The sequence below is a fragment of the Emydura macquarii genome, unplaced genomic scaffold (genome assembly GCF_026122565.2).
Source record: "Emydura macquarii macquarii isolate MOO-44397 ecotype Brisbane River unplaced genomic scaffold, CSIRO-AGI_Emac_v2 contig_369, whole genome shotgun sequence".
Classification (NCBI taxonomy): domain Eukaryota; kingdom Metazoa; phylum Chordata; order Testudines; family Chelidae; genus Emydura; species Emydura macquarii.
In genome coordinates, this window is record NW_027130506.1 from 11,411,378 (window position 1) to 11,699,735 (window position 288,358).

Here is a 288,358-nt window from a genome sequence, read left to right on the forward strand (position 1 = left end):
GTGCTGTAGCGGCGCAGTGTATTAGGGTTAATACTCCCAAATAAACAACTCTTTGCATAGAGTTAAGGTTGCATGAGTGCAACCCCACCAAAAACCAAGGAAGCCATGAGTTAAGGCAACTGTCCATCCCCTGGCACAGTGCTCCACCACCGCAATATGCAAGCAAACTTATAGACTCCTCCACCCTACAACAAACTCTTGATCTTCCACGTGTAACAAACCACCATGCAACCACCCACCCACTGTAAAAATCACCTTACCTTGCTTCCAGCCACAATCACTTAAAATATAGGTCCAGTTGTTCAGTTGGTCTAAATGTAGGTAGTCCCATTGATTTTAATGGAGCTATGCTCATTTATACCAGCTGAGGACATGGCCTCTGTTCCCTCCAAGTGAAATTCACCCCCATATAGAGGACCTGCACAATGCCTATGCATTAAGTCATAACAGAGATTAAGAGAGATATGGGCCTTCTATACACAGGGTGAATTTCACCCTATAGACACGTACGTTGGGTATAAAGAGCTTTTTGCACGAGGAAAAGTAAGAGCTCATAGTTAATGTTGTCCATTGGAGTCTCTAAAATACTACAAAATCCTCTAATGGGTGAAGGCTGCATCAGTGCAAAGTTTTGAGATGATCAATAACAGTGAAATGGACATGACTGTTCAAAGTCCCCAGAACTCATGTTCAACCAGTGACCCAATATATTGTGATTCTTGTTCACCAAGAACACTCAGCACATAACCAAGAAGCATATCAGGATAATGGGAGCTGTGGTGCTTTGCAAAGAAAATATCATATGCAATAGGCTTTAAAAAAAAAGAAAAGAACGAACTTTCTTTTCTCATATCACAATTTGCCAGCAAAAATAGCTGCAAACCCTAGAAAAAGCATAATAAAAATAAGCATCTGACATTCTTCATAGTCCTGCTAGATGATTTTCTTTTCTTAGTCCTCATTATAAACAAGTCTAGGGGAGGCAAAGTCCAAAAGAAACAAAATTACATTTTGCTGCTTTGTATAACGAATAGTCTTGAATGGGCGATATGTTTCCAAGTCGGCTGAACGTGAAAAGGGAGCTGATCTACTGGTCAATGTCAGGCATTGTCTTGGGCTTCCATGTTGACTGTAGGAACATTTTAACTCCCAGAGTTCTTCTGATGAAGCAATTATGATCAGTATTTTAACAGTACGAAAGCCTACTTTGTAGCCCCTTTGGCCTGAGCAGTAGCCAGTATTTGGGGCCTTGTGAGTTTCTGTTGGAAGGAGAAATCAGTGATATAAGTCTTTTTCCCTCTTCTCATGGAAATCCTTCCTTTTAAGACTCCTTTGCTGTGTAATGACCTCAAACACTAACCCATTTCCTTCTCCACTCCTGCTTTGATCAAAAGCTATTGGCTCAAATGAGGCGGAGAAGAAAGGGATTTTGTTGGAAAATCTCTGGCTCTATAAACTTTCTTTCCCCTTTGGCTGGTTTTTTGTGTGATCACAGCGTGTCTCAAGGATAGTCTTGAGGATGCAGACAATGCATTTCTGCAACAGCGTATTATATGGCTTTAAGTTTGAGAGTCGTTATTATTTGGTGTCTGACTAACTGTACTTTACAGTTATTTTGCCCTCCCTTGCATTCAGAGAACTAAAGAAAAAGAATCTAGCAGCACATGTCCCATTTACATGAGTGGCTTTCACTATGGTCTCAGACTGCTGAGGATAAAATAAATGTGTTTGGTATTATTATTATTTATTAGTTGCTGACAATATGTGTTTCAGTTGTTTACTTCCTTTTTTAAATTCTTTTACTGGCTTCCCGTTGCAAGTGGGAAATAGCCGACATGGGATTTAAACTTCCAACATAACTCTGCTCCTTCCTTCATGCAATATCTTATAGCAATAAGGTGCATGTGGGGGGTAGGGATAGCTTATAGGGCGAAGTTGCTATTAGTTATCATTGTTATATCCATCATGTAAGTCCGATATCACATCAATTTATTTGCTGGTCCAAGACTCTTAGTTATACATTTAACAAAACAGCATGGGCATCTAACCCAGTAATCTCCATCAGCTTCTGTGTCACATTGACATAAATCTACAAAAGGACTTAAGTGTTGCAAGTCTGAGCATCGCAGCACCTATTAGGTGCCTGTCCATCCAGTGGAATCCACAAACCCTGAGTTAGATGCCCAGAATCCCGATACAATGCATAAGGAGAGATAGGCGCTTAAGAATGGGATCCACAAAATATATCACAATCATGAGAGTTGGTCAGAAAATATGCATTTTCCATGAGATAATAATAATAATAAAAATCATCCAAATACTTCCTCCAGCTTCTGGAATTGAAAACAAAATTTTTTTCTGATTTTTGAAAACAGATTTTTCAACTTTCAGTTTGAAAAAAAGTTGGTTTTCATTGAAGAGCTGCACATTTTTAACATTTTTGTATTGAGAAAAAAGGCTTTTTCTCATCAAAAAAGTTTCAATGGAAATTTTTCTATCAGCCCTAATAAGACTTCTTAGCTGTACATGTGATCCCTTCTAAGGAACTATTATTCTGTAAGGAATCCACTGAGTGCTGGACTAAAGGCGCTCATCTTTCAGAACTGCAAAACTGCAAAACTATTACTGCCCAAGTTTCATTGTGGAACCTAACTTGTCCCCAAAACCATATCACACCAGCGAGTAAGAGGAAGGAATCAGTCCTGTGGGAAAAGGTAATGGAAACATGTCCAGATTTGGTTTGTGTTTAAGGAAGCAATAAAAGGAATAACTTTTAAACTTTCCTTGTGGTTGCAAGTTTGGCAGACATGCAGGAGTTGGCTTTGCAAATATCCGAAGAACCCACAGCATTTGTCTGTGTAATGCCCCTAGTATGCAGGCAGCCAAAGACCAATTTTGATGTAACCTAATACACATGGCAACCAAATAAAGGGAAACTGGATAGCGAAGGCTTTTTTGAATTTTCCATGACGGATCATTGGGATTTGAGAGTCACATGTATGTAAACATTTTTGGAGTATAATGCATATGCTAATGAAACCCAGTATTGATGATTCTGTTTTTATAAGGCACACTTCATATGCACTGAGAAATGTACCTCCCAGCTACTGTTTTTAGCCAAAGAGTTTATGGCTTGCATTTTTTCGCGCAGTACTGAGTGTGTTCTCTGTGTTTCCAAAATGAAATGGGCCAATGCCTCTTTTTCCCAGTGTAAATAATTCTGAAAGCATGCAAGAAAAAGCTTGGCGAGATCGATCTGGCCATTGTTCTGTAACCTGTGTAGAAGTGGAAATTCTTGTTCCGCCATATAAGCTTGGCAGAAACCTGCCTTTTTTGTCAAATGCTAGCAAAGTGGATATTCAGGGTAAGAAACAAAGGCACTTGTGCTCAGATTAGCTTTGAAGGCTTAATACATATCTACATGACAAATAGCAAAGTCTGATGGCAAGACATGCAGCAGCCTAAGCAAATGATAAGAGAAACGATAAGAATGATAAGAAGCTGAAATTAATTGACTGGAGCTTTCTGTTTTGGATGCATGAACGGGATTAGAATGATCAAGTGCAGTGTGATCAGAGCTCAGAATGTGGGTATTTTAATCAGACTGAATTCTAATAATTTAGAGGGGGCTGGTAGTGCTACCTATTATGAAGGTTGCCTGGAACTTCCCATTATATGACCCTTTTTTCAGTTCCTTATGACTTCACCAAATTTTACCTGTTTGGGCTGAAAATTTCCATACTGGGTTCCTGCCTTAGGCTGAATATATGTAATTTCAGCCAAAATGGTTCAGCCATTCCTGAGAACAAAGCTAGGGAAAAATAGGCTGTTTTGCCCATGTTCAAAATTTCTGAGGACCTTTTCTTTGAGAAGCTCTAGCACCCCTGTTTTTGGAACAGGGACTTGAAATTCAGGGGATCAGTAGCCTTCATGTCACTGATATGCCTTTTGCCATCCCTGTGAAACTTTGGCTAAATTATAAACCTTTGGAAAAAATCACAGTTTGCAGATGCTCACTAGGGGTTTTCTAGAGTTTTACTGCTAAAAACTCCAAAGACTTTGTCCTCACTGAGCATGTTCCAGCCTGGGCTGAGCAGGGCTTTCTCTGCAATTACAGGACTGGGTTACCGGGGACGGGGATGTGCCATGCCATGCCGTATCCTGGAACTGAAAGCGGGGAGCTTGTCTCTCCTGTGCTCTCAATGAACCCCCTGCAGTGCCCAGGCAGTATGGAGGAGGAAAATACCCGATCTGAATGCAGAAGGAACAAGAGTGGGATAGGGGAAGTAGCTTGGGACAAGGAGCCAGGGGGCCAGGAGGAGGACTGGGACGAGGATAACGGGAGGTGGGGGGAAACTGGGACTGACTGAGTTGGGGTGAGGGACTAACTGGGAAAAGAGACTGGGACAAGAAGGGTGGGGACGTGGACACTGATACTGGACAAGGAGCCCAGGGAAGGAGGCAAGAATTGAGAACCAGAGTGAATGAGGAATGTGTGTTGGGGGGAGAGGCAATGGAAGTCAGTGGCTGGATGGAGACAGATCATACAAGGGGCCAGGCTGGTGAGGAGAAGGGAAGGGGAGTGGGTAGATTGGAACCAGGATGAGTATGGAGGGGTAGACTAGGACTTGATGGGCAAGGAGACTGAGGAGTGGGGAGACTGGAGCTGGTTAGGGGAGGAGAATGGGTCTGAAATGAGGAGTCAGGTGTGGGGCAGAGACAGGACTGGTAAGGGTCAGATGGGAGGGGATGAGGCAGAAGGGGACAAGATTCGGGTGGGAGGATGGGCAGAAGAGTCTGGGCCCCTTAGGGCACACTCCTCTCCAGAATCTGGCTTGGAACCTACCATTCCGGAGCCTCACCGTTCCTCTGATGTCAGCAAATAGCTGTGGAACTCACTGGTGAAGTGTCATGTCCCCATCTAGTGCTGGTCCACTTCAATAATGACAATCTCTTACAGCTATCAGTTTCTGTGGCAGAAAAGAGTCCAAGTCTGATGAGGACTCATGTGGGTTTCACTGTCATGCCATATGATGGACTCTCTCTTTTTTTCAGAGTGCATTTTTTTAAAAAACCTAGGGAATTGCACACAAATTGCTATGTTCAGACAAGCTTAATTCTGGCATTTCCCAAATTTTGAGTGCTTGATTTTTGTAAGCTTAATCTTCTTTTTGTGTATTTTGTATGTGTAATATATATTTAATTGCATAAGGTTTAGTTTAATAGTTAAACTATACCATTAGGAGTAATAGATTATGGAATATTTTACTGTATGTTGTATATTTTAGACCTAAATTTCCCTGTTTCCCCTCAGATACCTGGTAATCTTTCACTCTTTATTACTGTAAATTATTAACATCAGATATGTTGAGAAATGATAAATCAGGTATTAAAAGAGCAACTTGTATACACCTCAAAAAGAGACAGTCATTTTCAAGGTTCAAAATATAGGTTTTGTATAAAGAAATTTTACAAAACCGAGGCTTATGTCTTCATGATTTTAAAATAAATGAATGAAAACATTTTAAGATGTTTTAGATTTAAACATGTGAACGTTGAATTTAAATGTTCCCCTACAGCACTTCCCAGAGAGTTAATTAAATCTAGAAAGTGAAACTGACCAATCAAGATGAGTGAACTGCAAAAAGTAAACAAACTGCATAAATATTCAAAGTAAATCCCATTAAGGGATAAAATATGACCGCACATATATATTTTTTCAAGCTTCCCTTTAAAGAGATGAATCATGCATGAATGCAAGTAGTACACTTTTCAATTGTCATCATGTACCTCTTTTATTAGACTTTGCCACACATTTAAAAGGCTGTCTCACACAATTTGGTTTTAGAGGGTTGAGACTTGTGCAGTACATTGCTTTTAGTACTCTATTTTATCAATAAAGCAAAGCGATGGCGTTGTGATTCAGGCACAGGAGCGGGAATCAGGAGTTTTTATTCTCATTGTGTGACTTTGGGAAGCCAGACTGAGAAAAATAATACTTCACTAGCTCACAGGGAGGTTGTGAGGCTGCCTTTTTGTCAGATGCTAAGCTACTACAAAGATAAGCTTCATCGGAAAACTTATGAAAAATCATGCTGATGTTTATCTTGCGTCTTTTACCTGAAAGTGCTTTAGAAAGTACCCTGCCCCTATGGCCCTCACACAGGTGTAACTCCTAATGATTTTAATTGAGGTTTTGCATTTGTTAGGACTATAGAATCAGTCCTGTGATATTTCTGGGGAAGACCGAAGAAGATCACCTGGACTTAAGGTAATACTGAGATCATATCTTCATTACAGAGAAGAATCACTCACAAGCCAGAAATGCTCATGTTGGGATGTGGAGAGAGTTACCCTACCAGGATGAAATCCACCTGCATACAAAGAGCCTGCATAAGGCAGTGGACAACACTAAATCCCAGTTAGACCCTGTGTTGAGAGGCCAGTGGTGCAAAGGGGGCCTTGCAAATGCTCTCCGCACTGGAGTGAATTTCCCCCAGGAGGATTGCTTCAGCTAAAACCAATCAGTGCTGGCTGGCTGCCTGAGTAGAGAGGCTCTGATCCTTTCCTGCCCCTAATCAGAGTAACTTCTAGGGAAAATCTCAGTCCTTTGCTATGGAGGAGCTCTTAGTGACTCTGTAGTTAGGGCTATGATTAGTTTTGCAGTTAAAGAGGGGATTAAAACAAACATGAATGAGTTTGCAAATAGATCTTGTGGGTCAGAATGAAGGTTGTTGAATAGTGTCATTAATTTTATTTTTATATATGTATATTGTTAACTGAATGCACCAGCTGTAAGGGTAATAGAACATTTATGTAGATCAACCTGTAATGGATCATTGCCATACCTTTTAAAGTTTTTATGTGTTTTAATTGTAATTATCTTGTTATGAGCTACATTAATAAAGGGGAACAAATTTAACCCATAGTAAAGTTGTTTTGGTTTGTTTGCTCTTTTTGTTGTGTGGAAATAACATTAATATGTAATTTCAAAGCTCCTGGGGTTTCAGCAATCAGTCCTTTGATATGCAGAAGTTAGATATGCAAAGGCTTAGAATGTGAACCAATCTGTCCTCTGGAAGCCAGTGCAATCTGAAACTCAACAAAGAGTATTTGTTCTAATGGCCCAAATGTATATCGCCCCCAGTCTGCGTGAATTCAGGTATTTGTGGCCACCCAGTCTGTTCTCAAATGCAACAGTTGTGTTGGAAAAGGGGTGCACACAGAAAATGAAGATGCTTTGAAAAAGTAGCCCTGAAAGGGACCTGCAAAGAGTTTACCAAAAAATATTGATTTGTCTCCTTTTTTGCTTCTTTGTGGGGTCCCAAAAGGCAATTTTTTTTTAACCTTAAAAATTTCAGGGGTATCAGTTCATCTCTGAAGGACCTGCTGAATCTATTTTAGGTACTCATATGGCCCCCATTACCGTTGTATCAGAATTCCTCATAATTATCCCCATATCATAAATGGGGAAACTGAGGCATAGAAATACTAAGGCCTACATCGGGGGAGGGGAGCCTCGTGAGTCACGTGCGGCTCTTTTACAGTTAAAGGGCAGCTTGCACAGCTCCCTATTTCCTCCTCTCCCCAATTCTCTGCATACCAGACTGGGGTGGGGAACTCGGAGCGTCTGCCTTATGGCAGGGTGGTGGGACTAGATGATTCTGCCCAGTGGGGAGGGGAGTCTCAGGGGGTCAGTAAGTTTGGCCACCCCGGGCCTAGATCTTGAAAGGTATTTAGGCACTTAACTCCCATTGAAGTCCGAGCCTAAGTGACTTGCCCTAGGAAGTCTATAGCAAAGCAGGGAATACAAGCTAGCATCCTAGCAAATGGACCATCCTTCCTCTCAAAGTGAAGGTCTCAAGGGCGGTATTTTCTGTTGTGTAACACCTTCATCGAAGGGAAGAGCTTTTCAATCTCTAAGAATTTTCCTGCTCAAACCTGTAAATCAGTCTAGAAAAAATAGTTATTAACAAAAGCAAACAAAATCAAAGAGCTTTAAACACGGACTAAAAATCTCTTTCCCTTTCAACGGTCCAGTGTTTACTTTCTGGACTCTTATGACTTAGAATCATAGAATATTAGAGCTGGAAGGGACCTCAGGAGGTCATCTAGTCCAAACCCCTGCTAAAAGCAGGACTAACCTCAGCTACATCATCCCAGCCAGGGCTTCGTCAAGCCACAACTTAAAAACCTCTAAAGATGGAGATTCCACCACCTCCCTAGGTAACCCATTCCAGTGCTTCACCACCCTCCTAGTGACAAACTTTTTCCTAATATCCAACCTAGACCTACCCCCCTGCAACTTGAGACCATTGCTCCTTGTTCTGTTATCTACTACCATTGAGAACAGCCTAGCTCCATCCTCCCTGGAACCCCCTTTCAGGTAGTTGAAGGCTGCTATCAAATCCCCACTCATTCTTCTCTTTTGCAGACTAAACAAGCCTAGTTCCTTCACTCTCTCCTCATAAGTCTTGTGCTCCAGACCCTTAATCATTTTTGTTGTCCTCCACTGGACTCTCTCCAACTTGCCCCCATCCTTTTTGTAGTGGGGGGCCCAAAACTTGACACAATACTCCAAATGTGGCCTCACCATTGCCGAAGAGAGGAGAATAATCACTTCCTTCGATCTGCTAGCAATCCTTATGATAACTACAACTGAAAAAGACTAGAGGAAAATCCCTCCCGCCCTACTTTTCAGTTTGGTTACATTTGGAAGGATTTCATGTACAGTCAATTTTGCTGTTTTCCTATATACTAAGGGCTTGTCTACAAAGAGACACTCAAGAAAATTAATCCATATTAACTAAAGGTGTGAATTTATAGTGGATTAATTAAACTGATTTAAACCCTAGTGTGCATGCTCTCATTCAGAATTAAAGTGGCCTTAATCCAGTTTAATTTAAATCAGTGCCAGAGTCCTCTCTAGACCAAAGCAGCTAGAATCGTGAGCGTTTAAAGGTGGCTTAAAGCTACTTTAGCTTCCTTTCCCCCTAGGCTGAGAATTCTGTGCTGTAACTCTTAAGACTGTCTACATGCAGAAATTTCCTGGCATAACTATACCGGGATAACTATTTCACTATAGTTATCAATGTAATCAATACTGTAATCAATCAATGTAAATCCTTACGTGGACGCTATTCTAGAATTAAAGTGATTTTATTTCAGGATCATTTCTTTGCTCTGAAAGGCGTAGCACAGAATTTCACCCATAAACCCTATCTATAATCATCTCTTGAGAGGAAGTTTGGGTCAAAGATCATTCTGGTTTGGGAATAAACCCATTATTTTTATTAGGTTGAAATAAGCCAAATGAAGTTTAAAAGGGAGGCAAATCATTCTTTAAGTCTGTCAGTATTGCTGTCTTTGCCACGTATCTGGACAAAATCAGAATAAGACCTCACACACAAAACTCAATTGTTTATCTTAGTTTGTAAACAAGCTTCCCGGTTTAAGAGCTTGAACAAGATGAGTAGCCAAAAAGACAATGATAATTAAGCAACTGCTGTTAGCAATGCTTTAGGAACAGTCTCCAAACAGTTCTTGTCAAAAGCAAGACATTTTTGTGTGGTAGTTTTAATCTTTTATTTTTCAGTACATTTTGTTTATTTCTCTAATGTGCTTCTCTTAGAGCATATTAACCATGGTCCGGTATATAGGTCATCAGTGTGGGAAAAAAAGAGTCAGATTAAAATGTGACAACATGAATCAAAAATTGCCAGTTTAAAATGAGAGATGGGCCTGAACTGAAACCAGGGATCCTCATGAACCCTAAATAATCTTCTCTCCTTGGGGTTTCAAACAGAGATGAAACCCTGGACCCATGCAAACATTCTGAAATATGAAGACATTTGGACTTTGAGACTTGGACCCATCTCTGCTACAAAGTTTTGTAAATTATTGCTGAGTCCACTTTGGTTGTCACTTGGAGCACAGTCCAGCTCCAATTGAAATAAACCGAAAGACTCCCATCAGTTTCAACGTGTATTTAATTGCGTCCTTAGCCAGGAAATATTTAGCTCTTTTAATCTTTCTACACGCTTTTAGCCCTTTTATTATTTTTGTTGCTCTTCTCCGAACTCACTCTGTTTTTTCCAATGTGTTTTTTGGCAATATGTTGCCTAGAACTGAAAGCAGTAGTGCAGATGGGAACAAAGTTTTGTATTTTTCACATGTAAGCAAGTGCCTGTACAGTTTTGTAGGTGCTGTTTTGAAGGCCACTTTTGGATCTTAAGATCATGAGCCATAGACTCATAAGCTGTGGCACAGCACATTGGTGGTAGAATGGATAACTTTATCAGGACATTTCATTATTCACTGAAGACTGCCATCACTGGTGGAGCAGAGACAGGAGCTTGATGGTGTGGCAATCGATGAGGGGCAATAAGTAGGACAGTGGATAAGCTATGAAGGGCTTATACGTGAAGAACAGCAATTTGTGCTTGATACAATGGAAAAGGGGGAGCCAGTGGAAGAATGCAAAGCTGGGGTAATGTGGACAAAACAACAAGCCGGGAAGATTATTATTATTATTTGTACTGCAGTCATCCCTAATCACTAGTCACAGATCAGGGACACATTATGCAGTGATTTCTGCAGAACTGCTTTGAATGGAGGGGGGAGGGAGGGGAAAGATAGCAGGAATTGGGGCCAGAAGGGAGGGTAAAGGCAGCCGTTGAAACTCGAAAGGATGAGAACCAAGAGAAGCGTTCTAAGCGTTCTAGCTGAGTTGTGTAGAAATACAGAAAAGGGAGTTAACAAGATTGCACTGGAAGATTAAGATCACCTGAGGCTTCAGTAAATGCCTGAATAGGTTTTTTTGTTGGTTTTTTTTTTTTTTTTTTTTACACTTGAGGTCGGGTTGTTCTCAGTTCCTGATAGATTTATGTAATCAAATTCGCCTCCTCAAAGAAATCTATTTTATGTACAGTTTTCATGCACCATAATTAAACCCAGGTCAGCCTTTAATACTGTATCGTGAATAGGAACCCCGTGACTGGCCAGTGAATGATCTTCCACCCCACCCCAGCTAAGCATGAAGTTGCAGGTTTTTTGGCAGGGGCTTTTTCTATTGTTAGCTGGCCAAAGACACATGTGTGTGTGTGCACACGCATGTGTGTGATACTGAAAGACGCTGCCTTAAAACAAATTGTAACCTTCTGGGTCTGTTTACGTTTCTGAAGCACATTCTTTTCCTTATCTGTGGTTAGACTGTCAGTGTTGCCCATAAAAGCATGCCTATAAAAGCATGACTGGCATGCTGTCCTCCTTTCCCACCCTCCCCGGGGAAGCCCATCCTTGGGCTGGTTCAAGGTGGAGCCTTAGTGTTTGCAGGAAAGAAATGTGCCAGAAATACAAACACAGTAATGGAGGGTTAAATGCACTCGGCTAATGCTTTGTAATCCCCAGGATTTGCTACGTGTGATCTTAATATAGCAAGTGAAGCTGCATTTGTTTGGGCTGAAGCAGGGGAAAAAAGAAAAAGGGTGTCAGCCTTCAAAAATACGTTTGGTAATGACTTCAACCTCTGCTGAGAAGAAACTTGCTCGCCTGAGTAGTTGTGACATGATGGTATTTCAGCACAGTGAGCAAGATTTGGCCCAAAATTTCTAATCATAGGTGTCACAGTTTCAGGGTAACTGCATCTGTATCTCTTCCTCTGTGGTCTACTCCAGGAATGCCCAGGTAGGGGTCAGCCTTTTTTATACCCAAAGTCCTTTCTTTGTTTCAGTCGCTGGAAAACCCAGCCAGAAACAGTACAAGCAAACCTCTCTGGAGAGGAGGGGATGATACGTCTCTACAGCTGTTTGGTCGCAGTGACTTACTTTAATCATCCCCCCACGGCCTGTTTTTAGTTCCTGTGGCACTGCGGTAACCTTCCCCAATGGAGTAAGCCATATGTAAGCGTGTGACAGATTTAATACAGTGATCCCTAAAGATACTGCTTGGAGTATCAGTACCTGTCATAGTCTGTATGTTTTCCCTTTCTCAAAACAGCAGATTCCATTTCTGGAGTTACTGACCTCAGAGATGTTTTAAGTTCAGCATCCAGGTATTACCACAAGCCACCCATTCATTTTAATTATGGGTTCCTGTTGTTTTGCTGCTAGTGTTTAGGAATGCTATCTTGAAAAGGCTGCATCAATGCAACTCGTCTCTTAAGTAATCCTTTGCCAAGTCTTTTAGTGGAAGACTAAGAAACAGATACTTCCGTATTGTGGAAGGCCATGTTTGCTGTTGTGGGAGAGAATCAGCTAGGCAATATGGCTTTTGCATCCTTAGCATCTATCCTAGTCCAACTTCCTTTCTAGTTATTATTATATCTATTAGGTAGTGCCTAGAGGCCTCAACTGAGCTTGAGTCTCCATTGTGCTGGGCACCATGCAAACATACAGTGAGAGACGGCACCCAAGAGTTTACAGTTAAAAAAGACAAGACCAATAAGTGATGGGAGGGGAAACAGAGGCACAGCAAGGTGAAGCAGCATGCCCAGCGTCACAAATCAGGTGAGTGGCAGAGCCAGGAAGAGAGCCAGGTCTCCGAATCCCAGTCCAGTGCCCTCTCCACTAGACAACACTGCCTCTATTCCAGTGCATCCCCAAGAATGCAAAGTGTGATCAGTTTGAATATTTACCTGGTGCCGAGCAAGTAGAGAAAAGGATGGCACAATGGGAGTCAGTGTGCCAGGTAAAAGGTTAATGGAGAAGGCAGAGAAGCAACAAAACCTTATTTGACAATGTAGATAAAAGTACAAACTGGAGGAATACCCTGTAAAGGTCCATTGCCACTCACCCATGTAGCTGGAATGCAGCAATGCAATTCTATTTAAAAGGTGTCTTAGGACAAATGTTGCCAGGTCCACCCTTTGCTGGGATGTTAACCCCCTCTGCAAATGACCATATAGACATCCCCCTGAAAGTCCATTTGACTGGAGTGAAATGGGAAAAATGACTCAGTCTGCAACGTACAGCTTAGGATGCGAACTTCACCCAAGTTTGTGGGAGCTGGGATTTGAGGTTTTGTTTTGGTCCTGTCTGCTAATGCACTAACTCTGCAGAACGCTAAGATAATGTATGTAGAAAAGGGAACAAAACTCCTCTGCTTGAGAAGCAATGCCATCCTCTGAGATTCCCAATAGCATTCTTCTCCCTCTGTTTCCCAAGCTGCCATTTTATAGTCTTTGTAAGTGCACCTGTGCAAAGGGAGGAAGACGCTGAGCCAAGATTAACTCCTTGTTCACTAGGAAGCAGATAGTGCCCCAGAAACCTGTCACAAACCATGATAACAGTAAGGCCAACCGCAGAGTTCTGACCTTGATATGAACTTCCTCAATTTGGGGGAGGGTAAGGGTAAGTACAACTCGCTCTTGTACTCATGCCTATTCTTCACCAGCATAAATCTAAATACCCTTTCAGTGAGAAATACAAAATGTGAAGGAGCAGCATAGATCTATGGGGGAAAAGAACTCTGCTTTAATTCTACTTTCATATCTTCCCAGTTGTGCTGTCCGTCGTGCTATATAAGCCACTCATTAGGCGCTAAAATATTATCAGTTCCATTGTTCAAGAGACCTAATGAAATATCACACTCTGATTTTCTTTACTTCATATGCTTCTCAGATGTCGGTCATGTGCTTGGCCAAAGATCAGCAGTGATCCAGGATCTCTGGTGAAAGCAAACTTCAAGTCAGTTATTGATTAATTTCATATTATCGCTTATAATAGATTACTAATCCACAGGTGGTACTGTATGCATTCTGCACTGCCAGCATTTCTCTAACTCCCTCAGTCATTGGAAACCCTTGGAAAGTGATAAGGCTGGGTCAATGTCATCCTCTGACCCTTAAACACCCATCCTTTAAACTTTTCCTTCTGCTCAGCAGAGGCTTATGGGAATTTAAACATGGACTCGTAAGATCTTTGACATTACATCTTCTCCCAAAGATGGCATCTCAACCTGTGCATCTGCAGCTCCTTCTCCGCATTAGTGGGGGCACTCGTGGGCAAGTCCGAGGGAAGAGCACCACCTACTGAACTGTCAGTATCTTTAGGGTAAAAGCAGAAGTCTGTAAACACCAGTAGAACTAGTTGAAAGCACACAGTTAAATACAAACTCATCAGAATAAGCCTATGTAGGTTGGAGCTTACGTTGGTATCATGAGGAACTGCTAGAAGAAAAAGAACGACAAGTGACTTTATACTAATTACATGAGATCTTGGAACTTTTCGGAATAAGCTGCTTTAGTTTTGCCAAAAGCTTCCCTTTCACCAACATAGATCTATGCTGCTCCTTCCGATTTTGGATTGCTCACTGAATGGATATATAGATTTAGGCTGGTGAAAAACAGGCACAAATATCGCAGTCGGTATTAGCCAGCCATTACTACACAGAGGTATCTGAGACACAACGATTCTTCCTCTACATAAAGGAATCTTCCTACCACTCTTCACTCCCTGTTTATTTTCTTCTCCTACTCCCAACTTTGTGCCTTCTTCCACGCTGCCCTGTGCACAGAACAACCTCCCACCCCCCTGCACTTGGCCGTCTCTCTCTGTTTATTCAAAGCATTATTATTAGTCATTAGTATTGCAGTAGCACCTAGAAGCCCTAACCCAGATAAGGGCCTCATGATAATAGGCACTGTACAGACAGTTCCTGCCCCAAAAACTTTACAGTCTAAATAGATAAAAAAGCCAAAAGATGGGAGGAAAAACAGGATAGAAAGGTGAAGTGATTTGTCTAAGGTTGATAATAGAGGGGGGACTAGACCCCAAAGCGCTTAAGGGCACTCTAACCACTGAGCAACACTGTCTCCCCTCTGAGATGTAATCTCTTCTGTGATGGCCACAAGTTGTGAGATCATCTCTATTAATGCTGGAACAGTGGTGATTTCTTTAGAGTTAAGGTTGAAGGCAACTTTCCAGTACAAATCCAATAACCCTCCAACTTGTTTCCCCTCCATTCCCCAACCCAAATCTTGATGTAACCACTAGACAACACAGCCTCGTTAGACCAAACTGCTTCATTGCGTCATATCCTGGGACAGGGCTGTCACTACAGATTCTGCTGCTCCAGGCAAACTAGCCAATAGCTGCCCCAAACTGAACATTCTGCAACGCCCTCATATTTTGCAGCCTTAGGCAGTAACTTGATTTGTCTGTGTAGTAGCTCAAGCGCTATGCTGGGATCTTCGCAGTGAGACTGAGAGGAGTAAAGCCACACACACACTTTTGTTGAGGTCTGCCGTGGCGTTTTTCACAATGTGAAATGTCCTGTTACAGGACTCGCCTTTCTCTAGAAAAATCTGCCTCAGGCTGATTCAGCTAAAGGGAGGTATTACTTCCCCCGTGTTATTTTTAACACAGCACAATGAACGTTATTATATCCTCTGCTGGGTCTGGGAAGCATGAGTGAGTGGGTGAAAGCAAGTCACAAGATTTACTTGCTAGACTGATTGTTTGATTGAATCTTAAACATATATAGAGAGAGAGATAAGATGGTAACGCCTCAGCTGCTGCTGCTGCCTTTCAGGTTTCGTATTCCTCTTTATTATCAGAAATGCAGGTCACAGAGCTTAAAAAGAATCCCGGGTTTCCTGAGATCGACCCTTAAAAAAACCAGCAGGAGTAAATGTTTTTATTAGCCCTGCTCTTCTGTACTTTTTATATCAAAAGTGCCCCTCAACTTATTGATTTTTCAGGCACATTTTAGTGTTTGCAAAAAGCAAAATGAAACACGCTAGACTGGAAAATGCCTTGGTGGGACCGAAGGCGTGTCGCTTAACAATGTTTATGGTTAACAGTGTCATGCTGCAGTTTCACTCTCTGCCATCATCCTGCAAACATGGCTGCAAGGTTCATCTTTTGTATTTATTATTAAAAAAAACCAGCCAAACCCTAGGCATGCCATGTCTTGCTTGTTTTATAACCCTGTAGCGAGTGACTGGACTGCTGGTGCTGAAAAATATGGCAGCAGTTATCAGAGCCCCACTCCCTCTGTCTCCTTGCCCCACCTACTCCCTTCCACCTTGCATGGTCCAAGTGAGCAACCGAGGCAGGGAAGGGTCTAGAGAGAGGATGAGGGAGGCTGCTGTGGAAGGGGATGGAAAAGGAGGCCCAACGCTTCCCTTTTCCACCACCACCTCTCACAAGACAAAACCAGGATATGGTACAGGGCAAGGTGGGAGGGAGTGGGGGCTGGGCTATTTTCTCACGGCCACGACCTCTGCTTTTCTCTCACGTGCCTCCTGCTGCTGTCTCTCTCCAGCTGTACCCCTGCCACCCATTCACCTCACTCATATCCCTCACCCCCACCATTTCCCCCTTGCCAACTCATCCTCCATCCTGTTCAGAACTCCCACCTCAGTGCCCTCCAGCCCACCCTCAGAAGGCCCCTCCCAACCACCCTCAGGCTCAAAGTCCTCTCCCGCCTCCTCTTCTCCAGCCATTTGCCTCCTAAGCTCAGGAAGCCCTCCTCCAGTCAGCTCCTTCTGCCCCCAGCCGGAGACCCCATCCCCAACTCCTGCCTTACCCGTGGCTGTGGCTGGAGAAGCAGCCGGGATGCGCAGAGGCCTGGAATTCCTGAGCAAGGCCTGCTGCTCCAAGCCTGGGGGCAGCACAAAGCAGCTCCAGCCCCACGAAGCGTCCCCAGTGGCAACAGCTGGCGTGGCACCACTGTATAGCAGTGATTCCCAACCTTTTTTGCTGGAGGGCCACAGATATCACTTTTACAACCCCGAAGGGCCGCCAGTCTCTGCCAGCAGGTCCCCCCCACTGCAGCCAGACGGAAGGAGTTCGGTGAGGAGGCTGCCTCTTCGCCGATCTCCCGTCTCTCTGGCTGCAGCAGGGAAACCGCGTGCATCCTGTAACCCCGTGCACTCCACCTGGGTCCCTAGGCAGTGGCTCCCTTCTGCAGCCAGGGGGTGGGAGATCAGTGCTCCTCTCCCTCTGGCTCCAGCAGGGACCCCAGCGCCTAGGGATCCAGGCAGAGTGCTTTGCTCTTTGCTGAAGCCAAGGGAGGGGAGCACTGATCTCCCATCCCCTTGGCTTCAGCAAGGAGTCTGCACCGATCTTTTAGCCCCACGGAAACGTGCTCGGCCTGGTCCTTCGGCAGAGGATCCCTTCTGCAGCCAGCGGGAGGGGAGCCGCGGGCCATTCTGAAAGCCCCCGCAGGCCACTTTTGGCCCCCGGGCTACAGGTTGGGAACCACAGTTGCATAGCAACCACATCACAGATACAGCCTGGGGACAGAGCATCAGCTCCCTCAGCTAGAGCCAGAGCCTTTGAAAATCTGGATCCCGCTGAAAGTGCTGCACATTTGGAAATCTGAAGAGCAATGTCCATGATGGGGCTGACAGCTCAGACATCGATGGTGGGGATTAGCCTCACTAAACACTGGCCTCCCCTGCCTGTCACTGCAGCTTGTCAGGATGCTTCTGTGCTATTGCTGAATGTGCTGACACACAGCTGCTCACGCCGCTAGGGGCGACTGGGGGAACATGCGGGCTGTGCTGCCAACATACCTACCTGGAATGCACCTCTGGGGCTGCCCAGCGCTCACCGTGCAACCAGTGGAACCGCCCGCTTTGTTCCTGCGCATAATGGCTGAGTCTCATGCATTGTGGTTAACAATACACCACTCAGTTCCAATGGGGTGGACCTGGCCTGTCCAGCGGCAGTCTGACGACCATAAATCCATGGTACGCCCACATCTTGAATACTGCATGCTGTTCTGGTTTCCTCATCTCATAAGAACAGAAGAGTGGCCAGCGTGGGTCAGACCAATGGTCTGTCTAGCCCAATATCACGTATGCCAAGAGTGGCCAGTGCCAGATGTTTCAGAGGGAATGAACAAAACTGGGCAATTATTGAGTGATCCATCCCCTGTTGTCCATTCCAAGCTTCCAGCAGTCACAAGTTAAGGGATACCCAGAGCATGGGGTTGCGTCCTTGATCATCTTGGCTAATAGCCATTGATGGACCTATCCTCCATGAATCTCTCTTTTGAGATGGGACAATTAGAATTGCATGCAGTATTCGAGGTGTGGGCATACCATGGATTTACATAGTGGCACTCTGAGAGTTTCTATCTTATCTATCCCTTTTCTAATGGCTCTTAACATTGTTACTTTTTCTGACTGCTGCTGCACATTGAACAGATGTTTTCAGAGAACAATCCACCATGACTCCAGGATCTCTTTCTTGGTTGGTAACAGCCAATTTAGACCCCCTCAATTTCTATGTATAGTTGGGACTATTTTTTCCAATGTGAATCACTTTGCATTGATCAACATTGAATTCCATCTGCCATTTTGTTGTCCAGTCACCCCATTTTGTGAGATCATTTTATAACTCTTTGTAGTCTGCTTTGGACTTAACTATCTTGAGTAAAAATGATCTAAAAAAAGATATTTTAGAATTGGAAAAGGTAGAATGATTAGGGCTGTGGAACAGCTTCCATATGAGAAGAGATTAAAAAGACTGAGACTGTTCATCTTAGAAAAGGGATGACTAATGGGGATATGACCCAGCGCTTGGGGCTACACCCAGTCCCCCCCAGTCATAGTCCAGGAGGTCTCCAATCTTGGTGACTCCTGCCAGGATCAGCCTCTGGCACACTGGGTGGGATTGGCAAAGGAGGGAGGGTGGAGACTCCGCCATCTAAGGATGATCATGAAAGGCAAACCTGTAAGCCACACTGGGGGTGAGTGATTTTTTTTTTCAGGCTGGCTGCATTTCTTAGTTTGGTGAAACTCTTTCAAAACAATGGAAAACAATTTTTATTTAACTGTACTGGCAAAAAAAATCCAGTGAGAAAGTTCTCCTGAAGCCAATTTAGTTTCCAGAGAATATCTAATTTCTATACATTTAGTATTAAACATTCCTCCACCTACCCCTGAACTCCAGTTTAAATGAATGCTAATTGCTACCTTTTGACTGCTTGATACTATCTGAGATTCTAAATGAAAAAGAAGAGTCTTGGAATTGCATTTTGCATCTTTTTTCCTCCCAGCAAGGATTTGCAAAGAGGGCAGCTTCCAGCATTCTACCCTAGGGATCTCGGGGACAGTTTGCATTATCCAGGGATTTCAATATGCGCAATTCTATCCCATTAGCTTCAGGTTTTGTTTCCACAAAAATGATATAATCATCGTAAGCAGCATTTTTGTGTGGTATTGTGAATGCCATAGATTCACATGATAATTCACCGAAGCATCTGCTCCTCCATATTCAAACTACCCCAACCTGCATGTGTATAGACTTAGCTACTAATGACTCCTCATTTGGGATGGGTGAAGAATGGATTGCTCAGAAGGTTGCCAGTGAAATATGGAATATTTTAAATGTGGCCCAGCTTGGTAGTGTCTGAAAGATCTTGGCTTTTGAAGGCTGCTCAATGGTCTTGGTCAGGTAAGCTGGTAGATTCAACCCACTTTCTAGAGGACAAAAATACTTTGCTTGGAACATGCGGTCAGAGGCCTGGAATGCCTTTGACATTCTCCAAAGGTGCTGCTATGTGGTAGTCATTTGGGGAAAGCCTGATGCCTGGAACCTGGAAGCAGCGTCAGGACACTGGCTGAGAGGTCTTGCCTTCTTTGGAAGGTTAGTGGCTTTCACACCCGGCAGCTGATGTAAACACAACCGCCTTTGGACTGAGAATTTAAACTGAAATCATTTGCTTATTTAAAGAAAAGAAATCAGACTCGTTCAGAATGGTGCACCGAATCTCTCCCTGACTCTGCAACCAGTGCACTTACCCCAAGTGTGCGGCCCTGGCTATGCTGAGGACATAAGCGGCACTGGCGCAAGCTCTGTTTTACACCACAGTGGCGTGCACTGCTATGGGCGGGGTCAAACTGGGGGGTGGAAGAAAGGTGTTCCAAGCTCTCGCCACAAAATAAGCTCCTCCTCCTGCAGCAGTTGCCAGAAAGAGGCGCTGCTTGCGGTGCATTATGCCACTGTTTGAATTATGACCGTGCGAGCGCTCTGGCCGTCGCTGAGCTTGGTTTCTCTTCAGTGGGGTTTGAATAGACCCATGGGGTCTATTGGACTCTTTGGGCTTGACTTCTTGACTGTGGGGAAAAAAAAAGTCAGTGGTGGTGTCTCCCAAGTGCCACCCACTCCTGGTGCCAGCATGATGCATCACTCCTAGCAGATTGCACAGCTCTGCCATCTTCCACTCCTATTTGATGTGTTTTCACAATCAATGTTGGCATTGAAATGACTGGTACCAGGTATCTGAGTTAACTTCTCACTGGGATCACTGGGGTAGTTCTCACCTCTCATCTGTCATTCTGGGCACAGGCTCCAGGTTAACCTCAAAACGTGAAGTGCGTGTTTCTTCTTCACAGCTGTAACAGCTAGACACTCAGGCCAGGACTACAGTACAGACCACAACTGTGTCGGGCAGGGATGTGGAGAGGTGTAGTTGCTGGCCAACATAGCTCTACCAGCAAAAGCCTCTACTGTAGAAACAGTTATACCACCAAAACTGGAATAGTTTGTTTCGCTTGTGGAGCGTGGTTTACTATACCGGCATGATATAGCTGTGCCCACACGAGCAGCCGTTTGCTGGTATAGTGTACTGCTATTTCTACAGCGGCAAAGCACTCCTAGTGTAGACACAGCCAGGCTATAGCTATGTCTACACTGTACCGTTAGCTTAGGTGATAGGCAGCCAGGTTAGCCTAGCCTAGATGCGAGCATCCTCCCAGCAAAGCCCTGCCTGCATTGCTGTGTCCACACTGTTTCTGCACTTGCCTGTGTGTGTGTGTGTGGGAGGGGGAATATCTCGGTTATTTTGTGCTGGGACATTCTAGGATTCTTTGTTTTAATTGCAGATGGCTGTGTCGTTTGGGGGAATTATGGGAAAAGCATTGGAGGACAATCAGCACTTAAGTGATTTAGCCTGTGTCCTTACTGCAAAAGTGGGCAGGTTTCAGCTTGACTTAAATCAGAGTCTGGTTTATAACCTATGCCTCCAGCCAGGTCAGCAAACCTAGGCTTAAAGCACCTCCAAACCCAGGTCAGAGGTTCTTCTGCATGGACAGTAAGGGGGCTAAGGTAAAACCCAGGTAAGAGCTGAGGTTAACATACCCTTACTTAGATTCTAGAGCACAAGAAGGCAGATTGGAATCTGAACTCTAGGTGCAACTCGGTACAAATGTCCTCAGTATAGATAGGGCCTAAGTGAAAAGAGAATCAGAATGCAGAGTGAAAGACTTTATTTACAAGTCTAGTTGCTGTTTAGCTTTTTGGTAGTTCAGAAACCCGCGGAATGTCTTCACCATTTGCTAAGACTGGAAAAAGAAACAGGTGCCAACTGGATCAGAAGTAAGATACATGTAGGGGGACAGTTAAACAAATAAGGAAGCACAAAAGACAAGAAATTGCAGGGGAAGGATTCCAGGTTTCTTTATGAAGTTTCCTCCACCTCTGTGTTTCAAAAAGCAGTCATGAGTTGCTATGACACACAGAAAACAAAAAATTCTAGTTACATTCCCTTGGAATCTTACTGTGCAAGTGCATTGCTTTCAAGTCACAGGTTTGCTAGCCTGTGCCAACAACACTGGACCTTGTACGGGTAATAAAATTGGTTTCAGCTGGAAAGTTTGTTTTCCTTTCAACAGACAAATGGGGGCAGTTGACAATTTAGCAGTCAGCGCACCCTCCCCCTCCTGGTACTCGAGTGTGAAAAGCCTTAGGTATGCTCTTTGTGGAAATGGAGCATGGCAGGGAAGTTTTGACAAGCCAATAACTAGCTTTTCACATGCACAAAAGAACAAACACATCAACCCATTCTCAGAGAACCTCAGTAGCCGCCTTATGCATCCCAAGATCCAGTTTGAAACTGCCCTTTTTTCTTTGAAAATTAACTCCAAACACTATGTGACCTGTCCCGTGCCCAGGGTAGCCATCTGAAAATGCCAAGGTCAGGGCAGGCTGTAGAAAGGGAGCAGATTCTCCCAGCACTGGTGGGTGGTACTGAAGCCAGACTTCCCAACCAGCCACAAACTGCGCTTCTGAATCACCACAGAAGCCAGTATACAAATGCACACAGCCCCCTTTACTGCATTTCAGTTTCTGGCTCTCAATTAGCCACTGGGTCCAGTAAACAGACCAGTTATTTAAACTCTATGCTCTTTACTAAAAAGGTTCCCTCTGACCCCGAAGGGTCAGCCACATTACCAGATCAATATAAGTTTGGATCTTACCCAAAATACCACGCTGTCAGCCAATCCTTTTGTAACTAAAACTAAAGGTTTATTATAAAAAGAAAGAAACAAACCATAAGAGAAATGTTAAAGGATTAAAGTAATCAGATACATACAAATGATTAGAAGTCTATATACATCAGGTTTCTAGAAGAATTGTAGAGTTGCAGGCTTATAGAGTTCCTCTGGCATACATCCAGTATCTGGATGGGTCTTAGTCCTTCAGTTCAGTTGCAAGTGAATTAATCCAGAGACAGGTATGTGTCTGTAGCTGAACAGGAACAAAAGACAAAATGGATTCTGTGGCTCGGCCTTATATATCCTTTGGCCCTGGCCATGCTGTCTTGTGGAATATTACAAGAACTAAAATGGAGTCCAGAGTCACATGGGCCAATCCTGGTAACTCCTCATGTATGCCTTTAGTTTCTTCCTGGGCCCCTTGCATCTGTGAAGGTTTTGATGGCCATTAAACGGGCTATTGTTCTGCGGCCATCCTGTTCAGGGTGTATCTTAGACAGCACAGTTTGAAACACAGATACATCAAATATGTCCATAACTTCCATAAGAAATATAACACATGAACATAAGTATTGTCATCTTACTCAGCACATTACATCCTTTCTAACAGTACCTGACATGGCATATCTTACATGAATCATTATGATTTTGACATATTAATGTTACACAATACAGTAAATGCCCTCCCCCCCAAGCCAGCCAGCGTGACACACTACTTCATGCATCCCCCTCTTTTCTGCCCCCAACTCTTCCTTAGTTGCCTTGACTTCAATGGGTAATTCCAATTTAATAGCCACTATCATATCCATATCCAGGTATCAGAACAAAAACGAATCTTATCATCATAGGATAGGAAATAAAGAGAAAAGCACAAACAAAGTTAAATGTCAATGGGCTATAGACAGCCAGTATGAAAAGTAGCACTGGGTAGGCTCAATGCTTAGTTGCATAACACTAGGAAAACAAGATAAAAACCTTGCACATTAGAAAGTCCCGGCTCTGACTCAGCAGCTGTATGCTGTCTGTCCTCTCAGAGATTCAGTGCATTTCTCCAGAAGCGTGTCTCAGCAAAGTGTATGACACCTCACCTGTCATGTGCTTGTTTCCCAATTTTGTACAGCTATGGATTGAGTCACGGTGGAGTAAAGCTATAGAGTTCTTGTTTCAGCCCAAGGTAACTTTGAATTCATCACAGGAGCTGCCTCTACTTGAGTTTTATGTTAATCATGTTTCTTTTCCTTCTTACAGAGTTTTCAAGAATCAGTACAATCAGTTTGGCTTACCAAAAAGAAAATTGAGAGGTGACTTGATTGCAGTATAGAAGTACCTTCACAGAGAGACAATACCAGGTATACCAAGGTATCGGGGCTCATTAATCTGTGGGTATGAAGTATAACAAGAACTGACAACTGGATGATTAAGACAGATACATTCAAATTAAACACACATTTTTAACTGTGAGGGTGATTAACCATTGGAGAAGAAAAGTATCAAGGAAAGTGGGGGATTTTCCATCTCTTGATATCTGCAGATCAACCGTGGCTGTCTGTCTGGAAGATATGCTTTAGTCAAACACTAAAACTTTAGTCAGAGTTATTGAGATCAATACAAGGGAAGCTGGGGGCAGGTTTACGCTACCTCTTAAGTCGCTGTAACTGATGTCACTCAGGAGTGTGAAAAAGACATCCCCTGCCCGAGCGACGCAAGTTACAGAGACTTAGCGCTGTCCACACCAGCCCTATGTCAGCCCTCAGTCTTTCACTGTAAGGCATTGTCTTCAGCCCTCAAATTATTTTTGTGGCTCTTCTCTTCACCTTCTCCCATTTTTCAACATCCTTCATTCATTTGCTGTCTGACCTTCAGCAAGTCACTTAAACTCACTGTGCCATTGGTCTCACCAATGCTGTATATAGAGGTAACAATCACCTCCCAAATCCTACTTCCCTGTTTATACATCCAAGAACCACATTAGACCTTTTTGCCACAGCATCACAGTAGAAGGTCATGTTCAGGTGGTATTACTGTCTTAGCCAGCATGCCAGGGATTGAACGGGGAGCCTCCAGCACTAAAAGCCAGCACGACTACAGCGTGAGCTAACGAGCCAAGCCTCTATCAGCACCCGTAACAGCCCCTGCAGTTTGAGCCCAGAAGCGGGCAAGCAGCACACACTCACCACTGCGTTACATTTGCAAGTTTACTGGTAGCCTTGACTTTCCCTTATCACATGAGGGAGGTGACTGAGTGGAACCTCATTACCCGGCCGGAGTGTTAAGCCCACATTCTACTGTGAGGCGTGCTGGCTGGCTTTTCTCCTCAGGTACCTTTGCAGGTTTGTCAATATTTTTGTACTATTCATGGGCGGAAGTGTGGCAAAGTTCACACAAAGCCCCATTAAATAAAGAATGAAAGACCTGTGAAATTCCACAACCTCCTGCCTCCTTTCCCTCCCAGTCGCACTGCCCCGTTTCAGAATGCAGAGAGCACTTTAAAGTTCTTTAAATCATTTTGAGCAGGCAGGGTGGGGATCCTGGCCCATGAACACTGGGGATCATTTGGTGTAGATTTGTGCTGGTACAAAGCACCGTGCGGTCATTTATTATTAGAGAGGCGATGGCGAAAAATGGTGAGACACAACGGCGCTGACTCGCAGCCTGGTTTAGGGGGTCTATGAACAAGAAAGTCCCTGCCAATCAAAGTGGGACTTAGCTCAGTTTGATGAAATGCCATCTGGATATTTAAGTAGAAAATGCAACATTGCTGAATATTTGTGGGCTACAAAATGAAATGTATTATGTTGTTAAATGCACTCAGAATATTGGACTTTGGATAGTCAAGCATACACTCCACTGATCTCTCTGACAACCATAAATTCACATCCGTTGGCAAATATTTAAAGAAAGGGGTAGCAGACAGTGTAATGTTCAAGATTTTGGAGTGGCTGTACAGTACTTGGTTTTCATGGCTGCAGGGTGTGCTGTTTATGAGGGCAAGGCACCAAATTTGTCAGAGCAGAGACAATGTCTCAGCAGAGAATAACGCATTAGGCTGCCAAGCTCTTTGTTCCTGCAGGATACTGGTTTAAAGATTTGCTGACGCCGTACGGAATACGAGGAAGAAAACATTCCATTCGGGGAGGAAGACCTTTTTCCGTGGCCAAGACTTTCAAAAGTGACTGGTGATGTTGGCTTTCCAACATGAGCTACTTTAAAGGGAGGCAGAGCAGTAATGCATGAGACTCAATTAGCTTCTAACTACAATGAATGTTATTCCTGGACCTAAAATTATCAAGCTCTCTCTGTGTTCTCTAGAACCTCATGTCTGTTTATACCTATGATCACTGTACTTCCTTTATCCCTTCTTCATCTGTACTCAACAAGCAAACTGCCTACAGTACATGACAAATGGAAAACTACTGCTAGCATTTTTATGATTCCTCCCTCTTGTTTACCCTTTACCTTTGCCTTTCAGATCAGGCAGACTACAGGGTTGATTGCATATTAACCTTCAGGGTTAACAGAAAGCTGATAACGTTTAAAAATGTTGTTCCCTCTGTCAGGTAAAAGAGATGGTGCTTTAAGTTTAGAGGCAACTTAATAAAAAGCACACAGTGAAACCAGGCCAGGTTTTATGATACCACACTTTAATTACAGTGTAAAATAAACTACAGTGCTAGGTGGAAAGGGAGGCAGTACTAAGATGGGAGAGTTTAAAAATCAATGCTAATCACTTGCACTCAAAATATTCGGGGCTTGGAGAGTCAAGCTGTGCATTTTCTGGATCAAATATCATCACCAGTAATAAAAGTTTTGCAAAACCATCACTGCCCTCATGTAGATTTATGCAACTGTCTTTTACTTAAGGGATGCTCAGCTACACCTGCACCATGCTAAGGTCTTTAATGGGACTGAGTAGGTGTAAGAGGGTGTAATTCAGAGACAGTGGGGTTGCACTGCACAGATGGTCCTGAAAATGGAATTTAGTTAACTGTTGATCATGCAACAGCTGCATTGCTAGCAGCCTTAGCAGAAGTAAAAACATTATTGTCACGAATTAGTAGACTGGATTCTGAATACACACTAGGAACATATATGCTGAGTTATTTTAACTGTCATTTTTCAGAGAAGAACTACAGAATAAACAAAGAAGGCAATCATATGCTTCAAGAAGAACTGTGGAAAGAAATGAACTACAGGAAAGAATTGCATAATAAACTAATGTCTTCTGTAGATCTCAAAGCACTTTACACACATTCATTGATTAAGCCTCACAATGCCCCTCAAAGCAGACAATATCTCCATCCTACAAATGTGTAAATAGAGTCTCTGGCTTGCACAATATCACGCGGGAGTCACTGGCAAAGATAGGAATGGAGATCATGAATGCTGACTCATGTTGCTGCAGTAAGGGGCTTATCCAAAAGACACTGAAGTTAATGGGGATGTTTCTATTGATGACACTGTGTTTTGGATCAGACTCTATATCCCCGGAAACTGAAGACAGGGGAAGGACAAGAGCAAATATAAGATGTGCATCAAGTGAAGCAAGTAGAAAGCAAAGGAGGCAGAAAGGCCCAGTAAAATGGTGGAAGAGTGGAGGGTTGGGGGTCACAACAGAAAGGACTATTTTTAATGAGTTTTCACTGGCAAGGCTGATGAGGAAATAAGGGAACATATTACAGACAAGTTAGACCAAGTGCAAAGAGCAGAGAGTAAAAAAGTTACCCAACAAAATTAAATGTAGGTGCAGGTGAGATTTTCCATTTCATTTAAAAGACTAAGGGGTGAGTAAAAAACTCTAAAAATGATCTTCAATAAACTGCAGGTGTCAGAAAGGCACCTGATGGCTATTTAAATGTGAATGAAGTGACTATGTTTAAGAAACACAGGGAGAAATTAGGAAATTATTAACCCATTCATCTGGCATTCCTGCAAAACTTCTGAGCATTGAATAATGGGAGTCAATATGGAGATGTTCCAGAGAAAGATATCTAACAACGGATACACACAGGGTTAGTAGGAATAAATAAATGCAAGCAAAATGAATGTCCTCCTTTAACGTAACTACTGATTTAAGCCTGATTCTGCAACTGTTGGAAGCACACAACTGCCACGGCAATGCCACAGCCAAAATAGGCAATGTAGTGTTTACAATGGGCCAAATTCTCTGCTGGTGGATGTAGGAGAGTAAAGAGTTAAAGGCTGGATAAGTGGTCAGGCCTAAGCTATAGAGAACGGGGTCAAGGCACCAGCAAACCTTGTTTCTGTTAATTGGTGTGAATTCTACTTAGAGTTTGTTATTTCTTTTTTTTGGTTTTTTTTTTTCTTCCTGGCCATTTGTGCTGGGAATGAGGCTAATAAAATCACTATCACCACTCCTGAGTAAGGCTTTGGTGGGAAGAAAGCATTATCTTTCTTCTTCCCCTGGCATACCTTTACGTCAAAGAATGTTAGTGTAAAATTTGTAAGTTTTGAGGTGATGTGCCTGCCCTCTGTATGGTAATTTTGTAAACAACAAACAGGGGCGAGTATAATTGTATTCATTATGTAGTTGTTAATATTTATTTTATAGGGGTCAATGTAACCAAATAAGGGTCTATGGAGAGTTGCTGGAAATGTATACAGTTACATACTGTTATGGATAAAAGAATTGTAAAATAACCCCCTCACATTGCTCACTCACGACGTCGAGGTGGAACAAGCAGGCACTAAAGGGTTCCGTCTCCCCAATCTGCCCCCGGGACAACCTGTTTGGTTATTTCTAACAGTGGAAATGGGCAAAGCTCCAGTGACTTCAAAGCCAGTTTTCACTCGTTTACACCAGCTGACAGTTTGACCCAATATACATACACATTTGTAAGGCAGTCAACGTAAACTGATAAAGACAAGGGACAAATGCCAAGCAAATAGAATCACTAGAGAAGGGATTAGATATTGATTTAAGAGAAAGGAACAGAGAGTAAACATTAATGGTAAAATCTCCAAGTGGAGGAGGATCAAATGGGGTACTGCAGAATTTATCATGATTATTCATCTGTATTGCTGCAGCATTTACAGATTCCAGTCAGGGATCAGGGTCCCATTGTGCTACATACAATTAACATCTATGTTAATTAAAATATTTTCATTAGTGATCTATAGGGATTTGTAAATTCAACTGCAATTACATTTGCAGATAATGCTGGAATAGCAGCAAATGTACAAAAGGATCAATCCAAACTGCAAGGTGACCTGCAGAGATTAGTAATAGTGGGCCATTCATATGTCTGTCTATCTAAGATATTATTTTATTTACCTATGGGATGAAATTGGTCCTGCTTTGAGCAGGGAGTTGGACTAGATGACCTCCTGAGTTCCCTTCCAGCCCTATTCTTCTATGATTCTATGAAATTAAATAGGCATACATCTATGGACAGCAACTCAGCAGTACATCTGCAAATAGGGGGACACTTCTGGAAAGCATAAGGACCAAGATAGACTAAAGGATGAAAGAAGCCTGCAGTACAACATCACGATAAATAAAGCCATTGCTTTTCTCTGATATGCTTCACATAGAGAGAGATCAGCTGTCAAATAGGGAAGTAATATTGTTGCTCTGTAAAGCCCTGGTACAACTGCACATGATATTCCATGTGCACTTCTGGTATCTAAATTTTGGAACAATCTAGAAAAGCTGGAAAGAGTACCAAAATGATATAGAAAGATAAAAGATATGTGGCAGGACTAAAAGTGATCATAAACCCTGATTCTCCCATGCCTTTCATTTTAGACCAGATTAACTGGTACGCTCCAGCTGCTCTGCTTTGATCCAAGGACTCAAAGCAGCCATCCAGGGATTCTGCAGCTGCTCAGCATCACCAGAGCTGCACAAAGCAATTAGTGTGTACTGGGGAACCTGGATCCTTATGCCATCATTCACACCAACGCAAAATAGATGTAAGATGCTACCACTCTGATTTTGGCACCGCCCTCCAATTCCTGTTGAAGTACATGGGCTGTGCAGAAAATCCAGCACATCTGAAAACAGGCTGGTAGAACTTTGTATCCAATTTGCACAGGTGTAAAATGACAGCAAGGTACAAGGCAGCAGATAAGCAGTTCTGATGTTAGTGGGAGCGATATGTAAAGTACTGTTGAAAAGTATTGCAATAAGGAATGCCAGACTGACCCTTTCTAGTGGTCTTTTCTGTCCCTACAATCATGATTCACCTCATTTTCTGGAAATACTCAGGTTTCCATTTAAACACATCACTGAACAGGAGAATTTGGGTGTCTGAGCTTTCGGAAAACAAGTTTAAAAGCAACTTCTAGTCAAAATGTTCAGTGAAGAAAAATGCAAGTCCCTTGTGTATTGAGAGAACAGGTGTATTTATTCTCATTCACATTAGTTACTTATTAAAAGATAATAATGAAAACAGCCATGTATTGCAAGGTAGGAATAAATAGTTAAAGGTGCAGGTGATAAACATCTGAGGAAATGATTAACTAACCCATAAACTTTTGTAACCTTAGCAGGTCTTAACATAGTTTAACACTTAACATAGTTTAGCAGGAGTAAAAAACACAGATCTGTGCCAAAAATGTCCAACAGTTGAACAACACGTGTACTTTATCTCATCTCAGGACAATTTACTGTAGGCTTGTATGTGTGGAAAACTGAGTGCAACACTGCCCTCTGCTGATGGAAATATCAGATCTGCTTCAATGTGTGGAATCTTGTCGCAGTTTAGTAGCTGGCACAACAATATAAACTCTACTACTGCCACAGCAAATGGAGATTATCTCTGAGAGTAAGTGGCAAGGACCGGTGGTTCTGTGGGAAACAGTGTCACGCTTTCCCCCTGTTGACAACCACAAAGCCCCGTGCTCCCAAAGTCATCATACAACAGCAACAACTGCATCTCCAATCAAAGGAACCAAGGGTGACACATATTACTTGGTTGCCTGACAATTAGTCTGACTCCTGCTTGGGGTTGTAGGAGGCAAAGAGGGGTATTTCAAACCAGTCTTTTTGTACTTTAATAAGAAGAAATTCAACAGACAAAGAAAAGTAAAATGAGATTTACAATGAAACCAAGATCTACTGCAAGGTGAGGGTTATTTTCTTGCCAGCAGAGATAGTGAGTTGATGCAGGACATTTATTTAAGGCTTCAGTTGTGCTGGGATGGCCAGTATGGGACACCTGCCCTTTTCAAAGCCTGTGCCTGCTCAGTTTCACTTCCCCTGTCCCTCCTAAACAGGAACTTGGAGTCTGTTCTACCAGCTATCCCTCTGGCCACAAGAAGGCAGGTGGGACCAATGGGCAGAGGAGTGCCTGGTGGTTCAACAGCCCTGCACAGAGAAAGAATCTGGTTCATTGCAGAGCACAGCAGCAGCCACCCAGTGGAGAAGACCATGCTCTGGGTGGGAAATTAGGATGGGGAGAGAGAGGCTTACAGACTGTGTAGGAGTGAAGCTCAAAGAGGGATGGTGCTGGGGAAGGGGGGACAAGAAGAGGCTCCATGGAGAGGAAGGAAGAGACATGGGAAAGTAGGGTGTGAAATTGATGGAAGAATCAGGGAGAGGAGGGCAGAGAGAGAAAGACAGGAGATGCAGACAGGGCAAAGAGAGAGCTCCGCAGAATCCAGGAGCCTTGCTGTTGAACATGCAGGGTTCTGCCCAGAAGTCTCAGGTCTCGCCCTCTGCTCCTGCATCTGTTCTCATTGTCTTCTCACAGGCTCCTTTGTGCTGACATTCCTCCACTTCCAGCCCCTGTTGTAGCTCCTCCCCATCCAGCCCCTTTACTCCTGGTGACGGAGCAAATCCCCAGCTGGCCTCAGAGAAGCCCTCTAAAATACAAATCCATCTCCTCCGCTCCTCTCCACTCTTTGTAGCCTTTGCATCTTGCTGACATCGTGAGCTGTCCTTCTCCTCCCATAGGCCATGGGCATTCCAAACCTTCCAACAGTCCCCACTACAACGCTGGCCATATGCACCTCTGACTCAGCACCATGCCTGCTGAAACCCCTCCCCTCACCCCTAGACTGCTGCAACACTCTTCCCCCACAGCCAGCCCAACTCCCATGTGTCCAGTACTGCTGCCTCCTTTCAGACAGGTATCAAGTAGTACCAGCTTTAGCACCCGCAGGCTCAAAAGAAACTACACTAGCTCCCCATCTCTTCTTGGGTCCAATTCCAAGTTTTCCTATTTACCTTTAAAACCCTCCACCCTACCTCACAGACTATGGGGCTGAATCTCTGCTTAGTTGGACCTGATGCCGTCACAGGGTACGAAATTCTCATTTGACAGCGTTTTACACCCACTTTGTGCAGGACAAAAAAAAAGATTATATGGGCTCCAAGGCAATAGAGAATCAGGATCCTCCTCAGTTTCTACCTCTTCCCCTTCTCTGTCTGCTCACCAAATATTGGCCTCCTCTGTCTCAAACTCACCATTACTAGTGCAAGAGCTTTCTTTGAAGTTCTTTCCAACTGGAACAGCCTGTAAGTTTCTCTGCACTCCACCATCTCATCCAAACGGGAGATGGGAATATCAGCCAAAACGCCCTCCCTTCCTTACAATTCTTAATTTCTCACTCCTGCTGCAATGGGTTATTTCAATCTATACCATGATTTAACTCAAAGCATTTTTGATTACTGTCTGCATGAAGTAAGTGACAAAAAACCCCTTGTGATGATCTCTATAATCACAGGTTAAGTAGGGCTGGCTCACGAATGGATCCTTTTTTCTAACAAGTGCCCTGTTGTGTTCCAATATCTCAGCTTTTAATTAAAAAAAAAAAATTAAGTCTCTTGTTTATGTGGTTGTGAAGAAAACCTTCAGAAATGTGAAGGGAACGTAACTGCTGCCGCCATGTCTGCCTGATTCCACAGTCAGCCTGAAGCAGCAGCTCTGATACCTGCGGTAGGGGTGTTAGCTCAGAGGCCTAATGATGAACATAGGGATGATTATTTCATGGGTGATCAAAACATACAAGTGAGGAGGAAAAGCATTGTCCTATAAAGTTCTGCACGAGCCCAATAGTAGCCACCCGCGGGGAACCAAGTCTGCACAGTCCAGGGGAGCATCCAAGGCACAGCCGGGGGGGAGGGGGGGGAGCTAAATCCGAAGACCCCAGCAGAGTGTTTGTAAGTATTTATTCCAAGGTGGAACCCAGCCCAACAACCCTGCAGGGCATCCATGCACTACCGCCGGGGAACCAAGCCTAAGGGATCGAGCGTTGCCTCACCTGTGTCCCACAGAGGGGGAGTAAAGCCAGAGGAACTCAGCAGGCCCCGCAGGATCACACTGTAAACCTCGGCATAATTTACTAGCAGGGGCGCGTGCAGGAATCAAAATTTGGCTGCTTTGGGAGGGACACTTTCTGTGCCCCCCATGGTGGTTGGAGGAGCTGGCTCTCCTCCTGTGGCCCTGGGCCCAGAGGAGCGGTCATCGCCTGCCCTGGCCCCGGGGGAGTTCTGTGTCCCCATTCATTGGGGGAGGAGGGGTTGTGCCCCTGCTTGTCCCCCGCCCCCCCCCCCCACCTTGCACACATCCCTGCTCTGTCATCTCATGGGAGTGGAGGTTGGTATGTGGGCAGAGCTTTAAAGGGTCCAACAGCTTTGTATCCAGTTTATACCAGTCTCTGAATGGAAACTAACCAGATTAAAAACAAAACCAAACCCAAAACAAACAGCCACTCTCCCCCCGTGAACCCCACAGTCCTATTCCTTATTCATCCCTCTCCACAGCCAGTGAAGGAGATGTCCCCGTTCACTGATGTCCCCGTGCTCTGTTTGCTGGTTTGCCTGCGGTATTGCCTGCTTTAATTTTACCCTCACCGATTTCACTGCAGATTTTTTTAAAGCCCTAAAAGGCCGGCAAGCGTCCTGAATAATAACTAAGAGCTGGCAGGGAACAGGGTTGCTTGCCTGTGCGCTCTATGCCAGAAGAGAGACTGACAGGCAGCAGTTCCTTTCTTTCCCCCTGTGTGTTAGGAATGACATCAGGGAAAATAAAAATACAATTGGAATCCATGAAGAGTAATGTCCTGTTGTTTTTCCTGACCGCTGGTAGGATTTTTTTTTCTGCCCTCAGGACAGCTCAGAAAGGGGAAAATGAATCAGAGTGAACTTGTATCTAAATTAATTTTATAGGAGACGGGAGCTTGGGAGTTGGAACAGAATATCAATTACTCACAGACATAAATAGGTGCTGTGCATCTACCTCTATTAATATAGTTCATGTTCAGCTAGTTGTGCTGTTGCCCTCCTAGGAGAGCTGGAGAGACGTATGCGACGTGAGACCCAGGGATGGTGTATTATTCATCTATTAATTATTATTTTTACAATCTGCAGCCTCCTGGGACATAGTGGCTGTCACGCTGCTGCAAAACATGGCCACTTGGAACTTCAGAGTAACAGTGAAGAGAGCAGGTAGAGTCTCCTGTTCAACAAACCGTCTTCTGTCTCTCGAACCAAAGGAAAATCTTGTTCAGCAGTAAAGAGCCTGGGCCTCTCAACTGAGCTTCCTGCTTCCACCCCGTACAGAGCAGTAATTAATCAGGGCATTTCCCTACTATCATAATGCAAGTGTCATCACTGCATATTAATGCAGGCTGTGTCCTAATTACCCCTGCTCTTGTCCCATGGGTATGTAATTAGCAACCAGGATCAGTTCTCACTCTCCCCTCATTTCGCTGTGTTTGCCACATGACCTAAAGGGACCCCCATTTTGAGTGGCTCAGAAGAAAAGCAGAGAGTCGTGTGCTGGGCTTAGAGCATAGCAACACAGCAACAAATCCATCACCAGGGGGCGGGGAAATGTGCAACAAAAACAAAGTTGGGAACCACTGTTTTGGGCCTCTGAATATTCAGTGCCTCTTCCCACGTGGCAGCTTTGCATAAGTACAGCCGCACGAGGTTTCAGGTTACACGGTTATATTGTTAACACTGCGCTCATTGCAACCGTTTTGTCTGTCATAACAAGTACCGTGGATGACAAATCACTAACAAAGGGACAAGTGAAAACCTTCCCTGAGGCAACACGCTGGTTCAAGGGACTGGGAATGGAGAAGGGGGCTTGTTAGCTTTCCGTTCACTGGCTCAAATCTAGCCAAGGTCAGTGGCGTCTGAGAGTCAGTCATGTTCAGTGGTCGACCAGATCTAGGTCCAGCCACACCGAAGATTTCTCTCTGGCTCTTGTGCCTGAATTATGCTCAGCCTTACATTGGATTATCTTCAAATCTTCCTGTGACTAATTCAGATTATTTTGACCACAGTATTAGGGGGGAAAACAGGAGGAGAAGTGGCGAGTGGGAGGGTATATTTGCCCTGAGATTGGTCCTGTTGTTACAGATGTATTGCTGCGGGAAGGAAACATTCACTTCTGCAGAAGAGAGAAAGTGATACCAATGAGCTGATATTTAATTTCTTAGACAATGGTATCCAAACTCTGATCCTTTTAAACCTGAGGGGTAGCAGTTGCCTTATTAACTTGTGGACCAGAAGCTGTTTTTTATGACCAGTGTGGTCCCTGTAGCCTCTTTTTTCTGAATTATTTTTCACATACATTAGTTCAGCCGGCCTCCTGTTATCCAGCGGCGAAGCAGACACACAAGGTCTCTGCTTTCATCTTTCCTGCTAAAGTGCAAGAGGAGAATGCAAAACATGCTACCGAGCCAAGGTTATCAATTGTTGGCCATGCCCTGGTCTACTCCCAAGAAGAAACTGTGTTAGCAAGTGATTGAGGCCCACACCAAATGTTCACATCTGAGAGTTTGGTTTGGGACCTCTTGGGTACGTCTACACAACAAAAAAACCACACGGCGCCAAGCAGGGCCCCCCACATGGGGCGGGGGAAAGGTACACTTTACTGGGGCCCATTGGCCCTGGGGGGCCCGACCCAGGCTGCAACCCCCATTATCCTCATTATGGGAGGAGGCCCGTGTTAAAAGTTTGTACTGGGCCCGAAAAAATTATGCTTGGGCCTGGCGCCAAGTCTCAAGGTCCAGCTCAGCTAGCTTGGGCTACAGGGCTAAACTTGCAGTGTAGACATTCATGCTCAGGCTGGAACCTGGCCTCTAAGATCCTCCCCCATTGCAAGGTCTCAGAAGATGAGCTCCGGCATGAGCTCGACCGTCAACACTGCAATTTTATAACCCTGCAGCCCGAGCCCAACTCAGCTGGCCCAGGCCAGCCATGGGGCTTTTATTGAAATGTAGACATTTGGGCATAGGCTCATGGGGGCCTGATCCAAAGCCCAGAAAGCAATGACTAGACTTCCATTGAATTCAGGGGCCTTTGGATCACGTCCCAAATACATTCCAGCATACATGTCCAAATACATTCCAGGCCTGATCATGCAAACACCACGTGAGCAACTTTAGTTTGAATTCAACTGAACTACTTACATGAATACGGTTTTTCCAGTGGATAACTGCTTGCAGGATCAGGGTCTTGTCAAAAGCCAGCTTGCTTAGTGAGGGTAGACCAGTCTAAAGTCTATAAACGTGGTTGTAGGACGGTCTAGTCTGGAATGCATTTTTGCAGATGTGGTTATGAAACGGTTAACACCTGGTCTACACAGGCCTGGCAAGCTATGTCTGAATGGAAAGTGTTTAAACCATACTTAAACTGCTCTGCTAATGCAAACTCATTACTTGTAGATTTTCCAATAGACAACAGCTTTGTTTGAAATGATGGCTTTTGCAAGGAATCTTTTTTTAAAAGGTCAAACAAAACAAAGCTGTTTTCTGAAAAAAAAAAAAAAACCCGTTGCGTTTTCTTTTCCTCCCTCTTCCATTTGTGGTTTTCACCCCACATCTCACCCCCTGCCCCCAATCCAGTGGCAAAATTGAGAAGAATAAACGGAAAGAGCAGGGGGGGGAAATGAGAAACTAAAATTTTTGGTGGGAAATTTAAATTTTTCTTTTAATTTCCCATTTAAAAAAATGTCCTTTTCTAACCTGGCCTATTACAATCAGGATACAATCTAGATAAATATTTAGAGTAACCTCAGGGCAGGGACTGTCTTTTCCTGCTGTGTTTGTTCAACACCTAGCTCAAGGGGTTGCTGACCCATGACTAGCTCTGTGGTGCTACCACAATAGAAATAATACAAATAAATAGTTTTAAGTGGTCTCTCATTCTGCTGAACAATGCTATCCTAGGGCTAACATATGGCTTTGACGTCTGCCTTGAGGTCGGACACCTCTCCAGTAGCCATGCAGGGAAAGTCTTACGGTTTGACAGATCTGCCTCTGGGCTGCCTTGTTGTTTCCAAACTTTTGCTGGGCAGGGATCATTATTATTACCACCATCACTACAGAAGTGTTCAGATGTCTCAGGTCTGGGTGCCACTGTGCCAGGCACTGTACAGACTATGTCCACGCTTACAGCGGCGTGTAGCGCGTAGGCACTAGGTGTAGCCACTCACCTCAGTGAAAGGCTCTGGCAGTGGGCAAAAGCTCCAGCCGTGGGATGCTAGATTGCTAAAATGTAGGTGTGGGAGGCACAGCTTGGGCATGTAGACAGCAGTGTAGTATAGATGGGGAGGGGGGGAAGGCGGGTTCAGACATGTAAGGCACTCTGATCTATTCCCATACACCTCACCTACACTGCTATTTATACCCACGCTAGCTGGATGGGCACTGTCTATATTCTACACGCCATTGTAAGGATAGATGTAGCTAAATACAGTCCCTGCCACAAAGGGCTTGCAACCTCAAAGGGAAAAGATCTAACAAGAGGGGGTGGATCTCTTCAGTGGGAGGAGAGCAAGGGCTCTGGTATTTGCACAAATGCTATGGTAGCCATGAAGTTTTTAATTAAAAAGGGAGCAGAGACCAGCTGATGTTAAAATAGATCCTACTTCTGTGCCTGAACTTATGGGCCAGATCCTTGACTGGAGTAAGTTGACAACTTCAGTGGAGTTATGCCAAGTTACACCAGCTGAGTATAGTAACAGTATAACATGGGCTGCCGCCCAAGCATGTTTAAAAAGCTAACAGGCTGGTTTTGTTTAGGGAAGCATTGGTTGTTGGTGCATTAGCAGAGGGGACTGGGAAGGCAGCAGCCAGAGGAGACAAAGAGCTGCAAGATAAGCTGACTTCTACAAGTTGTGCCACGGTAAAGGTCACTATAAGCCAAAGCTGTTCTGTAGCAACCTCGCTGCAAACTCTCAGTCTGGTAAGCATATTCACATGTTCGCCCTTCTTGTAAAGTATAGTCACTCTAGCAACAGCTGCATGCCAGGAACTCTTTATTGGTGGGGTTTAGGAAAAATCTTTGTGCCTTCTGTTCCAAACTCTGCAGCCACACTCAGCCTGCCAAAGCCCTTCTACTGACAGAGAGCTGCCCTGCCCCCACAGTAGCCCCACCCTATGCAAATAACTAGACGGATGTATGAAAAACTGTAGAGCCAGGTGCTGAATTTAGTTTATCACATGCCCCCTGCCAGCAAGTACCAGTAAAGAGACCTGGGACATGAGCAGGTGGGTGGATGGAGATATCAGGGCTTGCATTAAAAAGGTGTTGATCAAAATCTGGTTTATCCTAAGGTTTCTTCTTAGCATTTTTTAGCTTACCATAGCATCTATTGTCATGGACCACCTGCGTTCTCTGTAGAGCCAACCATTCTTCTGCCCCTTTGGCAGACCTGCTCTCTGAGAGTCTCTTTCCACAGAAGGATCCTGTCCCCCTGCACTTTCCCTCCCTCCCTCCCCTACTGAGTTTCCTCAGCTCCTCATAAGACCCTGCTCCTAATAAACCTTACCTAGCTCTGTCCCCTGCCTCCCAACCCTCAGGCCAGATGGCAATCAGTGACAAGAGCACTAACTAAGCCCTTGTCTATTAGGTGAGAGGATTAAGCTCCATCACAAGGGAGAAGAGAAGGGAACGAAAGACAGTCTTGTGGTTTCCTCAGAGAAAGCTGGCAGGTGGATAGGAAGGATCCGAAGGTTACCCTGAAGGAGCAATTACAGAGGTAGGAGAACCAGGAGAGGACAGTTATGGGAGGGGAGGATTTCAAGATGAGCCTGGTCAAAGGTGGCTGACCGGGCAAGCAGGATGAGGATGGAGTACTGGATCTGAGACGGAGCTAAGACGAGGTCTTTAGAGACTTTGGCGAGAGCTGTTTCAGTGGCATGCAAGGGGCAGAAACTGGATTGGAGAGGGTCTGGGATGGAATTAGAAGTGAGGACCACCCAACACCAATTGTCAATAGCACAATCAATGAACCCAGAAAGCGAAGGGAGATCGGGCAGAGGTGGGAGAAGCATGCAGAGTTTTGCTTTGTTTTTTTTAAACTGGGAGAGACTAAGCAGATTTGTACTGTGATAGGAAAGAGTCCAAGGATCGTCAGAAGCTAAGGAGATGAGTAAGGGAGGGGAGGAGAGTGGACACATGGGAGATGCGATGAGTTCAAAGCTGAATTAGAGCTATTACTATTTATATTAAATATCATATTATATTAAAGTAGCATTCAAGGTGTGCACCCATAGAAAGAGTTTCTATGACTAAGAATTTCCAGTCTATAAAGACAAATGGATGGTGGGTGAAAAGGTTACAATATCCAAGCACAGTGAGCAGGATGAAGATAGATGTAGCTTTTTCATCCTTTTAGTAACGACTGCAGTTCAGGTTTGGGTACATGTATGATTGCACTGAACTTTCATGAGCCCTTCTCACCAGATTTCAACCCGATCTGAACCAGAATCTGGATCAGGCCACTGCTGGTTTTGGATCAGACTTGGAACTATGGGATTGGATGTGCTATGGGGATTCAAATCTAAATGGGTTTGAAATTCAGAGTTTGGGCTTTGGCCCATCTATAATATTGGGCCATATCAGCTAGTGCCAACCTGCATAGCCCATTTTACATCAGTTGAGGATCTGGCCCCACGTGTCAGATACGGATAACCTTAAGTAGCAGGGCATGCTCTGTCCTGTCCTCTTGCGTCACTGAAATTGCTCAGACTCTCTTCTTGTAGTGTCCACTCGTATAATTTATTCTAGTCCCCTCCACCAATACCTGTACATGGCCACATGACCCATCTAATACATGCAATGCGATTACCTTCAGCCCCTGTCCATCAGGACCCTGGGAGGAAAAAAAAAATCTCTGTGCCTCGGAATCTTTCAGTCTGGACACAGATCGCAGGGGGAGGATGGGGCTAACATTTCCTTCCTGCCTCTTATCAAGCTAGTCAGCTGATGAGCCAATTAGTTCCTTAACTCACTCCCCAGCCTGCCTGTCTGATCAGCTAATTCCTCCCTATTGTCTCAATCAACCGTCACTGGGGAAACTAACGGAGGCTACAGTGATCAGACTGCTGACTCTTCTATTAGACTACAGCATTCAGTCACATCCTCTTTCCTTACTTAAGAGGGTTCCCCCCGCCCCCAAACACACACACACACACACACACTCCTCACAGGAGGTGCTTGCCTCTTTACATTCCTGTTTGCTCCAAGGGTGGTCTTGTAGGGTCCCTTTTCTGGGTCTTTCCATCCTCCACCCACAGAAATCATGGTTCAAGGGTGGCGGATGTCCCCATAATTCAGTCTCAGCCCACAGATCATCACATCACAGAAAACCTATAGGCCCACTCTCCTTATCTTCTTCCCCCTGGTCTTGGGGTAGGACCTGTTGTCCCCTGTTTTCTTCCTTCCCTAAGGCCTCTGGTTCATCTAGTCCCACTAACTGGCTCTTGGGTTCCAACCTCACCCTTCCAACTCCTGGGACTGAGCTTGGGTTACTCTTCTCCCCCAAGTCTAGTTCTACTTCCCCCCACCAACTTTTTCCCCTGGACTGGTTCTATTTGATTTCTGGCTTGTATTATTGTGTCTAGGTTGGTCTGATTCTGTTAACGCACGCCCTTCTTCCTCTTTCCACGTTTGCCCCCTTTTTACCCACATGGAACACTGGCCACCTCTTTCTTTCAGTAGTGGAAGAAACTCCCGTCCATACCTACTAAGACCTGATGGGATAGCCTCACTGCTACTCCCACCCACTTCTACCTAACTTTCCCTCTAGGAGTAGCTCTGCCATTGGGTAGAGACTTCTCCTTATGGATGCATTTTAACTGTACCTTCTCCCCAGGAGCCTCTAGTGGGTCCTCACTAAATCCCTGGGGATATTTGTTGATCCAAAGGCATATCTCAACGATCCCCCTTTGGTGCTTCCTTCCCACCTTGACAGGGAGAACAGGCATTTTCCTTTTTATCCTGCCCCCGAGAGGCCCATCCATCTGCAGAATTCCACATTCCATCTGAGGGCAATGCTGTGGTATTTGTCCCAGCCTGTCACACTGATAGCCCACTGTTTCCTGCTAGAGTTCCTTTCACCTCCCTTTTTTACCTTGGGGCTTGTCAACTCACCATCATTCCCTGGCTCCAGACCCCTAGGTGACCAGTCCTCTCTTCTGGGAAAAAAATCAGAACTAGGAACTCTGAAGAATTTAATCACAGCCTCCAGTGTGTTGGGCTGGTGTCTCCTCACCCAGCCTCTGGTATTTTCAGTGAGCCTTTAGAGAAGTTATTGTAGTACCACCAAGTCCATAACTTCCCACACAGTTCAAATATCTGGCCTCAGCCAGCAGCTTTTGTGCTTAGACCCTGGGCTGTACCCCTCCAGACTATCTAGCTGTTCAAAATTTCTGCTGGTATTTCTCAGTAGAAAGCCCTATCCATGCCACATGCATATCGTAGTCCCAGAACCGTCCTTCTCTCAGAGCCACGTAAACCATCTGAGCTTCCCTAGTGAGATGGGTCCTCCAGGTAGCGCCCTAAGTTTCCTTATCCCATCTGGCTCCCATGGCTACTCTCTCAAGTGTTACCAGGAACACAGTTGGGTCATCAGTTCAGCCCATCTTGCATAGAGTCACTCCCTGTGTACGACTCCTTGTCTCTGCACTGGGACTCACCAACTTCTGAACAAGTTCTTGCACCTGTGCTTGCTCTCTGCTGAATTCCTTCAGGCTCATCTGCTACTTTGCCTGCCCCACCAGAAGGGGTGGGTTTTCAGGCTGGTGGAATTACTGGAAGTTCTGCATTATCTTGTGCTGCTCCTTCTGCCTTTTGACCAACCACTGAAGAGTCTATTCCATGTCTGGATGCTGAATCGTCACCAGCTCCCTCCGACAACATTTTCCAAATCGCTACATGCAGGGGAATCAAGATCCTGGACAAGACCACCCCCTTGTAGTAGGGCATGCTCTACTCCAGCCTTCTGGCACCACAAACTGCTCAGACTATTCTTTTAGCAACTGCTCTAATTTATTCAAGTCCCCTCCATCAACACCTGTACAGTGCAATACAACTACTCTAACCCTCTGACTATTACCTTCAGCTCTTGTTCATCAGGGCCATTGGAAGAAAAGAGATCGCCTTCAATCCGGGCACAGCAAATCTTATCCCCCACTCTACACTTCCTTCCTTTTATCAAGCTAGTCAGCTGATGAGCCAATTAGTTCCTTGACTCACCCAGCCTCCCTGTCTGATTAGCTAATTCCTTCCTATTTCCTCAATCTAGTCGCTGGGGAAACTGAGGCTACAGGGAACAGAGTGTTGACCTCAGCACTCTGTCACGCCTTACTTATGCTGAATAGCATAAGACTCCAAATAGTGCCATTGAAGCTAACGGGGGCAGGACACTTGGAATAAGGTGCTACTCAGGGTATCCGAATTAGATGCGGTGTATATTATAATGCTTTCTCTTAGCTTATTGCTAATAGATGGCCCCTTAGAATTCTTGCTGTTCAAGTGTGTCTGACTTATGTTAGAATTAAACTTATCCTATTTTAGATTTTCCTTGATAGGTTTCAAGCAAACTTGGTGAACCCTCCTGCTTCGGAGGGTGAGACACAGGCTGTCTAGTGCTTGTGAGCTCAGGCAAATGCTTTGCAGTGGCCCTCCATGGTTGTGCCAATGCACCTTGATCCTGGTACAGAAATAAAAATGCTCCTGCTACTTCTGAATCACAGATGTAGGGGATGGGAAAGTGTTAGTAGGTCATCTGCGTCCAGCACCTGGCCAGGGCAAGCTTGTTCCAAATGAATCAGACATTCACCATGGAAAAGACCCATAACAACATTTTAGCCACTTCAGCCCTCTACCAACTTCGAGTCTATCCTTCTCAGAGGCTGCCCACTAGGCTGGACAGCACTGGTGGCTTTGTGATACAAGAGAAACATCTAGTGTCAGGTCTGAAACTTATTTTAAAACTGATTTCCTCCTGTTTGGGGGGAATTGCATTTTTTATATTTATCCAGATCATCAGTGAGGTGGGCAAATTATCCAGTTGGGCTGATTTCTCAGGTGGACACATACTTGATGGTGTGACTGAAGTGTCACGTCCTGCTGGTGTCATGGTACGCGGGAAGGGAAAGTTTTGAGGACTTTTGTCTTCAGGCCTAGCCACTCCATCCAAGAACCTCTTGCGACCCCTGGAGATGTCTGACTCCCACAAGCTGTGGCTGCCCAAAGATCCCCAACACCACAGCTACCATCAGAAGGATTTCTCTGTTACTCAGTCAGACCCATTCACTTCTTCTGTTGCTGTGGTAAAAAGACCTTCTTTTCTGAACAGACGTTTGAGGCGCTGGAGCTACCAACATTGCTCCTGTGTCTATGAAGTCAGTTACCCCCTGCTACATCCTCTCAGTTTAGAGGAAGGGGTGAGCAGCGGCCAGCCTATACCAGGGGGAATTCTGTCAGGGTGATGATATGTCCATGAGCATGGTGCTGTTGGAGCCCATGAAACCATGCAATACTCCAGTAGGCACTCACTATGGAGGTGATAGTAAATCACAAGATCTAGCTAGGGATCCAGCTAGGGATCCTAAGCCAAAGCTGATGGCAGAATAACCTGAAGAGAGTAGAAGCTGAAGTTTAAAAAAAAAGGGGGGGGATTTTTTACAGCTGAATTTTTTTAAAGACATCCCCAAAACATCCCCACAGAAGTTCCCCTCCCCCAACTGTCATTTTGTTTTGTGTGATTAAACTGAAATTTTGGAGTTTGAATTTTCAGGGTGGGTTCCTTATGTTCCTGACTTCTTCCTCCTCCAAACACTGGAAAAGGTTTTTTGTTTTTTTTAAAGAGAGAAAGTGAGGGGAAAAAACCCAATTGTTTTCCACACCTTTTTACTCTTTAAATACATCAGTGAAAGGTGTGAACGTAGATTTTTCTCCATTCTGACTGGAGTCATGGAAGACAGGTGGGATTCCAGAGGACTGGAAAAGGGCAAATATAGTATCAGTCTATAAAAAGGGAACAACAGCCTGGGAATTACAGATCAGTCAGGTTAACTTCAGCACCCGGAAAGATAATAGAGGAAATAATGAAGCAATAAATTTGCAAACACCTAGAAGATAGTCAGCATGGATTTGTCAAGAACAAATCATGTCAAACCAACCTAATAGCTGTCTTTGACAGGGTAACAAGACTTGCAGATATAGAGGAAGCAGTAAAGAGCTTGACTTCAGTAAGGCTTTTGATACTGTCTCACATGACCTTCTCATAAACAAACTAGGGAAATACAACCTAGATGGAGCTACTATAAGGTGGATGCATAACTGGTTGGAAAAACTGTTCCTAGAGTAGTTATCAGTGGTTCACAGTCAAGCTGGAAGGACATATAAAGTGGGATCCCACAGGCATCAGTTCTGGGTCTGGTTCTATTCAATATCTTCATCAATGATTTAGATAATGGCATAGAGCACATACTTATAAAGTTTGTGGACAATACCAAGCTGGAAGAGGTTGCAAGTGCTTTGGAGGATAGGATTAAAATTCAAAATGGTTTGGACAAACTGGAGAAAAGGTCTGAAGTGAATAGGATGGAATTCAATAAGGACAAATGCAAAGTACTCCACTTTCCTTTGGGAAGGAACAATCAATTGCACACATACAAAATGGGAAATCATTGTCTTGGAAGGAGTACTGTGGAAAGGGAGTGGGGGTCATAATGGATCACAAGCTGAATACAAGTCAGTGTAATACTGTTGGAAAAAACCCCACAAAACCAAACCAAACAAAAAACCCATCGTTCTGGGATTTATTAGCAGGAGTGTTGTAAGCAAGACAAGTAGTAATTCTTCTGCTCTACTCCATGCGGACTAAAGTCTTAACTGGAGTATTGTGGCCAGTTTTGAACACCACATTTCAGGAAAGATGGAAAAATTGGAGAAAGTCCAGAGAAGAGCAACAAAAATGATTAAAGGTCTAGAAAACATAACCTATGAGGGAAGATTGAAAAAAAATTGGATTTGTTTAGTCTGGAGATGAGAAGACTGGGGGGGAGGGGAGGACGGGACATAACAGTTTTCAAATACATAAAAAGGTTGTTAGGAGGAGGAAGAAAAATTGTTCTTGTTAAAATCTTTGAGGCTAGGACAAGAAGCAATGGGCTTAAAATTGCAGCCAGAGTAGGTTGGGCTGGACGTTAGAAAAATCTTCCTAACTGTCTGGGTAGTTAATCACTGGAATAAATTGCCCGGAGAGGTTGTGAAATCTCCATCACTGGAGATTTTAAAGAGCAGGTTAGACAAATACCTGTCAGAGATGGTCTAGATAATACTCCTGCCATGAGTGCAGGGAACTGGACCTCTCAAGGTCCCGTCCAGTCCTACGACTCTATAAAGCATCAGTCCTTTGGTTAGGCTTCCATCAAGTGCCATTTAGCCCCCTTTGAGGCACATGGGGAGTGTAGGTCCCTGCTCGATACACGTGTGTCTGTTTAATGATTTGCCATTACATTTCTGGAGCCAAATACCTGGTGTAATTTGACTGTCTTCACAAGGCTTGTACTAGGCATATATTTGGCCCAGGATGTTTTAAAAGCCAGGCCAGTCAATACATTTTCTGTAAATATGACTGCTGCTGATTCTCTTTGGCTCTGATCCCACAAACCATTCAGTGGGGCAAATTTCCCCTAAGGCCAACAGGAACGGAGGTCATGGAACCCTTGACAGGCTCAGGCACGATCCTCAGTGTTGTGTTAGCTCATCCCCATGTGTTGTTCTACTCCCAAGGAACACCAGAGTCAGTTGTACACAGCCTTCCTCCCCCTACCTTCACCTGCATCATGCAATGGACTTGTTTTCTCTGCTGAAAACAGTAAATTAAGAGACCTTGGCAAGAATAAGCTCCAGTGCACTTTATGTCTGTGCACTTCAGTGTCTAATGCTGTATTCTGGGCTGGTTTGGGTACTGGCCTATGAACTGAGACTTCATGCAGGTTCTGGTATTTGTGTTTCTTGGATGCTGTCCCTTGTTGAGGGACAGAATTAAGGTCCCCTCTTACACCAAACAGCTGTGCATAGACAGTGTGGGGACAACTACATTGAGAGGGGTTTTGTGTGGGACCTTTGACAGTTATCTCCCCTTCGTGTGTATGCTGGTTTTTGACCCACAGCTCCTAGGAGGTACTGAATCCTGTCTCTGCAACAACGAATGGCACAGGTAAGAATTACACCCAGGTATGTTACTGGGGGTTTCTCCAGCTTGGTTCTAAAAGCGGATGCATCCCAAAGCCCTCTGTAAACGTAAGAACAAGGTTCTCTCGGTACCGATGGGCTAGGGGAGTTTTAAGGGTCTTTGCAGTGCAGCTTGCTAAGTTTATCTGTGCTAATAAACCACTAGAGTGTTCTCTAGTAATGGCCACTATCTCTCAGTAAGACAATGGCAAACAGTGGTAGTTTGGACTTTTGCAGTAGCATAATTTTGTACTTTTCCCCCATCTGCTGAATGTGGTTGCTTCTCCCCCCCCCCCCCACTGTTCATATGACTGCTCTATCCAGCCTGTAAGCTTTTGGGGCAGGCACCATCTCTCACTGTGTGAGCACGCAGCATCTAGCACAACCAAAATAACGTTCAGCTCTTATTAGTTGATCTCAAGGCCCTTTATAAAGGAAAATGGAACTTTTCCATAGAAAAATGCTTATTTTGGATGAAACAAGTTTTAGATAAAGTAAATGTTGAGAAATTTTTCAAACAGCTCTAATGAAAACATTATACCCATTGTACAGATGGGGAAACTGAGGCACAGAGCAGTGACATGACTTGCCCATGGCCATCCAGCAGATCAGTGGCAGAACAAGGAATAAAACCCTTGTGTTCTGAGTGTCAGTCAAGTGCTCTATGGGGCCACACTGCCTCTTGTGTAGCTCTGATCTCAGGCCAGGACTCCCGCTGCCCCTCTAATATAAATAATAATAGTTCACACCTCTTAAAAATTCCACATTTCCAATTAAGCAGAGCTTCTGTTTTCATTGCGGTAAGGTTGTTAATTTACAGAATTGATTTGTTTTTCCCATTTTTACTGCTCATTTAGTGTCTGAGTGATGGTCCATAATTGAGAGCAGACAGACAACTTACAAGCTATCCATCTGCGTAGCCCAATAAGCAGTTACTGCTATTACTTAGTGAGGGCCTCTGTGCATCAAAGGACCCTTCAGTCCGCCATGGTGAAGGCCATTTAAATCCCTGACCAAACAAATATTATTTCAGCCACATGTCCAGGATCGTTGTTGCTGCTCAGATTGCTGGAATTAATGGTTGAGGAGGAATTAATTACAAGGAAAGGAAGAAAGTATGCATTTAAAAATGGTAATGCAGAAGACAAGAAACAGGCAACCAAAAGTAGAGTTACCATTGCGGAGAGGATATGCTGTGTGTATATAATGTCACTGTCACAACTACAGGGTTAACCACACTGGAGACCCCTTTGACCCCTTTTAGTCCCTTAGGTCAGGTCTGGCCTTAGCAATAGGCAAAGCAGGCAATTGCCTAGGGTGGCAAAATGTAAACGGCAGCATATTCTTATTTTAAATATTGAATTATTCTCCCCTGCTTGTATTCTAGTGTGATGTCACGTAAAATACACAACGTGTCACAATTAGGATGTAATAAGTGTTTAAATAGTGAGCAGCAGTCTTACTGTTTAATGATTTAAGTAAACATTAAACCCCTGTGGGCTGCCCCTCAGGTCCCATCCGGGGGGGGGGGGGGCAGCTGTGGGGGACTTCCCAGCTGGGACCAGAGAACCTGGGGCAGCCACCCAGCAACTTCTCCCCTCCCCACTCCCAGGTCCCAGCTAGGAGCTGGGCTGCACCTCAAGGAAGCCCTGCATGCCTTCACAGCAAAAAAAGCCGGGTGAGTCAGTTGCATAATCAGTAAAAAAATTCTTACCAAAAATAGCCAACAAGTGATTTAGGATGGTTTATTATATTACTCTGTCATGGATTCATGGTAAAACTGAATGTTTTAGGACTATTGTTTGTGTTTCAGACCAGAGAGTGTAATACTCAAATTTTTCCACCCCAGGGCGGGAGGGGGGAGAAGGGGAGGCTCACACGTTTTTATTTTGTCTAGGGTGGCAGAATATGTAAAGCTGGCACTGCCTTAGCTGACAAGCCTGGCTTCCTGCACCTTACTTGGGGTGGAACCACTCAGACTGGATCTTGGGGTTGCATTCTAGCCTGAGTGCAGACAGGTAGGGGGATTCTGCAATAAACAACCAGCTTTTCCATTAGTTCCTCCGAGACTCTTATCTGTGTTCTTGTTTTACGTTTTCTGCTTGGTTCCTCTAGCAACCCCTTTGACTGTAATGCCACAGCAAGTAACCCATGAGAGCCAAACAGAGACCTGCAGCATATTCATAAAAATCATATAGCTATTGCCCAGGTTGTCACAATAGTATTATCTGTCCACAGAATCCTTGGGTGACCAGAGCATTGTGTGATTCAGTGGGGGTGTGTTACAGGGCTATGCATCTGACCCCTATCGCTCTTGTGCCTGAGACCCTTACAAACAGTGGATTCTCCTCACAGCATCCCCGGGAGAGAGGTCAGTAGTAGAGCTGGGTGAAAGTTTTTTGTTTTTTTTTAAACTCATGAAAAATGTCAAAGTTGTTTCCATTTCGCAAGGCTCAAAATGGACCCAGTTTCTGGACATTTTCCAGAAATGTTTTTCCATCAAAAATTTTTTTTTTTTTTTTTTTAAAAACTAAAAACCTCATTTTCAATTGTCTTTTTGTGTAAGAGACCACAATGGTTTTTTTTTTTTTAACAATCACAAAATTGACAGGAAAAAAAAAGTTTTTCATTCAAAATGCCAACCAGCTCGATTTTGCATCCCCAGTTTATGGATGGGGAATTGAGAGCAAAAGGAAGACCTTGCTTGTGCCCTTAGACCCAGCCCTGAGCAAGGTGGGGTGGAAACATCCATCTTAGGGTTTTACAGTGCTGCCCATCACCACTGTAACAGAGAGCGCGTTGAGGCACAGTTGCTTTCTGCTTCCCTCTTACCCTACAGGGTTGAGAGTTATGGCAACCTATTACATCCACTCATGTCAAGGCTCTGCCCACCTTCTCCAGGGGCAGGAATGAGTACACAAAACCTACGTATTCCTGCTTCCTGGGACTACACAATTCTTACTCCCCTGAGCAGCTGTGTATTCTAAATCATACTCTAGCTCTAAGGGACTTCCCTAAGAGTACACTGGACATGGTAGTAGAAGGGAGAATTGAACTCAGATCACCTCAGTTCCAGTCTAGGACCATAACCAGTAGGCACAGAAGTCTTCCCACTCCCCAAGGTATTATTGAACTTAAGACATGCTGGACTCTGACTCATGAAACAAACATGTGCAAGGACTTGGACAGACTTTATATGGCAGCTTGCATCCAAGAATCTCTAGTCTTAACATGAGCAGGACAATATTACCGCTATTTTACAGCTTTGCCATAACAAAAAAGCCATGCTGCCTTCCCCTACAAGGAGATAATGCAACTGTATGATACCAAAAGGCCAAGTCATGACCAGAGTGAGTTTGGGAAAAAGGCCAGCAGCTTGTCAATGTGAGGAGAAGAACTATGTGAGTTTGAACAGCGCTCTGCGCACTGGTGGCATTATGCAATAGGATAGAAATGACCAACTAGAACCAAACTTTCTGCCCAGCACAGGGACCTCTCATGCCTCCTCCTCTTATTCACTCACATCTGCCTCAGCATGCGAGGGCTGGGAGCATGGCAGGGAGTAGGAAGCCAGGGCCAAATACACATTGTGGGTGCGTACAAGATCCAGCTGGAAGGAAGAATCACTCCCAGTGGCTCTCAGCTGTTGAGTCAGACTCAAAGGAAAGGCCAGTAGAATTAAATGGAGGAGGAGAACCATCTTGGGATTTTTAAACCAGCATGTGAAAATCTAGAATGAGGAGAACATCCTTGCTCATATTCAAAGCATCTGTAGGAAGGTCTGTTGCATTCTGTACATTTTAGTTTAGGTTCTCTAGAACCTATTACCCTTCTGGAGAATTCCTGAATTTATCTCCTGCCCTGCTCCCACACTGTACCTCCCCCAGCCGCTTTATGGGCAGCTAGCTCTAACCCAGTGTTGCAGGTGGCTGTATTCTCAATACAGGGACCAAAAGACCAGGCAGATCTGTGCATTAAATTCCAAAGGTCCTAGCTTGTGAAGGAGATGCAGCAGCAGTAACATCACATAGGGGAGAACTGCGAAGAGGCTTGGAATAAGAAATGAAGATGCTTCTCGTCCTTAATGTGCAGCTTTCTTGGTTTCCCATGCAGCTGTGACACATTCTCCATGTCCACTGAGGGTAGGAGAAGAGTAATCAGCAGCAAGGGAAAAAGCTGTTAGGAAAAACTTTCTAGCTACAAGGACAGTTCAGCACTGGAATAGGTTACCAAAGGAGGCTGTGGAATCCCTGTCACTGTTTTATGAACAGGTACACAAAGATCTGTCAAGGATGGTCTAGGTTTACTTGGTCCTGCCTCAGAGCAAGTGGGGGCTGGACTAGATGACCTCTCAAAGTTCCCTCCTGTCCTACATTTATATGATTCTATGTTGGTATGGGAGAGTGACATGTACTTAGACGGCAGGAGACAAACTAACAAGATTAGAAGTTCAGCACCCTCTGGTGGCCAAATAAAAAACTTGACAGAAAAAAGGTCTTTTAGTAGCTTTACTGTAGAAATTTCAGAACTATTTAAAACTGTGTTGCTACGTGACTTTTACATAAGGACTGTAAGTCTAATGTTAAGAGAATACAACAGCTTGTTCTGAAGATGAAAGTTATGATCTTGTGGTTAAGACATAGTCTGTCTTTTCCAGCCCAGGGTGGATTCAATTCCAGGTTCTGTCAAAATCTTCCTGTAACTCTGGACAAGTCACTTGGGACTTGATTTTTAGAGTGCTATGCCCCTGTCAGCCCCATTCACAGCAACTGGAATTGTGGGCTCTCGGTACCTCTGAAATCCTACAGGCCTGGAAATGGACTAATAGGCCTATTAATCTTTCACTTCTGTGGTTAAAGGGGGCCAGAGCAACAGTTTCAAACCAAAAGGCAAATGAATCATCTCAGGGTTTGTCCCCTCCTGTCTGCACCTACAACTAAAGCTAGTAAAAAAAAATGCAGGAGAGGATCCATGGGGAAATTGTGACCACAAAAAAACCAAACATTTCTAAGTTTCCCATGAAAAATTTGATTTTTTTTTTCAGTGAAAATTCAAATACCAATTTTTTTCCCCCCAGTTTTGGCCAAAACTATGTAGATTTACAATGCTGCTGCAGTGCCTCAGGGGAGATTCACTTTGGGCACCTCCTGGACCCAGTCTCCTCCACAGGGCAAGCTCCCTGGTTGGATTACATCTCCCTTGAAGGATCATGGGAGTCCCTGGCCATGGTGCATCATGGGAGATGTAGTCCAGCTGGGGAGGATGAGGCCACTTAAGCACAACTTCCACAAGTAGCATTTCAAATCAAAATATTACAGGTTTTTGGTGGAAACATTTTGGTCTTTGGACCTGTGGACTTTCAAAAAATAACCAGCTAAATAAAATTGAAGCTTTCCTCAGAAAGGGACACTTTTCATGAAATGGTTTGTTTAGTTGAAAACCCAGCTGTGTTAAAAAGCTAACCTCTTTTGATGGAAAACTTCCAGCCACCTCCTCTAACCCTAGCTCCTTTCTCAATGACAACTCTAGGCTAATGCAGCCACACAGAAGAGTTCGGAGGAGTCAGGCTTCCTGCATAGCATTGCTGGGGCTGCCTGGATGTATCTCTGGGTGCTGGGGATAGAGCCTGGCTGCACCTCACATGCGCCTCTTTGTGGGCAGGGAGGAGTGGCTCCTGGGCATCATCTCCCCAAATACCGATCAGAAGAGACGGCTGGATCTGGGATAGAGTAGCAGCCACTTACTGCCCCTCCCCCGTGTCACAGGAGGGATTTTTTTTTCCTTTGTCTTCAGTGGAGCTACTGTTATCTCCAGCAGCTGAAGATTTGGTCCGTTGACTCTTAGCAGGAAAGTGCTCCTCTCCAGAGATGGACATATTGAGCAAGTGCATTAAATCAGGCAAAGGTTGAGGAAGCAGCAAAAACTGAGACAGTCATTGATCATCTCTGTTGCTGCTGGAATCGGTACTTACAACATTAAGTCCAACTCCTACAGTGACAGAAATTGAACTTGCACTAGTGATTTAATAGACCTGTTTAACTTCAAGGAAGTGTTCAGGAATAGAGTCTGTATCTACTGCCATTACTACATATTTGTATTACCATACGTAACAGCATTGCACCCACCCCTCACAAGCACTCCTTCTGGTCAGGTGTGTCTGCAGTCTTTAAACAGTACCAACCCTGGTTTCAGGATTCCTCCCTGACAGCAATAGTTTCACCCACTTGGTCTGTTCGGGCCCTAGCTCTCCAGCTGGGTCTCCATAGTTCAACTCCCCTTCAGGAATTTATCACTGTCTGATTATAGGCCATTTCTCCAGTGGCCTATAGGAGGAACCAAAGCCCACCCACTACTCCCACCTCAGGATCCCTAAGAAGAGCAGCCATATACCAACCTGTCTCTTTAACAAAACAGCTTTCAATTCCCTGGGCTTCTTCCCCCCAGCCCCAACCTTCACCAAAGCATTACCCTTACCTCAGGGTTTTTTTTATGTTCAGGCCCAGCAGCCAGCAAGAAGTTCTTCATTGCGTCACCCAGTCCTTACCAGCATTGAGCTGTCCACAGTGCTATACATCCCCTTATTCAACCAAGAGCACCACCTGTACTTTTCTGGCACCAGGATGGCATTGACTACCTGGGCCACTGCAGTTCCTTTTATATGGCTCTCCTCAGCCCTGATTGGCTGCTCTCTGAAGCCTCTCTGATTGGCTAGCACTTCACAGTCCCTCTAGGCAACTTGGAGGACTTAGTTCCACTGCTCCTTTCCTGCGAGGGGTGTGGCAGGATCCTGTGGGCCTACTCCAACACATCACACCATGGACTGGGACCTGATTGCTAAGTAGATGTTAAACTGCCTCCATTGTCCTTGTAGAATCCCTTACTTTGACCCTCACCTCAAACCAAATATATTCTTACTGGATTCCTAAGGGCTTATGTGTGGAGTAGGGCACTACTCAGTGTGTGTAAGACTGGCACAATCATAGAAGATTAGGGGTGGAAGAGACCTCAGGAGGTCATCTAGTCCAACTCCCTGCCCAAAGCAGGACCATCTCCAACTAAATTATCCAAGCCAGGATTTTATTAAGACGGGCCTTAAAGACCTCTAAGGATGGAGATTCCATTCCTCCACACTACCTCCCTAGGTAACATATTCCAGTGCTTCCCATCATCCTAGTGAAAAAGTTTTTCCTAATATCCAACCTAGACCTCGTCCACTGCAACTTGAGACCATTGCTTCTTGTTCTGTCATCTGCCACCACTGAGAACAGCCTAGCTCCTTCCTCCCTGGAACCCCCTTCAGGTAGTTGAAGGCCACTATCAAATCTTCCCTCACTCTTCTCTTCTGCAGACTAAATAAGCCCAGTTCCCTTAGCCTAATAAGTCATATGCTCCAACCCCCTATCATTTTCATGCCCTCCACTGGATTCACTCCAATTTGTTCACATCCTTTCTATAGTGGGGGGACCAAAACTGGACACAATACTCCAAATGAGGCCTCACCAATGTTCCAGAGACTGAGCGGAGGCTAACCTATAGACTCGATTGTTTCTTGGACCGCACAGTGCACCGAGTGTAAGGGTCTGTCTGCACTGGAGTTGGAAGGTGCACATTCCAACTTTAGCAGACATACCTGTACTAGCTCTGATTGAGCTAGTGTGCCAAAATTAGAAGTGTAGCCATGGTGACACCTGGGGCTTGCCACCCCATTTACAATCCAGTCCTAGACTACAGACACATATTTGGGGTGGCTAGCCCCTCCCATTCCTTGTCTCTCCATGGCTACACTTCTAGTGTTTGCTCAGTCAGAGATGCACTAGTATGTCTCCTCGAGCTGGAATTTGCACCTTCCAACTCCTGTGTAGACAGACCCGAAGAGGGAACAAGACCCTTTTGCTTGGCCTCCTGAATCTTGGGTCTGGACAGCAGAGGTAAGCGGGCACAGTGTGTTCACTCCTCCTCCTTTCCCTGAGCAGGGAGCGAATGGGTCCTTGGTTCTGCCTTTGCCCCTACAATGCGCTGTACAGCATAACTAAGCTGGTGCAGGAAGAGGAATCATTGGCTGCTGATAGGGACCAGCAGCAAATTTCTACTTCCTAGAAGCAAGGAGAGGGGAGGGCAAGATTTGTGCTTCTCTAAGGCATGATTCCGTCTCTGCACTGCACCTGGGATAGTTCTCCTATGCGCTGCCTCTTAGCCAAGGTTAAAGAGAAATCTAGCCCTAGACAAGCTTCAAGGCATATTGCAAGCCTCGTCTCTTTTCCGGGCAGGGATGACAGGGGAGTGACTGAGAGGCTGGGGTGTGCTGGGGCTGGACATAGTGCTAGCACATGAAATGGAGCATCTGTTTTCCTGTGATTACAATAACCTCTGGTGGTGCTGAGCTGGTATTTAGGTGCTATGGAAAGACCTGAGCCAGACACAGAGTTGTGTTAAGGGGGAGGGAGCGGGGTGCCAGTCTGTGGTGTTTTGACTTTCTCAGTGATCCCGTGTTTAGTTTTGGTTTTGCACAGCAGTGCGCCGTCTCCTCAGCAATAACAAAGGCAAAACGTAACAGGTGCTTAACCCCTGATGGAGAGAGGAGCTGTGGCCAGTGCAAAACAACTATTCTAAGGATACAACTGTTTGGCTCTACCAGATTTCAAGGATCAGCCTCGGAACGCCAGTCTGGGGGGGGGAAAGTTAGGGCAACCTTGCCCTGGAAGCGTTGGCAGTAACCACTGGAGAGATGGGTCTGTGACCATCATTACAATAGCATGGGCACCCAGAACACTGATTAAGAGATAAATAAGAGTGAGGCGTATGCAGCACTTGGCTAGGAAACCTCTCAGGAATGCGAAGGCATGGCAGGCTTCAGGGTTAGTGATTCAGATGCTCTTTCCCTTGAAACTCTACTGAACCAATGAATGACCCAGAGAGGCGATGGGGAATGCTGTTGCTCTTGGAGGTGGGGTTTATGGACAACACGTGAAACTGGAGATCGTGGTCATCAAAAATCCTGGGGCAGGCTTTGGACCAGAGGGAGCAATAACACCAGTGTACTGGGCAAATTCACGTTTGGATATTTACATTCTGCCAGCCTGAAATCAAAATGGCCCCTGTCTTTTCAATCTGGTGCAGTATTCATTTTCACTTCCTCTCCTAACACACCCTGTGGTGCAGCTGGGAGCTGTTCAGACAGCTGCAGTGCTTAACCCCAGAGGTGGCTGCATTTCAGAAGCCTATGCAGCAAGTCGTTAATCTCAATTTGGCAGTTTAAGCACCCAGGGGTGCCCTTTCTTTCCCATGCATATCTCCCACCAGATCCAGTAGGAACTGTGCCCACCTACAGGACAGGAGGATTGTCGTCACGGTTACTGGAGACAGTTCTCTCTAGAACAAAGTTGGCTGTTTCTTAGTCACTGATTGTCATTTTATAGAATGTTGTTGCTCCCCTTCCCCCTCAGTTTTCACAGAGACCCTCCTGCCGCACACTCAGCTGAAGAGTTTTTCAAGCAGTTTCTAAAGAGATTGGACATGTGGGCACCAACAGGCCATTGGATTTTAATCCTGGTGCTGTGGCAGATTAAATCCGCAGCATTCCCTCCCCTGTCCACATCCCGGGCTGTTGAGATACACACTCTGCAGAATGGAGGGATTGCAGCTTGGCCTACATAAATGGCCTCCTTCCACTCCTCTATGGGCTGCACAGAGAAGTAAGTGGAGCTAATCACCAGCTGTCTCCCTTCCTGAACAAGGTGGGAGAACAGGCAGAGGGTTGGCTCCACTCCTCATTCTCCCAGCGAGCTGGCCAGTCTGTGAGCCAGTCCAGGGACAATAGGAATCTGCTGCTGCTACAGGCCAGCAGATCATCCCTGCCTTCTGGGGGCTGGGCAGGAATTGTGGCAGGGCTCTTGGCTTTACTAGGGAAAGGGAGCAGTCTAGGCTCCCCTCTAGTGTTCACCCCATCCTGCTCATGTGTGCAAACTGCCTTGTCTTCTCTAGGATTTAGTTACCAGGTGGAGGCCACCCGTGGTAGGAACCCAGCTTTTTCCCTAGTCAGGATGCACCCCCAGCGAGGTGTCGGAGTCAGGACGCCTCCCAGGGCTGCTCCTGGGGCACTGCACGTTTATGCACTCCAACCTGCACTTCAGTCTTGACCTCAAGCCACAGCCTAGCTCCAAATAATAAGGGCAGGAATTTGAAATGAGGTCTCATGAGAAATTACTTGCTGGCATGCTAAGGCAAACCCCTTCCCTCCCAGTTCTCGTTGTTGGTTGCTTCCTCCGTAGGAGGGAATATCTCTGCTGTTCCAGCCCAGGGGAGCTTTTCATGGGACTGGCCCATAGCTGTAGGCTGAATAAAATCCTGGTGCGTGGCATTAGGTTTTGGCAATGTCTGACATCGCAGGATTTATCCTGGCAGCTGCGTTCACTGCTGGCATTTCCTAGGCACAGAGGAGTCACTCATGATATCAGCCCTCCATGCTGCTTTTTCAGGAACTGAGCACTGGTTATGCACCAGTGCGTTTGGTATCACAGAGCTCTTTCGCAGATATTAATTTGTCCCCCTGATCCTGGGCTGCCCATTATTTTTCTGTCCCATGCCCAGCCATTGAATCCCTCCCAAAGAGGGCCCATCATTGCTAACTTCCCACCCCATGAGTAGCTCCGTATTATCATCCCCATTTTGTAGCTAAGGAACTAAGTCCTAGAGAGGTGAAGTGTCTTGCCCACAGTCACAGAGTCACAGGTGGAGCTGGGACTAAAGGCCAGGAATCCAACTCCCATTCCCCTGCTCTAAGATCAGGGCAGGGTAAATCTGTTACCCACACACTAGGGCACCCCTCCTTTTCCCAATCTGTAGGGCTCAAGGCGTAATCCGGTTAATTTAGGCACCCCCATCCTTTCCCAATCCATAGGGCTCCAGGAGAAAGGCACCTACCCTTACCCAATTCACACTATAGGGCTCAGGGTCACCCATTCCCAGGCCGTAGGGCTCCGGGTGAAACTAACCTGGTTAATATAAGTACCCACACCCTTTCCCAAATTTGTAGGACTCCGGGTGTATACTACTATGGGTTTGCAGGATCTTTTAACAATGAAGGAGCCTTACACAGTGATATCCTTATTCTCTATTTATTAACAATTACCAAAAGAGAATACACACGCTAAGCATACAATGCTCACCATTCCCAATAAGGCAGACAAACCTCTGCTGGTGGCCAATCAGGATTAGATCATCTGGGAATCCCAGCTTCTGTGCAGTATGGTTGGTGGGAGTGTTAAGGTCTGGCAGCTCTGGTCTTCTTGGGCTGTGTTCTGGAGTTGGGTTCCAATGCAAGAACTTCCTTTTGGACCTTAGTTTATACAGTTAAAACTTGGGTCCTGCTTAGCTGTACCTTAAACAATCATTTTAAACTAAAATACTACAAAACACCAATCCTGGCCCATTATGAAACAGTCCTTTAACCAATCATATCCCACCACCTTCATTGATTTCAATAGTGCACACTTAGATATGCAACAGACAGAAACAATTAAAGAACCAGACAGAAATCTTTCAGATAAACAATAGAGAATTGGGTATCAGAAATACCCACATCACAACTGTTGATACGTGATTCCTTTTCATACAGAATGCTATTAAAAAGGTTTTCTTTAAGCATCTTAAGATCTGTTTCTTTAGGTAGGTACTACCTGTAGTACTGTAGGTACTATTAGGACAGTATCTGTAGGTACTATGAGGACAGTATCACCTTCTTAACAACCTGATATTACATTGTCTTGATGTAATTTCAGGAATGTGAAGATGTGACTACATGCTACTTAGTTTATAGCTGCTGTCACTATGGTTGCTTCTGTTTAGCCCAAGAACAAGGCCTACACTTAGCCAAAAGAAACCAAGACCTCAGACCTTACACAGGCCAGTCTGCTCTGTCTTCTGTAGAAGAATGTTAAGAAGAAACTCAATGGGTCACCCATCAAAGAAGTACCTAGCATCACTGGACTAATTCACATTGTGTGATGATAACAAAATGATCTGAGCTTTCCTGCTCCCTGCAAGTCTGTATGAAAGACAAATAGCAGCCGCATTTTTAAAGGTGTTGAGGGACTCCCTTTCCTTGTAATTTGTCATGTTAATTGCTACTTTGCATATGAGAGAAATTCATGCTAGGAAGAGAAATCTATATTGTTCCCATATGAATGTTGTGTTTTTCCAAATAAACAGAATCCTTCATCTGGCTAGTCTAATCGATCTGTCTGTCTAGGTTTCTTGGTTGTAGTTGCTGCTGCATTTCTTGCTGGTCCCATGAGTCACTTGCTTGTAATTTTATGCAAAGTACCTTACCAGCACCATCATTTCAGACAGATTTGTAGCTCCACAGTGCAGTTCTGCCTGTGAGTCGACATAAAATAGCAGGAGGGTTTCAAGAGCAGGCTGCCCTCTGCCAGTCTGCACCAGCAGAGCTTTGGGGAAATGGCAGAGAGGAACCCATAGGGATTGGGGAAAGAGCTGTTCCCACAATACTTGGGTGCACAGGCTTCTGTACAACTTTCTAGCTTCATGCCATTTAACAGCAGGCAACGCCAGCATAGATTCCAAGGAAGAAGGTCCAAAGTGCATCCCAGAACTGGCATGAGGGCAAAGATGGTCATACAGGGCCTGATTCGCCTCTCTCTCCAACTGATGTTCTGCATCCCATCGCACGGGGGTAGGGAGAAAGCATACAACAACCACTGAGGTTAGACTTATTCCACAGGCAACTGAGGGCAGGTCCCATATCTCCGTCCTCGTGGAACAACTCTGAACAGCCAATTGCTTGGCCCACGTTGGGAACCAGGCGTTGGCTCTTCACATGACTGTGATACCCACAGTGTTTCTCCCCAGGGTGTCACACTAACCTGTAGCTCATATTTTCAGCAGGTTTAATGTGGGTGAAGCCATATCAGCCAATCGTGGTCAGCACATCACTGATGCAGCATTGATTAGACCACGTGCTGGATGGATAAGCAAGTGTCAGTTTGCTCTCAGGGACATGGCCTTCTGAAGGGCAGGCTGAAGATTGACTCTAACAGTAACTGGCAGACCACTGTCTAAGTCCAGTAGAAAAGCGTGCTGAATTGCCCTGTTTGATCATAAATGAATTGCAGCTGCATTGTTGTACCAGCCGCAGCTTCCTATCATTAAGCAGTCTGCTTGGATGAATTTCAGTGGACAGGATTTTGCTTTTGGATTAAATTTGTATCTGACCGGCTGTGCCCTTCTTGCGCCTTAAACAACAACAACAAAAAAGACTATTAAATGCAAACAGCCATAAGGAAACTAAAAGAACTCTTGAGGCTAGCAAAGAGTATTAAGAAAGCAGATTTTAGGAAAGGAAATACACTCATGGAAACCGCAACAGGCTCCAGACCTCCCCCCCCCCCCAATTGCACCCACCCGCAGATCATGACTGGGTAAAGATGATTTGAATATAAGCCTTCATTTTTCATGAACTAGTAGGGCCTGATCTGAAATCCTCTGAAGTCACTGAGTATCTTTCAATGAGTTTTGATCCAGCCCTTACTGAATTTAGATTTGAAAAGCTATCCACTAACAGGGAACAGTGTTAGGGGCTGAAAGGTTGCATGTGGATCACTGTAAATCCAGTCCCATGACAGGCACAGCTGAGGCAGGGTAAGGTTGCCTCAGCTCAGATCAGCACTACTTGTTGCTGCTCCGCAGTTCCCAGCAGCTCTTTGTGGTGCACATGACTTGGTTTCAGCCCTGATCTCCCATGCTCTGTCCAGTAAGTAATTCCCAGGACATGCTACGACAGAGCTGTAACTGCTTTTCATTAACATTGACGGACAGAATTTTTGGGCAATCTTCCAGAGCACCCCCCCCCCCCCCATCCGATACCCAAACTGAAAGAATTGTTTTTGATAAAGGAGGGAATTCAGCCTCTGCTCAGATTCCAGCCACAACGGCTGGAGAGAGCAAGGGGGGGCCCTGGTCAGAGAGGGCCCAGTGCAGGGATGCCAGACAAGATGGCCTTCAAGGTCAGACATGGAGGGGGGGATGCAACCCTTACAGGAGGGCTGATACTGGGGAGACGAGTCCTGCCACCTAGCGGCTGAGGGTGTGTGGCCGCCCCCAGAGCAGGTGTGTTACCTGCAGTCTCACCACAGCGCAGCCAGGGCCATGAAAGGAGGCCTGGGACGTGTAAGGCACAGCCTGCGAATTGTCTTGAGTCTCGGAGATGAGTGGTTGCAGGGTCCTCGTGCCCATTGTGTGGAGTTTCTGGATCTTATAACTTTTTCCTGTTTGTCCCTTATTCGTTTACCGTTGCTGTTTGGGAAATTGTATGTGGTGTAAATGCAGTGCAGCCCTCACTGGGTCAGGGAAGCAGCTGGTGAGGAGAAAATACTTCGGCATGGGGACACCCTAACCCCTGTCCTGCGTGACGCAGGATGAGACCGGGCACTAAAAAGCCCCAGGGAGCCTGGGCCCAGCTTCATTGGGGTCACGAGGACTCTGCCGCACGGGAGAGTGGAAGAGGAGTCCACGCGGTCAGGCGGGCACTGGGGAGTTGGGGCAGGGACTCAGAGCCTTTCGTGATCTGATTCCACTGGGGTCGTATAGAAGCCAGGAAAATTCCCCACAATAGCGGGCCCATCCCTCCACTTACCCAGTCAACGCATTAACCTGCTCACCCTCCCAATAACTTAAAGCAGGTCGGACACCTTATTTTCCCCACCACCACCCAGATCAGTTTGAACTGGACCCTAAGTCTTTGCAGGGACTCCTGTGTGGGTTGCTGCAGTTGCCCCTGCTATCCTAGCAGGCCCTCACAACTGCTCCTCCTCTTGCCCTGGGGCCCTCACTCATCTTCTCTGAAAGAAAGAGCTATTCAGGGCCTGCCTTGTCCCTCCTTCCTTGGAAAAAATCATCCTACCGTCCAACTAAAGGTGGGGCTGTCATACTCAAGCTGCTGTGCTCTTGTTCCCCATATGCCCACTAGGTTACAAGCCTGGTGGATAGGGGGAATCTGTAGATGTGATAGGGCTTGATTTTACATAAGGCTTTGGACATAGACCCCATGATGTTCTCATAAGCAAACTAAGCAGCGTGGGCTAGAAGAAATTACTATATAATGTATGCACAACCAGTTGAAAGAGTAGTTACCAATGGGTCGCTGTTACACTGCGAGGCCATATCTAGTGGGGGCCCACAGGGGTCAGTTACAATTCAGTATTTTCATTAATGTCTTGGATAGTGGCGTGGAGTGTACGCTTATACAATCTGTGGGTGACACCAAGCTGGGAGGGGTTGCAAGCACTTTGGAGGACAGGAGTAGAATGAAAAATGACCTCGACAACTTGAGAATTGGGCTGAAATTAACAAGATGAAATTCAGTGAAGACAAAATGCAAATGACTTCACTTAAGAAGGAAAAATCAAATGCACAGCTACAAAATGGGGAATAGCTGGCTAGGTGGTAGTACTCTTGAAAAGGGTTAGTGTAGGGGGTTAGAGCAGATCACAAATTGCATATGAGTCAGTAATGTGATGCAACTGCAAAAAAAGGCTGGGGTGTATTAACAGAAGTGTGGTATGGAAGACTGGGAGGTAATTGTCCTGCTCGCTCTGGCATTGGTGAGACCCCAGCTGTGATACTGTGTCCAGTTTTGAGCATGACACCTGAAGAAAGATATGGACCGAGAAGAACAACAAAAATGCTAAAAGGTTTGGAAAACCTGCTCTGTGAGGAAAGGTTAAAAAGCTGGGCATGTTTACTCTTGAGAAAAGAAGACCGAGGGAGGCAAACCAGATAGTCTTCAAGTATGTTAAAGGCTGATATAAAGAGTACGGTCATCAAGTGTTCTCCATGTCCACTGAAGCTAGGATAAGAAGTAATGGGCTTAATCTGCAGCAAGGGAACTTTAAACGAGAGATTAGGAAAAACTTTCTAACGATAAGGCTAGTTAAACACATAAATAGGCTTCCCAGGGAGGTTGTGGAAACCCCATTGTTGGTATTTTTTTAAGAATAGGTTGAACAAACAACTGTCCCGGATGGTCTAGGTTTGCTTAGTCCTGCCTCAGCGCAGGGGCTGGACTTGCAGGCCCTTCCAGCCCAACATTTCTATAATTCTGTGATTCTCTTCAGAGATGGACACCCCATTCATCCAGGCAAAATTTCTACTTTGCCTGTGTGTGTACATATGTGCTCACAGAGCCAAACTTCCGCTTGCTTTGCACATGCACACGCACGCACACACACGCACACACATTCTGTTTTGAAGTCCCATTCCCACCCATCATTTACCCAGTTGAAAATGGCATTTATCCTGGTTTAGAAATAAGCGTGTCCCCCAAACAGAACAGCCAGCTGCCCTTGGCTGTATGAGAGAGCCAAAAATTAAAGTCACGGTCATACCAACAGCAAAGCCGTAGCAGCTGCTCCTTGCTTCCCACAGCTGAAAAAGACCAACCCAAATAAAAACTGAGCCCAAACAATTCCTTCTCCTCTCGGGACACCAGATCTTATAAACGCCCCTTCTTCCCAGCTCTGCCACGTTTAGATGTTTCACTGAAAAGTTCCCAATCCTTCAGGAGCAATAGGCTGCAGGTTTAGTACCTCAGTTCCCCAGGAAGGAATTCTTTGTGGGCAGACCTGTGTAAAGAAGACCTGTGCTGAAGAAGAGTCTGAATGGGTTCAAAAGGCCAGCCCTGCCAGCGCCTCCCACCATAGGCACCAGTCACAGGTGGACTGGCCCTTAAGAAGAGTTGGGCTCAGGCTCTGTCTAGCTAGCCGCATGCCAGGTGATGGGTTGGGTCAGGTGACTAGGAATCATGTGATGGTAGCCATCCCGACCAATAGTTTCAAACTGATTTCAGGAAGGTTTGCCTCACCCCTTGCCTGACCCTCCTTTCCCCTCTTAGGCACCTCCCACTACACACCAGCAGCCTGACCCCGGAGCTCCTACGCGCACCCCCTCCAAACCTCAGTAAGTGGGGTGACCTGGAGCACAGGCCAGGTTCGGCCTGGCCCCCCCAGCCTGCAGGAGATAACATTATGAAAAAGGGGGTCAGGCATGTTCTGGCTATAAACAGGAGTCTCCCTGGCATACCGAGAGACATGCTCCATATGATGGTAGCCCAAGGGCCGGGCTTCCTGTGGGGGGGGGGGGCGGGTTTGCTAAGGAGACTTTGGAGCCAGAGCGATCTGGAGCCTGATACAAAGGTGTTGGGAACACACAATTGCCTGTAGGGGTGCTTCTGCATGAGATCCAGAGAAGGCTAGGGAAGAAGCTCTCCCGGCTAGCCAAAGGGAAAGGCCTGGAGCGACCGGAAGCAAGAGGCTGGAGCAAACCCTTACAAGAGAATCAGGCAGCCATACGGGGTGGAATGGATTGCTGAGTCTGGAGAATGCAGAGGGATTCTAACTATGAGTGAAACTGATATTTTATGTTAAACCAGCCCCAGACGGGGAGAGTAATCTGTGGGCATGAGTTGTGATGGTTTTGGTGAGTGGGGGAAGGAAGGCAACGTGGACAGAATAAGACCCAGTTACAGTGACCATCACAGGAGAGGACCCTGGGGAATTCATAACAATGTCACCCTCATAGAGCGCAGTCGAGGGTGCACAGATAGAGACATGTCTGACAACCTGATTGATTATAATAAAAAATTTATTTTGATTCATACTGAATTGAAAACTTCAACCATAAATAAAATGTCGAAGTACGAGTGATCCAGATGCCCTTCAATCAGACAGAGACTGAGTATAATAATCAATGGGCTCCGAGGAAGAGAAATAGGAAGAAGCATCTGGAGACAGAAGAAAAAAGTGCTCAAGAAATTCAGTTTGGTTAAAAACAAATCACACAGTCAAGAGTGCTCCGAGGATTTTGCATTGGTAGCAAATGCAGTTTAAGATTATGAAACTTTGACACATGATTTAATGGTATAGCTTTTTTTTTAAATAGAGACAGCTCTTAATTTCTAACAGGAAGGCAGTTTGCAAACACTGGCACTGGGAATGGTATTCTCCAGTCTCCTCTGTTGGTGCCGCTTCACTTGGAAACCAGTTCGATGAACAGAGCAAACTTGAAGTTAGATGACCAGATCCCATTAATTTTCAATTAGTATTTGACCCGAAACTGCCTTTTACGAGCCAATGGCAGTTGGGTGCCGAACTGCCATGAGTACCTTTAAAAATCTCCCCCATAAACAATTTAAATATACAGGGAATTTATCGGCAAACTTCTCATTTACAAAAGAAATTCAAAGATCATGTTCAAGTTGTATAAGCTTCTGCAAAACCCAGCCACCAAGCCATCAGCTGAAATCATTGCATTGCTGTTAAATAAAATGCTCAGAGTATTTTTTTTAAATCAACTATTTGGAGTGAAACGGGTTACTTTGTCACCTGACTGGGAACACGTCATTATAATAATAATAATTCAAAAGTGGTCATATAAAAATGTGATTCAGGTGGATATTGGTCATTCTTCTACAAAGTGATTTTAGAAGATAAAATAAGTTTTGCCACAGCTGCCAGAGTCAGGCCCTTGGCATGGAAACATACATGGGAGTGGTTCTCTTGGCCACCCTTTCCAAACAGCGGCCCTCAACATCGGGGTTACTAACAGGGGTCAGGTTTTGAGAACTCTGCCCTCCCCATATTGCTAAAGGGAGGGTGTCATGGATAAGTGGATGGAAAGTCCTGCATGGGGGATAGGAGTGGGATGCGTCCTGTTATGGAAAAGCTTGGCAACTGCTGTGAAAATGAAGTGTGTGAAGCTTGCCTTTCATGCTCTATGAATCCAGTGGGGGTCGCTTGTGTGTGTAACGTTACTCACATTGGCAAGTGGCTGGAGAGTTGAGGCCATAAGTAGGGAGATTCAGACTGATCTTGCCAGGACATTGTACATTTCGGCTTTGAATGCGCACGCATTAATAAAAAGCAGACATGGGGAAAAAAAGGAGGAGTGAAATCCTCACCTTATTGAAGTCAGTGGCAAAACTCCATTGACTTTAGTGGGAACAGGATTTCCCCTATGGTACTGACATAGCCTTCGTTCAATGGGACACACTGACACCAAACTGGCTTATGAATGAACAGGCTATTTCTTAGCTAGTTGGTGCATGCACGCGGGTGTGTGTGTGTTTAATTACCACAGATTTCAACCACCACAATATATGGGGAGCAAAAAAAAAAGAAAAAGAAAAATATTAAACCAGCAGCTCTTTCAGAGTCTGATTCAAAGCCCACTGAAGTTCAGTGGAAAGACAGCCACTGGCTTCCCTGGGCATTGGATAAGGTCCATAGGTTCCTTGAATCCCATCTTCTTGATATTGTGAAGCAAGAGCTACCGTCCTCAAATCCCCTCATCCCCATCCCGATTTCATACTTTAACTTATGTTTAAAATATCAATGAACCACAGAAATGAAGGTCAAATGAATTTTAGGAAGAATCTGTGTAGACACAGTCCCCAATACAACATTTCTTATTCACTCCTTGCTGCATAGATGTAATCATGCATTTGTCTAAAGACACAAATCTCCTAGAGATCTAGAATCAGTACATATAGGATATGCCCTGGCAGAGGCCCATACAGTTCTGTTCTCTCTATACATTGATAGCTCACATCCTTATGCCTGATACTTTCACTTAAATACATTCTAAATAAACATCGTCTTCTAAGTTGTAAAAAATAGACTAAAAAATTTCCTGTGAATATTTGGGTTTTTTTCTTCTTTTTTTTTTTTTTTTAAAGGTAAAAGTTACCTTTAAAAACTACCCTTGGTTTTTCTCTCTTGTTAAGTAGAATATAGGAGATGTCCTTATTAGTTTAGAATACAAAATGATACCATGTGGAGGCTAAACTTTGGTTAACTGTTTGTTTTCCCTATAAAAAAGTTTAATTTTGGGATTTTCATCTTTAAAAAAAATTACATCCATTGCACAAATATAAAAGGCACATGTAAATCACCGAAAGAAAAAAATGTCCACTTCTCTACCTTGAATGGAATCAATAAAAATTAGCATTCAGAGTACCTACCAAAAAATCAAATCAAATCATATTTTAAAAAGCCCAAACAAACCAGTGGCAAAAAAGGCCGTTTTTGCTGGAGTTTTCAATCACAATCTTATTTTGTTTTCCTTTCTCTCATTATGGCTACGTAGGATGCCACAGTTACTGGAGATGAAGGATTTGATCCAGAACTTATAGATACAGATTGATACATTGGAAAAACAGCCATTACTCCTTGCAAGTCAGGTACATCACACTTGCCCATAATTCAGTACAGAACAAGAAATGACACAGTGAACAGAAAAGAAGGTTTAAATAAAAGATCAACAACAGAATAAGTGAACTTGTTCTTTTGAGGTAATCCTTACTACAGTATTCACAGCCAGCCATGTTAGTGTGACATTCAGGAAGCTGTTTTCACCTCTCCTCTTCAGGACATTCCCGCTTTTGCAATGAAAGCACAAACACATACAGTAATTCCTAGAAAATGATCCCCTAGTTTCCCCTACCAGCAAGAGGCAGATCTTTTCAAAATTTAACAATTCCATACATCCCCTGTGATTCGGCACATCATTTATTCCCCTTCATTGATCCTTAGGTCCTGATGTCTCTATTCTCAAATAAGGAAATCAAGTGCAGCATGGAACCAATACTGCATGCTAGTTTCAGTCAATGATCGCCACAGCAGTGAGACACTTCATCAGCTGCAGAGTCAAGCATTCAAATATGGTCAGCTCCAAGATCATCTTCGATAAGCCACTTTAAACACTTCAGTAACTGCCCTGTGCTGGAAATTGCAGTCACAAATCCATGCCTCTGGTAAGGGTCATCTGCCCTTGAAAAAATGTATTTTGTCAATAGAGGCAAGAGTCAAAGTTATATTGGACTCAAAATCCCCATCGTGGACTCTGGTTTGCCGAAAAGCCCCTGAAGAAGGGTTGTTTTCCCAGTAGTGATGCCAGTTGCCATAGCTGTCTGCTCCAAAACCATATACATCCACCTAACAAGAGAGAGAGAAATAAAAATGTTACAACCCGGAAGACTTTGCCTGGTGTGTTCTTAACTGACATTTTTTAGGAAACTCTGGTGTTTCTCAACCTTTTCCATGATGTTCTTATTTATTACTGACATTGTGGTAGCTCCTAAGAGCATCAATCATGGACCCAGACCCTGTTGTGCTGTGCAAACAGAAAAAAAAATGACAGTCCCTGCACCAAAGACCTTTCAATCTAAGGAAATGCTTCTTTTGCCTCTGTTTTCGCAGACTAGGTCAGCTCCCAGACTACTGCACTGGGCAACACACAATGGGGAGGAGGTGAGCAGCCCTCAGTGGTGAAAGTACAGATTCAGGACTATTTAGAAAAGCTGGACACACACAAGTCCATGGGGCCGGATGTAATGCATCTAAGGGTGCTCAGGGAGTTGGCTGATGTGATTGCAGAGCCATTAGCTATTATCTTTGAAAACTCGTGGTGATTGGGGGAGGTCCTGGATGATTGTAAAAGGCAAATATAGTGTCTATCTTTAAAACAGGGAAGAAGAAAGATCAATCAGTCTTATTGCAGTCCCCGGAAAAATCATGGATGAGGTTCTCAAGGAATCCATTTTAAAGCACTTGGAGGAGAGGAAGGTGATCCGGAACAGTCAGGATGGATTCACCAAGGACAAGTCATGCCTGACAAACCTGATCATAGAAGATTAGGGTTGGAAGGGACCTCAGGAGGTCATCTAGTCCAACCCCCTGCTCAAAGCAGGACCAACCGCAACTAGATAGATTGCCTTTTATGATGAGATGACTGGTTCTGCACATTTGGGGAAAGTGGTGGATGTGATATACTCTGACTTTAGCAAAACTTTTGATATGGTCTCCCACAGTATTCTTCCCAGCAAGTTAAAAAAGTATGGGTTGGATGAATGGACTATAAGGTGGAGAGAAAGTTGACTAGATCATCAGGCTCAACAAGTAATGATCAATGGCTCAATGTCTAGCTGGCAGCTGGTATCAAGCAGAATGCCCATGAGGTGGGTCCTGGGGCTGGTTTTGTTCAACATCTTCATTAATGATCTGGATGATGGGGTAGATTGCACCCTCAGCAAGTTTACGGATAACACTAAGCTGGGGGGAGTGATAGATACGTTTGGGGGTAGGACTAGGATACAGAGTGACCTAGACAAATTGGAGGATTGGGTCAAAAAAAATCTGATGAGGTTCAACAAGGACAAGTGCAGGGTCCTGCACTTAGGACAGAAGAATCCCATGGTGGAGAATCCCTTCTCTACTGAATGAAGACCTCAGAGACAGGAGAAATTCTTGGCCTTTCTCAACCATATTTAATTGGGTTTTTCAAAATGACAACTCTTGTCTAATCACATTTAGATGCCTACCTATCCAGGGCTCCACCTGCAGGTGCATCAATACCCAAAAGCATGATGAGTACTTTCTTGACCCTGTAGGTCAAAACCTACAACTCCTACTCAGTCCTTAGTTAAGTCCACAGTCAATCTGTGGAACTCTTTGCCAAAGGATCTTGTGAAGGCCAAGACTATTTCAGGGTTAAAAAAAGAGCTAGATAAGTTCATGGAGGATAGGTCCATCAATGGCTATTAGCCAGGATGGTCAGGGATGCAAAACCATGCTCTGAAGTGTCCCTAGCTTTTGTTTGCCAGAAGCTGGGAATGGATGACAGGGGATGGATCACTTGATGATTACCTGTTCTCTTCACTTCCTCTGAAGCACTGATGTGGCATTGGCCACTGTCAGAAGATAGGATACTGGGCTAGATGGATCATTAGTCTGACCTTGTATGGTCATTCTTATGTTCTTATTGATGTCAAGGGGAATTAGACTGAAGGAGAACTCAGGACTCCACCCTATAGACATTATACCCCAAAATAATTGCTCTGAGTTGCATTTGTTCTGTAGTACAATAGTAATATTTCATGGCAGGTTAAGATTATTCTTCTGTGGATTTGGATTTTCTTCATAGCTATATCTCCAAGAAAGAAATATATCTTGCAAGAAAGAAAGAAACAATTCCCCTGACATTTTGCATGCTGCATCTCACCCCAGGCTAGAATGTTTCTAGGAAGAAAATCAGAAAAGGAATTTTAACATTATGGGCAGAGATGATCAGTGCAGGCACGACACAATGTGGAAAAGCACAATTGTCTTAAAGCCACGTGTGTGGTCCCTTAGTCTTGGCAACAAATAGAGCTCTCAGTGTAAACTGAAGCAGCCTCAGGGCTGCTCTAACTTACACAGGTCGGGGCAGGTAGCGGACGAGTGAAAAGAATGGAAGTGTGAAAACTGAATTTTAAAACTATGCCAGCCATGGATTCTGCTATGTGATGAGAACCTCCTGCTATGGAGAGACACAAAAGGGGTGATAGTGGAGGGCAATGATCTGGCCCACAGTGGTTAAAAATACCGTAAACTTTTTTGGATCCGTGTTATCTCCAAAGTGGCTCAGCCTAAAAACTCCACCTATGTTTTCTTGGCCTTGCTGAAGAGAAATACCTTTTAGAGTTTTATTCCAGGGGACTTGGGAAAGGTTTTGTGAGGAAATTACAAAGACAAAAGAGAAAGAATTTGTGATGGGTGCACATCACCCTGCCTTGCCTAGGTTCACGTGGGGTAATTACTGTAGGGGTCATTAGAGCAGAGATATAAAGATGAGGTGGGGAAATTCTCTCTTTCCCCTCCCAGCCCAAGGGAGGAAACAGGATTCTAGCTTCTTAGGCCCAGCTCTTCAACTGATGTAAACCAAAGTAGCTCATTAGCTTCAATTTATGCCAGCTGAAGAATTGGCCCATGTATTTTAAGACCACAAAGGACATCTAGTCTGAACTCCTGCATAATACAGTCTAGAGAATTTCACCCAGGAATTCCTGTAATGGACAGAATTGTCCTTCAGTACTGTATGAATTCCCAGGCCCAGGAAGCAAAGGGGAAACTGGCCATCTTCCATATGCAGAAGGGCCATATGAACTAGATGAGATCAAGTAGGCTGAGGACTTTTTGCATTTAATTGGACTCATCTCAAATGCACTTTAAGCCCTAATGCTTAATCATTTTGGTTTTGCTTTGTTTGAGAATTCATTTATATTTGCAACTGTCTCCATATTGTCTCCGATTCCAGGTCAAAGACACGTATCACCTAACAGCTGAAATCATAAACGTTGAAGGAAACTTGAAGAGGAAGAGAAGATGGAAAGAGGCAGATAAAGATGAGCAAATGATCCAGGGATCTCAAGTTAGCATCTTCGTGAGACTCTACTATAATTACAGACCTTGACCCTAACATAGTGTCAGTGTACATCGAAGCAAGGAAAGGAACAGTTTGGTCTTTACCTCATCACATAGGTGGAGTGCAAATATCGTCGACAGTATGCCTGTCGAGGGGTATCTTCCATGATGCTGCAGCCAATGGTCATAAACGTACTTGATAAAAACTGGGTGATAGACCAGGATCTGTGGAGAATTGGAGAGTTGCGTTCATAGCTGGTAAAACACAGTGACTATTCCCTAACAGGGCAGTTAGGGGATGTGAAGAGATTAATTCATGCTAGCTGAAGATCTGACCCTGGACTTCTATTCCCGGCTCAGCTCCAGTCTTGCTGGGTGGTTCTGAGCAAGTTCCTTAATCTTGTTGAGGCTCTGTTTTTGTACAGCATAGATCACACTCACCCACCTCATAGGGAAATTACGGGGCAGATTAATATGTATATAGCACTTAGAGGTCCCTGGCTGGAAAGTTCCAAAGAGCAGCAAGTGTTATAACTCCTGTTTCTCTGCATTGCCCCAAATCCTTCCCCCAGTGCACAGTATCAGCTTGGCTCATATCCTCAATACCATTATTCCTCATTCCCAGGCTCCACTGGCAGACTCCACGGCCCTTCCCTGTGGGGCCGTTCCCCATTCAGAGCAACATCCACACCTCCCACCTCCCGTCATCTGCAATGCTCGCTAAGGAGAGGGTTTTCCATTCTAGCCCCACTTCACCCTCCCATGCTGCGTTTCTGGTGAAAGGGACAGCATAGTATCTGCTTAGCTGTAGGTTCGCCTTTTTTACAGTCAAGGGTTAATTGCGGATATCTATGTACGATCTCTTCTCACTTGGGTGTTTTACATTTTCCATGGTGGGAGGAGGAAGCCTAAGCACTGTCTTATTGGCTGGACAGTCTTTCTACATCAATGCTCTGAGCTGCTGCTGTTCTCTCTGTCAGGACACATGACACAGCCCCAAACCATGATGAATCTGCCTCAGTATCTTTTGTCATTCCTGACCTGAAACCCTCCCTGGCTTGCCCTTCCTTGGATGTGTGAATAGGAGAGGGAAAGAGAACGGCTGAAATAATGTGTCACTTCCTTCTCAACTCCACACCATCTTCTTGGAGGATGCAACTCTGAACTGGGACAAGGTGCTGGATGGCTTTGCACATCAATTAAAAGCCACTGACTTTGCCCGCTATGCCCAGGGCCTATCTAATATAATAATGGGAGTTTCACGCCTTCTCTTAGAGCATTTCAAAGAGATTTACAAAGATGAGGATTCATTAATGACAGGTAGGCGCCTACTGTATCATCATTTCCCCCTCTTGTACAGATGGAGAACGGAGGATAAAGGATGTGCGTTAGATCACACCTGAAGTCTGTGGCAGGTTTCCTCGCAGGTGTGTGTTTAGATTTCGCTTCCTGGCATGTTTCTAAAGATGTGCCCTACATTGTAGCGGTGACGGGACCATGAACTATTTGCATAACTAAACCAGATTCACTGTATTTTTCTAATTTAAATATATGCTAAAAAAATCAAATAGATACATGGGATCACATTCAAGAACCTCTAGCCTTCTCTGTGTGCATTGGGGAACGGCGCCTACAGAGGAGACAGTACGCAGCACTGGAAGATTCAGTCTCCAGCTACTCTGCAGGAAAGGAATGTTTGTCGCAAAACTCTGTGCATTCCCTTAGCACCGCTGGAATTTTAAGGCTCCAAGACTGTACTTGTAGTTTTAGGGAAAGACTTTCAGGGGTGGCTAAGGGGGTTAGGAACACAAGCTCTATTCACTGCAATGGCACTTGTGCTCCTCTCCCACCTGACGTGGGCCCAGCGTGCCATGTCTGACATGCTCAGAATCATCTCACGTGCCACGTTTGACACGCATGCCATAGGTGGCCAACCCCTGTTCTACATGTTTTAAGACTGAAATGGAACCACAGAATGGCTTTGTGTTAATTAAAAGGCAAATTTACTATAGCTTTAATAGCCTCGATGCCATAAGACTTGTACATGGGGGCCCCACAAAATCTAATAGCTCCGGGCCCACAGGAGAGTTAATCTGGCCCTGGTCCCACCAGTGTCCTGCTCTGGGCTCCCCTCCCGGATGAGTGCAGTACCACGGACCGTCCGGAGACGTGCCTGAGGGCGGGGAGAGCCGGAGCACCGTGTTGGGAGCAGGCAGGGGGGAAGAGGCGGAGGGGGGGCGGGACCTTGGAACAGAGTGGGGGTGGAGCATGGGCAGGGCCATGGTCCAGGCACCAGTGGCCTCCCCACTTCTAGGGAGCTTTCGGTGGTCCTAGCCAGTGCAAAGTCGGTGGGCTGGCGCGCATCCAAAGAGAGGTGACTTGTGCCGCATCTGGCATTGCCCACTTCATGGCCAGGCTCTTTTATTTTGGGGAGGCTTAGCCTCCACAAGCCTCTTATATACGCCGCCACGTGCAATGACTATCTGAAAATAAAGGTTTGATTCTCTATTACTCCGCACGCCCATTGCATGCTACCCAAGCCTTTCTGCAATGGATTTGGAACACTGAGTCAGGCTGGAACAATGTTCTCTCAGGACTGGAATACTCCTCCAGTGGTAGCCCTAAATTTGATAATTCAGAGGTAGGTGAAATGACCCACTATTCACCTGGGAAATCATGCAGTACCATACCATTCCTTCCTGACCCCTGCAGTATTCAAGGTATGCCCTGAAACATGAAACATCTCTTTGACCTCTTTATGGTAAGTGAATTCCCCAGCCTGAGTATGTGCTGTAGGCCTGATCCAATGGCCATTGAAATCAATAGGAGTTTGTCATTGACTTCATCCTCTGATTTGTTTAAAGTTTACCTGTCTTTCTTTTGTGAGTACAAAGGAAGAGTTGCCTAGAATAGCAGTTCTCCATGGGGCGGGAATGAGGGGGGTGCTCCTCTGGGGTGGGGGGCGACGACCCTTCCCACTCATTCACGGGATTGGAATGCCACTCACTGAAATTTTACCTGTCTGCCCCTGTGTCTTGGTGGAGGGGCATCTGAGTTGCATTGCAAACTGGAGCACAGGGTCGCAACCTCCACTAGCACTCTTCAGTGATGAAATTGAGAATTACTGCCTAAAACATTGTGAATCTTAAGGTACGTGTGTTTGAAAGTATTTTCTGGCCTATGCAGTGTTACCCACCCAACTCACATGATGGATGTATTTAAAGTAGATTCCCCTTTATTGGAATCAATATATTAAATGGCTCCAGTTCCAACTAGAGCCCATAGAAAATCTCATTGTAAAAGGCAGAGGCTTCAAGTTAAAAAAAAAAATAGTTGGGGGGAGTGATGGAAAAAAGGTTGAGAACCCGTCCTAGAAAACGAGAATCATCCCTCGAGTTCAAGCTACTTACTTAAAAAAAATAAAAAGCACGCACAATTGCTGACAGAAAACTAAACGCTGAATGTCTTGGTCAAGTCAAGCAGTGCAAGTCAAAGACGTTACGTCTATGTCAAGCAGAAATATAGAAATTGTTGCATGGGCTCAGCCCAATGGACCAGCTCTTTCTGATCAGTACCAGAGGAAACTACAAAACCTTCATAACGGCAAGAAATGGCACGTGTTTCCTCCTGACCTCAGTTAGTTCATGCTGAAACATGAGGTTACAAATTTTTAGCCTAGCTAAAAATGTAACTGTGGGTATTTTTATTACTTGCATAATTACTTGCATGCTTCTTTGAATCCTCCCAAACCTTTTTTGTCCCAAGAATATGTTGTGGCAGCAATTTCCACAGGGTGTTTAACAGAATAAACAAACAGATGTAACTCACCTTGTCTTTCTTCACTTTGATTTTACGTGGAACTGGAGCATAGGTGCTGTTAAAGAAGGAAATACCCAGCTTAGTAAAAGTCAAATGAAAGGTATATTTTAAAGTAAAAAAATAAATAAAAAAGGCATATTCTTAAAAAATATATATCAGGAAAGGGTTAAAACAAGAATAAATGTGTCTGAAAATAATAAATATAACAAATGCATGGGAAATGTGGTACCATTTCAGCATCCCATAGAAAAATTACCACACAGAAATGAATCGCACCTTAATGGTGCTGTTTCTTTCAGCCTAATGCATGGCTGAAATACATTTCACCACTAGGAGGAGACTTCCTCCCTCTTAATAGTTCTGGGTAAGGTTTCATTACTTCCAGAGGATAAGTAGTAGAGGTATTATTCACAGTTGTTACTAATAGAAAGGCAGTTACCCCTGCATCCTCCATTCACAGTATATGGCCCTATCCCACATGCCATCAGAACACTGCACCTCCCCTCTCAAACAGCTGGGCAGAATCAGAAGTTGCTGGCAGCTGTTAATGTAAAATTCGGGGTAGCTAGATCTTAGTCATTGTAATGAGTCACCGTACTTGTTGAAGGCCAGAGTCCTGTGTTTAAAAAGAAAAGCCTGATTTCCTCCACATCACATGCACAAGCCATTCTGGTATAATACACGAGGGATCTCAAAACACACAGGTGTCAAGTCTCTGTGAGTTTTCTTAAATTAAGAGCGCACTGGAGCATTCGTTTCATTTCTGTTGTTCAGAATGTATTCTAAATGAGACTAGATCCTTGCCTTAATGCATAACAAGACAGGTCCTCACTCTAAAAATCACAATCTGAATAAACCACCAAGGAGGGAAAGGAAATGGTCTCAAGATTCCTATTGGCTGAATCTAAAAGTTTATAGTTTATTTTTATCCCCTTTTTCATAATTAGGTATATTTTTAACCCCTTCCTAGTTTTTACTCATGCCTATATTCAGCTGTTTATGTAACCCTTGTCTATTATCCTCTTTGCTGTTTCATACACCTGCGTCTATACCTATGTCTAGGTTGACATAGCTGCGGCGTTCAGGGGTGTGAAAAAGCTAGTGCTTCCGTGAACCTGGCTACCATTGCGTGGGGAGGTGCTGCTCCTACAGTGATGGAAAAACCCCTTCCATTGGTGTAGGCTGCGTCTACTCTATGGGGTTATGCTGACATGGTTAGGGTGCCATAACTATATGCTGCTATAGTCCCCGTGGAGTAGACAGTTACCAAAGTCAGTAAGGGAAGTCTTTGTGGCTTCAGGTCATATTTGAGACTGTGAAGGCAAGAGTTGTCCCTTGCTCGGAGAAACACCCCACTCATCTAAAAGGCATATCGCTGTGCATAACCAGTGAAACACTGAACTGGCCCAAAGCCACGGATATAGAGTGGTCTAGTTATCATTGGAGGACAGTTACAATCCAACAAAGAGGTCACTGTGGTTCTTATTGACAGTTCAGTAGCTTGAATCATGGGATGTTTCACTCTCTCTCTGTCTCTCTCTTTTTTTTAAAGCAGTGCCCAAGTGCAATGAGGCACTGCTGTCAGCAGCTTGTAGAATTTCATACAACAGCATTAAAGGCACCAGCGCTCTGCTCATAAACAAATGTAAACACACGATGTTGTTGTCATGGGATGTCCCAGCAACAAGAAAGCTGGGGAGCAGCACGCAGGTGGGGGCCGCAGTGTGACATCAAGAATGTGGCTGGGCCGTGCACACAGGTGAAATGAACACAATCTGAAAAACATCACTCACCCTACAGGGTTTTATGAAAGTTTGCTAACCATGGCTCACCTACAAGCTCACCGCTACACCAGGTGAGGGTGAGGGGGCGCTACTCTGATCAGCGGAATGGGGCATTATGAGACGTTTGGAGACTGGTCTTTGGCAAATCAAGTGGAGCTGTGCTCTGCAATCATCAGCGTCATGCTTCCTGAGCACTTTAAAATCGTGGAATAAGTGACTTCCACCATCCCCGTGTTAAAGCTGTGCCCCTAAACAGAGGCAGAGAGCATACTGCAATGGTGTCATCACAGACGGCCCTTGCGGGGTTTTGCTTGGAATGCAACGATCAGTTCTGGCAGCACATTTGAGAAGAGACATCCAAGAGTCGGCTGGCAAATGACCGAGGGAACGAACAGAATGGACTTGGGCATGGACTAGTGACACTTACATGTACCTCCATTCTGAGGGCCCTTCATCTGCTCCAGATTTTGTATAACCAGGGGAATTTATGCAGCCTGGGAGAAAGAAGAGCAAGAGCACCTAAAGTACAGATGGGAGCGAGACCAATCAGGACTAAGGTCTGAATCTGTTCACTCTGCCGCCAAAGGAGAAAACAAGCTGGGGTTGGAGGAGCGAGAATGCACATGGAACATGGGGCATTTCCAGCCCCAGGCAGACTGGCCTGCAGAGAAGCCTTCAGGCTGAATCACACAAATTACTAGGCAGAAGCTGATCTGAGGCAGGAAAGAAGAAGGGAATCAGGAGGTAGCAGGGGACCAGTTACACCCGCTGAGAGATAAAAAGTGCTGCCCTGACAATCCAGCAGTGGAGACTGAGCTGGGGCCAGGCTTGCTGACATGCTTGCCACTGATTCTCTCTGCCATATTTCAGCGAGTGGCACAGTGGCTGCACCAAAGCCTCTTGTATCCAGACTCCCCATCAGTTTGACTGGCAGGTCAGGGAGGTACCCGCTACGCTGCAGCCAGCCCCTATGTGCACAGAGCTTGGCACGTGCCGGCCTTACCATCTGTCTGCAAAGCAGGGTGGCGTATGTTTTAAAACACAAGCAAAGGCACTATTGCGGCTTTTGTTTGGTTTATTATTCTGTAAGTGGTTGATTGGTTGGGACACAAGGGAACAGCATTCTATGAATGAATAAACAATAAATGATTTACTCCTCCTTCAAAGCCTGTTATTTAATGAGGCAGATCAGAGGATTCCATTGTGTTTTATAATAATCCGTACAAAGCTGCAGACAGAGGGCCAGACTGTGAATTCAGTCACTCTGGTGTAAATCCAGAGTAATGCTAGTGACTTGACTGAACAGATTTAAAACAGGTATCTCAGAGCCTGATCTAAATCACTCAAAAGATTCCCACTGACTGTTATCATCCATACAACTAGTTGGGAGAGGGGAAGAAATGAACCTGAGAAAAAAAGTCAAAAGTAGATTTGTTCTGCCACTTTTAAAAATGTACCAATTTTTAATTTCTCAAAAATCTTCTGCAGTTGTTAATTGCATTTTTAATTAATTAATTAATTTAAACAAATCAGAATTTTCAAAAGCTACATTCTCCCCCCATCCCATCTTGTTGAAACAGATTTTCCAGTATTGAAAATGTTGGATTTTGAAAATCCTCAGCATGTGACTGTGTCTCCCAAGATGGAGTGGGATTAGAACTAAAAAATTCATCAGAAAAAATAGTAAGCTTTGAGAAAACTGAAAATGTTTCTGAAAACAAAAAATTAAAAAATCTGGCTTTCACTTCTGGAAAAAGGCCAGATTTGGGGGAATGGTGGGGGGGCTAGAAAAAGTTTTTCTTAGGTTTTGTCTACACTAGCACTTTCATCAGTAAAACTTTTGTTGGTCAGAGATGCGAAGAAAACACTCCCCCCAACTGACATGAGTTTCACCGACAAAAGCGCCAGTGTGGACAGCGCTAGGTTGGTGGGAGATGCTCTCCCGCTGACATACCTATCGCTGTTCGTTGGGGGTGATTTAATTATGCTGGCGCGACTGCTCTCTCCCGTCCGCAGAGAGCGGCTACACGGGAGACTCTGCAGCAGTGGAGCTGCAGTGGTAAGGTCTATAGTGTAGACATAGACTTAGAAACATTTCAAACAACTCTGATCATCAGTGGGTAAAAATGTTCATCTAAAATCTCCACGGTTCCTCTCTGCTGCAGGCACTGCAGTTGGGAAAACAGATAAAACATTTCAAAACTCTTTCCCCTGAAGTGAAATAGTTTGACATGGACTTGTTCTCCACATGCAGCCAGACACAGGAACATCACCACTGATGGGTGCTTTTGGGCAAACTCCCTGCGGTCATGATTTATAACCTGGATGTCACTTCCTATTTAGGTAAAATGTAAGTACGCAATTCCTGAGAAAGGAATTCCATGCCTGGGGAAGGGCCAGTGACTGCTAGTTTACGAGCAAAAGGAAAGTCCGTTTGAGCTCCATTCAAAGTTCAGTGTTGACAAAAAACAGTCACTGCGGTACAGTTTAATTGCCACCTTCACGACTTCTTGTGAAGAGGGTGGGGTGGGATAATAAAAATTAACAAGACACGTTTTTACTAGCAAGTGAATGGGGTACTGAATCATAGCTAAGGCGTCGAAGTGGAACTTGAAGCAGAGATGCTTCCTCGATACAGTACAGCCACAAGGTTCTTTCATGCGTCAGTTTTCAACAAACAACTATTATTAGCATGGCAATTTCCTTCTCCACCCACTTCAGCAGACGTTAGGAGGCTGCCCTGGCCCCTTCACCTAGCCCGTCTGCAGCGATCAGCAAATGGATGTGAAGGGTGAGAGGGAGGTGCTGGAGGAATGAGGGTGGACACAAAGATACGGTCCAGTTGTTCCCCACCTGGCACCTCTTCCTGCCCATTTCTTTATTTACGAAGAACACAGATCTCTGAGCGGTGCCTGGCCCCTTGCCAGCTCATGCCAATAAGGCTAGGGGCACTGTTCACATTTCCTGGGTCCACAGATCTAATCCTGACTCTCTCTCCTCATACTTAGGGCTGGTTTACACTAGAGAGTTTTGCAGACAAAAGTCAGCTTTTGTCCACAAAACAGTGGAGGGGTACACAATGAAATGCTCCTCCCACCAATGTAACTCCCTTGCTATGCTGACTTAATAAAACCACCTCAACGAGAGGTGTAATGCTTATGTCGGCACAGATAGGGCGACGCAGTGTCAGCGTAGATGCTGCCTTCCCTCACCTGGGTAGTTAGCTGTCCTTCTTGTTCATTTCAGGGCTCCAGCAGACCTCTGAAATTGACAAGAAAATCATCTGGGAGCTTGGGCAGCTGGACCTCAGCTCCTGGCTGGGAGTGAGGCAAAAAAAGCCCTGGCGGCGGGACCCCAGCTCCTGGCTGGAAACCATGGTGGGAGAAGCTACAGGTGGTTGGACCTCACTCCCCAGGGTGAGAAGCTCTGGGCTGCTTTCCCCTGGGAATGAGGTGGGGGGAAGCCCCTGGTGGCTCTCCCTGGCTCCCAGAGGGAAACAGGGAGTGGAGAAATCCAGGGCTGGCTCCCAGTGGGAAACAGGGAGTGTGGGGGGGGAGCCCATGGGAGCCAGCCTGTGGGGCTCCGGGCAGGGAGCCCGGTCTCTCAGCTCCCCACACAGCCCTTCCCCAGTGAGGACACACTCCACCACCCCAAGGAAGGGTAGAGTGGACGTCAGCCAGCCCAGTAATTACTGCAGTGATTGTAATTCAACGTACTACAGTTATTTTTTTATATAATTATCATTATTTTTTGAGCGCAGAGAAGGCCTTAGTCTCCTCTGTGGAGCCCAGCCGATGTCAGCCCCTCCCTCTCTCCACGGGAGCAACCTGCACTGATCCCAGAACGTCCGCTTCTGTTTCATCTCCACTCCCCTTCGCAGGAGATTCCCAGGATGTGAAGGGGAGAACTGCCCCTTTCTGAATCGTCACGTGCTCTCTTCTGAAGGCCCATGTACGCAGCCCCTCTGGAGGCTCTGCTGCTTGCCTCTCAGCAGCCCAGCAGACTGGCCAAGGGATGGGGGATGTAGGCCTTTAAACTAGTCCCTGGGGCCTTCCTACAGTGGACTCAACTGGTCCTCCATTCCTGAGAGTCTCCTCCAGAATCTCAAGGCCTGCTCAGCATATGCACTTAAAGGGCCTGCTCCCAAGCGACCTGTACATGGCTGAGCCACTTGTGGGGTTTGAGACCAGTCCATCCTCTGTTGATTAAGCTACACCACGAACTTAGCCTACGGAGGCAAGTCTGCTCTGACAGCACGGTGACATGGCATCTCTACCCACCCTCATTTGGTCACCAGTCTCCTTGGACCACAGGTTTCTTTCTGAGCGACGAAGAGCAGGTCTCTTGGGAGCTCTGCTTTCACCAGGAAGGAGGAAAACAAGGTCGTTCTGAGCCCTTCTCCTGGGCTCTGTTTATCTAACCTCCAGAAGCTGTGTGAGTCACAGAGCTGGAGGCTGTTTAATTCTGTGTCTAGACCCCACCTCTTAGTCAGACTTTATCTTGAAGAACTGCCCCAACTGATGCGCCCTGGGACTAACTTCTTGATCCAGCAGTCAGCCACAGACCTAATTTAGCAAGATCTTGAGCAAATAGTTTGCTATGTATATAAACTCTGATACGGGATGATGTCAGACTGTTTAAGAATGGGAGACAATTTCCCACCAGGAAATGAGATCACACAAGCAACCTAACACTGAGTTTGCTTTAGGAGGTGGGGAGAAGTGAAGGAAGGAGAGGACAAAACCGATGGGTTGGGAGTTGAGGGAGGAGAGAAAGCCTGTGAAGAAGCTGTCCCTTTTACAATGACTCTAACATTCTCTCATTATTATTGCTGAACTTTTCAAATTCTTGTGATACAAGTGATACTTGGGATATGATGTGGTCTCTGATGAATGCATGCAAATCTATTCTGAACTCTACAAGCATTAAACCAATTAATCCTCACCACACTCCTGTGGAGGAAGTAGGTTACTTAAGAGATCATTGTCTTTGTTTTACAGATGGGGAAAACTAAGGTAGACCAATGAACTGACTTGGCCAAATGGGCTCATTGCTGGACTGGGCACCAGGTAACTTTGGCTCTTTATCTGCCTCTGGTGTTGATGTGCTGTGTGCCGTTGACGAAGCCTCCAAACCTCTCTATGCCTCAGTTTCCTCATCTGTAAAATGGGGATAATAATGATTGCAGACTTGCTTAACAGGAGAGATCACACTTTACATGAACCTCACAGGTGGAATTAGGATTCACATGCCACATGTCAGCTCCATGCAGGAAGAGTGGATAATGAAGGACCCACTGAAGAAAAAAATACACTTTTCATTTACTTCCTGCCACACTCCACCTGAGAGGAGAGAGATGAGCAGCCAAAATGAGCCATTGTCCCAGAAACCAGCTCAAGAAGCCAGCCATCAAAGTGGAAACTGACTCAGACATTGGTTATTTAGAGCAGCAGCAAACATCTGCTACCATTTCTTCAGTTTGGCTGGCCATGGGACAAAGAAGAGTCTGTTCTGAACTCGCACACCAAAGGTCAAACTGTTACAAGAAAATAAACATGGAAGAGCCAGATTCTACTCTTGAGTGTGCCTGCAGAACTCCATTTGATGTCACTGGGATCCCCCGATGCACAGGTGGAGATGGAATTATAGCTCAGTGTTGTGCTTCTGGCCTGGTCTCTCTTGTGCTGTTGTTACACATTATGCTAACACACTATTGTGACCCTGAGAACCTCTCAGTACCAGATGGCAAAGGATTCAATGTTCTGTAGCAGCAACTCCTATCAGGCCTGACACACTCAGTACATCTAACACAAACATAGTATTTAACACACATAGTATTTCTCCACAAAGGTGTGAGGTGGCTAATGGAAGCGTACATCATACTGATCCTCATAATCACAGTGTGGTATATTTCTGGGTGATATTTAAGGAGTTATGTACATATACTGAAGATATGTTCCTAAAGTTGGTTTTCGAGGCAGAGTTGACGAACCAGTTTTCTGTCAAACAAAAAAATGTTTATTCATCTATCTCAGTTCATCTGAAAGTTACACATTTAGAGCCAAACACAATGGAAGCCACTTTTGCCTTCCAAATCAACACAAGGCTATGAAGTCAACATGGGAAGACATCGGAGACGAAACCTACAGGGGGCTGTCTTGTCTCTGGGGTGCAAACACAACTTTGTGGCATAAGAGGAAAGACAAAGGACAAAGGACCCCTGTGTTATACATTTAGTGAGGAAACCCCTTGAAAGGCAAGTTATGACTGACAACCAGCAGCTCCATCAAAGACTGACTCCTTGGGAGAGAATCTACTCTATAAATAGAATCTACTGGTCTGTGTAGACTTTAGGTCTCCCTTTTAAGTTTAGTTTTGTATGTGTAACCAGTTCTGCTCCCAGTATTCTTACTCATCACTCATTTGAATCTCCGCTCTTCGGTGATAAATGTATTCTTGTCTTAATGATAAATACATCTCAGTGTTGTGGCAGTGAGCGTGACCCCTCCGTTGACTCAAAGAAGCTGGTGGGTATAGTTCCCTTGGGAACAGCCATTCCTAGGACTGTCCAGCGACAGGGGCTGGATAACATAGAGGGATGCTTCTGAGGAGATCAGGGACTAGGATGCACCAAGGGTGAACCTGCCAGGAAAGGAAGGACTGGCAGAGCCCTGAGGAAGGGGCTTGAGTGACTGAAGGCTTGGCAGGGCCGCAAGAAGGACTCCCTCATGGTTGGAGGCAGAGGGAGGAACAAAGCCACTCACAGTCCTGGGCACCCCGAGAAAGCGTCACAGCTGTGCCCCTGCTGCTGTGTCCCCTATTCAGCTTGAGCCCCCGTAAGCGCCAGCTGTACTTACAAGTTTATGGTGCCAGTGGTGAGCGCGCTGACAATCCAGCGCAGGTCCAGCGTTTTGAAGGGGATCACAATCATGTTGACATTTTCTGCCAGGTCTCGGAAGCTCTCGGGGTAAACAAAGTGGTGAGTAGTTTTGCTTCCAACATCCGATTCAAACCCGGCCGTGGGAGCACGGTTCATTCTGCAACCCGGAGAGCAGAGACAGGAGAGAGAGAGAGAAAAAAAAAGAAATTCAAGAGGAGAAGTTTCCCAAACTGACTTGCCGGGGCGTGAGGAGAAGACGGTCACTGGGCAGGGCCCTCATGTCCATTGAGGGTACGTCTACACTGCAGTCGGGAGGTGTGAGTGTAGCATGTGTAGACACAGCTGAGCTAGCTTTAACATAGCTAGAGCAATGATGGCAGTGAGCCAAGACTAGCCCCGCCCACCCAGGACCCTTAGCGGTCGCCATCCTAAGGCAGTATAAAGCAGTGGTCCTTAACCCACTCACCATTTTGGGCTGCATAGGCAGGTCTCTATGTGTTATGTGGGCTGCATCCACACAATATATATACCTCCTGTATGGCCCGGAGGATGTCACGTGGGCCACAGCTGTGTGCTGATTGGGCCGCAAGCAGCACGGGCTGAGAACCACTGGTCTAAAGGGACCTTTAAGTGGCCCTAAATGACATTAGCCAGAGTAGGTGGAGGGGCGTTAGTGTAAACGGGAAGTAGCCCCTTCGTTTCCAATCCACTGTAACGCGGAAGTGTATGTAAGGAATTGTAGCGTCAAGGTCATAAGTGATCTCATTTGAAATGAAGTCCTGTGCAGGACTGTATGAAAGAGTACAGTGCATAGTTCCACCCCAGAAGGCCTCAAAGCCGGGTCAGACACCAGCCATAACTCTGCCACCCTTCCTGGCCAGGACCAGGGCCTTACTCTGGGAGTAGTTCCACTGATTTCAGTAGGACTACTCATGGAGTAAGATACCGCTCTGTGTGAGGCACATAGCAAGTCACTAGGTGTGGTCAGTTACAGCAGTGAAATCCGCTCCTAGGGACATCGGTGTAACTGATGCACAAGGATCACAAAGTGATTGATTGGCTCCCACAATGCTCCCATGAGGAAGGCAACTCTCATCCCCACTTTACAGATGGGGAAACTGAGGCACAAATTGGTTACAGGACCTGCCCAAAAATCACACTGTGAATAAATGTCAGAGCCTGGACTAAAACCCAGGTTCCCTGGCTCCCAGTCACATGAGCTAACCGATGGATCATGTCACTGATCCATTGACCCACACAAATGATGGCTCTGATACAGGGGATATCAACCATCACCTTCCATCGTTCACATCAGTCCCTTACTGGTACAAAATGAGCCCCAAGCAAGATAAAACTCAGATGGGCTTCAGGCTGTTTCACAAACTTCATAGCCAACCTAGAGTCAGAGAAATGCTTGTCTGAGCCTTGAGTGAATCTGATCTGCTGGCAGTTTAGCAGTTTCAGTGGGAGTTTGGAGGTTCATGTGAACCCGGAACACAGCCAGACTCAGGGGTCTCAGCACAAACCCACCAGGATTGAAACCAAAGAAAACATCTGCATGAACTGCCACGGCCAGCCTCAGCCAGCCACTAGGTGTGTGTACAGCCCCCATTGTCTCCAGCAAGAGCTGGTTGCATATCTAAGGGTAGAACATGGCCCAATCAATCATGGTGATCTGGGCTCTGCTCCTGCTTTGAGTTCTTCATCCTGAAAACAACATTTTCCAGGTGGGTATCAAGGCTGTGCTAGTGAATTACACTGCATGAATTCTGACACAAGGTTCAAAATTATCTACAGATAATTTAAAGTCTCTAGATCTTTCCTTTCATGGTTTTCCAGTGACAAATTCAGGATTGCTGTTTGTCCATAGGAGAGCTCCAGTTTTCACAGGCCTGCCTTGCATGCTTGAACACATGGAGCTAAACTCTGCAAGCCTGTCACTCACGTGGCTGCATGGAAGCCAATGGTGCTGCTGTAACAGCAAGTCAAGCAGAGTTTGCCCTTAAGCTTACAGGACAACGGAAGAGGTCTGAGTTTACTTCATGTGCAACAACATATCGTTGCCCAGTCATGAGGCTGCAATGGGATGTTTTTTGGTTTTGTTAATGCTAGGACTAGATGAAAAAGTGATAAGTTTCATAATGCAAGGCTCAGGGCTAATCTTAAAGCCTCAGGCCATCTCCCACTGCTCTTCAGGGGGTTGCTACTGTGAATTGCACTAGAGTTGAGTAAAGCCCATGAAAGCACTGGAATAGAGATCACAGACAAAAGGACCTGTTTTCAAAATCACGTCCAGTCTCCTCACTCCCAAGAATGTAAGGATATTGTAAATAGCAAGGTTTCAAAGCAGGAATAAACATGTGTGTGTCTTACTCCCTAGCTACCATTAAAAATAAATAAATAAAAAAAGCCTCGGAAGCTAACGAGGCCTGCAGCCATATCGGATTGTACTATATCTCCCAGGCTCAGCAGTACCGGGCTGGATAGCATGTGATGAGAGAACTCCAGCCAGCCAGATACTGCTGGTGGTGATTATTCCACAGGCAACTCTCTTTTCTGTGAACTGGTGCAGAACGAACACCTCTGGATAGTGCGAGAACTCACAGTGCTGTTGAGGGCACCACCGTTGTTGTTGAGATTTAAACAAAGCTTCCGGCCACTGCGGCATGTTTTGCAAAAATAAGGTTATTCAACTTGGATAGCCCAGCTAAATTCCAATTAGGATAGTTCCATTCTGCCTACCTACATTCCCCCTGCAATTTCAGTTGGACATTATAGTCTTCATTTGCTGCCTTTGACGACTGGTGATGTTGTCCGCTGTAGAAGAACTGGCGCTGCCTAGTTACTTCCTGCCCGACCTGTGGTTTTGCTGGCCGCGGCAGAACTGTTACTTCATTCCATTGCAAAAGCAGCTGCATGTCAGTAGGGAATGAAATGACCTCTGGGCTGAGATTACAGCCGTAAAAGCAAGAACCGAAGTTAGCCTGGTATATCAATTTGAGTTTGTAAAAAATCACTTTGGGAGCCCAACTATCCACAATAAAAGCGAGTATCACATTTATTTAAAATCTCCAGTTTTACATGGAGACTTGCAGAGACTTATGAGGAGCCCGGCATTATTTACAGCATCAGCCTCTATTTAAAGCAGGTCTAAGGCCATGTTAGGACAGTTTACACCTGGGGTCAAATTCTACCCTGGTGAAACTAGCACAATTTGGAATGATGCTAAGGGTGCATTTGGCCAGATAGAGACCTGATCCTGCAAGGAGAAGGGTACCTTCAACTTCAGTTTATTTTACTGGGAATTGAAGGTGTTCAGCATCATACAGGATTTGCCCCTCTATCTGGTTGGGAGAGTGACACTAAGGGCTGGTCTACACTATAGAGTTTTGTTGACAAAAGTCAGCTTTTGACGACAAAACAGTGGAGGTGTACACACTGAAATGCTCCTTCCCCCCCAGTGTAACTCCCCTGCTATGCTGACATAATAAAACCACCTCAATGATAGGAGTAGGGCTTATGTCGGTGCAGTTAAGATGGCGCACTGTCAGTTAGAGACTGTGTTCCTTACATCCGCTGTTGGCCATCATTCTTGTTCATTTCACTGCTCCAGTTACTTCAGTGGGATTTCAATCAGGACCCAAGCACTGGATTCTGCTCTGACATACATCCCCCTGCATCCCTGTTGACTCACAGGACACAAAGCAATGCAGAATTTGGCCCTACAAATGCTGGCGAATGTTAAATAACCGAGTCGATCCAGAGGTTCAGGATCCCTGAGTCTCCTCCGTACTCACCTGAACACAAAGTCGTGGTCATCGATATCTTGGCCATATTGAGATTGCTTGAGGTTCCCGGAGTTCCCCACGACAGCACACCTTCTGCACCGGGAGCTGTCTCTTTCCAACAGCTGCTCCCCATCCCCAGGAATGACCTCAAACAATTCCTTGATGGTGTCGTTAATATTTTTAGGATTGCCCTCTCCTTGCAATTTCTGTTGGGAAGAACAGGGTCACTGCAGTTACAAACACAGCAAGCTTTTATCAAAGCAAGGCATTGCTCACTTCTCCCCATTGCTCGTCTTTTTTCTGTTGCCTGCAACAATGGCATTCCCTGCAAGATGTGCTGCAACAGTTCTCAGGTGTGTGTGTGGGGTGAAGCGGGGGGGGGGGGGGGGGGGGGGGGGGGGGGGAATCAAGTAATGGTAGCGCATTTTCCACACACTTTTTAACCTGATTCTCCTCTCTTTTCACTTGCCTCCCGACCCCCTTACTCTCCATCTGCCAACAGTGGGACATGTAACCATGGCATATCCCCTTTAGTTCATTCATCTAGCACTGAATTTAATAGGACTCACATGCTTCTGGTTTCCTAGTGCTTAATCCTACCTCTGCCATAGCCCCTTTACACCCCTCTCATGCTGTATTGAGGGCAGAACAGCACTTTTTCAGGGCACTATCTCCAGCCAGCTGGGCAGTGGAGGATACATTTGGTAGCTGAGGTGGGGGGGGGGGGGGAAGCTACCATACATTAGAGCAACACCCAGAACAACCCAGAGTCCTGGAGGTGCAGAGTTACCTTCTACCTGCACCTGGGTAGCACCCGCTGATAGCAGAAACTGGCTCAACAGCTCTGCCACCATAACGCGGAGGTTCATTGGCGGGTGATCTGGTGCTGTTCCACTGTGCCAAGGTGGTAGGATTCTGGGGACATGGGGGGAATCAGGCTGAGGTTGTGTACTCCAGATTTGGGGATTTGATTTGAAAGAGCTACTAGCTCAGAAGTACACAGGTGGCAGGGAACGCATGGCTGGGCCCATAAGAACTGCTGCTGTGAAAATCCTCCAGTGCGCTCTGCCTGTCTGCAAGTGTATGTACGTGTGGGGAGGGAAGGGGGTTGCAGGCTCAGGGGGAGAACCGCTGGGGCTGTAGAGTGACACTTCTGTCACTGAGCTGAAGTAGGCTCCACCATAAGGCTCTGTGATTGCTCTGCAGCCTGGAACCATGGTGGTGTACAGGGGCAGGCAGAGTGGATAAAGAATCCGCTCCCTGCCCATCTGCCCAGCACACAGCCCTGGAGGAGATGGCCTAAGTACACAGTTCAGATTCTGACCCCTTATCATCCTCTTCCCTCAGAGCTAAGGGGCTGCAACCACATATACAGATGTGCCTTTGCTGCTTTAATTTGGGTGGCAAAATTCTTTCCCCCCCCATCTGCGTTCTGAAATGCAAATCTAGATACGGTTTTGCATTGGAATTGTTTACCTTAGAAGTGCAGAGTAAAAGTGGATCTGATCAAGGTTCACAAAGTAATGAAGATGGCACGTTCATAACTGATAAAAAGAAATACCTTTTCACACAACACACAATTGGCCTGTGGAACTCATAGCCGCAAAGACATCATTGAGGCTAAGAGCTTAGCAGGTGGATTCAAAAGAGATTAGACCTTTATATGGACAAAAAGAATTCCCACAGTTACAGCAAAGATTAAAATAAATGTTTTGGAAAGAAGCTAAATGCTCATGCTTCAGGGACTCAGGGACCCTCTAATTAAAGGGGGTCAGGAAGAAACTTTCTCTGGGGACAGGTTATTCCATAACTTCCTTATGTGGGTTTCTTACATCTTCTTCTGCAGCAGCTGGTACTGACCACCATTGGAGACAAGATACTGGCCAAGTTAAACCACTGATCCGAGCCAGTCTGGCATGTCCTGTGTTCTCACATGGACAGCTTTTCTCTCTGGCGTCACTAAATATTCCCTGCAGTGTAAAAAAAATGTAAACTGAACGACAGCTTCCTTTTCGTCCTTTCTCAGGAGTGGCACTGTGTAAAAGCCAGTGCAAACCACTAACGGCTGCACATTTGGATAAGCATGGCAAACAGCATCCAAGAGTAAGGATAAGAGGAGCCAGAACAGCCAACATTAGCAGTCTAGAGTATGCAGTCAAGCAATTAGAGCAGTTAAGACACTTGGGTGAAATCCTGGATTCACTGAAGTCAATGGACTTTAAAGCTTCTACTGACATCAGTGGAGTCAGGATTTCATCCCTGGATTTCGTTCTTTGCGGAATCACTAATTAGCCAGGGATCTTGGGCAATTCACTTTAATGTCTGTGTGCCTCAGTCTCAATTCTGTAAGTGCCAAGTATTTTCTTATTATTCTAAAATGTCATGTATGATGTGACAAATATCTGCTCACATTTCTAAACTCTGCAAGTTGTTTATGAACAGCCAACCAGCCCAACATATATTTCCAAAGCAAAATTTTTTCAAATGTACCAATGCACTTAAGGACAGAGGGACTGATTCAAAGCCCACTGAAATCACTGAGCATATCCATTGGTTCTGTAGGCTTTGGGTTTGGATAAGAAAATAAGAACAGCCATACTGGATCAGACCAATGGTCCATCTAGCCCAGTATCCTGTCTTTCAACAATGGCCAGTGCCAAGTGCTTCGGACGGAATGAACAGAACAGGTAATCATCAAGTGATCCAACCCCTGTCATCCATTCCCAGGACATATATCCACAGGAAGTTGGATTATCTCAGATGGAACTTGCTTTGAGTTATCTGAACACACAGGAACACACACACACACACACACAGAGTAATGTCTTGTGTGTTTACTATCAAACACATTTTTAGGTGCCTCACAAAAACAATTTTTAAATACACAAATCTTTCCAGAAAAAGCCATCTTTGAGCTGAGTACATACCTGAGAAATTTCAGACCAAAAGATAATTTTTAGAAAGTTCTAAGGCTTTTAATAAAATTGCCTTCTCAGCCATAATTATATATCACTAGAACAAAGCAACAGGAGTAATTACTTTGTATGTGTTTGAAGAGTCAAAAGCCAAACTGTACATCGCTATGGACAGGGTTATCTGTTGATATAGTTCTGGGGTCAAACTCTGATTTCTGTTATACGAGCGTAAATCTGAAGGAACATCCTTGGAACTGACTGAGGCCTGGTCTGCACTAGAGACTTTTGTCGACCAAAGTCCGCTTTTTGCACTAGAACACTGTACATACTGCAATCCACCTTTCCCTCACATCAACCCAACTCCTCTGATTTTGGAACAAAATAAAATGACCTCAATGAGAGGCGTAGAAGCTTTTTGCCCCAAACTTTTAGCAACAAAGCATCAGTGTAGTCACTGTGCTTGGTTATGTCGTGGTAAATGACCTCCAGGAGGTGTCCCATAATACCCATCCTGTCTGCTCTGGTCATCAGTTTGAACTCCGCTGCCCTGCAGCCATCCACCCCTCCTTTTAAAGTCCTGGGAATTTTTGAAATTCCACTTCTTGCTTGGTTGCCGTGGAGCTCACATCTCACCTTCCCAGCTGACCATGGTGGTTCCATGCACCAAACACTCTCCCACTTGGAGCACACCGGAGCTTCAAGATCTGATCAGCATTTGGGGGAAGGAGGCTGTGCAGCCCCAGCTCTGCTCCAGCCGAAGGAAGTTTGATATGTACAGTCAAATTTCTTGTTTAATTGCAGAGAAGGGCTCTGAACGGGACATGCTTCAGTGCAGTGTGAAAATCAAGGAGCTGTAACAAGGGTACCAAAAGGCTAGTGCATCCAACTGTTTCTCTGGTGCAGAGCCAAAGACCTGCCACTTCTATAAGAAGCTGGAAGCCATCCTCGGTGGCAACCCCACCTCTGCTGCCAAGTGACCCGTGGATACCTCTGCGGGCCTGGAGACACCAGACACCGGACTCAACTCTGACGAAGAAGTCATGGATGAGGAGGTCAAGTTGGAGGATGATGCAGAGCAGGGGATCGGGTCATTTGGTCATATGGTGAGGCAGGACCCCTTCTCAACCCTGGAGGGTTCTAGCCAGTCCCAGCCCCCCCAGCTCTGGCGTGCAGGATACAGGAGAGAGGAGCTTGGGTAAGTGATTTTTTTGAGCTGATGCTGCTGGGTGACATGAGATACAGCTGTCCTTTGCTTTGTTGCATTATACAGCTGGTTGAAGGGATAGAAATGCACAGGAGTAGCTGTGTTTGCATGTGCTTCCCATTCCCCTGTGCAGCTAGGCAATGCAGTGGAAAAGTGTGTCAGTGCACACCGAGATTTCCCGGGAATCCTCCAGAGAGATCTCTAGGAAAATTTCCTGGAGGTACTCGCCAATCCTCTGCCAGAGATGCCTTGGCAGAGCTGCTTTGTTTTTTCCCCCATTGTAGGAAACTTTCCCGTGCCAATCAGCAATCACTTGTGCAGGGACCAAAGCGGCGCACAGGGGAGCAGCATACGGACCCGGTTTGAAGCTGCTCGCATGGAGGAGACGCAGCCTAGCATCCCTGCTTACTCTCAGGAGTGAGATATCGGCTTCTGTGGCCCCCGCCTGTGGAAAATAGTGGCACAATTTGAAATTTTGTTCCTATCTACTGAATCTATACCCCAAACAATCACCTAGAACCTTTTTCCCCGCTTGAGTGCCTCTCTCCCCAGGGCACAGCTCACCATGCCCTGGTTGATCGTTGAGCTGTGCACTTGCCAGGGGACAGTGAGACGGAGGTGTATTTTACAGTAATGAATCAATGCTGTTAGGGCACTGACAGTCATGCTTCTGTACACTGCGCTTCTTCAGATGCACCCTTGATAAGAAACCCCTTCATACTTGCCAAGTGCCTGAGGTTGATAAGAAAACGACCATAGAGAAGCAAAAAGGATATGTTCCAAGAACTCTTCCAATCTTCTGAGGCAGGGGGGAAAAAAAAAGAAAAAAGGGCATGGAGACACACTGTGTCCGAAAATCAAAACATTGACAGGCAGGAGAGGAGGAAAAACCAGGAACAAGTGATAGCAGGTCACAAGTGCATGATAAAAGCCAAGGAGGAGCAAACAGAGCTGCTAAAGTCATTAATAATGCTGCAGACTGAATTCACGCATGCTCGCCCTACCCTCCTATGGCAGCCAATACAGAACTGCTTTCCATGCTCTCTCAAACTCCACCCACACATTCCTACCAAAGTCCCGGCCTGTCTCGGTACCTCGTTCACGCCACCCCTCAGACAGCTTCCAGAACGATAGCTGGATTTACATCCAGCTGCCACAGCTCACACTGCCCCTCACTGCTTTCCCTGCTCCAGCCCAGCTTTTTATGTGTGTTGTGAATAGTTGTTATTTAATAAAGCCCTTCTCTCTGAGGAATAAGCAATTTTTATTTGTCTCTTGCACACAGTGATTGCAACTCACATTGATACACAGTGCAAGCCGAATAGCAGTCACAGCATGGCACAGTGCCGTTTACAAAGACACCTTATTGGTGCTCTTTGTCAGAAGACTTCCTCAAGGCCTCCCTGATTCGAATAGCCCCCCCGTTGTGTCCCTCTAATGGCCCTGACATCAGCTTGTACATATTCAACTGCAAGGCGATCCATCTTGCGCTCCTCCCAGGGGGAAACTTTTCACCCTTAGCTTCACAAATATTGTGGAGCTCATGATATACTGCATAACCAGCCGTGATGAGTTCAGAACACTGACAACAGTGGGAAGCAATACAGGATTTGTCCCTTCAGACAGAGACGGCGGGCGCGCAGGAAATAGGGGCCGTTGAAAAAATGTCACATAACACAGTCGGAAACCCATGGAATGACAGGACGGAAATCACTGCATCATGGGACGTTGATCCTCTCCGCTTTCCCACAACTCCTAGCCGCACAAGGTGGCGAGATGCACAGTGGGGCTCGCTGCCCACAGTGCACTGCTCTCACTGTCGATGCTGGAGCACCAGCTGTGGGTGCACTTGGGCAACACAAGAAGTGCTGTATGGACAGGCCCAAGCATTGTAATTTTAGCGCCTTTTGATCATCGCTGTAAGTTGCATTGACAGCACTTTTTAGTGTAAACCAAGCCTCAGTCAAACAGTGGTACAGGGACCATCAGGAAAAGCAGAACTTCAGGTTCCAATATCCCCTAGATTTATATTATAACAATAGTTATAATAGAGGTCATGACTGTTTACATTACAAAATCACCCAGAGTTCCTAAACAGAACTAGGACTGCATTGCACGGGGCACTATACATATATAAATGAGAAGGCAGTCCGTGCCCCAGTGTACACCATAAATGGTCTAGCTTCACTTGCTTATAATTTTTTTTGGACTAAAGTTTTGTTGCTTAATCTCAGCTCAAAGATGATTGTTTTTGGAATGTCAGCACAAACTATATTTGGTTGTTTGAGTTAAGAAAGGAAGTGTATAGTTGAACTGAAAAGTGGCTGAATATTGAAACTTTATCTGCAGCCATTTCTTACTGAAGAATATTTGCTTGTTTTGTTTAAAACTCTGTTTTAATAGAACTAAATTACAAGCTATTAAAATTCATTGTCATCCAGGCACAATTTTAGGAATAGGATTTTTGAGTTCTCACACCATAGTCCCATAGCTGGGCTTTTCCTTTATCTACAAAAGAGAGTATAGCGAGAGGTGTGGATCAACAGCTTTGAAGAAGAAGTGAGATTCAAATAATGTTGCGTTCCAACCCTGACTGATCCCCTGTTGCCGAAGGCAAGATGCAGAAAGGAACAGTAAACCTGAAATCTAATCAAGTTAAAAGTAGTTTGTCATACTGCACCTGGCTCTGAATCAATTTTTGTGCTTTTAAAGTTACATTTTTTTTTACTGTGTTTTTAATGTTTTTCTTCTCTCCAGTTCTTGTGTGACCCAAACATGCAAAAAGGCAAACTGACTATATACAGCCCCCAGGAGACTGACTATACTTGGAATTGACAAAACAAAAGGCCCTGAAAAAATGCCCTGCAGAGTTTGTTTCCCCTAATCTCTTTTGAATAATAATAATTACACATTTTCACACAGAAAAGACATTATTAAAATTGATGGTTTTCCTTTAAACTCTCTCCATCTCAATTGGCAAAATACAGATAATCCTGAATTTGCCTCATATGGCTGCTGTCAGGATTAATGTTTGTACAGTGTTTTATACATGAAAAGTGCTATATAAGTGTTTATGTTAATGCTCTAGAATTAATTCTGTAGAATGAACATAGTGATGTAATTAACAACGGTGCAAAACAGATTCTCACAAAGCTTTAAATACTGCACCTGCATTTTCAATTTACTCCCCCCCCCCCGCCTTTTTTTTTAAATTGTTAAATCATTTTAAAAAAGAAATTAATGCAAAAGCCCATGTTGATGCAGCCGACTCCACACTTAAAATCAAATCAGAAAATGCAGGGAGGAAAATATTAACTACGGACAGTGAGTCTAATCCAGAGTCCATAGAATTCAATTGGGGGCAGAGTATTCTAAAGAATAGAGCACTAGACAGGCAAGCATTCTTGCCTCTCTGCTTCTGAAATGTTGTGTATCCCTGGGCAAGACACTTCACCTCTCTGTTGCTCTGCTTCCCCTCCCAGGTTTAGTCTGCTTTGTCTTTTCAGACTGTAAACTCTTCAGGACAGGGACTCTCTCTTACTCTGTGTTTGCAATACCTAGTACAAGAAGAACCTGCAAGGCACTACCTTAATACAAATAACAACTCTTCAATGAGCTTTGCATTGTATCTGACGGGTTTGGGTCTCGAGACAGAAAGGAAGACACTGTCCCTGTTTGCGCCCTTGCACGCAGTCGAAAGCTTGTCTCTCTCACCAGCAGAAATTGGTCCAACAAAAGCTATTACCTCACCCATCTTGACCCTGTTTAAAGGAGTCAGATTACCAGTAGGCTTCTAAAGGTACACATTCATGCAGTATTTCCACAGCAAGCATTCAAAAATCATGAGTCAGACCCCTAAACAACCATGAGACGGCCTTAAAAAAATCACAAGATTTAAAAAAAAAACACAACCCAATAAACAGGGGTGTGTGTGTGTGTCTGGTTTTCAAGTCTTTAAAGGTTCATATTTGCAAATTTTTCTGTACAACCATGAGGGTTAGAAACTTAGTTTTCATTTTAGATGTAAGAGGAATGTTTCACTTAATCACCTGGCCCTGGGAACTGTGCATTAACAAAAAACACCAACTAACCCAGACTCCTGGTAAAATCATGTTCACGTAGTAATTTGATGAGTGATGTGTTATAGTTAAGCTAGCTAGGGGGACTCTGATCCTGATGTTTACTTATAGCAGTTTTAATTCACTGACGACATTAGAATTACTCTGGATTTACAACAGAATAAGTGAAATTAGAATCTGACCTCTTAACTGACATTTAAACAGAAAGAAAAACAAAACAACAAACAAGCAAACAAACAGTCACCAAGAAAAAGTTAGTGTTTATTTAAAGTTAACACTAGGTTAATGTAAGCTTCTCATTGGTCAGTGACTGAGTTTCTAGGTAGTTTCCAGATTATTATACTTCAGTCTAAACACATTGACCTTATGTTATTGCTACCTTGTATTTAGACTGACCGAATACTGCAAAAGTACCCTAGTATGTGTCACAGAGCCAAAATTATTCCAAGCAAGCCACAAAAGGAAAGGGGAAAACAAAAATCAGATAAACAGAGAACATTGCATTACACAACATATCGTGCCAAGTTTTAAACATACAGAGGCTTACACTTCAGATGAAAAAAAACCCAAACAACTAATACAAACCACAGATCAACGTCAGAGGGTAGGGCCAAATTCTGCTCTGAGTGACAAATTCTGCTTAGTCCACTGGTGGTTCTGACAGCAGAATCGGGGCCACTAGTGTGTGGGGTTTCTTTGGTCATCTTGCTTAGGTCTAAGCAAGGAAAACATGGTATAGGATATTCAAATTCATCCCACTTTTAAAAGCAAAAACCCAGTGGGGTAATTCTTGACATGCTGTCTGCATGGGGAAATGTGTGATAAGCCTATATCCTTTGTAGCTCAAGCAATCATTTACATGCAGTTCTTACTCTTTTAGGGTCCAGTCCTGCACTGTTGAAATCAACAGGTCTTTTGCCCTTGTCTTCAGTAAGGGCAGGACCAGGTCTATATGTAGGTGCAAAGAACATTTCTAGATTCTGGCCCAAATCCCGCTGTTGATTTTACATGGGTGTATTGGAGCTACTCCCTTTTTACAGTGATGTAGTTGAGAGCATTGCCTAATCCAGCATATGAAAATGATGTACAGAGAAAAGAACAGGTAAAAATTCTCCCTGTTGGACCTGTCTCACTTCCTTAAGTGGAACTGAGGCATTCAGATATTTGCTGACATGTTCTGAGAACAGTCATCATTTTACTGGACAGCCTGGCCCTACCACGTTTGTTTGCATGAATCATTCTTACAGGCCCAATAAAAGAGTATGGCACTCGAGCAGGGGTGGCAGGATCAGGCTTTTAGACTGTAAACTCATGGGGCGGCGAGGGCTGTCTTTGTGTCTAGTCTGGAATCAAGCCATCACCTGTGTTTAACAGGAATATGGTATAGTTTCACAGATAAATAGCAGTTCCACTGAAGTTAAAACAATGTCTAACCTACACTGCCAACAAAACAGTTTCCGTGTTCAGCTGAAGTGTGTCTGTTAGCCACACTGCGGTCACTGTTCCCCTGAAAGCAAGTTTAAACCACTATCAGCAAGCTCTGATTCCCTCAGCAGCTATTGTCTCAAACACAATTATAGTGAAAAGTCACAAATGAGTAAGATGGTAAAACCAGCGTCACTAAAATTTGGTCACTTCCGTGAACAGTAATGAACCTTTTAGGACTGGCCAAGTTTTTACAATCGCTTTATAGACCAGCATAGATTCAAGGCCCTTGGACAACAGAAAAGCCAGACACATGAGAACCTTCGTGAGGACTATTTTCTGTAGAAAAAGGCAGTTTTCAGGAAATGCAGGGTTTCCCAGAGCAATGCACATATGGACAACGCGCTGCGGTTTGATAGCGAAGGATCAAATTCTGCTCTCGGTTAAAATGAACCATGTTTCAGATACGGTATAAAATAGTGTCCTGTCCACCTGTGGTCATTAACAACCGCAGGGTAATTTTTATAGGAGAATGGGTATCAGCCAGGATGTCTTAGCCAGATTCCAGAATGATGTTTAATTCTGCCTAGCTTATCTCCCCTGGAAGTTTCTCCAGGATACAGTGGGAGTTTGCACACTCTACCAGCTCCCAGCTTAACGAGCACATTGGCAAGGTGGGGGCCACATGGAGAGCTATTATTAAGGAAATCCTTCCCCACAGTAGCCAGGGTTTAGTGCTGCTGGTGTAGGCACCCTGTACTTCAGGGGCCTTGGAATTTAATTGGGAGTTTTACAGTTGGGAAGATCCTGGGAGACTGCAACTTTCATGATGCCTTGGGGAAAAAGGAGAGAGACTCTTCCCCTTTCAGGTAATCAGAGAAAAGTATGTGGAGACTCCATTTTGGGGCTGGGGTGGAGTGCAGCCTGGGGTGGAAGCTGCTGCCAGGATCTCGAAGCTTCTGCTGAGACTCTGCTGGAGTTTTTGATCAAGCAGGAAGCTTCAGAGGTTGCCGGCATTGCCCAAGCCAGGGCAGTGACTGAGTCTGGAGCTGACTGAGGTGGGCCTGCAGTGAAGGTGGTGTGAGTGTCCCCCCCTCTGTTGTTTGCGGCAGGGCTTGTAAAGGAAGGGGCACAGCAGAGAGACTTTGACTGGGCCTGAGAAGAGGCAGAGAGAGAGAGAGAGAGAGAGAGAGAGAGAGAGTCCCTTCAAGCAGGGCCAGGATTGCAGACATTTGGTTGGGCCACCTCCAAATCTCCAGCTTGATACCTGGGCTGAACTGGTACACTGAACCAACAGAGTGCTGTCTCCTTCAGATCTGCAAGTGCGCCCACGCAAGCAAGGGGTTAGGGCTCTGAACTCTAGGGGAGTGCACACTCCGGAGGTGGGGTAAATAGTGCAGTGTAAATGCCAGTTAGACAAGTTTAATTTATTGCTGTGTACTATTTTATTAATTGATTTATTCAGCTGCCCTGTGGATTTAAAATAATAGTGATGTTTCATTTCAGTCTGTTATGCTATATTTCCTTAATTTGTTGAGTAAAGGTGTGTTAACTTTAATTTAAATATATTGGATGTATAGTTTGCATAATTGTAATTGTTGAGTTAGACCCACACCACAAATTATTATAATTATTAGACTAGGTTTAGTCCTGGAAGCTCCCAAGACACGCTATTGAGCGTGTGCAGGGGCCAGCCAGGTGGAGGCACCGCCAAGTTTAAATTCCTTTAGGAGTAAAGGGACTGCAGCAGAGGGGTGGATAGAGGATTCCCACCTATCCTACATCATCACTGGGATACTCAGGATCTCCTTTGTTGTCAGCAGCCTTAGGCACCTGTGCACACCAGTAAGTGTTGCCTGCTCCCAAGTAACCCAGAAAAAGAAGGTGGTTACACTGGAACACCAGGCTATCATCAGACAATCCAATGAGCCCCCTGAGAAGTGCTGGGCTTCCACAGTTCCTGCTGAGAGCAGGGGAAATGGGAGGAGCTCAGGACTCTGCAGGTTTGAGCCCACAATCACCTGCCCTGCTAATGCAGTGCTAATAGAAACTAGCCTTCTCACAGAGGAGACTTGAATTACAACACCTGCAACTCTGGAAAACACCTTCCTTTTCCTGAGAGGTCAGCGCTCAGAGTGGCTGTGGGGAGGTGGGTTTAAGAGCTCAGCATTGGAAAATCCTCTTCCCTGTCCCCTGTGTGTGCTGCCTCCAGGGCTGCAACACGAGCATGGCTGAAGAGACCCAAAGCAGAAACACAGTTATGCAAAAGGAGAGTGACAGTCATGGGGCAGGCTGTCTCCCATGTGCCCTCTTGGGTCCAGGGGTGACCCTGCACACAGCCTCCTGCCTCAGTTTCTCCTTTCTAGGGGCTTCTTCCATTGCTCACAAACCCTTTTGTCCCTTCACAGTCCTTCAGGCTCTGGTTTATTGAATTAACAAACATTCAAAGTAAAATTCACCTCCCTTCATTTACCCCCTTATTCAGCCTGACCTTATTACACCACTCCCAGGCCTTTCCTGCCTGTAGCCTCACTCCCTACATCACAGGTTTCTCTACTGGGGCCTACTCACTCCCCAGCAACCTAGCCTGGCCTGGCCTGGCCTGGCCTGCACTCCAGCGTCCCTAGGAATCCCTCCTGGGCAGCTTCCTGTTACTCTTTCTAGGAGAATCAGCTGACCCCTACTCAGGTGCGCCTCCTCAGTGAGCAGGGTTGGCTGAACCCAAGGCAAGCCACCATTTTAGAATGGGGATTTCTGCTCCACAGCCAATTACCTCTCACAATCCAGGGGAGTCTCCTCTTGGCTTTCAAGCTGGCTAACTGAAATAGCTAATTAGCTCACTCCCAAACTGTTTAAAACCACCCTCCCAAACCTGAATCCTCCCTGACTGAAAGAAAATGTTTGCGGGAGGGGGGCTCCACACTACACACAGGATGGTAACAACAGAAGAGTTTAAAACAGTAAAGGCAGAGGATTTCTGTGTTCTAGCAAAGTTACAGGGGAAATGGATATTCTGTGCACAGACCCCATGTAATTAGCACACATGCTGGAAGTTTGCTAAGACACTGGAACTAATAAACACACTCTTGCAGTTTAACAACATAGACCATAGCTAATCAGACCAGCAGCCAAAACAGCACCACATAGTAGGACCCCAAGCTGGCAAAGCTCTCAAGCACATGCTTAAATACCTTTAGTGTATTGCTGAATAGGTACGAGTATTCAGATACTTAAAGCACATGCTTAATTTCTTTGCTGAATCAGGGCCTTCAAAGGTAAGCACAAAAAACTCTACTATGGCCAAACAGGGCCTGATCCAATGTCCACTATAAATAGGAATACTTCCATTGATTTCAATGGTATCTGGGTCAGGCCCTTTTAGACTACCCTGCCGCAGATGAATAATCATAGGCAGAGATGACCCATGTCTGCCCATAGTGGGGGGGATGGGGGAGCGCAGAGTGAGGACAGCCGGCTTTAGCAGTGTTACTGAACATGGTCAGTCCATGTGAACATGCCCACTACAAGCCAACGCGCAAATCTGGGTGGGGGGGTGGCGGGGGCATACAACCCTGCATGCCCCCCCAGTCCCCATATTGCCTCTGATCATAGGGGATGCTTCTTCCTGAAAGGCACCTGTCATGAAGTGGATAGTTTAGATCCCGTAATTATACAATCAAACAGAACAGTGGCAGTCCTTATTCAGATAGAATTTCTAATTTTTTAAAAAAAATACTGCTATTTTCTCAAACTCAGTAGCCCCCGGCAGTGAGTTACACAAGTTAATTCCACTGCATGAATAGTTCCTCTTTTGAATTAGTCCTCTTTGGTGGGAGAGGAAAGAAAATAATTTTGTGGACACAGACACAGGACTGGCATTCAAGGGCTCTGGGTTTAATTCTGAGCTCTGCCACAGACTGTTGTGACTCTGGACAACTCACTGTGCGCTTCAATTCTTTCTCTGGAAAATGAGAACAATATTACTAATGTTATCCTGCCCTTTGACAGTCCTGTCTATTGAGACTGTAATCTCTTCAGGGGTGGGACTGGCTCTCACTACGGGACAGTGCCTAAGCCCGGTGTCAGTTGAGGTCTCTAATTACTACTGAAATACAAACAACAATTACATTACAAAACTTTCACACATATACACACCCCTTCCTACTTACCAGCCACCACTTGTAGCTCTCCTCTGGAATGAAGGCATTCCGAGTGGTCAGAAAAGGTTGTATAGTTTGATTAAACCTCTCATCGAACCAGAAGGAAAGTCCCAGGTCGGAAACACATGAATTACAGCTGCATGGTCTCTGGGGGTATTTCATTAGTTTTTTAAATTGCTCTGAAAACTGCATGACAATCTGCTTGGGATCCCAGGTAGCCATCACCGCACTGTGTGTGTAATTCAGCAAAAACGATGTTATCGTGATGACGAACAGTAAGGCAAGCGTAAACATTTTCAGATTCTTCATGGCTACCATCTTTCCTTTGGAGTTCCTGCGTGTGGCTGTCAGGCTGTGACTCAGTGACTGAGGTGAAGAGAAAGGTTGTCACAGGATCTTTTTTTTTTTTTTTTATGATCAAGTGTTTAGGGCAAACAAAGTAATTCAGTTATCTTCACTGGCAAGGGGAGAGTCTTCGTTTTATCCTTGAGTGATTTAAAGAGGCAAATTGGATTGTCTTTTTTTTTTTTTTTGTACTTTTAAAAATGATCCCAAATCTCTCTCTTCGACTCTCCTGGAAGCTGCTAATTTCTCCCACTGAGCATTTAATCAAAACTGATCATGATGAATTCATTTCCCCATTTAGGAAGATTGAGAGGTAATTAATATCAGTGTCAGAGACTAGGTTTCCTGTGCTGGAGTAAAACTTGCATGAAAGGAGCTAGATAAAAGAAGATTGCTTTTTCCTGAAAATTATTTAATTAATGTGCCCATTTAGATCATCCTGTGGCCTCTGTCCCAGATGATACAGGTGCCTTGATTTAAGTCACAGAGAGTCACTTGCCACCTGCAGAGACACAAAAGGGAAACAAAAACAAAAAACAGTTAGTCAGAGATGTCTGAATTTCTTCCAACTCAATTTCTGTTTTGCTTTTCCCACCCCCATGGCTTCATGTCATGTCAGGAACCATGGTAATAAAGCCAGCTGTACCTTCTGTTGTAGGACTCAGACCCTGAGAAGTTTCACGGCTGAATCTCCAGAAGGAGGGCACAGAAGGCCTATAGAAATCAAATCACTGTCTGGTGATTTAATGGGATGGAGATAAGGCTCTTTTAAATCACAGTTTGCAGGTAACACACAGAATCAGCTCATCAACTTAGACTGACCTTGATAGCCACTAGTTAGATAGAATATTTATAATTAAGAATAATGGAACAAGAGAGCGAAGGGGAGACACACACACACATACAAAACCCCACCCCCAACTTAGTGGTTCTTATCATTTACAGAGACCCAAGAAAAAACAGGACCTAAGCCATCAGAAAAGGGGAGAGGAAGTCAGGCCAGAAGCTTGCTCTGTTCTAGCTAGCTATGCTTTTGAAAGGGTTAAGGAGATTTGGAGGAGTGGGTTTTTTTTTATTATCTGCTCCAGAGAAGGGGATAGGGCCAGCCCCAACCTAAAATGTTTTCATGGTATGTTGGTGTCCACCAGGGAAACACCCCAAATTTTTGCTTGCTTTGCTCTCTCTGTTTAAGGCAGAAATCAATGGGCATTAGGTGCCGAAATACCTTAGAGGAAGCTTATAATGGCAGACCTATGGCAATCATAGGTGTGGTTGGAATTTTGATTTGTTTGAGGGAGGTGGGAAAAGTGCCATTGTTTCAATAATGCTTTCTGTAAATTGACGGGGTGGGTATCAAAACCAACCTCACTGAAATTTTTTATTGTAATGAAAAGTTTCCCATAAAAATTGATGGGAGTGGGGTTTTTTTTTTTAAAGAAAAAACAAAAAGCGAGCCCCTTCTGAATCCTTCAAAAGAAAAAAATACTTTTGTTAAGTTAGTTTTTCATTTTTCAAACAGCTCTATTATTGCACAGCTCAATTGTATTACCCTTATTGCAGGATTCAATGATATTTCACATCACAAGGAAACGAGAGGGGTGTTGATGGAAAGGAAGGATGGTCTTGCAATTGGAGCATAGGGCTGGCAGTCAGGGCCCCCATGTTCTATTCTTGGTTCTCCTACAGACTTCCTGGGTCATCTCAGGGAAGTGCCCAGGATCAAAATGCTTTGAAAAGTAGCCACTGATTTTGGGCATCTCCATCTGAGACAACATACATCTGATTTTCCAAGTAACTTCAAATGGAGTTGTGAGCACTCAGCACCTCTGAACATCAGGCCCAAACGAAGGCACCTAAAATCAGTGGCCACTTTTGAAAATCTCGTGCCCCAGGTCCCTCATTTGTATAAGAGAGATAATAATACCTACGGACTTCAACAGGCAGTTGTGCAGCTAACTTAGTTGCTATTTGCAAAGTGCTTTGAGCTCCACCTGTGGCTGGGGCTATACAAATACACTTACAGGGTTTCACAGACTGAAAAGCGTCCCCAAAGTTCACCTGAGAGTACAGGGGGACATGAGTTTGCCTGTTGCAAAGGCAGAATGTAAGGACCAGTAACAGGACAGTCCAGAGGCTATAGGTATTTTACAGGAGCGTACTCCACAACAAATGTCTTTGCTAATGAATACTGTTTTGGCTTTTGCGCTCTGTCTCCCACTCTATTTCTTAGCAGCTGAAGCGGATTGGAGGGCTGGCGGAGGAAACCTACAGTAGTATGTCAAAAGTTCACACTCCCAGAGCATGTACCCTTAAATACACATTAGGAAAGTCAGCACCTTCGCCCACTCTTCAGTCCAGTTCCCTGCCAAAAGGGACCAGGCTCCATATGTGAACCGGATCCTTACTTCACTGCTGCCCACTGAACAGGCCGTGTGGGTAGGTGATCTCCTTCCTTTTTGCTCCTGCCTAGGGCATAAGGCTTCGCTCCAGTGACTGAAAACCAGACCCACTCGGCAGGTGCTAATGGCACACAGACCAGCATGCAGAGATTAGAATCCGCTTCTAGGAACTTGCACTGTTTGAGAACATTCACCAGCAGAGGTCCAGGGCTCGGCTGGCATCAGCCCAATGAGGTTACAACAGAAAGAAATTTACGATGGAATCACTGCCTGAGTTGCAGACCTGCCCTGTGTGCTGATCGTCATAAGACTAGAACTTATAGAAAATTGGCCCAAGAGAGGCATGTGAAAGCAGTACTGTTAACTCTAAACATTGAGCAATCATGAGTCAGCCCCAAAAGGTCATGAGATTTTGAAAAAATAATACTTGCTGGTTCTCTTCATCTGCTTTCTGGTTTTTGAGCCTCTGGTGTTCATGTTTTCAGGCTAACAGGGCTAGAAAGTTACTTTTTAAGAAATCAAAGCTGAGAAGCTCATGTAATCACATGACTCCAGTTGGGCTTTATGGAAAACACCAAATGTTGTGAGGTTTGCAGTACAATCATGGGAGTTGGCAAAACTGAGGTAGCATGTTTGGATCCAGAGCCACGATCGGGATTGTCTATTTGGGACGCTTAGAAAAAATAATCTGAATTAACTAAAGGTCTGAATTTAAAGTGAGTTAGTTAAACCACATTAAACCCCTGTGTGGACACTCTTATTCATAATTAACTAATCCACTTAAAATTCGCCCTTTTAGTTAATTTGGATTCACATTCCCAAGGCTTGATCCGTACTTATAAATTATGTTGGTATAGCTATGCCAATTAGGGGTGCGAAAAAACCCACATCCCCGGCTGACGTAGCTACGCTGACAAATCCTCCACTGTACATGAAGCTATGTCAACAGAAAAGGGCTTCTGTCAAAATAGCTAACACAGTTCAGGGAGCTGGTGTGCCTACAGTGACAGAAAAATGCCTTCTGTTTGTGTTGGCTTGGTCTTCCCCAGAGGTCTATGCCAACATAGCTATACTAACATGACCACACCGGCACAGGCTATATAGTGTAGCCATACTCTGAGTGTCTGCATGTAGACAAGCCGTGAGATGATTCAGAAACCTCAAAGCTGGCCTGGAGAGGAAGGATGGTTTTCTGGTTAATAAGACCACAGTTCAATTCCTGGCTTTCTGGTTGACTTCGGGCAAGTCACTGAGGGTATGGCTGCACTGCAATATAAGCCCAGGGTTAGTAGAGTTAGCAGTCCCTGGGTTTGTTAACCTACGGCATGAGTGTTTACACTCATTTGTAACCCCAGGTTAGGAATTGTTGAATCTTGGGTGCCCAGGTCCAATCACCCCCCCAAAATGTGGCTGCTCTAACCCTTTGTTTATGGTGCAATATGGGGAAACTTGACTGTCCAGAGGATGACGGGAGTTGGCCTGTGGAACTGTGGGATACTTTTGGTGGACTGCCAGAGCATGAGCCCAGGAGTCTGTGTCTAAACTGAAAAGCAATAGGGCTCAAACCCTGGGACTAAACCCTGGGCTTACATTTCAGTATGGATACACCCTTAATCTCTCTGTGTCTCATCTGTAAAATGGGACCAATATGTCTTTTGTCCGGTTAGACGAAGGGTTTGTATAATGGGGAAGATATTGCAAAATAAATTAGGGTGTGAATTTAAAGCTCAATTGCTACTCTGTACCATGTGGACACTTTTATTCTGCACTGAGAGTGTCTTTGTGCAGTTTAGATTAATCCACTTCCAAACAGGTTTAGGCTAAACTACCCAAAAGTACTCTTAAAGTTGAATAAAAGTGTGCACATGGGGAGCTAGTGTGGAATAACTATTCTGGGCGAATTCCCCCTTGCAGACAATCCCTAAAACCTCTTCAGGACAGAGACTGGCTCCTGTTGTGTGTTTGTGCAGCACCTAGCACAATGGGGCCCTGATTGTGGTGGCAATAACACAATAATCAGAATGTCAGTTCTTGCAAGAATTCTCCCATTTGTGGCTAAGATTCCCATTCCAGTTCCAGATCTGATCCAGAGTCAAAGCCACAGGAGCCAGTGGATTCAACTCTTCTCCTTACATTTGAGGGACGTGGAGTTGGTGCTCCAGTCTGGGTCCCATCTCTGGTTTTGACAAGCAAAGTGGAACAACCCAGGAAACTCTCAAAACCTGTGTCAAAAATGTAGAAACCGTCTGTTTCTCAGAGTTCCTTCTCTCAGACGCAGCTCATTTGATTTATTCCAAACGTCTCCAAAGAATAAATAAAAGAATTAAAATTAGGCTCTGGCCTGACTGTAGGCATGAGAAATAATGCCTGAAGGATTTCTTTGCTGAAGGTCAGAAGTGGGTCAGAAGAGGGATGCCAAAAAAACAAAACAAAACCAAGGCTGAGGATTGGAAATGGCACTGGTATGGCTTTAGTGCAGTGGTCCCCAAACTCTTTCTGTTGTGCCCCCTTCTCCCCACCCCGCTCCGCGCCCTCCCGGGAGCTGCAGTCAGGAGCTGGGAGCAAGGTCGGGGTCAGAGCTGGGGGCTGCGGTAGGGGCCAGGGCCTGGAGCAGAGCCACGGTTGAGGCCGGAGCTGTGGACGCAGCCAGGAACGGAGCCGGGGTGGGGGCTGAAGCTGGGGCCAGGAGCCGGGGTTGGGGCCATGGTCGGAAGCTGGGGGCCAGGGGCCAGGGCCGAAGCTGCAGCTGGGGTAGGTGGAGCGGAGCTTGGGGCAGAAGGGGGCTGGGTGACACTCCTTCCTCACCCCCATGGGGGCTGGCCCAGTCCCACTGCCCCCCCCGAATGTTCCTCCACACCCTGCTGCACACCCCACAGTTTGGGGACCACTGCTCTAGTGCATTCATCTATCACTGGCTTTCTGCGCATGGGACAGCTGACCATAAATTGGAGGGGGCCACTTTCCCTCTCCCCAATGCATCAGCCTGCACTAATATTGCTTTTGCAACATTCTTCAGACTAGTGAGAGGAACTGTACATATTTGTTGTCATTTTGACTTGGATGCAGGCAAAATTCAGATGCAGCTACTCCCCAGCAGAGGAAGAGGGAGACTACCAGGGACAAAGATTACAGTGAAGAACAGTTTGCCGCAGCTGAAGCTTTGAAGAATTACAAAAGAGAACCTCCCTGAAGAAAATGTCATGGCTGCAACATAAAAGCTCTCAAAAGCCAGGAAGTGATTAAGTTAGTGTTGCACATGCAACCTTAACTCGTATAGCCATCCGACCTTAACTCTGCCCGCCTTTTATATACGCATTATGACTATACAGACTTCAGTTATATGGTTACATTTTTCTAAGCTTACTGCCTCCATCAGGATCTAAAGCCCATCAAAGTCAGACTTCACTAGTCTTTGGATCAGGCCCTCAGTATGCAGCCTGGACAGGGAGAGGCTGTGGAGCTGGGCACCACAGCACAAGGGTGGATTGGATTCCCTCCGCACCAATTGTCTAATGCAACTTTTATTGGCCTAAGAAGGTGCCTATCATCATGGTAGCTGAGGCTCTCATTCAATGTCCACTGAAGTTAATGGGAAAACTAACTGGACCTCAATGAGCTTTAGATCAGGCCCATTGTGTCTTTAAGGCTTGTTCCCATCAGGGCCCCTAGGAGTTTCCGGGAAGGCGACAAGATGCAGTAATGCAGTCTGCAGAGTCTAACATGGGCTACAGCTGGCCAGGACTGTGACACAATTCCAAGCATCCCTATTTCAAGTTTTCCATCTTGAGGGATTTGCATGAGGCCCAAATAAATGCCAAAAAAAAAAAAAAAAAAATCCAGTTGCAAAGGGAGTTGAAGGTTGTGACCCCCAAACCAACACCGCACCCCAAATCCTGAAACTAGATCCTCAGTTTAGGGAGGCAAGGGGTGGATCGTTTAATTGTTCTCATGTTGGTCTGCTGAAGTTCCAAACACTGAACCAAAAAGCCTTTTTCTAAATTTAATTTCCTGGTTATTTTGTTTTGTTTTAAAGGAATCAAAAAGAAAAGAACCTTTCGTGGAAAAAAAAAGTTTGTAAAATGAGTATTGTTTATGCAGGAGATCTACCTCAGCCTCCAGAATAAATACAGATTTTGCCAGGATTTTTTTTTAAAACTCAGCTGTGAGTTCAACACAAATGTAGACTTTTAACTGAAAAAATCTTGTTTACACAATTGACTTCACTGTCTCCAAACATGTAATCAGAGCTCCTTTTATAGCACGTGAGCCAGGTGAGAAAGCAGAAAAGCTAGCCTGGACCTTTTCCAGTGTGGACACACCAGATACTCTATTTTAATTCATCATATTGACTGGCTCTTGTGTTTGCTCATGCTTTTTTAAGAGTGTATATATTTAAAAAGTTGGCTGAGGAGACTGTGATGTCAGACCTGATGCAAAGCACAGCGAAGTCAATGGAAAGCCCCTCACAGACTTTACTGGGATTTGGACAATGCTCAGCCTTTTGCCTCAGGGTCACCATTTAAATCCATACGGATCAAAATTGTCACCATCTGACCGTTCTTCCCTATGAATGTGGGTGGTCTCACCTTCAGGTGGACAGCTGTCCATGGGACCAACCCCCCCTTCCCCCCGCCCTCCCTCTCCCACACCATCATGCTGGGAACTAATCGGCAGCACTGACAGTCTGAAGCAAAATGTCCAGGGTTGAAGGGAGATGGAGACTGAGCACCCCTCCCATACACAGAAATGACCCTTTCAGATAAGGTCGAGGCGCACTGGCTGGGCATGCTGGGGAAGCGTCTAGTATCACCGCTGGTTCTCTGCATGCTGTGTGGATAGATAAAATAATTCAGCCTTCGATGCTGCCAATCTGGTACTAGATTCAATTAAAACAATTGCTCCAGCATCCCAGCGGAAGGCCTCCTCTGCCACATCTCAGACCAAAAACTATTCCCCCCCTACAATGGATTTATAAATCTTGAAAACCCGAGTGTTCCCATAGGAGATGCTGTTGCAGCCTTCCCTCCAGAAGAGTGCCGGGCACCTCTGGCAGAAGGAAGCTAAAGATGCTGAATATAATCCGACCTCCTGCTGAGCTACTGCTAGAGGAGGAGAGAACAACAGGAGAAAGGGGTCTGAGCAGCCCCTCTCCCCCCAAACTCCATCCACTTCCATCTGCTTCTCATTCAACCCCTGTGTGCTCCTCGCCCACTTACCTCGGGGTGGAGGGAAGGGGTGGGGAAATGGAAAAAGAAGGCATGTTTCAGATAAAACATGGCCGATTTCCAGCTATCCTGCTTTTATTGGCACTGCAGGCAGAGAAATGGGTTTTGCACATGCAGGATGCCGACAGCCAAAGAGGTTTTGTCTGGGGTAGTTAATTTTAGTAACTCCAAGCAGTAATGTTGATTCACGTGGTGGCATGTTCCCCTGACTGTACTGAGTTATTGTCCCAGTGTGGCATTAGCTAATACTGTGCTATAGGCCAGGCTATTTGAACTCCCTTTAATGTCAATGCCTCCAAGCCTCCCACATGCAACCTGGTGCACTTGAACTTAAGCAGTCTGGAGCATATGGGCAAGAAAGAAACAGTAGTACAAGGAGTGAGGCTAGAACTCTGGAAGCCACAATTTTAGAGAAAGGGTGAAGAAAAGTTGGAAGTGAAGAAAGGGTTAAATCTGGCAGCACTGCCAGGGTTTCTTTTTGAAAACCTAAAGAAGAAGTGAAAGATGATGAGATCAGCACAGTTTCCTCTGGAATGGCTGGGTTATTCCCTGTATACTAGATTCATTAATGCCCTGTTCTATTCAGTATCAAATGTCCCCAGTTTCCAACTGGACTTCTACCACTTCTCTTTGTAAACTATCCCTCAGACTTCTAGATCCTATTCTAGTAGCTTCTCCTCTCCATTTGCCATAGCTCATTTTATCCCATTACTCCACGTGATATCACCCGAAATGAGATCCTCTCCCTTCCGGGAGTTCACAACCTCCGAATACCAGCAGGCTCTCACATTCCCTTTTGATCACCACTCAGCCAAGCTGCACACATTTGGCTCCTTTCATCTTGCCACATAAATCAATCCTTCCAAGCCCCAATTATTTCTTGTGGTTCTTTTCTCAGTGCCTTCCGCAAGTGGCAATGCTATTCTGTTCCCTAGAATTAAAAAAAACAACAACAAAAAACAACCCGTCCCTGTGCTGTTATACTAGACCCTTACAGAACTGTTACATTGTCCCAGGATATGATGTTTCTGCCCATGCAACCCAAGACTGTATTGGAGGGTTTTTTTTACTGCTGATTGTATTGCAAACTCACAGTTTACATGCTGTCCAGTATCCACTATCATCTACAGATCTACCTGCTTCGGAATCCCTGCTTTGCAAGTTTCTCCTGCTCATGGAACATCTGTGTCTTAGATTACTCCCCCTCCCTAAACACAGATATAGTAGCCTGCATTTTTTCCACGCTGAATCTGGTTTTGTTCTTTCTGATCTTATTTCTAACCTTTCTAGATCTCTACATATTACTTCTCCATCCAGTACTGGTGGTATTTTTTTTTAAAGTTTTTTTAAACTAATCATTTGTTGTGGATCATAGATCGGATGTGGATTTCAAAGGCAGAGAAGCAGCTGTCTGTAGCCAGGGCCATATTATCCATTACTCACAACAGGCACAGTGCGTAGGGCCTACGAAACTTTCAGGGCCTACAAAAAATTTTGTGAACTAAAATAAAATTTATCCAAAAATTTGAAAAGCAAACGATAAAATCAAAATTCATATCTTCTTAAATTAAATATATTTATCTAAGGTACAAATTACTATTATATTATTACATATATCCATTGTAAATTTAATTCTGTGACCAGATTTAAAATTTTCTAAGCTTTTAAGGAATATGGTTACAATATTAGCAAAAGGGAATGCATTAAATGCAGGTTTCAATTGTAAACAATTTTTATTTGACATTCTGCTCAGAGTGGCATAACTAGGGGCCACAAAACCTCGCAATGAATGTGCTTAAATTAATAGCTTAAAATAAAATTAGTTATTTCGGTTGGGGGGCCTATGAAGGCAAGTGTGCCTAGGGCCTACGAAGGTCTTAAAACGGCCTTGTCTGCAGCTCAGAGCTAACGATACGATTTGGTCACGGAGGTCACAGATTCTGCGACTTTCCGGGATCTCCTTGACTTTCTGGGACCTCCGTGACTTTTGGGGCAAGGCTGGAGCAGCTGTCAGCCCCAAGGCCGCTGCCAAACAGCTGATTGATGGTGCTGGGGCAGTGCGGATGCAGATACACATAAAAGACAGAGTGTGGGTCAGATACACGTTGATTATGGAGGGTGCGGATCGGATGCAGATCTAGTTACATCATGTAATACCAGTAATTTCAGTGAGGTTGCAGAGACATAAAGAAGAGTACAAGCTAATCCTCTTTATATTGTTTATTTAGTTCATAAAACCTCTTAGTTCAATTCACTGCTACAGTTTTTCTCTCTTTCCCCCGTGTTACAGAAAACAGGAACATAAATCAGTTTTTTCCCCAGGAAGACAGTCTTTTATGTATCACTGACCAAGGGTCTCACGAATGTCCTTGGCCACTTTCCAGCTACACAATTAAGAGTTCAGGATAAAGCACACAGATTAAATGAACTAAATAATATAAGGAAATCCTGCACAAGAAGGATATACAGAGTAACTTCTCTGCCTGGTCAGCAGTAATTAATGTAATGTCTAATCCTATGAAAACATGTTGTTGGCGGGGAGTCTCGGATGTCATTTTAAACAAACTGTCGAGACGTTTCCAGGTAAAGCCAGCCATTTGCCACCCATATCCCTGTGTTGTAGGATGACGATAGGTTACTTGCTATGCTGAAAATATAACCCACACTAGTACAGTATCGCTTGCATCACCTTCTAGTCTGGTGTACCTGAGGCTACAGCCTGCTACTTTTTAATGGAGTTATTCTTTTAGCTCAAGGTTACTGTTACAAGTCCTGGGTTCAAACCCTGGTGCCAGCCTATATGGAGCTTTTTACATCTGGTCATTTTTGAAAAAAACACTTCCCTAGATTGATGTCAGCTTGCAGTGTGTTGGGTTAAAGGGGCACAAGGGAAAGGACTCCTGGGGGCAGTGGATAGATTTCCTCACATAGATATCTCTAGCTTTGGTTTATTCAAGTCATGGTAATGAAATAAAACCATCCCAAAGTGCTTTACAAATAGGAATCACCACACACACACACACACGCACAAAACAACCGTCCCCACCACAGAGTAGTGCAAGAAGTGAAGGGTTCCACGTCCGATTGTGACTCCAGAGGGAATAAAGGGAGGCAGAAGGCAATGTCTGGCATGACCCCAAAGATCAGGGTTAACACCCTTCCTTTGCAAAAAAGTGCCAGCGTGACTTCAGTGACCAAAGAGGCTGGGTTTGGATTTCCATGGCTCACCTGAAAGACAACTGGCCAAATTCTGCTCTGTAAACCTGTGGGAGAGGTTGAAGTGACCCTGGATTTACACAGGTGTTCCAGAGCAGGCGCCACCCCTTAAAGAACCCTAACTAATTCCTGAACCCAGGCATGCGATGTAGATCTAAGGAGGACAGCTGTTCCAGGCTTGCCAGCCCCACCCAGGCACATCCCCGTCCACCTTTCTCCTGGACTCCCAGACCAGCATCTGACTCCTGTTCCAAAAGACACTGGAATAACCTTCTCCTGAAGGCTGCAGCACTGGAGAGAGTCTCTGCTTATGCTAGATAAATTGTGCAATTAGGGGAGAATCTGCCGCCCCTTTGCGGCGTTCAGTGTAATCAGAGCGTGAATCTTTCTTAACTGGATGCCTCTTGTTTTGGTACGCTAAGGCCTTAGCTGCGCTTGCAGCCTTGTGCAGGGTACGTGTAACTACATGCTGCGATGAATAGCAGGCGGCGCCCGCACTGTGGTGCGGAAGCTACATGCAGCAGTGAAAAGCAGGTGGGAGACAGCGGGGAAAGGCTCCAGCTCTGGGGAGCAGCCAGCATTTTCCCCTGCTCCTCGCCCCGATAGAATCTTTCCCCACTATTGGAGCCTTTCCCTGCAACGAGGTAAGGCTCCAACAGTGGGACACCACACCGCTAAAAGCGGCAATCTAGAAGGGGAAGGCGCTGCTGGGACGTGTAGCGAGCCGTGTAGGGTACAAGCCCTGAGGTTCTGGCATGTCTTTACTTGCTCAAGCAGAGCTTCAGTGTCTGTGCTGCTATTTATACCTCCGCGTGCAGCGTCTGTACATCCGTACGCATAGACACAGCCTTAGAGTTTGGGGTGACAGAGATTGTAACGCGCTGGCTTGTAGGCACGTGTGCCCCTGTCCTCTGCTGAACAGACTGAGAACTGCTCCCCTGGCAGTGACAGGCCTTGTCTGCACCGCCAAGGCTGAAGCTTGCGCTAAAGTTGCACTTCAGTAAAGACACAACCTACGCCAACAGGCGGGGTTCTCCCACTGGCGTAGGTGCTCCACCTACCCGAGAGGCAGTTGCTAGGTCGACAGGAGAATTCTCCCATTGACCTAATGCTGTCTACACCAGGGGTTAGGCCAGTTTAACTGCGTCACACCTGGAGCAACGTAGTTATGCCGACCTAATTTCCTAGTGCAGACCAGGCCACAGATCCTAGACTGTTAACAGCTGAGGTTGAGTCTCCTTCAACTCCAGTGGCAGGAGCATGAGCTTTAGGAGGAATCATAGAATTATAGAATATTAGAGTTGGAAGGGACCTCAGGAGGTCATCTAGTTCCAACCCCCTGCTCAAAGCAGGACCAACCCCAACTAAACCATCCCAGCCAGGGCTTTGTCAAGCCGCACCTTAAAAACCTCTAAGGATGGAGATTCCACCACCTCCCTAGGTAACCCATTCCAGTGCTTCACCACCCTCCTAGTGAAAAACTTTTTCCTAATGTCCAACCTAGACCTCCCCCACTACAACTTGAGACCATTGCTCCTTGTTCTGTCATCTGCCACCACTGAGAACAACCTAGCCCCATCCTCCCTGGAACCTCCTTTCAGGTAGTTAAAGGCCGCTATCAAATCCCCCCTCACTCTTCTCTTTTGCAGACTAAACAAGCCCAGTTCCCTTAGCCTCTCCTCATAAGTCCTGTGCTCCAGCCCCCTAATCATTTTTGTTGCCCTCCGCTGTACTCTCTACAACTTGTCTACATCCTTTTTGTAGTGGGGGGGCCAAAACTGGACACAATACTCTAAATGCGACCTCACCAATGCCGAATAGAGGGGAATAATCACTTCCCGCGTCCTGTGTGATAACAATTCAGTCCCGGCCAGCAAGGGCATGTTTTGATTAACCACTGTGGCATCCTAGAGTATGTCTCAATGGAGGAAAAAAACGTGTTCTTAGTTCAGGTTAGCTAGCCTGGGTTAAAAAAGCAGTGAAGACAGGGTAATTTGGCTTTTAATTTGGGTTAGCAGCCCAAGTTCAGCCCCCGGCTCATTTATAGGCTATAATGTGAGGTTGGGTTGCCATTGTCTTCACTGCTTTTTTGACCTGAGTTAGCTAACATGGGTTAGCTAACCTGAGTTAAGAACATACCTTTCTTTCCCGTGAAGACCTACCCACTGTGAAAAGAATGAAGGCTTTGTGGGCCACAGATGTATTGCAAGATCTAGAATCTTTGTGACAGATTTCTATGAATGAACGGCTAATAGGCACACCTACGTGAATGGAGGGTGATTCAGTTCACAGTGTTGCCAGATAACTTCCCCATTTTCCATTTGACAACTTAATTAAAATCAGAGAGGATTTTGCTTGAAACAGCTAAATAGTCCCTGCCATCCTCTTCCTCCCCAGTGCTGGTTTGTTTTGCATTTTTAGAACATAAGGTGCAATCATACCGAACGCCCACAGCCATGGAACAAGTGGCTCAGGGTCCAACCTTCCTTCTAATCTATATTGAGACCCTTCTGCCCCTACTTTCTACTGCATTGTGATACGCAAATTTATTTGATGGGTCACAGCACGTAAAGCAGGCTAGACGGCCAGTGGGTAACCCCTAGATTTATTAGACCACTGTAACCCCAGGGGACACCAATTCATCCACCCAAGGCGCTTTGTGAAGCCAAATGTTTTCGAAGCATCAAACCTTCTGAGGAAATGCAGGTGGTGGCCTGGTTAGAAGGCAGCAATTCCCAGAAATTTTTCCAAGATGGAGAAAGATATCGGGAAAAGGAGCTGGCCTCATGTCGTCCATCATAACGAATGGAAAGAACTGGAAGCAGTTTATAGAGAGTTAAGCATCTCAGGAGTTTAATGGTGAATAAATCAATGCTTATCTCACCTTTTCAGCGTGCAGACTTCATGGCAAGCCCAGGCTAGGCAGCTAGATAGGAGCTCTCTCTGCCTGGTGGTTTGATCTATGCTTAGAATCATAGGGCTGGAAGGGACCTCGAGAGGTCATCTAGTCCAGTCCCCTATTTGAGTGCTTAGTTAGATGCATAGCAGAGCGTCAGGTTAAATAAATGGCCTTCTCGCCCACCTCTGTGCATAGGGTTAATAGGCAGTTGCATGGGAAACCTGGATTCTGGTCCCTGAAAATAAACCGTTATCTTGGCAAACATCAATGAAAGTCACAGCCCGGGGTTGTGAGTGAAACCCCCTCTGCAGCTTTCCAGGGAGAGGCTGGGCCGGGAGAGTCTGGGAGCCTGGCTACGCTCCCATGGCAACATGCCCCCATCTCCCGCAGGCTGGAGAGTGCAGACACAGCCTGTCCAAACAGGTGGAGGAGGAGGTTAGCGGACGTAGAAGCTTTCCCCACCCCTACATACCTCGGCACCTACTTCCTCAAGGAGTGGTTTCTCAGGGTATGTCTACACTGCGGCTGGGAGCAAGCCACCCAGCCTGGCTGGACAGACTCCCACCATCTGCACTGGAGCTGGCACACTGAAAGGAGCAGCGTGGACACTGTGGCATGGGCTAACCACCCAACCGCAGACCCCCGGGGTTGAGCAGGCTCGTATTGGCGTGGCCAGCCTGTGCTGCCTCCCATACTCCAGAGTCCACCCTGCTATTTTTAGTGCACTAACTCAAGCCAAGCTCGTGCTTGTCCGTCTACCCGGGAAGGGGAGGCACGCTCCAATCTGCAATGTAGACGCCGTGGTAGCCACGCCTCTTCCCATCTCTCATGGGCAGTGGGTAATGGAGCAGGGGGGCTGGGCTGCGGTGGTGCTCAGAGCTCTTCTAGCCAGTTGGGGCTCTGGGCTCAGCCCTGAACCCCAGCTGGTGCTGCTCCAGGCGCTGGTGGGCCAGCTAGGGTTAGGGGCTGCTCTGGGCAACAGCGAGCCGGCCAGGCTTCAGGGCTGCTTCGGGTGCCAGCCAGGCTTTGGCACTTCTCTGGGTGCCGGTGGGCCAGCCGGTGAGCGCAGGGGGGCAGAAGGGATGGAGTGGGGGCGAGACAGGGAGGTTAGCATCCCTGAAGGGGTGGTGCACGTGCTGCGCATGCTTCCCCATAGGCAGAGTGCCAGGTTTATTTCTAGACCAAATTCCTGCTGCTGTCACCTGGGCTGGAAATGCCATGAAAGAAGCTAGAGAGACAGGGTGGGTGAGGTAATGTCTTTTATTGGTTGGTGAGAGAGACAAGCTTAGGAGCCACACAGAGCTCTCCTGCAGGTCTGGGAAAGGTGCTCCAAGCATCACAGCTAATTGCTTAGCATCAGTAGTTGACACATATCTCAAGGGTCCATTCAAGATGAAGTGGCCTGTTAACACCTCTCCAGTCATGGGGGTGTGAGGAGGGAAGGACATAAGAATGGCCAATGGTCCAGCTAGCCCAGTATCCTGTCTTCCAACAGTGGCCAATGCCATGTGCGTCAGAGGGACTGACCAGAACAGGTCATCATCCACTCAGCCATCCCCTATCGCCCATTCCCATCTTCTGGCTAACTGAGGCGAGGGACACTTCAGAGCATGGGCCACTTCGCCTGGAAATGGTCCTTTGAAATATGCTAAACAAACCTGTTCTGCCTTGTATTGAGCTATGACACTGAGTACCTTTCCCAGACCTGGAGAAGAGCTCTGTGGAGCTTGAAAGCCTGTTTCTCTCACCAGCAAAAGTTGGTCCAATAAAAAGATATTACCACAACCCACCTTGTCTCTCTAATATCCTGGGACCAACATGGCTACAACAACGCTGCCTGAAAGAAGCTATTATTCTGATTTATATTTGGGTGTATTCCCCTTAGGTTTCAGTGCCTTCTGCCCTTACATATGTCTTTCTATTTATAAGGTCCACAGCACCTTAGTATCTGAGCACCTTGTAGCTGGCATTCTTAAACAGCCTCTGCTAGGATGGTAGAGTTCTTCTAATCGAGAGCGCAACAGCAATGAACTTCTGGGGATATGTCACAAGCTGCACTGACTGCAGCCACATCATGTTCTCAAGGGACCTGATCCAAAGCCAGTGAAGTCAGTAGGCTTTGGATCAGGCTGTACGTGAAGAATGATTCGGTAAAAATGACTCTCTAGGGTTACATATTTATTCTCCCTCCCTGATCCAAATCGTTGTTTACAAGTCAAAAGACGGATTTTTCTAGCTGCAGGTGCTGCCAACTCAACCCAAGATCTTAAAATCCACCTGTGACCTGTCTGCTTCTGACCTCATCACCACCAGTCCAGATACTCCTTCTGTCCTCAGTCACTGCGGTAGTTGAACTTCCTCCTGGAGAAGGCAGCTAACAATTGTTCTAATAATGCCGGAGGCAGGACAGAATCAATCTCCCTCATCGAACTCCATTCGCCAAGCAGGGCCAGCAGTCAGTGAAATAACAAGTGATGACTAGAAGATACATGAACCACTGAAATCACTGGCGTTACAGCCCGAATCAGTTTAATCTATAGGGAGTCGATGAGTTGAGTAAGTTGCCATTTTAGATCGACATCAATTACTGACTTTAACCACACTTCAGCCTGTGCCAGCCTATGTGGAAAAACATCTGGTAATTAACATCTGGTAATTAGCCAAAACCTTCCAAAATAAACCTCCCCGGCTGATCTTTCCTAGCTCATAATGGTTATAAAAGAGTGAGATACAGCTAAGTTTGCAGCCCGTGTTGGCATCTCCATGCAAATGCCATCTGTGTGCCAACACGTCAGCCTCAGGACCAGCTGTTATGCTGGTAAGCCATGTGCAAGCTCTGACCAAGGCCTAGGTGACAGCAGAGAGCCGCAGCAGAGATCAACTAATGCTAGGGGGCAACTGTCTTCCCTGTGAAGCTACGCCATCTTAAAACCATGCTCGAATGCAGGGTAATGTACCACTGTGTGCCCCCCTGCTGATCCATTTGCAGTACACGTCATTTCGGCATTTTTACTTTCTAAAGGGTTTCAGAGATAAACTAGAGCACCTGTGAGAGAAAGAGCCCATGGTCCAGTTCGGGAACACTGGTGCCAACATCTTATGAGCAGCAAGATACGTTGGATGCTGTTGAATGCTTCACAGCTTAGAGACGCTGTTACCTAGCAGCTCTGTGTTCTTGGGGAACCAGGGCGCAAAACCCCAATTGCTCACCTGAATACCCCACCCCGCTGCAGGCTGCTTGAACCAGAAACCAAAGACATTCTCAATATGAAAAGGCAGGAGACACAACTGAAACCCGCCCATCAAGTGTGAGACAACTCCCCATGCCTCATAAGCATCTCAGTTAGCACATGAATGGAGAACAGAAGCCTCATCTACATCGAAGATGGAACACGCAGTGAACTCTGGGATTGCTGAAGCAGGGACGCACTGCATGTTGGGAGATCTCTGCTCTTGATGTAAATGAACTAACACCTGTACACATCCAGCTCCGCAGTTATCAGACCATTCTAGTTATTGATATGCAAAACACTGTGTCCTGGTTGCATTGTGAGCTCTCTCTCAAGGAAAGATGCCCTTCCAGGAAGGATCAGCTCCTTTTGTCCAAACATTGTTTATCCATAAACAAACCTGGGGTCTACAAAACCCCCTATCAGAAGTCAAACCTCTGTTCTGATGCTTGGATCCAAACTCTGCATCAGTTCCACTGTAACCTGTCTTCTCTTCCTGACTGATCGTGCTGGGGGCTCTGCCAGACTCAAAGCACTCCAGACCCTAAGATGACAAACCTGTTCCTGGAAACCTCTGAACTGCATGGAGTGGTGAGATCAACCCCACCCTCTTCTTCACCCAACACACCTTTTCTCTCTCCCCCCCCCCTCTCTCTTATTCCAGGTATAACTTTCAACTTTTGTAATCAAACCTGAACTAGCTTTCTCCAATACCCCAACTGTAATTGTGTAGTATTGTAAGCGTTTGATTGTTTTCTCGCCTTGTATGGTATTACTATTAGTATCATAAGTTTTATATACCTAGCAATAAAATAACTGTTATAATCAAGCTGGTTGCCACTTTCTCTCTCTCTCTCTCCAAACTTTATTTTACTCCTTTGTGTTCTTGGTCCCTATCTTGCTCCGTAGCAACGCTTCTCTCACCTAAGCCAAAGATCCCAGGAGTGCACAAAAATCCTATGGGGTTTGCTCATCAAGGGGGTTACTGCTAGAACAATTGTGGTGTAAAGGGGCATATGAAGGGGACAACTGAAAAGTGCTACTCTGCCTAGCCTATGCGGTCCAGGGGCAACTAAGGGTGCGGCTCAAGTTCTGTTTGACCCAGCCTGATTGAATCCAGGGGCAGATGGAGGGGAGTAGACGAAAAGTGCTGTTTAGACCCAGCCTGCTCAAGAAGTGTGCTCTATTCTGGTGCATGGCAAAGGGGCATATAAAGGTAGCCACTGAAAGTGTGGTGTCACCCAGCCTGCTGAGTTCAGGGACACATAAGGGGTCGGCTGACAGTGCTGATAGCCCGGTCCGCTCAGACGCACTCAGTTAATCTGAAATGTGTGTATCTGTGGGGGGTTTCTTTGAATCTGGTGCTGGAGGAACCCAGCCCTGAAAATCTTAGGTCCTGCAAGATAGCTCCATTGGGAGGGGGCTTGTAGCCCTATGAACACACAAGTAACACAAGCAGTACATTAGTAGAATCACACCCCTAGAATCACCCCCCCCCCTTCCAGGAAGGTAACCCTAAAAAATGAGCATACCCTAAGGTGAAGGGCAAATCTGGTAACAACGCTCACCAGCAACGTGCTGATAACAGCAGCAGTGGAAGATAAATCATCGGCAGCACTGTCCTTTACAGATGGGCATTGCTGGGAAGCAACTTTCAGGTCTGGTCATCCACGTAACCATCCTCAGCTCAGTGAAGAAACCATAGTTTTCTCCCCGCTATGCTTGTGTTATCAGATCTCTTCCTACCCTACACTATAGCAGACATGTCATCAGAAGCTCTTGAGGTACACTATTTATGTTTGCAACTTGTTGTTATCTGTTGACACTTTACAAACTATTTAGTGTGCAACCACTACATTTTCCAAAGGATGTGCAACAGATTGCATGTGTACTTTTTTCCATACACACCCTTTCCTTCCCCACCTCCCCACACGGTGCTAGGCTGGCATGTTGGGTTGCACGGTGACAGTTTAAAAGCTGAACTGGGACAAACTAGGTGGTAGCTTCTCTGATTTGGGCAACTTCATGGGCAACTTTTCTGATATGGGCAACTAATCCACTAATGGATAAAGCAGAGGCAGTCTTTTTGTAGTGAATAATCCTTCCAATTACAAGGAGTCAGACTGTCTGGCCCACGTGCTCATCTCTGGCCATCCTATCTAGGATTCCCTGAACATTTCTAATTTGAAATGAGGACAAATAGTTCTTTGCATGGTTGTTTCCTTGTAAACTGACAATTTTTGTCTTGTGATAATTACACCAGCTACCCTGAGGCTCCATTAAACATTTATTCATTATACACACTGAATCTTCTCTGAGGAAGACTTGATATCACCTCAGGGATTTGTTCCTTCAGTAACGTAGCTGCGATTTCACTTTTGCACTTCTTATGCTACAGACGTGTATTTTGTACATTCTGAGCCAATTTCAGAAATGCATGTGTCAAACCGCCTACACATAAACTCCAATAGGTGTGCACTCACATATCGGCGTTTGCATATACCTTAGAGCTTGTGTTTGTGCAAAGGTATGTGTGCAAAAGAGGACATATGCAATCTGTTGCACATCCTTTTGAAAATGTAGTGGATGCACACTAAATAGTTTCAGACAACCAGTGTGCTCATAACTATCTATAATCCACTCAAGGATGTTATAAGCCACCTGTTGATCTATTGAACTTTGTAACAAATGATGACAGTTTGATTAAAAATTTATTGAACCACATATTAATCATTTATTCATTTTTATGCAGGATTTATCATGATTTATTTATACCCTTAATTTAAAGTGTGCCCAGTTTGGCCTGGCATATGCTGCTTGCATTTCCTCCCACCCCACATATTACAAAGGCCGCATGATCAAAAGTCAAGTTCTGCACATAGCACCTAGTCGTGCCCCACTGAAGTCAATGGAAGCTTTGCCTTTGACTCATTGTCAGTGGAACCTGGATCCATAGAGCAGCCTGTACACAGGAGAGGAATTGCAGGGATGAAGAATTCCAGCGAAGCACAAATTGCGGCTTTACGGCTGGAGTTTAGAAAAGTGTTTTTAAAGAAACAAAGATTAGCATACATTAGGGGCACCGAAAAGGGCTTCACATAATCCTGAATATGAAAATATGTCAAGAGTTGCATACAAAAAGGATTTGCATATATCAAAGGCGCACATATGGTGGCTTGACAGTGCAATCTAAAGTGCATTAAAAACATTAATATTGAATTGTGTGGATACTGATAATTGAAAGCCCGAGGAAATCCCCCCCACCCTCCAATGATTGCAGCACCTTTTCTTGATTGCAGCACCTTTTCTCAGTTTTCTTACGTGATTAAAAATACAAGAGAGAATGTTAAGGCAGCCTGCGCTCTTTGCATATTTAAGGGGTTTCTGGTTCAAAGAGAAATTCAAAGTATCCTTTACTTATATAGGCAAGATTAGCAGAAGAAGATTTAATTAATATGGCACAAAATGGATTTTCCCTATTTAAAAAAAAAAAAAAAGGAGTATGTCATTGTAGTCCATGTGTTTATGCAAACGGGAAATTTAACACAAAAGAAACCAGTGTCCAAATCAGGCAACCCATATATGAAAGCAAAGCTTTTGCCTTTGGAGTACTAGGCTCAGATCATAGAGTCCATGAATCAAGTGCCATCAGGCACACCTCGTGTGATGGCGACAGAATTTGCATTCAGCACCAGGGCTGCATTTGGTCCCATATCTCAAAGGTACAGCAGAAGTTGGAACAATACTGTGTCGTTAGTTATTGAGGCAGGGTTTGGACACCTGTTTTACTCCTAGGAACAGGCACTTCCTTTCCTTCCTTTACTGTTTACTTTTAGGCACTTCCTTTACTGTTCAGGAAGTGTTCACAGAGGTAGGGAATACTTGTGGATACCTGCCATTCGGTACAATCTGGTGCATGACAACTGCAAGACATTTCACTCAGCAGTTATATCTTCCGGAGCCAGGGATAAAACTCATCCCCAGCAAGAATGGTTGAGTAGCATCCAGACACCCAATGGGACAGGATTCACCCCCAGTTTACTGAATTTCATGTCTGGTATAACTCTAGTAGCATCAGGGAAGATCTCAGCAGCAGCTGGCATGATCTCGACACAAAGATAGCAGAGGAGATGTAACATTTGAGCTAACTCTCAAGTTCATGCGTACAACTTCCATTTGAAGGTTTTGGGTGATACAAATGCGCATTACATGACAGACTTTCACCAGTGTGGCACTTTCCCATACCCATGCCCTCTCCTGAAGCCCTTTGGTGGAGAAGGAGTGTAATTACTTTAAGAGGTAGACATTGAATTCTGCCTTCATTTACACAAGTGGCTTTCTTCCCATTCAGAACTTTACATGCACAGAAATCACTTCACTCATGATTGAAATGTAGCCACAATTGGGGTGCAATGTGGGAACTGTTTAGCAGCACACAGGCACCACTATACATTAGTTTGAAAAGAGGAAGTAAAACTATTGAGTCCGATTGAGAACGGAGTGGTGATTTAGACAAGGAAACGTCACCGAATTTGGAATAAGTACACAACCTGCAGTTCAAACTCTCACTCTTGTCAGAACTGTCATGGCAACTTTTGAGGTGGAATTTTCAAAAGCCCTCAGCACTGGCCTAAATCTGAAGTTTCTGAAAAAACTCCCACTGACTTCAGTGGGAGCAGAGCTAAGCCACCACTGCACGCTTTTGAAAATGCCTCCCCCAATGACCACGTAGCAGAGACGTGGGTTGGTATCTCATTTGAAAATAATAAAACACCAACAATCTTCAGCAGAGCTTTGTTTTTCAAGTGGGAGTGAGCATCCCTTTTAATCTATGTGGTTTCATTTCAGTGAAATAGGCAAAACCCACGTAGTTTCACCTTTAATTAAAATCTCCACAGGGACTGGCAGAGAGGTGGACGCTGCATCTATGATGGTCAGTGGGGCAGGAGAAAGCGAGAAGGGAGAGGTGAAGGACATGCCCCACGTACGCTGGGGTGGGTTCGGCTCACTGTGTTCATAATTATGGTTGCCCAAACCAGTGCTGTGTCACTTCGTTCCTTTTATTAAAAGGTTCACTTTCTACACTCAGACTGTGTGCTTGCGAGAGGGGAAGTATTGCCTTTTGGAGGCACCCAGGGGATAGCTGTGATTTCCCAGGTGACTGGGTGGGGTCTCGAGATGTATCATTGACGGGAACCCCTAGATATAGAACCTGGCCCTTTGCTGCCGCCAGCTCTGACTTACACGTTCATAAGTAAGTCATTACTAACAGAGTTTAGCAGTCAAGAGCCCCATGGGGAACTGACAGATGACTTTTTGTGTAGGAGATGTAGCAGCTGCTGAAGGGCATCCCTGTTTTTCAGAAGCATTAGCAGGGATGGAGAAGGGCTACATTAGAGTCATCTAGGCGCTTTAAACTGATAACTCAGTGCAATCAGCTTGGAGTTTGACCAGTAATGGCTGCTTGTTCTCATGGGGACACTGCCCCACTTAGAAAGAGAAAATGAGCACGAGGGAAATAAGTGCACTGCGAGCAGAGTTCTTTGGACCATTCCCAGAGGATCATTTAAAAAAGAAAGCTTTTTAATTACCAATATATTATTACCGTTACGGGGCCAAATCAGCTGGTGTGAATTGATGCAGCACTATTGACTTAAATCTTTATTCCAATGATGCTACCCTGACTCATGCCAGCTGAGGATCTGGTCCATTGTCAGCGGTACAAGTAATTTTCTTACGTACGCAGCAGAAAAGAATGTGAAGTATACAAGGTAAGGGAATAGAGCAGACTTAGGCAGTACACTGGGCCGTTGTGGGTTACAGGAAACTGACGTAATATGAGTGCAAAAAGTCATCTTGTATTACGTTAAAAACAAACTCAGTTCATCCCGCTTGACCCAACTCTCCTCTAACAACGCAGCTTTTTAATCTACTACAGGTAGTAAATTGTTCCATTTCTCATTTCGGTAGTGGACATTTGTTTTTGCAGCCACAGTGCTGAAATGCATTTCTTGTCTGCAATCATGACGGTTTGAGAAACAGAGCTGCGCCTAGCTTGAGTAACTCAACAGCTTGCTGATGATAATTCAAGGGGGAGAGAGAGCCCACAGAGAACTTTGACATCACCATTTAGTACCCAACCAGAAAACTTTCAGCTTAAAATCATTCAAAATACAGCTAGTTAGTAATGACACCAGATTTTATTAGCGTGCAAGGTTGTGTGAGCCTCAAACTATGGGCCCAGTTGGGTCTTTGTTTGCATGGCAGAATGATGAAAAAAGGCACAAGGCTCCCCCTGATTCCCTTCTGCCTGCTACCTGCATCACAGGTAGCAACATGGAAGGGGAATCAGAGCTTTATAGTCTTTTCTAAAGATAAAAAGTTAAAACAAAAATAAAACAAAAAATCAGAGGCCTAAACAGAAGTGGAATCTCACCCACATTGTGTTGGTTGCATTTTTCCAATGATTGGAACCTTGCACCACGGCGATACTTTTCCTTGGCAAAGTGTTCCATGATGCCATCCTACTCCAACTTGGCCATCTCATCTGTCACAATTGCAAGAAGAGCAAGGTTACTGAGGTGTGTCTGTGATAGTGCGAATGCATGTTTTTGACACATCTTAATGTGCTCATAGTGCGTTCAGCCCTGGCCACTCCATTTGATATGGTGAGAAAACGTCAACACAACACTTCCATTTCTGGAAAAACGGTCATCAAGAGCACCTGATATTTGAAATTCAAATAGCTCTGGACTTCAAACTGAATACCCCTGTGTCCTTTGTAAAATAATAGATCTTGAAAGACAATCTCATGACCCAAGTTTACAGAAAAATATGAATATTGTCCCACTTCCTTCTTTGACTCTTCTGAAGTTATATTTTAAAGGTGACTGGGATGGAGAAAACCAAGTAGAGTAGCTACCTCTTGAAATCTCTCACATCAAGATTTTAGTTCCCAATCATATTGTCTAAGATATCGAAATATCTCCTTTGATGGTTATCCTTTGCCTCTAACACAGAATCGTATTCAAATTCATCCTCCATGTGGTGTACATGTCTCTTCCTACGGCGTGGATAGTTTGCATTTTCAAAACCCATTGCTTCCCACCTGTTCTGCGATTCTTTTACAATTTCCTCATACTTTTCTTCACATCTGAGCTCATTCGCAGTGCTCTCAAATGTCTAGAGGACTTAAAACGGGTCAATTTTCTTTGACTGAAGGATTCCAGAGGTTGCAGCCATCAGAACTAAGATCCTATGCCAGGATAACAGATTGAGGTAGAACACCCACACCATCAAAGACAGGTTGCTTTTTGTTCAACGTTTGTCCTCCCTAGTCCTGCGTTCAGCCACAGTTTTATCTTCTAGGCATTCAATATACTCTGACAATTTATTATCATTGCCTCAGTGGCTTTCATTCAAGCTGCTCATCTAGACTTGCAGAGCGCCTTCAGATGTAAAGGTCTCCTTCATTCTTCAGAAGCCTGTTGAATTTCATCTGTTGCATCTATCCCGTCAACTTCTACAGTGGCCTGAAGTGCATCATCAAGTTCCTCTTCTTTTACAAAGCTGTACTCTCTTGAGCAAGAGTTTGATGATACAGATTATTTTTAGATGTAATCATTAGTTTTTCCCATCGAATAGCTTAGTGGTACTCAGGTAAATACCACAGTTGTTGCTCTCCAATAATCACAGTGGCCATGGAAGGGGAGACCTAAACTAGCTAAAGTTTTGACTGTGTGAAGCAATATTTTTCGTACTTCGTGCCATTTCTTAATATATTTATCAAAACATGCATTGATGCCATGACCCTTCGCAAGCTGTAAAGTTGTCACATGTGACTGCCCATGTTGTTTTCTCCTCCCATGGACATGGACTTTAGCACATTCTTCCAATCACTGTTAACCACGTAGACTTTCGAGTTTCTGTATCCCTGAACAACCAACAAATGTGACAGTGATGCATAATCTGACAAATATGCTAAGGCATTTGATATACGAATCCTCATGCGGTGCATTTTTCATTCTGTAAAATGAAAATAAAAAAATGGTGGTTTGTAGGGGGGAAAAAAAAAGGAAATGGTCCATTTGGCATATCACTTTCGGTGGGCTAGCAAGGACCAGTTTGTACAAGCATACACAACTGCTTAGCAGATAAAACTGAGTCTTGAAAGTGATTTTTATCAGATGGGACTGTCAAACTTATTTCAGAATGCTTTGACCTGCTTCACTGTTGACTTGCTCATCTACAGGGCCTTTGATTTTGTTCTTTTCAAGTTCATTTACAGGATCTTTGGGGTTTTAAGAGCATCTATAGGATCTTCTGCTTTGTTTGTTTGTAGCTCTGCAGGGTCTTCCATTGTGCTGGGTTCAAGCAAAGTTTCTCTAGATCAGTTACTAGTACAAGGGCAATTTCAGTGGTACTGCATGAATCATTCTCCTGACTTAAGCCTTGACACAAGGATAAATTCGTGCTTGCTGAATTGAGAGGCAGCTCTTGACTTCCTACTGCAGACTGCAGGAGTTGATCAGGACGTTTACAGAATGATAGTTTCTACTCCTTAGGATCTTTGGAGGCAGTTTGTAATAACAAAGTCTTTCTTTTTTTGTTTTCTAAAACCAGGCTTGTATTTGTATTTATGGTTTTCATTTTCAGACAGCTTCCAGGATGAGAATTACTAAGTTGGAAGTATAGGTCTAAATAAAGCGTGTCTTTGTGCTGCTAAATTTATCCTTCAGTTGTGGGTTAATCCTAAAAAAAGCGTGGATTTTCTGGGCAGAATCTAGCAGAGATGGGCAGAAGCAGAGTGGGGCTGGGAAGAGGCCAGAGGAGGCAGACACATACTTCTCAGTGTCCCACAGCAAGACGAGGCTATGGAAACAAACTACATTTCACAAGAGCCGGCCCTTCAGCACTGGGGCATGCCCAGTGGCTGCCACCCCTGCAGGGTAGGATAGGAACTTATGATAAACAGAACTGGGCTTGTTTTTTTTTTTTTTTAAAGGCGCTTCAATTTTCCAGGAGTTGCGGGTTTTGGGGCTTTTTTTTTTTTTTTTTTTTTAAGGTTGCTTTATTTTCAGCTTTGTGGTCTGGCTCGTGTTTCTTCCACTTTCCTGCTTCCTTGTCCCTCCTCCGTGGCTTTGCTAAGGCTATCTGGCTTCCGGTATTCTCGCAAGGATAGGAAGTTTAGTTTAATTTAATCTCCTGCCACCGGCTCAGGCGCAGTGCATCGGGAGGGAAATTCTTCTGCTACCAGCACGCTCAAATAATATGAGGTTTTGCGAAGGCACTGCAGGATAGGTGGGTGTGAATCCCCTGGAATCCTAGGGGGCTGATGGCTCGGGGCGGTGGTAGACGCATGCAACCCATGCAAACGCATCAGCCCTGAGACAGCGAGGCAGGGGTCCCTCGCCATGGTGACTGTGTCAGTTTTGTGTGTGGGCGGAGCCACAGAATTGAGGGGAGGCAGATGGCAAAGGCAGAGGAATAGCTAGTGCAGCTGCTATGGGGTCCATGCACTTGTGGGGAGTTCCCTGGAGGCTCAGGGCTGCTCGGCCACACAACGTATACCTGGCATAGGATGCTGTCATTGTTTGCACCTGCTGGAACCTCTAGGAAGAGCAGTGCACTGGTCGCCATGTTTGAACTCAAACTGGAACAGGTGCAGAGAAGGGCTACTAGGATGATCTGAGGAATAGAAATCTGCCTTATGAGAGGAGACTCAAAGATCTTGGCTTGTTTAGCTTAACCAAAAGAAGGCTGAGGGGAGATATGATTGCTCTGTAAACCTATCAGAGGGATAAATACCAGGGAGCAAGAGGAATTATTTAACTTCAACACAAATGTGGACATAAGAACTAATGGATATAAATTGGCCATCAGGAAGTTTAGACTTGAAATTAGATGCAGGTTTCTAACCATCTCTCATGCTGGGTAGATGGAGGGGAGAGCATTTGTTATATTGTTTGACATCAGTATGTCAAAATCATAATAATTCATGTGAGATATGCCATGTCAGGTACTGTTGGAAAGGTTATAATATGCTAAGTTAGATGATAATACTTATGTTCGGGTGTAATATGTAAAATGGAAGTTATAGATATATTTGAGATATCTGTATTTCAAATTGTGCTGCCTGGGCAACACCCCAGACAGGATGGGGGCAAGACAATAGCCTGCTTAATGGCCCATTAAGACACTCACAGATGCAAGGGGCCCAGGAAGAAACTAAAGGAATTCCTGAAGAGTTACCAGGATTGGCCCATGTGACTTTGGACTCCATTTTAGTTCTTGTAATATTCCACAAGACCGCATGGCCAGGGCCAGAGGGTGTATAAGGCCAAGCCAAAGAAACCATTTTGTCTTTTGTTTCTGTTCAGTTATATACACATACCTGCCCCTGGATCAATTCATTTTGCAACTGAACCGAAGGACAAAGACCCATCCAGATGCTGGATGCACACCAGAGGAACTATACAAGCCTGCAACTCCACAATTCTTCCAGAAACATGATGATTATGGACTTTCAATCATTTGTATGTATCTGATTGCTCTAATCCTTTAACATTTCTCTTATGGTTTGTTTCTTTCTTTTTACAATAAACCTTTTTGGGGTAAACCTTATTCTGGGTAAGATCCAAACTTATATTGATCTGGACTGTGGCTGACCCTTTGGGGTCAGAGGGAACCTTTTTAGTAAAGAACATAGAGTTTAAATAACTGGTCTCTTTACTGGACCCAGTGGCTGAGTGGGAGCCAGGGACTGAAATGCAGTAAAGGGGACTGTGTGTATTAGTTTACTGGCTTCTTGATAACCAGTGTGGGGATTCAGAAGCGCAGTTTGTGGCTGGTTGGGAAGTCTGACTTCAGTGCCACCCATCAGCGTTGGGAGAATCTGCTCTCTTTTTACAGCCTGCCCTGATCTTGGCATTTTCAGGTGGCTACCCTAGGCACAGACAGGTCACACCATCAAAGGAGTAAATTTCTGGAATAGCCTTCCAAGGAGTGTGGTGGGGGTAAAAAACCTAACTGGCTTCAAAAATGAGCTTGATAAATTTGTGGAGGGGATGGTATGATGGAACAGCCTAGTTTGGCAATTGACTGATCTTTGACTACTGGTGGTAGATATGCTAATTGCTTGTGAAGGGATGTTAGATGGGGTGGGTTCTGAGTTATCACAGAGAATTCTTTCTTGGGTGTCTGGCTGGTGAGTCTTGCCCACATGCTCAGGGTTTAGCTGATCGCCATATTTGGGGTCAGGAAGGAATTTTCCCCCAGGGCAGATTGGCAAAAAAAATTGCCTTCCTCTGTAGCATGGGGCATGGCTCACTTGCTGATGGATTCTCTGTACCTTAAAGTCTTTAAACCATGATTTGAGGACTTTAATAACTCAGTCATAGGTTAGGAGTCTGTTACAGGAGTGGGTGCGTGTGGTTCTGGGGCCTGCGTGGTGCAGGAGGTCAGACTAGATGATCATAATGGTCCCTTCTGACCTTACAGTCTATGAGTCTGACCTTATAGTCTATGAATTTGCCCAGGGAGGGGACCTCCAAATTGGTGGCTCTGCCATGAATTCTGATTAGCAGGACCACCAACAGCAGAGCCTCCATTTTGGACGGAGGCCCCGCATCCCCTCCCATTGCCTGGGCAAATTCAAATGCGGGCAGCAGGAATCAGTGCACGGCTCTTCCAAGTGGCTCTGGCTCTAGCTCTGGTGGTGGCAGCAGTGGCGGTTCGCAGCTTTGGCAGGACGGTAGTGATGGCTCCAGCAACAGCAGCTCTGATGCAGGGTCCAGACAGCACGTCAGCAATGAGTGGGGGAGGTTGCTAGGGAAACTGAGAGTTTACTTGATTGGAGGACATGTGATGGGAAGTGGGGGGCCTGCAATAAAAACCTGCAGCAGGGCCCATCTTTTTGCTCCTCTGCCGGATGGGAGGAGGAGACGGGGGCCCCAGTCATCATTTGCTGACCCTTAAATCTGCCATTGCCACAGAGCTGCTCCATTCCCACACTCATGGAGGTGGGTGAGATGGGGAAGGAAGTGGATGGCTCTAGTGCAGGGGTGGCCAACCTGTCAGAGACGAAGAGCCAAAAAATAGCTATAGATACCGCAAAGAGCCAATTCATGCTGATCCGTTAATTTCGGCGGCAGCTTGTCAATTTCACTTTTCAGTGTCTCTTACCCTCCATCGAAAACTCCTGCTCAGTCCACTGCTCCATCCATTTCAGCAGCAGCTTCTCAATTTCACTTTGGCACCCCATACAATGCGCAGAGCAAAGAGCCGCAATCCGCATTTGTATGAGCAAAGAGCTGCATGCGGCTCGTGAGCTGCGGGTTGGCCACCCCTGCTCTAGTGGAAAAAAATAGAATGTGCTCACGTAATTAAAGACTCTCCTAAGGCATACACACAAGGAAGCTGAATTAAAGTTGCCCGGGCAGCCTTAATCTGGAAATTCCTAACTATTGAGCTCTTGACTTTGCTACTTTAGCACCCTTTTAACGTTGTTTTCTGGATGTCATTTCTATAGACTGGAAAGCCTGATTTGGTCGCCTAGTCTCAGCTGCTGAATGAGTCCCCAGTACCTCCGCACTATGGTGTTAGCTCTAATGACACACCAGGCAAGCAGGAAAAATAAAGCAGTGATCATGTCAAAGTATTTTAGGATCTATAAACTCACTTCACACAGGCAGTGCCTGTAGACCGAGGCTTTGTGCCCTTTGACCTGTGTCATGAAGCTTTTACTTCCCAAACACTACGACCTACACAGCTAGTGTCCCTGTTCAGGCATGTCTTCGTGCTGAGAGACTTGTTTGAGTCTTTCCCTGTGGATTTTGCTGGTGCTCAGGTCACTTTGCTTGGATCAGTATAGAAAAAGGATTCCTCAAGGAGACACGAAACCACGGGCATGTCCACTAGCTTAATGTTATTCTGATGTGGCGTGGGCATATGGGTAGGGCTGAGATCTATGCTGTATGCTGCGTCTATATCGCATTTTGGTCTGTGCTTCAGGACGACTTCTTCCTAAAACAAATCTTCAGTTACACTAAACATAAACCAAAATAAAAAAATCTTTATTCACCCAGGGAGGGACCGGGACCGGATTGGACTTTTGGAGGGGGAAGGAGGAAATGGGGTTTGAGGGGACGAGGGTTGCGTCAGGTAACACGCACTTTGGACTCTGCTGTTTATTGCACAGCCCTGCCCACGGATGGTGCGGAGCCAGCCCAAGCCTGGGGCCTGGGGACAGATTGGGCGCATGGAGGGGGTTGCACTATGATGCTTCTCTCTCCCCTCCCCCGACGCGCTGGCCCCCTCTGCCCCACCTCCTCACCACCCTCTTTTAGATCATTTGTTTGCTTGGGAGGGCAGGGCACGAGGAGGGCAGGGCATGCTTTGCTCCCAGGGCTTGCTATTGTGCTGTTCTCTCGGGCGGGCAATGTACAGGCAGAAGGAAAACTTCTTGTGTGCCCTGACCCCGACAAAGCCTTGGCGGTCCAGTCACAACCTGACCCTTAATGAGCAAGAGCCAGAGTCTGCCATCCTTAACGGAGCCAAGCTCTCTCAGAGAATGAAAGGGTCCTATAGTTAAAGCAAGAGGGAGGGAGACAGCAGCACTCCCCCGCATCAACCTTCCCCCCTCCACACACACACACAGCGACAACGAGATCTCCCCTCCCATTTCCATCTACCTGAACCTTTACTATTGAGTCCAATCTGGGCTGCAGGATTCGGACCTAACTGAACACGGTGGCTGGACAAAGCCCTTTATTTCCTCTTCAGGTAGCTCCATCACCTAGCCCCCATGCATAATGGGAAGCCACAAAATGAGTCAGCTGAAGGATTCAGGGAGTGGAAACCCTGAGTAACTAAGACCTTTTGCAACTTCCCCAAGTCCCTTGCTAGGACTCACATCTGCTCAGTGGCTGCAAAGCGGAACCAGGATGTACTCGTCTCTCAGGTCACTTGGCCTCGAAAACGGGCCTTTTTAAAACAAAATCTCTTTTAAAAGCATTGAAACTTGCCAGGTGCTCAGCGGCTCTGGCTGCAGTTTGGAAACTATTACATTGAGCTCCATTGCATTCGCACAGTAGGATTAAGCAACAACAAAACCCCCCCACATGCCCTTGCTATCATTGCCAGTGCTGTCTGGGGAGACGGGCTCCTTTAACCAGCCCCGGCCCTTCAGCAACACTCCCCACAACCCGGGCGAGGTTCCACAGAGCAGCTCAGAGTATCTGCTGCAAGCTACTCACCATACGGCTTTGTGAGAAAACAAAGAAGCCCATTCACCGGGCCACACACTGGCACGTCTCTATTTGTCTGAACACAGTGCCTACTACTGAAGGATTTCCCACCCCCCTTCAGAACAGGAGGTTGCATCTCACCCAGTTGTTTTGCTGTTGCCGTTCTCCCCATCCCTAGTTACACTGGCATTATGGAGCAGAAAGAAAATGAAATCAGCTTCCCCGGGAGTAGTATTATCATTACTATATTGTTGCAGCACCTATGCGCGCCAGTCCTGGACCATGATTGCATGGTGCTAGGTGTGGCGGGAAACCACCAGAACGGCGTCCCAAAGTCCTTACATCCTACGAAAACTGCCCCGGCCACTAAAAAACTACTAGAAAAACAACAAAATGCTAACTGCACACCAGAATGAAACTGTCATTTTAATGAAAAAGGGAAAGTGCGTCACGAGGGATGAGAGAACAGCAGAAGCTCCGACATGGACCATGTGGCGGTGAGAAGGAACTGAGGGTGCAGTTGGTCCACCCCGCCCTTTATCGCCTCGGTCGAAACCATGAGGCAGAACAAGGGCGCATGCGCAGACCAACGGATGCTATTTTTAAAAGCTCTGGCTCAGGGCACTTGCGCATGTGTGTGCCCGTCAGTGGACTACAACAGGGACCATCACTCAAAGAACATACAGTGTAAACATGAGCAGAACTTCACAGCCGGCTGAAGGAAAGCTACCCCGGACAGCTCTGGGCTTGGGTTTCAGAACTCCAACTAAACAGGAGCGGTGAGTGCTCAACACCTCTGAAAATCAGATCCATTATGTACCCACTAAGGTCTCATATCTTCAACGTGCTACATCCCCTCAGATCTCATTGACTTTGCATGATCCGGCCTTAAACTTTCCCCACACCAACACTGCCACCAGTGCCAAAAGAACAGAGTTTCAGACCCAGTAATCCATTCCAGAGAGGCTCTGATGTCAAAGAGCAAGAGATGACTGTTGGTAAGAACCACACTTACATTTTATCCTTTTGGGCTTTCTCTGGTGAAAGCCAGCCCTGGCGAGATCCCTGATTGCACTGATGTTATGCTGTCAGGTCAGAGGCCACAGGAGGCCCTGTTTCTTGGGCTAAGCAGTAGCAGCCATATTAGGAGAGACAGCGGCCGTAAGCTAAGTGGCATGTAGTCACATCTTCACATTCCTGAAACTACTTCAAAACAATGTAATATCAGGCTGTTAAGAAGGTGCTACTGTCTTAATAATACCTACCACCACCAGATAAAGAAACAGATATTAAGATGTTTAAAGAAAACTTTGTTTGATGGCATTGTGTCTGGAAAGAGATCACTTAACAGTTGTGGTTGTAAAATCTACACCTTTTATTGTTTTGCCTTTATGTTACCCATTTCTCTATTGTTTATCTGAAAGATTTGTCTGGTTCTTTGATTGTTTCTGTCTGTTACATAACTAAGTGTGCACTATTGAAATCAATTAAGGTGGTAGATCTGATTGGTTAAAGAACTGTTTCGTAAGGGGCTGGGATTGGTGGTTTGTAGTACTTTAGTTTAAATGATTGGTTAAGATACAGCTAAGCAGGACCCGAGTTTTAATTATATAAACTAAGGTTCAAAAGGATGTGCTTTGGAGCTTAACTCCAGGACACAGCTCAAGAAGACCAGAGCTGCCAGACCTCAACACCCTGCCAACCATACTGTGCAGAAGCTGGAGTCCCAGATGATCTAATCCTGATTGGCCACCAGGAGAAGTTTATCTGCCTTATTGGGAGTGGTGAGCAGTGTATGCTTAGCGTGTGTATTCTGTTCTGGTAATTGTTCATTAATAGGAAATTACTGGGTAAGGCTCCTTCACTGGAAAAAGTTCCTGCAAACTCACAGTAGCAGACACCCGGAGCCCTATGAATTTGGGAAAGGGTGTGGGTACTTACATTAACCAGGTTAGTTTCACTTGGAGCTCTACAGACTGGGAATGGGTGACCCTGAGTCCTAAAGTGTGAATTGAGTAAAGGTAGGTGCCTTCCCCGCCTGGAGCCCTACGGATTGGGGAAGGGTGGAGTGGTGCCTTTAAGCCGTAAGTGTGAATTGGGAAAGGGTGTGTGTGCCTAAATTAACTGGGTTATGCCTTGAACCCTACAGATTGGGGTAAAGGTGGGATGCCCTAGTGTGGGGGTAACAGATTTGGTGGAGAAGTCAGGCAACCTAAGGTCTTTTGGACCGAACTGGTGAAGTCTAACACAGTAATTAATACCTGGGCCTTCTGTCAGAAAGGATTGCTACCTACCTGGCAGAATGACCACCCCAGAGCAACAAGAACGAAAGGGAATGAAGAAAATGGACCAGGAGGGGTGGAGGCTTGTTGAGGATACCACCCTCCTTGCCAAATGGACAGTGAAACAAGGCCTGTGTACATGGGAGGAAACAGTTCTGGGAGGAAAGCAGCAGGATCAGGCCAGCGGTAACCATGTGGTCAAAGAGATTGAGAAAACATGCTGGAGTCTGGGATGGGATGGGAGCCCAGAGGGGCATTGTGGCAGGAGACAAGGGGAGGAGTAAACACAGGCACAGGGAATTCAGATCCCTGAGCAATACTTGGAATGGTGTCATTTTGGGAGATAAGCAAGTGATTTAAGGGAAGAGAGCGAGTAGTTAACGCTACAGAGTTTGGAGGGACAGTTGAAAGTTGTGAAAAGTGTTATAAGGAATAGAATTCTCGGTTTCTTTGCAGCCACTCTGAAGGAAAAATGGGCCCTTTTCCCAAACGAACGGTCTGTAAATAATCAATTGTAATTAAATGCTGCAGGCAGAGAGACAATCTGATTTAAATAATTTGAATATGGACAATTTAGTCAAAATTAGTAAAAGAACGTAGGGGTTTCCTTTGGAACTTAACTGCCTCCAGTGTATAAAAGGGAATGTAATCTGTATACAACTGTGTGAAAACTAATAAAGCAGTGCAAGAGATGTTGAGAAAAGAATTTGTGTGTGAATATATAGTGTAACCATGTAAGGTTTTAAGGACCTAAACCAATACTTCTGGTTTGTAAAACCCTGTTTTGCAGATTTAAGATTAAAATGTTTTTGGGTTTTTTTTGTTTTTGTTTTTAAAATAATGCCACTAAAAATCCATTTGAATGTTTCATTCAAAGTTGCAAAATTGACCAACACTTTTTGCTAGACACAGGTAAACTAGTGTTGTTTGGCTTTCTTATTAAGCATTCAACCCTTGAGAGGTACCTCAATGCTTTATAGGTTTAATATCTTTTTAAAATAAGGAACAAAGAATGTGGTCATGGCTGTGGCAGGGCAACCAGAACCAGAAGAATGAAAAAAAAAAGATTCTGGATCCTTTTTTTGGTAACAAAATAGCAGATAAAAGCTGCAGTAAAAGAATAAGAAATTAAAAAGGAAGTGTCCTCCTGGAGCAACAGCAGAGCTGAAGTGCACAGAAAAGCAATGTTAAAAACATTGACCCTTAAGGTGGCTCTGAATAATCAGTCTATCACTTTGATAAGGGTAAGTAAAAACTCTAAGCACAAAACAAACAGTTACACCTTATGTAAAAATTGATATGGTTAAGGTAATGTTATAAAAGTTAAATTATTTAAAAAAATATGCATTTTCCCATGACATATGCAGTGTATAATGTAAAAAAGGTAAAAGAAATGTAGACCAAATTTGCTGCTTAATTTTAAATCCTGCCAGGGCTCAAAAAGAAGCCAGAAGAGGTTGTGTTTTCTTTTTCAGATCACTGTGTGCTTTAAGAATAAACAAAAGAGACAAAACAAAAACAAGGTGAAGACCGTACTTTACATTTTAAATGAGCCCATTGAACTTTTTGGAAAAAGGCCAGCCCAACAGTATACCAGGTTAAAAAAAATTTTTTTAAAGTGTTTTGTCGAAGAAACAAAACAAGCCATGGTTAACTACTAGTGGTGTCTATTAATGGAAATTTCCTGGGGGGTGGGGAGGGGAGGAAACCCTGCCCAGAGATGGTAACAAAAAGAGGCTGCAAGTAATGGACACAAAAGAAAGGGGAGAAGCAAGGCTGTCCTGATACTTAGGCACAGGTTAACCCTTAGAAAGAAAAATCCCTTACAAATTTACCCCACCAGATCTCCAAGGATATAATTAAATTGAAGCCTATGCAAAGATTCCAATAGGATATTGAGCACACGGCCCTCAGAGACATTATCTACATAAAAGGAACGGTATAACAAGGTACTTACAAACACCCACTTGTAATACTTGTTATAGATTTGATACTAATGTTGTTGTTATTACAAAACCTTGAAATAAATGTAATGGTAATGGGTAACCTTGCAACAATATAATATATATAATGTGTATAGTTTTGGGGAAAACCTTTAGGTATGCTAGAAATGGTAACTGGAAACACACCGAGACCCGTCCATGCCTAGGGCAGCCACCTGAAAATGCCAAGGTCAGGGCAGGCTGCAAAAGGAGAGCAGTTTCTCCCAGCACTGGTGGGTGACACTGAAGTCAGACTTCCCAACCAGCCACAAACAGTGCTTCTGATTCCACACACTGGTTATCAAGAAGCCAAAATAAAAATATACACAGCCTCCTTTACTGCATTTCAGTCTCTGGCTCCCAATCAGCCACTAGGTCCAGTAAAGAGACCAGCTATTTAAACTCTATGCTCTTTACCAAAAAGGTTTCTCCTGACACCAAAGGGTCAGCCACAGTACCAGATCAATATAAGTTTAGATCTTACTCAAAATACCACGCTGCCAGCCAATCCTTTAGTAACTAAAACTAAAGGTTTATTATAAAAAGAAAGAAACAAACTATAAGAGAAATGTTAAAGGATTAAAGCAATCAGGTTTGAAAGTCCATATATATCAGGTTTCTAGAAGAACTGTGGAGTTTGCAGGCTTGTATAGTCCCTCTGGTATACATCCAGTACCTGGATGGGTCTCAGTCCTTTGTTTCACAGCTTCAGTTCAATTGTAGATGAGTTGATCCAGAGGTAGGTGATGACTGAAAGACAGACTAAAGACTGCTGACTGAAGATGAAGACAGACTAAAGACAAAATGGACGTCGTGCAGCTGCCTTTTATGTCCTTTGGCCTAGGCCATGCTGCTTGTGGAATTTTACAGGAATAAAATGGAGTCCAGAGTCACATGAGTAAGTCCTGGTGACTCCTCAGGTATATCCCTGGCTTCTCCCCCTGGACCCCTTGTACCTGTGAATTTCTTAATGGGCCATTAAGCAGACTAGTGCTGCAGCCATCCTGTCTGGGGTATCGCCCAGACACAGCACAATTTGAAATACAGATATATCAAACATACCCATAACTTCCATTACACACATAACACATGAACATAAACATTATCATCTTACTTAGCACATTATAGCCTTTCTAACAGTACCTGATATGGCATATCTCACATGCATTATTATGATTCTGATGTATTGATGTTAAATAACATAATAAATGCCCTTTCCCCCCCAATATAGCCAGTGTGACACCCCCAACCCGAGATTGGTGTAGAAGGAAGTAATTGGAGCTCCTGAATACACCTCAAGGGCCCCCCTAATCCAGCCAGCATCACACACACCTCATGTTAAAAAGCCTTATGGTAATGCTGCTTCTCCGCTATTACCTGTAGATAAATTTAACAGTTGGCACACCAGAGAAAACATTACAAAACCTGGTGTGTTGTGTAAAAAGAAAAACAGAGGTACATCACCTCATGAATTTCATAAATAAATAGTCGGATAATTCATCCTAAACCCTTAAAAGGGTAGAAGCTATTAAAACCTGGCCTGCCTACAGAACAAAACCACAAAAAGTATTGGGGTAATCCCTCTGTTTTGCCTGCAATCAGCATGGAGATTTGTAAAAGGAAAAGGTATTTTATGCGATAATCTGTCCCCCCCCCCAGGGGCAGAAAAATGTTCTTTTTGTCTTTCAGAACTCCAGGAAAAGCTGGCACCAGCAAAACAGCTAAAGAAAAACCGAAAGTACCATTGTTTTACTGTTGCGACAAAGATTATGTGTTGTGTTTTGTGTCTTGCTGCTAGAGTTGTCGTGTATCGTGTTAAGAAAGGGGATACAAAGGATTCAGAAGCACTGTAACTGTATTTACAGAAACAAATGTTGCAGAAGGGCAGAGGTCAAGAAACGCCGGCCTGTTAACAGGGAGACATCCACAGGTGATAAAGTCATGTTTAAAGGCAAAATACACATGGAACACAAGATTTATGTGTTGGGCAGGAACAAAAACAAACAAAACAAAGAATCATAAACCTCTAGCATGTAAGCCTAGCTGAATGCACTTGGGTGTGGTATAAAATTGGATATAAGAGAAGGAAGGCCATTACAGTTCCTTCCCTGATTACTATAAAGGAAAGTCCAGTAAAAGTCCAGTGAAGGTATAGCTGCTCTAATACTATCTCAGTGTAAAATACTGAAGGCTATTGGATTTGCTTGGTAGCCAAGAGGGGTGAGTAGCCTAAGATAAGGCTCCCAAGAAGTGTATTGAAAACTGTTTTGGGTGGAACTGAATTAAAAGTTAAAATACTCGATGCTGCTAATATAAAGGTATTGGTAAACAAACTAAGCCAGCGGTTCCCAACCCTCTCGTGTGTGTGCACCTCTTTTCAACCTCCAATCATTTTGCGGACCACAGGTTGGGAACTGCTGAACTAAGCTATGTTACAGCTGAGATACGAGAATTGAAAAAACCCATCAGTGCATGCATCCTTGTCAAAATTAGGAATGGGGTAACAATTATTTTCTAAAATATTGCCAGTATGTCACAGCAAGCGGAAAAGGATCTGTTACTTTTAGCAGGAACTATGGATACAATAGAAGAAAATGTATCCTTAGCACTAGCCTGTACACAGGCCCAGAAAATAAGTCAGCAATTGGTCATTCAAATAATCTGAGAAGGCATGCAAGAAAATTTGCCTCTGGAAATAAAAAGTTGTTTTGAAAGAAATGTTACAGAAGGGAAAAAACAGTTAATTAATGGCATGGTGGAAATCGGTAAACTTTACACTTAAGACCAAATGATTCTAAGAGTATATGTAATAACTTTACACCCCAATCTCACTATTGCAATAAATACAGTGGTACCCGGGGGAATCCAGCTAACAAAGAATTGGTTATGTATTCCACTAATCACAATTCCTGCACATATAAAGAACATCAACAAAGAAAATCTACTGACAAGTTTCAGTATGTGGCCCATGAAAATTTGGGATATGTGTGTGAGGAAAGAGATGAATGTTTTTATGTTAAAGACAAAGATGTATGTTTGATATATTCACTGAACAAAAATCAGCTGTTGTGTGTGCAGGAAGGAATGCATTTGTGTTAGAAGTCATTGTCCAATGGTAGTAGTAGATGATAGTGAATTGTATTTTCTGACTTATTTAGTTAATAGATATTTTTGTAATATTACTAAGATTAAAAATTGTAATTTTGAATACTATGTACCCGTATGGACTGTAAGCGACTTGAAGTTTAAACCACAGCTGTATCACAATGAAACATCTGTAACCTTAGGCATGAATATGACATGATAAGAAAATTATAGGTCCATCTTATGTTACATTCACAGTTGCAATATATTGCGTAGACGGGAGAACAAATACGTATTGAAGTACAACATGTAAATACAAAAATCACTCAAATGCTGAAAATTATTGCAGACACAGGACAACACTCATAGTGGGAAACACTATTGGAATAATGGTTCACCCCCTTGCAGTGATCATTGGAATCCGTTTGGCTTAATTAGTAAGCATAATAACTTTGGTTTGCTGGATAAAGAGAACAGTTTGGAGAATACAGGAAGCTGATATACAAACTCAAATAAGGCCCTTGTTAATTATACCCAGGAGGCAAACCCAGGCTCAGCAGGTCTGAGTATTGGACTCCTATAATAGTAATGACTGCTTTGGTTAAAGCATCATTAAGGCGGGACTGTAAGATCGGAGGCCTTGGTTTTTGGCTAAGCTTAGGCCTTCTTCTTGGGCTAAGCAGTAGCAGCCATATTAGGAGAGACAGCGGCCGTAAGCTAAGTGGCATGTAGTCACATCTTCACATTCCTGAAACTACTTCAAAACAATGTAATATCAGGCTGTTAAGAAGGTGCTACTGTCTTAATAGCATCTACCACCACCAGATAACGAAACAGATATTAAGATGTTTAAAGAAAACTTTGTTTGATGGCATTGTGTCTGGAAAGAGATCACTTATCAACAGTTGTGGTTGTAAAATCTACACCTTTTATTGTTTTGCCTTTACGGTACCCATTTCTCTATTGTTTATCTGAAAGATTTCTGTCCGATTCTTTGATTGTTTCTGTCCGTTGCATAACTAAGTGTGCACTATTGAAATCAATTAAGGTGGTAGATCTGATTGGTTAAAGAAGTGTTTCGTAATGGGCTAGGATTGGTGGTTTGTAGTACTTTAGTTTAAACGATTGGTTAAGGTACAGCTAAGCAGGACCCAAGTTTTAACTATATAAACTAAGGTTCAAAAGGAAGTGCTTTGGAGCTTAACTCCAGGACACAGCCCAAGAAGACCAGAGCTGCCAGACCTCAACACCCTGCCAACCATACTGTGCAGAAGCTGGAGTCCCAGATGATCTAATCCTGATTGGCCACCGGGAGAAGTTTATCTGCCTTATTGGGAGTGGTGAGCAGTGTATGCTTAGCGTGTGTATTCTGTTCTGGTAATTGTTCATTAATAGGAAATTACTGTGTAAGGCTCCTTCACTGGAAAAAGTTCCTGCAAACTCACAGTAGCAGACACCCGGAGCCCTACGAATTTGGGAAAGGGTGTGGGTACTTATATTAACCAGGTTAGTTTCACTTGGAGCTCTACAGACTGGGAATGGGTGACTCTGAGTCCTAAAGTGTGAATTGAGTAAGGGTAGGTGCCTTCCCCGCCTGGAGCCCTACGGATTGGGGAAGGGTGGAGGGGTGCCTTTAAGCCATAAGTGTGAATTGGGAAAGGGTGCGTGTGCCTAAATTAACCAGGTTATGCCTTGAACCCTACAGATTGGGGTAAAGGTGGGGTGCCCTAGTGTGGGGGTAACAGATTTGGTGGAGAAGTCAGGCAACCTAAGGTCTTCAATCCCAAACCACTTTATATAGCAAGTGGAGTGGATCATGTCATCCGCCACTGAAATGAGCTACCTCTGGAGTGAAACACAGCAAGTGTGCATAGTGCAGAGTACCACAACCTAGGAGTGAACGGCAAGTGAAGAATGCTGTTTTCAGTTGAAACAACAGGCAGAAGATAGGACGGTGAAATGGAATTCCCCAACTTGGCCAGGACACCAGGGTTAACATCAGTACTTCTATGCAATAGGCTCACCTGACTGGAGGTGGTCACAGAATTCATCTGAGAGGTAGCATCTCCAGCAGTGCAATGGTCTCTAAGGCTGTGCTAAGGCATTGGCTCAGAGCCTGGTGGTACCATGGCACCCTCTCTACCACAACAAGGTGTTCCCTCGGAGACTCCTATGCAAGTGCTTCCCTGTTCTGCCCCAGCTTCATGCACTTGATACCACGGTATTTACAGGCAGGCTGCATGTTCAGATTTGCTAAACAAACTGCACTTCAAGGTTTGTCACACGAAGTTAGTTTACACTGCCACAAAGAGCTTTACCAACAATATTACAAAAAGGCTGATCTACTGTGAGCTCTGGGCAAATGGACCTTGTGCTTCTCATTCTGTTGCTAACTCAGCATTAAAACCCTCCTCCTCCACTTCTCTTTACAACATGAGCTTTTGCAATTGGATTGTGTTGCTATGGCAGAAATAAAAAACCAAACCATCCCTTTCTTCTGCCTTTAAAAAGAACACAATCATTAGTATCACTGGGGAAGGTCTCTGGCATTAATTATAAATAAATGTTATAACTCCTATAATAACATAGGATTTATAGCACTAAATTGCTTGCTGCTGTTTAAACCTGTGAAGCTGTCACAGCACAATGCATATAAGAAGCAAAAAAGTGAGGGTACTGCAGTTCGTATTTTACTGTCTATTACAATGAATGTGTAAGTACAATAAAACAAACAATTACTGAGGGCATGTGTGCACACGTGTGCGCGCGCACACACACAAATATTCCACTGTATGTCTAAACCGATGGGTGGTTTTGCCACACATTCTGGCTTAACATAAAAAGCAGTGCTACAGTAATACAATGGTAATAATAAGAACAGACAGGCAGGCTCAGGACTGAATGGAAGAAACAATGGCTACCTTCAATATAACTGGCTAGGAGAACCTGGACTAGCAACCCCCGCGTCTATAAAGAATGTTATGCCAGCAGTGTTATGCCACTTGCTTCTGGCTCTAGCTACAGTGACATGTCTCAGCATGAGTGGAATAAAGAGAGTGACCCTGTTCAGTTTGCTACTCCGAAGGTCTTGATTTTCCAGTTCCCCCAGGCCTTGTAGAGAAGTAATGAGCAGACATTCAAAATGTCAGTGCTTTCCAGTGGTGGCAGCAGCAATGGATTATTAGGCAGCCTCGTAACATATTGGTTTCTGAACAAGAAATATCTGTTGGCACAGTAGTAGGTGGTCAGCTGCCAAGGCATTACCCATGGGAGGACATGGGATGGATGAGGGCTGAATGCAGGACAGAAGGGTGGGTACAAGACCAATAAAGACCTGAGACACAACATAAAAGATTTCAAGGTATCATTTGTTACAAAGCAAGAAAACGAAGGAGGATGTAAAACAACTGGTGCAGTAAAGTGAGTGACAGCCACACAGATATGCACTAGCTTTCCTTCTCAGAGAAGATTCAGGTGCCCATTTAGTTCTCTGAACAGCAGTACCAGGAGGCTGCTCAGAGCTCAGGTTTGGGTGTTTCTAGGGTTGCTAGTGCCAGCTCAGAGCAAGAGCCTTTGTAGCTGGTGTGTTAGGGTTATCTGCTGCACCTCTGCATATGAAGTATTGCATTATTTGAATCAACTTTTCTACAGTCTGGGGGACGTTTTAGAGTGAAGATGTCCACGACAGAGATGAGATAATATCTTTCATCGGACTAGAAGTTGGCCCAAGAAAAAAAGAGGACTTCGCCCATCCTGTTTCTCTAATATCCTGGGACCAAGACAATTACAACAACACTGCAAACATGTTAGAGATGTCTATTTTGCATGTGCAACACTTGTATTTTAGATATACGTCTGTGTGTGTGTGTGTATGTGTGTTAGTTCAAATTCTGTACAGTGTTTAGTGCCGATCATCTGCTGGAGCCCCAATGGTCATTCTGGCACAAATACTGCCCCTCATTTACATCCATGCAAATCCATTCAAGTCAGTGTGATTGCACTGGTATAACTGAGGGCAGAATTTAGCACTGGAGGTCTATGGGTTCATTTGTCAATTGGATAATGTACATAGATGTTTCCTTTTCTTTTTCACTACGGACTAAATCTTGAGGTCTTTATACTCCGGGCTCAAGCCAAATCTGCTTGAAATCAGTGGGACTTTCCATGGACTCTCAGTCCTTACTCCAACTCTCCATTTTCCAATGCACTAAGGAATTCAGGATTACTATTATTGTATATTTACAGTAGGGTCCAGTCTGTGTTAGACATTTTCCAAACACTTAAGGATGGATCTTGTTCCAAGCAGCTCACAATCAAACAGTGTAGAGGAAGGGCAAATATAGGCAAATTATATACAAATCAACTTGATTTACATTAAGATGCATGGCAAAAGTGGGTCTTTAGTGTGGGCTTTGGATCAGGCCCTATATTTCCAAGGGTATAATGAACATGAGCTGGTATCAATTACCAAATTGCCATATTAATCAGAAATAGATCCCTCTGTACCCTAAAATATTGGCCATTCTCTGTTTTAGAGCAATTTTTTGCATAGGGATAGGAATTCATTAATGATCACTAGAATTGATGGTTAGAGTTGGAAAAGAGATAAATAGCTATTAGGAATGCCACTCAGTCATTATTATAATTAAGCAAATATCTGCTTCTTTTATTGTTGGAACCCGGCCCTTTTGTATCTAACCCAGCAGCAATTTATAGAGTTGGCAGGCACAGGCATATCAGTATATTTGAATGGGTGAGAAAGGAATTTCTGGATTAGGTCACTGGTTGGTCAGGTCATTTATCATCTCAGTTAGTTCAGGTCACTAGTTACTCCCTATTTCCAGAAAGGAAAGTCCATTTATATTTCCTTAGCTAGACTGGCGTTTGCTTTAACTTCGCTCAGTTCTATGGGGATTTTCTCCCTGAATTAAAGATGTTCTCCCTCTCTTCACAAACAATTAAAAATCAAAAATTGCTAGGAAGGACTTTTTGTTAAGTCACAGCATCAGGACTGACTGCATGGTTAGGTCAGACATTTCATCCATCCACAGAATTTGCTCAAAACCCAACCCACAGTCTCTAGTCCTTATAGTAGGTGTGGGCAGAGTGGGGCACATGAACCAACGGCAGGCAGTGGCTGGCCTCCCATTCTCCACTCACATACATCCAGCCAGGATTTGCAATATCAAAGCCTAAGTGGCTCTGAGGAACCTTAGTACTTCAGGAGACCGCCCTGCTCCATCTCTAGCATCTCTCCTCCAATCTGTGATGCCTTGTGAAGGAAAAGGTAAGGTTGGCTTAAATAGCCAGCCCCACAGTGACGGTCATCCAGTATTTATATTTCTTAGTTCAAGCCTCGTAAAATGCCCAGTTACTGGGCTTTTGAACACTGAATTGAACATTTACCCTATGCTTTTATGAGACAGTGCCAATCAAATGTAAGGAAAATAAATGTTTTATGCTGCCTCTCTCCGTTTCATCTTGACATCAAATATGGCATAAAAAAATCCACCCCAAGTCAGTATGTAATTCTATATAAATACATACAGGATTTTAGCATTTGGGAGGTTCCACTGGGTTCTTATCTCCGAATGCAGTTTTAAAGCATGAACTGAACACACACAAAAAATCCTCCTGCTTCATGTTTAGGGATGTTTCAGTCTTTTTAGCATCACCACAGTATAAAAATAAAAGTGCCAAACACATTAACCTTCCCTGGGTCTGTTTAGCCTGGATTTGTCCTAGCAAGGGAGATTCAAAGCTGCAGGAATGCATGAGCACAGCAGAATAAGGCAGTGAGGCATTTTAAGTGACTCTGTTTGTCTTAACTTCCCTGCACAAAAATACCTTGTTGTCTCGTTATGATGTGGCATTGTCATCTTCCCTTTTTACAACGGTCTCTAGACTAGACTGTGTTTTTTATATCAAGGGAGCTGCACAGAGACTGTTGCTTCTTAAAATGATCAATCACAAATCTTCACTAGTATCAGAGCTGTTTTGAAAAGGCGTGTCCTCTTTCAGCACAATTAAAGAAAATGTCCTATCTTATGTCATTGATTAAAAATGTACCCAAAACCTACTCCAGCTGTAGCCACACCCTCATACTGGGGACCGACGAGCTAGGCAGCAGTTCTGCAGAAAAGAACCTGGGGGTAACAGTGGATAAGAAGCTGGATATGAGTCAGCAGTGTGCCCTGGTTGTCAAGAAGGCTAATAGCCTATTGGGCTGCATTAGTAGGAGCATTGCCAGCAGATCACGTGAAGTGATCATTCCCCTCTATTCGGCATTGGTGAGGCCGCATTTGGAGTATTGTGTCCAGTTTTGGGCCCCCCACTACAACAAGGATGTGGAAAAGTTAGAGAGAGTCCAGCGGAGGGCAACAAAAATGATTAGGGGGCTGGAGCACAAGATGTGTGAGGAGAGGCTGAGGGAACTAGGCTTGTTCAGTCTACAGAAGAGAAGAATGAGGGGGGATTTGATAGCAGCCTTTAACTACCTGAAAGGGGGTTCCAGGGAGGATAGGGTAGGCTGTTCTCGGTGGTGGCAGATGACAGAACAAGGAGCAATGGTCTCAAGTTGCAGGGGGGGAGGTCTAGGTTGGACATTAGGAAAAAGTTTTTCACTAGGAGGGTGGTGAAGCACTGGAATGGGTTACCTAGGGAGGTGGTGGAATCTCCATCTTTAGAGGTTTTTAAGGTGCGGCTTGACAAAACCCTCGCTGGGATTATTTAGCTGAGGTTAGCTCTGCTCTGAGCAGGGGGTTGGACTAGAGGTCCCTTCCAACTCTATGATTCTATGATTGTCCTCTCCACAGATGTTTTCCTGGCAGTTAAATCATACTTGTGACGTTTTTACCCCAGACTGCTTCCAGCCTTCACGTTATACGAAGACACAATATATTCTAGAGACCTTTGTAAAAAGGAAGATGACAAGGGCACTTCACCATATTACAATGGTGTATTTTTGTGCAGGGATGTTAGGGTAAACAGAGATACTTAAAATGCCTCATAGAACCTTGTTCTGCTCTGATCATGCATTAAAGCCACCTATGGGGCTTGGATGCCCAGTTACTATTAGTCATCAGTCTCAATCATCCATTTTACATGGTGGCAATGGACTAAATTCACTGATGGTATAAGTGGGCTCAACTCCATTTGCTTAATTTGTTTTGTGCACTCTTACATCAGAGGTGAATTTCTGTCCATAACTGCTTGGAAAGAACCTGTCCTCACCTATGGCTTCCTGTTGAACTGTCTAGGATTTAAATGCAAGAAGGCAAAACAACTTGATTGACTGTTCTTCATCCTGGATTATTTAATTCTGTAAAGCAAACAGTTTCTGCGAAAACCACCGTATGTACTAAAGTGAGAGTGCACAGTTTGCCTATCAGTGCTCACCGGAGAGAGCAAGCGTGCCTGTGACAAATATTTGGCCTGCCAATTTCATTCCATGTCTCACAGCAGTTATTCAAAATGAGAGCAGCTATCGGATCCACATCAACTGCCCTTTAGAATTTACTCTGTCAAGTTGCATTGCCATGCACTCTTTATCTCAGTAGATTTCATCCCTACAGAGTCATCACTGGGTGTTGTTCATGTCACCAAGCCTAGGCAGCACAAGCCTTCTCAGACAAAACTTGACGTCCAGACCTCTCCATTTTTGTTTAAATGAGCATTGTGTTGTGATTTAGCGCTCTTTTGTCCCATATTAAAGGAAAGTGGTTTAAAATACATCTGTGATTTATTTGGAGAGTGCAGGGAAAGATAGGCAATTCAACTCAATTCCCTTTAAAATCGCTTCTTCCCTGGCTCTAAACATCCTGTAGCTTCCCAGCCAGGGAAGTGAATCTCCACTCTCTTATTCTGTGTATTTGCCTGTGGTTTGGATTAGCATTTGTGGAATATACAGTGGGATACCACTCACCTTAGTCAAACAGCTTCCAGACTTTCATGCTACTTCTTCCTCTCTAGGAATTCCCAAAACAAGTCAATAAAATACAACGCATACATACGGACAGACGCTCCCCACCTCTTCTTATCAACATTCTTCACCTAACTAGCTCTGCAACTCTGTTCCTAATAAAACTTTTGCACTTCACTCAGCAAAAGAAGAACATAAAGTTCTGTGGACTTTAAATGCATGTATTGATGTGCACAATTTCACCATAAGAAAGATTGAATCAACTCAACGCCACCTGAACCCTGACAAGATGATCCCATCAACTCAATTCCGAATAATATTGTGGAAAGCCTAAACCCTGCAGACAATTATAGAAAACTTAATCACAAAATTTAATCAGGGCAATAATTAGGCCCTGTATCATGTTGAATGCACAAGGACGGGTGACTTCCAGCGCCAAATCAGAACTACACACATGAATGGGGAAAATGCTGTCAAGTCAAAAGACTATATTCTCTCTCCAAAATGCATGAAAAACTGACCAGAAGCTGCATGCCAGACCCTCAGACTTCAGTGTAGCTACAGTGAAGATCCCAGCTGAGGATCTGTCCCCATAAATTTCATTGCCATAATGCATGTCTTGCAAAGATCAGATTATTCTTTTTATTACAATAGCACCTAGAAGCCTTGACCTAGCTCTGAGCCCCATTGTGCTAGGTTCTGTAGAAACACATAGTAAGAGACTGTAAGCTCTTTGGGGCAGGGCTATCTAAAAAGTTTAAGGTCATGGAGCAGAGCAGCAAATCGAATTCATATCTCCTGAGTGTCATGCCAGTGTTCTATCCACTGTACCACCCTCTTTCTACAAATAGTAAAGATACAATATTAGGTACAAGAACACAGTTAATAATACATTTTTTACTCACTACTGTATAAGCAAAGTAATTTTCTATACTAGATGCTAAGAAGATACTTATACAGTACTTTTTTCTCCTGACTTCAAGGCACTGGGAGAATCTTCTTGTTAAAGACAGACAGCCACAATATTCACATGTCAGCGACCTAAATAACAGAGGCTCCTGGCAGATGCTGCTAGAGAGCAATCGGTCTGTAAACATTCCCTGGCCATTTTAATACTAGTAAATACAACATAGGGATGGGCTGGGGAATAGACTAGATGACCCAAGAGGTCATTTCCATCTCTAAATTCTAGGTAGTGCTAGCTGTAAAATATTGCTTAAGTCATTATTGAGTCATGCTCCATAGGGCTTGAGAAGGTCATGGGAAACAACTGAGGCCTTGTCTGCGTTGGAGAAATGCATCAGGGGGCATGATGTTACACATGATTTTGGTCTCAGAGTAAACAAGGGCTGTCATGATTAAAAACATGTTACTTGGCTGTGGGCAAACTAAGGGTCCTGTTAGCTGGTCATGGTTAACCCCTGCAGGGACCCTAGGCTTAATCTCAGCCAGCCAACATGTTCTTAAAGAACAGCTGTCCCTGTCTACACAGGGTGCTAAGTCATTTTTAGCTTCATGTTAGCTAACATGTTTTGTAACAGGATGCTTTTTCCTCAGTGTGGACATGGTCTGAGAAGAAAGAGAAAGCAGGGCTACAAAAAACAAACAAAGGGCCAGCCCCTCAATGAGTGTAAATCAGACCGGTATAAAATACCCTAAAGTCAATGGAGATAGGCCAATTACACCAGGAGGCCTGACCCAAAATTCTAAATTACTGTCCTTTGATTTTATGAGCTGATTTTCTTTTAATAATAAACACACACACCACACCCCCCAAGTGGTAAATGAAATCCTCTATTACAAAACAAAAGATTATTAAAAAATGAAAAAAAGTGAATTATTGTAACTTTTCTCTGACTCCCCAGCAGCAGCCACCTATCCTAGCTACTGAAATTAATCCTGTTTTGTAAATGTAGCATACTTCGCAGCAAACACTCAAAAGTTTTATTTTCAGCCATTCTGAGTCTCTGAACAAGAATTCCCACTGTATTTTAATGGCTGTTGGCCACATCCATCAACAAAGGGGGCTATAATGGGTGTACAGGTTTTGTTCAAATTTTAATGAATAGAGCATCTCCATTCATTATTTAAGCAACATTCAAATGCAATTTCCATCAAAGCTGACTCTTTATAAATTTTGAACTGTTATTAGTTACAGATGTGCCTTAAATAAAATATTATATCAGGCAAAAATAAAAGTATTATATTACATACAAAGGGAAATGAAAGGAAAGAACTAAAATCTACAGTCACTCCAATTTCCCCTTGACTATTATGAGTTGTTTGCCAGAATTAAACAAAGGAATGCAGGATTTGACTCATCTGCCCAATATATCCTCAAAATGAACAGCTCACCTACCCTCTCTCTCTGGACTGTATCAACCGTTGAACAATATAGGGACTGGTATATATAGTTAGTTTAGCAAGTCTATACACAGCTAAATATTACTGTCTGCAAGGCAGATATACTAGTGCCAATACAGCCCTTCAGAAAGCTCTACATTTTCAGTATTTAAATATTAGGGCCAATGTTTTCAAAAGAGATCAATGACTTTAGGGCCTTCGATTTTGGGGTGCCCAACTTGAAGCCTGAAAGGGTTCGGTTCTGTGAATGCACTTGCACTTTCTGAAAACCAGACCCCTTTTAGTTGTCTCAGTTTGGACCCCCAGAAACTGGGTCACCCAAGATCACTAGTCCATGTGAGAATCCTGACCCCAGACCACTTAACTCCCACACTGAAAAGCATCCAGTTACTTTACGCATAGTGGCCCCAGTTTAGCAAGGTGCTTAAGCACCTGTCTAACTTTAAGAGACAGGTAGTCTCACTGAACTGGACTACTCACATGCTTGAGAGTTAAGCATGAGTTTAAGCCCCGTGCTAAATCAGGGCCATAAAACCCAGATAATAATAGTACCCTGTAGCCCACAAATGCTTTCCTTCTGCATGAGGAATGAGGACGTGGGAAGTTTGACCCACTCTGTTGTAGATCTTGGCTCATTCTCTCTCTCTTTCTCTCCCAAGTCTCCCCATCCAAGTCTGGGCGCAGGCTGCCCCACACATGGCCTTACTGAGTACAGGTGGGGTGGATTGTCTATACATGCTCCCCACATCCAGCCTCCTTCTTCCCCACTCCCCGTGCAGCAGAACTGTTAGTACTGCCCATTGGGTCATGCATACTCTCTCCCCCTCTCTGGAGTAAGATCTAACTTGTTATACAGAAGGAATATATTATGCAAGAGTCGTCTTAGGGTTCGTCCCCAGTCTTCTACCAAATACATCAGATGAACACATGATCATCACATCCGCTGGATGTCTGAAGCGGTAGTGACAGAAGCAGAGATGTTTTACTTTACAGAGCAGGAGACATTTATTCCATTAAATGGACTTTATTTCTATCACACTCAATGAACAAACCAATGCTTCAGCTCGGCTGGTATCCTGCCTTTAGCAACGATAGATCAGGCACGCTGAAGGCAAAAACACCCCCTTCCCCTGTCCAACAATGAAATCCTCTGCTTTGGGAGAAGGGTGAGGTTTGTCTGATGGGGACTGGTGTAACTAGAAGAGTCAGAACCTGTCGATTGCTGACAGAACAGATTTAAGACATAATCTTCCCTGATTTCTGCATAAAGACAGGGTGATAAGTAGACACCCTGGTCCAGATTCTGATTTCATTCACACCAATGTAAATCTGGAGTAAGCCCATTCACTGTAATGGAGTTACTGTGAATTCACATCAGTGTTACAGATCAGAATCAATGTGCTTTTGGAATGATCTCTCCTACCGCTTGGGTCAACGAGCAAGGTGGGGAAATTCAGCACTGTAGCACAGACCTCAGCCACTAAATGGATTTTAAAGAAGGAACTCCACTAACTGGTGGCGATAGTAGGTTGCTGTCTTCTAGAGGATCTATCACTAGAGTGGGACTTGACAGATGCTTTGCCACCATAATAGACTACCACCAGGAGACAGCTTATTGAGATTAGAACGTACAGCTCCCCCCACGTCTTGACGTTTCACCTCTCCTGCAGAATCAATGCCATGGAACATCATGGAGCAGCTGTAAAGAACACACATTCCATTCTTGTGGGTCACGTGCGCCCAGATGGTCAAGAGATATTTAGGCACCTCTTAATTTCAATTCTGAGCCTCCTGTACTGTACCGTTATAGATGAGCTCATTTTTGACTGGCTACAGTTTTATTTTTTCTTGACTTCTTTACTAATAAAGAAAGATTGGCCATCCCACAAGGTGACTGGCTCATGCAGGTTCCATCTGGCACAAAGATTTTCCCTAAATAAACTTTTTAATAAGAGTAATGGCTAAAAGCCGACCAGAGGATACCAAGGCACCTCATTAAAGAAATTGATAAGAATAAGTCAGGTCAATCTTGTTAAGTAACTCAATGGCTTCAATCAGATGGAAATAGATCTGCGTAATGTGCTTTCAGAAAAGCAGCAGCAGAGGGGGGGTGGAGGAGGAGAACTCTTAAGGAGCCATCAGCATTACAGGAGGGTTGGTAATCTTGCTGAATGTTGCATCTGCAATTTACTCCCTTGCAAAGTATATATCTTGCACAAAATGAACTACAGCAGTTGTAGGTTTAAAGATTATCTGAAGATTAGGAGCAGATTTAGTTCTGTAACACACATTAATTCTACAAGTCTTCCTTGTACATCTACCATCTGCACTGAAGGAGAGGCACTAGATTAAAAAATTGATTGTGCTAACGGTCAGTGACCAAAAAATAGAGAAGTGGGGTCAGAACAAGATCCAGATTCTGGTCTGGTACCCCAGCATAAATCTGGAGTAACTCCAGCAAAATCAGTAGAGCTCATCTGGATTAGGGCAATGGGGATCAGAATTCTGCTAGAAATGAAGCTCCTGTAGCTGGGGTGAGTATATTGTAAACTGAAAAGCTAAATCTGGACTGTGTTAAGGTGATTCTCTCTGTGTTAAGGTGATTCTCAAGGATACTGACAGGGTTAACAATCACTACAGGATTTCCTTAATTCTGAGGTCAGTGCAGCCAGCAATGTGCTAGTTCATCCAGTCTTTAAACCACCACTAGCCAAATAGCATATTACTAATGATCTTCATAGGACACTTTATCAGCTTTAATTAGGAACCTACTGCTAAACTTCTGGACCTCGTTTGCAGGTATCCAGGTGATCCTGTTGATACAATTTTGGAGGTATTTTATCACTGAGCATAAAACTGATTTCTTAAGGAACTGTGTGGCTTTGTTGATGGGTAAATAAGTGGTTTAAAAACAATAATACAGTGCTGTTTTGACAGGGGAGATCTCAGCAGCAGCTTAATGGGAAATATTGTTCTGGTGGGAGTCAAACTGCCTTTCTGGAATGATACATAGTAAACAATAATTATGATTAAAAGCCAAACTTGGCATAAATGTAACCCCTTTCACCTGAGGATCTCAAAACACTTTACAGACATTATCTTCATCCATGCATACATTGATGTACCAATGAATAAACAAATAAGAGGCTTGCACACAAAACCAATGTTTCTGTCATGCACATTCTGCTGATCATTACCAACGGGGTTTTTGTAAGTATCAGCAGCCTCAAGCATTCAACAACCAGGAGTCAGCACCCCCTCATCTCCACCTAAAAGACTCCAAAATCACAAGATTGTCTTAAAAATCATGAGATTAAATATATATGTGTTGGGTTCTTGTTCTGTGCCTTCTGGGTTTTGAGACTTTATGGTTCATATTTTCAAGCTTTACTCTACAACCAGGAAAGCTAAAAAAGAGAAAGAAAAAGCGCCTAGATTGTACAGTCTCTGCCTTGAAGAGTCTAGATACGGCAACAGCAGCCCTTAGCCAATGCTTTCCATACAGACAGCCCACTCCCTCCCCCACTGCTACTTCTTCCTGCCCCTCAATTCTCTTCCTCCCCACTCCTGGTGCTTTTGGCAGAAGGACACTGCCATCTTCTCCGACTTTCTTGCAGGGGAGATGCTTAGAGCATTGCCTTTTGTCTCCTGGCAGAGAGCTGCAGGGAGAGTGTATCTGCTTCTTAAACCACAGAGGTCCCTTTCTCTCCCATTCCACCCGTCCTCCCCAAGGATGGGTTCCTTCAGCCTTTTGAAGCTGCTTGCTTCATTCCCCATGAACAGCCATCACAAAGGGGCTATGGTACAACAGAGAATAGGGCCCATGGACTTTTAACATTGGGAAACCAGAGGCACAGAGAGCTGGAGGTGGGAACAGAATGCAGGAGTCCTGCCACCCAGTCCCTTCTGTAACCTATAGACCCCAACAGCTCTTCTGTCAGAAGGCAATAAGATACTCAGCCCAGACCTCCTACATGCCGGCTCTTTGAGCACCAGAGGCTGCATTTGGCCGTCCGTGTCTGCATGAGCCAGTTTCACAAAATAGTGAGATGTGCTGCCGCTCTCTTACTAGAGCCCTGAGAGACCAGCACCAATACCCTCACTAGAGATTAAGAGGAGCGTTGGGATGACTGTGTGCAGCAAATCTGAGCTCCGAGATTTAACTGAGTTGACTGAAGTCCAGAGACAACCATGAGGATTTAACTTCCCTTTTATTTTATGTACAAGTCACAGGCTATGCAGGGCTTAAAGAAATCCAAGGGTAAAAAATCCTGGCTCTGTTGATGTCGACGAGCAACATCCTATTTGATTTCAACAGGGCCAGGATTTCACACCACAGTGCAACCTGCGCTCCCTCTTTCTAAGTCAGTACAGCACATTCCTTCATTATGGAATCCAGGTCCTTCGCAATATTCTGTATGAATTATCAGATGAAACTCACCTCCACCTTTCTGCAAAAAAATGGAGTGAGGGAACCCTGAAGATCTTGTGTGAGAGGGGACAAAATCTATCTCCCAACACATGAGCTGTACCTGGAAGGCCCCCTTATGCAGCAACCTAGAATAAGAAATGGTCCCATCTATAAAGGAACAACTTAGGCATGCTAGGGAAAGGATTCAGAGAAGATCAAGAACTAACTTCTAGGTAATTATCAACAGGCATACATTGCCGCATTGTTTAAGCAATTCCCCCCTCTCCCAATCAGTCAATGCAGATGGCACTAGTATAAGAGCTACAAACAGAAGGAGGAGACAGATGTTTACCTGCAGAGACAACATATATCTCTTGTGTCTCAGATGTTGAGGGGAAGTTTTTCTAAATCTGCAGAGTTCTTTGTTAATTCAAATGACTCTTTCAAGGCTCTTTACCCTGCACTGAGCAAAGTGAAATCAAGATAATCCTTAAAAACAAAAAACAAAAAAGAACCACATGTATTCTGTACATGTGAGCTCCAAGGGCAAATGTGTTTTACATGGTTAGCAGCAGCAATTCTGAGAATGACACATGGAATTTGATGGCAGGATACAGGAAACAATACATGCACTATATTGGTCACATTTTTGGTGCTGGGAAGTTGTCATTCCCAATGGTTTGGTATTCTGGGAAACAGACGGTAGAAAGCTGACAAGGGACAAAGGGGCAGTTTCTTCCATTTCTCTCTCACAGAATCTGTATTTTTGGGCCTGAGGTTCATCTTTAAAACTAAATTAGGCCTCAAGAGAACTACCCATCTTTTAAAAAAAAACACCTTTTACACAATGCACATAATGGCCAGTTGATCTCTGTGGCCATTCACGTTTCCAATTAAATCACTGATTTCTTAGCTATACCTTGTCCCACTTCCAGACATCTTGCAGTATGTCTTAAAATACTCAGTTTTATGGAGGGCGTGCAAGTCACAGACACTTAGTCTGAGTCTTTCATGAGCTGAACGACCACTTACAAAAGGTGGACAAGGCCACACAGTCTGCAGCGCCTCACAAAGTCATGTCTGTAATGAAGAATTACAATCTAAAGTCGTGGGAATGAGAAACATATTTACACAGGATATATTGCTCCCTCTGAAATGTAAAGGCCATTTTGATTTAGTGTAACAGGGCTACATTTTTTATCAGCGTTATTTTTTATTTTAAAATGTTTCAGTTGTCAGCACTGGAGACCATATTTCAACGAAGTTTCACTTTTAAATGGGCATTCCCTCCCCCCAGTACAATAAAACTATTTTTTCAAAGACAGTGAACATGTCTTTCTAATGGCATTGGACATAACTCAAAGAGAGACCTAGTATAACAACGAATTGCTACATATAGGCATAACAGAGTCACAGGCATAGAGAACTAAGCACATGGGTAGCATGGAGACCCCAGCTCATAAATCTTCTGTTCCAAAAAACCCCAAAAGGCTTCTAGCATTTGAGCTAACAGGGAATCTTCACAGAAACTGCACTAACAGATAAGACCCCTTGGTCCACCTATACCAGATTTCTTCCCAGGCATGGACCAACAGCTGATGTGTCAAAGGAAGGTGTAAAGCCAGTTTTGTAATGCTCTTTGGAGGAGGTTCTTCCTCATCTTTCCAGAGAACAGGATACACGCTGAAGGATGAGATTTGATTACCTTTATCATATATCCTGCTTGCCTGACTGACTCAAAGCTGCCCTGAAGAAGTGGGTACCACGTTTGACTAGACGTTTCCCATTCTGCCCCACCCGCTTGAGAAGAACTCCCCATAAACATTTGCAAGGCCACTTCACTGGCCTCCCTTCAAATTCCTCCTTCAAACTCTCCTTTGCCATGACGCCTCAAAAAACTTGACAGTGGTTAGGTAGCTGGTGTGCTGAGACCACTGCTGATCATGACTGGGGTTCCACGGCACTACAGTAATACAAGAAGGAGATACTAATACTAGACATTACTTTGCCAATATCCTGACATTTGGTCTCTACATTTTACTATCTTTTCAGTTCACTGAGAAACTGCAACCACTGTCTGCCAGCAGCACCAGGCTTATAGCCTTTAGACTAGCAACCACAAACTGATGGACTTTGGAGCAGGTCTGATTCTATCTAGTGTAAGGCAACTGGGCTATATATAGTACCCATAAGAGTGTACATTATACCATCCAGGTACCACGTATAATAACAGGTAGCCTGACCCTTGGCACTCAATGTGGGGCAGGTTAGGTGACAGGTAGCGAGAAGAAATTTCCTGGATAAAACTCCCATTTACACGTTTCCGCTCAATGGATTGACTTTGTTTAGATTTTTTCCCCCCTGAAGTGAGAGAGAAAATAGGACTTGTGCATGCTTTGTAGGAAAAGTCCTGCTCTTCTGTCTCATGCAACATTTCCACATCCTCGATGGGGATTTTGATTGAGGCAGGTAAGTAGGATTTGACCCCATAAGAGGAGGAGGATGTAAGAGGTCTGTGAGGTGGGACGTGAGGATTTTTCCAAACCTTAAATGCCTTTGTCCATAAGGGGCACTTGTACATCCATTGGATACTATTTAGTTAAAGACATTCAGACCCAGAACTTTTCAGTGGTGAGAAGGAGAGTAGGACAGGGCAGTACAAAGGTGGCGAGGAACACTGCCAGAGTGGTACTCCTGGTAGAAGGCATGATATACATTTGGAGCGAGACTGTCTCCATCTTTATCAAGTCTCCCAGTGGCCGTATTTGTTGATTTTACACAATACCTGCCCTACCCCGGTGGGTGACCACGTTTTGATGACCTGAATGTTTCTGACAAAGTTTATCCTGTCTCTAACCAAAGCACTGCCAGTCCTTAACAGCACTCGGCTATGATCCCTGATCCCCAAAACGGGCTTCGTTAAAACACTATTACTCTAAGGGGAGATTTTTCTATCGTAAGGTTTTTCTTCTGCCACCCAGCACTGGAGTATCTATGCATCGATGGCCATAGCAGAGGCCCTGGTGGATTTTATGGAATGTCTGGCTGCTCTCCTTCTTGGGGCTAAAAACTCGGCTTGGCATAGGGTTTTGTTGGGGATTTTTTTTAGGTTTTATTAATTTAAAGGGTGTTTTGTTTCATGGGGGGTTGTTTTGGTTTTTTACATTTTTTGGGGGGTCGGTTGGACTTTGTGGGATAGAGGCCTTCTTTTTAAAAAGGCATAAAGCTTCAGCTTCAGTGGGAGTTGGACAGTGGACTAGAGCCCTGCACGGATACAAAAATGTGGATCCGCATCCGATCCGCATCTGCGAGCATCAGTGTCTGTCCAACCCCCAATCCCTGCTTTCTATCTCCCTGCATCCACACTGCAGCGGCAGCTCCAGACCCAATCAGCTGTTTGGTGGCCTCTCCCCGCAGCCAGCCAGCAGTTCAAAAGGTGATCGTGCTGCCTTGGAGGGGGTAGGGGGTCCGGGTTGCCTGGGGGGGATGGAGGCCGGGTTGCCAGGGGGTTAAGGAGAAAAGTGAAGGAGTGGAATGAGGGGAGCGGGAGGCGGGCTCTCCACTGGGGGCATCTCTGGGGCTGGGCTAACGGGGGGCTCCCTTTTCAGCCTCTTGTGGTCCTGGGCCAGACTCTTGCTTGCTGCTGCCCCCGCTAAGGGTCAGCCAGCTTTGGGACCCAGTGCTAGCTCTCCATTCCCCTGGAGCTCCCCCATGCGAAGTCATCCTCTGCCAGCGGCAGGGTGGCCTGGCCTAGGGGATTCCGGCCCCTCCTGCAGGGATGTAGTGAGTCTGGGCTCCAGGGGGATCGAAGCCTGCTTCAAGGAACTGTCTTCCCCCATGGCTGCTGGCGGGGGTAGGTGCAGTGTGGCCCACTCAACAGCTGATTGGTGGCTGGCTCCTGAGAGGACCTGCCCAATACTTGATTGGTGGCTGGCTTCTGGAGGGCCCCCACTGAACAGCTGATTGGCATCCGGCCCCTACCCCCAAATCTTGAAGGCAGGGAAGCAGCCTCAAAGGTTATGAGCTGTAGACAGCTTCCCTGCCTTTGAGATCTGCATCTGATCCACAATCTGCAAAAAAAAAACAACCCAACCTTCCACGGATATCTGCATCCAGATCTGCAGACTCAGATAGCCGTGGATTTCCAGGGCTCTGCAGTGGACTGCCCTTTGCATCTCGGAGCAATCTCCCCACGACTCCTTGTGACTGACCTGCTGGCTGTGGAGACTAAAACCTTTCGTTTATCCACAGAACCGGAAACGTCTGATCAGCCACAGTGCAAGCTCCTCCCGCCTGCGTGCTTCAATCCCAACCCAAAGGGATCCACAGGTGACAGTGGGGCTGTCTCCACCCGTCTTCAGGGAGTGAGCCGTCAAACCCACTTCGAAACCCACTGAAGTCAATGAGAATTGAGGGTGCCCAGCCTCTTACAGGATAAGGCCCTCATTCCTTGGCCTCTCTGCTTAGGCTATCAACAAGGATGCTACTTACGATGCTTCTGGGGAGTGTGGGGAACATTTACAGTCAGCAGAGAAAACAGGCTCTGTTCCAGAAGGAAGGCAAAATTGCTTCACCCTCCATGTCAACCTCCCGTGCAATTCCCCTCACTCTTGGGGCCAGCAATATTCTGTTAACTTTGCCAATTAAAAAATGAAGTACGTTGAAGAGAAATGAAGTTCTAATTCCCTCGGGGACAGTGGAGAATGTACTTCCTTCCGGAGGGCTGCTTGTTAAATTATTATTGGATTCCAGCAGTATATTATTCATGGTATTGATTCTGACAACGGGGCTGTCAGGCCACAATATTGAGAGCAGCGGAGGTAGAGCAGAAATCCTGCTCATTAAAGTCACCACAGGTGCATTCTGAGGCAGGCTCTGAAAGAGAAACAGGGAAATTAAACCCTCATTCTAAGCACCAGGCAGGCAGGGCTCATTGCTCAACATGAATGTGGCTTTTCCTCAGATCCTGGCCCTCCCTAACGTGTTTTTTTCCTTCCTGAAGCCCTGCCCTGCACAGCGAAGTTAGATCCAGACATAAAAAGCCTCCTCCTTCCTAGCTGCTGGTGTTCACATCTTCAAAGCCCTCTCCTACCAGCTGAGACACGGGCTCCATTTGACAGCTTCCTGCCATCCCTTGTCAGCCAGCAGAGACTCGTTCAGGAAAGCTCCCCATTTCAGTCCTTCCATGTGCCACATGTACGCCTGGTCCTCAGTCGGATTTCAAGCCACAGGGGCCTGTGTGATGACATGGCTGGGACAGAGCTGCAGACTCCAGAGCCTAACTCGCTGATTTAACAGGTCTTCCTGGCGGCCAGCAGTGAAGCCAGCTGCCTCCCTTCTCCACTCTAAAATCTCCCTCTGTTCTCTTTCTCCACACCAGGGCTGCCATCAAGGGACAGCCCGGCACATGTCCTAGGCATAGCCAGACCAGGGAAAAAGGAAAGAGCTGTATTGCTGCTCCCCATCTCCGGTAATGGCTCATTGCAGGTCAAAAGCTATTGAATGAAGCATAAGACCTGGAGGTCAGAGCAGTTTTTCTATTATTCTGCCACAAACAGCAGAGATGAATAGCGGGGCTCCAGTCCCCTCTTAACCCCTCTGTAAATCCCGTCTGGAAGAGAAGGCCTCCCCCACCCTGGAATGTGCAGTGAAAACTCTTGCTTGCTTTTCTAACAGTTTACATAAGTGGAACAGCTCCTCTGCTGGTATAAACTAGCATACCTCCATTGACTTTGCCAGCTGAAGAGCCGACCCCAGGTGCTGAAGAGCTTTTAATGAAACTATGTTCATCTAATCTAGGCAAACAGACAGTCTAGTTTTTAATGGCCCCCTCCCACCATAGCACAGCTTTGATTGTGTGTGCAGATCATCTGAAGTGGCTGGCTTTAAAAATAGCTAATTACAATGAAGAAACCACTTTCCTCCCAGACATGGGGCTTTGTAGACACAGTAGGTCAGGGGTCAAATGCTGCCCATATTGTGGAATGCAATTAAATGTCCAAGAGGAATAGAAAGAGTGGTGTGTCAACATGTAAAGCACTCAGACCCCGTACAATTACATTGCTGCAGGGGTGGGGTGGGGTGGGGAGAAGGCTACTGGGATCCCAGCCTTTTAAAAAAAGTTCTCCAAGATGAAGGGAATTCATTGCATTAACAAAGAGGAAGGATTTTCACTCATGGGGCTAGATCCGTGGCTATCTGAAGGAGTGCAAAGCAGTGGAAAGCTGCCTTAAAGGAGGAATCAAGAATCCTCACACAAAAAAGAATCCTTAGGTGAGACAGCCTTGAAAAGTTATTCTGGGAGGGTTAACATCTCACAAACTAGGTTTACAGGACATGGAGTGACCTTGTGAAAAATGAGGATGACCCTGAAAAGAAGTGGATGAGGGCGGTGTTAACCACATTATGAAAGTGCAGTTACAACAGGAATTTCAAAATTATTGAAGCTGTCTTGATGAATGACTGCTTCTAACAGCATCAGTAGCAATGGGCTTCTCACATGTAATTTGCACACTCCTTAGCAACTGTTGAACAAGACACCCTGTACATTTGGTCAAATAAGTGTCAGGAGTTCAGTGTATTTTGTAGGCTGTAAAAAGTGTGTCCTAGGTTTTTCTCAGCTCCTGCAGGTTCCCAAAGGAAAACCCCAGAGATTTTTCAAAATCATATAGTTTTATATCAGAGAATGGAATTAGCTTTTCTAAGCAAGTCATGCAATTAACAAAACAAAAAACCTCACCCTTTCTCCATTTAGATACTGCTAATTGGTTCTTATAAAGCACTTTTCATCTGTTGATTTTAAAGCATTTTGCAAAGGAGAGTAAGCATTATCCCCATTGTACAGATGGCAAAACTGAGGCAGACAGTGAGACAAAGGTCACACAGCAGGTCAGAGGTGGAGCTAAGAAGACAAGCCAGATCTCTTGAACATTCAGGCCAGTGCCTTATCCACTAAGCCAGGTTACCATCCTGCTGTGAAGAGGCAGGAAGTTGGGCTGGTAGAAAGCTCCCCGTTTTAGGGCTATGGCAAGGAGAGATCACCAGCTACTACAACCTTTCAGGAGGTATAACGGGCCCTGCACTCCGTCCCTGCCTCTAGGGGGTGATGGGAAGAAGCAGTCCAAGTTCAGGGAAACTGCAATTGGGTCCAGCTACTGTATGGGGGCTTCCTAGCCTCCCCACACTTTCACACTTACAGTGGAAGAGGAAAAATATGACCCACAGAATAACTTGCCTATTAATACCAAAAGGGAGACAGTAACTAAATACAGAAAGGGTGAGATACCTGGCCATTTATTCCAGTACCTAATGTCAAGTTCTTGGGCCTTAAATCTCTGTGTCAGTTTCCACTTTTGGTCAATATTGTACTCGTTTTATAATGACACTGGAAGTATTGTGAGGCTTAGTTAGTTTGTGGTACTTCTAGCTCCTTGCACAAAAGGCAATTTATTATTGCAGTGCAGGAAAAGAGATCCAAGCACAGTGCTGACGTGCTGTTCACACAATTATGAATTTTGGAAAAAAATCAGAAATGTTCTTATCCAAAGCCAAAATCTCATGCAACTCAAAAAACACAAAACTAGAATTAACTGATTGTCTGAACAAGGGAAAAAATGAATGGAAGAAAAAGAAATACTAACTGTAAGATGTCCAGATGAGCAGCTAAAGGCGCAAACACCTTCATCTCCACACATCAAATAGAATATGTTTTCTTATATGTATATGGTACCCAGATCATAAAAGAACACTTGCTCGGCAACAGACATACACAGATATCCAAAGTTAGATCAAAGCCGCTTTAAATTTAAAGGATTTCTTTCTATAAAAAGAAAACGGCTTTATATCACTTCCTCTAGCCAGCCTCACACTTTTATATACAGCTTCATACATTATACATAGGACAGCCCTTTAAATTAAAGTATATAAATATGCATTTCTCTGAGGGCTAATCAACTATTGTCGATCACTGAATGGCTGCAGATTTTTATTTTGAAACGTGGGGAGGATTAACTACTATTCAATACAGTAAATAAATCGCAGTACTGTAGATAAATCTCCATTTTGCAGTAATTAACTCCAGTAACTAAGACAGTTGATTGCTATTTCAAGCAGGCAATAATAGCTGTAGTATTAGATTGTCTGGAAACTTGAGACACAATGCAACTCTTCCATGTACGCTGACAGCTTCCTATCAGAAATTAGATTCTCTGGATCTGCCCTGATTTACACCCTGGAGGGAGTTGCATAGGAGCTAAGTCAGGGGAAAGTTTAATCCTGAGCTGGGAAACAACCTGAAAAGCAGCGATAAAGAAATGACAGCCGGACAGAGAGCCAAATCTTGGTCCTATTGAAGTTAATGGGTGTTTTGCTATTATAGCAGCAGTAATGCAACAGGACCCAGCACAACGTCAATGCTAAAAAGGCCGAGTTTTCAAAAGAGCTCAGCTCCACCAACTTCTCAGCTCTGAACTCTCAGGATTCCACAGTTAGGTGCCTAAGTGGGAGCCAAGGTCTTTTAAAAATCTGGCCCCGCATTTCTAGCTGACACTGGACAAAATCCTGGTCAGACTGAAATCAGTGGCGAAACTCCCAGTGACGTGAAAGGAATCAGGAGGTGGCCTAAATGATTTGGTTCGTTGAAACCAAGATGTGTGCAAGGAGGAAAGAGGCAGCTTCATTAATAAATCCTCAGTATTTAAGAGCATCTAATGCAAATACCTTAGTGAAAGTGGGCCACATTGTGCTCCCAGTGTCACAGATTTCATTGAGCTAAAATTGATGGCAGTCCAGAGTAATTCTATCCATGATCTTTGCCTTTACTTATTTTTGCACTTGATTACATTTCCACTCATCTTATCTTGTTTGCAACTGTCCCAGGGTTGACTTACTTGTGCAATGCAAGGTATTTTAAAAGTTAATTGTCATTCTTTGTTTCTATCGCCTACTGAATATCTTCACTTTATATCTTCACTGAAATACATCTCAGCATTTCCAAGTATGTGATGTAGAAATTCACTTTGTAAATTCCAAGAAGAGGAGGATTTTTTTTGACTAACAGTATAACTTTTATTTGGATCAGTCAACTTTGTTAATAACTAAGTGTTTAAAAGAAGAGATTTTTCCAAATGCACTGCATGCCAGAAATATTTTCCAACCTCCTGTGATAACAGCCTGAGTGAACCAAGCAGCAAGTATGGAGGAATGGGAGAAAATCTGGTTGGTCATACTCTGCAATGCTGATACAGATTCATTTTACTGGGATGTGTACACAGTTTAGATACAAAGCAGGAAGCGTTAGTGTGTAGTTTTCAGAACATCTTGGTTCAATCAAATGTAAAAATCCCCCAAAGCAGCTCAGCAAACCTCACATATTGTTTCTTTTTGAAGGACTCTTAGGAAGGAAGAATGCATGGGGCCTTGCTAACCTGCTCCAGCTCAAGGGGTGGTCCAAAAGCATATACCCCCACCCTCATCATGCATTCTCTCATATGGCTATGTCAGCGATGAGGATTTACCCCTGAGATTATTCAACCCTGAAGCAGCATGAGTTTTGGATTATTTGACCACCACTTTTTTAAAGAGAATTAGGAAAAATGTTAAGTATACACCCGTTAGTGTACAAATGCTTTTCTGCCATGGTCAGTATACTAACCATGGGCACAGTGCCCACTGATTTTGTAAGCTTCGCTGTGCACAGCTCAGCAAATTATTTCAATTTGTGTCAATGAACTCAAGTCTCCAGGAATGGGATCATTAAGTCCTCCAGTTGGTCCTGTCTCCTTGTTAGGAAAGCCTGCCAGTTTCCTCAAATTATAATCCACGATTGTGATGTAAACTAAGGTCCATGTTCCTTTTGACGCACATGGAAATTACATTCAGCCAGTGGACTGGAAAATATATCCATACTTCTTTAGAGGCCAGATTTAGTTTAATTGCACTTCAGATTTTAGTTCTTGTCTGCATCAGAAAGTTTTGCAATATATGGCTCTCCACACCACACACACACACCTGCCAGAGTTATATCTGTAGAACTGCTCAAACAAGGTAGTGTGCCATCCTAGCTGTTATCTAAAACAGCTTACGCTACTTTCCTTATAAATCAGCATATCCACAAAGTGCTGTGCTTTTTTTAGGGAAGTGCACAGCGTTTTGAGCATGTATCCCATAATGCAATGTTCCAGCACTATGCTTAATGCATTATGGGTTGCTTGTCATGGTGGATTGTGGGATACCTATAGCACCCTAGTGAAATGCTGGGCCTGGAGTCAAACTCCCAGGATTCCTTCCCCAGGCACACACAGTTTGTTTTTTTACTAGCCAGTGACATTTTCAAGCTGTTTCACTTTTTTAAAAAGCAAATCAAACTGCTGTCAGGCATCATGGAGAAGCAGGGGTGCTGAAACAATTTGCATAGTGGGGATGCTGAGAGCCACTGAGCCAAGCTGTAAACCACTTCAAGCCAGGGGGTGTGGCAGCCCCCACTGAACACCTAATTCCAGCATCTCTGCCACGAAGGACGTACTGCAGAGCACCATGCTTCTGCCCAGCATGAACACAAGCATGGGCTCCACATGTACTGGCAATCACGGCAGCCGGTGGCTTTGGGGGAGAGGGAAGAATACCACCAGCATGATACTACATGGAGACCGTTAGAGGAGGAGATTGGGCAATTAACACGGCATGACTATTTCTTGGACTAGCTTCTGTCAGTGGAGCACCACTTGTGGGTCCAGCCAGCCAGTACTGATGGGTGGGACAAGTTAGTGCTACACACCTGGGATGACCAGCCATGGCTGCAGAACTTTAGTATGTGGAAGGACACTTTCCTGGAAGTCTGCACAAAGCTCATCCAGGAGCTGCTGTGCTGGACTCCAACTTGGGAGCCCTCCTGAAGGTGGAAAAGCATGTGGCCAATGCCTTCTGGGCATGTGCGGTCCCCCTTGCTACCAGAGGCAGCCATTTTGGCGTTGGTGAAGTCAACTGTTGGAGTTGTTGTCATAAAGCATGAACTGCCATTGGAAGGGTACTTCCACCCAGGGTCACAAAGCCTGGCAATGCATGGGAGATTACTGATGGATTTGCATAGTTGGAGTTCCCAACTTGTTAGGTGTCATTGATGGGAGCTACTTGCCTATTCCTTGTCCTCCCCACCACAGTTCAACAGAAAGGGATATTTCTCCATGGTCTGGTCAGTCACCACGGCAGGTTTGTTAACATTAGTGGGAGCTGATCTGGAAGCTCCATGATACCTAGATCTTTAGAAACTCACCCCTGTTTAATGTAAGGAAGAGGGGGAACTTTTGCTCTCCAAACCACTGTGGACATTAATGGTTTTGTGGTTCCAGCTGCTATGCTGGGAGACTCAGCTTACCTTCTCCTTCCCTGGCTTATGAAGCCTTTTAGGGTTCATCTTCACTAAGAAAGAAAGGTGTGTTCTTACCTCAGCTACCATGTGATAGCTAACATGAGGTAAACTCCTAGTGAAGATAAGGCAGGTTGTTGTTTCCAGTACGTATTAGGTTGAGGTGAAGACTATGGGGGAGCCTGGCATTAACCTGGACCTGCTAACACATGTTAAATCAGCAAATTGCCTGGTCTTTCACTAGCATTGTATCTCAGGTTAGCCAACACAAGGTAAGAACCCATTTTTTCCTAGTGTCGACAAGGTGTCTGGACGCTTCGATATGACAAAGGTGCTGTTTAACTGTACCCTAAAAAGCCACACAGTGAGTGTGGAATGTGCCTGTGGAAGACTGAAAAGAAGATGGAGGTGGTCTCATGAGCAGGCTACAGACTGCTGAGAGATATCTGCCTCACAGACAGGTGGGAGGCAGAGAGACTTTCTGAAAGTTATGAACAGCCAGAGATGATGCCTCTGTCAAATGTCCCCACAGGCCAGGAAGTCAGAGGGAGGGAAACGTGCTTGAAAGCAGAGCGTAGAGGAAAAAGATGAATGTAATGAATAAGAGATAATGGATATGCTTTGTGAACTGATTTTATTAGGACTGGAGGTGATTAGGGACTGCTATACCTTAATGAAATTTTTCAACCAAGTGCAGCTGTAAATTTAAAAAACTTCATTGATTTGACACATAAGACTGCTTCAAGGTTACACTAAAATGGTGCAGAAATAGCCAAAGTGCAGAGTGAACACTCCTGTACAAATGGGGTCCCAAGAACATGTATGTGGGATCAGAGATGTCTCCTTATGTTGAAGAGTGGAAAAGCATGGGGAAAATATCTCCGTAAGGGGTAGAACAGGGAACACCAACCAGCAAGTTTGGGGTACAGGCACGGGATTCAATGTTTTGGAGGGACAAAAGCCACTTTCAAAGGATTTAATTTTCTGCCTTGGGTACCATCCTGAGCATGCTCTGGTGGCCAGAGAAAACAGTTCATTAGAAATGGGGGTGCACCATACGAACCATATAGCCATATAACTTGTTCCAAATGCTATGCAAGTAACAAGTCCTATGTTACTCCAGACATGACCCTCTGATGGCTGTTCCTTAGTATTCTGGTTGAGGGGAGTGAATGATACCTGAAGTTTACTTTTGCTTCATACCATTTCTGGGATTGTGTAAATGCAACCTCACTGAAGTACTGAGATGTAAATTTAACAAGGGACATTCAGAACAGAAACAGCAAAGCTGTGAAAATCAAGCTTTCCTCTGTGGTTGTTCAAGACTATCACCTGCCTGCTCTGAAGTAATGTCTCAGGCACAAACAAGGCTTTCTGGGCCAGATTCTGACCTAATTTGTAACAGTGCCAATCAGGAATAACCCATTACAGTCAATGCAATCACACCGGTGAGAGCAGATCAGAATCGGGCTCTGCGGTAAGCTCAAACCAAAACTTTCTGAACTTATTTTAATATCTCTAATGAAGGGGAAAATTCCATGTTAGACAGAACTAAAGTGGAATGTGCTAAGAACTTCGAAAAAGAGAAGGGTAAAAGCGACACTGCCATATGCTACTTGCCAGTAGACATTTGTTATTGCAACACTATCCCTGTTGATACTACAGCTATTGCAAGCAAAATTTGCAAGTCCAAAATAAAGCCCTGCCACAGAAAACGCTTGTGATCAAAGATGTCCCATCTGAACCCTGAACCGTGACCATAATCATATTATCTGTCACTTTTACAAAATAATACATTTAATTAGTTTTGTCTTTGGCTCATGGCACAAATCACAGGAAGAATGCAAGCAAAGCTTCTGCCACAAGTCTCTGTGCAACATCTTTTGGACACGTCCTCAGGAATCCCAGCATAGGGGGTACATTTATTTGTTGAGTATTTTGCCTGAGATGCTCACTCACATGCTTGCTTAGTTTTATCTTCATCAGGTGGGTGTGGGTTTACCAAACCCTTGGAAAAGATTCAAAAAAACCAACCAGCATCTCAGCAAAGCAGTATCTAGGGGTCACTGTGTGACTTAAACTCAGAATCTTAAACTCAGATTCTGTTCTTTGAAGGCACAGAATTCTTTGTATTATTTGAAGTAAATACTGTTGCAGAGCAGAGAGACTTCCGGGGTCTGTATGAAAGAGGGGCTCAAACTAAAATGTCCCAGACACAGTTTAAAATGGATGGACAACTTGATTGAATAACCTAATATCAGTAAGACACGTGGTTAAAGCTTTTCTGTTCCTTTATGCCATGCAACTGCATCAAAGGAGCCAAGCCTAGTTCTACACCCAGATCCCAATTCTCCACTGCCTCACAGTTTGTGCAGTCATTTATCTCTGTACAAAGTGGTGTCGAATACTACCTTAGTGCAACTGAAGGGAGAATTCTGATGTGGTTACACCTTACATCTCCTCTGCACAAATGTAAGACTCTAAGAATCAGGCCCCAGGGATCTTGCAAGTGAGTGGGAATTGTAAATTTAAGCTGCTGAGCCTCCAGAAGTATGACACCATGTAGAAGCCTCTCTCATCAGATGACACGTACAATAATTTGGAGTCACAGTTAAAAAAAAAATATCCATCCTACGTTGCCTTCAATCTTACAGGAAAGAGTCAAAATTTCATCCTTAAGGTTCCCAAAAAGCTTGACTCAACTGACTGGCCAAGATTTTTCAACTAGGACGCGTGATCTTAGGTGTCTTGAATTTTTGGGTCCCAACTTGAGTCATTTTAAAGGAGCCTCATTTCCAGAGAACAGATAGCACTCAGTCTCTGAAAGCCAGGTCCCAATGGAGACTCCAGTTGGACACCCCCCAAAAAAAATCACTCAAGTCTGAAATCTTTTCCCACAAACTTTTTACAGGGAATGACTTCATCCCGCACTGAAACACAGCTGCTTCTGAGGAGAAATATGGAGATGGTAACATGCCCCAACAGGAAGCGATGATTCGATAAATCTACAAGAAGAAGAATTCCCTGACATTGAATGCAAAGTATTGTTGCTGGGATTTGGACAGGAAGCCAGCACTAACAACCGAGCCCTTGTAAAAAAGTGCCACATGACTTATTTTAATGATCCCAAGAGGCCAGGACCTTTGTTTTAAATCTCATTGAACCTGGTGCGGCAGCGTCCGACACAGTGCTGAGGCTTGGGCTGTGAACTGACCCAGGGGGAAGAGCGCTACCTACAGTCTTGACCCACCCGCTTTTAGCCAGGCTTGCGGTTATCTCTTGAAAAGCTTCTCCAAGCGATGAGCAGACGGCGCCCTAATGAGTTCGTTAGATATGACACGTTCACAGCTCAAGGGTACTGCTCATGGCCATAGTCTCCATCTTTTACAATTAGAAGCCGTTGGGCGTTAAAAAAAAAGAGAGAGAGAGAGATGGAGGTTTGGTAACAGAACGCCCGATGTCCCTGGAAGTCAATACTGTTGGTGCCAGCCAAGATGCTGCTGCCCCCCACCTGCCCATGAGCATCCATCAGTTTGGATTAGAGACACATGGTAGCTAGGAGGGGCGATGAGCAAAATTGATTGTGACAGCTGTAAAGCAGGAGAGTTGTAGTATTGAGAAATGTGTCAGTGCCCTAAAAGTAAATTTCCCTCTCTAAGCAAAGACTTGCCAAATGACACCTGTTTAGAGACGAAGGGAGAAAGGAGCCACGCTCTGATGTGTTTAAAAGAGCTCCCTTCGCAGAGCTGTGTAAGTCTGAAGGGGATGCTTTTGAAAAATACAAACCTCACCTGTTCTTTTCCCCTTAACTTTTAGTCTTAGACACAGATGGCGGAATGCAATATTTCTCAGTGTAACAGTCTGCTCAAGCAGTTCGAACCCAGGAGCTAGCAGTGCCGGTTTAAACAGCCCAAGGTTGTACACCTGCCATCTGTGTCCCATAGAAGAACATTCTTACAGCTACTGCACTGTCTGGAAGCATTAAAAGGAAAGAAAAAAAAAGTTCTCCTCCACCACACAGGAGACCCTAGATGCAATCCTCAGATTCCTGATTCACTTAGCAATAGCAGTGCATGGAATTCAAACAGAGTCTCCTAAAGATTAGTGCTCTCTCTCTTTCTCTCTTTTTCCCCCCCTCTCTGGCTTGTGGCCTCAGATGTTAGGTTACACAGTAGATTTTATGAAAGATACAAAGAACACCAAGGTAAAATCCATCTGGTGGACTGAAAAGAGAGATTCATAAAATGTTAATTTCCAAGATCCAGAGTGATGCCAGGAATATAGGCAGTAACCTGGCCAACCATACACGTTGTATTTCATGGCAGAGTTTCATCTTGAATAAATGCAGCCATCTAAATTGCTATTCCTAGATAAAGTAATGAGAAACCTGTAGTTTGTGCAGCCTAGGGTAAATAATGGGATTCATTCAAACAAAGGAAGCACTACAAAAAGGTTTTTCAAAACACTGACAAAGAAACACCCGTGAAACACAGGTCTATTTTAAACTGAAGCGAAAATATGTAGGAGGTCATTTTCAGCTGCACCAAGATCTCAGTATTGGTGAAATCTGGGCCCACAAAAGAGATGTCGCCCTTCTACAAAGGTACCCTTGTGTGGTAAATCTATGACTTTCAGAATTTGTGGCTGACATTCAGCCAAGTGACCTAGTCCCTGGGAAGTACACATGGGAATGGGAATAGAATTCAGGGACTCCTACACTGAAAAGGAGAGGGACTTACCATTTTAGCTAAGAGTAACCTTGCTAAGAGATCATGACTATGCTATTACCCAGCTGAGCAGTTCTGATTCAGTCCAGTAATGCTTAGTTCTTTTATAGCACTCTTTAGCCAGAGATCTCAAAGCCCTTTACAGATGTGGGGGAAAAGGCACAGAGCAGTCATGTGATCTGCCTAGGTCACACAGCAGACCAGTAGTAGAGCCAGGACTACAAACACACACAGAAGGCCATGCTCTCTGGCCCACAGAGATTAAAATTTAATTCTATTCTATTCTACTGAGTCTCAGTCCAAAGTACCACCCTCACCCCCATTAAAAGTCTCCACTGAATTGTGATTCCTTAGCAATTTACTCATCCCTGATATTATTAACAGGGTAAGTTTGTCTTGCACCAATGTACCTCCTTTCTTTAGAGCTTTTTTATTTCCTTGCCACCAGCACATTATTAATCCAGCACTGCTGTCCCCCATTGGTTGCTGAGAGGCATAAGATGGTTATTCGACATTTTTCTCCTACCACCTGCTCTCTTGCTCCTTGGCCTATGTGACTGCGAACGTGCTGTGCAGATGCCCTCGGCTCAGGTCGTTCAAGCATTGTTCATTTTTCATGTCTGCTTTAGAACAGAGTGGTGGAAGCCCCATCTGGACGAGACAGGGCAAAGCACTGGAGATCTAGGGCCTGATTCAGTACTGCCTCGCATAGCCATTTACACCTGTGCAAAGTGTAACACTATCATTCCGATTTAGTAGCATCTTTCACCCACTTTGCACTTGGGGGACTACACGAGGCAGTGTAGAATCAGGATAGCATTGTAAGGAACAAGCCTTCAGTAACAGTCCCCTCCCCTCCAACTCCCATGATCCTACAGTACTGCAGAACATCAGAAGCAGATACGTCTAGATAGAAAGTCACCTCTAGCTCTTCCAAGCCCAGCCCACTCCTATGCTTCAGATACGCTCCAGAGTAGGCTTGATTCTGAGCTCACTTACATCCAATTTACACCTATGTAGCTTGAATGGAGTTATTACAACCATGCTCCCACCTGTGAGGGTCAGAAGCAGGCCTGTTTTCTTCACTTCTTTGTGCCAGGCATTCATCCCACTTCACCAGTATTTCCCTCCATACCGTATTCTGCAAAATAACTCCATGCTGTTGGCAAAAGGCGGTGCCACATCATACGTGTGACTGAGACCCTTTCAGTTCCTAAACATCCCATGAAACAGCTTGATGCTGTGCATCCTTACACATACCCCTGGCTAGTCCAGTGGGACAGATCTATTGGTCCTTAGTTACCTGCTTCTTACTGATTGCAAGGTGTTAGGCACTAGTTTCACAGCCAAAGAACATTGTGTTGAGAAATACAATATTAATGACCTCTGGATAAGTTCTTTTGTAGCCCATACAGTTACCGGACTTACTGCAGTCAAATATGCTAGTTAGCTTCTGTGCTTCCCAGTGTGCCCTGCACATCTCAGCGTTCCAGTGAAATAAATGGAGGAGACATTTAAGGTAGCCGCACCCTTGCGTTCCAGGTGCCTTAGGAACAGGGGGGTTTATCATCTGATATAAAAAGTACATTACTGCCAGCTCCAGAATCAGGCTAACGTGACTCCTGTGTTCTCTAGGACACTGTTTCAAGCTTTAGTATTCCTAGTTTTAAATGCCTTTATTTATACAGGTATTCATTACCCCCAGTCTGCTTTTGACTATCATAGCAAGTTAGACGACACACTGCAGTATTCTGGAATATGACGTTTGTCTCTTGTCTGACTCAAACAGTACACCAAGAGCTAAGAAAAGAAGAATCACTGATCTAGATCATACCTGATTCCTGTCCCATCCTTTTCAGCACAGGTGGACGTATCACTGCGTGAGTGGAGGAGAAAGCAGATGGTGCTCTCCATCGAGTTAGGCTGAATTCCACAGTGCCTTTGTAACCCACTGATGAGTGTGCGTGTTACAGAGTCCCTTCTGCAGATCTACACAGGAAATGAGTTGTTACAGCTGCCAGTCCCAGAGCTTTGGCCTTTTAGTTCAAGCTGTAGCAGCTCCTGCTTCCAGGGCTGGAGGTTTCTCGGTCAAGCCCCAGTGTCTCAACCCAGAGGGTGGCCATGACCCCTTCCTCCCAGTCTCTTCAATAAGCATTTTTATTAGACTGTGAATTTAGCCTTGGCAACCCAGAAGGTTAGTTCCTCAGTTTTGCTAAATAAGTTCAGACAGGAAGTCTAATGATTCAAGAATAGAAGCTTATGCATCTAACTTGAGTGCTTTAGCCACAAGTGTACCCGCCCACAGATGCGGCCTCATCTTGAGTGTCACCGACAAGTTGCTGAGTGCTGTCAGCTATTCATGACACTCAGCAGGAGCTCAGCACTTTGCAGGTTTGGGTCCTGCAGAGGCAGGTGAAAGGCAGAGCAGCCCACAGAGAAGAGAATAAGGGGAGGACTAATAATGGAGATAAGGGTGCAGGGTGCAAAGAGGAGGGAAAAAGAAGGGGTTGGAGGTGAAGAGAAGAAGAGTGGAGACAGACTTTGGACAGTGGCAGAAGAGGAAAGGAGAGAAACTGAGAGCAGAACTGGAAAGAAATAGGAGATGAAAGAAAAGAGAGAAGCCAGGCTTTTTCCAAAGCTTCATTAGGAATCAGACATGTATACACTATCACACACACTCAATACTTCACAAGGTAGAGCAGGGCATTGGTGCATGGAAGATTCAAAATGTTCACTTCTACTTAGGCCAAGATAGCCAGGGTATCACAGGTTGCCATGCGCAGAGTTTATGCATCCCTCAAGTCCTAGATCATCAGATAGAAGGTGAATGTTTCCTTATTTAGATTTTGCTTGTGGCAAAGCAAGTGGATCCCATATCTGCAAGGATGTTGCCCTCTCTATTCCCATGGCTGCACAACTCAAGCAACCAGTGCTGTGCCAAATGAACCCATGACTGAAGCACGAATTAGATCAGTTTATTTGCATAGCTCAGAAAGAGGATTTAAATTAACAAAGGAACCTATGCTTTTATAATCAGGTCTTTCATGCAGCTTAAAAAGAAACCACACACCAGACTTGCCCTCCGAAGTTCATTACAGAGGATTAATGTCTTCCACTTCTGAGAGGGTGTCTTATCAAGAGGGTTGTTTTGTATTTGAACTTCCCCTTCCACACACACAAGTAAGAAGAGAAAACTTTTATAAGGCTCTGTTTATGTTAATATTTACTCCACCTTTTAGAAGCCAGAAGACCAATGCAATTTCCTCCTCCCCCCACATTTCCACATTGCATTTCTAAATGTTTTCATCACTTTAGCATAGTACACTCTGCAGAGAAACAGTTAGGCATGTTCTCCCCTAATGCCATAATCTTTGCAGTGCAGTTATGGGCTGTTAAAATTACACTGTCCTAGTGACATTTCTGTTTCCGTGACTGGTCTGCTAACCTTATGGTGCCACTTCCTATTAACACCAATGTGAACTCTAGCTTGTTCCTTGGAAGATGATAGGCCTTACACATGCTCAATGTTAGTAGTAGAAAAAATGTGATTAAAGCTTCTTTGCTGCTGTCAATGCAAGAGGCAGAAAAGCAGCCTGATTTTTTTTTTATTTCAGTTGAGTTTGTAGAGCTGGAAACAAACAAGTTCCTTTGACTAGTAAACATAGCAGGTCTGATTTGGAAGTCACTGACAGAAAGAGAATCCCTTGGAGTTTGCTTTGACAGTCATTTCTCTGACTATGACCACATTTTATTTGTGGTAGGAAAGAATGAAGAAACCTCCTTTTTTGAATAAAAGACCAAAAAATGGAATTGGTCCTTCCCTTGTTTGAAATAGGCTATGTCTTCACTGCAGAAGAAACACGAGTTATCTGCACTCAAGTTAACTCACCTCAAGTGAGAGCAGCCACACTGAAATAACATGAGTAGCACAGAGCAATTGTGTTAGCTACTATTCAAGTTGTGCTAACCACCGACAGGCTGACAGCCTGAGTTAAATTCATCACCACACTCAAGTTAAGGGTCTGTGTTTGGACAGGACTTAAGTTAGGGGCAACACTAGAGTTATAACTCAAGTTAACTCTGCAGTGAAGGCAAGCCTGTAGCCAGAGGGAATATTGGAATCCAACAGACTATGAAGAAAGACAGTATGAGGGGATTTAAAAGGATGCATGTTAGAGGCATGTTGGAGGGAATTCACAGAAAGGAATTGTTGTGGCACGTTCTAATCCCAACTGTGCCCCCATCAACTTGTATGACTTTTGGGCAACCTGCTTGAAACCAAATTTTCCAAAGGTGGCCTGTAAATTTTGCTTGTCTTCTTTTTTGGATGTACCTCTGAGAAATCTGACATTGTACAGGTATGTGCAGCTTGCCTGGAACTGTGTCCATGGATATGGAATCTGATTCTTGTCAGAAACTGGAATTCAGATGATGTTGTTCCCTATTAGTGTTATAAGACCTGAAGGTTTTTTTTCCAGATTTAACTGGTACAATTATTGTATTCCTTACTGAGCTACTATGGCAGCCTGGCATGTCAGCACTAAAGGCATTTTAGAAATGTAAGTGTAATGTATTGATTAAAAAGACAAGTCCCAAGAACAATTTATCAGTTTAAATGCTCTTTAAAAGCAGCAACCTTTATTCTTGTGTTGAGCACTATAGCGCTAAATTAAAAAAAACAGCTCACTAATCCCTGGAAACAGATCATATTATTTATTTAGTCTGGAGACATTTTAAAATGTGCATCCAATTCAATGCCTGGGGCTCTATCCTCAGTGCAAGTTCCTGCTCTGCTGGAGAAAGCTGTCCTGAAGGCACAGACAAGGATTTATCCTGACCAAAGGGAATTGTAGGGTTGCACAAAGCTGGTGTAACCATTTCTACACCACCGGCAACCTCCCTTCTCTGCACAGGGTGCATAGAGAATGGACAGGGGCCTTTCTGGGTGGTGGCCTACACAGTTGTCTGCAAGATCCTTGGCCATTGCAGCTGCTGGATGCTGACAACATAATTTAGAGCAGGTGGACGGCTGCTCTAAATTACACTGGGGATTGTTTCAGTCTCAACTGAGCCAGAATCACTTATAATTCAGTTATTTTCTAAAGAAAGGTACATTTTCATTGGCTGATATGACCATTAAAACAGGTTGATTTACAACGAAATAGAACCATTACACTAGATTTGGTGTGCTATCTAGGAAGGCACATTATAACTATGTACATTTATTTAAGCAATTATACAGCTTAATATTTTCAGATTCTTATTAACTGTATATTTTAGTAAGTTAGAAAATGGCAATCAATATATTGCTTATTTACTAGGTAATTAACTTTTTGCTCAGATGGTAATTCAAATTTAATTAAACACACAAAACAGCTTATAAAATTTATTTTTATTAAATGAAACAACCCTAAGCATTTTGGATACATAAACCTCTCTTATCAAAACATGTATCACATTTACAACTAACAGTTTATTAAAGGAACAGAGGGATTAACTGTAGTCAGTGAATTAAATTGATTATTTCTGGTCAGCCTGGGAAAATTTTCAAATACACTTAAGTCAAAGTAATTGGAGCTTAAGTTCTTACTCGCCTAAGTCTCAAAAAGAAAAAAACATTATAATTTAAATGACAAAGTCAAAAAACTCCCAATTAAAATTTAAAAAATTGATTTGATGTTAAAAAAACATTGATTTGAATCCTCCCTTTTCTTCATTCCTTTTCTGAACTGGGTCAGCTTGGCACAGCTTAGGATTGAACCCCTGGTATGTGGGAGAATGGGCAAAGATACTCCGCTTCTTGGGTGTGTGTGAGTGTCACTGCCATTGGAAGAGAAAACCTTTAAATTGAGTAGCAGCAGCAGGGGTCAATTTCTTTAAGTTACATCCTCATGACAAGAACGTTGCATACTGACCTTTTCCATTATTAAAAGGTGCTCTGTACAACAGCTCCCATCACAGTATCTGTACACACTGTACAGTGTGCTGAAAAGCCAATACCTATACTTTTTATTAGGGTGCTGCACAAAACCGCCCCCACCACACAGATATAAGGGGCTTATCCTAGTTGATTTTGGACATGTAATTTTACGGTGTAACTGAGAACAAGGATGCAAAGAGAGAATTTCTCTCCCAAAGATTTTACAGTCTACACTGATGACAGACAGAGGAGGAATTATTCTCCACATTTTACTGATCATTTTTACCCATTTTAGGGGGCTGGATCACATGACTTATGAGGAGAGGCTGAGGGAACTAGGCTTGTTTAGTCTGCAGAGAAGAAGAATGAGGGGGGATTTGATAGCAGCCTTTAACTACCTGAAAGAGGTTCTCAGGGAGGATGGAGCTAGGCTGTTCTCAGTGGTGGTAGATGACAGAACTAGGAGCAATGGTCTCAAGTTGCAGTGGGGGCGGTCTAGGTTAGATATTAGGAAAAAGTTTTTCTCTAGGAGGGTGGTGAAGCAGTGGAATGGGTTACCTAGGGAAGGTGGTGGAATCTCCATCCTTAGAGGTTCTTAAGGTGCTGCTTGACAAAGCCCTGGTTGGGATGGTTTAGTTGGGATTGGTCCTGCTTTGGGCAGGGGGTTGGACTAGATGATCTCTTATGGTACCTTCCAATCCTAACCTTCTATAATTCTATAATGCTATGATAGAGAATGGAGACCGGTTAAATGACTTGCCAAGGACACAAATTGGGGAAGAGGCAGGAATTGAAGCCAGACCTAATTCAGTGCTTTTAGAAGACCATACTTCTGGTTTAATCCTCTGTTCCGGTCAGTTTTACTCAGAGGTGGAGTTCAAATCCTACGTATTTCAGTTAATTCTTTATGATTAGCAGGCCCTCCAAATTCCATTGATAATGTACCCTTTTCTGCATTTGACCTAAAGCAGCCCTAGTAATGCTCTGTCGGGGTTAATCCTGTTATTTTTACTCATGCTACACTCCCCCCTAAATCAGTGGGGGTACTCTCGGCAGGGATGGAGTTCTCATATATATGGTGTCTTAATATTGCTCACTGGATGCATACCTCCAAAATCTGTCGCAAGGGATAGGAGTTTTCTAAAGTCCACCTTGTCCACAGTGGTAATTTGTACACGTTGCAAGTGATAGGCGGGAGACATTGACACCTCATCCACAGTTGTGAATAGGTAATTGTGGGCTTTTTAAAAAAAAAAAAAAAGTGGGGGTCGGTGGGTCGGTAGTCAAAGAAGATGGAAGAGACAGGCAAGTGTCCATGACAAAGCTAAGATATTTGGGCCCCGAAGCATGAAGTGCTGTAAAAACACATAGCAGGAAATACATTCTGCTCCCAAGAGCTTAAATGTAAATAGATAAGACAGAAGTATTGTTATATCTGATTTACAACTGGGGAACTAAGATACCGTGGGCATGTCTGCACTATGATAAAAAACGCACAGCACCAAGCCTCAGAGATCAGGTGCCTCAGACTATGTCTACGCTGCAAAGTGAAGTCTATTTAATTTCAGTCAACATCCAGCCACCCCACTAATGAAGTCGGCTGGGTGTGATCCCACCACGCTCATTGCGTTGGGGGAGTTCGTCCTCTTCAGTCGTGCTTGTATCGATGAATAGAGCAGTGCAGTGTGATTACCTATCCCACAGTGCTACTAGCCACAGGGGCTTCTGGGAAGGTCTTCTGCCTCCCTCGCTAAAGTTATCTCCCTCCCCCGCCCGACATCAACAGCAAACAAACCAATACTTTTTCACGCGTGTTTTCAAAACTCTGGCTCAGCTGTGCGTACGCCATTGCCCAAGAAGTATGGAACACGCTCAGCTCTGCACTCTCATTATGAGCGTTACAAACACCTTGTGACTTAATCTGCAGTATTTCCAGGGCCAAGAGAGGAGCCGCGGCATAGAAAATCGCAATGTTACTCAAGCAGCCCTGCTCCAAGCCGTAGAACGAAACAATTCCCGGTTGCTGCTGGCTGTCATACAACAGCTGTACACTGTGCAGTGCCATTTCTGGTTCCTGGAAACAAGCACTGACTGGTGGGATTGCATCGTTACGAAGATATGGGATGACTAACAGCAGCTGCAGAACTTTTGGATGTGTAAGGCCACTAGCCAGGAACTTTGCACAGAGCTTTCCCCAGCCCTGAAGCACAGGAATTCTAATGTGAGACCTGCTCTGGCAATGGAGAAGCCAGTGGTCACGATTCTGTGGAAGCTAGCAACGCCAGACTGCTACTGGTCAGTTGGGAATCAATTCAGAGTCGGTAAATCCACCTTGGGAGCTGCTGTGATGCAAGTGTGCAGGGCCATTAATAGACTTCTGCTAAGAAGGGTAGTGACTGTGGGAAACATGCAGGACATAGTGGATGATTTTGCTGAGATGAGTTCCCTAACTGTGGTGGGGAAATAGATGGCACGCATATCCCTATCTTAGCACCAGACCACCTTCCCAAAGAGAACATAAACCAAAAGGGATATTTTTACATGGTGTTGCAAGCACTGGTGGATCACAGGGGGGGGTTTCACCGACATCAGCATGAGATGATTGGGAAAGGTGCATGGCATATGCATCTTTAGGAACTCAGGTCTGTTCAATAAGTTGCAGGAGGGCACTTTCTTCCCTGATCAAAAAATAAACACTGGGGATGTTGAAACGTCCATAGTGATTGTGGGAGACCCAGCCTACCCCTGGCTCCCACGGCTCATGAAGCCATACACTGGGCACATGGACAGCGATAAGGAGCGGTTCAGTAATAGGCGGAACCGTACGGAATGGTGGTGGAATGTACTTTTGGATGTTTAAGGTTCGTTAGTGTACTTTGCTCACTAGGTTGGACCTCAGTGAAAGAAATATCCCCATTGTTATCACTGCCTGCTACGTGCTCCATAAATGTCTCTGAGCCAAAGGGAGAGAAGTTTCCACTGGGTTGGGTCATGGTTGCAGCCAGCTTGATACCAGTGCAGCAAGAGCCCACGGAGGAGCTCTGTGCCTTAGGGAGCCATGGAAAACCCATTTCTGTAATGAGCCCCAGTGATGAGTGCCATTTATCTGAGCTGTGCCTTCCGATACCACCCCCTCCATGGCATCGGTGTCCCTACATCTCTTCTTCCCACGAAGCTCTTCTGTTTGTAATTAATAAAGTGTACAATAATAAACATTTTATTGTTTTATTGCACACCCGTGACGGTAAAGGGAAAGGAAAATAATGCATCTCTGAATAACCTTTGAAATAAAAGTGGGAGGAGAGAAATAAATGCGGCTTGTCTGTGCACGCACCGAAGCCTGGACATTGACAGGTTTTAAAATGGCCGCCTTCTCTTCCTACTAACCTCCCACGGCATTGGGTGGAGCACATGCTGCACCCGGCCCACTCTCCTCCTGGAAGGATTGGGGTTGTGGGATTGAGAACAGAGCAATTGTTGCTGGGCTGCAGCGGGAGTCTACCCTGAAAACAATCTCCAGCGCAGTCACAGCAGAGCATTATAGGACACCTCCTGGAGGCCAATGATGTTGATTTATGCAACGCTCTGCCTTTACTGCCACTCAGTCGACCCACCTGCTTCCATTTTAGCACTGCGCCTCTCGCAGAGGGAGATTAATTAAGTCGATCTTTCCGGTGAGTTAGGTCGGTGGAAGGGACCTGACAGTGGAGACGCATACATTATGTGGACCTAACTCCGCAGTGTAAACCAGCCCTCAGGCTCATGGAGCTCGGAGCTAAAAATATCAGTAGAGATGTTCAGGCTTGGGCTGGAGCCTGGGCTCTGGGAATTCAGCCCCAACCCTGCCCCAGTGCCTGCGCTCCAGCCCTTGCCCTGACATCTACACTGCAATGTTATAGCCCCAGGAGCCCAAGTCAGCTGACCCACGCAAGTGGCAGCCATACTGTGGGTCCTACTGTAGCCTAGATATACCCAGAGAGATGAACCGGCTTGCCAAGTCATACAAAGTCTGTGGCAGATCTGATTTATACCCAGATCTCCCAAGTCCCTGTCCAGTGCCTTAACTGCAAGATTTTTCTTTCTCTCTAATAAAACCCACATACCACAAGCAGATTTGTAGCAAATATCCTCCTTGCTTTCCAGACTTTGACTTTGCCATGCAATTTCTCCTCTAGCCAAGGGAATTCAAGTACACAATGAGTAATTACACTAGCATAATTCTTTGTTTGCATTTGGATGTGGATGCAAAAAAAAATGCAAGCCCAAGTTTTGTTAGACAGCAAAATATTTTTAAAGGGCTTCTGTGGCCCATCAAAGTGACAAAAGGACACTCCTAATAGCAGCACCTACAGAAACTAAGGATTCACCACCTTCTGCCCAAGGTACATTTCTTTGATGTTGCTTTCTCTAACATAAACATAGAGCAGCGTGCAGCATAAGTACATATTGTCTGGGAATTTCAAAACAAAATTATAAGACATTCCACTGCACACACTTCTCCCACTGGGGAGAGGCCAAGAGAACAAATATGTGGCAGATGTTGCTTAATGAAATGTATTACTAGAAGGTGCTCAAATACTGGAGCAATGAGTGCAATATGAGAACCTTTATAGAATAAAATAGCAACTGACTTGCTAGACAGGACAAGCAAAGCAGGTTTGTAGGTTTCTGAGAGCAATGACTAAATTAAAATGATGTATCTGAATATGTCTGATTCTATTATGAGGTCTTAGCTAAGGTGTCTAATCACAATAGGATTGTATTATTGTGGACTGGGAGTTCCAACTCCATCATACCTCTTTGTGACTTAGCATGTAGGACCACAGATTGCATGTACGTCTCAGAAATTGAAAGTTATATAGACATATGCCTCAAATATAGGCAGATCAATCTCTTATTTATCACATTAAGAAATGGAATGTATGCACTTCCTCATTTTTCAACATAGATTAATGTATTCCAGGTTGAAAGAAAACATTGCTGCTTTTCTTTTGCAATAAATTGTCTTCTCCAGGATGTTATGGTCCTTTTATTATGAGGTTAAATTGTATGTAAACGGGTGCAAATCCATTGACCAAATCTGTTCTGAATTTGGCCCATATTGCCTGTCCAATTGTAGACTAGAGAAGAAAGCAGTGGGTCCAACAGTAATTCTTTCACAAAATCACATATCCTCATCCCTAGATATACATCAGGCCCATTTACTAATGGCTTAAAAAATAATTTCATTTGTGTGCATCACACCAGGCATTAAGACTCTTCACTCTGTATTTCCTTTCAACTTAGTCCTGTTGTAAATAGTTTTAAAGCATAGCTGAAGAATTCTTCATTGCAAGATTCAGTCTTTTGCTAACTGACAAAATACTCTCTTATATAACAATTATAAAGGTACTCTAATGAAACAAAAAGATACTCTAATGAAGAGTGAGTGGCCAAATATTTAAGAAATGAATAAACAGATTATTTTTAAAAAGTTTCGGTTAAAGCAGAGAAAATATCCACTGAAGGGAGGACGGGGTGCTGAGATTTCTCTCTTGCTTTTTCTCTGTCTGTTCTGTCATACTACTTTTCCCACGTTAGTTACGTTGACTCCATCTATCTTCTGTGCCACAAGCTACTGAGAATTGTAGTCTTGGATCAAGAACCCTACGCTCCTTCCTACAACAAGATGCAGAGAGGAACAAACGGAAGTAAGATGTGGCCAAAACAAAGTTTTCCTCAATACCAGTGAAGGCGTAAAGATTAAAAAACAATTTTACATAACTGGGAACAAGAAAAAATATCATCGCTCCCCAAACAACAGACTGTTGTCAAAGACTCCAGCAAGTGGCAAAGTTAACAGCATTTTAAATATTGAGAGGTGAACTTGCTTGCATTTACTTACCTTGAAGGGAAAAATCTCTACTTCAGCACAATCTTTCAAACTATTCACTATTTGAAATACAGTGCGCCTAAAATGACCTACCATAACACAATGAAAGACAACTGTTATTAAATGCAGCTAATCTTACGTTTATGTAGCATCTTTTATCTCAGAGTACCTTACTGACTGCAATACTGATATTCTGTCTATGCTGCCGTAGAACTAGAAGGCTTATTTTCTTCTCTCTTATACCAGTTTTACAGAAATGTCTGCCAACTTGAATGATTTCCTGCTTTACACTACAAATCCTCCTGATTTATACTACAGTAAATGAAAGGAGAAACACACAGAACCATAAGTACACACAATTAATATATTCCAGACGGGTAGCCGTATTGGTCTGTTTTTAGCATCCGACGAAGTGAGTTTCTGCCCATGAAAGCTTATGCCCAGATAAATTTGTTAGTCTTTCAGGTGCCACAGGACTCTTGCTGTTTTACTATTAACATAGTCAATTTTTAAAAAGAGATACTTTAAAGTAGTCTCAGGCACTAACACTGTTCCCCTCATATCCCCCTGCCAGTTTTTGTGGTAATAACATTTTTTAAAAAAAATTAAGTGTTATTCGCCCCTGTTGGTGCGTGGGAAAAACATACAGGCAGTTGGGACAACTTACTGTGCAGGAAAGCAGTTAAGTTGACTAGGCACAAAGTGTCATCAAAAGCACAAAGTGCACAAACAAAAAAGAACTGTATTTTCCCGTTCTCATGCCCTTCATGTGATCTTAGAGGCTCCTAACAGCAGCAAGATTAAAAAAAATAAATTTCAAATAGGTGGGGCAGGGTTATTTGTTGTTAACTGTTATCCCATTATGCAGGGTTTCACTAGGTGTGTAGACCGAGACTTTGTCGTCACTGACACAAAGGTGTTTTTTTCTAAACCCTGTGATAAACTGCGATAGTTCTCACTATAAAATCCTCAAGAACCACTTGTGTTTACTTTGAGGTAGCGGGGTGAGGCAGCACCAGTCCCCTAACCCTGGTTGACCATGTTAAGTTTACCTCACGTAAAACTGGCTATGACACTGGGCTTGTCTCCATGTGGAAGTTAACTAAACTATTCCACAGTAACTCTCCAGATGGATGCTCTTATTCCAGAATAACAGTGATATTCCAAAATAATCATGGTGCTGTAAATTCATACCCTACCTTATTCCAGAATAACTTCCCCACGGAGGCATTTTTTCTTCATTGAAATCAAGAGGGTTTTTAGTTTTGTTTTTTAAATGCAGCAGTTATCCAGGGTAAACTGGCCAAGCCAGGGGTGGGGGTAAGCAGTATAGTGCTGACCGAACCTATCAACCTCTTGGTGAAAGCTACCAGTGTCTTGTCTCCACTTGGGATTTTACAGAAGGATAGCTATTGTGTGTTTGTTATCTTCCTGTAAAAAGTGGAAAACCACCTGCATATCAGTGAATCTCAGTCTAAGACCACGTCACATCTAGGAATGTGTCACTCACGCCTCTTTGCCTCCTCCCCGCCATCCTCAGTGCCCAGCTAAACAGTTTATATTTTTGTTTAAACACTTAAGTTTTCAGGCCAGTGTAGAAAGGTCTCCAGTGCAGCCATTTCTGCAGACGGCCAGCCAAAAGCATAATAGTGTGCTTTTGGGGGAAGGTTTGGCAAAGTACACCAAGATTTTTCTAGTGTTGTCACAGTTCAATAGGGACAATACAACATCCTACAGCTCCTGGCTCACCAACTTCTGAGTGTTGGATCAGGCCCTATAAACTGGATAGTGTTCAGTTTACCTCAGTAGACTTGGATTGACATGGCTAGTGCATGAACTTGTGGTTTCATCAAGTCAATATTTCAAGTAGGTATTTCAAAGCAGATGCTTAACACAAAGCCACCCCTTCGGCTACTTGTATTTGTAAAATACAAAGTAGTAGTCAGCTAATTACATGTGCTGCAGACTGTCAGGAGGCAGGAAATGTACAGTTAAAGGTGACTCTTCATCTTTATCTTATGTCATAGTACGAACACTAATATGAAGGAGCCCATTATTCAATCTAAGAGGAAGTGTCACTCTAACTTTGAATTTCCTGTCTTTTTTCCACTGAAGTTTATTTTCCCCTTTAAAGAGCATTTTTAGAGTTTATAAAAAATTGACTAAAAAATAAGAGATTTGTCACTCTGCCAATCTCTCGCCCTCCCCCTCTCTCTTAAATATATAATTAGGTTGTTTTTCCCCTTTAAAATGTGTGTCCCATGTGACACTGGTAGACCAGCCGTTCCTTGCCAAGGCTGTAGACATCAGCTGAGCACTAACAAATTCATAGCTGGAAACCAGACCAGCTCACCTCTATGTTAGTATTGTTCAAGGTGGGTGTTAGACTCGTAAGGATGCATTTAGTGTTTCGACTCTATAAAATACTTGTAAGTTCCCGCCTGCATTAATCGCACTTGTAATGTCTGTATCTCATGTTATAATAATAGGTAAGTTTTGCTTTATAACTAAAAATGCCTGCTCTGAATTTGTGAGCCCAGCCAGGAAGAGTAGTTCACATCAAGAAGGACTATTAGAACTAGGTGGAACATTAAGAAACATCTAGATACAAAGGCTAGGTTAATGGCCCTCTCATTATGCACTATGTTCAAGAAAGCTCCTCCCATTCGCTCACATTCCGGAAGAAGAAAATAAAGATAACTGCATTAAAATTCTTCATCTCTTTGTTGTTTGGACTAGCACAGGGCTGGAGCTATGAAACAAAAGCAGGAATCCCCAGGGTCAGCCTGGCTTAGCCCTAAAAGTCATGCAATGTGGACAGATTATTATATCACTATCACCTTTTGGAACCATGATTGTAACTCATTTGTGTGTATATGTCATCTGCTTTAACCTGTAAACAACTCTCATTTCTTTTTCCTAGTTAATAAATCCTTAATTTACTATGGGATTAGCTACAAGCATTGTCTTTGGTTTGAGAACTGAGGTACAAATTGACCTGGGGTAAGTGACTAGTCTCTTGGGATTGGAAGCAACCTGAATATTTTGTGATCTTTGACGTAAAAGAACGATTTACCACAAAGTTAAGCTTGCCTGGGTGGCAAGACATTGGAATACCCAAAGGGACTATCTGTGACTCCATGGTACGACTGGGGGGAGTTCACATTTGTTACTGGATTGGTGAAATCTAAGTATAGAACATTCAGCCAGTTTGGGGTGTCTGCCCTGCTTTTGACAGTCTGCCCTGAGGTTGGCACTCAAGTCATGAACCACTCCAAACAATATGACAGCCTGTAGGCAAATACACTCTTAAAAGTCCAAATTATGTAGCATATGAACATGAGTCATTTCAATATATGGTACATATGCACACATATTTCTTTAAAATGCATATTAGACACGCACAGGAGATTTCTATCAAATAAATATGCATGAATGTCTTTTTTAATCCTTTAATTCGTTTTAATTTATGCCAAGACTAAAACTGGTCTTGTTAAGGATTTGGAACGTACTCATTGTAGGAAAGAGTCCCAAACACATGTAATAAAACATGCACAACAGCTGAATTGTTAACCTCTGACATCAGTTATTTTTACTTCATTTTACTAATGGTGTGCCAAGTTCCATTTTTAAGTGAAAACCATTTGGGTTAGTATAGTTAACTTGAATTTATATACTGCTTTTCACCCAAAAGGAATCCCAAAACACTGACTTCTGTAACTGATTGTACAAGGTATCATGTCAGAGAGAGTTTTGAGGGTACCTACCGCAGGATCAGGCCATTGAGAGCATGAATATCGTCAGCTTTACAACTGGAAATCATTTTACCATTCAGTAGAGCAATGTGGCTCATATTTGTATGCCAGTTTTCACCTGAAAATAATCCTTTACAGCAAGAAGGCTGACAAACCTTGAATTAAGCAGTCACTAGTCACTGATGTACCAGTAGCATAACTTTTAGAGACACAGCCTCCTGCCCCTCCTCAAACCAGGGAGTTTGTGCAGAGCGATGTGTCTGGCAACCTACCCGGGGCACTATACTTCGCAATCTGTTTAACATTAGCTAGCACATCAGTGTGAATCTCTCTTGAGGGGGCGCTTTCAGTGTCAGATTACCTTGAAAGAGTTGTTCGCTGGATCACGCTGAAAAACAGAGAGGCGAAGGGCAGAGCAAAACAGACAGCTGCATGTTCAAACTGCCTCCCCGACAGCCTCTCGCTCCCGGGAGGAGTTTCCTACTTAAACCCAAGGGCAACTCGGCCCCCTGCAGATTCTTGCTGCGTCTGGGAAGAGTTGCTAATCAGCTGAATAAAATACTAGAAGTCCCTTTAGCCGGATCTCCAGACGCCAGGCCGACCATCTGCTCAGTCGGAATCCCGTGCTCACTACGCCAACGTTTCTAAAACTTCACCGCTGAATCCAACAACTGAAGAGCGCCCGGGAGGCGAAGTCCTGGCGCGGCTCGGCCCGCTGGAAAGCGGGTGTCTTTGAAGAGGGCTTGGAAGGAGCGGCAGGCAGGGGACATGCCCGCATCGCACACAGCCCGGCAGAGACACGCTGCCCGCTGGACTGGCAGGCACGGAGCCAGCCAACTAACTCCCAACAAAGTTCTTCCCGCTGGGCCAGTGTCCGGACTCCGGAGCGAGCCGCCGGGCCGCACAAGGTGTCTGGACGGCTCTAGGCCGGGGTCGAGCGGGGGCAGTGCCCTCGAGATCCTCCGGGGCAAAGGGAGGGGAGTTCCTTCTTCCTTTCCCCTCCGCCTGACACCGAGCAGCCGGCCCGGCCGAGCTCCAGGGCAGAGCCCAGCCAGGCACAGCTTTCCCTCCCTGGATGGGCGGCGGCGGCGGGCTGAGGGTCTAGCCAGGCTCCAGCCGGTCTGCAGCCGGCGAGGAGGAGCGGGGGGCTGCACAGGGAGAGGGACGGAGGCAGGGCGAGAGGGGCGGCCCCCTTCCTTCCTTCCTCCCTCCCTCCGCCGAGCAGCGGGAGCGCAGTGGTAGGGGACCCGAGCCCGAGCCCGAGCCGGCCGGGGGATGGTTCAGTCCCAGCCCCACACCCAGGCAGGAGGAGCCGGGGAGCGGGTCGGGCAGCTAGCGGGGATCCCCCGCGGGCTCCGGCCAGTCTTGCCCCAGCCAGCCTCCGGCAGACAAAGGCGCGGCCCCGGGCTGACCTCCCGTCCCATCCCCGTCCCGTGCGGATCTCTGCCTCGGTCCACGGTACCGCACAGCGTAAGGCACCGGCTCCGCTACGCGCAGGGTCCGCAGCGGGGCAGCTCTGCCCTGCCCTGCCTTCTGCCCCTGCAGTGCCGCCCCAGCCGCTGCGCCCCCCCGGAGCCACCCCAGCCACGGCGCCCCCAAGTCTCTGCGCCCCCCCCCCCCCCGGTGCCACTCCAGCTCCTACTACGCCTCTCCCCCGCCCGCAACTCCCCTCATCCTCTCCCCCGGATCCTCCCCTGCCCCGGCGCTGCCCCCCACCACCCGCCCGGCGCTGCGGGGGTCCCCGCGGCTCACCGGGGAAGCGCACCAGGGGAAGGGGCCGCGCCCGGGGCAGGGCGAGCCGGCCGGCCACTCACAGGTTCCGGGGGCTCCTCGGCGCTCGCCGCGACTCCCGGCGCCTCCCATCGCCGCCGCCTCTTCCCTCCTTTGTCCTTCCTTCTCCAGCCCTGCGACGGGGCAGCGGCAGCAGCCGGTCCAGGAGCAGCCACCTCCCGCGTGGGCGAGGGGGAGAGCCAGGCGCCCTTCCCGGGAGAGCCTTGGCGAGCAGCCGCTAACCAGCGCCGCCGCCGCCGCCGCCGCCGCCTCCCCGGCTTAGCTTCTCTCCCCAGCTGGGCTTCCTGCGTACCTAATATAGCGCTTCCAGGCAGAGCCACGTGGATTAGAGACAGGGCTAAACCAGGCGGGTCTTCCACAGCGTGAGAGGGACAGCGCAGGAGAGGCAGCACGGACAGAGAGAGAGAGTGGCTGAGAAAAGGAGGGATGGGGGGAGAGAGACCAGAGGAGAAACAGCGAGGGGGGGGGGGGGCGGCACAGAGACGGGGGGAGGTAAAGAGAAAAGAATTGGAGAGTGGGAGGCTCAGAAAGAGAGAAGGCAAGAGACCGAGGGGAGAGTGCGAGAGCGCATGGAAGAGGGAAATAGTGAGAGGGAGCATGCAAGACAGAAGGAGATCCAGGGGCAGAGGGGAGGAAGAAGGGGAAGAGAAGGGTTTGGAGGCGCAGGAGGCAGCAAGAAAGGGAGAGGAGAAGAGACAGCCGCCGAGAGTGTGAGAATGAGGACACCTAACACACCAGTGCCTCGAGGGGCTGCTGCACAAGCCCAAAGACCCCCCGAAAGTGAGGGACACCGACGGGAGATAGGCAGTGCAGACAGAGATGAACTTCAGCCTGTGATACCTGGGCAGGCGAAGGAAATGAAGTAGCAGAGAGGGAGATAGACGCATAAGTCAAAAGAGGACAGAATCTGTCCTCCTCCACCAGCTGCATCTACCCAGGCACAAGCAAGTCAGGGTGAACTGCTGATCAGGGCGCTCCCCTTCTTTTTAAGCACCCAAAGGCATGTGCCAGCTTTTTAGATTTTAACAAAAGCATTTAGACTTGGCTTTTCAAAGTGAGGTAGGCGAGTTAGGTACCAGGAGCTGGGCACCCCTGGGCAAACATTTTCAAAGCGCCCAAGTGACTCAGGAGCCTAACATCCGTTTTCAAAAGTGACTCTCAAAATTCCATTAATTTTCATTCAGACTTAGCACCCAAAGCGCTTCAGTCATTTTTGGCCTCTTTGGAGAGTCCAGCTTTACTTCATCGCTGGCACCCAGGCCTGGATGTAAAGCTGCTACAAACTAGAAATAGCAGGGAACCATCTGCTGTCATGCCGACCTTTGTGATAGTGACCAACGCCACTACTGCTGTCAGCGGGTGTGGTACCGCTGAGGCGGAGGATCCGTGGTTTGATATCTCGGTTAGCGAGGAAGTACCTTACACTGTTAGTTTATGTAAGCAGCACTCAAACTGTGAAAGTTACAAACCTTAGGCTATCATTACAACACTCAGCTGCTGGGGATATAAATCAGGCGCTTACCACAATAAGGGAGGGGAAGCCCATTAACCCCCCTGTAAGCCGACTGCAACCAGGGAGCAAACCTGCCACGCAGCACCCGCTGGATCCTCTACGGCTCTGCGGAGAGCTTCGGGGCCGGGCAGCACCCGGGGGGTCCCAATATACTTCTTCCCTCCACTTCTAGCAATAAACTCATTGGTTATGTCTCAATCCACCTGGGGATTGGGTCCTAACATTTGTTATTCTCTCTACTATTGGCACTTAGCTAGGGACCAATCCGCTATAAGCTGTGGTTACTTGTGTTCCTCTCTAGCTGCTCTGTTTCAAGCTCATATCTAGCTCATGGTGCAGTTAACGTATTTCCTGAGTTTATGCCCAGGTCATGAGGCACCAAGCTTTGCTTGAGAGGCCTACCTTTGCTCATGGGGCCTAACTATTATTACTTATTCTAACTCAGGCCTAGCCATGTCGTTATGCTGCCCCTGCATCACAAAATTCTTCCGCTCCTTCCACTCCACCCCTTGGCAAGGCTAGGTCAGAGGCACAGGCTTATATCCTTGATAGGCTTGCTTGAACAACATATACATTTTTTTCAGTTTGCCCCATAAAATTAAAGCAACAACTGCCAAAAACAATAACACAACAAACAAAATCACAACAGAACACATAATAATATTCAAGACCTTCTTCCCCATTTTTGCCACCCCTTGTAGTCCCGGCATCCGCAATGTTGCCCGACTGCAGTCGAAACTTGGGTTTATTGAGAGGGCACCCGCTTTTCCCTTCGTCCAGTCGACGCAAGGGTACAATGCAGTTGAGGTGCTGAGTGCGGGTGTGTTAATTACACATATCGCAAATATGGTGGACTCTGCTATACAGCTTTTCCATTATAGCCAGGCATGGGCTCCCCTCTCCGAGATTAGACTCGTGAGGATAATCTGGTGGCAGGGAAATAAACGGACAGGTTAGCATTTTTCAATACAATTGCAAACATATGCCCTGGGACATCTGCTCCACAATAGTAATGATATAGGGGACAGCCACGCTCGGCGGCGGTACATGCTTATTCAGGTTCCGGTAATCCACTGTTATCCTCCAGGACCCGTCTGGCTTGTGCCCAGGCCCTTACAGGCAGCTCATGCTGTGGCTGGGGCTTTTTTTTTCTTTTTTCTTTTTTTTTTTTTAACATCCACGGGGTGGGACCAGGCCATTCCCAGGTCTCCCAACTAATCCAGCTGCCCCAACAACACTGCTATATCCCATACGTTCCGCCCCTGCACTACTCCCATTAGTGCTGGAGGCAGCCCCCGAGACTCGATTGGGATTCCCATGAACAAAAGTTACTTCTGCCCCTATATATACAAGGGCCATCACCTGCTGGGGGTTCCTTCCTTTTTTTCCATAAATAGTTAGTGGTACACAGGGGCGTCGGCCCCCCCGTTGTGTAGTCTCGCTCTGCAAAGTCTGCGGAGGGAGGGAAACCCCACCCCTTCATGCCCGCAGGCGTGGGGTCTTTCATCGAGTTAACCCCGGATATGATAGTTGGGGTTTTTTTTATATAATACCAAACAAACAGCATAAAACACCAGACACAAACTTTGTTATAATAATAAATTTAGGGCATTGTTCTTCAGCTATTTTGCTGATGTCCACTTTTTCTGAAGTTCTGAAATACAAAAAGGACATTTTTCTACCTCCTTTTGGGGGTGGTAGATTATTGCTTAAAATGCCTCCTTCTTTTACAAATTTCCTTGCTGATTGCAGGCAAAACAGAGGAATTACCTCCATATTTTCCTGGGTCTGGCTGATTTTTTCACAGCCATAACTTTGGTTTTTAACAAATAATGAATTTTATAAAGCTTGGAGGCACCAAAAGGGTTACTTTGCTAACAAAACCAAATTAGTAAACCACAAACTTCCTTTTTACTAACACTGTTTTCCTTTAAGCATTTTTACATTTGTTAACTGTTTAGTTCCCTTTAACTTCTGTAATATTTATTTTTACCAAAGCTACCTTTTTCACTTTTCTTTTTTGTTTTTTTTTGTTTTGTTTTAAGCTACTTAGTTTTGCCTTTCATTTGCTCTAGTTAAACTTTATTACATTGTTCTGGGTTGCCATAACTTTTAACATTTAAACTGTATCCAAAATTCCTCCTGTTAAACATCTCAGAAGAACAGGAGTGTAAGTGTGGAGGGGAGGCAAGCAATTAACCTTATAAGATCATTTTAAGTTCCAGCCTCACACCAACACATTCTTTAACAGCTTCATTTGGGATTCACAACGGCTATGATTAGCAGGTGCTCTGCCCTGCGTCAGGGTCAGTTTCTTTGCTATTCCTTTCACTGCTTGATCTTCCCTTTTAATATCACGTCGGTATTGGTCCAGAACACTATTTAAGGATTTCATCTTTTTTGTTAATGACAAGCTTCCCACAAAAGCCAAATTGCTGCTGCTTCCCTCTGTTTTGTTCCAAAGGAATTATACAAAGGGAAAATATCTTTGACAAAACGCAGGGATTGGGGTTTGGAATTGGGATCGTCCTCTGAGGGTAAGGAGTTCTCAGGTTGGCAGGGTCTCAGGGTCCTCATCCGGGGCCACTTCCCAATCCAAATCCTCGGATGAACTCTCCCCCGCTTTCTGTGTTGGGGGTCCCAGTTTCCCCCTTGCACGACGGTCCTTACCCGACACACTCTTGCCAGCTTCCGCCCATTCCTTCTCCATCAGGCATTAGGCATTCGCACTGCCAAAACTGCGCATTTATCCTCCCAGTCAGCGGCCCAAACAGTCCACCACTTCTCAGGCTACCGTCTGTGCGTCTCTAGGTGCAGCCACATCCTGCTGAAACTGCACCTGATTCGCCTCTTCTGCCCGCCCCTCATCGTCTAGGGTCCGGAGCGCCGTCAAAAAGAGCCATCCCACCTCTTTTGTGGCCTTATGCTCCATTCTCCCTCTATTTTCCAGTCCAAGTTCAGACACAGCCTTCAACAACCCTTGGGGTGTAACCTTTTCCTGTAACTCAGACCAGGCAGACGGTGCAGCACTCAGCTGCTGGGGATATAAATCAGGTGCTTACCACAATAAGGGAGGGGAAGCCCATTACCCCCCTGTAAGCAGACTGCAACCAGGGAGCAAACCTGCCACGCAGCACCCGCTGGATCCTCTACGGCTCTGCGGAGAGCTTCGGGGCCGGGCAGCACCCAGGGGGTCCCAATATACTTCTTCCCTCCACTTCTAGCAATAAACTCATTGGTTATGTCTCAATCCCACCTGGGGATTGGGTCCTAACATTTGTTATTCTCTCTACTGTTGGCACTTAGCTAGGGACCAATCCGCTATAAGCTGTGGTTACTTGTGTTCCTCTCTAGCTGCTCTGTTTCAAGCTCATATCTAGCTCATGGTGCGGTTAACATATTTCCTGAGTTTATGCCCAGGTCATGAGGCACCAAGCTTTGCTTGAGAGGCCTACCTTTGCTCATGGGGCCTAACTATTATTACTTATTCTAACTCAGGCCTAGCCGTGTCGCTATGCCGCCCCTGCGTCACAAAATTCTTCCGCTCCTTACAGCGGGTTCCTTGCCCATGGCTCACTCACCCACCTCTGATCTGCAGCATACCGGCGTTCCACCACCTCAGTCTAGTCCAGTGATAAAAGGCTGACCCCCAGACCTTCCACCCCTTCGGGGGTTGTCAGCAAACACACAAAGAAATGAACTGCCCCACAGGTGTGGACTTTCTTCAGAGAGTTTGGCAGGTTGTGGCCCAACTGGGCTCGAGGCTAATACAGAATAATAGTCCCACTAGAAGTGGATCAGCATCGAGATCTCCCTTTTTGCAGGGCAGGGGCGGTCGAGCAGCAGTGGTCCAAGGAGCTCTTGTCTTCAAACAGCCCTGGTCCAGGAGCTGAAGACTGGACGATTGCTCTCCTCACTGGACTGCCACCAACTGTTCTCTGCTCTCCCCTCTTCAACTCCTCCCTCCAAGTCTGGCAGCTCTCCTGGATGTGGTGGGCTGATTGAGCCCACACTAATTCATTAACTCTGTGTTGCCCAGTGTGGGGTTTGTATACCCTAGGGCGACCAGATAGCTAGTGTGAAAAATCGAGACGGAGGGTGGGGGGTAATAGGCACCTATCTAAGTCAAACCCCCAAATATCGCGACTGTCCCTATAAAATCAGGACATCTGGGCACCCTAGTGTATCCCATCACACTGTCCATGCTCCGTTAACCTATACATTGGATGCATACATTTACATGATTGCTGAGTATAAGGATTATTCCCAGATTTGGGAATAGTCACCAGCCACTCCATCAGAGTCCTGGGAACATATGGAGTGCCATACCAGATCAGACTAGTGGTGCATCTGGTCCTGTCTTTGAAAGTAGCCAGAGGTATGTGCAAGAAACTTTGTAGTGGATGGTTATGGCCCCAGGGCAAGTTTCCTCCTAACCTGGTCAGTTAGTGGTTGACTGTGTCCTGAAAATAAGGATTTATATCACTTATATTTTTTATCAGAGGTAACTTGGGGTGTTTACATTATCCACCTAATATGTTTCATTCTTTTTTGAGCTCTTGGTCTCAGTGGTATCATGGGGCAAGGAATTCTACAGATGATGAATTCCATTAGTCTTTCTTCTGGAATTTCAACCATTCAAGCATCCTACTGAGCTAGAGTCTTGAAATTTGGAACACTCATTCTTTATATCGAGTACCGGAAGAAACATTTGAGCCTTTTCATCAGAGATCAAGAAATATTATGAATCTAACAATTTACAAACAATAGATTAAATTCTTTTGGGGGGAATGGGGCCTCCAATATGGGAAAATCCAAGTAATCTGTGGTATTTATTTACCTGTTTTCATTTAAGGAAAATGTCATGGTTGAATGCACTCTCTGCAGGCACAGAAATTAATAGTCACAGCCACTTAGAATGGACTGCTAACAGCTAGTATAACATAATTGCCTCTGTATCAATTCGTTAACTGTGTGATAAGAAATAAATAGCATACAAGCTGATACTTTTTTCCAGATTGAAGAGTAAGAAAGGAGTGAAGGCTTAATTCTGTACCCATTCCAATATATACATCAGTGACCTTCCTACCCAGCTGGAGCAGATATCAAACCCAGGATTCCACTAAATGATTCTGAGCTAAAATGCCTGCTATAAACAGATGACCTGGTTAGATTATCGCCCACCCAAGACGGCTTGCAAAGAATCTATACCTGTTAGAGATGTACTATAACACATGGCCCATGGAGGTCATGCTGGAAAAGAGAAAAAAAAAATCCTGGCCTTTTAGAAAAGAAATTCAAAATGCAAACTTTGCTGACACAGAAATAGAGAACCCTGTAAATTATATATACTATGACCTCTCAATAAAAGCTTCAGACAGTTTTAAGATGGCTATAAAATACTGGAAGAATTAAAAAGAATACTACATCATTAAAGAACCCCCTGGACATATTCAACTGATAAAGCTACTGCTAAAACTATTTAACAACATATGCAGCCGATTTTACAATGTGAGCATGAAGTCTGGGACTCATCAATTGCCCCAGAGTAGAAAGGGAAAAATTATACCACCCCAGGTCAGACCCAGGTTGTATCTAGTCTAGTCAATGATCTCTAACTGTGGCCATGTGCTCCCTTGGAAGGCAAATACCTCCATGGAAGGACAATTATATTATACAATAACACGCCATTGGGAGACATGTTTTCCTAAATCCAGACAGGCATTGCAATGCTGATCATAATGACACCTAACTTTTAGGTGCCTAGAAAAATTGCTGGCACCCACTGAGATCCACAAAGTCTGAGTTAGATGCCCAGGCTCCCTATCCAATAAAGGGGAGGGAGAGAAGTGCCTCAGAATGCGATCCACAAAAGCCCGTACGCTAGGTGGGGAGCCGCCAGTGGGAAATGCCAGTGACCAGGGTGTGTGCTAATCCCTGCCTCTCTCATGGAGATTGGTGCCTAAATGTGGGATGCAAGCAGGTGCCTAGCTCCGGTAGTGATCCACAAATGTGTACTCATATGCTGGAATCAGGTGGCTTACCACCTGGGTAGTTTCTTGTAGGAATGAGTTTGGCGCCTGCGTTACTGCACACAAAAAATGGTCAAAGGCGATGGTGGTGCTAGTGCTCATGTTATAACTTTTAGCTCAGTGGCTAGCATGTTCACCCTCTGCTTGAAGGAGAAAAAAGGATCGACCAGGAGGTCTCCTAGCTCTCGGGAGAGCATGCTAACCACTGAACTATGGAATACTCTGCTCTGGGGCTCTGCTGTGGAAGCTGTTCCACAGTGGCTAACTCGAGAGTAGTTAGAGCAAGGGGAACAAACGCTGAGTCTCCCACGTTCCACGTGCGTGCTGCCCGTAACCACCAGGCTACAGAGTCATTCTCGCTCTGCCTCTGTTACTATTTAAGTTCTACAGCGTCAACATTTCATTTCAAGGGAGTTAGGTACCTAAATACCTTTGTGAATTGCACCCTAAGAGACCAGAAACCAAAACTTGATAGACACAGGCAGGGCCAGATTTACATTTTAAGCACCCCTAGGCACAGCATCTTCAGCATCCCCCTGCTCCCCCCCGGTCTATAGGTGACCTTTGTAGGCAGGGTGGGGGAGACGGGCTGGCCAGGACAGCTCCATGCTGGGGGGTGGGGAGAGAGGCTGGGGCGACTGGCTCGGTCAGTGCTGAGTGGGGGGGAATATGCTCACCCCTGGGCTCTGGGGTGCAGGGCCTCAGGGGAAGAGGCGGAGCAGGGCAGCGTGGAGAGAGGAGGAGGAGCAGGGGGCAGGGCCCCCAAACTGACCCCTGGGCACAGGCCCTGTCGGCTCATGAGGTAATCTGCCACGGTTTCGACACCCCTAGAACGCCGGCACTCCTAGGCATGTGCCTTCCTTACCAAACTGGAAATCCAGCCCTGGACACAGGGCTTGTATACATACGAGAGCTATCCTGGTATAAACAAAGTTGTGAGTGTAATCAGATATAGTTATACGGTATCAGTATAACTCCCCAGGTGGACACTTCTATTCCAGGGTAAGAGGGGCTTTTTTCTTTTTGGTGTAGCTTAAACTAAAGTGGAAAAGCGACTCCCATTTCAGAATAAGACTGTCCACCTGGGACGTTATACTGGTATAACTATATTGGATTAAGATACTGGTAACTATATTGGATTAAGATACTGGTATAACTGGTAGAATATTTCCCATGTAGAGACGTTCACATACACGCCTTGCACTGCATCATCCTAGATCCAGATTATTATATACTCCATGAGATTCAAAACTGGACCATACTCAAGGTGGAATCCTCCATGTCCCAGGGGTGGGACAGGAATTAGAGGTACAGTGTGAAGTGAAGTGACTTGCCCAAGGTTACACAACAGATCAGTGGTGGAGCTAAAAATAAATTCCAGGGTCCTGTTCCTATAAACACCCATGTATTAAACTTTACTCCCATGAGTGGCCCCACTGAAATCAATGGCATTAGTCTGTCATGGGTTTGGCTACACCAGTGGGGTGCCTCACGAAGTGAGCTTGCCTTGATTTTATAGCAATACATTGATAGTTAACTCAAGAGGACCATCTGGGCTTTACATTCCCATAACAAAACATCAGGCATTTGCAAGTCCAAACAAAAGGTGCAATCAGGCCCTTCCATGCCAGGTTTCTGGGGTGAAGACAGGAAAGATCCTTCCTCCCCATCCTAGCACCATCCAGAACTTGTGCCTAGAAGAAGTAGCCAGGATTTTTTATCTTGCCTGCTGGGTCCAGATTGGCTTCTGTCTGCTCCTTGCTCTTCTAGCCAGAGGAGGACCAATTCTTGTTGGTTCTGCCAGCTCTGTGCAGCTTTTGGCAGCTTTTGGCGGTTTGAACTCATGGTTTTTTTTCTCCAAAGGGACAACTTCTTCAGGCAGTAAAGCTTTCAGCAGAGGGAAGCAAACACCTGGTACACTCCATCACATAATCATGATAGTAAAGTTAAGCACATACATAAGTGTTTGTAAGAATGGGGGCCTAGGCTTCTCCTTAGTTCCAGTCCAGTGTCCTATCCACTGGACAATGCTGCCTCTCTCAACTAGATTACTACGGATGCGTTCACAGAGAAGGAGCACACCCACAGGCCACCCTGCTCCAGTGAAAAACACAAGCAGAGTCTTATATATTTTATTGGAGCACTAATAATTTATATAGTTAAGGTTTCCTAAGTGCTTCCATTCTAACCCACTTTTTCTGAATCTCTCACCACTTGAACAGAAATCTTCCATGCCTCTTCTCTGCCTGAGGGTGACTGTCTTGTTTTAAGAAAGCTTGAGCAAAAATGGTCCAGCCATTTCTGAGAATGAGGGCAGTTTAAAACATAAATAAACATGTTTCCAATTATGAACAGGTTTTGTGATTTATCTTTGCTTGGGTCTAGCATCAATACAGGCTAGAACATTAACATTTGGTAGGTTTTTGCTACAGAGGTTCTTTTCTGTGTCCCAGGGGAAACCAATGGCATTGATTTGGTTGAGTTAAAAGAGGTTGGAAATTGTGGTTGGTGCACGTGCTATGATGTTTTAAACTGTGGAAGTGTTATTTTGTTTAATGAGCTATCTAGGTACTTCTGTACCCCCATAACTGTTGTACCTTACCATCTCCCAAGTATGTATAAACTGAAATAAACATCTCTCTCACCTCAACAGACTTACCTCAGGCTTTGGATCTGAGCAAACCGCAAACTATTGGGATTAGGATGAGACCTTCATGAGGGAGACAAGGTGGGTGACAATCTTTTATTGAACCAACTTCTGTTGGTGACAGAGACAAGTTTTCAAGCTACACAGAGCTCTTTTCAGGTCTGGGAAACTTAGTCAGGGCAGGTCTACACTTAAAATGCTAAATCGGCACTTCAGTGAAGATGCTCCTACGACAACAGGAGAGCTTCTCCTGTCGATGTAGTTCATCCATTTTCCCCAAGAGGCAGTAGCTACCCCATCAATGTAGTTCTGTCTGTCTGGGGTATTAGATCATTATAACTATGTCACTCAAAGATGTGGATTTTTCACACCCCTGACCGATGTAGTTGTACCAATATAGGTCTGTAATGTAGGCCTGGCCTCAGAGTGCCATGGCTAAATACAGGATGAAACAGATTGTTTAGCATAAAGTAGTTAACACATATTTCAAGGGACCATTCAAGGTGAAGTGCGCCGTTAGCACCCCTCCAGTCACAGGGAGAAAAGTAAAGGGGGAGAGAATTTGGGGAGAGGATTGTTAGTGGGTTATAAATTGTCGCAATAAATCATAAATCCAGTGTCTCTGTTCAGTCTATGATTTTTAGTGTCTAGCAACATTAAATTTAAGCTCCCAGGCTCGTCTTGTGCAGATTTCCTTTGAGGATGAGGACTGCTAGGTCCGAGATAGAGCGATTGCTTTGTGGACAGTGTTCACTCTGAATAAGTTTCCCAGACCTGAGGAAGAGCTCTGTGTAAGCTCAATAGCTTGTCTCTCTCACTAAAAGAAGTTGGTCCAATAAAAGATATTACCTCACCCACCTTGTCTCGCCAATACCCTGGGATAGATACAGCGACAACAATACTGCATACCTGTATGAGGGACAGATTAGCTCACATCTGCCCACTGCAAGGTTTCTTGCACATTCCTCTGAAGCAGCTGGTGCTGGCCACTGTCAGAGACAGGATACTGGACCAGAGGGACCTCAGATCTGAGCCATCTCATCAGTTCTTATGCTCCCCTCATATTCTTCCTTCCTACCCTCCAGGGAAAATAGCTTGCTTGGTTTCTTGTGCAGTTTTGTTTGTTTGCTTCTTAGCGACTGTGGGTGAGTGGGTGTAGTGTGAGTGAGTCTGTTTGTCAAGAAGCTAGTGAGGGAAAGCTAAACGGAAGAAATTAGTTTTACTTCTAGTTCTGACTTTGGTGCAGTCATGTTCATAATTATCTCTGTGGCAAGAGAGTTCCACAGTCTAGGCCAGATCCATGAGGAGGTTCATCTCCCATGCTCACAAGTCTTCCCCTGATTGACTGGCAGTGTCATTCTTCCGGTGCAGCATAGCTGCCAGGGTCAAGGTTTTCATTCTGGTAGCAGGAGGCAATCCATGGAGGGCTTTGGAATATCAATGTGGAGACATGACTCTGCATTCAGTGGGGAGCCAACACAGAAAAAGGAGCTCTGGGATGATATGATCACTGCAACCTATACCTACAGCCTTAACATTCCCTTTGCAATTGTAACGTTCTCCCAGTGAAGGGGGGAGGGTGGTATTTTTTGTTTATTTTATAGAACACAGATTCAGTGATCACACACTGGATCTAGAAATTGGAGATGCAAGGTCCTTTGGAGATCCAGGAAAGACCAGCTTTTTAACAAATCTGACAAGTGGGAAACTGAAATGCTACGCTACTTATTTAGTATTATTGAAGTTGTATTCTTATTTTTGTTATTATTTATTTAGTGTTTAGGAGACAACATGGTCTCTGCCCTCAGCAACGTACTATCAAGCAAAGAAAAGATTTCTCACTAAGAAACTAGGGGGAAATCTGTGCATTATCTTTAGTGAAGGGGAAGAGTCCACAGGAAAACCTCTCTGGATTTTAGTGACCTGCCAACAAATGTGCAAGAATAGACATCCATTTCTTCTCTGAAACACTATCCTATACACACTCTCCTCCCATGTGTGCCAGTATAGTATAGAAAAGTATAGTCCATTGTCTTCAATGCAGCTTCCTCTGCTTCACTCCAATGTGAGTGTAAACAGAATCAAGCCCAGGTCCTTGATGTACCACGAGAAAGAGAATAGGAAGAGCCTGATTCTGCTCAATTGGGGGTATGTCTACACTGCAATCAGAGGTCTGACTATAGCATGTGTAGACATACTCAAGGTAGCTTTGGTCTAGCTGGCTCGAATAATAAGAGCCGTGAAGTCACGGCAGCCCAGGCAGCAGCAGAGGCTGTACAGTTCCACCCTGGGATCTATGCAAGTTGTGATTCTTTTTCTTATATGGAGAAAGCATGGTCTGTTCTAAACTTCAGGCCAGATTTTCAGCCAGGGTAAGCAGACAGTTCCATGGATTTCACACAGTTGGGGATCTGGCCCTTTGCTTTATATTGAAAGATCAGAGGTGGCGTCTAGGAGAAGATATCACTATCATATCTACATATTAAAGTATCTGCTATTTTATAGCAGGCTTTACAGTAGGCGGATTGTTTCTCCGTAGTCAACATTTTAGAGGCCCCTCCAGGCTGGAGGAATTAAAAATGAATAATTTAATGCTGTTCCATGAGGCAGGATTTTAGCATATATTTTACAGGCCATGAAAGACACCCCTATCCTCCTCTCCCTTTTTTTGTCTTATTTAATATTAGAAGCACACTGGGTTGGAGGCCAAACACTTCATTCAGGGCTCATTCTGAGACGTCCTGCATACCTACACAGGGGACTACTGGGTTCTAAGGATCCTCCTATATCCCTGTGTAGGCTACCCATATCACTGGACCCTGTGCAAAGGAAGGAAAGGGGAGCCGGCTGTTACTCCCCCCTCCCCCTTGCAGTTGATAACAAGCTCAGTCACTAGGTCCAAGTGCTTCCCATTTCTTTGCCGACCCCTTGCTTTTAGAGGGGAAAGGCTTTACATGCAACGAAATGTCACTGAATAATTGCCCCAGAGGGGTAGCCGTGTTAGTCTGTATACAGCAAAAACAACGAGAGTTCGGTAGCCCGTTAAAGACTAGCAAATTTAATTTCTGCAGGCATTAAGTTTTCGTGGGTTGCAGCCCATGAAAGCTTATGCCTGCAGAAATTAAATGTGTTAGTCTTTGAAGTGCGACAGGACTCTCGTTGTTTTTGCTGAATAATTGCTGTAGCATTTGGGATTGGGGAGGTTTGTAGGAATGCTTTGTTACTCTGTAAGAAAGGTGCAAATCATGACCCGAGTCCTGCACTAAACTCCAGGCAGCTGGGCCCCTGACCAGCCTAGAGCCTCATTGTCCCATTGCTGTTATTCCTTAGCATGAGACACAGCAAAGCCAGCTGTCATGGTCTCCTGGAGAATCAAGGATACTCAGCACTTCTTAAAATCAAGCCATAGCACTGAGGAGGGCTTATTCCAGTTGACAGTGTGATTCAAAGTCCACTGAAGGTTATAGAAAGGAGCTAACACCGGGGAGTGGGCTCGAAGGATCCCCCTTATTCTCAGGTGGAGGCTACCCACATTACTGAATTGACTTCAGTGGGCTTTGGATCACCTCACACCTCACAGAATGGGGTCCCTGACTTGTATGGCATTAAAAAATAAATCTGAGTGAATATAAAAAACGTTCGAGTTCAAACGGCTGGGAACTGGAAGAGCACGGTATTGACGTCTGACCACCCACTCCAAGCATTGGCGTCGGAATTCCGATATACCGGACTGCACCGTCTGCAGCTTCGAAGGACTTGACTGTAGGCCCAACTGCAAAATGGATGCCCATTTCAAGCTGTTAGGGCTTATTAGCATTGTATATGATAGCCACGTGGGGGTGAAGGCTGAGATACAGCACAACCTGCTCTCCATAAAAATCCAGGGGCGCAAGGGCAGAAAAGCCTTTCAATATTCTGACTTACACCTGGTAACCACCCAAAGCCTGATTTTCAGAGGCTTTAGGCAACCACAGCTCTCCAATCAGCTCCTGAGCACAGCCACACAAAGCCAATCCGTTTTATAAAAGCCGGCTTTGCTTTTACACTCTTAGATAAACCGAGTTTTCACTATAAGGGCAATATAAAATCTAAGAGGACTAATAAAAGCTAGAGAAGAATAAAAGACTACAGGGATATTAAACAAGACATGGGACTTCTATCAAGATACAGGACGTTAAAATCATGTAAAAATATTCACCAGCAATCGATAGGGGAATAATAATAATAAAAAAAAGCACAACACAAACATCTCCAACATAAATGGATGATAAAGATAAGTAAGTAGATAGTAAAGAGGAGCAGCCATACTTCAGTTTATTGAGCATTTTATATGCATGTAACAGGAGTAATCACCCAGACATAAATAACTCTTTTTAGCACTGCAGTCATCACCTATAGAAGTCAAAACAGAGATATTAGCCTGATGCACTTTAGTGCATCTTGATGTGGCAACACCCTGCGCACACAAACATCTGTTTCAGCTGGGAGTTCTCAGTTTTTCCACAGGGTGAAGCTTAAAAACTGTGTGTGCAACTTTATTGGTGTCATTGAATTTCATCTCATTTGCAGCTGTCCGCCAGCATGGACAGAAATAAACTGAAAGCAAGATCAGAGTCAGCATCAGAAAATAAATATTGTTGGTTAGGTCAAGTATCCATCAGGTTTGCTTATGAGACACATGACTTCAACCCCCATGAAGTATGATAAGCAAAGCCTATTAAAGAAACATTTTGACAAGAATGCATTTTTGGTGGATCAAATAGAAGAAATACAGTAACACAGAAAAAAAGCCTGATTTTGAAAGGTTATGTGCTCATCTGATCAGACCCAGCAAAACATTTCATTTTTCCTGCATGTGAAACAAGTACACAAACTGTACTGTAGAGCAGTTTTAGAGACAAATGGTTCCACCCCCCTCCCGCCAAGGACACAGCACACTTCACAAAAGGCTGTACATGTTTAAAAACCTCAGCCTACCAAAACAAAACACTATTTTGCACACAGTATTCTCCCCCTGGGGAGAACATGAAAGAAAGAACAAGCAACACATGGCATCGCTTAATGAATGACTAGAAGGCAAAGTCAGCTGCCAGTGATGACAACTGTATATAGAAGATTCCCTTTCACTAGATACGTAGGGCCAAATGAACAAATCAGTTGCTAAAATTGCACCACCACATCTTGTGTGTGCAATCAACTGTGTGTGAAAATCCAGGCTGGAGTGTGCAAGTGGCCATTTGCATGCAACCACTTGCTTAAATAACCAATTTGAATTTCCTGTTTGAAGGCAGATTTTCCATAGACGGATGGGTGAACACGCAGAACTGGCTGGCACACGACTGAAGGGCTATTTCAAAATGTGGACCACAGTGTAAATTCTATGACAACGATTAAAAAGTAAAGACATTAAGCATGGCTGTGAAATCTATAGGCTTGATTCTGCAGTCATTGCTGACATGGCCATGGGCGACAATACTGGACTCTTACTTATCCGGCACATAGAGCAAAATGATGTTCTCTGTGCTTGGTACATTTCAGTGGAAGTGTGATGTTGTTAGCATGTAAAAGAATGATTCTGAGGTCCTCTTCAGCACATCAGGAAATACTTACGATGAAAAGCTCTATATAGGATCTAGGAATGATGATGATGATGATGAAAAGGTTTACACCATCAATCACATATTATGCAGTAATACAGTAAAGTTTTCCGCGGATTAATCATTCAGAAAATGCAGTTTCTGCACAAGATGCTTTTTTTTTTTTTTTTTTTTTTTTTAGAACTTTCCATTAAAAAAAGTTAGCTGGCATGGCAGAGTCATCTTTTCACAACTGAATGTGAGCTACTGTCCCGTGTCTTCTTTTATTGTGGTTTGGTTCTGTAACTGAAGGAAAGGAACGGTTCTTCACCACCCCGTCCCATTCCCACCTTCTTGCTTTGATTAGGAGAGGACTCTGTGTGACAGCTATGGCAATTTCCTGGAGAGACCTTATTGAATTAAGTTTAAGTCTCCTTGGGGTCCATTGTCTTAAGTGCAAAATTGTATGGATTTTTGTGGGCCTGGATTGTATAGAACCTCTCTAGTAAGGAGATGTGAGGTGAGCCCTGGGAGTTCAAAGGCCTATATTAAAAATGCGCCAGACAAGAATGGACACAGTAAATTTTAAGTGGATTGCCTGAAGAATACCTAGGGGAAGGTGGGTTCCCCACCTCTGGGTGGTTATGAAAAAAACCTAGACTTTTGAAGCTACTCTCTGAGGAGCGGGCTACTGTCTGTTGATTACCTGTTCTCAGAGTTGAGATCAAAAGCCCCAGATGTATAAAAACACAGCTAAACTGCCCAGCCACCATTCTGGTTCTGAATCCAAGACAGTTCTGAACTTATAACCACGGGGAAAACCCAGTTGTGGGTTTTGAAGGATTGGCACCTACCAGAGTCCAAGGTTGGAGTTGGGGTGACCTCTGGTAAGCTTTTTAGCATGCATGTGAGTTCTTTTATTGTTTTTAAATATGTTTTCTCTAATTCTTTTACCTTAAGAATAAATGTGCTTGCTTAGAAGGAGCTGTGTGGCAACATGTAACTGCAGGCAGCACACTGGGTAAAGCCTCTGAAGCACAGACGTTGGTCTATTGAGGCAGTCTGGCTTCCTGAGGATATCATGCTGTAGGCAAGGGACAGAGCAGCCTGGAAAAATCCCAGCCAGGAAGGAGAGTGACAGAGGTCTGTACAGGTGATAACTGAGGAGCCAGGAGCAGGTCTGATTAAGGGACCACAAAGGGGGAAATACAGATGTAGTTGCCTTGAACTGTGACAGGCTCACGAATGGGCTCTGAACCAGATGTGGAATAAACAAGAGCTGCCTTAGCTGGCATTCCAGATTCATGGCAAAAGGATGAGATCTAAGGCAAGGGCATTTTAATTTCTAGGAACAACTGAAATGACTTTGAGTTCTCTCCCAGCCCACTGCCATCGCTGATGTGGGAACCCCACTGCATGCTCGAGCAACCACGCTCGATCGATCAGTAACTTTAGATATCAGTGGTCAGATCCTCGGCTGGTGTAAATTGACCTAGCTCCTTTGACGTCAGTAGAACTATGCTGAGGTACAGCAGCTGAGGATTTGGCAAGGCCTTTCGGTGGGAAGAAAGCATTATCTTCCTTCTCCCCCTGGCATGCCTTTACTTCAAAGAACGTTAGTGTAAAATGTATAGGTTTTCAGGTGATGTGCCTGCACTCTGTGCAGTAATCCTGTAACCAACAAACAGGGGTGGGTATAATTGTATTCATTGTGTAGTTGTTAATATTCATTTGATAGGTGTCCGTGTAACCAAGTAAGGGTCTATGGGGAGTTGCTGAAAATGTATACAGTTACATACTGTTATGGATAAAAGAATTAGTAACCCCCTCATTGCTCACTCGCGCCGTCGAGGTGGAACGAGCAGGCAATAAAGGGTTCTGTTTCTCCAGTCCACCCCCGGGGCAACCTGTTTGGTTATTTCTAACCCATTTAGTTCAGAGTTATGCACATTTCAGAGTTATGAACAACCTCCATTCCTAAGGTGTTTGTATCTCCGAGGTTCTGCTGTAATTATTCTTTACCATTTGTGTTGCAGTAACACGTAGGAGCCCCAATCATGGACCAGGACCCCATTGGACTAGGTGCTGTACATACGCCAAGCCAAAAGACAGTCCCTGTCCCCACAGAGTTTGCAGCCGAATCATTCTTCCCCAGTAACTAGGAATGTTATATCTGGGATATTGTTCTGATGGGGAAGGGCTTATTCAATAAGGCAATTGTTAGGTTTTCCATACACAAAGAACAGACCAGCTTTTTCAGTCTACATGAGTTTTTATTTTAGATTAAGGTAATACAACATAAGAAAGAGCCAAAGTGAATTCTCCATGAGAGAGAACAGTGTGTGTGTATCTATTTGTCTGTCTCTTCCATCGTGTCTTCTGTGCTTATATTAACTCTGCTTGATTTAGGGCCATTATTCAAAGCCTACTGAAGTCAATGGGAGTCTTTCCAATGACTTCAGTGGGCTTTGGATCAAGCCCAAAATGCAGACTACATGATATTTCAAGGCGCAGTACACAGAATACAAGATGAGAATAGGTACATAACTATGCAGAGGGCCAGTACCACCTCATCCCCCACCAACTTCACGCTTATGCTTTAAAATAGATACAAGTAGTCAAATATTTATTTCAGGGTCTGCAGCACCTCACAAGATTAGGCCCTTATTCTACTGAGACATTTTTGACATTAGCTAAGGTTTTTTCCATACATAACCTGGTGATTGCTGCTATTAATACTGTTTATTGTGTACAAATGTTATAAAATTTCCCTCTCAGAGGAAAAAAATTCTCTGGTATCTGGCCAAGATGATCAATTAATTTTTTTAATAAACATATTTGTATTTTCTCCCCTTGCACAAACACACACACAAAAATGGTCTCCTCAAACGTGAAGATACAATTTTTAGCATGCAAGCTTTTAAAATAAATTTAAGGCAAGACTATCACTTCTTTTACGTTTGTACAGTGCCTAGCTCAATGGGGCTTTGACCCTGTTGGAGTTTCTAGGTGCTAACACAATACATCATAATGAAAGTAAAAGGAGACGGAAATATTTTCATATGTTTGAAGGCCAGAAGGTCTAGATACATCATCTATTTTGACTGCCAATGTAACACAGGCCATAGAATGTCAACCAGTTACCAATGCACTGAGTCCAATATTTTGTGTTTGACTAAAGCACGTCTTTCAGAAAAGCATCCTGTCTTGACTTGAAGAAGTCAAGATGGGTGAGGTAATATCTTTTACTGGACCAGCTTCTCTTGGTGAGAGAGACAAGAGCTCTGTTTGGTTTGAAAGTTTGTCTCTCTCACCAACAGAAGTTGGTCCAATAAAATATATTACCTGACCCACCTTCTCTGTGTAATACCCTGGAATGGGACCAGCACAGTTACAACAACACTGCATATAACAATTGAAGGCATCAAGACATGGAGAAGCCATCACTTCCCTTGGTAGACTATTCCTGTGGTTAATCACCCTCACTTAAAAAAAAAATCGTGCCTTATTTCTACAGCCCTGCGCAGATACAAAAATGTGAATCCACATCCAATCTGGCGCTCTGGGCCCCCAGATAAACCATTTGGAGGCCAGCCCGCAGTAGCTGCTCATCAGCTGTTTGGGGGCCAGCCTCTCCAGGGAGCTGACGAACAGCTGATCGATGGCTGGCAGGGGAAGCCCCCAGTCCCGGAGCTCAAAGGCGGGGAAGCACTGCAGCATCAAAGGCTATGTGACCTGCAGACAGCTGCTTCCCTGCCTTTGAGACCCACAATCAATCCACCATCCACAAAAAAACGATATAAAGCGAATATCTGCGGATTTGCAGGGCTCTACTTATTTCCAGTTTGAATTTCGCTGGCTTTAGCTTCTAGCCATTGATTCTTGTTGTGCCTTTCTCTGATGGATTAAAGAGAACCCGGCATTTCCGCCCTGTGAAGGTACTCATACACTGTAACCAAATCACTTCTTGAACTCCTTCAGTCTCTCACTGTAAGATATTTATTTGAACTTTGAAATCATTTCTGGGCCTCTTCTATTTTAAACATCTGCCCCACTCCACCCCCTGCTGTTCCCAAATAATAATCTCCAAGGTGTCGATTTTGCGAAGACTAAACATGGATTTTAAACCAGGATTACTGGAGTGTTGTTCTTTATGCACTGTGAGTAGACACTGGGACTCCGCACAGAGCATTAAGATAAATGTGTAAGTCTTTGCCACACAAGGGCCTAAAGTGGGATTTGACTAATATGTACACTCTGTATAACCCTGACTTCCTATTTATAGCACCTCCTTAATCCCAGGGACATTACATTAATAGGATAACTTCTTACTATTTATATTGCTGCTGGAAATTGACCAGATTCTGCAATCATTGATCTTTATATCTTTGCTTCCTGCCATGACTCCATAGGTAATGTCCTCTCAGCATCTCCGTTCTCAGCCACCTTCCTCCAATCCAGTTTTCTAGCTAACAGCTCAGCTATTTCTAATCACATGAGGCTGAAACTCCAGCCTGGCCAGTAAGCAGCCCAGATGTTTTATTTTTAATAAAACACTGGCGTCTGGCGAGTTATGAAGCAGAGAACAATGAATGCATTCTTGGGGATTTTGACGCTTTTCTCTCCCCCAGAGAAGACAGGTTAAATGTCACACGGACTCAGTCAGTAATGCAGAGAAAGCACTCACGCAGCCAGGCACCTTCCCTTTATTTTAAAGAGCAGAATCTTACCCTCACTCCCACCCCATCCTGATCAGGATGCAAGAGAAGAGTCATAATGCAAAAATTATAGGCAATGCTCCCCGTACCAAGAAAAAACTGTAGCCCCGGCTCTCCTATAAGTAGGGTAGTTTCACTGTCACTCACCCTGCTGCTAGGCACCATGCAGAGCTGAGTGCCTGCTGCACAGAACTTCCCTCCGGTGCTGCTGGCTTGGGATAAGGGAGAGAGGGAGGTCAGAATGCTCAAGAACTCCACTTTGCCCTCGGTGTGCCCACTGCCACCAGCCAATGGGCTGGTAGGAGGGGCTCATGGGGCCCCCCACCCACCCCAGTCCTTCCCACCCATTCTTTTGCCCTCTGTCCTTCCCGTCCTCTTTCCCTCCCTCCCTTTCCCCCTCGCTCCCCCCCCCCCCTTTTTTTCCTCACAGGTTTGAGTGCAGGCAGGGAGTCACGTCCCCCTGATGGGCAAAGGTGAGGGAACGTTGCTGGTGGCCCAGTCTTGTTGTTCCAACATTGCCTACATGGGGCTGCAATAGGCATGTCAGAGAGACATGTTTTCGCCTGGGCTTCCTGGCCTCCAGTAAGGTAGCTGCCACCCCAGGGGTGGGGTCGGCAGCGGGAGAGGAGGTAGGAGGACCTGGCTCTGCCCTACTCCAAAGGGTCCCAGTACAGGGCCCGAAGAGTGGCGGAGGCTTCCACCACTGAGTCAGCGGGGTCCTAGCTGAAGCACGCTGACCTGGTATCGGGCACAACACAACCGGACGATTGTCTGGTTCCGCTGGGCTGCTTCCTACCTCTCCGCCCAACACTTCCTCAGCGTCCCAGGCAGCTCGTCCAGTTCCTTGGTGCTGCAGCGGTTGGGCTTGGGCACCAGCAACCGGGAGAAATGTCTTTCTCCTCCAGCGGCTCCAGGCCAACTGAGCTAGAAGGCTCGCCTTTTATCCTTCCCCTTCCTGTCCCACCTTTCCGTTTCCGGCAGGCAGAGGGCGGGTAAGGGTTTTTCCCTGTCTGTCTGGGAGGCAGGCCACACCCCCTTGCCATATTTGGGTTTAGGTCTCTTTCGCAAGCACCTTTAATGCAGGCTTTTCATGCCCTGTGACACTAAGGCCTGCTCTACAGTTAAAAGCGAGGGCAACATCGTTATGGTGCTCAGGGTGTGAAAAATCCACACCCCTGAGTCCTGGTGTGGACACAGGGAGGTCAATAGAAGGTCTGTCGACCTAGCTACTGTTGCTCAAGGAGGAGGTGTTCCTACTGCAATGGAAAAACCTTTTCTGTCGCTGTAGGCTACATCTACATGCCAACGGCGTATCAGCATAGCTACGGTGCCATAACTATGCTGCTAGAGGCCTTGGAGCACAGACATGACCTAAAGGTATATCTTCATTGCACAGGCTCAGCGCAAATCCTCCCACCATCTGCACACAAACATCTGAGCAGAGTTTGGAGGTGCTTACAACCCAGGCTAGCTTACATGGCTAGGGTTATAGATTAGAGCCTGGGCACCACTTTAGTGCGGGCTGGAATCCAACCACTGTGGAGTGAGGACACAAGCTAAATCTCACAATTGCCGATAGTCCTTCAGTGCCCTTCCTACACTTCTCCCCGTTGCAATTCACCGGGAGAGCATCCTAGGGCGTCTCAGCGCAAAGAACAATCACATATGTTCCATACATACACAAGCGAGTGCAGAAACAATGAGGATAAAGTAACACAGGGAGGGCTTTGTGGTGGAGACCTTCACACTTGGGGCAGACCAGTGCAGGTGCAAATCACCCTGGTTAACGGTGCAGTCATGACATACCTTATAGGGTTCTGCCTAGCAGCGGATACCCCTGCCTTCTGTGGAGGAGCACAAAAGCCAACCGCGGCAGCTCTGTGCCATAGTTTTGAAGGGAGGAGAGCCAGTGATCTCCTAGGCACAGCAGTTTTCTACACAGCTCCTTCTATGGGTAGGTCTACTTTTCAAGATAGGGTTGTGTCAAGATATCAGAAGCACGAGATAAACTGGTGATCGGAACGCATGAGTGGGCTGGGTCAGGACCAGAGCTAGGCTGGGTCAGGACACCAGAGGGTCAGAGACAGGAGGCAAACTGGAGATTGGGAACCACAAGTCAGATGCCAGGAGATCAGACCAGGGGAGCAGGTAGCGGGAAGCACACAGCTCAGATCAGGGTGGAGCCCAGTTGTTCAACAGCTGCCTGTTCCTACTGCTGGCTTAAGTAAGATCAGTGGGCCAATCAGCTGCTCTGGGACTCTGCCAATTGGAGCTCAAGGTGGAGATGCACAGTGGGACTAGACTTTGTGGGACTCAGGTCAGCTGTTACCAGCGTTACCAACCCTCTAAGTGCACTCACTCCATCAGAGCTAGCCTGGGTATGTCTCCTCGAGCTGGGAATCACACCCCAGCTTACAGTTGTTCCAAATTATCAATAATTAATCAGAAATAAATGAGTTTAATTATAGTAATATAGTTTTAACTAGTTATAAAAGGACTTAAAAACAATTAAGCACAAAACATAAACTGATATAAGAAAGTATTAAACAGAACTAGTTATAAAAGGACATAAAAACAATTAAGCACAAAACAAACTGATATAAGAAAGTATTAAACAGGCAACTAACTACAAAGACCTAAACTAATATTAACCAGAGAGTGGTTCCTTGACCAGGAATCAAACCCTGGTCTTCCACATGGTAGACAGGGACATTTACCACTATGCTACCCAGACAACTAGTTGCTTGTAGGAAACAGAAAGGTGTTACACAGACTTAACTGAAAAGCACAGAGGCAGAAGCAATTAACTACAGGACTAGTTGCTTGTAGGAAACAGAAAGGGGTTACACAGACTTAACTGAAAAGCACAGAGGCAGAAGCAGTTATCTACAGGAGGGAATGCTCTCACATAGAGATTTCACAGAGAATGAGTTAATTACAAGGCACAGAAAGGGGGGGGGGAGTCACACGGGCAGTCAACTGCAAAGGGGCAAACAGGCAGTCAACTGCAAAGGGGCAAACGGGGTTTAAAACAGAAACTGCACAGAAGGGGGGTCACACGGGCAGTCAACTGCAAAGGGGCAAACGGGCAGTCAACTGCAAAGGGGCAAACGGGGTTTAAAACAGAAACTGCACAGAAGGGGGGGTCACACGGGCAGTTAACTGCAAAGGGGCACACGGGCAGTTAAAACAAACTAAATGAGAGAGAGGGTTAGCAATGGGGGGAGGGGCGGCTTCTGCTTTCAGAGCAGATTTAAAACAGAAACTGAAAGAGAGAGAAGGTTAGCAATGGGGGGGGGGCGGCTTCTGCTTTCAGAGTAGGTTTAAAACAGAAACTGAAAGGGAAAGAGAGTTAGCAATGGGGGGGGGCAGCTTCTGCTTTCAGAGCAGATTTAAAACAGAAACTGAAAGAGGGAGAAGGTTAGCAATGGGGGGGGGGCGGCTTCTGCTTTCAGAGTAGGTTTAAAACAGAAACTGAAAGGGAAAGAGAGTTAGCAATGGGGGGGGGCAGCTTCTGCTTTCAGAGCAGATCTAAAACAGAAACTGAAAGAGGGAGAAGGTTAGCAATGGGGGGGGGGGGGGGGGTGGCTTCTGCTTTCAGAGCAGATTTAAAACATAAACTGAAAGAGAAAGAAGGTTAGGATCTTACCAGTCCCAGGAGGGAAAGTTGCAACATCACCCCTGAAGCTAAGTAGCAACACAGAGCAGGCTTACACGTTCAGGCTCGGAGTCCGGAGTGGGAGAGGGAAAAAACAGGGCAGCTGGTGTGTCTAGCAGATGGTGAGTTCTCTCTGGAGCCTGGGGCGTGCCCTGGCTTTAAACTAATCACTTCAGGTGGCCAAGGTTACTCCTGATTGGAGGGGAGACATTTGAATCAGGGCAAACCTTTGGCTGGGAGGTGAGCCGACCGTTAGGGAGGCTGTGCTACTGGTCATGTAGCCAGCTGCTCCCAGTCACCTGGTCAGTTTCAGGAGGAGCGAGGAAATTGCCTAATAAGGTCAGTTTCAGCAGGAGTGAGCTAATGGCCTAATAAGGTCAGGTCGAGGTTTTACTGATGCACCAGGTGGGTAGGTGGGGGCGAGAGGTGGACATATCAGGTACTGCGTTGCAACAACAGTGTAGACATATTCTAGTTCTGTGTGACCTGCAGTTGCCCCACAGGCTGTGAAAGCTCTTACTGCCTGAGAGTTGGAGCAGCTCTTGTGTATCAGAGCGTCTGAAATCAGGCTCCCATAATGAGCCGAAAACACTCAATTAAGCACCACTGTTTTGTGGCGACTCCGACGTGCAAATGACCCTAATTATAATTAACTTATTCTAGACACTGTAATGACTAGACACACCTAGTCGGAGTTCAGCGAGTGCAGATCAGAGTTTTTTGACTCTACCGTGTCTCGCTTTGCAGAGGTTATGTCTGAGCTAGAGCATTAGGCCGTGTCTACCCTAGCACTTATGACAGCAAAACTTTTGTCGTTCAGGGGTGTGAAAAAAACACACCCCTGAGCGGCATAAATTTTGCCGGCATAAGCGCTCGTGCAGTTGTGTTATACTGACGGGAGAGAACTCAGCCTTCGTAGCCTATAGGACTAGCCTGCTTGCTTGCACATATATACCTTTCCTTATAGCAGGGCTCGACAAATTTGTTTTGGAGCTAGGAGCCAGCCCAAAAATTAAGGAGGCAGACAACATGGGCTCAGCGGCGGGGCGCCCTGGCCGGAGAGCAGTGGCTGCTCTCCCCTCCTGGCCCCGCCTCTTCCCCCCACCCCTCTCCCATAACGTGGGCCCAGCGGTGGGGCGCCCTGGCTGGAGAGTGGCAGTCGCAGCGCTCCCCCCTCCCTGCACTGCCACAGGGGCGCAGTGGCACCCTGGCTGGAGCGCTCCCCCCGGAGAAATACTAGGCGCCAGACTTAAATTTCTAGGCACCATGGCAACCTGGCGCCCGGGGTTTGTCGAGCCCTGCTGTATAGATTTAAGTATTGTTGTTTTATTATCCTAGAGTCATAGATTCGTATTAACGTATTATAGCTGCAATGCAAGGTACCTTACAGGCCACATCCTGTGTGAGAGCTAAGGCAGGTAGCGTACATGTGTTCGGGACCTTTGGCCCAGATAAGTAATGCTGGGTTAAAGGATAAGACATATCTGGTTACAACCTTTACCCTAGATTAGTCAGGAGGCATCAAGACATGGGGGCTGCCTCGGTTTATGCCCCAAGTAAACTTCACAGGGACACCACAAAACCCACAGAAAGGGCCAGAAACAACAAAGGTGAGATGAGCAAACCATCTGGAAAGGGTATGGATCTGCCATTAATACGCATGAACCTGCCAGCCTATAGAATAAGTGTGCCCTGATAATTTGGGGGTGAAGAAGCCAAGTTTGGACTTCGAAGGAGAACCTATGTTGTTCAGGGTATAAAAAGAGGCAAACCATGTTACTGGGGTGTGATCACCAGTTACTGCTACTTTAAGCTTCTTTTAGTTAATGTTTGTTAGAATCCTTTGTTCTTAGTTTATACTGAGTATGATTTGTAGTCTTAGTCTTTGCCTTATAGCTCTCGAGCATTGCCCAGCTCTCCACCCCTCCACTCACGAGTTGAGGAACTGGACATCTCTCTTTAGCAGGTCATCAGGGAAGGGTGTGAGTATATTAGTCCAAAGCATACCGTATAAATATATATATCGCATTTCTTTAGAATATGATTGTAATCCAGCCCATTATCCATTTCATTATTCATTTTCTTTTAATCAGTCATTTGTCTGTCATTTAATGTTATCTTAATAAAAGCTTATAAAATTATACAGATTCGGTTATCAATGTGAGCATTCCTGTCATGCACCCCGGGGGTCCCTGTAAAAACTCTTCTGGAGCCTGATTCCGGGACTAGAACCTCATTATCTTCTGATCAGATCAATTGGTGATCTTATAACCCCATTCAAACGACTAAACACCGAGAAATCAGGCAACTCCTCTCCCGCCAACATAGCACTGTCCACATGAACACTGTTGTTTTTCACACCTGAGTGACAAAAGTTTTGCTGACATAAGTATTAGTGTAGACAGGGCCTTTGTTCAGCGTGTGTGTGTGTGAGCAAAGAGGGAGAGGTGATATAAATTTATTATTTCCTAGTTCTGCAGCACATGAGGGTGGTGAAGCTAAATCCTTCTAAGGTAGGTTTAAAGCACAGGGGTCCTCACAGAGGTATTCACTGGTTTAACTGAATCATTTTTAAAATACACCTTTAGTTAAAAAAGCATAACTTGTAATGTAGACAAGCCCACAGTCTACCTATAAGAATTTCACTGGCCTTCTAAATGTGATGCAAAGCAAAAGTAAGCACTGTACAAAAGAAGTCCTGAAGGATGAATGCAAGTGTTGGGGACATAGAATAATACAATAAAAACTGAAATATTTTCCAATATTTTGATACTAATCTTTATTTAGCAAAGATAATCCCATATTAAACAAAACATATGAAACTCTCATTCTTCATTCCTCCCCCTCTTTGACAGTTTATTATTTGGACTAAAGGATTATTATAATCATTTGTTTGTGACATCACACAAACATCCCCGTGACAATTGAAATAATATTTCATGGAGGATTAAGGGAATTTGCAGAAAGAGTGAGTGTTTCATGTGGGAACAATCAAATGTTCACTTCAGGCATTTCTATTCTTTGATCTTAATTTATTTGTGTCAGTATCTTTGATTTGTTTTACAAATTTAACATAGACCGGTGGGAAGCCATTGAAAATCTAAAATTATAATGTGACCAGATGGAAATATTAACTTTGGAAAGTCTGAGCACTGAAACGAACTGTTCTGGGTATTTTCCTCTTAAAGCGCTTACATAAATCATATTAATCTTTATGAGGATTATTTTTTAGATATACAGACTTTCAGAAGCATCTTCATCTCAAAAGGTAGCACATAAAGTAGAAGAGAATTGACGGTAAGTTGGGGACTCCAGAGTTCAAATTCCAGTTCTGACACTGGCTTGGTGGGTGGTGTTGGACAACTCAGTTGTGGCCAAATTTTCAGAAATAGCCTCTATTTTTGGGTGCCTAGTTTTAGACTAGGGATGTAAAAATTAGTTTAATTAAAAATCCTTTTAAATATTCTAAAAATAGAATATTTTAACACTTGGGGGGGACTGTGCTGGGCTCAGCTCCTCACCGCCAAGTGAGAGAGCTGCCTAGCTGTGGCTCCTCCGTCCCCCCGCTGTGGTAAATGGGCAGCTCTCACTCGCGGGGAGCTGAGCCGAGCCCAGTTGTGGCTCCACGCTCCCCAGTTTAAATGGTAATCAGCTGTTTAAAACATTTAAACATCTGATTACCATTTAAATGGTTACACTTTTACATCCCCATTTTAGACAAGCTGATTTCACAGAAGTGCTGAGCACCCAGAACTCAAATTAAAGCAGGCTTGTGAACTCTCTTGTAAGCCTTGCAACATTTGGAGTTTTCCTTAAAGCCCCAGCTCCTGGAGGCAAGTGATTATGTGAGAATCTTTGCTTTCATTTAAAATAAAAAGTAAGTCTCTTGCCCGCACAGTTTCTGATAAACTCCTGAAAACACAAACTGAGTGCACCTAAAGGCTCAGAAAGTAAAAGGCAAACAACCCCCCCTCCCCAACATTTACTATAGGAATTGCTACACTGTATAAGTCAATACAGCATCTGCAAGGCCAGGAAGAAAGAAACGATGCACAATAGAGTTTCAGTCTTAACCCAAAATCAGACTTGCCTCAGCCAGAGTTTAAATCCAAGGTCTTGTTCCTGCATTGTGCTCTTTGTGAGTAGACTGCCATGAATGCATAGAACCCCATTGAAGTCACCGGCTTCAATGGGACTCCATGCAGAGTTGGCTGTTGTCCACCCATGCAGATCACAATGCAGGATCAGGGCCCAAAAAAGATTCCTGTCATCCAGACTGCCGACAGCAAAGCCTAGGACTTCCCTACATTCAAAAAATTAAACAAAGAATTAGTGGTCCCTGCAGCTCAAACACCTGAAAGGGTAAAAGACAAATAACTCCCTGGGTCTCTTGGGTATTGATTTGAATAACTCTTTCTGCTCAATTTCTGATACTGGTTTATGCTCAGTTAGATTTTCTTCTATTGGAGCTTGAATTGCATCATACTCTATGTTATGTACAACTCCAAGCACACTGCATGACCAGATCCAGTGGTTTGAAGTTGAAGATAGACAAATTCAGAGTAGAAACAAGGTGCAGGTATTTTTACAGTGAGGGTACTTAATCATTCGAACAACCTACCAAGGTATGTGGATTCTCTGTCTCTTGAAGTCTTTAAATCAAGATACGCTGTCTTTGCAAAAGGTGTCTTCTAGCTCAGCCATGGGCTTGATGCATTAACCGCTTGGTGAAAGCCTCTGGCCTGTGCGATGCAGGAAATCAGACTAGATGATCCTAATGGCCTCTTCTGGTCTTAAAATCTATTAATAATGTTAAAGTCCCTCAGAGGGTCATCAGCAACAGGAATCAAATCCTGGATCTCTGGATCTCAATGCATCAGCGGCTTCTGCCTGAACTAGAAGAGTTACGTTAGTCAAAACCATAGAGGAGGACAGAGTGCCCCGCTGAGCAGGCACAGTTTACAGTAACAACAACATTCCCTACATACCTACAATGAGATGCCTACCACCAGTTAGGTTTTCTGGGCACCAGACCCTCTCTGTTAGCTGCTTCACTTCCACAATCCCACCTTCAGTGACAGGGCTTTATGATTGACTGAAGCAGGGTTTTAACACTCCTGCTCTCTAGGCAATGGTCAGGGTTCCTCCCCTGCAGTATGAGCAGCTATAGTCAGCTCTGAGTATCATGCCTGTGATGTATTTTGAAATGGATCTGCTAAAACAATCCACCAAACCATGCTCTATCTGCCTGACTGGGGCTGGACTGAAGGTCAATAAAGGGTGAAAGAGAACAACTGGCTGGTCTATCATGTGAGCACAGTGAATTCTTCAGGTGGCACTTTAAACTGACACGGCCAGTGTGAAGAGTCATGCAGGGAGATAAAGCGAGGGAGTGCCTGTTCCATCTGCTCTGGCAGAGATAAGGGCACTAGCCTGTTTTTCTTTTCAGCCTCCACAGTGAGAGGAAATGACAAGTGAGAGCACTGAGACAAGAGACATTTCTCCTTCCCCTCTGATTCTGGCTGCAGCCAGACCAGTCCCTGTGAGATGACGTATCCAATTAACTCTTTTAGAAAAATCGCCTTAGCAATGTTTGCTCCCAAATCTTAGATGCGTATCTTTATGCTCCTGTATTTACTTTTCAGTTTCATTTGGGTTTTTCAAAATGTATTTTTCCACACAAATGGCAAACAGATCCTGGCAGTCCAAATGGCATTTTTTAAATCTTAGATTAAGGGAAAAACAAACAAGGAAGGCTAAAAAGGAAAGACTGCATGAGAGAGAGCACAGCATGGGTGTCCTCATTAACATGCTGCATTTATGCTGCCTCACAAAATCGGGAGCCTCACCTCAGATAGACTCCTTAGACATTTAAAAGTGTAGCACACAGAAAAATGTCAGCCAGTTACACACACCACAGTTTTCCTGTTGCAGGGTTTTATCCTGAGGTTTTCTACGTAGAATTTTTTTAAACAGACAGTGATTTTGATGCTCATGCAAGGTTCAGTTTGATGGTGCTGAAGAATGCAGTTTGAGAGCCAACATGTCACACAGTCCTCTATCCACCTAACAGGTAGAGCATCAACACCAACCCAATCAGTAGCAACCAAATCTCCAGGAAGCCCCTGTAGGGTAGTTCAGTCTGCTTGTCCATTCAGCCTGGAGTCTTCCTGTAGTGGTCAGGCTGTATTCTATAGCACAGACAGCTCTCCACTGAGCACTTGAAGACCTCCGTTCATTTCACAGAGGCCATCGAACTGCCATCTGTAACATTACTCACTCCTGTCCTGGAGTGGATTTGCAGAGGCAAGCAAAGATGAAAGAGCCTATGGGTAAAATCTGCAAAAGAATTTAAGTGACTCCACCACCTAATGGCCAGATTTCCAAAGATATTTAGGTCCCTAAAGATTCAGAAAGGCACCCAGTGGGATTTTCACTAGTGCCTAAAACAGGTAAGACACCTAACTCCCACTTAACTTGAAAAACCCAGTAGGTGCTGTGATTCATCCATGCCTAGGGTAATCTACTTGCAAATGCAAAGGGCAGGGAAGGGCAGGCTGCAAAAAGGAGAACAGATTCTCCCAGCACTGGTGGCTAACACTGAAGTTAGATTCCCCGACCAGCCACAAACCATGCTCCTCATTTCCCACACGGGTTATCAAGAAGCAACAACAAGAAATACACAGCCCACTTTATTGCATTTCAGTCTCCCAATCAGCAACTAGATCCAGTAAAGAGATAAGTTATTTAAAACTTTATTCCTTTTACCAAAATGTTCTCCTGATCCCAAAGGGTCAGCCACATAACCAGATCAATATTGATTTAGATCTTACCCAGAATACCACGCTGCCAGCCAATCCTTTTGTAATTAAAACTAAAAGTTTATTATAAAATGAAAGAAACAAACAAGATGAGAGAGGTTAAATGGTCAAAGCAATCAGATACATACAAATGACTTCAAAGTCCATATCTATCAGATTCTCAGCAGTATTGGAGTTTGAAGGCTTGTACAGTTCCTCTGGAGTACATCCAGTACCTTTGTTTCACAGCTTCAGATGTAGAATAATTGATCCAGAGGTCGGAAGGAAGCAGGAAGGAAGACAAGATGGAGATGGTGCAGCTGCATTTCAAAATCTGTGGTGTGCCATGTGGCTTGTTTCAAACACAAGCACACAGCACATGGGCCGGGAAAAAGCACTGGCAGTTCCCTTGACTACAGGCATGTCCCTACGTGTTCTGATGACTGATAGGTGCAGCCCTGGCTTCTCTCCCTGGGCTCAATGTATAGGTGATACTGACACTAATCTGCTTGGAGGGTGGGTGTAACCCAGTACCACAGCATAAATTTTTGGATACAGTTGTATTACATATGTCCATAATTTACATTACAAAGACGATACATACACATAAATAATATTATCATACTTAGCAAATTATAATTTATAACCTACCTGAAATGGCATATTTTGTAAAAATCATTGCAATTTTGTCATATTGCTATTAAATAATATTATAAACGGTCACCCCAACTCAGATAGTGTCATTTTTGCATTTTTACGTACCTAAATACCTTTGACCCTAAATTCCATTTTCCAAAGTGACTTAGCCCAGTCCAGTGCCTTATCTACTAGGTAACCATTCACATATTGGTACGTTGCCTTTAAGAATTGTCTGCCAAAGTGGACAATCAGTCCAGAATAATACATTCCTATTGTGTAGGAAGGTCTGTAGATGCTCTCTAATCCCTGGTCAGAGCAGACTTCTTCACTCCACTTTAACAATGAGACTTAAATCAAGGTTTCTTTGTTATATGATAAAAAGTTGGGTGAACTCAGTACCGTTTTCCATAATATTCTAAAGCATAACTTTACATGCGGTACAGTATGCTGCATAGACAAATAAATCTTTTGATTATAAGAAAGCCTTAGATATAAAGGTTTATTTTCAAAGAAAGAGATCTGCAAAACAAAATTCCCATGGCAATGTATAGGTATCAAACGGCTGAGAGATTCTGAACAAGCAGCAGATGACAGACTGCCATCACTTAGAGCTGATCTTGAAATTGACAAGAAATCATTTGTTTGATTTTTTTTCCTTTCTTTTTTCTTCTAAGCACACGATGGCCTTGAATTAACACTTTGCAATTATGGGTGCAGCTCTTCAGCAAATAATTCTGGAGCTGCATGAGAGGTCAAATTCATCCTTTGTGCAAAGGCCCCCCCAAGGTTTAGGCCTCACGTAAGGTGAATTTAATCCATTCCGCAAATTCAAAACTTTTCAGTTGAACGTACAGCTCCTAAGTAGGTCTCTAGCTCCTTTCCTTGTAGAGGTAGCCTGGAAAAAACGAAGCCAGTATAAACTGATACAAGTCAATTGCTGCAGTAGAAAATTTGTCTCTGATTTCTTTGTAAAGATCACAGGCTATTTGTGGGCACCCCCTGTAGCCTTATTGCCATATAGAGCTGGCACTGGGATCCTAAAGAACAGTCCTCTTGTGGTGATCCCAGATCAGCTTGCAGAAATAGAGGCAGTCCTGCTCCAGCTGTCACTAAACTCATTATCAATATATTTTAAGTGCATATTTGGCCTCCATCACTATAGTATCTGAGTGCCTCATTATCTTTAATGCATCTATCCTCACAGCATCCCTGTGATATAAGGAAATGCTGGTATCCCCATTTTATTGATGAGTACCTGAGGCACAGAGAGGCTAAGTGACTTGCCCTAGGTCATACAGAAAATCTGTGGCAGAGTAAGGACTTGCACACCAGACTCTGGCCAGCAAGCCAGCCACTGGGCCATCCATCCTTCACTTTCAGCCAGATCCTCTGCTCAGTTGCTACCAGGCCTCAGATAAAATGCAAGGGCAACTCAGAAGTGCAATATGAGTTAGCCTGAACAAGAAATGATTAATTTAAAAAGCTATAGTGGGAGCCAAAATTCTACTCCTAGGTGCATATGACTCCGGTTGAATTCTATGGAGGATCCAAGGGTAGAAATGCAGGAGAAAGAGAGAATCCACCTGAAAATCTGCTCAGCTTTGTACAGCAGGCAAGTCTGCTGTATCCTCCCACCTGAGACAAGGGGCCAGGGCACAGTGGAGTAAGCAGGCACCAAGGCCTCCAAAACTTGAGTGAGGCCCAGATCTAGAGAAAAATTTGCTGGGGCCAATCTCATTTCTAATATAGAGATCCAGTGCTTCTGTGCTTCCCTAAGTGACTCCCTTGGCTTAATGGCTTATGCTGCTATTGGCTGTTCCACAGCTGCCTGTAGTCAGTGATGCAGCTGGTGGGATCAGACTGCTCCCAGCAGCAGTAACACCCACTTATTTTTGAGCAGAACATGCTGTGAAAAGTAGCTGCACCTTGGCTGTGTTACCTGGTCAGGCTGTATTAGTAGAGACATCTGGCAAGGGTCATCAGCATGCTTTGAACCTGAGCCCTTCAGCACCAGAAAGGCAGGCCTCTCTTACTCAAAGTTAAAAGGGTATCTGTGGGTATGTCTACACTGCAGACTGAAGTCGATTTACTTTAAATCAACTTTCACCTGCTGAATTTTAGAAGTCACAGGAGTGTGATCACACCACGCTCCTTCTGCCAGGCTCTTGCATTCCCACTCGCCATGCTTGGGTCGACATTCAAAGCAGTGCACCATGGGTAGCAATCCCACAGTGCAACTAGCTGCAGAGGCTTTTGGGAAGCTTGTCATCCTCCCATAATGCAACGTGCTCCCTCCTCCCTTCTTGTCCCAAACAAACTGTAAACGCTTTTTCGCATCATTTTTCTATGCCGCGCGCACACTGTTGCTGGAGAGACATAGAGCCCACTCAGTTCTGCACTATCATTGTGAACATCACAAATAACTCACGACTTATCCTGCAGTATTATTAAAGGCCAGAGAGGAGCTGCAGCATGGAAAATAGCGATGTTACTGAGGCCGCCCTGCTACGAGCTGTAGAGCGGAACAATTCCTGTTTGCTGCAGGCTGTCACACATCATCTTCAGTCTGTGGAGCGCTGGTTCTGGTCCTGGGAAACAAGCACAGATTGGTAGGATCGCATTGTTATGAAGGTGTGGGATGATGAACAGTGGCTGCAGAATTTTCATATGTGAAAGGCCACTTTCTTTGAACTTTGCACGGAGCTGTCCCCAGCCCTAAAGCACGTGAATACTCACTTGAGACCAGCTCTGACAGTGGAGAAGCGAGTGGCCAACACTCTGTGAAAGCTGGCAACCCCAGACTGCTACCGCTCAGTTGGGAATCAATTCGGAGTCAGTAAAACTACCATTGGAGTTGCTGTGATGCAAGTGTGCAGGGCCATCAGTAGGCTTCTGCTAAGAAGGGTAGTGACATGCAGGACATAGTAGACAGGTTTGCCTCAATGGGGTTTCTAAACTGTGGGGGGGGGAGAGGCAATAGATGGCATGCATATCCCTGTCCTAGCACCTGACCACCTTGTCACAGAGTACATAATACAGAAGGGATACTTCTCAATGGTGTTGCAGGCCCTTGTGGATCACAGGGGTTGTTTCACCAACATCAGTGTGGGGTGATCTGGAAAGGTGCATGATGTGTGCATCTTTAGGAATTCTGATCTGGTCAATAAGATGCAGGCCGGCACTTTCTTCCCTGACCAAAAATAAACATTGGGGATGTGAAAATGCCAATAGTGATGCTGGGGGATCCTGCATACCTCTTTCTCCCTTAGCTAATGAAGCCCTACACCAGGCACCTGGACAGAGAGAAGGAGTGTTTCAATAACAGGCTCAGCAAGTGTAGAATGGTGGTGGAATGTGCATTTGGCTGTTTAAAAGCCAGATGGAGATGTCTGCTTACCAGGTTTGACATCAGTGAAAAGAACATCTCATCAGTTATATCTGCATGCTGTGTGCTCCATAATTTGTGTAAAACAAAGGGGGAAAAGTTCCCCCAGGATTGGGCTGTGGAGGCTGATTGGCTGCTCAAAATTTGCAACTAGCCTGATTCCAGCGCTACACTCAGAGCCAACCGCGGGGTGCTTTGACTTCGGGAAGCATTGAAAAACTGGTTTTGCAATGGACTGCAGTAATGTATGTCTGTGCTGTGCCTTTATTTCCCATCTCCCACCCTCGCTCCAGCAGCTCCCTCCCCTTCTCTTCCCACTCAAGCTATGAATGAATAAAGACAGATGTTTTTTAATGCTACAAAGTTTTATTTGTGACCCATTTTAATGGGGGGAAAGGAGGATAACTTAACATTGTAAAGTGTCACTGTGCAAGCAACTGTGGTTGTGTGCAGTTCTTAAAGGGGCAGTCGCGTCCTTCTGCTCGCCTCCAGTGGTGTGGAGTGCAGCACGTACTGCATCCTGCTCAGTCTCCTCCTTGACCACTTGTAGGTGGGGGCTGATAACAAAGCAATAGGCAGCAGAAGGAGTCTGTCCTGCCACTGCTCTTCTTGGAGCTCTACCAGACGCCTCAACATGTCGGACTGATCCCTCATAATACGCAACATCTCCTGTTGCATATCACACTCCTGCTCCTGTGCAGATCTTCTGCGTTCCATGTCCATGTGTAGTTTTTCAGACAAGGACATCCTCTAGGCTCTGAGCTCTGTGTCAGCAGCCGTGGAGGTGTTCATAGTTCACTGAACATGTCATCTTGAGGGTTTTTTTTCTGCTTCCTGATCTGGGAAAGTCTTTCAGATGGATTTCAGCAAGGGGGGCGGGGGCGAAGGCTGAGGTGTCTACTGTAAGAAAAGCAAAGCACAAAGTTGCCATTGTTAGCAGAACCAAAGTAGTAAAGGAAATGTTACAATGTAAAAAGTACTCCCCTTCATGTTCACAAGGCTAAGCCGGACGCACATTCTATTCTGTATATCTCAGAAGGGTCGGACTGGCATTACATACATGGTAAGCTAGGGACCCTTGCATCTGTGATAGAGAGGCTTCAATAGCACTAAAATCCACAATCCACACTTGAGCAAAGAGAGGGATCACTGGGCTCCTGTAACATGCCAAAGACTGGTTTTGGAAGAGGTGGGCAGAACAGATTAGAGGACACTGTGCGTGAATTGTAGCGGCAGAAAACATAGGGCAACCAGTGTCCTGACCTGTAATACCCATTGCAACAGTAGTAGGACTAGGAATAGTTTTGAGGAGGCACCCAGGGACCCTGTCCACGGCACAGGAATAAAATGGAGTGACTGTATTGGTCGGATACTTGCGCCATCTTCCCGAGGTGACCATGTGTGATATCAGTCTCTTGAGGGTAACGTAGGCGGAAAGGGAAGATTTGCTGCAAGCAAACAGCCCTGGCCCTTATGCTGCTATGCTGTGTTTTGCGATGATGTCTGCTCATTTAATAGCAGAGTGGTGGGGAAAAGTACCCTAATGTGGCGGAAGAAATAAGGCTGATCTTCCCAGAAATCATCTGCAAAGGTTAACAGATTACCTACATGAAAGTTTCCTTGAGATATCGACAGAGGATTCTCGGAGCATACCTCTGCACATAAATAGTTTGTTCTGGGAGTAAACCTCCACTGAAGTTTGCCATCACCCAGTAAGACCTTCTCCTCAAAAACACAAACTCCTTTAAGAAGCTGGATTGGGGACATAACTGTAAAAAAAGATTTGCCACACACACTCACCAGATGTGCCTTCCCTTGCATCTCGATCAGTACTGCTGTCTTGTGTGTGGCTGGACTGCTCTGGGGTAATGAACAGGTCCTGGCTCTCAGGGAGAATGGATACCCCAGCTCTCCTGCACCCTGCTCTCCTCATCCTCCTCATCCACAGAGTCCTCCTCATTCGTCTTGGACTGGGATTCTTCAGAGGTATTGATGCTGCGTGGTGGCACAGTGGTGGGGTCCCCACCAAGAATTAAAAGCTGCTCCTCGTAAAAGCGGTATGTTTTGAGCAAGGAGCCAGAATGGCTGTGAGCTTTCCTAGTTTTCTAATAAGCCTGCCTCAGCTCTTTGATCTTAACGTGGCATTGCTGCACATCCCTGTTGTGCCCCTTCTCCAACTTGCCGTGAGATATCATCTCGTAGATATTTAAATTTCTTTTGCTGGCTCCGAGCTGAGCCAGAACAGACTCTTCACCCACAGACTGATGAGATCCAAGACCTCTGGTCGACTCCAAGCTGGAGTGCATTTGGGCTGTGCAGTCGCCATGAGCAGTTCAGCTACAAAGCTCTCTCCGTGCTGTCTAAACTGGAAATGGAAATTCAAAATTTCCCGGGGCTTGAGGAGCTATTTCCTGTTTACGTGGCCACATTACAGCAGAGTGTGAATGTCCACAGCAGTCACAATGGGGCATTATGGGATACCTCCCAGAGGTCAATGGCATTGATTTACGTTGTGTTCTGCCTACACTGACGCAAATTCGAACCATGGAATTCAAATTCAGCGCTACACCACTTGCAGAGGTGGTTTTATTAGGTCGACTTTTACCACGCTTTAAATCAACGGAACTTACGTGCCAGTGGAGACGCATACTTTAGGGGGTCGACGTAAGCTGCGTTACGTCAACCTCCATTGCCAATGTAGACCAGGCCTCAGTATGTTGGTGGCAGTAGCAAGCTGTTATTGCCCATGTGCACCAATCACTAGAGGGAGACATGTCACAGTTAACCAGTATGAGACGCATCCCCTAGCCAGGCAGATCTAAACGCCTGCAGTTTGCATGGAGGGGATTGCATCCACAGCCCAAGTCCAAAGACACGCAGTCAGCACTTTACCTGTTCTGAGAATAGCTGTGTCACTGTTTCTCTTCTTTTCAGTTTATTTTACTTTCTCCAATTTTTGTGCCTTCCGAATTTAAATTTACCAAGTCTCTCATTAAAATGAAAATCAAAATGACAGGACTCTTATAGCACAGCAAAGATATTTCTAAAACAGCAACAGTTTACCAATGGTTATGACTGACTAAAGCATACCAATTCCTGGGGTATTTAGCACTTTGTTCTCTGCCTTCAAAATGTTGCAACAGCTGCCATTCAGCAAATGTTTTTGCTCTGAATTGCTTGCTATTAGTCTAAAGTTGAGCAATTAGACCAGTGAAGGATTCAAGAAGTAGAGGATGATAGATGAGCTGTAGCAATTTACAAGGACATAATCCCATCTCAATATTTGAAATACATCATAGAGCGCTCGAGTGATCATGTTGTGTCTTTGGTCTCTTTCTCTCTCTCTCTCCATACAGCCATAAAAAAAAGTAAAGTATTAACATCAGATTTTGTGGACTTACAGAAGATGTCAATGAATGGAATGCCCAAGGTATCGACATATTCACATTGTCTATGAACTGGCAATAAGCTTGGGTAAGAAGAAAGTTACCAGTGGCATCATGGTAGACTTTAATATATTTTCAATCCACTTCCTACTCAGCAGTCTAAAGCCGGCACTGACAGGACCATGTAAAACACAGCAGGGCAATAACAGACACATCACACTCAGCTGACCACAAAAGTTAGACTCATGTGACATCGTTCCATCACAAGGTACCAACACTTCGGTGACAGCTGCAGGAGTTTATCAGAACCACTGTCACATCCATCTCCATTTCTAATAGAGTCATAGATTTTCAGGGCAGAAGGGACCATCATGTTTGACCTCCTGCACATTGCAGGTCACAACCTAGCCCACCCACTCCTGTATTAGACCCATAACTTCTGGCTGAGTTACTGAAGTCCTCAAATCAAGATTTAAAGATTTAAAATGACAGAGAATCCTCCATTTACTCTAGTTTAAACATGCAAGTGACCCAGGATCCATGCTACAGAGGAAGGTGAAAAACCACAGGGTCTCTGCCAATCTGACCTGAGGGAAAATTCCTTCCTGACCCCAAATACGGTTATCAATTGGACCCTGAGCATTTCAGCAAGACCCAACAGCCAGACACCTGGGAAAGAACTTTTTGTAGAAACTCAGAGCTCTCTCCATCTAGTGTCCTATCATTGGGCATTGGAGATATTTGTTACTAGCAGTTGCAGATCTCATCATCCCCTCCATAAACTCATCAAGCTTGGTCTTGAAGCCAGCTAGGTTTTTTGCCCCACTGCTTCCCTTGGAAAACTGATCCAGAACTTCACTCCTCTGATGGTTAGAAACCTTTGTCTAATTACAAGCCTAAACTTCTTAATGGACAGTTTATATCCATTTGTTCTTGTGTCAACATAAATAATTCCTCTCCCTCCCTGGTATTGCTCCCTCTGATGCATTTATTGAGAGCAATCATATCTCCCCTCAACCATCTTTTGGTTAGGCTAAACAAGCCAAGATCTTTGAGTCTCCTCTCATAAGGTAGGGTTTCCATTCCTTTGATCATCCTAGTAGCCCTTCTCTTCACCTATTCCAGTTTAAATTAATCTTTCTTAAACATGGGAGACCAGAAATGCGCACAGTATTTCAGAGGAGGTCTCACCAGTGCCTTGTATAATGGTCCTATCTCTATTAGAAATACCTCACCTGATGTATCCTAAGATTGCATTAGCTTTTTTCATGGCTGCATCACATTGGAGGCTCATAGTCATCCTGTGATAGACTAACACACCCAGGTTTTTCCCTTCCTTTGTGGCTTCCAAATGATAAGACCACAGCTTATAGCAAAAATTCTTGTTGTTAGTCCCTAAGTGCATGATCTTGCACTTTGCACTATTAAATTTCATCCCATTTCTATTACTTCACTTTTCAAGGTTGTCCAGATCTTCTTGTATGATATTACGGTCCTTCTCTGTGCTGGTAATAGTCCCCAACTTTGTGTCATCTTCCAATTTTATTGGCACATTCCCACTTTTTGTGCCAAGGTCATTAATAAAAGTGTTAAATAGATTGGTTTGAAGATTGAGCTCTGAGGAACTCCACTAGTGATCTTCTTCCAGCCTGAGAGTTCACCTTTCAGTATGACCTGTTGTACTCTCCCCTGTAACCAAGTCCTTATCCACCTTTCAGTTCTCATTTTAATCCCCATCTCCTCCAATTTAACTAATAATTTCCTGAGTGGAACTGTACCCAAAGCCTTACTGAAATCCAGGTAGATTAGATCTAGTGCATTTCCTTTGTCTAAAAAATCAGTTATCTTCTCATAGAAAGAGATCAGGTTGGTCTGGCATGATCTACCTTTTGTAAAACTAAGTTGTATTTTATCCCAGTTACCATTTACCTCTATGTCTTTAACTATTTTGCTTTCAAAATTTGTTCCAAGATCTTGCATACAATTGAGATTAAACTAATAGGCGTGTAGTTTCCAGGATCAATATTTTCCTGTTTCTTAAAAATATGTACTATATTAGCGATTCTTCAGTCATAGGGTACGACCCAAGTTCATGGATTCATTAAAAATCCTTGGTATTGGGCTTGTAATTTCACATGCCTGTTCTTTAATATTCTTGGATGGAGATATTCCAGGTCCTCTGATTTCTGTATCACTTCTTCCCTTATGTCTCTCAAAGTCTACTTAAACATCTTTCTGAAACATGTATCTGGCACCGTAACAACATTCTTAGTCTCATATGCTTATGATGGGTGGGAAGCTCTTTTTGTGAGAGATATAACCACATGGTTTGAGAGCTGATGTCATTTCTTGTCCCATATCTTCGAGCTTCTGCTGTGTGAGACGCATCAAATGATTGGCCACGCTGCTGAGCTTACATACTGTCTCATGAATATCGCCAGTAGGAGCCTGATGTGCATGCATTTCCAATAGAAATCCCCTCTTCCGTTCATGTTTTTAATTAGTGTGTGTAAATTTGTGGTGAAATCCTGGCTCCACTGCAGTCAATGGCAAATGTCCCATTAACTTAAATGGAGCCAGGATTTCATTCGTGGTGTCCCATTAAGCTGTCATCATTACTACCATGCAATCTGGGGAAAGGAGAGTATTTGGATTTGACTTTGTTCATCATGAGTTCCTTCTAGATGTCCCCTAGTGTTTTATCTGTCTTGCTGCTGCCAGTATTAGTATACTCAAAATGCCACCAGTACCTTCTGCAGCGATTTATTTCACTTCTGCAGTGGAATAATTTATTTGGACAGGGGTTTCTCATTGAATGTTTGTATTATGGTAATGCCTAAAAGCCCGCTTAAAGTTTGGGGTTCCATAGTGCTAGGTGCTGTACAAGTGCATGAGAACCAGTTCCTATAAAAGAGTTTCTAATCTAAACAGAAAAGTCAGACAAAGGGTGGAAGAAAGCCTACTAAACTCCACTTTGCAGATGGGGGGAGCTATATTTAGGCATGGAAGGCAACATTTTCAAAAGCACTCAAGTGATTTAGGAGCATAACTCCCATTGAAAATCAATAGGACCTATGTTCCTAAGTCAAGTAGGCGTTTTTTGAAAATTTTAACAGTAAATAGTTAGCCTGAATTTCAGCGTTGCTGAGCATCCATTGCTCCTTCTTGAAGATGTGTCTACACAGCAGCTGGGCCAGTGCTTCCCCATGCAGGTAGTCAGACAGGTGTTAGCTGTGGCAGCACAATTCCGTGTCTGAGTACAATCCTGCCTGAGGCACACAGATGGCTAGTGGCTAGCTCGAGCCACTGCCCGTACCACCGTGGCCACACTACTATTTTTAGCATGTTAGCTTGAGCTAGCTAGCACGTGTCTGTCCAGCCGGGCTGTGAAACCCCTTCCCAGCAGCTGTGTAGACTAACCTCGAGAGACAGACACAGATCCAAAAAAGCCTTTCCATCAATGGGAGCTCTGGCCATGCTGCTGTTGTGAAAAACAGGCTACTTATTTAAGTGCCAAATATCTATTTTCTTTTCTGTGCATGTGTATTTCATGCTGGGATTTAGCTCTAAATTTTGACGCTGGTTTAAAAACTAGATTATATACATACACACACACACACAAATATATACACAGAGAGAGAAGGAGTGCAAATGACCCTGAAGTGTCTGAGATATGCAGTGATGCCTCAGGCTAGTTTTGAGCTAGAGAGGACAAGTCCCAGCTGTGAAGAACAGGGAGATGGTTGAGAATTGCAGTGCAAACTTATTTTAGGCCTTGGGTCAAATTTTCAAAGGCTCCTAAGTGAGTTAGGTGCCTAAGTCCCGTTTTCAAAAATGACAGGCACTTAGGTCCAGATCTTCAAAGATATTTCAGTACTTAACTCCACTGAAATCAATGGGAGTTAGGCATCTAAATACCATTGAGGATCTTGGGTTCATGGCCTGTCACTTTTGAAAATGGGACGGAGGCTCCCAAATCACTCAAGCACTTTTGAAAATTTTACCCCTAGTCTGTGCTGGAGATTATGCCTGGTTTCAGTAATTTATGGTAGGTGAACTAGTGCAGCCCCTGTAGTAGACAGGCAAAGGTACTGTTTTCCCTAGTGGAGTTTACCCCAATGCCAAGCAAGAAGAAACTTCACTGCAGCAAACTGCACTTTATAGCCATTTACCCTGTCTATACTAAGGTTTGCACACTGGCTGCTGGTCATTGGTTGCTCAGATCAGGCTAATCCCTACTGTAGACACAGTTTAAGCCTAAATACAGTGACATTGAAGAATTAAATCAAGCACCAAAGGGAAAGAAAATAGGTGAAAGCTCTGCAGCAGCAAATTTCAAAGTTGTGTGATGACGTGTGTCAAAATCCCCAGAAGGAAATGTGTTTTGTTTACCAAAAAAAAAAAAAAATCTTATCTGAAAATCAGTAACAATATTAGGAGAGTCAACAACATCGCCTACAAAGAGGAAAAAAGAAACCTTGCTCTGATATCTCTATAAAACAACATCTTAAAGGAAGAGTCTGATGCTTGTTGAAGTCAGAGTCCTATTGGGATTCCAATTTACGGAAACACAGTGACAAAAATGTTACACTAGAGATACAGCTAAACTTTTGAGTTTTAATGACTATGTTGATCAGAGGAGAGAGAGAGAGAGAAACAGGAAAAAAAATCCCTTTATGATCATATAAATATAAAAGTGCTTAAGAGATGAGAAATGTTGACTTATAAATTAGGATGCATAAAAGCAAGTATTAATTTTGTATTTTGGAAGTTATTATTTTACACTGCATCTATATCATAATCTCTGCCTGGTGGGATTTATCAGAGGATGTCTTATTGCTGCAAATTAAACGCTTAAAAAACCACCACCAACCAACCACTCGCATTGTCCCACCATTTACAAAATCTGTTTGGTGTGATGCATTGCTGTGACTTTCCTGGGTTCATTTGAACTGAAGTCAGTTTTGAGATCAATGCCCAAGACTGCTTTCATGCATGTCTTGAAGTAAATTTCCCTCTTTGGAATTTTGAAGTTGTTCATTGCTGTCTTCTGTTATGTTGCAGAGATAGCGGGCAGGCACCTGGTGGCCATATTCTGCTTTATGTTGGTCTAGTTCTGTCCTAGCTAGGTTCGGGTAGGTTCATCTTAGAGCAGCCTCAGAGCTGCTTTATATGGCACCCAGCTGCAATGGCCTCCAAAGGGCTGTTCTTGCAACACAGATCACCGAGGTACGGCAGCTCTCTGGCGACATCCCCCTTCCCTGGCCATACCTCTGACCTGCTCCCTACACTGGGGATTACAAGGTGGTCGATGTGGGCCTGGCCATATGCTGCCTGGGAATTCCATTATATTCATGGAATCCCTAGGCAGCTGATGACAGTGTCTTGCCTGGCTGCTTGGCTCCACCAGAGCAGTATGTACCAGCCACGGGACAGAGGGAGTGCAAAATTCTCTCTTTATTTACTTTATTTACTTACCGTCATGCATTTTTAAACAACAGCTTCATGATGGTTCATTATGATCAGAGATTTTGATGGATCCACCTTGTTAGGCTGAGCCACCTAGCACTTGCTGATTGGTAAAATCCAATGCAGTATGCTTTCCTCTCTTTTGATCTACTTTTTTTCACAGTCCACTTGTTTACTGAATCATCTAGGTGCTGAATCTTTATGCATATGAGATAAGGAATTTTCAGATCTGGGAAGGCAGACATGACATTTAAACAAGCATTCATCAAAGGCAAAGTAATGTGATTTTGTAGCCTAATTAAACATAGTATTCCACTAATAGCCATTTTAAAGCTTCTTCACTTTCTACAAAGCTGACTCACCAGTTGATTCATCGGTTAAGTTGCTTCTCGCTGTTTCTCCCTGATTGGCAGCCAAATCGTCTCCTGTGAACAGGAAACCCTGAAAGTTTGCAAACAGCAGTTTTCATCTCTCTCCCCCAGTATGATTCCCACCAGGAGGAAGGGGAACCCAAGTCAGTTAGGGTATTGAGGCAGCTTTTGGATGTCATGCCTGGCTTCATCAGAAGCAGGACAGAGCAGAAATCTCATGATGCAGCCTGTTCTCACTGGCAAAGTTGTGGGCCCAGTAATTTGGAGACTTTGTATAAGGTAAGAATTCAAACCCTTGGGGGCTTTTGGAAATGGAAATTTGGAGTCTGAGGTTTGCCATCATTATGGAAGAAGGAACACAGTGAGAAGAAATGCCTCTGTCACACAGGATCCTTGGCTGTGTTTTCAATCTATTATAAAATAGAGCAACCTGAGGGCTGCTCTGACACGCCACAAGGGAGTACAGGTTAGCAGCGGGATCTGGGAAGTGCAAGGAGAGAGATTTAAGCCACATTTGTGCAATACCCCTGACCTGCAGTACATGTGGGCCAGCTTCCCCCTAGGACCCAACCTGGAATTCGCAAGAGCTATAATTATTTCATGTTTGCTTCCACATAAAATTAGAAGTTTAAAAAACCCCATCCCCGCAACTTGATTTCCTTTTCATGCAAAGCTGTCTGCTTTCAAGTGATCCCACTGGCTGTCCGAGCAGAAATTCAGGTCACAAATCACTGGCTTTGACACATGAATCTCATAATCAGCAACTTGCTGCTGAAAAACAGGTTCATTTAGTTCCTTATTTGTTCTTTAAGAGGTCAGCGCTGCACAAGGTTTACGTTTCACTTTAGCATAGAGCTAGAGATAAGTCAAATCAGTGTGAAATAGGTCAGCCCCCCACTAATCCTCCTGTGTAGTGCTTCCTCTTCCTCACCTTCAATACTACGAAGGGGCTGATCCTGCAGGGGACATTGGGGCATGCAAAGAATGCATGATGGGACCTTAAACATATACAGCGGTGTGGTGGCTGGAAGCCATACCCTGCATGGGAAGGAGCAGAGCATAAAGACTCTTTGGAAGAATTCTGACACATTTATCATAGAATATTAGAGTTGGAAGGGACCTCAGGAGGTCATTTAGTCCAACCCCCTGCTCAAAGCAGAACTAACCTCAGCTAAATAATCCCAGCCAGGGCTTTGTCAAGCCTCAGCTTAAAAACCTCTAAAGATGGAGATTCCACCACCTCCCTAGGTAACCCATTCCAGTGCTTCACCACCCTCCTAGTAAAAAACTTTTTCCTAATGTCCAACCTAAGAACTTCCCCACTACAACTTGAGACCATTGCTCCTTGTTCTGTCATCTGCCACCACCGAGAACAGCCTAGCCCCATCCTCCCTGGAACCCCCTTTCAGGTAGTTAAAGGCTGCTATCAAATCCCCCCTCATTCTTCTCTTCTTCAGACTAAACAAGCCTAGTTCCCTCAGCCTCTCCTCATAAGTCTTGTGCTCCAGCCCCCTAATCATTTTGGTTGCCTCCGCTGGACTCTCTCCAACTTCTCCATATCCTTGTTGTAGTGGGGGGCCCAAAACTGAACACAATACTCCAAATGAGGCCTCACCAATGCCGAATAGAGGGGAATAATCACTTCCCACGATCTGCTGGCAATGCTCCTACTAATGCAGCCCAATATGCTATTAGCCTTCTTGACAACCAGGGCACACTGCTGACTCATATCCAGCTTCTTATCCACTGTTACCCCAGGTCCTTTATCTGCAGAGGTTGAATCAGGCAGCGCTGCAATAGGCGTAGCAGTACCCTTTCACAGCACCTTGGATGAGTTCCATATTGGGTGATCAGATGTCCCGGTTTTATAGGGACAGTCCCGATATTTGGGGCTTTTTCTTATATAGGCGCCTATTACCTCCTATCTCCTGTCTCGATTTTGCACACTTGCTACCTAGTCACCCTAGTTCGATATTCAGCAAGCACAAGGACTGGGGACTGTGTCTGGCTGTTGGGTAAGAGGGCCAGGTGAGGGGAAGATGGCTTCTTTCACAAATTGGTCACCAGCTAGGCACAATCTTGCTCCTCATGTACATGTATCAGGATATTTTGGGGTTAAGCAATGGCAGTCCAGCAGAGATGACCCATGCTTGTCGATAGTGGCGGGGGTGGGGAAGGGCAGAGTGAGGACAGCTGGCTTCAGCAGTGTTACTAAGCGTGCTCAGTCCGTGTAAGCATGCTCAGTACAAGCCAAGCCACAAATCTGGAGGGGCACGTCACCCCACAAGTCCCCTCCACCTCCTGTCGCCACTGTCACCAGAGCCACCCCTGCCATATCGATCAAATATCGGTTTTCCTGGAGAGTGAAAATAAAAAGAATTAAAAGTGAGATAACGAGAGAGAGGGCCCACTGGTTTAATTGAAGTTATGCTGGCGCACAGCTTGAGTAATACAGTGGTGAATCACGGCCACAAGTAGCTCCTTGTGGTGAGTCAAATGCTGTTTTCAATTTAACCACTGCAAATCAGGAGTATTTCCACTGATTTCAGTGAAGCTAGAATTGGATTTTCACTAGCATGTCTGAGAGCAGAAACTGGCCCTTAATGCCCGGCATGAACAGGGCCCAGTTCTACATGACCGAATCCAATGGCAGTTTGGCCATTGACTTTGATGGCAGCAGGATAGGACCCATTGTGAAAAATATAAAATTGAATAAAGACTACCAAATGTGTACAAACTGGGCTTGCTCCCCAGCTGGTGTGAAGCAACGGAGCTCTACTGAAGTCAATGGAGCTATGCTAATTTACACCAACTGAGGATCTGTCCCTTTCAATGTTATCTGGATAGAGCAGTGTTTGGTTACGCTGTAATAATGACATTTGAATTTGGCCTTGTTCCTGGGCAGCATATGCCTTTCTTAAGAACTTACTTTCACTGGATAACATAGCACCCAAGACTGTTTCAGGAAGAAACTGACTTCAAAACTGGGAGAAATTAACAACTCAGGAATACCTAAAATCCTTCCTCTCTGAATGTGCTGCATGGAGCAATATTGCACTGTTCCTTCAGCAGAGATGCAAACCCTACCAGGCTTTTCCATCTCTAATCTCTCAGCTCCTGTGATTCTAATGTATATGCCATGAGTCACTGATACCACTGTCCCTAACAGACCACATTCATTTTTCATTCTCCGTGGCCACAAAACTAAAAAAAACCCAAGAAGTTGCCTCCAGGACTGTGCCAAAGTTCAGCTCCAGAGAGACACATCATCCATCTTCATTTGGTGGCGACAGTAGATGTCGGAGTGTTATCACAGATTAGCAAATCTCTCATAGAAAGCTAGATTGGGCCAGTCAGGCAAGGCAGAGAGAGGGGCAGTGTGCAGCCATACAACACAGGGAATGCTCTAGAATGATGGAATTATACCTCAGGGAGACACAATTCTTCCCCAGGCTCCAGGGTGTGCAAAGGGAGTGCATGGGCTGCACAGTGTTTTAGGAAAGTGCCGATTCCACCATCTGCTGCTCTTGGACAACTCTCCATGTCCCCACCATACTCACACTTTGAGCCAATGTGTGTTGATAGGAGTGCACACACAGGGAGAAGTCCCTACATTCCTCTCAGCACAGGAATTGCAATGGCCAAGGGGAGAGAATAAAGGGACTTTGTTGTTCTCACACAAGGTAGACAGTTAGGTCTCTGATATTATGGAAAGCATCCCCATGAAAGGACTGGCTGGTCATCTGTTAGCATCAGGAGGAATACAGGTTGTCAGAGTGCGCACTGCATATCATGGAGGACAAAGACCAAAATGTGACCAAGGTGCCTCCAGGAGATGGTAACCATACATTTATCTGGATGTTGGATGCCCCAGCCAAACTAGGGAAGTTAAGATCTACCATACACCTGCAGGAGGACAGAAATGAAGCTCATGCAGATGTCCCTCTCCTGTAACTCTTTGATAGGGACCTTGCATGATTGTGCCTCTCAAGCCAAGGAAGTGATGTAACAACGCATGTGTTCTAAGTATAGCTGGTGGGGAAATGACTATCATTTCCTGTGGAAAAAATTGACAAAACCAAAAATGTTCTTGTAAAAAAATTTCTGCAAGCTTTCACTGAAAAACTGAAACCCCAGATTTTCAGTTGTCAGCAATATTTTGGTTTTCAGATTTTGTAAAAACAATTTTGTGCATGTGAAAACTCAATTTTTTTAATGAAAAAAAATTTTTGGTGCCAATATTTTGACCAGCCAGCCTGTGTGAAACCAACCAGTGCAGTGTGAAAGGAAGAAACAAAGGCAAATTGAACTATACTGATTTGCACCCACTGAGGACTGGGCCCTAGATAGTTGGCAAACTGCCCAGACCTCTTGGGACCCCGCATGACTTCCCACTGGACTTCTGGTAGATTTCTTGCTTGTGGTCAGGCTAAAAATACAGAACAGGATCTCTCATAATATTTCAGCACTTCAATTTGTGGTCTCAGCCATAGTGCGGAAGGTGCTCAGTGCTGTGAAAAAAATTAGGAAAATTTATAATAAATTGTTTTTGAACTTCAAAACGGTTTATATTCCATTCCATCCTCTGCCATGGCCATCATCCTGGTATCTGAATGGTTTGGGCTCACATTCAGGAACTGCTCCTTTAATCCAAACTAGTTTGTCCACCCCCTAGAGGGAACTTCCTCTTCTGGAATTGTAGCCCAATTGGGATCTATTATTTTAGGCCATAAATATTCCTACAGTTTGGAAAGGTCAGAAAGTTCAGATGTTCACTGCAGCTAAAGAGGAGTCCAGACCCAAACCTTGGAACCGAACAGCTTTGAACTCCAAGACAAAGGTAATGAGCAGGGTATCACTATTTAGACACTAAACAGATCTGAACACCGGGGCTGGCTTCCTCTCTCTTTAATGGGACAGTACCGAATCTGAACAGCCGAACACTTTGGGTAAAGTCAGATTAAGGTCTGAATATTGTGCCTTGGGGTCATCTCTAATCATGTCAGGTGAAACTACAAATGCTGGTAGGGTGACCAGATGTCCCGATTTTATAGGGACAGTCCCGATATTCAGGGCTTTTTCTTATATGGGCACCTATTGCCCCCTACACCATGTCCTGATTTTTCACACTTGCTATCTGGTCACCCTAAATGCTGGGCATATAGCAAGTAAAAAAATCTCCTCCTCTGGCACTTGAGTAGTGGTAATATCCTATAACAACCCCAATGATAACAGTAAGAATATTGTGCATTATACTATGACATCATTAGCTTTTGCTATTTTGTATCATTTTAATATGCACAAGTGCTAAGCAAAGGGTGCAGGTGGAATTTTCTGTATAGGCACCTACTTCCCCAGGCCCAACATCCGCCATGTCAAAGGCTGTATCCCACAAACCATATGATACGCATATACTCCCTTTCAAAAGTGCTTAGAGATCTACAGATGAAAAGCCTTATGTAAAAGCTTGGTGTTACACTATATAAAAGGCAAAAGTCAAAAAGCAGCATAAGCAGGTGCGACTCCCAATGGGAGTGAGGGGTAGGGGGAAGGGAGGGAAATGGAGGCAGCAGCCACACCTGAGGAAGGAAAGTGGAAGCTCCTTCTACAAAAAATCTATGTGGGACAACCCTAGATCAGGCTTGTACAACTTGAAATACTAACTCAACACTGAAATCAAGCTGAAAAATATTTAAAAGCCATAACGATTTATGCATGTGCTTTTTCAGATCGGAAGGCAAATCGTGATTGAGCTCAAAACATTTTTTAAAAAAATCCAGGCATTATGCATTCAAAAAGACCTCAAGATGCTTGCAAGTTAACAGTTAGTAATTACAGCGCTATGGAGTATAATGCCTCTGTAGCATATTTATTTCCTCCCATACTTCTTGCAAGTGTTGCTGATGCAAAATGAATGGAACAAATCATTCTTATGAAAGCAAATTAAATGGAAAACACAGTGATAAAAAGGATGGAGGAAGGTGTTTTGTTTTGTCTTAAACTCTGTTGGCATTTAACGGCTAATTTCTAAAAGATCATACTTCTATTTTAGGCTGCAGCAAGCCAAAGTTAGCACCTGGATATTGAGCCTTATTTGTCACTACCTGGCACAACACTTAGTCCTAATAAGTGCATAAAAAGAGTTTTGGCTATGAGCCTTATTCTGCTGCATCTTTTCAAAGTGTTGTTTCTCTTATTAGCTGCAGACACTATGGGCAATGTTCACAGAATCACATGGGCAAGACAGAAGAGATTTTAGTGAGGGAATAAGGAGTTGGCATGGAGTAACATTCTCTCTCACCTACACAAAGATAGGTCACAGCGTTACCAGCTGGGATTGGCACCAGAGACTTCTCCAATAAAATAGAGTATGGAAAACGGTAAAGATGGGATCACCATACACTAATTGAAATAGATCATATTTCAGGCAATTCTGTCTTTCCATGGGTTTGGTTTAATGACTAACAATAATACTGAGCTGACTCAACTCCTATTGGGCTTGATTCTGATGGCATTTACTTGTGTTCCTGGCACACACACAGAGAAGTTAGATACAAACATAAATGCTCTTGCTGAAAGGTTTCAGGGTAACTCTACTTTATTTCGTAGAGGTCAGAATGATAACACACAAGAACCCCAAAACAGAGAAAGACAAATCAGGCTGCTCCCTAAAACAGTGGCACAACACAATCCACCACTGGCTGTCTGCAGACAGACAGCAGCTGGGTCCCGATTGCATGCTTTTGTACAGAGCCCCCTTGCTTGCAAGCTGGACCCAGAAAATACCCTGAAATTTAACAGAATTTTCAATGATCCCATAATTAAATGGAAAATGATGCCTAAAGCTTCACTGAAGGCACCAATTTAAAACCGGTGTGAGATCAAACATCACTCCCATTGACTTCGGTGAATCTGAGAGTGCTCAGAACTCCCTAGAATTGGGCCTAAGGTGCCGGAGAAGAGGATTGCTATGGCAACAAGAGTTACTGATGCATGGCCACCCAGGATGAAACTCTCCCTCACCCAGGCAGTCGTTAAGGGCGCTGAGTGTGGGTAAAGCTGGGGAATCTTTCTGAGTTTCCTTCATCTGCAGAAAAGAAGGGTTAAGAGGCAGACTACTTGGTCCTAGGTGAGCCGCTTGGACAAGTGGCTTTCCCAGACCGAAGGTACATGAGCTGAGGCGGGAACAAGGACCAGTGTGTTTTATAAGTGACAATCCAAGAAAGACAGAGGCCTAAAGACTTGTCCATGGTCTTGTCCACACTACAAATGCTTTGCTGGCATAGCTCCCTAATGGAGATGCAGTGTAAGCTGAAAGAAGGAGTTCTGCTGGTATAGCTACATCACCTCCCCAGATGACATTAGCTGAGCCAACAGAAGCACTCTTCTGTCAGCATGGCTGCGTCTACACCGGGGTTTTGCAGGCATAGCTGTGCCGGCAAAACTCTGCAGTATAGTCTAAGCATAAGAGAGCTGCTTCATGGGGACAGGGCAGGGTTATCTTAGCTGAAGTTTGTGCAAGGTGGTTTTGTACATGTGCTGGCTGACACTGGATTGAAGGAAACAGGACTCATGTACTTTCTGTATATAAATAAACCACACTAGAAGACACTCTGACTCTACAGCACCGATGTCTGCTCCAAACTGGAAAATGATCTGGCTGGCCCAAAATCCAGAACCACTTGGCAAAGGAGCAACAGTTTTATGAAGTGGCAGTAGCTATAAGCATGTAGTTATAAGCAGTAGTTATAAGCATGACTTGAATTTTTTTTAAAGCTCCCATTTCCCCAAAAGGAAATTGATCTTTCTGAAATTGTTCATGCTACAGAAGGGATTTTCTGGGAAACTGGATAAAAATCAGAAAAGGAATTTGTAACAGTCAGAGGAAATTGAATTTTTGCTACTGTCCTTCACTTATTCAAATAAAAATTTCCCTAATTTTTTTTACGCACTGCCTCAGTTTGTCCTAGACAGTGGTTTCCTGACCTTGGTGCAGCAAAGTTCCTGTGGTTGTTCTGAGGAGGCTAGCTGCTGGGTGGTATGGAGTGTATAGACCATATAATCCTTCATCTCTTTTTCTTGCCTGGCCCATTTTACACTGCCCTCTAAAATGTGCAACAGTTTATGCAAAGGTCAAGATGACAAATTACTTGGAGAGTTGAAAATCTTATTCCAGGGAATCTCAGAGGAACATAGAGTTTGTTCCACTAGATAGATGTCAGGGGCAACTAGCCCAATATCCTGTCTCCAGCAGTGGCCAGCACCAAATCTCTGTTCACTTCTTTCTCTCCGAGTTAGGAATTAGCCCACTCCAAGAACAGCTCAGAAGCCTGGGCAACGTTTGGCCTTTTGCCAGTGTCTCATGACAGCAAGACATAGTTATATCAAAGGCCAGTGCTCTCTCTCTCACTCTCATACATTACCCAGCTGTTCTGTAAATCCACATCTCCAGTCCATGCCTTTACCTTTTCCTGTTTATACACAGCTATTGGTGTGCAGTGGAAAATACATTGGGAACCAAATTTGCTATAAGAATAAATGAGTTAAAAATGATGATTCACAGCTGGGGGGAAAATGTACTTATTAAAATCCAGCTCTCTTTTTTCCTATGTGGAAAAAAGTCCCCATGGAAATCTCCATGGTGGCTGGGTGGAGAGTGTAGGGTATATGCTGAATCACGGAGGGAAGGTAATTGCTGTGCGCTTTGGCAGATGCTGGGCTAACTTCCCTTTCTTACTGGCTGAGCAGCAGAGTAAACAGAAGCAGAAAAGCTGCCTAAATTGCTGGTGTGTTTACACAGACTTTTTGTTTGTGAGGATGAATTCAGAAATCAGGAGGCTCAGTTGCAGCTTTCCCCATGCTTGCGCCCTGGAAGAAAAAGACACCAGAAGAAAGAAACACCTATTTCCTTGTTTTAATGCCCTGGGGAGGAAGGAGTCACAATATTAGCACCGTATGAGCTCAGGGAGAGGGCTTAGTGCAGCTAGCGGTGCTGTATGTGGCAAGGGGGTGAGGCTGGGGTAACTGTGAGAGCAGGGCCGATGTCCTGTCCCTGTGCTTTGCCCTCCTCCAAGCCCCTTTATTCCAAGACTGGGGTGCATGGCTCCCCCGTGCACACTTGCTGGCTCCAGAGGCTGGTTTACTGTACTGTTGTAAGGTGCTCGTCCTACAAGGTGTTAACACAGGCTCATCCTCCGCCCCACACTCAGCCATAGCCTTGATCTGCCTCTCACACTGGTTTTACTCCAGTGAATTCAGTGGAACAGCTACTGATTTACATTAGTGCGAGGTCAGTGCCATGCCCTACCTGCCTGCGTTTGCACTGCATAGGCAGCATGGCTCTAGTCACCTGACCAGCTCTTCCCCCTCTGCTCCCTCTCAGCACACCTCTGACCCCGCAAGACAGAATGCAGCCCTCAGAGAATTCCCTTTTAACCCTTTAAGCACCTTCTTGGAGCTGTTCAGCCTCATCTCATTTGAACAAGAGACGATCGTTCAAGCCAAAACATATCCACAGTCGTACGTGAAGGTTTAGTGGAGACCTGCCTCCAGTTTGGATTGTCTCAAGCATTGGTAAGAAAACCCTGATACAGTGTGCACAGGAACTAAGGAAGGGACACTTTCCCCACATCTCTTACCCTTAATGCAGTTTTCATGGTCTTTTTGCACCACTTTGATTCCTGAGGAGGCCCAAGATTCCCTTGTGCTCCCCTGTCTGCTTATTGTATCCATCTGTCGTCTCTTTTCTTACACTTCAGTTGTAAGCTCTTTTCGGGCAGGGATTATGTTTCTGTTATGTGTGTACAGCACCTAGCACTGGGGTCCTGCTCCCAGACTGAAGCACCTGAGTGTTAATGCTATGAAAATACTACTAAGTGATGCCTGTGACAACCACAAATTCTAACCGCCCCAACTGAAGAAATAGCTGACTTGAAGGTAGGCATTCGTAAGGCTGGGTCCATAGCAGCTGCTCCCTGATCTATACAGCTCAGCTCCTGATTATCAGAGGATGTCCCCACAACAGGAAAGGTGGCTCTCCTTTAGAAGGCCCTCCTTCTACCACAGACCTCCTGCCGCTACTTCCATCCAAGGTACTTATCTGGCTGCCATCACCATGGTATCTGAGCACCTCACAGCCATTAATGTAGTCATTTTCCAAACACCCCAGGGAAGCAGGGCAAGGCTGTTATCCCCATTTTACAGATGGGGAACTGAGGAACAGAGAGGCAAAGTGACTGGCTTAAGGTCACACATGAAGTCTTTTAATTGACCTGGTGTCCCAAGCTCATAACCTAAGCACTGGACCATCCTTCCTTTCTCTCATCTCACGCCTCCCCCCACACCCCTGCCTCCAGTTTGTCCTGGAAGGGGATAAGCACCCACACACAGATGCACTCACTCCTCGGTGTTTCTTTTCTTTCTTCTCTCTCTATAGCACCTTTCAGCCCCGGCTTTTGAAACACCTTACAACAGTACGGTGTTATTACCCCCATGTGGGAGGTGAGGCTACACAGGTACACACTGGTTAAATGTATCACCCCAAGCCATATAGTCAGACAATGGGCTTGTCTTCGCTGCTAAAAAGGCTGTGTTTTTCCTCAGGGTAACCGAGGGTGTATTTACACTGCAATTAGATACTGGAGACTGGCCCATGCCAGCCGACTGGGGCTCACGGGGCTGAGGCTAAGGGGCTGTTTAGTTAGGGCTTGGGCTGTAGACCCTCCTACACCCTAAAGTCTTAGCACCTGGACCCCAGCCAAACCCCACTGTCAACACAGCAATCAAACAGCCCTTTAGCCTAAGTCAGCTGGCACAAGCCAGCCACAGGTTTTTAATTGCAGCACAGACATACCCTAACACACGAGCTATCCCAAGGTTAAAAACCCAGTGAAGACCAGGCACTTTAGTTCTAACGTGAGGTAAAATGACCAAGGTCAACCCTATACTCCCATCTGGGGCTGACCTCGGTGTGATTACCTCATGATGAAATGAAAGTGCCTAGTCTTCACTGTGTTTTTACCTCAGGACAACTCAGCTGTGTTACCTGTGCTGAGGTAAAAAACACAGCTTTTTCCAGCAGTGAAGACAAGCCCCCTGGCACAGAACCCAGGAGTCCTGATCCCCACTGCCAAATCCTACAGTTTTCACTTGGGGCCTGGTCTTATTAAAGTGAAGGGCAGAACATTGCTTCACTTCAACGGGAACGTTGTCAGACTGAGGAGTGAGTATGCACTGTAGGAGCAAGTCCTCTGTGAGCTCTTGGCAAAGATCTATGCCATGCCTGTTTTTGGAGGTGCATTTTTTTGAGCAGTGTGGTTTGGAATTAATTGTTTTAACTCACACCATTAGAGCTTGGTAGGTGAAGTGTCATTTCCACTCTACTGAACAACGGTAAAGATAAGAAAGGGTGTACCTCTCTGCTCTAGGTCTTGTTTTCACCTTGTCTTTGCAGAGCACATTTTAGCCTGCCTAGCAGATTAAGCAGAAAGTGTTCATTTATTTCATCAGGCTCAATTGCACCTGCAAGGCAAAAAGACTGAAGCAAAACAACAAACCAAAAAAAGTCATTTATATTAATCTAGTGATGGACCCAAACCAAGCCCCACAAGCAAACACCCTCCAGCGAGGGGATTTTCAGGTCTGACCTGGAATTTGGTGCATGGGAACGTCAGTCTCTCAGTTCCCCTGCTCTAACCACTAGACTAGACACTCTTCCTCTTAAAACAAAACCTGCTGGGCCAGATTCTTGTCTGTTGTAAATTGATCTGGTTAACTCTTCACCAGCTGCTAATTGACGAACACAAAAGGAAGGAAAGAGTCTGCAACATCTGACATGAGCTCATCAAGACTGTGCATGTTGCATTTCCTTCCATGGAAAAAGCTTGGGCCAAAATGTCACATTCATCCTACCTTCCAAACACATCTTGTGACAATTTCACTTGTGCAGGCTTAAAGGCATGCGGTGATACTGGGAAACATTGGATTCTACATTCATTATTTCACACTGTGCAGACTGCTGGTATCTCCTGTTAGCACCTCTCTGTATTCCACTTTTTAAATGCATGGTGAAATTCCTCTTCATGAGCATGTCAGGAATCTATCGTCCTATCAACCATAGGGGTCCCTTTTCTGTTCCTGTAGGGTAAAACATAGTACAAGGGAAGAGAAATATTTCACTCAAATCACCACCCTGCATGGATATATGCAAAACCCATTGAAAAGCAGTGCTTCCCAAACCCCCGAGTTAGTCATTCTGCTATGTGCTTTGTGTGTTAAAACTCCTGATGCAGGTAAATCCTTTGAACTCAATGGATCAGGCCCCTTAGTTCTTAGCAGTTTTCCTAATTTATTTCTATTTATATTACAGTAATGCCCTGGGCCCTCCTATCATGTATCAGGATCCCTTTGTGCTGGGCACGCTACACACATGGAATAAAGAGATGGTCTCCATTGCGAAGAGCTTAAGCTTTCCATAACTATGTCTTTAAAGACTACACTCACCATGTGGATTCCTGGTTGATTTGGTTCCATGCATGTTCATGCTCTGAGTCATACGTAAGTGTTTCAAAATATTCAGAAGCATGTTTTTCCTCTAAGCACTGAGATCTGCATTATTACATTTTTCAACTGTTTACTCTCAGAGTCAGTAGCGTGAGCAAATTTCATATCAACCCAAGCAGCACACCACCTTTAGCTTTTTAAAATGAGACTTTCCATCAGTGAGATCTTTAAGAGGCGAAGAAGATGTTCAATTAAATCTAATCTCCCCCTTTAGCTGTTGCTGGGGTCACTTTTTCTGCTTCAGTGTTGCCCTGTGTCTGGCTGATTGTGCTTTGGTCTAGGCTCCCACAACAAAATGAGCACGTGGTGGGACAGCAGTGTACTTAAGCTCGTGGGGGCTTGGGTTGCAGAGTATAGGATTGCAATGTAGATGTTTAGGCCTGAGCTGGAACCCCTCTCGTAGGCTCTCAGAGCCCCAGTTCAAACCTGAGCCCAAACGTCTACACTGCAATTTTATAGCCCCACGAGCCTGAGTCAGCTGACACAGGCCAGCTGCGGGTGTTTTACTGAAGAAGAATGTGATAAATAACAGCCAGTGATAACCTAGAATTAAACGATACAAATAGGAGGCTGTACCTTGTCACCTTACATTAAAATCAGAGATTGGACCAAACAAAAACTGCTCAGGCAGCGGAAAAATGGGCAGAAATGACACCTGAGAAAATCTACTTGACAAAGGGCCTTCCCAGCCAGTGCAGAGGGGATATAATGGCTCTACACAGACCTGCTCCCAATTGCTGGCATATAGGGTGGATAGAAGCATGGACGGAGTGGATTGCATTACAGCTATTCTTGGCTTTCTTAGGGCAAGAAGAAGCAGAGTGTAATTTAGAGCCGCCTTCAGATTGCTCTGATTTATACTGGGGATCGGGCACACTTCAGCACAGCCCCAAAATTTTGGAAACATAAAGGTGGCTGAAAACAAAGGGGGATTTGCACTCCTCCTTCCTCTCATCCCTGCCCTAAGTACAGGAATAGGGTAACAAAGTTAGTCCCTGTGTGTATGAGTCAGGGGCAGGCAAGGAAAACCTGAATCCAAATTCTGACTGCTTGACCCCATCCTAAAGTAAATCTCAGGTTACAATCACATTTTCTCAGTTCAGACAAGCCCCAAGAGTTCACAGCAGGAGAAGAACATTCCAGCCAACACGAGGCAGCCAATCTGGCAGGAGGGAGTTAATTAGAATCCTCCACAGTCATCCATGCAAGCCAGCCAACGCTATGGGCTACAATAACCCATAACGATGCACAGCATGCGGCTGCATCTAGAGGAGATTCACGCCCTGCAGATGGGAGGCTTTGTCCTCACTGATGCCAACCCCTGGGGGTTCTACCAGGGTGAGGAAATGTTCATCTCAGCCAGAGTACTGTAGGAGGCCTACAGGCAGGAGCTATTGTGACCTTAGACAGCATCAACACATTCCCCCAGCTGTTTGGGCCATGACCCCCTTCTGGGGACATGCTGGAACTTTAGGAGGCCATCAGTTCTCCCTCAATTTAAGCACTGTTTCCAGGGGTTAAGAAAATGAAGAGAGAACAAGAGAGAGAGAGAATGACTTCTGAATCTGCTGCTGGATCTCAGCCATTGATGCAAGCTGGGGTAGGCCATTCAGAAACCAACAGCCTGAGTGAATCCAGTCAGAAAAAAAAGTCATACTTGATGCAGAAAGGAAAACAAAACTGTTGGTGCTGAGAAGGCAGCATGTTTCCTTTCCCCTGTTTGCTATTTATCTCCTCCTGCACGATTTTTCTGACGACTATCGGACCAACAAGAACAAATTGCCTCCTTGATCGCCATAGAGAATATGTCACTCTTCAGATACACAAATCACCAAAGAGTCTCAGCACTGCACCCCAGGACAGAGCATTCTCAACCTGTTCCTAAATGGAATTTCTGTCTGTTACAGTTTGCTCATTGAATACAGACATAACAACAGCTAAGCTCTGTGATTTACAGTAGAAATGTTTGTTTCAGCTGGAAACTACCATTTAAAATTAATCTGCAAGATGCACTATAATTTAAGGGCCAAATGTTGTCTGTGCTCTCCTATTTAAGTCAATGGTAATTACATGGGTGTAAATCAGGCCTGAATTTGGCCCATAGACTACAGAAATGAAATCTAAGAAAAGAATTACAGCAATACAAATGGATGCTTGTGGACCTATGATAAAATTCTGGAGGAATTTCCACTTTGCTGGGATGTCTTCTACGCTGGCCAAGGTAACATTTCCCCATTTCTTGTTTGCTACATTATTTTTATTGTGGTAGCATGTAGGATCTCCAGTCATGGCCCAGGACCCTGTTGTGCTAGGTGCTGTACAAACACAGAACAAAAAGACAGTCCCTGGCCCAAAGAGTCTCCAATCTTAGGGATTGTCTAAATTAGAAAATTAAAATGGCAAAAAACCCTCGTGTGGACACAGTCAAACAGGTATAAAACTGCTTATACCAGAATAGTTTATTGTAATTTGAGAAGCAGAAAACTATACCAATAGAAGGCACCATTATACTAATAAAACTATGTCTACATGAGAGGTTGAACCAGTATAACTTGTTGCCTGATTTCTGGTTGTTTAGTAATTTGAAGGGGGTTATAAGATCACCAATTGATCTGATCAGAAGATAATGAGGTTCTAGTCCTGGAAGCAGGCTCCAGAAGAATTTTTACAGGGACCCCCGGGGTGCATGACAGGAATACTCACACTGATAACCGAATCTGTATAATTTTATAAGCTTTCATTAAGATAACATAAAATGACAGACAAATGACTGATTAAAAGAAAATGAATAATGAAATGGATAATGGGTAGGATTACAGTTTTATATTAAAGACACGTGATATATATATTTATACGGTATGCTTTGGACTAATATACTCACACCCTTCCCTGATGACCTGCTTGAGAGAGCTGTCCGGTTCCTCGACTCATGAGTGGAGGGGTGGAGAGCTGGGCAATGCTCGAGAGCTAAGAGCTATAAGGCAAAGACTAAGACTACAAATCATACTCAGTATAAACTAAGAACAAAAGTTTCTAACAAACACTAACTAAAAGAAGCTTAAAGAAGCAGTAGCTGGTGATCACACCCAAGTAACATGGTTTGCCTCTTTTTATACCCTGAACAACATAGGTCCTCCTTCGAAGTCCAAACTTGGCTTCTTCACCCCCAAATTATTAGGGCACACTTATTCTATAGGCTGGCAGGTTCATGCGTATTAATGGCAGATCCATACCCTTTCAGATGGTTCGCTCAGCTCACCTTTGTTGTTTCTGGCCCTTTCTGTGAGTTTTGTGGCGTCCCTGTGAAGTTTACTTGAGGCATAAACTGAGGCAGCCCCCGTGTCTTGATGCCTCCTGACTTATCTAGGGTAAAGGTTATAACCAGATATGTCTTATCCTTTAACTCATCATTACTTATCTGGGCCAAAGGTCCCAAACACATGTATGCTACCTGCCTTAGCTCTCACACAGGATGTGGCCTGTAAGGTACCTTGCATTACAGCTGTAATACGTTAATACGAATCTATGACTCTAGGATAATAAAACAACAATACTTAAATCTCTAAGGAAAGGTGTATATATGTGCAAGCAAGCAGGCTAGTAACATTTGTAATATGTCACACCTTTGATTGACAGATTTATCCTGGTAGAATCAGACCAGCCTAAAGGCACTTTCTTTTATAAGGCACTTCAGCAGATTGTATCACAGAGTCAAAGGGACCAGCAAGAGAGGGAGAGGATGGTCTTGTAGTTAAAGCGCTGGACTGAAGGTATGTCTGTGCTCGAGCTGGAGGTGTATTTTCCAACGTGAGTAGACGCACATATGCTGGCTTTGGAAACATCTAGCGCACTAACTATAGAGGTGTAGCTGGGGCTGCGCAGGCAGTTGGAGGGGGCTAGCTGCCTGCATAAGAACATAGGGCTCTGGATGGGACTGCGGTTGGGGCATCTGCTGAGCTGTAGGAGAGTTGGGTTCTGTTCCCAGCCCTGCTACAGACTGCCTGTGTGACCTTGGGCAAATCACTTCACCTCTGTTTTCCAATCTGTAAAATGGGGATACTGCTGCCTTACTTTAGAGGGGCATTAAGGCTAAATATGTCCATATTCCTGAAGAACTCTGATATTAAGCTTATGAGCACTGTGGAAAAGCCTATAAATAAAAGTTATACCAGACCATCTGGTCCATCCCTCTGGTAAACCCAGCACTGGATTTCACACTAAGTGCCAAAGAAGCCCACTTGAGATTGTCAGCCCTCGTCCTGAAGGCACTTAGCCTATCTGTGCTCAAGTAACACAGATATGGTCATAGACTGCTCCCACTGAAGTCAGTGGGATTTTAAGCATTGACTTTAACAGGAGTAGGATCAAACCTATGTGAAGTGTTTCTAGTACAACGTCCACAATTTTAGTTAGTATTATTGTATTATTCATGCTCAAACACAAATTTCACTGTCCCACCCCTTGCGCTCATGTCGTTTTACACTAAGGGGAAGCTATGTTAAAGTGTTACGTCCCATAGGCCACAATCCTCCCATTGGATCCAACTGGGCAGACCAATGAGTATGGGCAGACTATGCAGATTCCCACTGACCTCAGATACCACATCGCTATGGGGACCTACCCATGTGATCCAGTTGCAGAATCAGGGCCTACAGGTCGGAGGCTCTGCTAATTCCGGGTGTCTCAGAGTTTGGGTGCCCAATCTGAGATATGTACGTGCCTTCAGAAACTGAGACACCCAAATCTAGTGAACACTTCAGAAAATTAAGACCTAAGTAGCTTGTCCAAAGCCACATGACAAATTAGCTGTAAAGGTGGAAATAGAATGCAGGAATCCTGACCCTCAGTCCCTTGCTCTAACCATTGATACACTCCCTCCTTAAAAAAAAGCTCCTAGGTCAGGTTCTTAGCTATTGTAAATTGGTGTAGCTCTGTTAAAGATAAGGATATGGCTCACTATCTACCACTTGCTGATCTGAACCATTATAGAGACCCAAGAATATAAGTATAACTACATATGTATCATTACAGATAATCAAATGATTTATAATGTGAATACAATAGAACAGCTCCAGGCCACCCAATAATTCATTAAAATCACCATCCACATGATGATAACCACTCAGCAGCATACAAAATAATCCATAATGCAGAAAATAAATTAACTCAGTAAGGCAGTAAATCAAAGCAGCAGCAAGCACCCCTTTCTACCCCACCCAAGAGCTCCTGTCCTCCTGTCTGTTCAGAAGATGGTCAGGTTAGTCAGTAATGTTCTGCTAATTGCCTTTGCCAGATTAGGTAGTGTCCTTGCTATAAGCTGTGGATTCTCAAACTGTGGGGCATAAACAGGTTTTCAGAGGTCACAGCCATGCTCCCTTTCTTTGTGGCTAGTTGGGAGGTGAATTCCAAAATGTTTTGTATTGAAACATGGGCCCCAGTGTAGACCTCAGGTAGAAAACAGCTGCAATAAAACACTACACAGCACTGTACTGAATGACAGCAGCACTAACAACACATCATTTCCTTCACACACATCTGCATTGCCTAAAACCAAAGCAACACAAGGCAATAATCTGGTCCCCTAGTGGATGAAGTTCCAGGTTGAAGGCAGAGTAGATTATTGCCAATGAGGAAATTGGATTATTATTGAGGAAAACTCAGCATCCTTTCTATTATTTTTATCAGACCGAGGATTAAATGAAACTCACACAAAATGTTGACATGTACACAGCTTGAGCTGACGATTAGTGTCACAAGATGGTGTAGTCTGATGTACAGATAAAAAAGTAGTTTAGTGATTCATTGATACAATGGAGGCAGAGCAGGGGGCATGGATTCAAGAGATGGACCAGGGAAGCTATCTGTAGTTTTGTTTTTCCTAAACTTCATCCATCAGGTTTTGGCTTTGCCGGACCAATCTCAAAATCAGGAGTGGGTCAGCTTGTGGTTCCATTAAGCCACCCATGTTTGGGAGGCATCTTAGATAGAAACTTTCATTTGTGACCCATCTCTAATACATCTCAAAAGCTATTGCACATCCATGCTCTAAAGCATGTTATTAAAGCCCTGTACCAAAATCACACTATCCTTTCCAGGCCATTGACACAGCTGTGCTTGAATGTTTAGTCTTGACAGCCGACATCATACTGAAGGAGTCATATGGGCACTCACATTATTCCAGTGATACAGGACAGGAAAACCCAGACCACATTCCCAAGATCCAGAGGAAGACCATGTGCGGCTGTGGGAGAATATGTGGCTGCTGTATGGCTCTTATGAAATTTAATGTAGTAGTGGGGTTGGCAGCAGTGGAAACTGAAGTCCTTTGTTTTAGTTGTGGACCACACACACAGCACAGGAAACAGCAATGCAAACTTCCCCCAAACCATGTCAACTTGGAGCTGGAGGGACCACCTCTATGGGTATATCTTCACTGCAGAATTAACTCAGGCTCTTTCTCGACTGTTGGTTCTAACCCAGCCCCTATCCACACACAAAAGCCTCTGACAGAAGTGTGGTGGAGCTTTCAGCCCAAGCTAGCTGGCTCATCCAGAGGCTGCTTTCACTAATAATGGTAACCTACCCACTTTCCACTGAGGATGCCAGCTATGCCACTTGAGTGTTGATAGTCTTCCAGTGCATTCCCACAATTCCCCTGTGTGACCAGAAGGACAGACAAGTTTTCTCACAATTCACTGGGAAAGAATCAGCTTACTGCAGCACAAAGAACTGTGGGATGTGCCCCCAGAAATCCTAGCGACACACACAGGACTGCATCACCAGTGAGGGTGTGGCAACTCTTTGCAGCCCTTTGCAGGATGATCTGGGTGCTTAAACCCAGGTGCCAATCATCTGAGGTAGCTCTGCAGCGAAGACTTACCCTATATATTGCAGAAAGTAGTTCAGTCTCCGTGCATAATTCGGGAGGATGCTGAACACCTTCAATTCCATTAACTTTAGCCAGATTCGAGGGCGCTAAGCCTCTCATAGCAGCTGCTCAGCATATTGCATGAGACCTCAGTCCTTGGACTATGTGCTGAGACTGCCAGCCACCAAACCTATTAGTGCCACCAATGGAGGTGGCTTTATATTGTGGACACCTGTCCACAGGGGACTGGGCTGAGACTTCACTCACTTCACTTCCCATGAGTTAGTATATTACTAAGCATGGGCAAACGGTCAGACGGAATAAGAACTGTCTTCAGCTTTCACCCATCCATTTAAATGAATAAAAGAAACAGAAAGTGAACTACCTCAGAGTTCATATTGACCTGGTCATTAATGTTCCTTGACCACACGTTTTACACCTGATTTAATACTTCCTCTGGCAGAACTAAAGTCTGTGTACAGTCTATGGGCCTGCAGCAGCTGATTTTTCACTCCAAACCTTATTGCAGTGAGTATTGCTTAGGAAGACCCGTGCTCCTCTCAGAAAACAGACAGAGGGACACATGTTCCCCTCCTGTGATGCTTATTATTGTGCTTTCAGCAACAAAGTCTGTACAGTACATCCTCCCTCTCATGCACCATGTTTTTCAACCACCTTTCTTTTGTTCCTTCCTTCCTTTATATTCTGCTCTGGGAAATTTGTGTTTCTCTTTCCCAAACATTTGTCAAGTGACACAGGAAGTTTTTTTTCCTGCAAAAGAAGATACACACAAAGGATCAAATAGCAAAATAAAATCACTGGGAACCCTTAATTAGATTTAAAAAAAAAAAAAAAAAAAAAGAATGCTGCTTGGGGATGATGAAGGGATGCAAAAAGATAGCAGATGAAATAAATGAATCAAGCCCCTTTAATGACACTCAAGCATAGTGATCTACAAACAATGATAAGCAAGTATCAACCATCAGTCTCAAGATGTTTTTTATTAAACGAACCCGAGATAAGGCAGTGACTTACTTTATGATCCCAAACATAACTTTCCTGGCCTGCCATAACTTCCTGAAAAATACAAATCCTTTTCTGCCTAAATTTGCCATGCACGCTCTCTAGCCAGTGCAGACTGCTCTGGGAACGTTTGAGGTCACTTAGAAAAGGTATTTTAAAGGTGTGGGACTTTCAAAAATGGAGTGGAATTACCGTTTTTGGAAACATCTAATATGATCTTTTTTATTATTTGTAATCAAAAATCTTCTCTAAATTAAAGGTTTGGGCTAGGGACCTCCAAATTGTCTTATTCTGCAGTCCTGTGCATACTGCACACTACAAGGGATCACCTCATGGTGTAATAATAGTACAGAGGATCATGGGCATTATCCACCATTAAGATAGAGCAGACAAATCACACGATACACTGTACTAGCCTGGCAATTATCAGCTACTTCTACATTGACCTCAAGCATCAATATGGCTAGAAAGGTGCAAATATTTTCCATGGGACTCTTACGCATTTAGAGCCAAACTTCCCCCTCAGTTCACTGGGGCTGCAGAATGCATGTGTAAGGAGACCGTAGCCTGTTGATTCTCAGATTCCTATCTCTTCTCTCCCTCCTTCCATTTGTGTGCTAGCCAGTGCCACCTCTCCGTCTTCTGCCCTTTCTTATCTCATTTTGATTCACTGTGGTAATGAAATAATTTGGCACAACCTCCCATGCATAGCTGCCATTCAGGGACTGGTTTGGCTTGAGAACAGTCTGTTGCAGGGTCCCAGTTGCTGAATATTGCGGATTTATTTGAAGGTACTGCAAGGGGGACCCTGAGATAACACTCTTGTTGAGCTGATTCTGAAAAGAAATGGCAGACTGGCCAGCAGTGCCACAATTAACCCTTGCCCAGCACCCTCTGAAATAGATCTCACGTCCCAGAGAGATTGGCTGACTTGCTTAAGATCATACAGCAAGTCAGTAGTAGAACTAGGAACAGAACCCAGCAATCTTGACTTGATATAGCCTTTGCTAACTACTAGAACATGCAATACATATGTTTCCTGAAATATAATCCATGTCAAAGTCTGATACATAATCTAGACAGTCAGAATTTCCCCCAACCGGCCAATTTTCATGACAAATGACAGTGTAACCCAATGGTCAGTGTGTGTCATGTGTCTCACGCTATGCCAGCTCCACAGCAGCTGTGAGTCTGTCACACTCCATGCAGCCCCTGAGGTTGCTTCTTTAGCTAAGGCTCTGGAGACTTTTGCGGTTACCTCTGGAGTCCCTGATTCAGTCCCCACTGTGTCAGTCTCACTGGTGGCTATCACAATAGCAAGCGTTTTCTGTCTATTTCCCCGTGCAAAGCGTGGCCTAATAACTGTCAAAACCTGGAGCAGTTTGATAGCTTTTTGGACCATTGGGTGGCAAAGGCAGCAGCCCAACTGGAGATGTGTGAATAGGAATTGTCCCACTAATGTGAGGCTTGGGTGATTCTTTTTTTTTTGAGGTTGGAGAGTACGTCTTCACTGTTTGTTTGAAGGGCTTCGGTGAAAGGTTCATTTGGACAGCAGTGTGCTCACAGCGCTGTGCATAAAACCTGCTCTCATCTCATCCCTGCCTGCACTTAGTTAACGGGGTGAAGCATTAATACTGTTTGTTAGTATTTTGAGGCACATTTGCTATTTTAACTCCCTCCCCATCTTAGGTTCTTCCTGAGAGACTTAGCTCTCTGTTTTTGAACTGTATTGAGTGTGGGATCCACCATTTGTCATCGTGTCAGACTACTCACATGTCCTTCCCTTTTTGGTTAGTATTGGCTTCCTGACTCATTTTCACTTAACCTTGATAACTGTTTTATTCTTGCTGGGAAATTACCTAATGCTGGAAAATAAGGGTGGCCTGGTTTGGGAACAACATGGCAGTGTTCTTCGTCTATGCAGTATATTCCTCTATTCCAAGAGATCTACTCTGCAAATTAAAAAAAAAAAATATCTGCTATATATCCTTTACTTCTCCTCAGAAGACATTTGAATTTTCTTTGGTTTTTGTTTGTTTGGAGGGAGGGGTTGCTGGACAATTTCTTCCCTACAGTCCCCTCTTTTGGAACAGCATAATGAAAGATGGTCTAGTGTCTAGTGGTTTAGTGTAGAGGATTGGACAGCAGGACTTCTGGCTTCCATTTTTGGCTCTGCTACTGATTTGCTGGGTGACCCTGGTCACATTTCTTAACTGTTCTGTCCCTCCCTTAACCCATCTGTCAGAAGGGAGATAGTAACATTTACAAGACCTACCTTCTAGGGGTAATGAAAAGCTTGCTGTTAAGTGCTTTGAGATGCTGAGAGGAAAAATGATATAGGAATGTGTTAATATCATTTGAAAATTTGAGATTTAAAGGAAGGGTGACACCAAATGTTGGAAATTTGGAGCCATTCATGATCCTTACAATTATGCTTCTCTGTCTAAAAATTACATCCACCAATCCCCATTTTCAGCAAGGAAAACCCCATCAGAATTGCATTTGTAAGCATACACAGACAATGCGAGGTCAAGGTCTGGCACCCTCATGTTGAGTAGTACTTTACCCGGGCCTTGACTGAAGCAAGCATGCTCATTAAGGAAAGATGCATTAAGCATGTGCATAAGTCCTGTTAATGCCAATGGGACTTAGGCCTGTACTTGAAATTAAGCAGGTGATTAAATGAATTCCTGAATCCTCTATTAGGAATCCTATTGATTGAGTAGTACTTTACTCTATGAATAGTACCATAATTGCTTCACCAGCACACAGCAAATGGAGGAATATTAGCTTTGCTACTAAAATTCTTTAAAGCGAGCGGTGAGGAAAAAGCCTGGGAAATCCTAATTTTAATTGAGTCATAAAATTGTTTTAATAGTCAATATTGCCAATATTGCTGTAGGAATAGAGCAATTGTTACATCAGAACAAACATTATTCCTTTTAGTCAGGCATCCTGCCTCTATCACTGCCCTGTACTTGATGCTTTACCACAAGGAGAAATCTTTCATAACTTACCTAACCAGCTGTGCAATGCTTCACACATGGGAATAGGGTTTTTGTTGTTGGGTCTTTTTTTTCTGACCTCTACAGGCTATCATCTTATGTACTGAGCCATAACATGTGATCACCCTTTTTATATTAGCTTGCGGAACTATTAATGTTATTAGCAGTCATAAAATCAGGTCCTATTTGCCGTATAGAACACTTGGTTCTAGGAACTCAGTTAGAATGTTATTACTATTTAGCATAGTTTAAGATTAACTGTCCTTCTCCCTTGGAAAAAATAAAAGGAAGTACATTATTTCCTCTTTGAAAACGTCTTTCCTTTTCTATCCCCATAAATCACTACCAATCAAAACAAACAACCCTAAACCAAACAGAGTTTTCAGCCTGAAAAAGAAGTGCTAGCTTGCACTTGTTAAATGTCATTATGAAGTCCAGAAAGGACTTTGCTGTTGCCATTAATTTTACATGGAAGGCTCTCAGATACCATGGTGCTGGGCAACAGCATAAAAAGTCAAGATAGATAGTTCGACAGATAGACACATTTAATGCACTTCCAGTATATTTCTTTTCCAAGAAAGACTATACTGTGACAGCCAGCAGCCACTGAAGAGAACGGTATCAGATAGCCCTGCCCCCACAAATGTTTCCTGTTTCACTTACCAGGTCAGATACTCAAGCACATGAGCTTAGAAATTGCTTTTCTGGGTGAAACTCACCCCTGAGCAGAGAGCCAGGCCAAGAATATGCACTACTTAAGCCCTCTGCACAGGAGTGAATTTCACCCTCTATGAGCATTTGTCTGAGTCAAACATGATGGCTGGAGTGTTTGTGAAGATAAAACAAATATGAACAGGTTATGAACTGATTTTGGAATGTGAATAGGATGACCAGATGTCCCAATATTAGGGGCTTTGTCATACATATGCAACTATATACCTCCCCCCGCCCGAAAAAAAAAAAGGACCTGATTTTTCAGACTTGCTATCTGGTCACCCTAAATGTGAGTGGATACTTGATGGAATTCGTGGGTGTATTTTGACCAGGTGTAATTAGTTACACTTGGATAAAGGTTAGAAAGGACTTGGCAGGCCCAGTGAATTGTGTGCATTATTGATGTTCCCTGAAGGTGCCACTTTGCTGTTTACTGAATACTTTATTTTAAGATCGCATGAAACACGTCTTCATTTATTGTTTTCCATGATGTGACTGTTGAGGTAAGAAATTTGATACAAGAGTGCTATATAAAAGAGATAGATCTGTATCTATTTATACATGCAGCTAGTTTATGGAGCAGCATTTACTGGCAAAAAATATATAGCATTGGTCACGTGATAGTAGGCTCAATAAAGTTGTTGTTACACACTGCAAATGGCTTCCTTACTAAGCAGCTCTTCCCAAAGTCACACCACAGTGTAACTGATGCAAGTCTTTAGAAAACAAAATGAAGTTTAGCATATCCTTGTAGGCCAATCATAAGTGACCATAAGGGGTGCCCACCAATCAGAACTGCTAGCTTGCACTTCTTAGCTGTCTGAGGCCAAGGGTACACAGCTCAGCATATCTGAGTCCACCCAATAGAGGGCAGTGGCATCCAAATGAATGAGTCAGTTCATTATACCTGTTCATTAGAAAACACGTATTTCGGTTTAAAGTTATTGATAACTATTCAAATAAGGGGAAGATGACAGCTGGAAAGCTGTGCAAGGTGTCTAGTTTCTATCAGACAACAGTTATAAAAATGCAACCAATCATAGCCATTGCTGTCTTTTGTCAAAGGAAGATCTTGTATGGATTACGTATTTGTCATGGGTCTTGTGTGAAGAATGGAGTCACATGAAAATAGGCTGATTAGATTAAGTCAGAGGATGTGTTCAAGAGGACCTTATAGTTTAGAATTGGTCTGAATTGGTTTTTTTAATTAATTATTATTTTTATCCAATGCTCAGAGCTCTGGAGGGACACATTTAAGAATAAATCAAATTTAAAAATTAAAACAGCATGACAAATTTAGTGGATATCTTCTATGTCTTCCATGTGTCACAAGAGGGCCTTGCTTCCCTCAAATTTTGTACTGATGTCTCTACGGTTGGGGAAAATTCCACTTCAATATTATACTGTACCTGTGTGTTTAAGGGTCTGTGTGTACGTGTGTGTGTCTGCGCACGCACACATACTCAGATAGAAGGACTTTCTCTCTCTGACATCATACTTGTGTCCTGACTAATCTTTATGGATACAGCTAAAATCCAAGCTAGGGGTATGATTCTGAGCTCATATACAAATAAGCGTGCTAGCTCAATGAGAGCTGGTGCAAGCATAAATAGTAGTATAGCCGAGGTAGCACGAACAGTGGCAGCTGTATGTGTACCTGAGCTGGGAATCACACCCTGAGCTCATAGGTTTTGCTTAGTCTTGGTCTCATGAGAGTAAGCCTCTCTTAGTGCAAGTCTCCAGATGCTGGAAAATCAGTTTCTGCAATGTGTCACGTCGGCTTATGTCTAACACACATAGGTCACCAGGCAGGGCAAAATTTCCTCAGTAGGAAATCCGCCATCCTGTGACTGGTGCAATATAAAATCTTTAGACATGGGGTAGACTTTTAAAAAGTTCCTAAGTCACTTAGGCTCCTAAATCCCATGGACTTTCCAAAAAACTGAAGACTTGTCTACACACAGAAGTTGTACCACTAGACTGGTATAGTTAAAGTGTGAATGAAGTTATACCAGGAAAACTTATTCCCTTACAGGAAAAGAGACGTTATACCACAATAAGACACCTTTATGCTGCTGTAACTGTGTCCACATTTGGAGCTGTACCGAAATAACTGTATCAGTAAAAAAAAGTATCGGTCACACCACTAACCAAAATGGTTTTACCAGTACAAAATCTATCTGAGGACCAAGCCTTAGGCTCCTAATTCCCAGCTCACTTTTGAAAATGGAATTTAGGTTGCTAAATCACTTAGGTACCTTTGAAAGTTTTACCGTCTGTCAGTTTGGGCCTTCTTCCTTTTGAAGTGCCTCTACCATTTCTCCCATAATCTTTGTAAATCGGCTCTTCTTTTCTGTGTGATGCAGAATATATCCTGTGGCGTTAGCATAAAAGATTAACATTTAACTAGGTAGGACTCACACCAGCCATGATTTTAATGTGACTGTGCAGAAAGAGTTCTCCAGAATGCAGTATAGGTAGATATTATCCAGACCCAACAAGCCGCTGAATGAAATGTTTGAGAGATGATTGTGGAAAACTGGGAAATATCTGTGTTATTTTGTGTGAATATTGCACATGCCTTGGTGTGGTTGTCTGTGATGGGCTACTTGCTAGATTAAAGGGGCTGTTAGAGAAAACAAGCAGAACAGGTAAAACAAGGGTCTAGATTAGGAGAATCCCAGCAGATACTCACAATAGCCAGGTTTATAGCCATGAAGCAGGACCCCTCAGACCCAACCCTGGTTACATAGCTGTTTTGTCAAGGCAGGTAATTTTGAGATCAAAATTGATCTATGATCTTTTAAAAGATCTGCCCTAGAGAAAGGGAGAAGCAGAAAGGGCTGTCAGCTGCTGCAGGCTGATATAGGCTGAGAGAGGGCTTAGCTACATAGCAGGTTACTGTGGGGCAAACCAGGGTGTGCATGTACAGCATAGCTAAGAGATCAGCAGACAGACTGAGGTATCGGAGATTCAGGTTCATATCCCTGGTCTGCTTGTGTTTAAAGCAGGGACTTGAACCTCTCTCTCCCACATACCAGAAGAGTGCCCCAACCACCAGGCTGATGACTACACTGGCATAAAATATTCTCTTACACACACATGAAAATTTTCAGAACGTCTCCATTTCATCCCAATGTGGAATGGGAATTTTTTTTAAAATCTCAACTTTTTGCAGGATGAGAAAATTGTTTCCCATCCGACACAAGTCACTACTTCTTGGGTGGATTGATTTCTGTAAAGGAAATTAGAAATCTGATGCGCTTGCCTTTAAATTGTATAAGTGCAAAATGGAACAAAGGCATTTTTATATAATCTGAAAACTCTGGAGCTGAAGTTTTCCCATGACCTGTGTATTTTGCTACATTTTGAGCGGTACCAGATTGACTGTCGGTAATGCAAGGAAGCCATGTGCTGCTGTTACTGCCAGCAGCAGTCCCCAGAAAATGTCAAACAAATTAAGGCCAGTCAGAGATTTCAGACTGCTACTATTATCACCAAGTGTGCACTGGCTGAAATTGAAGCCAAAGACCCAAAGCACCCTACCAAGCAGAAGTTTTTAATGAAAACATTGTTTGAAAACCAATTTACCTCTTTAGTCAGCATTCACAGTCATGTTTCTTGGATGCTGATGATGACAAGTCTACTGTATATTTCCCCAAAATGTAAGGAATCTGAAATATGAAAGCTCATAGACATTCTAGTTTTATTACAGTGTAAGTGTGAATCTTCTCCTCTGTGCCACACACTGCCTTTCCAGGTCAGTTTCCCCTCCCTTACACTTGCTTTCTTCAAAATAGTCCTTCCGCCCCCTTTCTAGCCCTCTGCTAACCATGTTATGTCCATGGACTCAACAGGGATACAGGTTTTATGGCTTATTACAAGAATTTGTAACACACCATAATGCCTGCTACCCTTACGTATAACAATCTAACCTTCAATTGCCCACTTCATTTCAATGGACCTCCTATAAGTTGCCTTTTATGCTCACAATCTGTACTAATTTGTATTTAGCTCAGACATTCTGATATCCTTTCCCAGGCCTGAAGAAAAACTCTGAAAGCCGTTACCTTCCACCAACAGAAGTTGGCCCAGGAAATGATATTACCTTACCTACCTTGTCTCTCTCATATTATGTTCCTGGCATACAAACAGAGAAGTTAGCGTGTTTCTGTTTTTATCTTTCTGGAAGGTTGCAACATGACCCTACTTTATTTTTTAAAATTGAGAACTTTAAGACACAAGGACCAAAAACAGAGACAAAGCAGGTTGCTCCCTTAGAGAGACACAGCTCAACCCACCTTGCTCTCAGCTGGCTCTTTGCAGACTGACTTCTGCTAGATGAGACCAGATCATACCTTTCCCTATAAAGGCCACTAGCCTGCAAGGAGAACCAGGAAATCCCTTACTCTTAAAGTGGTATGGCTTATTCCTTTAACAGAGTTTTCAATGCACCACAAACCACTGCTATGAAGGTTTGGCGAGATTACCAGGAGATGCTGTCCTTTGTAGGAGGAAGGGTACGTAGCCAGTGGGAGGAATGGCTGAAACAGATCTCCTGCTTGTCATGAATGCCATCCTAGTATATCTCTCCACTGCTGAGAAGCACCTTCTCCTTTCTGGCTGACGTCTGCAGTTAGAGTAGTTTTTGCTTGCTGCTAGTTCTTTCTCCTTATTCCTCACACTGGACGAATGGGCCTACAGCAGAAGAAAGTGGTGCAGGGTTCCTGGAATGGAACCCAAATTTCATCTGCGTGAAGCAGCAGCTAGCTCTGGAGACAGTGGGGCTGGCCAACTGTTCTGTTTGTAACTAGCTCTTCAAACAAACACAGGAGGGCTTAGGAGAAAGGCTTGGGATGTGGTGGGAGGCCTGATCTTGATGGGAGGAGACTAGACTGGATCCTAGGCTGCATGCTGGGGGGTAGGGCTGCAGTGGGTCTGCAAACGACGTGAGATAATTATTATTGCATTGTGCTGGAGCATATTGGTGTCTGCCAGCAAGTATGTCTGAGTTATGGGCAATCACAGACCTTGCTGAAGTTGCCACCTTTCGTGCAGGCTAAATGAGGGAGCAATTAAATGCCCCTTGGCTTAGTAATAGCTGAAACATTCATAGCCATTGCCCAACGCGTGGACCAGCATGGCAAGGCTGGAGAAGCTCAGCCACACATGCTGAGGGGTTTCCCTGGGACTGCAAAATGCAGGGGCTGGAGAACTGATTTGGTTGCAGCTGCCTGCCTGTGTGTGTGAAAAGGACCAGGAAGCAGGCACAAAGTGAGACAACAACAAGAGAGAACCTGTGAACGTAGCCCTGGGAGGAAACCAAGAGAGGCAGAATATACTGGCTGTCAAGGCAGGCTTGGAAACTGTGAGCAAGGAACCTACCCCCTATTAGTTGTTCCTACAGTGTTCAGGGAAACAAGACTTTGTACATTCTTTGTAAAAACAGGATCACACCAAAGAAATATCTGACTAGTATCAATTTCTCCTCCTAACAGAAACAACTCAGCAAGGTCCTGGGTGACTTAGCCAAAATCACCCAGCAGACCATTGGCAGAGCCAAGAATAAAACCCAAATCTCCTGTGTCCCAATCTAGTGCTACATCCATTAAATCACCCTGCCTCTCCTAATTGGCAGGTATGTACAGTAGAGGGGCTTTCTTGCCTGAGATGTTGATGTTCCAAGGTTGGTGTGGGAGAGGAGACAGAGATACCATGCCCTACAGGGAGAGAGGTTTCCAATGGGACTTTAGCTATCAAAGCAGGGGTGGAAACTCATCCTGAAATAATTCACCCCACAATAGAAACAATTAAAAATTATTGTGATACATAAAAACCCATCGTTAACACCAACTAACATATACAAATTGGCTTTATTTGTGTTCCTACCATTATAACAATAGAGGGATCTGAAAGAAGGACAGAAACTAGAATTCAAGGCAAATGTCCCTTCTGGGAAAATGTTTCTATGCATGCGTGGTGAGAGCAAAGCAGTCTGAATGATTTCTTTACCCCGAGAATTCTTGTTTGCTGGCTTGTTTGAGGTTTCCCTTGCGAAGTGCAATGCCAATGTTCACGCTGTCTCTTTGGCTTTGATGGCATTGTCAAGGGGATGAAGCAGGCTCTTCTACAGTGCTGAAATAACAGGCTTAGTGCTTTGACCCAGGTCATCTAAGTGCAGAATTAATTATTACTGGGAAGGGACAAACATTTATACAAATAAAGACAAACACCTGTCAGAGAGAGTCTAGATCATACATAGTCCTGCCTCAGTGCAGGGAACAGGACCAGATGACCTATTAAAGTTCCTTCCAGTCCTACAATTCTAGGAAATCCAGTTTGGGTGTGGAGTGGGATTCATTTCTCAGTTGGCACTGGTTCTCATTTGATGTTTGCTCCTTTCAAGGTCCTCTTTGTTTTCCTCTCTAGTTCATTGTTTCCTGCATCTTTATTCCATCCTTCATTTTCTAGCATTCTACTTTGTCCCTTTATATTATCCTTCATTTGATCTCTTTCCATTTCATTTCTCTGCCTCTCTCCTCTGACCCTGGTTTCTCTTTCCTTTGTCTCCATTCAGTTTCTCTCTCTCTCCCCACTCCTTTTAGTGCCTGCCAATTTCTCCTTCCTTCTCCTTGCCTGTGCTGACTTTCCTTTATTTCCTTTGCTCTTCATCGACTTTCCCTTCTGTGCAATTCCTCCTCTCAGCTTCTTTTCTGAGTGTTTAATGTTCTCGGGCTCCCTACACCCAGAGCCCTTTCTGCTGATGCTGCCTTGATAGGGGCTTGAAACAACACTGACCTCCCAACGTAGGAACCAGAGATCAGGGTTTGACGAAACCTACATAAAAGGCATCTTAAACTTAGATGTTTCCACTTGTGACAGCAACCAGTTCAGTTTTCTCAGGCAGATTGGCTCCAGTGGCCACAGCAGGTTCCAGTTTACCTATTGCTATCCTTCTCATCTTTTGATCTGTACCCTTCAGCATTTCCTATCTACTTCCTCCCATGTTGTCCCGTGCTGGGTTGTCAGGGATCGGAAGATATGGACAGAAGTCACTCCATTTCCTCTTGTTCACTCCATAGCAAGAAGAAGGCAAAGGTCCCCTTCCACTTCTGTTCTGAAGTTGGAAGGTGTCTATTAGGCAAAATGGGCTCCCAGCTGTATGGAAAGGGATGGGGGGGGAGGGGGAAGAACATGAATGAGTGAAGGTACATATTATAGAGCTGGAGTTTTACATAGAGGGCATGCTCATAGAGGATGGCAACTGGGTGTCAAGGAGTGGGTCATGCATGGAGACAGTGGGCTTATAAGAGAAGGCTCTGCAGTGCAGTAGCATATGTGAGGATGCACATGGGGAAAATCAAACTGGTTTGTAGAAGGCAAATGTTAACTGATGAAATTGCATCAGTGGCTTTGATTTTCTTCAGTTTTTCCCCATGCAACAGTGTCATTTCAGCTCAGCCTCAGCAGCCCCTCATTATTCCCCACTGCTCCAAAACTTTTCAGAATGCAGGTCAAGAGATGGGACTTTCTCACAACACCTCCCCGTTCTCCCTGTACATCTGGCTTTCCCTTTAAGCTTCTTCCTAATGTGTTTTTTTAGAGCTGCCAAAATAATTGTTCTTGTACTGCCATTTGCCTGGAAGGTGGGGGCAAGCGGATGTGAAGTAAGCAACAGCCCAGCTAGACACCCTCTTTTTAGGTTTTTAAGAACAGGTTAGACAAACACTGGCAGGAAAGGTCCAGGTTTACTTGGTCCTGCCTCAGCACAAGGGCCGGATTAGATGACCTCTCACTGTCCCTTGCAGCCCGACATTTCTATGAAATATGAAATTCCTACACCAACATCATGCCTTGCTCCCATTTAACACTCACATACATTCCACACAACCCAGAGCCATAGTGAACGTGGTTGATTTGATTGGAACAACTGCCAGGCAGACAGACCCCTATTATCCCAAAGAGGTCTCTAAATATTGGCTTTTGGACTGCAAGTCAGCCTGCCAGCTGTAAACTGGAGGCCTAGCTCTTACATTTTCTTCCAATATAGATCCCCAGATCATATGAGCTCTCCGTTTGCACTCCATCCACCACCTGTCAGGGACCATCCGTGGGCAGTCTGACCTAATGGTCACAGCCCAGTGTAGAATCACGGTTGTGGTCTGGAGTCACACCAAGGATCACAGCCAGAAGCCACACTAAGGTTCAAACCAGAATCAAACTCATACCAAGGTTGAAACTGGAGTTAGCATGAGGGAGCAGGAACAATGGAAAGAGGCAGAGGTCTGATGATCGTAGGGGTCTGATGATCGGCAACCAGCCCAACAACTAGCTGCTCAGACAAAGGGGTATGGCAGGAACAGGAAGTTTTATGCTAAGAGGTGATCAATCAGCAGTCTGCTGTTAGTCAGCTGATCCTACTGAGTTTGTAGGCATAGCCCTGTTTGAAGGGTATCAACTGCAGTTTCCTTATCTGGACTGGCAGTGCAGTGGTGTAGTGTGTGTACCCCAGTGGGCCTGGGTTTGAGACCCTCCCCCGCTGACAGTGTCTCTCAACAAGTAGATCACACTGTCTCCTATTCACCCACTTAAGACCAGACATCAACTTCTACCATATTACCATACAAATGTAAGCTTCAGAGAACTCTCTCCTTTCCAATACCGTGCTCACAGGGAGTGTGTGTTGGACTGACACTTGAGACAGATGGGAAAGGTGGGTATGGGTCCTATCACTATAAGTGAAAGATAATGTTGCATGATCATGTACACAGGAAAGACTCATTTGTATCACCATTGGCCCCTTAGAGGCCCCAGCCACATTGTGATAGGCACTGTACAGTCATATAGTAAAAGACAGTTGCTTCCTTAAAGAGCTTACTGTGACTCTTTAAGGGGGGGTTAGGTAGCAGGCCTTCTTACCAGGATCCGTACCCAGAAGATGGTACCCTGACAGTAGGAGGGGAAGACAGGTGCAGCTGGTTGCTCCTCAAAGTCAAAGTTTTGGAGTGTTTGAAGACAAGATTTTGATTGGGGCTAGAGCTAGCTGGAAAATGGAAGATCTGTTCCAACATTTAGATTTGTTATTTTTGTTGTTGGTCCAAACCGGAACAAAAAGCCAACATTCTGAAATTTCTCACAAAATGAAAATTCCAAAAAACTTTGATTCAGGACCATCAAAATAATTCATTTCAAAAAGGTTTCATTGACATGAAGGTCAAGCTGTTATAATACAACAGGATATGTATTACCTACATCATTACATCTAATGTGCAAATATAAAAAACATTTTAAGATAAGCACTGAAATGAATCCAAATGAGGAAGGTAAAACCAAATGCTATGACATTATTGGAATGAAAGGAGAAAGATGGAATGATTCATTTTGACTTTTTTTCCCCTGAAAAAATTGCCAACATTAATTGATATGTTCCTATGAAACCTTTTGATTTTGGCAAATCTGCATTTTCTGACAGTAGATTGTGCCATCAGACAATGTACTAGCAGCTGGAGTTGGGGCCTCTCTCAAGTAGAAACAGCCATGGCAATAGATGTAAGGCAACGTTGCTCTGTTATATACACATGTACATTCCCACATACACACACATTACATGCTGTGTTTGGATAATGAAGGCATTCTCATTGACTGGTATTATATGTACAGAAGTAGCCCCCAATGTTGCAGGCTACACTATGCAGGGTCTGTGTACGGGCAAGCATGGAGGGGAGGTTAACAGCTTGAATTATGACTGACATAAAGGCACAAATTACGTAATTTGCTATGGCATGCAGGCTGGCAACAGACACAGTAGAAAGACTCAGCTGACTGCAAAGGAATCCAGATACGAAGGGAGCAGGGAGACGTTTCCTTCCTCTTTGCTCTCCAGTTTTCTAATAAACAATTGCTCTCCCTTAAAGAAATGTCTGTCCAATTTTCCTTTTAATATACAATTTAAAACTCTAGTCTGCCCTTTTGTGGCATTTCTGGCCTGTTTGAAACATGATATAATAAGCTCATTGGAAACAGACTGTGGCAATTTGAGTGCAACTGACTCCATAGTAATTTCTTTCTGTCTTTCTGTCTTAAAAAAGCCTGAAATTAGTATTTTATAAAAGGGGCAAGAGTGACAACCCTGCAAAGTGAAATCCTCTCTCTGTCCACAGAAAGAGCATAGCACAAACAGCAGCAATACAAGCAACCCTGGCCTGGAAGAATCCTCCCTCCCAAAGGGGAAGAGTTAACTTGGTCATCTTGTCCTCCCAATCAGTTAGCGCCGTTTGTGGTGGTCGTTTCAGTGATGTGGTCAGCTGTGTCTGCTAGGCACTGGACTGAGAGCAGACGCTCCAGAGGCTAGAAATCTGAATGCATATTGATTAAATTCAGGGGGAAATTGTAACAGATTTTGTTTACTGGAGCCACTAATGAACCTGACACAAATGGCTCAGTAGAGAACTCAGTAGTGGCCACCCCACTCCTTAGATATATTTGGAGCATGGGTGTCCCCCTGTCCCTATCCAACCAACTATGCTGCTAGCAGGGAAGATCAGGAAATCCTCACTGGTATAAAGCCAAGTCTACATTACAGGGGCTAGAGCTGCATAGCTATGCCACCATAGCTATGCTGGCATAACCCTGTAGTGTAAATGCAGCCTGCAGTAACTTAAGGGGTTTTTCCATTGCTACAGGAACACCTGCCCCCCAAGTGACGATAGCTAGGTCGACAGAAGCATTTGTCCATCAACCTGGCTGTGTCTACACTGGGGGCTAGGTTTTAAGTTTTAACTGTAGACCAGGCCTACATCATGCCATCTTCATTGGAGGATAGGTATGGCCAGTCTCAGCTGATATGGCTCAGCTACTATGGAAATAGGCACTAACGTAAAAACCCAGATTGATACAGGAAGCTCATGCATCAATCCATCACAAGAGGAGCACCCTCAGCAAAAAGTGGGAGGCAGCTGATTTCAACGAAAAGTTTTTATTGCCTTTTTTTTTTTTTTTTTTACAGGAAGAAAATACAAAGTAAAAGCTAGTTAAATGCACACGTGCTTAAGACAAAAATCATAGGGTATTAAAGCCAGAAGGGATCATTATGAAGAACTGCTCTGACCTCCTGAATAGCACAGGCCATAGAATTTCCTGGGGGCATAGACAACTTATTTTTATTTTGTGGGGGTGGGTGGCTAGAGTTAAAAAGTAATACCTGTTGAATCTCACTTCAATGAGTGGTTTTGTGCTGTAACTAAATTTGTCCACATTTTATAAAATGAGGTGAGCTTCTTTAGTTCTTCCTTTATTTATTAGTACAAGCCCTCCTTTTTTTTTTTTTTTTTGGGGGGGGGGGGAGGTGGGAGCACTAAAGCCCTCTCTCCACAAGCCCCTATCTGTTTACACCCATGATTTAACTCAGTGGCTCCTGTATCTAGTCTAATAACATGCAAATAAATGAGTTTAGAACTCTGTCTGCTAGTTCTTAACCCTGTGCACCTTCCTATAGGCCAAAGGATATTTTGACAAGTTAAAGTAAGAATTATCATAGCATCACAGAAATGTAGGCCTGACAGGGACATCAGTAGGTCATCTCGTCTTGTCCCCTGCACTGAGGTAGGACCAAGTATTATCTAGACCATCCCTGACAGGTGTTTGTCTAAGGCCATGTCTACACTACAGAGCTTACGGTGGCACAGCGGTACCGATGCAGCTGCGCTACTGTAAGAGCGCTTGCATAGCCAGTGTATGCCGACAGGAGGGAGCTCTCCCATCGGATAATAAAACCACCTACACAAGCAGTGGTAACTATGTTGGTGGGAGAAGCTCTCCTGCCGACATAGCAGTCCACACCAGCGCTTCTGTCGGTGTAACTTATGTCACTCAAGGGTGTGTGTTTTCACACCTCTGAGCAACGTAAGTTATATGTAGACAAGCCCTAACTTGTTCTTAAAAATAACAGAGATTCCACAACCACCCTAGGTAATTTGTTCCAGGGCTTAACTACCCTGACAGTTAGGAAGTTATTCCTAATGTCTAAGCTAAGGCTCAGCTACACTAGAGAGTTTATAGCAGTGCAGCTACTCTAATGTAGCTGGAAGCTGTCCTGCTGACATAGCGCTGTACACACAGGCACTTATGTTGGCATAATTTGTCGTTCAGTTATGTTGATATAAGCTGTAGAGTAGACATAGCCTAAATCTCTCTTGCTGCAGTTTGAACCCATTACTTCTTGTCCTGTCAGCAGTTGATAGGGAGAACAATTTATCACTCTTCTCTTTATAATGATCTTTTACATACCAGCAGACTGTTATCACGTTCCCCTTTAGTGTTTTCTTCTCTGGGCTAAACAATCCCAATCATTTCAATATTTCCTCACAGGTCGTGTTTTCTAGACCTTTAATCATTTTTGTTGGTCTCCTCTGGGCTTTCGGTAATTTGTCCACATCGTTCCCAAAGTGTAGTGACCAGTACGGGACACAGTGCTGCAGCTGAGGCCTTATCAGTACTTAGCAGAGTGGAAAAATTACTTCTCGTCTCTTGCTTACAACACTCCTGCTAATACAGCCCAGAATGATGTTCACTTTTTTTTCAACAGTGTTATATTGTTGACTCATATTTAGTTTGTGATCTACTATAACCAAATCCTTTTCTGAAATATTCCTCCTAGTCAGTCATTTCCCATTTTATATTAGTGCAATTGATTATTCCTTCCTAATTATAGTACTTTGCATTTGTCCTTATTGAACTTCATCCTATTTATTTCAGACCATTTCTCCAGTTTGTTGAGATCATTTTGAATTTTAATCCTCCAAAGTGCTTGCAACCTGTCCAAGCTTGGTATCTTCTACAAACTTTTGGATAATGGCACTGAGAATACACTTCTAATCATTTATGAAGATATGGAATAGGATCTGATCCAGGAAAGATCCTTGTGAGACCACATCCGATATACTCTTCCAGCTTGACTGTGAACCACTGATAAACCACTGAGTATGGTTTTCTAACCAGTTGGGCACACACCTTATAGTAGGTTCATCTAGGTCATATTCCCCTCATTTACGTTTGAAAAAGTCATATGAGACAGTATCAAAGGCTTTACTAAAGTTGAGAAATATCACATCTACTGCTTCCCCCATCCACAAGTCTTATTACCCTGCCAAAGAGGGATATTAGGTTGCTTTGACATGATTTTTTCTTGACAAATACATGTTCCATGTGACTTCCCACCTTATTATCTTCCAAGTGCTTACAAATTGATTGTTTTATTGTTTGCTCCATTATCTTTCCAGGTACTGAAATTAAGATGACTGGTCTATAATTCCCTGGGTTGTCTTTATTCTCCTTTTTATAGGTAGGTACTATATTTGTCCTTTTCCAGTCCTCTGGGATCTCTCCCATCATTCACAAGTTTTCCAAGGTAATCAATAATGGCTCTGAAATCTCTTCAATCAGTTCCTTAAGTATTTTAGGATGTATGTCATCAGGCCTGTGGACTTGGAGACATCTAACTTGTCTAAGCCCTGTTCTACATTATGAATTATGTCAGCATAACTGCATCATTCAGGGGTGTGGAGAATCCATATTACTGAGCGATGCAGTTATACCGACTGAACTCCTGATGTAGACAGTGTTGTCAATAGACAGGGCAGATTAACCATTTGTGGGCCCAGATATTTGTAGGCCCTAATGGGGCATGATGTGTGAGGGGATGTGGGGTCTGTTCGTGGCATGAAAGACTGGGCAGGGTGGAATGGGGACTGGTGTGGTGAGAGGAATGGGGGTCTGTCCACAGAGCTAGGGGCTGGCTCGGGGAAATGAGGCATGGAACTGGGTGTGGGCAGGTCAGTCCCTGGAGTGAGGGGCTGACTGGGGGCATTGGGGCACAGCACGGGAGATCGGTCCCCAGAGTGAGGAGCTGGCTGGGGGCATAGAGGCATGGCTGGGGGCATAGAGGCATGGTGTGTGTGTGGGGGGTTTGGTTCTCAGAACAAGGGGCTGGCTGGGGGCATAAGGGCACAGAGTGGGGGAGGTTGGTCCCTGGAGCAAGGGGCAAGCTGGGGCTATTGAGGCATGAGATGGGGGGGGGGGGTGTCAGAACCCGGAGCGAGGCAGGGGCCAGGGGCAAGAGTAGCACTTCCCTTTCTCCGCCGAAGACAGCTCCTTAGGAGCCAGTTCTCTCTCTCTCCAGCTGGGCTGTGCCTCTGGCGAGGAGGCTGATTGCAGTTACTCCTGTAACTGGACACTGCCAGGTCTGCTTTTCAACTGGACTTTCTGGTTGAAAACTGGATACTTGGCAACAGGGGTTCCAGAAGGGAGGGGACCGAGGGTCCTGGAGTGTGGCAGGGGGAGGGCTGGAGCCAGGGGCAGGGCCACGGTCCGGGGGCCAATGGGCCCCTCTATTTCTAGTGAGCCTCCGGTGTTCCTGCCCGGCAACCATAAGAGGCTCCTTCCCAGGGTAGGCCTGGCATGACGGTGCCATTGATGCCATTGTAAACCCGGTACTCTTAATGGGAGGGTTTCTCCTGTTGACATAGCTACCATCTCTCGGGGAGGTGGGGTACCTACACTGACGGGAGAAGCTCTACCGTCGGGGTAGGTGGCATCTTCATTAAGCTCTACAATGGCGCAACTACACCAGTGTAGCTGTGCCACTGCAGCACTGTAAGTGTAGACAAGCCTTAAGTAATTCTTAACTTGTTCTTTCCTTATTTTCTTTCCTTATTTTAGCCTGAGATCCAACCCCATTTACATTGTTGTTCACTATGTTTCTTGTCCTATTTGGTGAAAACTGAAATGAAAAAGGCATTTTTTTATTGTCTTTCCCTCATCATTGAGTAATGGGCCTACTGTGTCCTTGGTCTTCCTCTTGCTTCTAATGTATTTGTAAAATGCTTTGTGTCCCTAGCTAGTTTAATCTCGTTTTGTACCTTCACCTTTTTAATTTATGCGTACATGCTTGTGCTGTTTTTTTTTATTATCCTTCATAATTTGACCTAGTTTCCACTTTGTGTCTGACTATTTTTTGTGTTTCAGGTCATTGAGGATCTCCTGTTAAGCCAGAGTGGTGTCTTACTATACTTCCTCTCTTTCCTAAGTATTGAGATACTTTGCTTCTGTGCCCTTAATGTCTTCTTAAATAAAACTGCCAACTCCCCTGACCTCTCTTTTCCCTTAGACTTGCTTCCCATGGCATCTTACCTAACAATTCTCCGAGTTTGTTAAAGTCTGCCTTCTTGAAGTCCATTGTCTTTACTCTGCTCTTATGCATCCTACCAATTCCTTAGAATCATGAACTCATTTCATGATCACTTTCACTCAAGCTGCCTTCCACATTGAAATTCTCAACCAGTTCCTCTTTATTAGTCAGAATCTAATCTAGAACCGCCTCTCTCCTAGTTGTTTCTTCACCTTCTGTAACAAAAAGTTGTCTCCAGTGCATTCCTAGAACTTGTTGCATAATCTGTGCTTTGCTGTATTATTTTCCCAACAGATGTCTGGGTAGTTGAAGTCCCCTATCACCACCTAGTCCTGTGCTTTGGATGATTTTATTAGTTCTTTTTAAAAAAACTCATCCACCTCTTCTTCATGGTTAAGTGGTCTATAGTAGACCTCCTCCATGAAATCACCCTTGTTTTTTACCCCTCTTATCCTTACCAGAGACTTTCCACAGGGCTAGCTACCACTTCTATCTTGACCTTAGTGCAAGGGTATGCATCTTTGATATACAAAGCAACACTTCCTCCCTCTTTTCCCTGCCTATCCTTCCTGTACAATATAACAATATTCCAGTCATGTCAATTATCCCATTAATTTCTGTGATGTCAGTTATGTCTCAGCTGTGATTATTCATTAGTATTTCTAGTTTTTCCTGTTTATTCCCCATACTTTGTGCATTAGTATACAGATATTTAAGATATTCATTAGATTGCCCCTCTATATTCCCTCTTGTCTCTCCTTTTTCCCTCCCATGATTACCCATGTTCCCCCAGATTCTGACCCTTCACCCAGGTCTCCATTTGACGAATTTATCTGTGTGCTTTTGTCAAACCTAGTTTAAAGCCCTTCTCACTAGGAGTCTGTATCCAAATATACTCTTTCCTTCCCTTGATAGGTGGATCCCATCTCTGCTCAGCAATCCTTCTTCTTAGAACAGGAAACCAAAGCCTGCCTGGCAACAACATCCATGCAGCTATGCATTCACCTCCAGGATGTGTCTGTCTTTTCCTGGCCCCCTCCCCTGTGCTGGAAAGCTCATTGAGAACACTACCTGTACCCCCAACTCCCTCATCCTCACTCTCAAAGCCCTGTAGTCACTTCTGACTTCCTCAGGTTCATGTCTGCAGTATCATTAGTGCCCACATGGATGAGCAGCATGGGGTAGTACTCAGAGGACTGGAAGATCCTTGGAAATCCTTTCATAATGTGTCAGATACGGGCCAGTGGCAGCACACACCAGGGATGCCAGGTTAGGCTGGGAGATGGATGCCTCTTTCACCCTTAGAAGGGAGCCACTGACCCCTCCCCTCCTTGTTTTCTCTTGGGAGTGGTGACTGCGATCCTCCCAGCATCAGGGGGACATGGCTTCTCCTCCTCCACTTTTGGGGGAGATTCCTCATCCTTCATTTCCAGGGCACAATACCAGTTTTTTCTCTCTATGGATGGTGGGATGGGAGCAAGGGTGGAGCACTGCCTACTGCCAGTAGCCAGCTTTCACCTTGTGAAAGAGCCGGTTCCTCCTTCACTGGTGCTGCTACTGCAGTCTTCTCCAGCTGCACTGCTTCCTCAACCTTGGAGGTCTCCATATGCATATTTTCAATTAATTCCTCGTGTACACGGATGCTTCTTTGCCCAGCCACCTCCTTCCATAGCTCTGCCACCTGCTTCCTTAGAGATTCTATGTAGGCACCTCTCACACCGGATGGTCTCCCCAGCCTGGCTTTCTGTGACAGGGAAATGCAGGTCACGGTCTCTGCAAATCCATCCACACCAGGCTGGATAGAGGCATTCATGGTCAGGTTCTGTCTGGATGCAGATGGAGGAGCTAGAAGCAGTGTTGGCTTGGTGATATGGCCTTTCTAAACCATGCTGATTTTATTCTTTCTCCCTCCTACAAACTCTCCTGTTTGCTAGCTGTTTGGTGCTCAGTCTGGCTTTTAAGCCCTTCACTCCTAGGTCAGCACTGCCCCCTTGTTAATACACAGGGGAAGAGTGATTGAGGGCGATCAACGATCAAAGGTCAGGAGGCTAGAGCCTTGTTAGTGCACATTCAGCTAGCAACTAGTAGGCTTCTGGCCCCTACTGCCACAAAGTCTCCAAACACACAGCCCCCAACAGATCACATTATAACCTTTAAGCAAGCAAAAATAAATTGCTAGTCTAACACTGACCTGCAAGTGACAGAAACCTGCAAGATCATCACGATTTACAGCACAGTGAGCTATGTCTAATCTATCAACCATCTCACACCTTCTCATCTGTTGTGTAAGATGAAGTCATGTCCTCGGAAAAAGAAACCAAGCATTTGAATAACCCCCTTCCCTTAAGTGATGACCTATCCCCTTCTCATGTAGAGATATTCACTGTTGCGTGATATAGTTACTTCCTACATGTGACATTTGCTGAAGAGTGAATCTGAGGCCGTGTCTACACTAGCATTATTGCCTGCAAAACTTGCTGCTCAGGGGTGTGAAAAAACACCCCCTGAGTCACATACGTTTTGCCGGCATAAGCACTTGTGTAGCCGTGGTTATGTCGACGAAAGAGAACTCTTCCACTGACATAACAAAACCACCTAAAAAGAGCAGCAGTAGCTCTGTCAATTTATGTTGCTCAGGGGTGTGTTTTTCATACCCCTGGGTGACAAAAGTTTTGCTGGCATAAGGGGTAGTACAGACAAGACCGCAGAGCATTCATTTGCCTTCAAATGTCATTTGTGCTAAACAATATATGCGTCTGTTATCAGCTTCCAATATGTGACCTTTGGAGCACATTAAATTGTCTATTTCTCAGTGAATATCTCTTTCTCCCAGATCTTTCCCAAATGTTAATCTGTCACTGTTTTGTGTCAGTAGAGATTCTATTCAAAACATATTAAAGAGCGCTAGACAAAAAAATGAAAAGCTGGTTTAATAAAAACATTGAAAGTTTTGAGATTGTTTTCACTTACGAAGGATTCAAAAGTGTACCCATTTAAAAAAAAGATTGCTAATTTTTTTCAGTTCCTCCCCACAAGCTGTGATAGAAAACGTTATAAAAAATTAGTTGGTTATAGAAATTTTAAAATGTACTGAAAACTGGATTTTCTGTAAAGGAAAAATATTGACAAACTTTGAAAGAATATTTTAAAAGAATGAGATTTAAAAAAAAAAAAAAAAAAAAAGTCTCAATACCTTTTAATGAAAAACTGTGGGAGGTTTTTAGATGAAAACTTCTATTAGAAAAAATTTGGCCAGCTCTAACACTGAATACTTCCTGATCATTCAAATAAAATAAGTTTTATTACATGCACCATGGTCCAAGACAGGGAAGTGCTATCTAACAGACATATATACAGGACACAGCCAACTAGGTTCTTTTATACAGCTGCCAATCTTTGCTTTGGGAAAGACCGGTCATCTTCCATTTACATCTGGGATGAATTGAGGGGAAAACAGGTACTTTTCTAAGCTCTGCCTATTTGAGATACCACATGAGATACCATATATAATAGATTGTGCAGTTGTTCCAACTGTGATCATGGGTCCTCTGCAAAGCTCTTTGGGCTGGGTTTCCTTTGGGCTAGGTTCCCCCTTGATTTGGGGGAGAACAATAAGTGGTGATACTTTTCCGAGGGCCACCCACTCATGGAGCTAAAATGAGATGTCACTGGGGATAGTTCTTCCTCTTCTTTTTTTTCTATGCTTTAATCAGTAGGGAGATCATTTAAAAGTTAACACTTTGAACTATCACTGGGCATCTGAGCTAGCACCCCTAGACAGATGATCAGCAGCAGTTCACACTTCTCTGAACCATTGTTACAGGTTCTCTGCAGACATCTCTGCATCTCTTAGACCATGTTTACACTATCGAGTTTACAAAAGCACAGATGTACCGATGCAGCTACGCTGCTTTATGATCACTTATATAGTTGCTATATGCCAACAGGAGAGAGCTCTCCCATTGACATAATAAAACCACTTCAACGAGTGGCGGTAGCAGTGTCAGAGAGAGAAGTTCTCCCATTGACATAGCGCTGTGCACACTGCCATTTATGCTGGCAAAACTTATCATAGAATCACAGAAGATTACAGTTGGAAGGGACCTCAGGAGGTCATTTAAGTCCAACCTCTTGCTCAAAGCAGGACCAACCCCAACTAAATCATTCCAGCCAGGGCTTTGTCAAGCCAGGCCTTAAAAACCTCTAAGGATGGAGATTCCACCACTTCCCTAGGTAACCCATTCCAGTGCTTCACCACCCTCCTAGTGAAAAAGTTTTTCTTAATATCCAACCTTGACCTCCCCCACTGCAACTTGAGATCACTGCTCTTAATTCTGTCATCTACCACCACCGAGAGCAGCCTTGCCCCATCCTCCCTGGAACCCCCTTTCAGGTAGTTAAAGGCTGCTATCAAATCCCCCCTCATTCTTCTCTTCTGCAAACTAAACAAGCCTAGTTCCCTCAGCCTCTCGTCATAAGTCATGTGCTCCAGCCCCCAAATCATTTTTGTTGCCCTCCCAGGGCACAGCCTTGAGTGACATAAGTTTTGCTGACATAAGTGGTAGTGTAGACATGGCCTTACACTTGGTTCACATTTTGAAGGTTCTCTTCAAACCTGCATGGGTTAAAGTTTGAATTTTTACAAAAATGAAAGGTTTGATTCTGGAACACAAGGTGGCAGCTTGAAAGAGGTAGTGGTACATTGTGCCATGTACCTCCTTTCCTATACTCCCAGTTTGAGCCCTGTTGATGCTATGGAAATACAGACACATTCTGACCTTGATTTACAATCTGTACATTTCCCCTGCCTTCAATGTGTCTGCTGTAAATTGGGATAGAATTTGGTCCAATGAGTGTTACACGTAAGGTATGTCTACACTGCAATAAAAGACCCACAGCACAGCTGCGGCTGACCTGGATCAACTGTCTTAGGCTCGCAGGACTATTGTTGCGGGGCAATAAAATTGCAGTGTAGACATTTGGGCTAGAGCTGGAACCTGGGCTTTGAGACACTGTACGGCAGGAGGGTCTCAGAGCCCGGGTTCCATCCTCACCCCAAATGTCTACACTGCAATTTTCAGCCCCACAGCTCATGCCTGCAAGATTAAGTCAGCTGATCTGGGCTCTGAGACTTGGTGAGGCATGTTTTTTATTGCAAGATAGAAATACCCTTAGTGATTAGCTGTGTTACAGACCTGCAGAATCATACCTGGTTTTAAAAAAAGCAAATGATAAAAAGAAACTAATGTTTCTTGGGCTGAAGACATATATGTCAAATTCCAAGCCAAAGACATTTTTTAGCATTAGAATATGCTCATAGACAAGATTTTTCCAAAAGTGGCTAGTGATTTTGGGTGCCCAACCTGAGAAACCTTAAAAGGGACCTGATTTTCAGAAAGTACTGAGGACCCACCCTCTGAAATCAGGTCTGTTGAAAGTGCCTCATAGATTCATAGACTCTAAGGTCAGAGGGGACCAATATGATCATCTAGTCTGACCTCCTGCACAACACAGGCCACAGAACCTCACCCATCCACTCCTGTAATAGACCCCTGACCTATGACAGAGTTATTAGAGTCCTCATATCATGATGTACAGACTTTAAGGTACAGAGAATCCACCAGCAAGCCATGCCCCATGCTACAGAGGAAGGCAAAAAAAAAAAAAATCCAGAGCCTTTGCCAATCTGCCCTGGGGGAAAATTCCTTCTTGACCCCAAATATGGTGATTAGTTAAACCAATGGTTCCCAACTTTTCTGGATTGAGGGCTAGAAATATCATTTTTACAGCCCTGAATGGCCACCAGTCCCTCAACTCATAAACAAATGTATGTACGTATACACCATTAAGGACTACAAATCACTACATATTTAAAGTAAACATTTTGATGCTGCTGTGCTCATTTTTACATTCATTATTTTACACCTACAAATTACTCACAGTATGTCACACACTGACAGACAAAGCACTAGTGTAGCCGAGTGACTGTCACTACACACTGAAGCACATGGCCTGGCAGCTAAGTCACAGTGGGGGACCTGCAAAGTGCAGGCTAAACCGGAAGGCACTGATTTTTGGAGTCCAGCCCCTCTCCTCAAGCATGGTGGATCCTGGCTGCTCCGCCAACAGCCCCTTCCCCCCACTGCAGCCAGTGGCTGCCTCCTCACTGATCTCCCATCCCTCTGGCTGAAGCAGGGAAACTGCATGCATGCTGTAGCCCTGTGCGCTCCAATTGGGTCCCTAGGCAGAAGGGAGTGGTGAGCCACTTTGAAAGACCCCACGGGCCAGTTTTGGGTCCTGGGCCATGGGTTGGGAACCACTGAGTTAAACCCTGAGCATGTGGGATAGACTCATCAGCCAGACTCCCACGAAATAATTCTCTGTAATAACTCAGAACCCACCCTTCTAATATCCCAACATCAAGTTGGTCACACAATTTATAGTCACCTCTGAAGACCTTGACATTGAATTTTATATTCACTTGTCATCCTAAACTAACCCTGTGATGGGGTAGGTCAGGTGTTTGCTGCCCCCTACCACCATGGCCCACCTAGCCCTATGAAGCTGGCCTTCTGGAAGAGAAGAACATTGAGCTGGGACCTCTGGGGATTGCCTAGAGATGCTTCCAGGATCAGCTGCTGGCAGAACCAGAGTGATTTGGTCCTCCACTGGCTAGAAGAGAGGCAGGCAAAAGACCATCAGGGCCCAGAAGGCAAGATTAAAAGGGCTGGCTGCTCCTTTCAAAGGCCAGTTCTGGGTAAGGCTGTGCCAAGGAAAGATGGCTCTATCTGTTTTAACACAAGACACCTGGCCTGGTCAGAGGCCTAACTGACAATATTTTGGGGTTGGATCAGCAAAAGACTGTTTTATGGTATGCACTTTAATGCCCAAGTGGCCATTTTGAGTTGTATCAATTTATGTTCAATAAAATTAAGGAAAACCCATTTTATGAGATGCTGGGGCTCAAATGAGTCTGTGACAATCCCAAAGTGATTTTCAAATCCTATACTGTACATACACAAACTCTTCACCCACTACTGAAATACAGCCACTTCCAGCATGGAATTTGGCAGCTGTTTAATAACAAGCAAAATTAGGAACCTTGGAAAATATGAAGAGATTAATAATGGAAACACTGAATTATTCATGAAGTGTCATTTTTTATTTGTGTCAAATGACATATTTGCTTTCATTCGTCCTAATTACCAATACTTCTTTGTGAAATGGAATATCTGGGTGTATTTACTGCATGTCTAATGACATATTTATGTCATTCCACATAATTATCAATTTGTGCGAATAGATTATTACTATTCCTGGAGATGTTGCTTAAATTATTTGAAAGTTATAAGGCTGTAAAGTGCAACGAATTTCAGGAGTACTATTTTAATTTAAAAATGTATCACATGAGTTCCATAGGTGACTTTTAGAGTTGTGGCATTCTGAAATTATTTTTTTCAAGGCTGGCAAGTGATTATTTTACAGTATGATTTAGCCTCCTAAATAGAGTTTAAGTTTAGTTATGGTTTTACTTGTCTGATAAGGTCTCAAGTCTGTGTTTTGAGTCAGAAAAATTAAGAGGGAGAGTTGAAGCCATTTTTCTGTGAAGACCTGTTCCTCAGCCATTTCTTCTGCTGAATAGCACCTTACTTTGCAAATAGTCCAGCTGCAGTACTGATAACCTCAAGTGTTCAAAAATCATGAGTCAGGCTCCAAATTCATTATGAAATTGGTTTAAAAACCATGAGATTTTAAAAAATAGTAAATTTTGGGTTCTGTTTATTTGCCTTAGGATTTGAGCCTTTTGGATTCACATTTTCAAGCTTTTCTCTGCAAACCAGTAGGGGTAGAAACTCCACTTTTAAAAAATGAAAGCTGAAATTGTCACATAGTCACATTACTTCAGCAGAAGGAGCTTTAAGTGACATACCAAATATCACAAGACACACAAGATCGTGAGTCACCTTGATCCCTCTGCTGCTCGGCGTCTGCATTCCTCCAGTCCCTTCATACCCTTTACCTACTGGACGCACAGTAGTCCATGCAAAGCTGCCTGCCCCACAAGAGCCCAGCGGTATCATCTCTATAAAGGGAGGCAGCATGAGTAAAGAAGCAGCTGTTCAAGGGGTCCTCAGCATCTCTTGTGTGACCAGAGCACTGTGCATTTGGTGGATCAGAGTACTTAGCAGTGACCATGACAGAAATGTCATGGACTCAACACGAGATATTGCTGTGTCAGCAGGGAAACCTGGATCTGCTGTCTATTTACTGGAACGGTGGATTATTTAGGTGTAGCGTTCACAAGAGGAGAGACTCACTGCTTGGCTCAGGGCTGTCCAGCACACTTTTGAACATGCTCATTTTGCACAAGTGCAATGCCTGATCCACGCACACAAGTGGGAGGGTTGCATGCACACATATTCCAGTGTAAATGAGGGGCATACAGAAGCACGTATGTGCTCACTTCTGAAAGTGGGGCCTGACTGATTTGCCCCCATTGTCACACAGTTTAAAACAGTTTAAGTCATCTTCCTCCTGTTCTGAGAGTATGCAAAAGGCCAGAAAGCTAAATGGCACCACCCCCAAGCGTTCCTCAGCTTACTTACTCAGGAATTAATTGGTGGTTTTGAGTTGCATGAACTAGTTTCTCCGCATTAGTGGAAGTTAGTATTATTGTCTCAGTAGTGAGAGTCAATTGTGTGCTGGTTGAGGTAGCTGCTTCTCTTAGAATCTGACCTCTCTGTGACCTCCCTGTGTACTTCACCTGGATCTGAGAGCATAAGCAGTTCCTTCCCTGAAGCCCTGAACCAAGCAGGGAGTCTTTTCTCTTGTGAACGCTACACCTAAATAAGCCATGTTTCAGTCAATAGACAGCAGATCCAGATTTCCCTGCTGACACAGCAGTATCTCGTGTTGAGGCCGTGAAATTTCTGGTTACTGCTAAGCACACCGATCCACCAAATGCACAGGGTCCAGAAACTCAGCTGGTGTCTCGCAGGCCAACTCCCACCAGCTGAATACCTGGCCCCACGGGTCTCCAGAATCACAGAACTTTTGGGTACAGTTCCTTTCTTTTCTCTGAGTCAGAAGCACACTAAGTAGAGGTGAGCACAGGCCATTCAGAATGAGCTTGTGAAAGGGGAACATTCTTCTTCAGCAGCAAGCTGAAATTATTCAGCGTAAGAACACTGAACCCTATGACACTGTCATGTAGCTACACTTTTATAATGGGCTCTGTATAATGAGTGCTATTCAGGAGAGCTGGTTATTATAGCCTAGCTAAAGGTCGTATACCAGCATACGCAGGACAGTAATTTGCACACCGTGAAAGCTCCACTACACTTTGCTGCTTTTTTAAGGAATATAAAAAGGAAATACTTTAAAAATGGGGAGCATCATGACCAGGGGTGACTGACAAAGTGCTGCTGGGGGTATCACCGCCCCTTTCCGCCCTCAGAGTATGGGACTGAAGGCCCAATCCTGCAAGATGTTGGCTGCTCACTTCCACTCAGGAGGCAGTTTGTAGGATGAGGCTTTAAGAGGTGCAGGGATCATTCCTTCCTTCATTACAATCAGTGAGAGTTTTGCCATTGGCATCCACGGGCAGTAATGTGGATGGCAGTAGTGCCATCAGGGCAGTAATGAGGCTCAATACAACGGCTTTAACATGAGGAAGGCCCTGGACCACATCTGGCTGAGGAATCCGTAGTCCTCAGTTCCTGTGCTTGGAATGGGGATGGGGAGAAAGTGCTTTTAAGATGTAGATACACCCCAAATTCTCAGCTCTTGCCTTAAGGCAAGTTACTCTCTTGCTGCAATGGCCCTCTAAGGGCCATGGGTCAGTGGAAGATAGCTGGAATACAGAACACTCTGGATTCACTCCTCCCATTCTGGACCATGGGTATGGAAGGCAGCCTAGGCTGGGCAAGCCCCTTACTCTGGAGTAGCATCTGGGAGTTGTTCCTGCTCCCTGGATGCTTCCAGAGTGGCATAGAGGAGCCTGGATAGAAAAGGGAGTCAGGCCCAATTAATGCAGCTTTGAAAACAGTGAACCCCACATTAATAAGGATGCAGTGGGAAAAGAAATGAGATGCCAGATTGTTTCCTCCAAGAAGGCAGCTATTTAGCGATAGTGTGAATGAGCAAAGGAACTCCTCCACCTTGTGGTACAATAAAAGATATTACCTTACCCATCTTGTCTCTCTAATATCCTGGAACACACACGTCTACAACTATGTGCATCCTCCACCTTGTGTCTTAAACAAACCAGATGATGCATGAAATAAAGGCAGTTACCAAAGAAAAAAACTGCACTGCCCCTTCCAAACAAAAACCACATCCTGCTTCTCGGCAGAGCCATGAATGCTGACAGATTAAACACAAAGGACTTTGTCTCGCTGTGTGGCATGGGGTGCCCTCCTAGAGTATAGGGTCACTGGGTCTGACATTTCCAAAGGCAGATAAATCCAAGTAATGCTAGGCCACGCCTGCAATGGCTAACTGGCTCATCCCATGTGGTTAACAGCAGCAGCCGGGTCCCGTAGCTATGTTGGGTGTGCCAGGCCCTGTGATTTAGGGGTGGAACAAAAAACCTTGTCATCAATGTGGTTTATTGTGGAGCAGCAGAGTAGATTGGAGAGTACTGGAGCAGGGTGCTCTGAAAGCTTCCTGGAAATACAGCAGCAAGGATGAGAACATCATATTCGTTATAACTGTAATGGAAGTGGGAAGGGACGGGGAACAGGGAGAAAGGAGTTTGGGATGGGGAACCTCCTCAGTTGGTAAACAGAGATACAGTATTAAGAAGGATTTGGATAGGAAAGTGAAGCTGGATGGAGGTAACTTACAGACCCTCTAGGTAGGGTATCATATAGTAAAGAGTGGTGACTGTCATTTATACTAGGGCTTTATCTAGATTAGGGAAATTTGCACTAATCTAAAAACACCAATTTAGTTACACAGTGCCAACCCCAATGGACACACAGTGCACCAGTGCAAAATGGGGCTTGCCACTAGCATGACTGACCTAGCAACGTATTGATACAAGTTTCACTAGGACAAGGTCCATGTTATACACTTGTGCCACACATCAACACCAGGGGTTTGCACCATTGCTATGTTAGTATAGCTATGCTGGGGGTCTGTATTCCACAAATGTAGCTACACAGGAGCAATACTGATAACATTTGCAGATGACACAAAAACTAGGGGAGTAGTAATAATGAAGAGGACAGGTCACGGATACAGAATGATCTGGATCACTTGGTAGGCTGGACGGAAAGAAACAGTATGTATTTTAAAATGGCTCAATGTAAATGTATACCTACAGGAACAAAGAATGTAGGCCATACTTACACAATGGGGAACTCTATTCTGGGAAGCATTTAAAGAGCTGAAAAAGCTTTGTGGGTCATGCTCGATAAATCAGCTGACCATGAGCTCCCAATGCAACACTCTGTCCAAAAGAGAGGCTATTGTGATTTATAAATGGGAATCTAGATTAGGAGTAGAGAGATTATTTTACCTCTGTATTTGGCACTGGTGCAACCATTGCAGGAATACTGTGTCTAGTTCGGCTGTCCATAATTCAAGAAGGATGTTGGTACATTGGAGAGAGTACAGAGAAGAGCTATGAGAATGATTAAGGAAATAGAAAATATGCCGTATAGTAATATAGTAATAGACTCAAGGAGCTAAATTTATTTATCTTAACAAAAAGAAGGTTAAGTGGTGATTTAATCACAGTCGATAAGTATCTACACAGGGAAAATATTTAATAATGGGAACTTCAGTCTAGTAGAAGATGCTTTAAAATGATCCAGTCGTTGGAAGTTGAAACTAGACAAATTCAGATTGGAAATAAGGTGTAAAGTTTTAACAGTGAGGGTAATTAGCCATTGGAACGTTCCCAGGGTCGGGGTGGATTTTCCATCACTGACAATTTTTAAATCAAGATTGGATGGTTTTCTAAAAGACATGCTCTAGTTCAAACAGGTTAATAAATTTAGTGAAGTCCTATGACCTGTTAGACTAGATGATCATGATAGTCCCCTCTGGTCCCCTGGCACTGCCTTATTCCATTATTCCTGAGTTGACAATCTCTTGTATGTGAATGACCCTCTTTACGTCCCCGATGTTCCACACAACTCAAGGTGCTGAGCACGCACCATTCACCTCTTGGGCAGGTCACTTTGAACAATCCAAGACTTGGTGTGCAGTAGCCCATTCATTCTGGCAGCCACAAATGTGGGATGATGTCCAATCGTACATCAGGTCCTGTGGCACCTGTGTTCAGAATAAGACTTCCAAAAGCAAGCCTTTTAGCTTCCCAAAGATGCCTTCCAAAACACCTTCCCAACTCTGGTCATGTATAACCCTCAATTTCATAGTAGAACTACCAAAATTGAAAGGATACAACACTATAGTAACCGTAGCAGATTAACTCACCAAAATGGCCCATTTTATACTAAGCGTACTCTTCCCAACTGCAGAAATTACTACACAGCTCCTAATTATGCATTGTTTTCACCTCCCAGGCCTCCGCAGTCATCTTACAACAGATCCAGGCTCTCAGTTTATATCCAGGTTTTGGAAGGAAGTGTTTCACCTCCTGGAAGTCTTTTCTCATGCATCCACCACCTATCGCCCCCAGATGGATGGCCAGTCAGATGTGTCAACCAGGTACCTGAAAAATATCTATGCTGTTTCCTCAACCACTTCCAAAATAACTGGGTTGTGTTACTCCCATTAGCTGAATTCGCTTACAATAACGTAGAAAACATTTCAACCCAATTCAGTCTATTCTACTCCAATGATAGTTTTCATCTATAGTTCCATCCCTCTGTCCTCTCACCCATGGCCGTTCCTGGTGCCTCTGAGCTGGTACAGACTATTCATAAGACCCACGCTAACCTAAAGGAGCACCTGGAGGCCGCCAAAATAGACTACAAATGTCACCCCAACAAATACGCCCAACCTCTAAAGGTTGGTCAAAAAGTTCGGATGTCACCTAAATATCTACAGGGCCTTACACCATTCTTTGACAAGTCATTCCAGTGGTGTTTGAACTGCAGCTCCCTCATTCGTTGAAGATCCATCTGGTATTTCATGTAGCCCTCCTGAAACCTTTCCTCAATCTGTTTCTCAGCTGGCATCCATCATCCCCACTCTTGGTTCAAGACCAGTATCACAAATAGCATGACGTTCAGGACATCCTGGATTCCCAAATACACAGAGGATCATTGAATTATTGATTGACAGGGAAGGATATGGGCCTGAAGAACTCTCTCTGGAGCCAGCTCGTCATGTTCATGCCCCTGCAAAACTACAGGGATCACCCTGAAAAGCCTGGCTCATGGCACCTGCCCTTGGGGTGGGATAGCAATAGGCCCCACTGGTCTAGAACCCAGATCTGCCAAGCAAGAGCCTTACCCTTTCTGCTATGGTGCTGCAAGGTCACATAGGAAAACGGTGGCTGATACCCCACAAACAGGGGCTATACCTGCAGACTCAGTAGGATCAGCTGACTAACAGCAGGCTGCTGATTGGTCATCTCTTAGCATAAAGCTTCCTATTTCTGCAGTGTTCCTTGCCTGAGTAACTAGTTGCTAGGCCTGCAGCTGATCAGATCCCTGAGACCAAGGTGTTGCCTCCTCGCCTGGTTCCTGCTCCTTATCCCTGTTACCTCATCCATTGTTCCTGCTCCTTAACTCTAACTCCAGTTATTGACATAGCTTCTGTCTCTGACTCCCGTTTAACCCTTGGTGTGCCTTCTAACTCCGGCTGTGACCTAGCTTGACTTCTGACTACAAGCTGGACTCTACTCTGGGCTCTGACTGCCCATGTACGGGCCTTGACAGTGGTATCTTCTTGTACTTAGACTATAAGCTCTTTTTCTGTGTTTGTACAGCACCTAGCACAATGGGATCCTGCCTTATGACTGGGGATACTAAGGGCTATAGTAAAACTGAATAATAATAACTAATAATAATTAATAATAAAATAATGCTTTGAACTTGAATAACACTTTTCACCTGAGGATGTCAAAGCATTTTATAGACTTTTTAAGCCTCACAGCTAGAGCTGATCAAAACTTAGAATTCCTTTTCCACCAGAAATTCCAATATTTTGCAATTTTTTTTTCATTCCAAATTGGAAAAAAAAAAAATTAAAAAATTGAAAAAAATTCATTTTGGTTCAATCAAAATGTTCTGCTATGAGAAAATTAAAATGTTTTGTTTTGATTTTGACTTATATCATATACAATTTTAAATGTAATATAAAATTTCAAAACAAAGTCATTTTGAAAAAGTGACCTTATCAAACTTTCCCCTCCTTACTCTGTAGGAATGAAACTTCATCAAAATCAATGTTTCTGTGGAAATTTTAGATACTGCATTGTCCAAAGGAAAAATGTTTTATCAGAACATTTTTGATGCGCTCTACTCACGATCCAGCTCCTAGGTAGCTATTATAACCACCCCTTTACATACAGGGAAAATGAGTTAAAAAGAGAGTAAATTTAGGGGTTTAATGCAGTGGGCTAGTGGTAGAGACAGGGACATAATTCCGAGTTATTCTAACCATTAAAAAACACACTCCCTCACAATAGTCCCAAATGAGCAATAAGACACAGGGGAAATGAAACCATGCATGATTAACAATGACCATTGACACTGAGAGAATATTTCACATTTCTAAAGTGCTGTTCAAATTTTAGGCCCAATAATGCATTTCTGTTGGGTTCACAGATATCCTTAAATGGAGCTAGCGTGATTCAAAAGTCAGCTGTAAATCTTTTCTGCAGACACAGTCCAAACTTTCTGTCATTCCTTGTACAATTTATCAAGTGGGTTGATCAGCACTTTACTATGAGTAAAGCCATAAGTGACACACTGACACAAAACGGCTGCATTTTTTTACCTCAGGGAAGCTGCTCCATGTCTTCCCAATTTTTCCTATGTCATACTTATCTTGGTCACTAATGGAGAAACTGAGGGCGCTCTCTTTGTCACTAGTGAAAACAAAGCCCAGACTAGAGAGACATAGGGAAAAAAAATCCTTGTGTCTCTAGTCTATTGAGAGTTCATTATTGCAACAAATGGATGTAAATAATTTGACTAATAATTTTGCTGCAGAATGCAGAGAAAGGAGATTTTAATGACATTTACCACTGTGATTACCTTTATAGAACATAAGAACAGCCATAGGGGGTCAGACTAATGGTCCATCTAACCCACTATTGTGTCTTCCCACAGTGGCCAATGCCAGGTGCTTCAAAGGGAATGAACAGAATAGGGCTGTTATCAAGTGATCCATTCCCTGTCATCTACACCCAGCATCTGGCAGTCAGAGACTAGGGACACCCAGAGCATGGGGTTGCATCCCTCACCATCTTGGTTAATAGCCATTGATGGACCTATCCTCCATTAAATTATCTACTTATTTTTTGAAGCCCTTTATAGTTTTGGCTTTCACAACAGCCCCTGGCAAGGTGCACTGTGTGAAGAAGTACTTCCTTTTGTTTGTTTAAAACCTGCTGCCTATACATTTCAACGGGTGACCTCTGATTCATGTGTTATGTTTTCCTTGTTCACTTTCTCCGCACCATTCATGATTTTATAGACCTTCATCATATCATCCCTTAATCGTCTCTTTTCCAGGCTGAAAAGTCTCAGTCTTTTTAATGTCTCCTTAGATGGAAGCTGTTCCATATCCTTAATCATTTTTGTTGCCCTTCTCTGCACCTTTTCCAATTCTAATATATCTTTTTTGAGATGGGGTGACCAGAACTGCATGGAGTATTCAAGGTGTGGGCATAATATGGATTTATATAGGGGCATTATGATATTTTCTGTTTTATTATCTATCCCTTTCCTAATGGTTTCTAACATTTTGTTGGCTTTTTTGACTGCTGCTGCACATTGAGCGGATGTTTTTAGAGAACTATCCACAATGACTCAAAGATCTCTTTCTTGAGTGGTAACAGCTAATTTAGGTCCCATGTATAGTTGGGATTATGTTTTCCAATGTGCATTACTTTGCATACATCAATATTGAATTTCATCTGCCAATTTGTTGCCCGGTCACGCAGTTTTGTGAGATCCCTTTGTAACTCTTCACAGTCTGCTTTCGACTTAACTATCTTGAGTAATTTTTTATTGTTTGCAAATTTTGCCATCTCACTGTTTACCTCGTTTTCCAGATAATTTATCTTTTATAGTCTTATTCGGTGTGTGTACATGTAATTACTGGCTTGCATTAATACAAAAGTTTTATAAAATACAAAAGGATTTCCTTCACCTTTTTTCATAAAAATGACAGTACGACAAATCTAGATCTATTCTCTGATTGTATTAGATTTATCATGGAACTCCAGTACAATTGTTATGTGGAAGTTATATGAAGAAATGGAAAAGACTTGAAATGTTTTCTCAAACTGAATCCAGAGGGTCACTGGTGGGCAACTGTTCCCATATTATTCAGCATCTTTATGGGTATGTCTTCACTGCAGAGTTATCCCAGGTGATTGGCACCTGGGTCGGAGGACACAGGTTGGCCCAGCCAGTTGTGAGCAGCAAACCCATATGTAGGAAGGGGCAGTGGCCTTCCTCAGAGCCTGGGCCCGAGGAAGGGCTGCAACGACCAGGCCGGACAGTGCAAGGGCCAACAGGTCAGTCTGCCGGGCAACTGGGGAGCCGGGCAGTGATAGGTCTGGCTGACCACCAATCCAGCAACAGAGGGGCAGAACTTCCACCAGGGCAGGAAGAATAAAAGGCTGGCCCCGTAGCTCAGTGAGGGACAGACTGCTGCTGGAGGCAGACGTGCCGTCCTGCCGGCTGCAGCGCAGGCCTGATCCCAGCCGGGCAGCTGCCCCGAGTGAGCGCCTCCAGGAGCTGAGGCACTGCGGACAGCCCAACCTACCAGGCTCCAGTGACTGGACCGGTCTGCCGAGCCCCAGTGACTGGACCGGGCCGCCGAGCCCCAGTGTCTGGACCGAGCCCCCTGAGACTCAGGAGTGGGAGCTACCCTTGGAGGCCGGCGCTGACCTGGAGGAGCTGCCGGACGCTGAACCCCCGGAGCCCTGTGACCTGGAGGAGTTGTCCTCTGCAGAGGAACCCCAGGAACCCTGCAACTTAGAGGAGCTGCCCTCTGCAATGGAGCTCCCCGCCTTGCCGCCGATCAGTGAGGAGGGACTGCTGAGCCTGCCATGGGCCGAGGACCCTGAGGACCCTGAGAATACAGGTACCTGGGAATATGGGGAGGAAGTGGCCCAGGGACAGCCATAGCCAGTAGCTGAGTCAGGGGTGAAACCCCACCGTTGGTGTGTTGCAGCAGGAGCCCCGCTGACTCAGTGGCAAATGCCTTTGCCACTGATAGGGTCCTGGGCTGGGACGCAGTGGAGACGGGTGGGCCTGTGTCCCCCTCTCCTCTTCCCTAGCCACCCTGTGAGAACATGCTCTCCCCTGCCGCTACAGACAATGGATCCTCACCCTGCCTGAGGGTGTGAGGCAACAGACTACTTGCTCACCCGCCCTGCCTAAGGGCCAGGGCAATAGACTGCTACCTGCCTCACCCTGCTCAAGGGCCAGAGGCTATGAACTGCTTGTTGGTCTCACCCCACCTGGGGGTTGGAGACGCGAGACTAGTTGCTTACCGGTCTCACCCTGCCTGAGGGTTGGAGCCCCGACTACGTAGACTACATGGCAGTCCGCCCTGCCTGAGGGCTACGACTAAGACTCATACGGAGATGCTAGCCATCCCCTTTTAGGAAGGTACAGGGGCCTT

The 288,358-nt window shown here is 44.6% G+C and overlaps 1 protein-coding gene and 1 long non-coding RNA gene across 4 annotated transcripts; one reads left to right on the forward strand and one right to left on the reverse strand.

Annotated features, from left to right (window-relative positions):
- Positions 1-63,323: 63,323 nt before the first annotated feature.
- Positions 63,324-187,283, reverse strand: ST3GAL1 (ST3 beta-galactoside alpha-2,3-sialyltransferase 1). 3 transcript variants are annotated; one of them, XM_067531617.1, is made up of 7 exons: positions 187,046-187,283; positions 100,001-100,838; positions 86,218-86,414; positions 82,398-82,577; positions 73,766-73,811; positions 70,043-70,162; positions 63,324-66,691 (listed from the first exon to the last, which is right to left on the reverse strand). In XM_067531617.1, exons 2-7 carry the CDS (start codon positions 100,307-100,309, stop codon positions 66,518-66,520), a joined length of 1,026 nt encoding a protein of 341 aa, XP_067387718.1. In that variant the 5' UTR covers positions 100,310-100,838; positions 187,046-187,283; the 3' UTR covers positions 63,324-66,517. The 3 variants fall into 3 exon arrangements, with proteins under 3 accessions (XP_067387718.1, XP_067387733.1, XP_067387724.1); XM_067531632.1 differs by having other exon boundaries at positions 186,997-187,283; XM_067531623.1 differs by lacking the exon at positions 187,046-187,283 and adding an exon at positions 185,593-186,418.
- LOC137142331 (uncharacterized) lies at positions 101,012-107,294 on the forward strand. The gene is made up of 3 exons (XR_010916891.1): positions 101,012-101,122; positions 102,567-102,772; positions 105,802-107,294. It is a non-coding gene; the product is annotated as an uncharacterized lncRNA (long non-coding RNA).
- Positions 187,284-288,358: the final 101,075 nt, after the last annotated feature.

Bases quoted from the DNA above. Each gene is read 5' to 3' on its own strand.
- ST3GAL1 (XM_067531617.1), bottom strand. From the start codon at position 100,309: ATGGTAGCCATGAAGAATCTGAAAATGTTTACGCTTGCCTTACTGTTC. The intron at 82,578-86,217 runs GTGAGTACGGAG...TCCGGGTTGCAG, and splicing joins GACCACGACTTTGTGTTCAG to AATGAACCGTGCTCCCACGG. The intron at 73,812-82,397 runs GTAAGTACAGCT...CTTCTTTAACAG, and splicing joins ACCACTGGCACCATAAACTT to CACCTATGCTCCAGTTCCAC.